Source organism: Mchenga conophoros, linkage group LG20 (genome assembly GCF_057382185.1).
Source record: "Mchenga conophoros isolate Kocher_MC1m ecotype Shallow Benthic linkage group LG20, M_conophoros_male_GT1.1, whole genome shotgun sequence".
Taxonomy (NCBI): domain Eukaryota; kingdom Metazoa; phylum Chordata; class Actinopteri; order Cichliformes; family Cichlidae; genus Mchenga; species Mchenga conophoros.
Window position 1 is genome coordinate 18946568 of NC_140545.1, and position 218783 is coordinate 19165350.

At 41.0% G+C, this 218783-nt stretch overlaps 7 protein-coding genes across 18 annotated transcripts; 5 read left to right on the forward strand and 2 right to left on the reverse strand.

Annotated features, from left to right (window-relative positions):
* Positions 1 to 12707: 12707 nt before the first annotated feature.
* Positions 12708 to 27286, forward strand: asxl1 (ASXL transcriptional regulator 1). The gene is made up of 10 exons (XM_085258988.1): positions 12708 to 12943; positions 13137 to 13254; positions 13551 to 13752; positions 15674 to 15834; positions 20831 to 20915; positions 21319 to 21485; positions 21857 to 21953; positions 22776 to 22881; positions 23088 to 24051; positions 24205 to 27286. The coding sequence occupies exons 2-10, from the start codon at positions 13168 to 13170 to the stop codon at positions 26833 to 26835; spliced, it is 4500 nt and encodes a 1499-aa protein (XP_085115114.1). The 5' UTR covers positions 12708 to 12943; positions 13137 to 13167; the 3' UTR covers positions 26836 to 27286.
* A 2698-nt stretch (positions 27287 to 29984) lies between these two features.
* myt1a (myelin transcription factor 1a) lies at positions 29985 to 94848 on the reverse strand. 7 transcript variants are annotated; one of them, XM_085259436.1, is made up of 23 exons: positions 94036 to 94082; positions 93322 to 93412; positions 93175 to 93229; positions 92056 to 92089; positions 91798 to 91866; positions 87527 to 87759; positions 84158 to 85219; positions 83964 to 84083; positions 83218 to 83308; positions 82787 to 82900; positions 82486 to 82703; positions 79430 to 79632; positions 79074 to 79289; positions 72532 to 72680; positions 63094 to 63156; positions 53319 to 53387; positions 53002 to 53064; positions 52503 to 52586; positions 51804 to 52025; positions 37899 to 37990; positions 37496 to 37599; positions 33090 to 33233; positions 29985 to 31082 (listed from the first exon to the last, which is right to left on the reverse strand). In XM_085259436.1, the coding sequence occupies exons 3-23, from the start codon at positions 93227 to 93229 to the stop codon at positions 30939 to 30941; spliced, it is 3549 nt and encodes a 1182-aa protein (XP_085115562.1). In that variant the 5' UTR covers positions 93322 to 93412; positions 94036 to 94082; the 3' UTR covers positions 29985 to 30938. The 7 variants fall into 7 exon arrangements, with proteins under 7 accessions (XP_085115562.1, XP_085115568.1, XP_085115563.1 ...); XM_085259442.1 differs by lacking the exons at positions 93322 to 93412; positions 94036 to 94082 and adding an exon at positions 94621 to 94848 and having other exon boundaries at positions 29985 to 31079; positions 91798 to 91863; XM_085259437.1 differs by lacking the exons at positions 93322 to 93412; positions 94036 to 94082 and adding an exon at positions 94621 to 94848 and having other exon boundaries at positions 91798 to 91863.
* A 2251-nt stretch (positions 94849 to 97099) lies between these two features.
* Positions 97100 to 124857, forward strand: LOC146550622 (protein-serine O-palmitoleoyltransferase porcupine-like). Of its 3 annotated transcripts, XM_085259443.1 has the most exons (14): positions 97161 to 97228; positions 98255 to 98423; positions 99231 to 99367; positions 100973 to 101165; positions 109268 to 109311; positions 110463 to 110644; positions 110730 to 110860; positions 112188 to 112313; positions 112800 to 112900; positions 117548 to 117624; positions 118270 to 118333; positions 119465 to 119550; positions 121046 to 121156; positions 123403 to 124857. In XM_085259443.1, coding segments are annotated over exons 2-14 (1356 nt in total). In that variant the 5' UTR covers positions 97161 to 97228; positions 98255 to 98421; the 3' UTR covers positions 123505 to 124857. The 3 variants fall into 3 exon arrangements, with proteins under 3 accessions (XP_085115570.1, XP_085115569.1, XP_085115571.1); XM_085259444.1 differs by lacking the exon at positions 98255 to 98423 and having other exon boundaries at positions 97100 to 97228; XM_085259445.1 differs by lacking the exon at positions 98255 to 98423 and having other exon boundaries at positions 97220 to 97354.
* A 139-nt stretch (positions 124858 to 124996) lies between these two features.
* LOC146550623 (organic solute transporter subunit alpha) lies at positions 124997 to 131668 on the forward strand. Of its 3 annotated transcripts, XM_085259448.1 has the most exons (8): positions 124997 to 126787; positions 126882 to 126976; positions 127641 to 127792; positions 127927 to 128000; positions 128088 to 128243; positions 128555 to 128666; positions 129281 to 129533; positions 130062 to 131668. In XM_085259448.1, exons 2-8 carry the CDS (start codon positions 126910 to 126912, stop codon positions 130499 to 130501), a joined length of 1254 nt encoding a protein of 417 aa, XP_085115574.1. In that variant the 5' UTR covers positions 124997 to 126787; positions 126882 to 126909; the 3' UTR covers positions 130502 to 131668. The 3 variants fall into 3 exon arrangements, with proteins under 3 accessions (XP_085115574.1, XP_085115573.1, XP_085115572.1); XM_085259447.1 differs by lacking the exons at positions 124997 to 126787; positions 126882 to 126976 and having other exon boundaries at positions 126992 to 127792; positions 128558 to 128666; XM_085259446.1 differs by lacking the exons at positions 124997 to 126787; positions 126882 to 126976 and having other exon boundaries at positions 126993 to 127792.
* A 1897-nt stretch (positions 131669 to 133565) lies between these two features.
* Positions 133566 to 150673, forward strand: LOC146550624 (histone-lysine N-methyltransferase SUV39H1-like). The gene is made up of 6 exons (XM_085258733.1): positions 133566 to 133595; positions 138251 to 138396; positions 140198 to 140857; positions 146217 to 146363; positions 146587 to 146716; positions 147444 to 150673. Exons 1-6 carry the CDS (start codon positions 133577 to 133579, stop codon positions 147575 to 147577), a joined length of 1236 nt encoding a protein of 411 aa, XP_085114859.1. The 5' UTR covers positions 133566 to 133576; the 3' UTR covers positions 147578 to 150673.
* A 1320-nt stretch (positions 150674 to 151993) lies between these two features.
* gpr173 (G protein-coupled receptor 173) lies at positions 151994 to 166732 on the reverse strand. The gene is made up of 3 exons (XM_085258734.1): positions 166027 to 166732; positions 165884 to 165954; positions 151994 to 159530 (listed from the first exon to the last, which is right to left on the reverse strand). The coding sequence occupies exon 3, from the start codon at positions 159405 to 159407 to the stop codon at positions 158223 to 158225; it is 1185 nt and encodes a 394-aa protein (XP_085114860.1). The 5' UTR covers positions 159408 to 159530; positions 165884 to 165954; positions 166027 to 166732; the 3' UTR covers positions 151994 to 158222.
* A 15149-nt stretch (positions 166733 to 181881) lies between these two features.
* On the forward strand, positions 181882 to 205686 carry foxp3b (forkhead box P3b). 2 transcript variants are annotated; one of them, XM_085260144.1, is made up of 14 exons: positions 181882 to 181930; positions 182212 to 182371; positions 190740 to 190852; positions 191327 to 191365; positions 193999 to 194089; positions 194564 to 194732; positions 200057 to 200149; positions 200780 to 200867; positions 201282 to 201350; positions 201471 to 201624; positions 201899 to 201975; positions 202834 to 202935; positions 203147 to 203268; positions 205416 to 205686. In XM_085260144.1, the coding sequence occupies exons 3-14, from the start codon at positions 190742 to 190744 to the stop codon at positions 205471 to 205473; spliced, it is 1173 nt and encodes a 390-aa protein (XP_085116270.1). In that variant the 5' UTR covers positions 181882 to 181930; positions 182212 to 182371; positions 190740 to 190741; the 3' UTR covers positions 205474 to 205686. The 2 variants fall into 2 exon arrangements, with proteins under 2 accessions (XP_085116270.1, XP_085116269.1); XM_085260143.1 differs by having other exon boundaries at positions 203147 to 205686.
* The last annotated feature ends 13097 nt before the right edge of the window (positions 205687 to 218783 follow it).

Genomic DNA, 218783 nt, shown 5'->3' on the forward strand with positions numbered 1-218783 from the left:
AGATCAACTTTTTTTTTTGTCTAAAAGCACGTTTAAAAAAATATTCCCTACAATGTCACATCCTCAAATAACAAATTCTTCCCTAATCGATCATTGGTTATTTAATCACAGATCCAATGAATTTAAGTGCTCACTTGTTTGTGCTGGCATTTGCCCATTTTTTTTATTGATATGATTGAATTAGCATTCAAAAACAACAACAAAAAACCCCTAAGTCTCTTTACTTGGAAACATTCCTCAGATATTCTCGTCCATGCTGACATGACAGCATCACACAATTATTGTAAAGTTATTGGCTGCATCCATGATGTAGATCTCCGATTCAACCACATCTCAAAGGTGCTCTAATGGGATTTAGATCTACAGACCGTGGAGACCAATGGAGTACAGTGAACTAATTTTCATGTTCAACCCAGAGGAGAGTGAATGTACAGAGGGCAGCAGCCCCTCTTCACTAACCCCACAGTCATGTGCAAATGCTGTTTGTTGACTTCAGCTCAGCATTCAATATGATTATGCTGCATAAGCTATTGAGCATCACCACCCCCATATGTAACTAGCTGATGGACTCCCTCATTAATAGACCTATGTTTGTGACAGTGGGAAACAGAAGCTTTAGCAGCACCATCTCTCTCTCCATCAGCTCCCCTCAGGCTATGTCCTGAGTCCACAGTTGTATGTGTTGCGTTGCATATGCTTCTAATCTCATCATCAAGTGTGTAGATGTCACAGTGGTGACAACAGTGGTGGGTCTCATTAAGGACAAGACATCACCACGAACTGTTCTCCCTGCTACCCTCTGGAAGGAGGTTTTGCAGCATCAGGATGAGGATAGACAAATTCAGCAAGTTTAATTCCCCAAGACATTAGACTCTTAATGACACACAAATAGCCCCCAAACTGCACCCCTCTCTCCAAATATGCACAAGGCACATTCCTTGAATTACTCCATGACTGTATACTTAAGGCAGTTGTTCTCTGCTGCTATTATTGCTGTGAAATATATTTATTTCATAATATTGTGTACGGTTTTACATACTAATAATAATGTATAATAATAATGTACCGGTACATTATACCTTGAAATTTACATGTATTTACATTATTTGTTTTGTGCAGTCCAATGACAAGTAAACGCCATGAACTTCTATATTGTGTGTATGTTCTAAATAACAATAAGGTGGCTATTCTATTCTATTCTATCTACTTCAAGATTTGACATGTTGTGCATTCGGAGGTACTCATCTGCAGACTTTGGTTGTAAGAATTAGTTCTTTGAGTTAATGCTATCTTCCCATCAGCTTCAAGCAGTCTGGCTGTCTCTATTGACCGCTGGCATCAACAAGGCATTTTCATCCAGAGAGCTGCTGGTCTGGGTAAAACCCTTGGCCGCGCAAGAAAATTATAACAGATCAGCAGTTTCTGAAAGAATCAGACCAGCCTGTCTAGTACCAAGAAGCATGCCACGTTCAAAGTCACTTAAATCATATTTCTTCCTCATTCTGATGCTCATGTGGAGCTTCAGTAGGTCCTCTTGACCCTGTCGATATGCCTAAATGCATTGAGTTACTGATTAGCAATGTGTGTATATGAGTCTTTGGTACGCCTAATGAACTGGCTACTGAGTGTATATGCACAGTGCAGCAGTGAAGAGGCCAGTTAGGAGCATCTTTCACAAAAAGCTGTGTACATATATTTCTGAGGTATAGGTACAGTATTCTGAAGTACTCTAATACAGCACCCTTGTACCAACTGAGTATCTGTTACATCTTTAATGACTTACCATGGTCCAAAATTAAATCTTAGTGTCCTAATTGTCTTGATTCCGATGTGTATTCATTTGGCTGGAGTTATCTGTTATTTGCAGACACATTTTAACTGAAATAAATAACTGAAACCATATTGAATTAATGATGAAAGGTTATCAATTCACCCTGAATTAAAGATTATTCTGTTCATATGAGCTCCATTACTACGTGCGAGCTTAACTCTGAAAATATCAGATAGTTTGCATGCAAAATGTGGTTAATTGCAGGATATGAAAGCGGAGGGCAGGGCTTGTTTTGTTGCATTCCTGCGGACGGTTTGACCTTTGACCTGGTTGTTGCATTCCAGAGAGGCTTGTCCTGCAGCAGCACAGTCATCCCTTTGGTCCACACGGCTTCTATGCTAGAAAGACTATGTATGTTGAGCTAATTAAGACCGAGTAGCGATTCTGAGAGACTCGCAGACACCGCAGCGTTCAGCCGAGCTAAAAGGAAGCTCTTGACTGGCATCTGCACAGTTATCCCATAGCTTAGTTAGCATTTTTGCTAAACAACTAAACCGCCATCGTATTTTGAGGTTGCTTTGTAGACACACAGCGACTAGCCGCAAACACCAGCGCAGAGGAAATGAAGGACAAACAAAAGAGAAAGAAGGAGCGGACCTGGGCTGAGGCTGCTCGCATGGTAATCTCATTTTTTAATGTATTCAGCTACATGCAAAATATATGTGGTTTAATGTGAATTGATGGGTCTAGATGTGTGGGTTTCGTTATTCTGCTCACGACTACAGCCTGGTTTCTGCTGTAGTATCAGCTAGCTATTGGCACTGTGGCGTTACTCTAACAACTTAAATACAGCCAGAAGGGTTGTGTTTAATATATATGGAAGAACGTAGCTACATTTTCCATCTTTTCCCGTTTCTTTCTGCTATTGACACAAAAAGCTACGTGACGCAGTATGCTAACGCTGGCTAGCATGCTATCGTGCACGTCTCCTGTTTTGAGCTCTTTGTTTGCTAGGGAGCTAGCTTGCTAGCTTTACGCTTATTACCATTCCAGCAACTTGAGTAAAAAACTAAATTAAAATAAAATAAAGAAGAAGAAGAAAAGCTAGGTAAACTCTAATGCAGGTTTACTACCCAATGTACCTCCATATCACTGAATCTGTTAAACCCAAATGTGCACGTTAATGTAGTGCACATTTGGTTCAATGCCGTGAATGTTGTTGACGATAATGCACGCTAACGTTAGCAAAGCTAACAGCTAAGGTTAACCACTAACTCAGCTTTAATTGGAATCCGCGTTAGTGCTGAATGGTGTCTTGTGTAAAGAGCCGTCCGGTACAGCAGGCTAAACGCTACAACGAGCAGAAACAACGTCGGACAGAAACCAAATATTAGTCTCATTATATAGCTACAAATTACACGTTAGGCACTAGCAGGATCTGGGTTGGGTTGGTTATGGTACATGTAATACGTGCACATGAAACAATGGAAATACACAGCTGTGAAACTGGTCGCATGGCAGATAAGGCATATTCATGATTGTAGATTTGGGGTGAAGCTCAGACCGGCTAAGTTAAATGGCTTCGCTAGCTGTGTTTTGGCAAACTAGGCCTTCTTCTTTACTCCTCAAAGCCGGAACATAACATGTGGTGGGCAAAACATTAGAAACAGCGCCCTCAATACTCATGTCCATTTCACCAGTACTGGAAACTGAAATGTCAGGAACAGATCAGTGTTAACGGTGTGTTGATAGTGCCTGTCTAAAGGAGTCTTTTTCAGAAGTTTAGATTGTGGGACTCAGTGGACAGGTTTGATTTACTAGCTGGATTAAAGTAGTCAGAAGTGTATGCAAAAACCTCACACTGTTGACTACATGTTTAAACATATTTTCTCAGGTAAAAGTATGAGAAATGTTCACACTCTTCATCAGGAAATAATCCTTTTCAGAGATGAAAACTGTGAAAATGGTTTGGTTTGGTCTTCCTCTAGGATATTTGCCTCTGTGCAGCAGCAAGCAAGTTGTTTAGCCCATTATGCTAATCCTGAAGCCTTTGTTACTTAGTGTTTATAGCGTTTGGCATTTTAGTGCATCTTTGTAGATATGTTGTCATACTGTACACTTTTACGGACATCTGAGTTGATGTTGGATCATTCAAAACCATTGCAGTGTTTTCTTGGCCATCATGCCTTAGTTATACTGCAGTTTGTGGAGAAACAATGCTGCAGTACTCTGATTTGTTCTTGGTTCACATAACTGCTGCTGAGGTGTTTCTAAACAACAAATCACAAGGCGCTCAGCAATGTGCTTTTTGTTTTGATGGTCTCTTATCTTTTTCATCTGTCCTTCAGGGTTCCTTGTCCAGACTAGTTGAGGAAACTTGAAGCTGTGCGGTGTGGCAGTGATTGACATGTGCAGGCACATTTTATGGATAGCTGGATTTCATTGGCTTTGTTTTTTTTGTTTTTTGGGGGGGGTGGGGGGTGCACATGTTTTCATTGCTTGTCTCGCCTGTGTCTGATGAAGATTTTCACATCACAACCTGTGTTGTGCCACACAATGTTTGTGGCATGTCGGTTGGCCGTGCACCTCTTGATTTTTGTAACATGGTGTGTTGCGCATGGCCGGCGCTGCTGGGTTGAAGACACAAGTGTATGATTGTGCCGCCATTTTAATGATAAACCTGCATATAAGCTCAGCGACATGCTGACACACAGAGGGAATGTTGCAGTTGTATGAAAACTTGAGTTTGTGCAAAGAACTTTGCAAAAAAAACCCCCACTTGGCAAAGTCTTGGCTTCTGGTTTTGACCACTTCTCCTCCTTATCAGCACATATCATGCGATATTGTCATTTAGGAGACCACTACAGCGGCTTCTTGCGCCTTAACAGCAAGTATAAATGACTGCACCTGTGTTTAGATGGCATGGTGTGGAGTGAAGCGACCACTGCGGAGGGCATGTTGGCAGCTCTAGAAGGCATTCACAGCTGATGCTTCACATTACTTTTTAAGCTTTTGCCCATTTTTTTTTTTTTCTTCAGTCGGTTCCCTGATCTGAAACAAAGATTGAAGTTTTTTCTATAAAACAGTATAAAGTATTTCTAACTAGGGCTGGGCCATATCATACCGTTCACGGTAATACCGGTATAATGTTGGGCAAAGATAAGAAAATGAAATATCGCAATAGAATATGGGTAAAACACGCATGTGCAGTGCCTTTGTTTTCATACGCACATGTCGGAAAAAGCATGGCGGCGACGGAGAATGAGGAGGGCGAAAGCAGATCGTTGAATGAAACAGATGAACCAGAATTGGTTTGTAAAAATGCTGCAAATTCAGTGGTGTGGAACTGGTTTGGCTTTCGTCCGTCAGATACACAACAAAGCACTATTTTTGGTAGAGCATGCTAGCGGGCCATCGTTATTACCATGTTTTTTGGAAAATACGGCACATTTAAAATCAATCCTTTCATTTTTCTGAAAATCAACAGGGCCCTTATAATCCCGTGCGCCTTATGTATGAATTCTGGTTGTTTTTACTGACCTTGAAACGAGTTTATGTCGTACACGGCGCTCGAAAATCTGTCAAATGTTTTAGTACGACTTTGCTAAGCTACGAACCCGCACCGCTTGATGGATTGTCGGAGCATTACGGCTGTCGTAGACAGGAGCCTCGCAAAGTGTTACGTACTGTGCTTCAACATAATATTACCGTATTGTGTGTGTATAACTTCTTTTTAAGTTTTGTGGATATTATACTGTCAGCAAGGATTTTGCATTTGCACTGTTAAATTTTTATATAACTTTAATGCACATAAAAAACAGCTGCTTGTTCAAGTGAAAATACATTGATGGGGTTTTTTGCGCTAATAAAGTTGTGGAGTTGCAAAGTATTTTGTCTAGTGTCAATTATATATTTTCAAATGTATATTGTGATAAATATTTTTGGTTATAGCGCCCTGCTCTATTTCTAACTGTGGATTTCCAGTATCTGATATTTAGGACTTGCAAACTTGTGGCGAGTTTATAAGCCAAGCCAAGTCAAGTTCTGGACGGTAAGAAGACTGAGATTAGAGACCAGTCGTGGTAGTGCCCCACACCCAGCGTATTCACCTCCTCAAAGCAGGAGAGGCAGTGTAGAATCATCGCAACGATTCTCTCTATCACTGTTAGCTTTGTAGCTTTGAAAAATAAAGATTCACCATTAAATACTTAAAGTACACTGAAGCCTAGCCTGAACATTGGTGAGGATCTGCCAGACAATCACAGATATTCTGCACACTCAGAATATTAGAATGGGATTTGCAGAAAATCTGCAATTTAAGATGAGAAATACTCTAAACAGATACTAATTGTTTCATTTCAATTCATCAGATTTACAAAGGGGAAAATAAAGCTCTGAACTGACCATTGTGTTATTCTCTAAGAGTTTGATGGGCAACATCTTTTTGTTAATCAAAATTATACAACTTTTCAGGAAACTTTAGTTTTCCAAACAATATATTTTTAGAGTGTCTTTTCATTTCTACTTACTGGAAGCTGGAAAAATGTTTTTGGTGCATGTAATAGACAGAAGCAAAAAGTTATGGGTGTATATAAAGCAAACTAAAACAAAGATCAATTGTCAGTATTTTGATTAATTACTCAACACATTAGTCTTGTGATTTCATTTTTGTTTTTTCCCCTTTCTAAAAACCCGAAGACAGCCCAGCTGTCTAGTTGTGTCAGTGCATTTAAATTTAAAACCTTTATAAGAATTATATGTTACTGTTCTCTGTGATAAGTCTCTGATGCATGTTTTTCATATAGAAAATGTTCACTACGTGCGTCATCTTGGTCAAATTTCTGAATTGATTACATTTTCAGAGTCAAATGAGGATTCGTCTAAGTTTCTGGAGGGCACAGGTGCTGTGTGTGGAGGAAGTCTAGGCTTTTAGGTGATCGTTTGGAGCTCATCATCTATTCCCTTTTTCAAGAATTTATTTTCTCATAAGCCTCACGGTCAGCTGTGATTTAACTGGGCTACTTAAATCTTTAGTTTTGAATAATTCTGAAAGAATAACTACAAATTGACCAACATCCTAGCAACATGAAGGCTACATGACAGAATTGCACGCTCAATACAGGAAATCTCTCATTCTCTAGTACAACATAACCACTTTCGTGTGCTATCCTCCTTTAACGCTAAAACATCTAGGCGTGGCCTTTTGTCAGTGTCCACGCTGCTCCGCCTAAGTCTGCAGCTTCAGCTCCACAGCTTTGCTGCTCAGACCTAAAACTATTTGACTCTGGGTTTCCTTCTTTATTTGCTTGGATTAGTTCTACACACCCTGGACTATTTCTCAGTTCAGCTACGTTTAACCCATTACGTCAAAGCTAATTACCTTACTTCTTAGGCAGTTGCTCTTGACTTTACACAAGTTTAATTTGAGTAAACAGCTTTAGATTCCTCGGTAGTCTTTGTACATTTGCACCCTGATCATTGAAAAGCTCAGAAATGAGCGTACTTGCTATAAAACTTTAGGATGCTGTTCTTATCCTTACATACGTGTGTGTGTCTGTGTGATAAAGATATTTATATCTAATGTAAATTGCACCCAAAATGTCTTTTTGTGTTAGTTTACCTGTTTTGTTTTGCAGCATGACGGACTAAATCTGAATTTAATTTTGTGCTGTTATACAACATAAAATGAATCTATAATTTTATTTATATAATGCCAAATCACAGCAACAGTCACCTCAAGACCTTTTATATTGTAAGGCGAAGACCATATAATAATGCTAACCTTGTATTTAGTAGGGGTGCAACTAGGGCTGAACAATTATGGAAAATAATCTAATTGCGATTTTTTTTTGCCTCAATATTGCGATTGCGATGCGATATGCGATTATTTTTTAAGGTCTTTGTCTTCTGTATTATTAAACAAAGACAAGCAATACATCATATAGTATGGCCAATACTATATTACATTAATTTTAAACTGTTCTTTCCTGGAAGACAGACCTCTGTTATGATGACATGAGGTGATGCATGAATTGATGACTGACATTTTTATTTAACTTCTTCAATCACAACAGTATATTTGAACATACACAATAGTTTATTTTTAGCTTACAAACATCTGAGCATAAAGTGCTGGCAAGGAACCCTGGTGTAAACATTAAAATGAAAGTCAGTACAATGTGCAGATTGCAGAAATATACATAAAAAAAATCAGTGGCTTTACCACACTCAGTTTTTCGACATCTGTGAACTACTAGACAGTCATTCAATTAAAAAATAATATTAAATAAATAAAACTAATAAATAAAGAATACACACATCTTACTGATCTCTGCAGTCAGTAACATTACACATAAAGTGCAAACATAATAGCAATTGTATAAACACACACACAAACACGCCTTTAAAATTTAAAGGCGTGAAATTGGACGGTCTAGCCTTCTGATTAGCGTCACCGCTGTCTCGGTGGAGTTTAATAAACTCGGCCGTCTGCTTCTTGCTATCTAAAATATAACCAGACACTGGTGTAAATTCTCGACTGTCTCATACTTCTGTTTAATAAGTTTTCTGTTTGACGTTTAGTCAGCTGTGTGAAAACCAAGGAGGAACCCACCCGGGGGATTAATAAAGTTTTATTTTATCTAATCTAATAACTTTAATCTCAGCCAAACCGATTTACTCACGAACAAACAAAACACTGAAAAAAGCCCAACAATAACATTTTTAGGTTGTCTAAGTGACTTATATATTACGTTTAACCCGAGCAGCGAAACTCCGCGGTGATCTGAAAATGATGTGCCGGGAGTTGTGCCGTTCTCGGCCGCATCAGTAACCCTCGAGCTCCCGGCTAGCTGTCGAGCTGGTGGGTAGCAGACGCCTCTGAAAACGTCGAAGCACTTTTGCAAATATGGGATATCTTGATAAACCGAGCAGATATTTGATGTTTACACAACTACTTTCTCGCCTGAAAATATGTTAAAAGTTTATTTTGTGACCCAGAAAGATTAGTATGAGTAATTTTAAAACTTAGTAGCGGCCGCCATTGCTGGAAACTGGAGTTTGGCTGGGCCGCGCTATGAATTCTGGGATATGGTAGTAATTTGGACAGCCTTCGGCGCGTCGCTGTGACGTAATCGGTCTACAAATGCGGCCTCAGGAGGATGCAGCCCATGAATTGTATAATATAATCGCAGCCTTTGCGGTTAGAAAATTGCACTTGATCATGTCGCGATATTATCGCAAATGCGATATATCGTTCAGCCCTAGGTGCAACGATACACAAAATTCACGGTTTGGTTCGATACTTTTTGTCACGGTTCGATATTTTTTCGATACAAAAAAATGTTCATGCCTTTTTAATTTGTCATTTATTAAAATTATAAATATATATTTTAACTCAAAAGTACAGTTTTTAAATTTAACCCTAACCCTTGTGCGTGTTTTTTATTTTGACAGCGAATGCGCACCTGCGGACCACTTATGTGCAGCCCTGGTTATTTAGCTCATCATATCACAGCCACAGAAATTATTTTGTCCATGAAACCATAAAGCTGCACTTTCTTTTTGCCTTATAGTCTGATTTGTCATAACTTCTCCGTTTTGTGGTAAGCTTTTCTTTGGCTGTCACTTCTTCACCCTGACCTGTCTTATTTGGCTCAGCAGAACTAAAATATATATCCTGCTGCTTTTACACACGCACTCACATACAGTGGGGCAAAAAAGTATTTAGTCAGCCACCGATTGTGCAAGTTCCCCCACTTAAAATGATGACAGAGGTCAGTAATTTGCACCAGAGGTACACTTCAACTGTGAGAGACAGAATGTGGAAAAAAAAATCCATGAATTCACATGGTAGGATTTGTAAAGAATTTATTCGTAAATTAGGGTGGAAAATAAGTATTTGGTCACCTCAAACAAGGAAAATCTCTGGCTCTCACAGACCTGTAACGTCTTCTGTAAGAAGCTTTTCTGTCCCCCAATCGTTACCTCTATGAATGGCACCTGTTTGAACTCATCATCTGTATAAAAGACACCTGTCCACAGCCTCAAACAGTCAGACTCCAAACTCCGCCATGGCCAAGACCAAAGAGCTTTCGAAGGACACCAGGAAAAGTATTGTAGACCTGCACCAGACTGGGAAGAGTGAATCTACAATAGGGAAGCAGCTTGGTGTGAAAAAATCAACTGTGGGAGCAATCATCAGAAAATGGAAGACATACAAAACCACTGATAATCTCCCTCGATCTGGGGCTCCACGCAAGATCTCATCCTGTGGGGGTCAAAATGATCATGAGAACGGTGAGCAAAGATCCCAGAACCACACGGGGGGACCTGGTGAATGACCTGCAGAGAGCTGGGACCAAAGTAACAAAGGTCACCATCAGTAACACACTACAACGGCAGGGAATCAAATCCCGCAGTGCCAGACGTGTTCCGCTGCTGAAGCCAGTGCATGTCCAGGCCCGTCTGAAGTTTACCAGAGAGCACATGGATGATACAGCAGAGGATTGGGAGAATGTCATGTGGTCAGATGAAACCAAAGTAGAACTTTTTGGTATAAACTCAACTCGTCGTGTTTGGAGGAAGAAGAATACTGAGTTGCATCCCAAGAACACCATACCTACTGTGAAGCATGGGGGTGGAAACATCATGCTATGGGGCTGTTTTTCTGCCAAGGGGACAGGACGACTGATCCGTGTTAAGGACAGAATGAATGGGGCCATGTATCGTGAGATTTTGAGCCAAAACCTCCTTCCATCAGTGAGAACTTTGAAGATGAAATGAGGCTGGGTCTTCCAACATGACAATGATCCAAAACACACCGCCCGGGCAACAAAGGAGTGGCTCCGTAAGAAGCATTTGAAAGTCCTGGAGTGGCCTAGCCAGTCTCCAGACCTCAACCCCATAGAAAATCTGTGGCGGGAGTTGAAAGTCCGTGTTGCTTGGCGACAACCCCAAAACATCACTGCTCTCGAGAAGATCTGCATGGAGGAATGGGCCAAAATACCAGCTACTGTGTGTGCAAACCTGGTAAAGACCTATAGTAAACATTTGACCTCTGTTATTGCCAACAAAGGTTATGTTACAAAGTATTGAGTTGTATTTTTGTTATTGACCAAATACTTATTTTCCACCCTGATTTACGAATAAATTCTTTACAAATCCTACCATGTGGATTCATGGATTTTTTTTTCACATTCTGTCTCTCACAGTTGAAGTGTACCTCTGGTGCAAATTACTGACCTCTGTCATCATTTTAGGTGGGGGAACTTGCACAATCGGTGGCTGACTAAATACTTTTTTGCCCCACTGTAAGCTCAGCGATTCTCTGTGCGATCAACCTCTCACATGTTTAAGCTTGCTGCGGGAGATTTCACTTGTCATGTTTGCGTAGTAAGCTAACGATTGATAAGACGATGTCAGAGGAATTGGTGCGCAAATTATCATCACTCACCAATCAGTGCTGTCGCTCTCTATACACAGTTCGCGCGATTGCAAAGTGAAAGCAAAAAAACAAGCGCAAATTCAAACGCGACTTCAATATGTCACTTATTGACAGTGGCTCACCGATGCCAATGACATAATTACCCAGCTACATTTCCGAAAGAATGCAAAAGCATTGACATATATTTTTCCTTCCTACAATAGCCCGACGGGCAGGGCAGAGATAGATTTTTGGTAGCCCGACTGGAAAAATTGCTAGCCCCAAGACGTCGGGCTAGCGATATTGCGAGCCCTGTATCTGATTGAGGAATCACTCATCTTTGGAAAAGAGAGTTTATTACAGAGAAATGTCTCTTTCCAAAATAAAAGCTATACTATACGCTTCTTCTGGGCTATATTCTCAGCAGCATATTAAACATATCAGGTCCCCATAAGGAGAATCATGTGCTAACGGCTGTCTAAATGACTCGGGTAAAGTTTGTAGCATGCGTGCTTGTTGTTTTTGTCTGCTTCCACTTGTCTTTGCACTAGGATGATGTCGGCGTAAATGTGCAGTCATATTCGTTGTGTTCCCACTAGTGCTGTCAGCGTTAATCTCGTTGAAATGACCATAACGCCACAACACGGCAAATCTCCGTTAACGAGCTACCCCTGATCGCCCCGTGCGTGGGGCTAGACAGCCAACACGTTAACGAGCTAACTGCGCTAACACACTAGTTCCCACCCATGTAATTAAGCATTGCGTGGCACATCCAACATACCGTTTCACTTTAGTCCATGACGCGCTTACCTTCAGGGTCATACGTCACATGAAAACCAAAATAATTCCAAACGCCAGATCTGAATGAGGGTGGGGGAGGTTCAATTTGCCATGTTGCAATGAGAGCTTAACTTGCCCTGCGCTCTTCCTTCTGACGATGCGGTCTGTGTTGAGCGCTCAGTGGATCTGCGCTTGACAGTGCAGCCTAGGCGGAGTGGTCGAACGCAGCTTCACTGAGCGCTCAACACAGACCGCATCGTCAGAAGGAAAGTTGATAAAATAAATTACAAATTTTGTATTGTTCAATACATATGTGTACCGAACCGAAAGCACTGTATCGAACGGTTCAATATCGACACGAATATCGTTGCACCCCTAGCATTTAGGTATTTTCTTAGTGGAGTGTTTGACAGTTTGTTTTCTTAAAATCTTTTACAGGTTTTAGAAAACTTTTCAGATGCACCCATGACTCCTAAACAAATTCTGCATGTCATCCAGACCAAGGGGCTGAAGGAGATGAGGTCAGAAACACGCACACTCATGCACACACACAAAAATTTGCAAGCTGATAATAATAATAGCAGGCTGCAAATGTATGCACACACTCACCTGAGAATAACAGATGAGGATCTATGATAAAGTGCAGTGACAGTGACAACTATTTGTCCATTATTTATCCTGATTGAAAAAGCCATATTTATAAGTAGTAGTGTAATCTTAGATGAAGTACTGATTGATAGATGACAAACTATATGTGGTGCTGAAGTTGTAGTAGTAGTTTTTTCTAAAACATTGTGGTTTACAAATTCACAGAATTTTAACCTTATATATTTTTAATGCTCTTATTCTGTTTTTAGCAGGAAATGAACTGATCACGTATTAGCTGAAATGTCACTGTGTTTATAAATTAAGTTTTTTTTCCCCCTCTTTACATGGACGGTTTGGCCTGCTGCTGATCTAAACAGAAGGTATGTTGGTCAATACATATTATTGTATATGTTACACATTGATATGCATTTTTTTACAATTGGGTGTTCGTGAAACGTCATGGTGGCACACCAAGTTTTCGATTGTTTGCCATGAAGTACGAAGCTGCTGTAACTGGAAGTGTGTGTGTGTGTGTGTGTGTGTGTGTGTGTGTGTGTGTGTACATGTGTACAGTGGTACAGCTCCTTTGGCCTGCCTGGTCACCATGCTGCATTCCCAAGTGAGAGGGGATCGAGTCAAGAACAGCATCTTCTTCAAGCTACCTGGACGAATGAGTCTTTTTACTCTCAAGGTACTGAATCAACAATTCCCAAAATAATATTCTCCCAAATTCCGATGCAACTCTCAGCTTGTGTTCGTTATATTCACAGTGGTGAATCTTTGCTACAAAAGTACTTGCTCACTGACTTATTACTAAATATTTGTACTAGTAGCTCCTGAAGTGCTCCACTTTTTTCCTAAACACCTGATGTTTTGATTGTTTAAAATTCTTCTTTGCACTGTTGGATTTGACAGCGTACATTATGCCTGCGGAGAATACTGTTATTAAGAAGGGCATCGCCTACTCTGCACTCTTTTGCTCTGTAGAAAAACGCTCCCCAGTGGACAAAGGCAACCTCGGAGTCAGAGACACCATCAGAGCTGGCTGGGGGTACGACACCCCCAGCTTCCAGCAGCAGCACCCCGGCAGCAGGCTCAGCCGTGGCCCCAGTTGGTCCCACTGAGGCCACTGAACAGGAGAGCTGCGACTCCACTGAGACTACTGCTGCTGCCAGTGTGGACAATGATGGTAACATCATTAAGCCATGTGCTGGTCACCTCTTAGTGTGCATACCACATCCAGGGCTCTAGACTAACTTTTTGCCATGGGCGTACCGGTACGCCTAACTTTTAAATGTGAAGCGCAGTTTGCTGCTTCTTTTGCTGCTGGCTCGGTGAATTTTGGTTGGAGAGACAAAACCTGCAGCTCAGAATCAGCGCAAAAAGACGTAAACACAGCGCGGACCGGACGCATCAGCATCGCTAAGCTCCGACAGCGTGTCCGTCTACGGGCCGTCGGGTGAGAAAGCCGAGAAAGACAAAGCTGATTCTGATGCGTCGATCCGCTCTGTGTTTACGTCTTTGCGTGGAATCCGTGTACCTGCTCTCATTTGCTGTTTGGTTGTTGTTGAAATGGTTTTGTGAGCTTTAATCTGAGAATCTGGCGTTTCTGGCAAAACACAGTTATATTTAAAAGTCGATTCAGGATTTAATGAATTGATATCGCTTTATTCAAGCTACTCACCTCCCACTTCCACCTGCACTTTCAACTGGACCACGGCCAATCAGAGAGGTCCCGCCCTGACCATCTCTGATTGGTTTAGTCCACGATAGGGGCATAATGTGTGTCTGTTGTTGACCACAGGGAAGGTTGCAGATTTATTTATTTATTTATTTATTTATTTATTTTTGGCTACCTGTTCAGGTAGCCAAAAAAAAAAAAAAAAAAAGTTGGTCGCACAGGTGCAACCAATTTTTTTTTTTTTTTTTTTTTTTTTTTTTTTTTGCAGTCGCACCACTGAAAAATTTGGTCGCATTTGCGACCAAATTGGTCGCACTCTAGAGCCCTGACATCCCTTTGTCTTTTCCTTAATGATGCTATGCAGTCATTCTGTTAGTCTAGTTGTTTGCAGCTCCACCTCAGCAGTGGTGCTTTGCTAGTCAGAGAGCTAAAACAAAAGGTAAACAGTAAATGATGGCAGGATAGTGTCCTGTATACTGAACTGCATATCAGTAAGACGTACCAATTTAGCACATTTATATTCTCAGATGTGTTCGTTACATTGAATTAATTAGGATGTCCGAGTCTGATGTGGCCTTACAGATAAAAAGTGTCTGTCACTCCAGACCAGACCATGTAAATCATGAAGATGACTTGATTCCTTGGCCCCTGTTATGCAGCAGCCAGCAGTAAACACAAGCCCAATGTTTTCCATCAATCAATAAAAACTTTGTTTTATAAATATGGGGGAGTCTGGGCAGTGGGCTACCAGAACTTAAATAATTTTGCACATTTATCATGTAAAAACACTGACATGCACTGTTATATTAAGTTATATTAAGATCTGTCAGGGATTAAATGTGTAGTTACAGTTCTTTTCTTTTTTTTCTTTTTTCTGTCTTCTCTCCTGGTCAGTATTACTCTGTGATGCAGTGCCTGTCCTCTGTTTGTTTTCCTGGGGCATTCAAACTATTTGAAACAGACATTTCTGTTACTCAGTCTCATTGTTTCTGATATTTTGTAATCAAAGCTGAGAAATGTAAATGAAATGAGAATCCCCTTTGAGGCTCAGTGCAATAACACTTCCCAGAGAACTGCATGTGGGTTGACTTGATTCATTTATAAATGTGCATAAGAGTCAAAACCACAAGATCTGTTGACAGAACTGTACAAAGACGCTTTTATGTACTTTATTTATTTTAAAGTAACCATTTTACTAGACTGAAAACAATAATGGTGTCATTAATAGAGATTAAGGTCAAATTTGTCAATATTGGGTAGAAGCCACAAATAAGCTTGAGTTTGGGTAGAAGCCATTTCATCGTCTTAGTTAAGACGTAAAAAATGTAAGTTCTTTGCTACTTGCGGCTGCACTCCCACCTTGTAAATGTTAAGTGTATCTGCTGTTTGCAAACATGTGGAATAGTGATTATTTTTCTTTGGCTTGAAGCTTCGGTTGATGAGAGTTCATCCAGCGCCTCCTGCTCCGTGGAGCTACAGGCTCCCAGCAGCCAGCCTCAGACTCGCCTCAGCAGGTCAGCAGGACAGCAGGGTCGCACTGACACACAGCAGACCCAGCACGCGCAGACCAGACTGAGCCGCTCAAGACAGGTAGGGCCCTGCATGACACTATTTGTGGCTCCATGTCTAAAAAGAAATGTGATGTGTTTACTAGTCACACTTTTTAAGCAGTCTGCAATGTCATGCTGTACGGTACTTATACTGTGCTGCTGCCTAATTGTGTGTAACATAGATATACAACACTTCATTCAGTCATTTCAGAATCATTTTTTTATATAGCAGAATTAAAAGTAATGTATATAATTTAGCTAAGAAGGTAGACCAGTTTATCTACTAAACAAAAGCCTGGTGGTGTGATTCTAGTCTGCATACCAAATCCAAAGCCTTGAGCAAGGTACTAACCCCAAGGTACTATCAAGAGTGTAAATGTTGGCTAGAAAAAGTTGGTGTGAAGCATGTTGTGTGAAGAGTGCTCAGCTAGAATAGAAAAGCACTATATAGGAAATGCTCCTTTTACCGTTTGGCTTATTTTGCAAAAAATTAAAAACATTTAAAACTGTTGAGTAGGGCTGCCACAAACGATTATTTTGATAGTAGACTAGTCACCGATTATTTTTGTGATTAGTCAACTAATCAGATCATGCATCCATTGGACGTTAAACACACAGCTTATTGCACCAGCATGCGTCTGCTCTTATATGACTATCATTACATTAAACACTTCAAGCTGTAAGCTATGTGCTAACTAAAAATAAAGACAAGATGATAGTTTATTAAAGTTTTAATGAAATTTGCAGATGGTCTCGGTGGAGTTTAATAAACTCGGCCGTCTGTTCTTTCTATGTAAAATATAACAGGACACTGGAGTAAACTCTCGACCATCTCACACTTCTGTTTAATCAGTTCTTATATATCATGTTTAACCTGAGTAGCGAAAGACTGCGGGGGGTTTGAAAATGATGTGCCAGGAGTTCGCTGTTCTCGCCAGCTCTAGTGAGCCTTGAACTTTCTAGCTATCGAGCTGGTGGATAACAGACGTCTCTGAAAACATCGGAGCACTTTTACAAATATGTGATGTCTTGATAAACCGAGCAGATATTTCTGTCTTCGAATTTTGACATGCTTCGCTGCATCCCTGTAATGTAATTGGCCTACAAATGCGGCCTCTGAAGGATGCTGCCGCTGAATTTTCTTCTTATTCGGGGTTTAACGGCAGCTGGTATCCCTGGACATGCAGTGCTGCCATCTTCTGTTTCAGTCCGTTATTACACTCTTAAATCCTACTAGTTATTCATGCGTCTTTCGGGATCTTACAAAGCTTCAAACGACGCGTCGATTATGAAATTACCGTATTTCCCGGACTACAAAGCGCACCTAAATATTAGCCGCACAAGCTAAAATCAGGGGAAAATCCTGATGTGTACATACATTAGCCGCACCTGACTAAAAGCCGCAGGTGTTTCAATGTTGACTTATCATATGTAAGAGAATATGCACAAAGGGAATTGTCAGGAAAGAGATGGCTGTTTGGAGACATCACTTTTATTAATATTTTGAAAAACAAGTTATGGGTACATATTTGCACATGTAGTACATAACAGTAGCCTACAGCACACCAGAAAAATAGATTCGGACTACCTTTTAGGCTCAGGTGCAGTGACACAGCTTTAACAAGAAGAAAAGTCAGTCATTCACCACCATCTTTCTCTTCTTCCTGCGCACTAAAACCACCAAAGTCCTCTTCTCCAGTGTCGGATACAAACAGGCTCAGGATGGCTTCGTCATCCACTCTCCGCTTCTCTCCTTCGTTGTCACTTTCAAAACCAAAGAAATCCTCATTGTCAGTGTCAGAGTCGAACACCCTCAGAAGGGCCGTGGCGGTGTCCTCCTCACCATCATGCAGCAGTCCAGCCCTTCAAAATCCGTTGGTGATCGTGGATGTTTTCACACTTTTCCACGCTGTCAGAATCCACCGGTGGAGTTGGGCATAACTTGCTTTTCGCAAGTTTATCGCCGCTCATCATCCACGCCTCCCGCTGAACGGGTACCGCTACTTTGAAGTTTGTTTTTCGCGCTACTTCGTACAGCACTACGTTGCCTGGCGGACGGACATCAAATTCAAATTCAAATTTTATTTGTCACGTACACAGTCATACACAGTACGATATGTAGTGAAATGCTTGGACAACTGCTCGTGACCTAAAGAAAACAAAAAAGGAAAGGCTATGAATAAGATAGGAAATAAATATGAAAAATTAAAAAGGGTAAATTTAACTAGGAAGGAATAAAATATAAATTAAGGTTAAAAATGAAATAACAGTACAACACAAATTAGAATGAAGGGTAAATTTAACTGGGAAGAATAAGATAAAATATATAAATTAAAGTTGAAAATAAAATAACTGTACAACAAAATACACAATACACAATATAGAACTATATAAGAATGTATGAAGAAATCTAAATCTAAATAAATATATACACAATAACAGCAGCTGTACAAGTATTAACCGGAAATGAAGAATATAGTGACCAGTGTTGTGCAAAACCAAAGTCCAGAAAGTCCAGTGTGTGTGTGTAAGAACCATATGTGTGGGTCAGTACTGTGTGGTGGTGTGATTGAGAGACCGTATCGCCTGCGGGAAGAAGCTCCTCCTCAGTCTCTCTGTGTTGGTCTTCAGGGAGCGGAATCGCTTTCCTGACCTCAGCAGAGAGAACAGTCTGTTGTTGGGATGGCTGAGGTCCTTCACGATCTTCCTGGCCTTGGTCCAGCACCGCCTGCTGTAGATTGAGTGCAGGTCAGGGAGCTCGGAGCGGATGGTGCGCTCAGCTGACCGCACAACCCTCTGTAGAGCTCGTCTGTCCTGCATGGTGCTGTTCCCGAACCAGGTTAAGATGTTTCCCGCCAGGATGCTCTCTATGGTGCACGAGTAAAAGTTCCTGAGCACCTTGGAGGGCAGTTGGAAGTCTCTCAAGCGTCTGAGGTGGTAGAGACGCTGTCGGGCCTTTTTCACCACGGTGTTGATGTGACAGGACCATGACAGGTCCTGCGTGATGTGAACTCCGAGGTATTTGAAGCTGTCCACTCTCTCCACTGGGCACTCGTTGATGACGGGGGTCTGGTAGTTCCTCTCCTGCTTAGTGCTGAAGTCCACTATCAGCTCCTTTGTCTTACTGACGTTTAGAAGGAGGTTGTTCCTCTGGCACCAGTTCTCCAGATTCCTAATCTCCTTCACGTAGGCACATGTGACTAACATACCACTCTTGAACCCCGATCCTTCCGCCAGGCAACGTAGTGCCGTACAACAGCGGAACACACAAAACAAATCGTCTTACGATATGACAAAAATCATGGACAATCCATAGAAAAGCCGCACCTGACTAAAAGCCGCAGGGTTCAAAGCTTGTGCAAAAAGTAGCGGCTTATAGCCCGACAATTACGGTAGTCGTTAACGATTTTAATACTCGACGTAATCGCGACTAGTCGACTAATTGTGGCAGCCCTGCTGTTGAGCATACTTCTTACTGTGTTACGTAATTGAGGTTAGTTTTATTTTAATTTTAGTTTTATTTCTATAGTTCACAACACCAGTTTTCTCAGCAGTCTGAGAACGAAATGCTCTTTTGGGGTGATGCGGTACTATGAGGGCTATGATCAAACTTGACCATTTAGTTTTTTGAGATGACAGATTATATTTATATCATCAGAGTTTATTTAATTCTGCGTTTAGCAGGGAGCCGATAGAACTGATGTAATGTGCCAGAGCTATAGTCCGCCTCACTGTTGCGACTGAATCTCTTGAAGGCTTTTCACTCAGCTTTTAGAACAGTCCTACATCAACGTTCAACTATAAAATGAAACATTTCAAGAATTCTCCATTTAGACAAGGAAACATACCAGTCAAAAGTTTGGACACACATTCTCATTTAATGGTTTTTCTTTATTTTTACTTTACTTCTCCTTGCTACATTGAAAACACATACTGGAGACATCAAATACATGAAGCAAGATATATGGAGTTATGTAGCAAAGGTTCCTCAAAGTAGCTGCCCTTTGCTTTGTTGACAGTGCTGCAAACCCTCGGCCTTCTCTCAGTGAGCTTCATGATGTCGTCACCTGAAATGGTTTCACTTCACAGGTGTGCCTTGTCAGGGTTCATTGTTTGTTGAATTTCTAAGACCTTGAATCCGCAGTTGAAAAAACCATCAAGCGTTATGATGAAACTGGCTCACATGAGGACTGTCCCATGAAAGAAAGACCCAGAGTCACCTCTGCTGCTGAGGATTAAAATTCATCAGAGTCACCAGCCTCAGAAATCACAAGTTAACAACAGCTCAGATTAGAGCCCAGATAAATGCCAAACAGAGCTCCAGTAGCAGACTGGAAAGTCTTTTTTTGTTTACTACATAATTCCATATGTGTTCATTCATAATCTTGATGCCTTCAGTGAGAATATGCAGTGCGATATGTGAAATTTTTCCAACCGACAATCGTCAGTCCATTAACCGAGGATAGGCAACATATTCACACAGGTGACTTTTTGATGGAAGAGCAATTAATTTTTTATCTGTTGTTTGGTCGAGTGTGTAAGACAGATAAATACTGGAACGGCATGTAAACATGGTTCCCTCCCCATCATTGTGTGGGGTGTTTTATTTTTTTATTTATTTATTTTTATTTAAATAAAATATTTTTTTTCTTACCATAGGCTACTGCCTTTCTTTCTTTCTGTTATGAGTTTGAGTATTATTATTTATTTTTTCCGTTAACTGCTTCTCTTGGCTTCCACCAACATTATTAGCCAACTTACTCATGGGCAAATAAATAAACCGCTCTTGTAAAAACGATCGGTGAAAGGCTCAGCCTATTGTCAATGGTCGATATATTAGTGTAATCGCCCAACCTTAGTAAATAGTCATGAACATAAAGAAAAAACATTAGATGAGAAGGTGCGCTCACAAAGTGGGCTTTAATAAGCCAAACTAAATCAAATGTGACTTACTAAGTAGTCAGGTACAAGCGAACAGTTACATTATTCCACTAGTAACAGCACTTCTGCATATGTCTGCCGTTTGTTTTCTACAGTCAGGAAGGCAGAGGAAGAAAGCTGTTATGATGCCTCGCGTCGTCCTCACCCCTCTTAAGGTGAATGGAGAGCATGTCCCCTCAGGTACGAGCCTCTCTTGAATTCTCACACAGAATCAAGAAAAACACCCATTGCAAAAGTTGGAATACAGACTGTTGGCCATCCTGATCCAAGAGATATCAGTGTTATTGAAATTCATACTCATTGCCAACAGAATCATGTAAAATATACTGAAAAAAATTCAAGGTTTGATTCACCAGCCATCATATGCTGGATTGTACCAGTGTACCGGTCATAAATGTATGCATGAAGAGTCATATTTTTAAACTTGTTGATTTGTTGTTACACACCAGGGCTGGTACCTGGAAGCTTGTGCTAAGAAAGGTGTTTATGAGCAGTGCATGACTTTGTTGCTTTGCAGCTGAACTACAGCATCTGTCTACATCATCTTGAGTTAAAAGTTTTCTGGGGGGTTTGTCATGAATAGGTCCCATGAAGCGGAGTCGGGGAGGGGTGGATGTAGACTTTGAAACGCCAGGCTCCATCCTGGTCAACACCAACATCAGAGCTCTCATCAATACGCGGACATTCTTAGCTTTCCCGGTACACTCACAACAGCAGCTGCTGCAGCTGCTGCCTGAGGTGGACCGACAAGTAAGCGGTCTTTCTATTCTTTATTCCAGTTTATGTTTACTGTAATATTATATGTGCCAATATCTAGCACAGGGCAAATGAGAAACGAATTAAACTGATATTTTTAACACTTACTGCAGGGAGGAAGAAAAAAAGAGAATTTTGAGCTTGTCGATTTTTGATGTACAGCAGTAATTTCAGTAGTGCGCAGCGGTGTGCCTGCTCTGCTACAGACTTTTTGTATTCTTGGAATAATGAAATTTTAAATTCCTTATACAGTTATTTTATATGTGTACTTAAACGTTTTTAGTGTTGTACTTAGGGCACCAAACACTCAACTGTGTACTCATCACTTGACTTGTTGTCTCACGTCATTTTGTCTCTGGTTGTAGATTGGACCTGATGGCATGGCCAGACTGAGCAGTTCAGCTCTTAACAATGAATTTTTTACTCACGCCTCCCAGAGCTGGAAAGAGAGGCTGGGTGATGGTAAGTTTCTGGTCATTCATAGACAGATTGCCATGCTTTACTGACTTCATCACTGTTCTTCAATAGGGTTTGACATAATCAGTGGCCCAATGCCCCAGAGCCAGTAAAACAAGATTGTTAGGCAAGTTGTTGGCCATCTGCTGTTTGCTCCAGTGGCCGTGTTTCCACCTATTGCAATTCCACAACTTCCTGTCTAAAAGGAATCCTCACTCACACGTAGTTTCTTCTTCAATTTAGTATGAAAGAAATAGAGACTTCTTAGTGACTGTGAAAACAGGATAAAAGATCTTCAATGAATTTATACGCTGTATACAACATACCTCATTCACCTGTTCATAAAATACTTTTTCTGTGCCTGAGCATTTTGGATCTAACATTCACACACTTTCTTATTTCACTGAAGGCATGCAAATCAGTTGGTGTTTGGTTCATATTCTGTCTCTCTCCATTTAAATGAAACTACCATAAAAATTAGAGACTGTTCATTTCTACAGACATGAGCAAACTTACAAATTCAGCGGGGGATCAGATCATTATTTCCCCCACCGTGTGAATATACAAAATTAGAGATAGAAAATTAAACTACCTAGCAGTTTATACGGTATTTAAATGCCCGTGAAAATCTGCAAATCACTTTTCACTAATTGAGGCCATTTTATGTGCATAAAAATTCCCTCAAGCATGACTTTAGTGAATAGGTCTATTGAGGTTTATGGTTAAAAAAAAAAAAAAAAAGTTGAGATTTTCTGAAGCATTCCTATGACTACTAACACCTTTTTGACTAAAAATGCTAAATCCTTGACATGTGTTTGATCTGTTTAGGTGAGTTCACCCATGAGATGCAAGTGCGTTTCCGACAGGAAATGGAGAAAGAGAAGAAGGTAGAGGTGTGGAAGGAGAAGTTTTTTGAAGAGTATCATGGGCAAAAGTAAGAGCCAAATCATTTCATCTAAATTTAATGTATTGTTCACGTTTCAGTATTATTGCTAGACATGTAGTATCCTTTTAACTGAAAATGTTTATATTTCTGCCCATACTGTTACATGTAATTGAGACATCAGCCTACAATAGCTTACATGTTATGTTCAGTCTGGTATTCACTGTGTGCTAAATTGTGTTGCTGTGTACTTGTAGGTCTGGCCTAACACAAGAAGAGTCACTAAAGCTTACCATGAGTGAAGCCAGCGAAGTTGCAGCTAGTGTGCTAGACAGTGATGTGACTGTGGTGGCAACCGGTGCCCCCAAAAGACGCAGCGTAGGTCGGCGGAGGCGAGATGGTAGGATGAGGAGACGTACGCGAGCTGACCTGCGCCGGAGGGCTCGCAGAACCATCTGCAAGACCACTCCATCCCTGCAGTCTGCAGAAGCAGCTGAGGCCAATGCAGCTGTGGATATTTCAGCAGTTTCTGTTGGCTCTCCCATGTCCGAAAACACAGTGGTTCAGGGAGAGGTAGTGCTGCAGACCGACTGTGGGGTGGAGCTCCCAGATGAGAGTGGTTTTACAGAGCCAAAGCCTTCTCCCATTCCAGAGCCAGTCACATTGCCACCCCCCACACCTGTTCCAACTCCCAGCCCCAGCCCAGCTTCAACCAGCGCTAATGAAGAGCATGAAGTCGCTGCTCGCTTGCTCCCCGAAGAGAGTGCACCTGTGTTGGCTTCCACCACTTCTCCATCCTCGTCCTCGTCCTCCTCCTCTTCATCTGCCTCTTCACCTGTTTCTTCACCATCTTCACCTTCTGATAGACAGGGGACATTTGTTGGAGTCCTGGACTCTTCTTCATCCTCCTCAGCCTCCTCAAGTGCTGCAGTTGCTGCAGATCCCCTGGACGATACCGCTTCTGTGATCACCTCCATCACAGGAGGAACTGCCACCAGCAGCCGTGAGAGCAGCCCATCTGTTAGTCCAGCTGCCACCCCTCTGCCCAGCACCCAGCTGAAAGAACAGAAGAGAAGGCCAGATGAGACTGAAGCCTTTTCTAGCTTCCCCGAAAAGAGGCCACGGCTTGACGACCGTCAGTCCTTTCGTACCACAATTGACAGTGTGTGTTCAGAAAAGCCGCAGCCGACAACAGAAGAACCCAAGGTGCCACCTATCCGGGTAAGTGTTAGTGAAATAATCCAGAAAGGTCCAGGATTACTTTCTGTCACACACAGTTCTTGGTGCACAAAGACAAGTAGTCTGTATAGATGAATGGATAGCTGCTTGTTATCAGATAAATTTTGACTTGCTGTCCCTGTGTTTGTTTCTCAGATTCAACTGTCCAGAATCAAACCTCCCTGGGTCAAAGGGCACCCCACCTACCAGATCTGTCCCCGGATCGTGCCGCCCGGCGAAGGCTCGCGCCGGTCGGGGACAGGGGGTGCGCGCACCTTGGCGGACATCAAAGCCCGTGCACAACAAGCCCGTGCCCAGCGCGAGGCCGCTGCTGCTGTTGCAGCCTCTGCCGACGGGACAAGCCCGGCCAGGGTCAGGCTGCGGCCTGGTGCTGGGCTACCGGATAGCAGCAATGGAAGACGATCGCGAGAGCATCCAGGACCTATCGAGCCCGGAGGAGGAGGAGGAGGAGGTGGAGAAGAAGAAAGTGAAAATGGAAATGAAACAAGGGGAAGTAGTGGGATGGAAGAGCAGGGATCGTCTTCAGGCACTAATTCGTCTGGAACACAACTACAGCTTCTTAATGTAGAGCCTACATCTGAGCCTTCCCCTTCATTGTCCACTACCTCAACCTCCATGTCCTTGGAGCCCCCACAGACGCCAAGTCCTCAGCAAGCGGAACCAGTTGGGGGGGCAGATGGACAGTTAATTGAAGCAACCACAGCTAGTATCCAGAGCTCCTCCAACGGACTCACAGATGGGGCTGCCTCACTTTCTTCAGAGCCTGATGTGTCTGAGTCACCAGCCATGCAGTCTGCCAGAGAAAGCCAGGTAGTTGAAACTGGTGGCAGTGCCCCTACAGAGAGCGCAACTGTTGGTTGTGAAAAACCTTCATTAGCACAAACCTCTATCCCAGATTCCCTTCCGAGGTTTGGGGCTCAGGGTGTGGATGTTATTCAGACGCTGGCCAGTTCTTGTCATGCCAAGGACCAGGAGCAAGGGAAGGAGGCTGGATTGGGTAGTGTTATCCAGCATGGTTCTCACCATGTTGACCCCCAGGAGGCATTCTCCCGTACAGCCACTGAGAGACAGCGATCAGATGGATCTTCACCCCAACATGTGGATTCCTCTAGTGCTGAGAAAGATGAGGCTGGCACATATAGCGACTCAACAGAAACCGCTTCAGACTGTGAGAATGAAAGCCAGGAGGAAGAGCAGCAGCCTGGCCACGAATGGTGTCCTCAATTGAACACTCAGAGAAATGGCCAGCTGGTGATTTGTAGCCCTCCTCAGAAACAACAACCGGTCATCCAGACCCACATGACTAGCCGCCACGGCCAGACCGTCATTCAACCTTGCTTCCCCAGCAGCATGACTCAGCCACAACACAGCCGTATCCATTCACAAGACTCTAATGCTCTGTCTGCACCCCTGCCACAAGGGCTAAGGGACACAACTGTTGTTAAAACTGAGTCTGGAGATGACTGTAGAGACTCCAGACTGAGCTCTGAAGAGGAGTGTCGTGGAGCTTTAAAGTCTCCTGCCACTCACTCAAATGCTGCATCTGCCTCCAAAAGACTGGCCAGTTCAGTCAGACTTGTGTCCAGTGTGGAGGCCAACAACCCTTTGGTCACTCAGTTACTTCAGGGCAGCCTGCCTCTGGAAAAAGTTCTACCCTTACACTCTGCCAACAGACTGGAGATTAGCAGATTACCAGGAACCCTGCCCAGGCCACCAGCAGCAAGAACCCCAGGGACTCGTAACAGGCCTGAGGTTTCAGCCAAATCTTCAAGCCCAGAGCTGACTACTCCAGTCCAGATCCATAAGTCCCCAACATCCCGCCCAGTTTCCTGTCTGATGGAAGCCCCAGCTTTACCGCAGTATCAGTCCTCCCAGGCCCCTGGAGCTGTTCCAGTCATCACCCCTCTGCCACCCTCCTCCAGCGGTTTATTGTCCTCCAGAGGTAAGCAAGACCTCATGCCTGGGTCTGCTGTGGAGTCTGCAGTTATCAAAGAGTCTCATGGTCAGCAGCCTTCCCAGGGAGCCACTCCAGACAGGCCTCAGTCAGCCCATCGGACCATGTGCAATGGACCCTCTCCTCCTCACGCAGACCCCTGCCCAACAGAGGTGATACCTTGTATTAAGATTAACTGGCGTCCCCCACAATCTCAGCTTCCTCACTCTCTGCAACAACCCCCGTCTCCTGCACCTACTGTAAAGAACGAAGTTGGTGCACGACCCTCTTGTCAAGCTATTGCCAAATCCTCACTCAGTGTACCCTTAAGTGTTACCAAAAAGGAACCTGGGAACTCTGTCGATGGCTATCTAAGCGGCGGGGCAATAGAAGGACTCATCAACATGGAGTTTACTTTGGCCAGGATGGCAAAGAAAGATCACAGCAAAGCTCCCTACTCCTCTGGCTCTCCCTCTTCTTCCTGTTCTCCCTCACCCTCCGCTCCCTCCCTTCCCTTCCATCTTTATGGGAAGCTCCCCAAGCAGGGTGGAGGAGTTGGAGGGGTAAGCTACACAGCCAATGTTTCAGTGATGGACAACAGCAGTTTCTCCCGGAGCATGGCAGACAGTGTGCTGCAGCTGCACCCCCGCTTGGGTCCCAGCCAGACTACCCTCAGCATTCAGGCCTTTACTGACAGTACGGCAGAGGAAGTGGCACTCAAGTGCTCGTGCCGCCTCAAAGCCATGATCATGTGCCAAGGCTGTGGTGCCTTCTGCCATGATGATTGCATCGGGCCCTCCAAACTCTGTGTGTCATGTCTGGTGGTCAGATAGTATGCTGAAGTTTCAGTGCACTGTAGAACTGCTGTTTGTATAGTGTGAGCAGCAGGGCCGCAGCTTTCAGAGTGTTGCCAGAAACCTAAGTATGGTAGAGAACACAGGAGAAGCCAGATGGTCAACATTTGCCTTGTAAAATATGACTGGTCTGTATTGTTGCAGATTTCCTGTTTTTGTTTGAGCTGTACTGATTGTTATTGTTGTTGTTGTTATTATTATTAATTATTATTATTATTATCATTATTATTATTATTGTGCATTGGGGCATGATTGATTGTAAATTGTGCCTTTTTTTTTCTCCTCAAAAACATTTACCTCATCTTATCTTGCTCCACCTGTTATCATTTGGTGGCCATCATTTTTTTTGGTCCCGTTTGTCAGTCAACGGGGAATTACTGTTGTCTCTGCGCAAAGAAGTATTTTTTTAACCATTAAAATGAGTAAATGACATTGTATCACCAGTTTGTTTTTTTTGACTCATTTTATGATTCCGTTGAGTTCTAGTTTGTAGTTACAGTTAATTACCAAGAACAAATAAAGTGAACGTTATGTGCTGTTAAAATTTGAATCCTTGATAACTTTCAGAGTTTTTACCAGCAATGGGGACTGTGTTAAAATACTGCACCTGCCACGTGGCAGGAGCAGCACAGGACTGGCTGGAAGAACACAATGATTTCAGGGTATCCACGGGATGTGCCGGAACAAGCCAGAGACCGGATGCAACCAACTGCACCCTAAGGATCTGCTGCCAGCATGAAATGGGACCCTGTGCCTTGAAGTGTCAGAGCTGATTGGTGATATGAGACAGAATTTGTATTCATTTTTGTATTTTTTTTTCGCGTTAAAATAAATTGTAGGCACAGAAACTGATAAATCAGTCAGACTGTATCAGTATAAACAGCTATACACACATTTCAGTAGCTAAAGGATAACCAAGGAGTCTGCTTCATACTCCAGAGTTGGTGGTGGGTTTCTACACCGTTCTGTGCTGGGATCTGTATAATGTACTTTCTGCACTGTACATGGCCCCTAAGGTAGTGTTATTAGAAATGTTATGAGAGAACAGTGCATATGTTTTCTTTGCTATGCACATTATCCACACAATCCTGGACACTTGTTCAAGGCATCTTTCAAAGTCAAAGACCTGGAAGCATTATATCTAATGAAACAGACTATAGCATGTAGTTAAGGCTACAGTAGGTGACCCTGAATCCTCCCGTAATTGTGCTGTGGCTGCTGGGGTTTCCCATCATGTACTGAGTGTTTCTTCTTCACTCACCATGTCTTTGTACACCACTCTGCATTGAATTACTAGTTATTAATCTCTGGCTCTCTTTCAGTGTGTGTCTTTGTCCTGTCTTCTGTCCCGCACTCCCTACCAGTCACAGCAAATGGTTGCCCCTCCCTGAGCCTGGTTCTCTAAAAGTTTTTTTCCTGTTTAAAGGGGAGTTTTTTCATCGCACTTTTGACAAGTGCTTTCTTACAGGGGGCCGTTTGATTGTTTTCTCTAGTATTGTTATTGTAAGGTCTCTATCTTACAATATAAAGCACCGCAAGGCAACTGTTGTTGTGATTTGGTGCTATATAAATAAAATTTATATCAGATGGATCTGTATGTTTGATTTGGATTTTATTCCAGATAGTGTTCCTGATGCAATTTACCTGAGGATTGGGACCACTAGCTTGTGATCGCATGGGGTCAGGTTTTTGTATCTAGAATAAAATTTAAAATCCTTCTTTCGTAGGATATGATGAAACCTGATATCTTAAAGACCTTTTAGTACTGTATTACCCCGACAGAGCACTTGCTTCCTCAAATTTCTAAAAGTAGAATGTGAGGCAGAACCTTCAGCTACCAGGCTCCCAGTTTGGTTTTGGCTGAAACCCTTGCTACTTTGAAAGTCACTTGGTTATGCACAGGCACTGTGGTGGACTTTCCTTGTTGCGCTGAACATTTCTTCTCCTTTCACCTCTATTTAATCCTGATGGTTATATATGTCACTACCACACGTCATTAATGTTTGTCTCCTCTCTCTCCTTGTGTTTTGGTCTTGCATCTCTTTCCTTTTGTTTTTCTCTTAACCCACCAAAGTAGTGACAGGCTGCCCCTCTTTGAGTCTGGTTCTGCAGAAAGTCTGTTCATGTTCAAATAAAACAACAACAGAAAACAGTTATTCCTTCCCATTGTTACAAAGTGCTGCTCATGGAAGTTTTTCCGATTGTTGGGGTATCTCTTATATTGTATATAGTATAAAGCATCTTGAGGTGACGGTTGTTGTGAAGTGATAATGTATGAATAAAAATAAACTGAACTGAATACAAGAGAATATTGGAAGTATACTAGAATTAGTCAAGGAGCTTGGAAAGAAAAGCGTCTGGACTTTTAAGTTGCTTGAAGACGTTTCACCTCTCGTCCAAGAAGCTTCTTCAGTTCTAGGGTCAAATGGTGGAGAGTCCCAGATTTAAGCCCTATGGGAGTGTCCCCAAGAGGCTCATGGAGCCCCTTATTGATCCTCTACCTACCGGTAATCAGACGAGAGATAGATGGCAAACTGTGTTGTAAGCTGCCCCCTCTTCAAAGGTGGTTGTTCACAGTGGACATAGATGGCTTCTTTCACACCACCTGTTTTCTCTGTCCAAAATATGAACATTGGCATTCTTGAAAGAGTGGCCTTTGTCCTTTAGATGCAGATGGACTGCCAAGTCTTGTCCCATCAAGGTGGCTCTTCTATGTTGTGTCATGCATTTATGAAATGGATGTTTGGCCTCTCCAATGTAGAGGTCTGAGCGTTCTTCGCTATAGAGGATCAATAGGGGGTCCATGTCCCTCTTGGGGTACACTCCCATAGAGCTTAAATCTGAGACTCCACCATTTGACCTTAGAACTGAAGAAGCTTCTTGGATGAGAGCTGAAACATCTTCAAGCAAGTAAAAAGTCCAGACGCTTTTCTTTCAAAGTTCCTTAGAGTACAATGACTTGGATGACTGAGAACCTTCACAGACATATACTAGAATTACACAAAACCTTGACCACACAGGCAGTTCTAACACTGATTGTGGTTTTCCAGAACCTTTAAGAGGTTTTAGCAGTAAAAGACTGTTTTACTGCTAAAAGACCTGGAAGCATACACTCAGTCCAGTCCATATTCATTTTGGGTTGACCTTTATTTCAAGAGCAAACATAAAGACTAATCCATACACAGCCATCATTAACACATAGACAGTACAAAATAAATATTCACCATCACTTTGTTCATCATTACCAGATAAATACTGAAATATGTGCAGCTCAATTTTCCCAGTGTATTGCAATGTACTCAAAATAGCTTGTGGAAAAAAGAAAACTCATATAAACAGAAGCACAAAAGATTTTTTAGAAAATTATTAAAAAACTTTCTGTTACAAAATATTTGCACTTAAAAAGATCCCAGTGTTTTAAATAAATAATAAGATATATAAAACAATTCATAGTTGATATCTTAAAATATTTCCTCTTTGTTAAGCGGTGCAGAGGAAATGACTCCCTTCTCTTAGTTTCCGGTTAAAATCTTCTCAGGTAGCACTTTGAAATAAAATGAAATCAATAATGAATAATAAATAGTCAACATAAAAATATTACCGCAGACATGAATAAATAAGTTATTAAACCAACATTTGCAGTCGACTTAAATAGATACACAGCAATAGTAACAATGAATCTACAAACTAGTCCTGGAAGTGCAACATCACTATGCTCATATAGAATACTATCAACATTACTGAGTGGAGATGGGAAATGTTCACTAACTAAGAATCTGCTCAGCTCAGGCGGGATACTGCACTCCTTTGTTCTGTTCTCTCTGTGCCTGTCTGTGTATACCTTGAGGTGCCGTTGCTTATGGCAACAGTTTGCTTTCAGTGTGCCTTGACACGCTTTACATCCACACATCTGTTCACGCTCACACCTTTATAAAGCAACATGCAAACAGGAAACAAATGCAAAGAACAGAGGACAAAACTCCAATGAGAAAAACTCATGATACAGAGTATCTAAAGGGTTTGGAAAAAAAGATTGGTGGCGTCACCGTGATGCCCTGCCACCTGTCATCCTCCAGTTTCTCTTACACCTCGATGCCCTTTACTGCCTGATTGATGGACTCTAGCAGAGCCCGGTTCTCGGGGTTCTGGTAGCAGTCTTTGTTGGTAAACATGTGGGTCAGGGTGTCCACATAGCTGTCAAAGTTCTGCTCTGATAGTGGCTCCTGCTAAAGACACGCACGTCAAGAGAATAAAAAGGTGTAACACCCAAAACAGTGCTAGTACACAATACTACTCACATGTTTTATCTCTTAAATGTACAGTGGGGCAAAAAAGTATTTAGTCAGCCACCGATTGTGCAAGTTCCCCCACTTAAAATGATGACAGAGGTCAGTAATTTGCACCAGAGGTACACTTCAACTGTGAGAGCTAGAATGTGAAAAAAAAATCCATGAATTCACATGGTAGGATTTGTAAAGAATTTATTCATAAATTAGGGTGGAAAATAAGTATTTGGTCACCTCAAACAAGGAAAATCTCTGGCTCTCACAGACCTGTAACGTCTTCTGTAAGAAGCTTTTCTGTCCCCCAATCGTTACCTGTATGAATGGCACCTGTTTGAACTCATCATCTGTATAAAAGACACCTGTCCACAGCCTCAAACAGTCAGACTCCAAACTCCGCCATGGCCAAGACCAAAGAGCTTTCGAAGGACACCAGGAAAAGTATTGTAGACCTGCACCAGACTGGGAAGAGTGAATCTACAATAGGCAAGCAGCTTGGTGTGAAAAAAATCAACTATGGGAGCAATCATCAGAAAATGGAAGACATACAAGACCACTGATAATCTCCCTCGATCTGGGGCTCCACGCAAGATCTCATCCCGTGGGGTCAAAATGAGAACGGTGAGCAAAGATCCCAGAACCACACGGGGGGACCTGGTGAATGACCTGCAGAGAGCTGGGACCAAAGTAACAAAGGTCACCATCAGTAACACACTACAACGGCAGGGAATCAAATCCCGCAGTGCCAGACGTGTTCCGCTGCTGAAGCCAGTGCATGTCCAGGCCCGTCTGAAGTTTGCCAGAGAGCACATGGATGATACAGCAGAGGATTGGGAGAATGTCATGTGGTCAGATGAAACCAAAGTAGAACTTTTTGGTCGTGTTTGGAGGAAGAAGAATACTGAGTTGCATCCCAAGAACACCATACCTACTATGAAGCATGGGGGTGGAAACATCATGCTATGGGGCTGTTTTTCTGCCAAGGGGACAGGACGACTGATCCATGTTAAGGACAGAATGAATGGGGCCATGTATCGCGAGATTTTGAGCCAAAACCTCCTTCCATCAGTGAGAACTTTGAAGATGAAACGAGGCTGGGTCTTCCAACATGACAATGATCCAAAACACACCGCCCGGGCAACAAAGGAGTGGCTCCGTAAGAAGCATTTGAAAGTCCTGGAGTGGCCTAGCCAGTCTCCAGACCTCAACCCCATAGAAAATCTGTGGCGGGAGTTGAAAGTCCGTGTTGCTCGGCGACAGCCCCAAAACATCACTGCTCTCGAGAAGATCTGCATGGAGGAATGGGCCAAAATACCAGCTACTGTGTGTGCAAACCTGGTAAAGACCTATAGTAAACGTTTGACCTCTGTTATTGCCAACAAAGGTTATGTTACAAAGTATTGAGTTGTATTTTTGTTATTGACCAAATACTTATTTTCCACCCTGATTTACGAATAAATTCTTTACAAATCCTACCATGTGGATTCATGGATTTTTTTTTTTTTCACATTCTGTCTCTCACAGTTGAAGTGTACCTCTGGTGCAAATTACTGACCTCTGTCATCATTTTAGGTGGGGGAACTTGCACAATCGGTGGCTGACTAAATACTTTTTTGCCCCACTGTATGCTATCATTAGTTTTCTTTGAGAGAGACACTTGCATGGGGTTTAAGTTATCAGCTGCTTTAAGCTGACTGTTCTGTTGTACTATGAAGCTATGCTGTAAAAAATATTCATCGCACAGGGTTGCTTACTGACAAACATTTGATTTGGGTAAAAATGCTAATTTGGAAAAAATGAAAGAAAGGCTATTTGATCTTACTCTATAAATCTTTTCAGACTAAAGTCTTCAAGGGGTTGAACCCAAGTTGAATTTCAAGTGAAATGTTTAAAGCTGCTGAAATGAGGAAGATGCTCAGGTCTCTTTTCTTAAAAAGCAGTAATGCTTACCATGGTAGGCAGGCTGATGTTGGCTAGGCTCCGGATCAAAGCCTGACTAAGGCCAGATAGCTCCAGGAACAAGGCCTCATTCCTTTCTTCTATCTGTTTGTTCTCCTCCTCCATGCTCTTCAGGTTCTTCTCCATAGAAGAAATCTAAAGCAGAGAAGGACGCAACACATTCTTGAAGTAGCACCACCGACAGCTCGAAAACTACAAACTCAATTCCAAAACTACTGGGATGCTTGTAAAATAGAAATGAAAACAGAATGTAATGACTGGCATAAACCCATATGTTATTCACAGCATATTCATAGCTTCTTTGTTGGTTGAATGGATGGAAATGTGTTTACAGACAGTGAAACTGGGTCCGCTGTCATAGACCGGCGAGCCTGGAAGTCATTCTTGCGAATGCCTGTTTTGTGGGTGCCGGGAAAAGCGGTGTTCAAAGACATTTTTCTGGTGCTCAGTGTGAGCTGTGACAGCGTTTAAAATGCAGTTTTCTTGAAATTATGCAAGGACCTCCCCATGGTTCTCTCATCCAATTATTTTCAACTCCTGTCACCCAATCAAAGAAGAAGTAGTGCAAACAACAAAAATTCATCACCTGCTAAGTGACTGCTTATGTTTATCCGTTCTGTACCAATCCTTGTCACAGTTTTTACTTGTATACTAATCCCACTATGCATTTTGATGTCTTTAAAGCATAATCAAGCAAACAAACGACAGAATGCTCTGGTGATCTTAACTTTTATCAAAATACAGTTTTGCTCCATTTAAAGTAATGCCACTGTATAATAACCCTCAATTTTAATAATATTATTCACAGCGCCTCAAGAATATTTTTGCCCTTTCAACATGCATGTGTAAAAACCTGATATGCAGTTTGGAATTAGACCTTTATGTATATATATGTACTCACATGTTAACTAAACAAAAGAGTTTGAATTTAGAGATGCCATGTGTTTGTTTGGATGTTTTCTGAACTGTGATGTCAATAAGTAATTTAAAGAACAGAAAATGGGGTGGCTGTAGCTCAGGAGGGAGAGCAGGCCATCTGCTGATCAGAAGGTTGGTGTTTTGATCCCTGGCTCCCCTTACTCTGCACGCCAAATATCCTTGGGCAAGATATCAACCCCAAGTTGCTCTAATTAAAATTGCATTCATCGAAGTGAGAATGTGTGTGAATGGTAGTTAGTAAGCATGCTTGTGTAAATGGGTGTGAATGGGTGAATGTGTCATGTTGTATAAAGCGCTTTGAGTACTCTGGGAGAGTAGAAAAGCGCTATGTAAGAATCAGTCCATGTAACATTTACTATTAAACTGGAGATGCCCTTCTCAGTGTTATCAGAGTACTCTGGAAGTCTTACATGAATTTAGAACTTAATACCAGAGGGTGTGACATAACAGCATTGTATGTCACATAACTAGCAGACCTGTAATGTCCTGAAGTTATAAAAAGAAATAATCCACGTACCTTGGTTGTGGCTTCTTTCTGATACCTGTAGATACAAATCGGCTACAGTGTGTATTATCGTGACAAAAGTATAACACACTCTATGCTCCAATGTGATGTGGTGGAGGAATACAAATACCTGGACACCCATATACACAACAGAGTGAACTAGTGTAGTATTCAGCTCATTCACCAACCTTACTCATAAACCAAAATAGGACAGAAGTAACAACGCAGGCTTTGGTAAATGTACCTCTCGGAAAAAAGAAGTCTTGATAAGGCAAGACATTCCATTGTTTTCCCAACGGTCATATAAGTGAATTCTGCATGGATTCATTAAAAACAAACAAACAAAGCCTTGTCAAGATTTTAAGGTTGGCAGTGTAGTGGACATTAGCAAAACTGTATTTTGATAAAAGTTAAGATCTCCAAAGCATTCTGTCACTTGTTTGCTTGATTATGCTATAAAGACATCAAAATGCATAGTGGGATTAGTATACAAGTAAAAACTGTGACAAGGATTGGCACAGAACAGATAAACATAAGAAATCACTTGGCAGCAAGGTGATGAATTAGGGTGGTCTGCACTTCTTCTTTGACTTTGTGACAGGAGTTGAAAATAATTGGATGAGCGAGCCATGGGAGGGCCCTGCAACCTTCTGCATTTTAAACGGCGTCATAGCTGGCACTGAGTACTGGGGAAAAAATTTTTTTTTTCTGTCCCCGAGAATCCTGAAGTGAATGGCACTGTTTCTGAGCCATGGCACGGGCGCCAGGGCAGGAGTGCTGGGAGTGAGTGCAGCCAGGACACCTGAAGTGGGAGTGTCTGCTGATTGAGGTGGGACAGGTGTTCCGCATCACTGGGGCTCCGGCACCCTCCCCGGTCCCTGAGGGACATACAGCATCCTCGTAAGGAGTCAAGTCTTTATTGAGTGAGTTGTGACACTCGCACAGAAGAGTGTCTTTGCGTCCACTGCCATAAATGGAGGTCCCGTTTGAGCCTGTTGGCATGGATCTGGCCATTTCACTGGATGCAGTTATCACTTTGTCTTAGTTCTAGTGGTTTATGCAACGTGATACCCAGAAGTAGTGCCACTGCGCACTGCAAAGAGAGTGGTGCAGGTGCTGCTTTTTCAGGTCATTTCAGTCTGTAAAATCCATGATTTGTAAGTTCATTCATGAGAATGAACATAGTTGGGATCGCTGGTTAGACCCTCTGTTGATTGTAGGCCTCCATGGAATTTTCTCCCTTCGAGTTACTGTTCTGCAGGAAGCTACAGGGCTGCTCAACCGAATCAAATAAAACTGGGAGGAAGGTCTGAGTCCCGCTAAAAATCCAATCCATTATTATTATTATTATTATTATTATTATTATTATAAAAACGACATTCAGTATGTCCTGGACTTGTGAGCAAAGCTGCATACTTTGGTGTGATCATTTTGAGAGAATTTGCACCAGGCCCAGGAGCGGCAGCAGTGCCAGTACAACAGACAGGCTAGACTTTGGCAAATTTTCACCTGGAGATAAAGTGCTTGTTTTGCTTCCTTCTTCTCGCTTGAAATTACTTGCCAATGGGCAAGGACCCTTCATGGTCACACGGCGAGTGGGGGACGTTGACTATAAAGTGATACGGTCGAACAGGGGAGGTGCCACTCAAACTTGTCACCTCAACCTCCTTAAAGCGTGAAGAGAGGCTGAAACTGATTCTCTGGTGAGCCTGGTAAAAGAGAGAGATGAGTTGGAGCTGGAGGTACCAAATTCCACCATTCCCGCCTCCCTCCATTGTGATAACCATCTCACATAGTCCCAGAAAATGGATGTTGCAGCATTGCAACAGTGTTTTGCAGATTGTTCTCCCTGCTGCCTAGCTGTATGACTCTCATAGAGCACCATTTTGAAACACAGTCTGGCGTGATGGTGCATTTACAGCCCTACAGGTTGCCTGAACATAAGCGACAAATTGTTCAGAAAGAATCGGCTGAAATGCTGAAAATGGGAGTGACAGAACAGTTGCACAGTGCTTGTTGTAGGCCCATAGTTCTGGTTGTGAAGAAAGATGGGTCTATACGGTTCTGTGTCTATTACTGCAAGGGGAACAAAGTGTCATGGCTTGATGCCTACCCCATGTCCTGGGTCGACGAGCTCCTGGACTGCTTAGGCAGGCCAGTGTTATTTTTCATGACACTGGATTTAACCAAGAGGTACTGGCAGATTCCCTTGTCTGCAGAATCCAAGGAAAAGACAGTATTCTCCACTCCGTACAGTTTGTACCAATTCATCACACTTCTGTTCGGCTTGTTCAGAGCTCCGGACACAGTACTGTGGTAACACCTGGGCGAACGGAAAGCATTGTGTGTGCCAGAAACGTTAAATAAAAACTAACCAAACAGTTACAGAATGCTGTGTGGGTAAGAGTCTTTCACATATAGATGACATATTGAAAGATTTGCAATTTTACACAGAGGAACATTATTCTGGAATTGTTTCATAATTGAAAACAGATTTTTGCACAAGGTAACACTCTGTCTCTAAGATGCTCTGATTACACACAGTCATGTTACCAACCTGTGGCCAACTATTCAAATTAAGTGCAAAATGTTCCTGCAGCTGTTCTTTTCTTTCTTTTTTTTTTTTTTTTAGTAATAATTGCTTTTCCAGCCTTTACATAGTAAAATGTCTCAGCTTAAACATCTGATATGCTTTCTGTGTTCGGGTCTGTAAAATTTGCAGAGATTCACATTTTTTTTAATGCTTTACACGGTGGCTCAACTTTTTAAGAACTTGGACTGTATAAATTATGATGTTTCCTTGGTTGTTATGGAGTTGAATGTTTTACCAGTGTTGGTAGCTGCGTAGGAAGACTGACCAATACACCATATCTGGGTGTAATGTCACATGGCAATATCTGGAATAGAACATGGGGTCCTGCTGGCTGTGCAGTGACTGAAAAGCTGCACTCACCTGAGTGTGCAGGTTTATCATGTCGGCCTCCATCTCTGAGTTGGACTCATTCAGCTCGTTGATTTCCTTATTGAGCTGCTTGATATCTTCATCATTGTCCAGCACTGAGCAAGATCAGAAATTCACTATTAGCAAAATGAATGTGAAGACACCTAATAGTCCTGCTTTGGTAGCCTGTTATTTGGATTACACTCAGCATTTAAACTATCTGATTGTAATCTGATTGTTGGGGTTTTCTCTCTGTTATAGTAGTAGTTTTACAATATAAAGTACCTTGGGGCAACTGTTGTTTTGCTTTAGTGCTATATAAATAAAATGTAACTCTCATTGGGAAGTATAGGAGCAAAAACAAATGTAACACAGGCATAATTTTGAGCAGAGAGGAAACATCACGGTTTCTTACCATCACTGGCTCTGAACTTTGCAGTGATATACTCATCTCCAGGGAACTTGGCTCTTTTCTTGTTGGCTGATGCTCTGGGACAACCTGACAGACTGAGAGAAGCAGCTGATGAGGATCAAGAGCTCTTACATTCTCACACAAGGCTGAAATAGTGGACACATGGATAAGAAGGGACACACACACACACACACACACACACACACACACACACACACGTCTTGAGCAACCCCTCATTTTTTCAGATTTTGCCAGAAAAATGGAAAATAGGTTTTTATTTAAATGTACAAACATACATGAAAATACAGCAAAAATAGAATTTGTACATTTCAAATGAGCTTTATTGTAAATATTTTGCATGGCCACCTTCATTATTTGTCAAAGAACAATTCAAAAAACCCTCATGGAACTGAGTTCTTGGGGCTGGTTAACCTTAAATTGTGGCCCACCATTGGATCCAGCCCTGGGGTCCATGGGGCCTGTGCGGGCACAGCACACAAAAATAACAGTTTTGCCGCCCTGTGGATCCACCACCCATGGATGCAAGCACTGTGGTTGGGTGCAATGTTTCTCTATAGAGACTTCAGTGCCCACAATGAAGTCTCGTTGGAGTTACCTGGTGAGGGATGATTGAGAGAAACAGCTTGCTTGATCTAATCCAGTGGTGTTTTGTTATTGGAAATCTGTGCTAGGCATGGGTTGGTGAAAACAAATGCCATGTTCAAGCATAACATTGAACTTACCAGAGCACCTTAGGTTAATGATGGACATTGTTATTAGATTATCTGATATGAGGCCATATATCAAATCAAAATATTATATATATATATATATATATATATATATATATATATATGTATATATATATATATATATGTATATATATATATATATATATATATATATATATATATATATATATATATATATATATATATATTGTTGCATCTTCAAAAAATAAAAATACAATAACTGAGCCTTATCGTTGCACTGGTTTACTGAACCTTACTTTCAGGGCATGTACAGAACATGAGCATCCATTTTCTACTGCCTCCTACAGGACACACTCTTCTTCCACTTCCTTACACATTAATGTAACACAGAACTAATACTGCCTCTCCTGGCATTACCATTGTAACAACACATTCATTCTGTTTCTTTCAGAAGATTAACAGGAACTTAGGATGTAGGTATCTATGAATAATAACTATTATGTATACTCATATATTTATATAACCACTTATTTCTTGCGATACCACATCTCCTCCCCCCTTAAGTCAACAACTCCCTTGACTTACAAAATAACTGTTTATCTAAAGAATGCTTAACAAACAATCAACATGTAATTAAGGTAACCATACAACCATACAACTGTACATAGGTTTCCATGTTTCTCTTTTTTTTTTTTTTTTTTCTAACTAGGAAGGTACGTCCTTCCTGTGAGATCAGAGCGCATTGTTGCTCTATTTCTGGAAGATCTCACACTACCTAACAAAGTCCTTTAAAGTCTCTGGTGGACGTCTCTCTCTCTGGGAAGGTCGCAACACGGGTGTCCCTGAGGAGTCTCCGGGAGCTGGAGTCTCCGGAGCATAAGGCAACTCCATTGCCGGAGGTTGTGGCGATGTGTCCAACTCTGATGGCAAGCAGCACTCAGGCACTGATTCTTTGTCAAGCAATGGCTCCACCTCCCTGTCTGGTGTACTGGGAACAGTGTCAGCCACTCTTGCTCTCACCTGATCCACATGCCGCTTCACAGTTTGACCTGATCCAATGGTAACAATGTAAGACACTGGACCCGATGCTCTCACGATGACTGCGGGAATCCACTTCGGGCCATAGGAGTAGTTTCTGATGAAGACCTTGTCTCCTGGTGTGAAACTTCTCAGTCTTTTCTTGGTGTCATGATTTTCTTTCTGTTTCGATTGTTTGTGCTGCACTTTTGTTTTCACATCAGGCATGAGCAAGTCCAAAACTGATCTGAGTCTCCGTGACATCATCAACTCTGCAGGTGATAAACCAGTAGTGGCATGCGGTGTGATGCGATAACTGAACAGAAATCGGGACAGTCTGGTTTGCAAGGTATCACCTTTGACTTTCTTCATCCCCTCCTTAAAGGTCTGGACCGCCCTCTCAGCCAGCCCATTTGAAGAAGGGTGGAAAGGTGCTGATCTTACATGGTCAATTCCATTCTGCTTCATGAATGACTCAAATTCAGCACTTGTGAAACATGTTCCGTTGTCTGAAACTAACATTTTAGGTAGTCCAAACACACTGAAACTCTGGCGCAGTTTCTCTATAGTTACCTGTGATGTAGAGGATTTCACAGGGTAAATGTCCATCCACTTGGAATGAGCATCCACAATGATTAGAAACATCTCCCCGAGGAAAGGCCCTGCATAGTCCACATGGATTCTGGACCATGGTGACTCCGGCCACTCCCAAGGGTGTAATGGTGCAGTAGGTGGTGACTTGGAGTGTTTCTGACACTCCTCACATGCCTGCACTTCTCTTTCAATGTTCTCATCCATCCCTGGCCACCATACATACGACCTTGCCAAGCCTTTCATCTTCGACATGCCTGTATGAGTCTGGTGCAGGAGTTTCAATATTTTGTCTCGGCCTTTGGTGGGAATAATTACTCGGGCTCCCCAGAGCACGCAACCATCCCTCACACTCAGTTCCAGCTTTCTCTGTCGATACGGCTTTAAACAGGTGTCGGTCTCAGTTGGCCAGCCTTTTAAGGTGTACTCGTGGACTTGCGACAACAAGACATCCTTAGCTGTCCATCGTTTGATCTGTGCAGTGTCCACTAATGTGTCATCCAGTACATCCATCATCAAAACCTGCTCAGCCATCTCTCGCTCAGGTGCTGAGTCTGGTACCGGCAACCGGCTGAGCGCATCCGCGTTTTCATGATGTTTTCCTGGCTTGTACCTGATGTTGTACTCGTAAGCACTCAATGTCACGGCCCATCTTTGTACTCTTGGTGAGCCCATCTGAGGTATAGGCTTCTTTTCATTGAACAGTGAGATTAAGGGTTTATGATCTGTGTAAATCGTGAAAACTCGGCCATACAAGTATTTGTGAAATTTCTTGATGCCAAATATCACAGCTAGACCTTCTTTGTCAAGCTGAGAATACTTTTTCTCAGCAGGAGAGAGTGTGTGTGACATGAACCCCAAAGGTCTCTCGCTTCCATCCTCCATCTTATGTGACAATACGGCGCCTACGCCATATGGGGATGCATCACATGAGAGAACCAACTCACGGTCAGCAGAATAATGAACTAACACCTCTGCTGAGTTCAACAGGTTCTTAGATTTCTGGAATGCTTCCTCTTGTCTCTTTTGCCATGTCCACTGTACCTCGTGTCTCAAAAGTTCATGTAAGGGTGCCAACCGGGTTGCCAGGTTTGGAAGGAATTTGTTGTAGTAATTTAGCAAACCTAAGTATGCTTTCAGTTCAGTGACATTTGTGGGGGTAGGTGCGTCCATGATTGCTTTAACTTTCTTTTCCACTGGGTGGAGCCCCTGGGCGTCCACTATGTGCCCCAAGTACTCCACTTTCTCTTGCATGAAGGCACACTTGCACCTCTTTAACCTCAACCCAGCTTCCTCCAACCGGGTCAACACCTCATCCAGGTTCTGTAGATGGCTTACTTCATCCACTCCAGTCACTAAGATGTCATCTAAATACACTGCTACATGAGGTATCCCCTTCAAAAGACTTTCCATGGTCCTCTGGAATATTGCTGGAGCAGAGGCCACTCCAAAAGGCAATCTGTTATACGTGAACAGCCCCCGAGATGTGTTTACTGTCACGTACTTTTTCGATTCGTCATCCAAGAGGATTTGCTGGTAAGCGTGGCTCATGTCTAATTTTGAGAACTGCTTACCCCCGGACAGTGTGGCAAACAAGTCCTCCATTCTGGGTATGGGGTACTGCTCCAGTGAAGCCACGGTATTTACAGTAAGCTTGTAATCCCCACACAGTCTTATTGTCCCTGTGGGCTTCAGGAGTGGCACTACTGGTGCCGCCCATTCAGCATATTTCACTGGCGAGATGATGCCTTCTTTCAACAGTCGGTCTATTTCCTCGTCGACTTTTGCTCGCATAGCAAAGGGGACAGAACGCGGACGGAAGAAGCGTGGGGTGGCATCACTTTTCACATGAATAGCAGCTTTCATTCCTTTCAGGGTGCCCAACTCCTCTTTGAACACATTTTCATGTTTACTTAACACTTGCTGAAGTGTTTTCTCTGTTGTTTTGACTTGGTGCAGCTTTCTGTTGTTAGGACTGTTTTTCATTTCACCCCAGTCCAATTTAATTTCCTCGAGCCAAGCTCGACCTAGCAAGCTGGGGCCGTCGCCTTCGACCACCACCAGGGGCAGATGTTTTTTCTGCTGCTTGTATTTGACGCTGACTCGTGTTGCACCAATCACCTTAACAGGATCCCCTGTATAAGTTTCGAGCTTGATTTTGATGGGCTGCAGGCTGGGGGGCTTGCTGTCTTTCCCTGTTTCTCTGAATGTTGCTTCGTTCATGACTGTTAGGCAACATCCAGTGTCTATTTCAAAGTTCACCTTTTTTCCATCAATTTGCATATCCACAGTGTAGGGGTCTACTCTTCTTAAGTGTACCGCACTGCCACGCCCTAACTTGAACAGTTTTCTTTTGTGCCCTTGACTGCACTTGACACAGTTCAACATAAAAGAGTCATCTTCAGAGCTATCAGTTTTGTTGTTATCTGCTTTCTCGCCCACATTGTGAGTACTGTAGTGTGAACTCTGCTTTTTTTCTTTCTTTACATATGTCGATCCATACTTTTTCTGGTTCAGTTTAGTCTTGCTTTTACAAGCTCTAGCTATGTGTCCCATTTTACCACAAGCATGACATTTTTCTTGTTTGTACTTACAGTCTGCTGCTGTGTCCTTGGTTCCTTTGCAACGATAACACTCTTTATTTTCTGCTTTAAAGGTACGACTCTCCTGTTGTCCTCTAGCGAGACTGAAACATTTTTGCTGACGCCCCTGAGGTCTGCAGATCCTGTGCATTTTTATTTGCAGTCTCCATGGCTACTGCAATTGACAGAGCCTTGTCAAAAGTGAGATCTATTTCTGACAAGAGACGTCTCTGAATTCGGTCATCCTTAATTCCGCAGACGATCCTATCTCTCAACATCTGTTGTAACGTGTTGCCATAGTTACAATCCTGTGCCAGGCGACGCAGCTCCACTACATATTCCATGACGGTTTCATTCGGCTTGCACAATTTCACTGGGCTTCGGATCGAAGTGATTTTTCATCAGAAGCACCAGCTCTTGGAAGGTTTTGTCTTTGGGCTTGGCCGGGCTGAGAAGGTTTCGCATCAAGCTGTACGTCGCTGCTCCGACGACACTTATTAATATCGCTCTTTGTTTCTCTGCATCGTCGATCCCGTTAGCTGCGAAAAACTGCTCGAGTATTTCCGTGTACTCATCCCAAGTCTGATTCTTTGGATCGAACGCTACTAGCGTACCAATTGTAGCCATTTCCGCTTCGAGGTCACTGCCTTCTATTTCCAGCCGAAAACTTTTGCATTCTTTGAAAAGCTAGCCAAACCTGTAGCCGACTCCATCACTTTATTTTCTTCTCTTTTCTTTCAGTCCGATCGCCCAAACTCCTTCCCCCTAAACGTCCTCGTCGCCAAAAAGATGTTGCATCTTCAAAAAATAAAAATACAATAACTGAGCCTAAATATATATATAAATATATATATATATATATATATATATATATATATATATATATAGCCTGGTATATACACTCAACAAAAATATAAACGCAACACCTTTGTTACTGCTCCCATTCCCCATGGGATGGACGTAGAGACCTAAAATTCATTCCAGATACACAATATAACCATCCCTCCCAAACAGTGGTCACAAATCAGTCCAAATGTGTGGTAGTGGGCACATCTGCTATATTGAGATAATCCATCCCACCTCACAGGTGTGCCACATCAGGATGCTGATCTGACATCATGAGTAGTGCACAGGTGTACCTCAGACTGCCCACAACAAAAGGCCACCCTGGAATGTGCAGTTTTGTCTCACAGCAAAATGCCACAGATGCCACAAGCAATGAGGGAGCGTGCAATTGGCATGCTGACAGCAGGAATGTCAACCAGATCTGTCGCCCGTGCATTGAATGTTCATTTCTCAACCATAAGCCGTCTCCACAGGCGTTTCAGAGAATATGGCAGCACATCCAACCGGCCTCACAACCGCAGACCTCGTGTAACCACACCAGCCCAGGACCTCCACATCCAGCAGGTTCACCTCCAAGATCGTCTGAGACCAGCCACCCAGACAGCTGCTGGAACAATTGGTTTGCACAACCAAACAATTTCTGCACAAACTGTCAGAAACCGTCTCAGGAACGCTCAACTGCATGTCCGTCGTCCTCATCGGAGTCTTGACCTGACTCCAGCTCGTCGCCGTAACAGACTTGTGTGGGCAAATGCTCACATTCGATGGCGTCTGGCACGTTGGAGAGGTGTGCGCTTCACGGATGAATCATGGTTCACATTGTTCAGGGCAGATGGCAGCTGAGAATGTCCCAGTTCTTGCATGGCCAGCATACTCACCGGACATGTCACCCATTGAGCATGTTCGGGATGTGCTTGACCGGCGTATACGACAGCGTGTACCAGTTCCCACGAATATCCAACAACCTCGCACAGCCATTGAAGTGGAGTGGACCAACATTCCACAGGCCACAATTGACAATCTGATAGACTCCATGCGACGATGTGTTGCACTGCATGAGGCAAATGGTGGTCACACCAGATACTGACCGGTTCTGGGTCCCCAGACCCCCAATAGCGCAAAAAACTGCACATTCCAGGGTGGCCTTTTGTTGTGGGCAGTCTGAGGTACACCTGTGCACTACTCATGATGTCAGATCAGCATCCTGATGTGGCACACCTGTGAGGTGGGATGGATTATCTCAATATAGCAGATGTGCCCACTACCACACATTTGGACTGATTTGTGACCACTGTTTGGGAGGGATGGTTATATTGTGTATCTGGAATGAATTTTAGGTCTCTACGTCCATCCCATGGGGAATGGGAGCAGTAACAAAGGTGTTGCGTTTATATTTTTGTTGAGTGTATATATATATACCAGGCTATACAGCAATGACATTGGAATGTCGTTCGGACTGGAGAAGTGTAGTCGGATGGTAACAAAGAGAGGGAAGGTAGTCAGAACTGAGGGGATTGAACTACCAAGAAGGCAACATTGCAGACATAGAGGACAGTTACAAGAACCTGGGGATCCCGCAGGCGAATGGGAACCATGAAGAGGCCGCTAGAAAAGCTGCAACCACCAAGTACCTGCAGAGGGTCAGGCAAGTCCTGAGGAGTCAGCTGAATGGTAAGAACAAGATCCGGGCCATCAACACGTACGCCCTGCCCGTGATCAGGTACCCTGCTGGGGTAATAGGCTGGCCAAAGGAGGAGATAGAAGCCACTGACATAAAGACAAGAAAGCTCCTTACCATGCATGGAGGGTTTCACCCCAAGTCCAGCACCCTGAGGCTGTACGCTAAGCGGAAGGAAGGGGGCCGGGGACTGGTGAGTGTCAGCACCACAGTCCAGGATGAGACAACGAACATCCAAGAATACATTGGGAAGATGGCCCCAACTGATCGAGTGCTCAGTGAATACCTCAGGCAGCAGAAACCCAAGAAAGAGGAGGGAGACGAGGAACCATCATGGAAGGACAGGCCCCTGCACGGTATGTACCACCGGCAGATAGAGGAGGTGGCTGATATCCAGAAATCCTACCAGTGGCTGGACAAAGCTGGACTGAAAGACAGCACAGAGGCACTAATCATGGCAGCACAGGAACAAGCTCTGAGCACAAGATCCATAGAGGCTGGGGTCTATCACACCAGGCAAGACCCCAGGTGCAGGCTGTGTAAAGATGCCCCAGAGACAATCCAGCACATAACAGCAGGGTGCAAGATGCTAGCAGGCAAGGCATACATGGAACGCCATAACCAAGTGGCTGGCATAGTGTACAGGAACATCTGTGCCGAGTATAACCTGGAAGTCCCGAGGTCAAAATGGGAGATGCCCCCAAGGGTGGTGGAGAATGACCGAGCTAAGATCCTGTGGGACTTCCAGATACAGACGGACAAAATGGTGGTGGCTAACCAACCGGACATAGTGGTGGTAGACAAACAGAAGAAGACGGCCGTAGTGATCGATGTAGCGGTTCCGAATGACAGCAACATCAGGAAGAAGGAACATGAGAAGCTGGAGAAATACCAAGGGCTCAAAGAAGAGCTCGAGAGGATGTGGAGGGTGAAGGTAACGGTGGTCCCCGTGGTAATCGGAGCACTAGGTGCGGTGACTCCCAAGCTAGGCGAGTGGCTCCAGCAGATCCCGGGAACAACATCGGAGATCTCTGTCCAGAAGAGCGCAGTCCTGGGAACAGCTAAGATACTGCGCAGGACCCTCAAGCTCCCAGGCCTCTGGTAGAGGACCCGAGCTTGAAGGATAAACCGCCCGCAGGGGCGTGCTGGGTGTTTATATATATATATATATATATATATATATATATATATACATATATCTTGTTCACTCAGCTGAAAAGGTGAACCGAGTTGTAAAATGTTCACCACATCGAAGTAAACTGAGTCAGATGGTGCCCAAGACCGCTGGACATACCTGGAAAACCCAAACAAGTAGTGATGATAAACTGGGTGACTGATAGAGGCCCATGTCTGTCGAATCTTTAACTCCCACATCTGAAAGGATTTCTTTTGCATCCCAGGGGAGGGTGGGGTAAATAAAGTCATAATGGGCCATGTTCAGGACCAATTCGGAGACATCCAGCTCATCTGTACCTGTCACGGCAGTGGGACCAGGGGTGTTCTGAAGCAGTAGAGCAGTATCAGAGCACCAAAAGGGCTGTGGCTTTGGCAATTGTAGAATCATGGGTGTGAGCACCATGTTTGGATGATATTCACCCTCGCATCTCAACATTGACACTGACATTGTGGGGCTGTCAAATTTAACAAACAAATGTAACAAATCTAAGCATGTTTTCAGCAGGTGTTGGATTCAACCCCTTGTCTCTAACGTTCTATCGACAGGATTGCAAGGCATTTCCAGGTTGAGAAGGGTGTGGAAGAGAAGAGTGCAATCTTCAGCATGCACTGGTGCAGTTTGCAACAGAGTATGAAATGTCTGGGATGAGAGTCAGCACACCCAAGAGTCTGAGGCCATGGTTCTTTGCCAGAAAAAGAGTGGAATGGTCTCTCTGGGTCGAAGGTGAGAGGCTTCCTTAATCAAGGGAGTTCAAGTGTCTTATTCATGAGTAATGAGTAACGGAGTACAGGTTGGACTGGTAGATTGGTGTGGCATCAGCTGTAATGTGAGCATTGTACTGGATTGCCATAGTGAAGAGGGAGCTGAGCTGAAAGGCAAAGCATTCAATTTACCAGTCCCTCTACATCACAACCCTTACCGTTGGTTATGAAATCTGGGTAATGGCTGTTTGCAAGAGTTTCCTCTGTAGGATGGCTGGGTTCGGCTTTAGACGAAGGTTAGGGAGCTCAGACATCCAGAAAGATTTCAGAAGAAAGCTGCTTCTGCATGTGAAAAAGAGCCTGGGCACCTCCTTTTGGAAATGTTCCAGGCACACCTAACTTGGAAGAGACCAGATCTCCAACCCTACTGGCTGAAATGTACCACCAAACCATGACAGAGCTCCAGTTTTTTTTTTTTTTTAATACAACTCCCTGTAAACAACTACTATTATACATTTCACCTGACCTTTTCTGAAAATATTTTTTTATAATTCCAAATTTGAACTTATTACTTCATAAGACCTATTGCCTCTGATTGCCTCACCTTGAGGCAAGGTGCTTTATATTGTAAGGTAGCCCCTACAATAATACAACAGAGAAAACCCCAACAATCATCTATGAGCAAGAGCTTTGGCCTAATCTTCAAAGTGGAGATAGTGTCTCTCTTGAATCGAAATGGAAAGCCGGTTCCACAGAAGAGAGGCCTGAAAACTGACAGGAGGTTCTGCCTCTGATTTTTCTTTTAAATACTCTAGGAACAACAAGTAAGCCTGCAGTGCAAGAGCAAAGTGCTCTAAATGGGGTGATATGGTACTACAAGGTCATTAAGATAAGATGGGGCCTGATTATTTAAGACCTTGTATGTGAGGAGCCAATGAAGAGGAGCCAATATAGGATAAATCTGCTCTCTCTTTCTAGTCCCTGTCAGTATTCTTGCTGCAGCATTTTGGATTAACTGACGGCTTTTCAGGGAGTTTTTAGGACATCCTGATAATAATGAATTACAGTAGTCCAGCCTGGAAGTAAAACATGCATGAAATAGTTTTTCAGCATCACTCTGAGACAGGATATTTCCAATTTTAGAGATATAGTACAAATAAAGCAGTCCTACACATTTGTTTAATATGTGCATTGAAGGACATATCCTGGTCAAAAATGACTCCAAGGTTCCTCATAGCGTTACTGGAGGCCAAGGTAATGCCATCCAGAAGAGCAGTGGGGACAGTACATCTTGTTATTTTCAATTGAATTAAATTTTAATCATACAGTGCTAAATCATAACAACCGTTACTTCAAGATTCTTTGTATTATTGTAGTCTTTACCTTACAATGTAGAGTAAAGCAGAGAAAACCCAAACAATCAGAAGCCCACGATGAACAAGCACTTGGAAACAGTGGAAAGGAAAAACTCCCCTCTACAGGAAGAAACCTATAGATCAGTTGTGGGTGGTGGGAGGGAGTCGTAGGCTTTCTTGTAGTCAATGCAGGTGGTGCTCAGGTTAGTCTGCCTGGTCTTAGGGTCCTGGTGTACTGCTCTGTTTAACAGAAGCTGGTCATTTGATCCTCTGGTGTTGTTTTCAATGCCCAGTGCTCATGTAATGATTCATGTGCTTAATCAGCTTGGTTGCTATGATACTTGAGAGGAGCTACCATGTTGTGAAAAAGCAGGCAGTTGGCTAGTAGTTCAACAGTGTTATACCCTTGTGGAGCTCCTTCATGATCGCTATTGCTCTGCCTTGTGTCAGTCCAGATGAGTACCTGCTTTTAGCAGCCTATTTAGTTGTGCCACCAGGCAATCATTGAATGAATGTCTTTAGCTTCTTCAGCCAGTAGGCATTGTTAGGACCTGGTGCTCTCCAGCTCTTCTTTCTGGAGTTTTTGGATGCCGGCCTTTGTGAAGGTGACTGATTCTTGTTCTGGGAGGTTATTTTGGTCTGCTCTTAGTCCATGATATTGATATTGTGTGACACCTTTCTTATACATATTCCTCCAGTACTGCTCAGTCACAGCTCTGTGTGGGTCTGATCTTCTACTACTGTTTCTTTGCAGTGGGAGTACACCTTTTCTGTGATGCATCTCTTCAGCCTAGTGGCCAAAGCTGTGAGCCTTTTTTGATGGTTTCAAGAACTTTATTTATAGATATCTTGTTGTATTTCTTATTTGTCCAGGACCTGTCTCTTACGATGCCCTTTTCACCTCTGTTAGCCGACTAACATCCTTCTAGTCTTCCCTGAGTTTGCTTTCTAGCCTTCTTCTTTTTTCTACATGCATTTTTAATCTTATATCCAAGTGTGGCAGTGGCATATATGAGCTTACTGGTGTCTGTGATGCTGGTATTAGAGATGGTGAGCAGAGCTCTGTTCTCTGTGAGGATCTCCTCTGATGAGACTCAGGGAGCCGGGAGAGTTGTGCTCTTGGTTGTGTGGCTACATTAAGTCTGCCCACAATCTTCATCCTCAGCCCAGTAGATGCATCATCTACAGTTACACTGCTCTCTGCCTGAGTTAGCTCATCATATTTATATGGTTAACTGTTCCCATTGTGCTGTAGTCTCGGGATCTCGCAGCTTTGATGGTAGCCTCCGCTTATTGATGTTCTTGCAATGAGCTACAGTGGGGCAAAAAAGTATTTAGTCAGCCACCGATTGTGCAAGTTCCCCCACCTAAAATGATGACAGAGGTCAGTAATTTGCACCAGAGGTACACTTCAACTGTGAGAGACAGAATGTGAAAAAAAAAATATCCATGAATCCACATGGTAGGATTTGTAAAGAATTTATTCGTAAATCAGGGTGGAAAATAAGTATTTGGTCAATAACAAAAATACAACTCAATACTTTGTAACATAACCTTTGTTGGCAATAACAGAGGTCAAACGTTTACTATAGGTCTTTACCAGGTTTGCACACACAGTAGCTGGTATTTTGGCCCATTCCTCCATGCAGATCTTCTCGAGAGCAGTGATGTTTTGGGGCTGTCGCCGAGCAACACGGACTTTCAACTCCCGCCACAGATTTTCTATGGGGTTGAGGTCTGGAGACTGGCTAGGCCACTCCAGGACTTTCAAATGCTTCTTACGGAGCCACTCCTTTGTTGCCCGGGCGGTGTGTTTTGGATCATTGTCATGTTGGAAGACCCAGCCTCGTTTCATCTTCAAAGTTCTCACTGATGGAAGGAGGTTTTGGCTCACAATCTCACGATACATGGCCCCATTCATTCTGTCCTTAACACGGATCAGTCGTCCTGTCCCCTTGGCAGAAAAACAGCCCCATAGCATGATGTTTCCACCCCCATGCTTCACAGTAGGTATGGTGTTCTTGGGATGCAACTCAGTATTCTTCTTCCTCCAAACACGACGAGTTGAGTTTATACCAAAAAGTTCTACTTTGGTTTCATCTGACCACATGACATTCTCCCAATCCTCTGCTGTATCATCCATGTGCTCTCTGGCAAACTTCAGACGGGCCTGGACATGCACCGGCTTCAGCAGCGGAACACGTCTGGCACTGCGGGATTTGATTCCCTGCCGTTGTAGTGTGTTACTGATGGTGACCTTTGTTACTTTGGTCCCAGCTCTCTGCAGGTCATTCACCAGGTCCCCCCGTGTGGTTCTGGGATCTTTGCTCACCGTTCTCATGATCATTTTGACCCCACGGGATGAGATCTTGCGTGGAGCCCCAGATCGAGGGAGATTATCAGTGGTCTTGTATGTCTTCCATTTTCTGATGATTGCTCCCACAGTTGATTTTTTTCACACCAAGCTGCTTGCCTATTGTAGATTCACTCTTCCCAGTCTGGTGCAGGTCTACAATACTTTTCCTGGTGTCCTTCGAAAGCTCTTTGGTCTTGGCCATGGCGGAGTTTGGAGTCTGACTGTTTGAGGCTGTGGACAGGTGTCTTTTATACAGATGATGAGTTCAAACAGGTGCCATTCATACAGGTAACGATTGGGGGACAGAAAAGCTTCTTACAGAAGACGTTACAGGTCTGTGAGAGCCAGAGATTTTCCTTGTTTGAGGTGACCAAATACTTATTTTCCACCCTAATTTACGAATAAATTCTTTACAAATCCTACCATGTGGATTCATGGATTTTTTTTTTCACATTCTGTCTCTCACAGTTGAAGTGTACCTCTGGTGCAAATTACTGACCTCTGTCATCATTTTAAGTGGGGGAACTTGCACAATCGGTGGCTGACTAAATACTTTTTTGCCCCACTGTACCGTCTGACTATCTTTTGACTTTCATTCCTCTTCTCTCCAGAGCATACCTCCACCTTCTTCCTACGGTCACTACAGATCACATCAAATGTTATCTGCAAACAACATGGTCCACAGAGACTCCTGCTTCAGCTCATCTGTCAGCCTGTCCAAGTACAGAAATCTGCTGTGTGTGTGTGTGTGTGTGTGTGTGTGTGTGTGTGTGTGTGTATATATATATATATATATATATATATATATATATATATTTATATGTACATAAACCAAAATAAATCAGAAGTTTGGTTAAAACCACTATTAATGATGCACTGATATTCAGGGTACCTGCGATGTGTCAAGAAGCTGCCGTTAGCATGACCAGAACCGTCACAGCCTGGTGTTGGGCAAGATGGGCCCTCGGTCTTGAAGGCCTTCCAAGAGAAGGGTGTGCCATTTAGAAGACCTTCCTTCTGCCGGCGTGCTGCTAGTGGACATCCATAAGCACTGCGATGAGTGGCGTACTTCCCACTGATGTGGCCCAGGCTATCACAGCCAGGAACAGGACATCTGTAGCCAGGCAGAAAACACTGTCAGGCTAGTTTGGCTTAGGCTAACACAAGACATTTTAAATTTGGTACATGAATTTAGACAATGGCCTCTGAATGGGTTAAAGTAGACAAATGTGTCATTTATCCCATTTGTCCAATCATTGAAATCCTTTCCATTTTTCTACAGGAAAGAATAAAGGCATAGTTTTAAAATAAGTAAGATATTATCCTCTTCACAGGGTCAGTGTGCTGTCCTGTGACAGCCCTGAAGGTGGTGTAAGAACTAAAACTCCATCATTCATCTGAATCATCATAATTCATCTTCTGATACTTAATATCTTGGAAATTAGATTTTTAATCTCAATGAGATTTTTTACCTGGATAAATAAAGGATTAATAATAAAAAAACAATATCTATAATACATTTCTTTTGAGCCAAAGTAAACCAAATTATAATCTAACACACACATGGTGCTAATGAGCTATTGTTGCAAACCTGAGCAGCTCAGAATCTTCTTTGTCATCCTTGGTAGGGGTTGATTTGACTCCACTTTTCTTGGCTCGGGGGCATCCAGACAAACTGGCACAGAGGAAGAAAGTGGACCACACAGAAAAGACAAAGCTTTGCTTAAACACAGGCTAAATAAAATTCTTTAAAAGAATAACCTCAAAAAGTAAAAAAGTCATTTGAATATTTTGAAACATGTAAGCTAATATGGGTGAAGCTGATTCTGTTTAATGCGCATTTTAACAGTTTACAAGGACTCAGTACATTTACAGTGAGTTTATGTGAACATTATATTCTGTTAGCTTAATGTTTGTCACTCAATGTCAGCTTCTGTCTTAGTGAGACTGGTGGACTGTGTAAGCAGTAGGGACCAAGAAAATAAGTCTACACACAGACTTTTTTTTATTATTGCCAAAGTGTGACATAAACACACTGAGTAACTGATGTAGTCTGTAACGAATATGTGATTGGGGAGGCAAACTCTCACCTGCGATGTGAAGCATAGTTTCCAGTGATGTGGCCTGATCCGTCACAACCTGGAGTTGGACACCTGAGACAAACACACACACACACGCACGCACACGCACACACGTGCACTTATTCAATTTGCAAATTTAAATTATTAGCACATTGCTGGCAAAAATGATTTTTTTCCACCAGATTACTTAGAATCAATTTTTTTTGTTTCCAATTTTTGATATATTGTATTATATCAAAAATATTAGTATTTTATATTAGTTTAAAAAGGAGAGCAAGGACAGAGCTGTAGCTGTGGAGGTGAGAGACGGGAGAAAGCACACATACTTTAGTTCTGCTGTGTGGGCAGCCATGAGGGTCCGAAGTGATTTATCAGCAAGAGGACAGCCTGACAGACTGAAAGATAGGTTAGAGAGAGAATGTCAGAACACCAGACAGATCAGAATGTCTGAGTATGAGTGAAGGAAAGAGCCAGAACCTGAACTAGACTTCAGAGCCAGGACAGAATTGAGCAGGATACACAGCAAGGACAGAAATGGTATTATTTTAAATTCAAGTAGTGTCATTGTTAGCTTCCCCTAAATATGTTCTTTGGCATAACCAGAGTCATCTACTCTGAATGGTGTAAGTTGTAAATGTAACAGTCTACTGTTTGCTGAAACATCTGAAAGGTCTCGTTTGTTCAAATGAAGAGAGAATGAAGGGAAATCCTCAAATGTTTCACTGCGTATCCTCTACATATAGTAACCATGTATTAGTTTTCAAAGGAGCTTGCAAAGAAAAGCGTCTGGACTTCTTTAAGTTGCTTGAAGACGTTTCACCTCTCATCCGAGAAGCTTCTTCAGTTCTAAGGTAAAATGGTGGGGAGTCCCAGATTTAAACCTAGTGGGAGTATCCCCCCAAAGAGGGACAAAAGGACCCCCTGATGATCCTCTAATCGCCTGAACCAAAGTGTGAAAATGGGTGTCGGTCCCAATCAGCCAGGGTTTCGGGTGAGCTCATTGTGAAACCTGGCCCCACTTTATCATGCGAATTGCTGAGGTCAGATGGCCCGGGATGTGAGTGTTCGTTAAGGCGTCTGGGGAGGGAACTCAAAACTGGATTATAGATGACAGACAGTTGGTGTCGTAAACCACCGCCTCTGTTCAAAGATGGTCGCTCACAGTGGAACTTAGAACTGAAGAAGCTTCTCGGATGAGAGGTGAAACGTCTTCAAGCAACTTAAAGAAGTCCAGACGGTTTTCTTTGCAAGCTCCTTTGACTACGATGACCCGGATGACTGAGAACCTCCACAGACATGTATTAGTTTGTTTTCAAAGGAGCTTGCAAAGAAAAGCGTCTGGACTTCTTTAAGTTGCTTGAAGACGTTTCACCTCTCATCCGAGAAGCTTCTTCAGTTCTAAGGTCAAATGGTGGAGAGTCCCAGATATAAACCTAGTGGGAGTATCCCCCCACAGAGGGACAAAAGGACCCCCTGATGATCCTCTAATCACCTGAGACAAGGTGTGAAACTGGGTGTGGGTCCCAATCAGCCAGAGTTTCGGGTGAGTTCATTGTGAAACCTGGCCCCACCTTATCATGCGAATTCCTGAGATCAGATGGCCCAGGATGTGAGTGGGCGTTAAGGCGTCTGGGAAGGGATCTCAAAACTGGATTATAGATGGCAGAGAGTTGGTGTCGTAAACCACCGCCTCTGTTCAAAGATGGTCGCTCACAGTGGACATAGGTGGCTTCTTTCACTCCTCTTTCAAAACCATCTGTCCTCTCTGTCCAAAATGTGAACATTGGCATCCTCGAAAGAGTGTCCTTTATCCTTAAGATGCAGATGGACTGCTGAGTCTTGTCCTGTGGAGGTGGCTCTTCTGTGTTGTGCCATGAGCTTGTGAAGTGGCTGTTTGGTCTCTCCAATGTAGAGGTCTGAGCATTCCTCGCTGCACTGTACAGCATACACCACATTGTTAAGTCTGTGTTTTGGCGTTTTGTCTTTCGGGTGAACCAGTTTTTGTCTGAGCGTGTTGCTGGGTCTGAAATACACTGGGATGTCGTGCTTGGAGAAAACTCTCCTGAGTTTTTCTGATACACCGGCTACATAGGGGATGACAATGTTGTTGCGTCTGTCCTTCTTATCCTCCCTCGCTGGTGTCTGATCTTCTTTTCTGTGCCTCTTTGCTGACTTTAAGAACGCCCATTTAGGATAGCCGCATGTTTTGAATGCTTCCTTTACATGTGTGTGTTCCTTCTTTTTTCCTTCAGGCTTAGAGGGAACATGTTCTGCCCGGTGGTGTAGGGTCCTAATTACTCCAAGTTTGTGTTCCAGAGGGTGATGGGAGTCGAACAGGAGGTACTGATCCGTGTGTGTGGGCTTCCGGTAAACTTTGATGTTGAGGTTGCCGTTCTCTTCAATGTGCACAGCGCAGTCCAGGAAAGGCAAACAGTTGTCCTTTGTGTCTTCCCTGGTGAACTTGATGTTTTTATCCACAGAGTTAATGTGCGCAGTGAAGGATTCCACTTCTTGTGTCTTGATTTTGACCCAGGTTTCACAATGAACTCACCCGAAACTCTGGCTGATTGGGACCCACACCCAGTTTCACACCTTGTCTCAGGTGATTAGAGGATCATCAGGGGGTCCTTTTGTCCCTCTGTGGGGGGATACTCCCACTAGGTTTATATCTGGGACTCTCCACCATTTGACCTTAGAACTGAAGAAGCTTCTCGGATGAGAGGTGAAACGTCTTCAAGTAACTTAAAGAAGTCCAGACGCTTTTCTTTGCAAGCTCCTTTGACTACGATGACCTGGATGACTGAGAACCTTCACAGACATATTAGTTTGTTTCATTACGTGAGGTCAGGTGTGAGAGGTCCCAGTTGTCTGTGCTAATGTGCTGGACAAATACTGAAGCAATGAAGATACAAATTTTACACGAGCCATTTCATTACAACTGAAGAAACTTTTTCAATGTGTGTACCATGCTACCCCTGCCCCCCCGAGACCCCACCCACAAAATGGGAATCTATGTAAAACCTAAATAAATAACAATAAAATTCCAAAGCTATAAACAATTTGAAAAAATGTCTTTAGCTGAGAGCTGTTAGAAAAACTAGTTTTAGTTATTTGCAAAAAAAGGAGATAAGAAATAGAAATCTCTTAAAAGTTACACTTAGTGACACTTTTCATTTCACAATTCAAACATTTTCAGTGTGGTGCTAGATTGCAGCCAAGTATGTGGTTTAGTATTGTCTTGCTGACATAAACAAGGCTTTCCCTAAACCTAGCAAACATACCTGTGTGGGGTCACAGTGGGTAGATGTGGGTGAACTGTGAGACTGTGTTGGCTGGGTTTTAAAATCTATTATGGTTGGGTAGGCTAGCCCAAGTGTTCCCCATAGTGAAATTTTGCCCATTTGTGTCCCCCAGAAGGAATTCTGTGGGCACTTAACTGTGTGGACCATGTGTGGGCACACCCCGTTTAGTGAGTGATAAGCATTGGTTTTGTCCTGCTCACACAGCCCCTCAGTTCATGGGCACATTTGCTGGTATATTATTTATAATACAAAAGTAAAGGTGTTTCATATCTTCTCTAAAATAGATGAAAACATGAAATGATAGAACATGTTTAATTACAATGTCAGAAATATAAGACTGAGAGAAGATGACTGATTTAAAACCTCAGTAAAATTAAAGTTATACTTGCTCTAATTGATATACTGCAAAAGAGCTCAACAAGTAAAATATATTAGGCCAGTATCTGAGCATGCTGTAGATCTGTTGCAGGTCTACAGTGGGACACACTGTGGGCCATTCTCTTGTTAGTGTGGGCAGCTCACAGTCAGCCCACATTATGGGCTGTCCCACTGAGGCCCCGCACTGTTGGACCAAGATATGGTTTGCATTTCATGCTTGAACTGGACCCCTGATCAGCCTACTATGGGCCTTAGTAGGGTAGTGAAATGTAAGCCCCGTGGGTCTATTCCTAGTGGCTTTACACAGCCTCAAGGGGGCATGCTGTCATCATCTGGATTGCAGCATATGATCCTAAAAACTTGTATATATCATCTGGCATATTGCTCTCTTTCTCGCACTTTCTCTCATAAAATTGTATAAAAGCAGATCAGAGTCTGGTCAGAGGTTGAATAGACAGGTCATTATTTAGCACTTTTCTTCTTTATCTGAGCACTCAAAGTGCTTTACACAACCTGCCTCAGTCACCCATACACAAGCACTTTTTTCTATGCAAGTGCTTTCTATCTACCACCTACAGGGTGCAATGGCATTACTTCAGGACTGTTTTGGATGAAGTGATTAGAGCATGTTGTATAATATGTGATACATGTGCCCTACACACTATCTTATGGCACTTGGAGAAAAAGATGAGTTAAGCCAGGATTCTGCTTATCATTTTCTCTTTAGTTTTTAGTGCAATCATCCCACAGCTCTCTCTCTGACTGGATTGAACACCTTACTCTCAAATTGGATTTTGGACTTATTGTCATGATCCTGGGTTTTTTGGCCCAGCATTTTGAGTTTTCTTGCGTTTTGATATTATTTTGGATTCTAATTTATATTTAAGTCCACTTTGTTATTCTAAGGATTTATTCTACAGTACCTAGGTTATTCTGTTTAGCCTTTTGATTATTAGATTCCCCCTTGTGTCTTTGCCCTCTGTGTGTCTGTGTTTATCTATGTTGTGAGTCTTTGTGTCTTGCTTCACTCATGTTTCATTCTGCTCCCCCTTGCCTGTCATATTATCCATGTTTCCCTAGTCATGTCTCTGTTTGTCTGTCTGCACCTCTCTGAGTGTGTTCCCATTATTTCCTGTTTTACTTTGGTAGTCTCCTACACCATGTTTTGCTTGCCTCTCTTACTTTGAAGCTACCTTGTCTCATGTGTAATGTTTAACTGTACATGCTCCATCTCATTGTGTGTAATTTGCCCCAGCTGTGTTCCCCACGAGTTTCCTGTTCCCTCGTAATTCCCTGTATATTTAAGCCTTTTGTTTTCTTCTGTCCAGCGTGGTGATCTCTCTCATTCCTGGCTGTGTGAGTCTCTATGTGTTAGTTTATAGATGTACCAGTATAGTTTTGTGTTATTTCCCCTTTCAGCAAATAAATCTGTCCTATCTTGTTCAAGCTGCACCACAGTGGTGCACCTTGTCAGCTCGTTGGTATGTTGACTGGTTAACTGACAGCAAGGCTCTGCGACTTTTGAACTGAGGATGGATGGTAAGGATGGATGTTAATGCCTTTCTGGAGACCATTTTCAAGGACACAGTAAGATGTATGCCCTCTGCACTGGGAGACACACCTCATACCCCCATCATTAAAAAAATCAGCACCACCCAGAATTTACAATAGCTTATTTCCACAGACAATAAGACTGTTAAACTCACTGTGATATGCAGAACAAAGCCACTTTTGGAAATAGGTATAGTGAAAATGCCAACATTTTATCACTATTTAATCAAAACACCCACAATGAATAGCAAAATAATTGTTTTACCAAAATTTTAAATCCCTCACACAAAATGCTATTTCTATTTTGTTTGAAGTAATTATTTTATCAGCAGTTTCTCAGTTCTTTTTTTTTTTTTTTTTTTTTTTCTTGTTCAGTGAGAGAAATCTCACTCATTATGTTTTAGGTTTGAATAAGTGCATTAAAGTCAGGTTCAGTGTTTGAGGTGGAAATAAGAAGGACACTCACATCAACAGCAAGGTCCGCCTTCCCTTCTGCACCTGAGAGCTCAAGGATGTCCTTGCCTTCCTTTTCACAAAACTAGCACTGACTTACAATAACACCTCCTGTCACGATCCTGGGTCTCTGACCCAGCGTTTTCAGTTTACGTTTTGAGTTCTTAAGTTATTCCTTTATTATGTTGAGTAATTGGATTATCTTTTGGTTGCCTTTAGTTTATTTATGTTTCACTTAGGTCTTCTGTGTTAGTCTGTCATGTTTCTTGTCTTCTTGTCCATGTTGTGAAGTTGTATTGTCATGTCTGCTTTCCACTTTGTTTCCTGTTTTATTTTGATAGTCTCGGTCCTATGTCAGTGTGGTCCGCTTTGCTTCCTTTGTCTCAATTAGTGTCAGCTGTTTCCCCATGTGTTTCCACTTCCACTAATCACCCTTGTGTGTATTTAGTATGTGTATTTCTCTCAGGTTGTCTGTTGTTCACGTCATGTTCTCCACACCATGTTTCTAAGTTTCATGTCCAGGTTTTTAATGTTGTTTGTTTTGTTCACCCAGTTTAGGTTAATGTTAGTTTTGCTTCAGTTTGCCTTGCCCTTTGTTTATACCCTTTAACAGCCTCATTAAACATCTCGCTTTTTGTTAATATTCAAGTTTTCTTTCACATTCTTTGTCTGCATTTTGGGTCCTCTTTGCAAATTCATACAGTGTGCTGCCGCATACTGTGACACCTCCTGGTATATAGCACAATGCAAAAATACCAATTTCAGTTCTGGTTTGGACAGCCAATCATAAAACCTGCCGGTTTGTTCCATTTCAGGCCAGGCCTATCTAAGCAGGCAGTCACTTCTATAAAAAAAAAAATCACTATATTTGTGGTCACTTTCACTCTTTAATTGTTTCAGTGTACAAAGATGGAATATCGGGCCTATGTCATAGACATTGCAGCTTTAGTCCAGAGACAAGGAGAAAAGGTCTAGCAAAGATTCAAATGTCTGTTCCCACTCTGCATGAGACCAATTGTTGTACTTTTTTGTGTGTTTAACTTCATAATGTTCATTCAAACTGGAATCCTTAAACACAGCTATCTGCTCTCCATAAACTAAGCAGATGGCTTTACCTGACGTCAGTAAATAAGTACTAAGAAGCTCATGTTTACATTCTTCATAAATGTTTTATTTAATGTGAGCTGATAACTTTGAAGGCCAGCTTCTTTCATAAAACTCTGTTCCAACGCATTTAAAGTGAAGCTGCATTCGCTTGTACAGGAAAAACAAACAGTCTCCTTCAAAATAACAATAAAGTTGTATTGTGTGGTGGCTGGAATATGACAAACTATTTGATCTCATGTGGACTGGCCACATGTTGGATGTGCCACAGATGCTGTACAATGTCCAGGTATGTTTCAAATCATTTCATTCTTACACCTTCACTGCTTACTCAAAAAGTAGGTCCATATTATCCAAACATCAGTGACACAGGGTTCAAAACTGGTCTAACGCATTCTAGGACAAGTGGCAGAAACATTATCTGTTCCCACTACAACCTCACAGAAGTGGACATCGGAGCAGCCAACCTTAAACAAAGAAATGTGATGCTTGTCAAGTATTGATGAAAAAGAACCAGCTGGCCTGTAGTCGTTATCACTTACTGTATCCTCCAATAAAGACAGATTGGTATGGAATGTGCGAGTCACCAGGAAAGAGGGACCAAAGCTATATGTCAGCCGTGGGAATGAGATGGCCTTGCACACTATTCTCCCAATGACTGAAATGTATTTTAACTTAAAACTTGTTATATAACTATGGGAAACCTCTTCTGTTTGTTTATAAGGAAACCCATTAGCTTCCACAACAGTGGTTGCTAATCTTCCTGGGGCCAAAACCATCAAATACAATCAAATAAAATATTACACAATAAAGTGGATACCAAATATCTGCATAATTTGGCTCTTATATCCACAGTAAATGTTTACAATTAAGAAAATATAAGCATATAAATATCAATGACACTGAAATAAAATACACAAATTTCCATTACAAATGACATTGCCCTCTTACAGTATTTACAATGAATTAAAAGCTGCCTAAATAGGCTTATAAGTGATTTTTAAAATTATGAATAGAAGCCAATTCTCTAAGTGCATAAGGCAACTTATTCCACTGAAAAGATGCTCTAAATATAACAGAGGTTTTCAAAAAGTTGCGTTTAACTCGAGGAGTTACTAAATTGCAGTTTGTTGAAAATCGTGTACTATGATTATGTATTTCATCTGGATATTGCAACTGAGCAGAAAAAAATATGGTGTGTTTAACAGTATTGCTTTTTTTAAAAAAAAAAATACAAGTAAGCCATCGTATAATTCAGCTTGTACAGAAAGCCAAGAAAGTTTATCATGCATTTTATCGATATTTGTATAGTATGAACACTTTAACACTAATCTGGCCGCCTTGTTCTGGACTAACTGAAGTCTGTTCAGAGCTGACTCACTGTTACCACTTCATTGTATCCTAGATGAACATGTTCATTTGTTACTTAGACAAAGTTTACTTCTTTGATTCCACCTTCTTGCATGATTTGGGATATGCATGTTTGCAAATTTGTTGCTGTTCAATAATGTCATCAGTAAGTCCACAGTAAGAGTGTTGCTGTTGAGGGAAAGCAAACAATGTTCTTCATGATTGATGCACCTTCTTCAGCTTGAAATTAATTGTGTTTTAAAGCACTGTTGGTATGTAATCTAAAATCTGAGTTTTGCTTCTGTCAATGAAGAATAAAAAAAATTGGCACAGAGTTTAGTAAAGAAAAAAACGAGCGAGTATTTTCTATGTGTCTTGTGATTATTCATTTTTAAGACATGAGAATGGAGGCTAGAATCTTTTCCAGCTGTCATAGGATGAGAAGGCAGGGTACACCCTTGTCATGACTTTATTCCAAGGCTCTCACGGCAATACAGACAGCAATTCATGCTGATATTTATAGATCTGGCCAATAGGAAGAACATGCCCACACAAGAAACCAGCAGGTGGATATTTCCTCAGTTTTGCCCAAGTTCACCTGGTCTAAGTATAGAGAGGCAACCTGAACCCTTCTGTCATTGTGCTTATTCTGAGGAGAGGAAGAGTTTGGTCTGTCTGCTGACTTCAGCCAGGTATTGGATGTAGAGGGCAGTATAAGTAAATACAGTATTTTGGTAATAATGTGTGAGAAGTTTGAATGCTTTGCTTTTCCTGCAGTGAACACAGCTATAGACACACACTAGGAAAGTCACAGGACTGGATGCCATAAAAGTAATGTGTCAGCAGAGATGGGCAGTAACGTGTAATCCGATTACTTTTTTCAAGTAACGCGTAAAGTAAGGGATTACTATTGCAAATTAGATTTCTGTTACTTTCCCATAAGCACGCTGTGTTACTGCATTACTAAACCGTGATTTTGTTTGTAAGAGTGTCTCATGACAACGAGCGTGTGATGTCCGTGGCAGCAACAGACGTGTGTAGATCAACAATGGATAATATGGAGGACGGGAGAGAGTACGACCATGCAGCTTTTAAAGCTTGGAAGTACTCACATTACTTTGAGTTTGATTCCGTAAAAAGGGTAAAATTAAACTTCAAATCTGAGCAAGCACTGAGCACGCTGCCACGGGAATGTGAAATTCACAGAGAAACCCCCAAATCCCTCCACTGACATGACCACTGCGGTGGCAAACCTCCACCAGTCCCACTCCTGCTAAACAGGTGAAAGTAGATTTAAGAGTGGCATGACTTAGTGCTGCTGAATCTTTGATTTGAGTTTTTTCTTTTGCTGTGCATTACTTGGATCTATTTGAAAGAGTGAGTGTACACACATTATTTTATTTTATATGCTGAATATGCAGAAAACAGGTTTAACTGTTAAACAATTTTCTTCAAGTCAAAGACAGTTACATATAATAAAATGTTTGCTCGATGCAATGTGCATAAAGTTAAAAGATTAAAACTAATAAAACAATTTTTAAAAAGAGGCTTTTCCATTTGATTCAATTTTATATGATGGATTATGCAGAAAAATGGGCTGAAAGGTCTATTGCTTTATTACCTATTCAGATTGTGTATCATGTTTTTAAACTAAGTAATAAAATAATAAAGTATATAATTACTGTTGAAAATAAGTAATCAGTAAAGTAATGGGATTACTTTCATGGAGAAGTAATTAGTAACTAATTACTATTTTCAAGTAACTTGACCAAACTGTGTGTCAGTAATGGTGAACAGTGTTCTGACTGCTGTCTGACAGACTTAGTAAAGACAGGCTAATGAGATTTTTCTTTCTTTTTTTTACAGGCCAAAATGAAAGTTTTTTTTTTTTGCTATAATCACACTTTGAAAACAGCAGAAGCAAACACTGGACATTACTTCTAAGCTAGATTTGAGGTCTTACCTCCGATGTGATGCGTAATTGCCAGTAATGTGTCCACTGCCATCACAGCCTGGAGTAGGACACCTAGGGTCAAGAACACATTCACAGATCAGTGTAGTGCTTCTACAGACTTTTCAGAAAACAAAAGCTTTCTTGTGCACATATCCTGTGTCTTGCATTGTCTTTTGCTCCCATGTTTTCATTTCATTTCATTTAAATACTCTCCCTTTCTAAAAGAGAAACTCATAATTACATATGCAATAAAGCAAGCAACAAAAATCGACTGGTACTTAACTATAACACTTTTCTTTATATATATATATATATATATATATATATATATATATTTTTTTTTTTTTTTTTTTTTTTTCATTTTCACAAATAGTACATAATTACATAACATAATAATGTGTACAGTTCAGAGCCATAACCCCCCCCCCCCCCCCCAAGCAACCCCCCCCCCCAAAAACACCCCACAAAGCAATAACAACCCCCAAAACAAAGCAAAAACAAAAACAAACAAACAGACTGAGAACTAAACACAAAACAAAACACCAGCTCAGATCCATCTAAAAAGTAAATAAAAAATATAATACAGTACAATACCTGTGGTCCCAGTAGTACATTGCAGTTTGAACACTCAAGAGAATCCTTGTAACATAATACTAGAGACATCAGGTTCCACATAATTCAAGTATGGTTCCTACACCTTGAAGAATTGGTCTGTTTTTGAGTGCAGTACACATGTAAGATATTCCAATGGCACTAGATCCAACACTACTCTTTTCCAACCTTTAATAGTTGGTGCTTTTTCATTAATCCATTGGAGTAGTATATTCCTCACCGCATAGGTGAGAATACAATACAACCTCCTATTATTCTTGGATATTAACCGCCGGCTGGGGAGACTCAGTATGAGAGACAAAGGGTCCATCTCCAATTTACAACCCAAAATCTTCTCCATTTCAGATAACACATTAGACCAATATTCTTGCAATTTCAAACATGAACAGAAGCTGTGAGTTAGGGTACCAATTTCTGTCTTGCATTTGATGCACATGGGTGAAAGGGTAGGATTATATTGATGTTTAGGGGCAGGGATAGCTCAGTAGGTAAAGTGGTCGCCCCATGATCGGAAGGTCGGCGGTTCGAATCCACTTAACGGCTACCCTGAGGTACCCCTGAGCAAGGTACCGTCCCTACACACTGCTCCCCGGGCGCCTGCTTAGTGGGCTGCCCACTGCTTCACTGAGTGAATGGGTCAAATGCAGAGAAAAACAAGTAATTTCCCCATGGGGATCAATAAAGTATCCATTATTATTATTATTATTATGTCTGCGAAATATGGATATATGCATTCTGTGTATGATTTTTAACTGTATTGCTTTGGTACGATTACAAACTGAGATTGATTTGGCATAACTCCAGACATGTTTCCACTTTTCATTATCAATTATTATACCTAACTCCTTTTCCCGTGTGCCTTTAAGCCTCTGTGACATCACTGAAGATACAGAATATAAAGCCGTAGAAAATATCTTCACAGGTACCTCTTTATCTGTTAAAAATAATAATTTCTTAACATGAGAGACTTCATGACTCTCACTGAAGTTAGTACTGTGCAAGATATAATGCCTTATCTGTAAATAATGGAAAAAGTCATGTTTGGGGAGAGAATATTTCTCAACCATTTGGTCAAATGGCATAACCACATTGTCGGAGAATAAGTCCCTCAGTCTGTGAACTCCTTTGTTCTTCCATTCCTTAAAACCTATATCAAACATCCCCGGTTGAAAGTGAAGATTATTCACAATAGGGGTGAACATAGATGTTAACTTCAACCTTCCCTCAATTCGACATACTGACCGTCAGGCCTTAAGTGTATTAAGTGTGATTGGATTATCACAGCCCGATCTAATATCTTTAAAGTTCTTAAAGAACAGTTATTAAGGGACAGTTAGTCCCTTAATGGATACTTTGAAAGAGAGGTTTCAATCCCCAACCAGATAGAGTGTGAATTATTTGTGACCCAGTCATGAATATAGCACATGTGAGTACTCAATTGATATGTACTAATACAGGGGTGGGCAACTCCAGGCCTCGAGGGCCGGTGTCCCTGCAGGTTTTAGATGTGTCCTTGAACCAACACAGCTGATTTCAATGGCTAAATTAGCTCCTCAACATGTCCTGAAGTTCTCCAGAGGCCTGGTAACGAACTAATCATGTGATTCAGGTGTGTTGACCCAAGGTGAGATCTAAAACCTGCAGGACACCGGCCCTCGGGGCCTGGAATTGCCCACCCCAGTTCTAATATTTGGTAAATCTAAACCCCCTACTGAACCTGGGAGCTGTAGTGTGGCCATCTTAAGTTTTGGTCTGCGTTTGCTCCATATAAAAGAGCTTAGCCAGCTATTCAGATCCTTCATCACCCTATTTGAAATTATAACTGGAATAATTTGAACAGGATATAACAGTTGAGGCAAAATATTCATCTTAACCATTGGTATACGTTCTAGCCAGGAAACAGGTAGGGAATTCCATCTCTCCAAATCCTGCTTTACCTTCTTGAACAGAGGGGCAAAATTTGCTTTATACATTTGTTTAAATTTTGGAGTTATAAATAGTATACAAAATCTGTGGGGGACCTCATGAAGAGGAAAGAAAACAGTCCAGTTGGCACTGAATTAAGGCTCCCAGTTGGCATAGCCTCCGACTTAGTCAAATTTACTTTATAACCAGAAAACTGACTAAATGTATCAATATTTATTTATTTATTTATTTATTTATTTATTTATTGTCATTGTCAGAGAACAATGAAATTGCATTTGGGGCTTCCGTACAACCCGTAAATAAAATAATGAAGAAAATAATAAATACCCCTTAAAACCCAAGTGTAAATATTTAACCCAGTGTGACTCCAGTGCAATAAGACAATCCTTAGCAACAACATGAGAACATGACAAGTAAACATGAGAACCTGACAAGTAAGTTCAGTGCTATTAAGAAGTTGGATATGGTTATTGTCCGTGAGAGGGGGGCAGAGAGTTCAGGAGCCTCACAGCCTGTGGATACAGGCTGTTGGCCAGTCTGGATGTTCTGGCCTGTATAGACCTGTACCTTCTCCCTGAGGGCAGCAGATGGAAAAGGTGGCGCGCAGGGTGATGTTGGTCCCGCAGAATACTGTGCACCCGTCTCAGACAGCGAGTGGGGAAGATATTACTAATCTCTGGCAGACTTATTCCAATAATTCTGCCAGCTTCTTTCACCACCCGCTGGAGTGCTTGCTGATCGGCCTTGGTGCAGCTGGGGAACCACACTAGAAATCCATACGTCAGAACGCTGCTGATGGCACAGTTGTAGAAGTTCAAGATCAGAGATCTGGGAATGTGTGCGCTCCGCAGTCTCCTCAGGTAGTAGAGGCGCTGTTGGGCTTTCCATGCAACTGAGGTGATATGGTTGCCCCAGGACAGGTCCTCGGTCACAGTTACCCCCAAGATAATAATGTTAAGTAAAGCCGGTACTGATGTCTTGCATCCAGAGAAAGCACCAAACCGCCCATGTTCCTTTGCTGAGCAGCCTGAATCAGACTGAGAAGGGGCCTGACATTGTTACGGGAATTACGGCCTTTTATAAAGCCTGTTTGCTCTTCTTTAATAATTAGAGGCAGGAGAGTTTCGAGTCGAGTAGCTAATATTTTAGAAAGTATCTTCTGGTCCACATTTAGAAGAGCTATCGGTCTATAAGAGGAACAAGACTCTGCACACTTCCCCTTCTTCAAAATAAGAGAGATATTAGGTTCCCTTACAGTCTGAGGTAATCTATTACGCAAGAACGAATATCTAAACATATTAAGTAATGGGTCTATTAACAGCTCACTGAATTCTTTATAAAATTCTCTACTAAAACCATCAGGTCCTGGGGCTTTTCCGTTCTTTAAAGTTTTTATAGCGTTTAGTACTTCCCCTCTAGAAATGGGAGCATTGAAGGTGGTCTGTTGTTTTGTTGCTATGGTAGGCAGATTGAGCCTGGAGAAGAAATCCTCCATTAATTCCAGTGCGTCAACTGGTTGTTCAGATGTATATAGTCTACAATAAAATTCTTTGAAGATGTTATTTATGGTTTTACTATCATATACACGCTCATTCTGAGCATCACAAATAACTGTAATAACTTGTGTTTCGGATCTTTTCTTGGTAAGATATGCCAAGTATTTTCCGGGTTTGTTTCCATGTTCATAAAATCTTTGTCTACAGGGAGTGCAGAATTATTAGGCAAATGAGTATTTTGTCCACATCATCCTCTTCATGCATGTTGTCTTACTCCAAGCTGTATAGGCTTGAAAGCCTACTACCAATTAAGCATATTAGGTGATGTGCATCTCTGTAATGAGAAGGGGTGTGGTCTAATGACATCAACACCCTATATCAGGTGTGCTTAATTATTAGGCAACGTCCTTTCCTTTGGCAAAATGGGTCAAAAGAAGGACTTGACAGGCTCAGAAAAGTCAAAAATAGTGAGATATCTTGCAGAGGGATGCAGCAGTCTCAAAATTGCAAAGCTTCTGAAGCGTGATCATCGAACAATCAAGCGTTTCATTCAAAATAGTCAACAGGGTCGCAAGAAGCGTGTGGAAAAACCAAGGTGCAAAATAACTGCCCATGAACTGAGAAAAGTCAAGCGTGCAGCTGCCAAGATGCCACTTGCCACCAGTTTGGCCATATTTCAGAGCTGCAACATCACTGGAGTGCCCAAGAGCACAAGGTGTGCAATACTCAGAGACATGGCCAAGGTAAGAAAGGCTGAAAGACGACCACCACTGAACAAGATACGCAAGCTGAAACGTCAAGACTGGGCCAAGAAATATCTCAAGACTGGTTTTTCTAAGGTTTTATGGACTGATGAAATGAGAGTGAGTCTTGATGGGCCAGATGGATGGGCCTGTGGCTGGATTGGTAAAGGGCAGAGAGCTCCAGTCCGACTCAGACGCCAGCAAGGTGGAGGTGGAGTACTGGTTTGGGCTGGTTTCATCAAAGATGAGCTTGTGGGGCCTTTTCGGGTTGAGGATGGAGTCAAGCTCAACTCCCAGTCCTACTGCCAGTTTCTGGAAGACACCTTCTTCAAGCAGTGGTACAGGAAGAAGTCTGCATCCTTCAAGAAAAACGTGATTTTCATGCAGGACAATGGTCCATCACACGCATCCAAGTACTCCACAGCGTGGCTGGCAAGAAAGGGTATAAAAGAAGAAAAACTAATGACACGGCCACCTTGTTCACCTGATCTGAACCCCATTGAGAACCTGTGGTCCATCATCAAACGTGAGATTTACAAGGAGGGAAAACAGTACACCTCTCTGAACAGTGTCTGGGAGGCTGTGGTTGCTGCTGCACGCAATGTTGATGGTGAACAGATCAAAACACTGACAGAATCCATGGATGGCAGGCTTTTGAGTGTCCTTGCAAAGAAAGGTAGCTATATTGGTCGCTGATTTGTTTTTGTTTTGTTTTTGAATGTCAGAAATGTATATTTGTGAATGTGGAGATGTTATATTGGTTTCACTGGTAAAAATAAATAATTGAAATGGGTATATATTTGTTTTTTGTTAAGTTGCCTAATAATTATGCACAGTAATAGTCACCTGCACACACAGATATCCCCCTAAAATAGCTAAAACTAAAAACAAACTAAAAACTACTTCCAAAAACATTCAGCTTTGAAATTAATGAGTTTTTTGGGTTCATTGAGAACATGGTTGTTGTTCAATAATAAAATTATTCCTCAAAAATACAACTTGCCTAATAATTCTGCACTCCCTGTAGTAAACTTAAGGTTAAGTTCTTAATCTTGTGTAAAAAGGCTATCTAAAGTTGATCTGACAGCAGATATCTCTTGCAGTAAGGCAGGAGTTGGGGAATCAGCATAAGTACTTTCTTTTGTTTTAAATTCTGTCATTAACTGATTCTGCTTCCTCAATTTCTGCTGCCGCTTATTGGTATAATTTAATAGTTTCCCACAGTAGGGCAGAGTCATTTGTTGACTGCCGGTTGATGTACAAAAAATATCTAAACTCAGTGTTGAAGTAAGATATAAATGTATGGTCCTTTAGAATAGTTGTATTTAACCTCCAGTATTTTCCTCTGTTTACCATATCTTTGAGAGAGAGATCCAGCATTACATTGGCATGGCCTGAGATTAGAATACTACTAATTTCACACGATAAGACTAAGTGCAACAATAGCCCTGGTAAAAAAAAAAAAAAAAAATCAATCCTAGTTTTATTCTCCATACATCTACAAATCTCAAATCTTCACAGATAGAATTAAGTGCCTTAGCTTGTGGTGAGAGAGGCAAAGGCTTGTGGGGGAGCCTGTCAATAACAGGATTCAGTATACAATTGAAATCTCCCCACACTATAGAAATGTCAGAGTTAATCTCAGCGAAGTCTGTAAATACTGTGGTCATAAAATCAGACGAATGAGCAGGATGGTAGTAAACATTCAATATAGAAACAACCATACCCAATAATATTCCCTTGACTATAACATACCTTCCATGCCTGTCCTTGACACACTCTGTATTTGAAAAAAGGGGGCTTTTCCTCACAAGGATTGCACCCCTCTACTTCTTGAGGTAAATGACGAGAAAAATACCTGTCCAATTCCACCTTGCGGTAATTTAAGGTGTTCTACATCATATAAATGTGTTTCTTGCAAAAGTACAATATCAATGTGTTCTTTTTTCAGAAAGGTGAGTATTTTTCTCCTTTTAATACGATTATGGACCACTCTTACATTCCATGTACACAAATGCAGCTGATTACTTGCCATATTATTTAAGTCACCTACTGATAGACAAGTTACTGACGAGTAGTGTCTTCCTGCCTCTGTTCAAGTGAATGAAGCAGCGAAACGGCCTCCTTCGGGGTGTTAAATCTCCTCTGAGTCCCGTTCACCATTACTCTCAAGGTAGCTGGGTATAGTAATGCATAGTCCACATTCATCTTCCTCAGCCGCACCTTTACATCATCGAAAGGTTTCCTTCTTCGAACGACCTCAGCTAATCATTAAAGAAGGAAATCCTAGATTCCTTACATGTGGGGCTGTCCTTGTTAGATCGGTGGGGTCCGAGCCGACGAGCCGCCTCCATCACGCGTTGTTTATCTGCATAGTTGTGAAACTTCATTATAAGTGGCCTGGGATGTTGATCAACGCCGGGCTTCGGTGCTGAGGATCGGTGTGCTCGGTCAAGTTTCAGCCTCCCTGCCTTTGTGTCCATCTGGAGGTACTCCGGGATCCACTTTTCAAGGAACTTAACTGGATCTGGGCCCTCCGTGCCTTCAGGTAAGCCGACTATACGTACGTTGCACCTGCGACCTCGGTTGTCAAGTTCATCTTTATGTTCTAGCATCTCATGTATTTGTTTCTCGAGTTGTGCCAGCTTAGCCTCTGATAATGTCGCCGTGTCCTCCACATTAGCAATCCATTTCTCCGCCTCATTCATTCTGGTGGCGATCGCCTGCAGCTGTGAGGTCTGTTTTTTAATAGCTTCGAGAACAGTAGAAATCTTGGAGTCAATTACTTTAGTAAGATTATCAGTTATTCTATCCAAAGCGTGAACAATACTTGGTTCCATAGAGCCGGGACTAGCAGACATGCTCAGTATCTCCGGTATGGTGCCTAGCTCCTCTTTGTTTTCAGCATAACTGGGAGTTTTCCTCAATGATTTTTTTGTACTTCTGTCCGAGATTTTTAGGAAGTAACTGTTCAGGTTCATGTCAAAACACTCCCCTTTGGAAATTCTGTACTTGACGCCGTTCAAATATAAAGATATGAGATAAATATTAACAAATACCACTGGAGCTCACTCAGCCACAATGTCTACTCTACGGCGCCATCTTGAATTCCCCCCTAACACTTGTCTACTCTGAGTACTCTTTTGTGCTTTTTACTACAAGCTTCATTCACCCAGCCACACACATGTTCAAACCTTGGTGCCCGCTCTAACATTCACACACACCCTCCAGTTGTGAGTCAGGAGCATTGGGAGGAACTTGAGTTCAGTACTTGAGGATACTGACCCACCCATATTCTGCTTGGTAGATGACCTGCTCCATAAGGTGACAGAAAGTGACAAACAAGAGACAGAAACCTTCTGTCGCTTGTTTCTTGCTCACCCTGGCTAAATAATAGAACTTGTGGTCTTCAGCATGCCTGTTGAAAAGCAGAGCAGCTATGAAAGACCACGGGTTTGTTTGTTTATCAAACAATGAGACAGTGAAAGAGGCTATTTTAACAGAGCGTTATATATTTATCAGTGACTTTGTAGATAAGATGAAATTATCTTTATGTTCCTCCCATTATGAAGATGATCACCAGTGTCCTGAGTCATGTATCTCCTTCTCTCCAATAAAAGTGAATGACTTAGTTACAGTAATGGGAAAGATGAAACCCTCATCATCCTCGTTAGAGATCTTGCCTCCTTCTGTCCTGTTTGGAACTTTCACAATCACTTCATTGCTGTCTATTATTAGCAACTCACTGAGAAAAGTTTGTGGGTTCTTTCAACACATCACATTCGATCGGGGACCCCAGTTTACATCCTGCATTTGGAGAGAGTTCTATGCCATTGTCGGTGCCAAGGTTAGTCTTTCCTCTGGCGTCTATCTGCACATTAACAGGAAAACCAAACGAGCCAACCAGGAGTTAGAAGCACTGTCCACCTGGAGCAAGCAGCTATCCTGGATCAACAACACAGTACCGTGACGTCTTTGGCTATGGTGTCTCTACATTTAACATCTATCAACCTCCTCTGTTTCCACCAACTGAAGCTGAGAGTTCTGTCTCTTCTGTGCAGCAGCATCTGGTTAGCTGTTGGCACCTGGAAGGCCACTTAGGCTGCTCTCTGCAGGACAATGAACCAAAATACGCACATTGCTGACTTGCTGACGCCAGGTTTCTGACCAGCCTACTGACCTGGTCAGAAAGTTTGTTTTTCCACAAAAGATGTTCCACTCAGAACAGAACCCAAAAAAATATTACAGTTGCTTATTAACCCTTTGAAACTGAGGCCTTGAATAATCCTTTGTCAGTAGTTTTACACTTCTTATTTAATATGAGGATACACAAAGTTTTCCATCTGTCCCAATTGAACCCCCACAACCCAAATTTCAAAATTTCTTTGCGAGCACTAATTTGCATGACATATTTCATTGATATAATTTCTCACATGCACACGTCTTCCTGCCCTACTGACATAATCCCTCTTAAATGTATTAAACATTTAGCTATAATTTCCTATAAACCCCTCTTGAGATTCCACTGCTTTAGATCATTACAGACCAATTTACAAACTGCCATTCATTTAAAAAAAATCTTTGCAACTGGGTTTGTTTCTCTGCCACAGCTCTTAATTGTACAGCTGGTTTTCATCACACAAGGTTTGTAAAAAATATTAAAGACTTACACAAGAAGCTCTTTTTTGCTGTCTTTGGGCTGAAACTTGACCTTGAAGCTGGTGGTGGTGACCTCACCGGGGTATTTCCTGTCCTCCAAGTTCTCTTGGTCCTCTTCCTCACCTTCAGATGAGGTATATGAGGGAGCTGTGTACTCCACCTAAAGCAAGGTAAGACATAAGGTGCTTGTAGCAAGGACCCAGGCTGCCAGACAGTTTTTCCCAAATGTGAATTTTTTTTATTTGTGCAAACAATTTAGGAGACAGTCTGCTCCATGCTCTCACGGCTTCCTGCCAAACAATAACCGAAAGGGAGGAATCCCGTTGAGGCCTGGGGCACCTCCTGCACTGTAAACAACAGAGGGGTTGGTGGGGTGGCTGAAGAAGAATTTAAAATTCATGTTTCGTGCAGTTCTTTTAGTGTACAAGACATGAACAGAGGCCCCTGGCCAGTCAGTATCTCTTTTGGGATGCTGGTTAACCAACTCTGGACACTCCAGGCAGGACATGTGCCATCGGCGCACATAATCCGCCTGGAAAATCATTTTCCACGGCTTCTTCTTTCGTGCGAGTGTTATGAATCACTTAATAAATCCATCAATTTTAATCACTTGGTCAAAGGCTGAGCATAGGATGTCATCGCAAGACTGTTATAATAGGAAATCGTGTGTGGAGTGAATTACTAGAGGCAGCGGGGCCTCAAGTGAAGTACCTGCCATCTCCTCCTCCCCAGAGTCAGCATCAGATGACCCGCATCACCAGTGAGCACAGACACTACACACCGCTAAAGGTCGTGAATGCATCCCTCATACTGCCCCAAAAGGTTAATAAACCCTGGCCAATCTGTCCCCAGAATTAAGGGATGTGTCTGGTGCGAGCTAACTGCAGCCTTTACTCCATGCATTTTTTCACCTGTATTTAATTTGATTGATTGATTGATCATACTTTGTTCATCACGAGGGAAATTGGGTTAAGGCAGCCAGCCATGCCAGCGCCATCTTACCCTTCCGACCATACATACATTACACAAAGATCATATGGGAAAGACAGGTCAGAGAGGTATAACAATGGTAAATACACAACATGAAGAAATACGAGGAGAAAAAAGAACTCCCCCCAGACTGAGCTCCAACAGGGAGATCAGTTTGAGAACAGAAAAAAAACAACACCTCAGCGCCTACAAAAAGCACATGACTATCAATACACTATAGAAACACGAGACAAGCAACAGGGGAGGGTAAAGGGTAATAGAGAGCCGGTGTAAACAGCGCATCCGGTCCTGCAGCATGTCTGCGTTGGTCCAGTCGACCGCTATCTTCCCCGGGAGGGGACAAGCATCGAAGGCGTTTGGAAAGGGAGGGGGGATGAGTGTGTATCAGTGTATGTGTATGTGTGTGTGTGTCCAGAGTTCAGCTGAGACAGTGTCCTTCGCCCTGCCAGGCTAAGTAAACAGTCTTCCAGCCAACCCAGGTGGCCTTGCATAGGGGAGGAACAGTCTAAGCACCGTCTGTTATCAGGGTGTTTTTGTTCAGCTCCAGCCTTGAGATCACAGCTGGTGCTGAAGTGGTAGCCGCATGAAGTGATGGTGGCTTTTATTTTAGTGCGAACAACTCTTATTCTGAGTGCTTCTCCAAGGTGTAATCCAATTTGCGCTCAGAGGTCTTATTCTGAGTGTTCACGGCAGCTGCAAGCTTCTCCAAGATCTTATCCGTGCTGCACTCAATGAGCCCATTTTGAGAACTCACGCCTCGTCCCATCGTTTCAATCCCAGCGGGCAGCCTTGTGGGGGTTTGAACAGCCGGTTTCGCTTTCTTAATTCTTCGATAAGCCAGGGCCAAGCCAGCTCCGATCAGCAAGAACCCTGTTATCATGGTTCCGAATAGATAGATATCTTCAGCGTCTTCGATCGACAGTCCCGCCAGGCACACAACCCTCGAGTAATGCCACCCGTCCATCAAGTATCCAGCAGGGAAAGTACCTCCAGGACACTCAGGCTCACCCGAGCCCAGACTTCTCATTGAGAAAAGGGTGTCAATTGCATTCAGGGACCAGTTGATCAAATCCATAATTCCTCTCTGTGAGAGACTGTTCCAGGGAAAAGTAATACAAAAAACACAAGACTAGACAAGGACACAAGAGGCCAAGCAGGGAAGCTAAGGGAGAGGAGGAGAGGAGAGGAGAAAAGTGTCACGGTCCTGGGTCGGTGACCCAGCGCTTTTAGTTTGTTATCATTTTTTAGATGATTGTTTAGGTTCTGTGTTATATTCGGTCTGCCTCTGAGTCTGCGTCTGTATCTGTCTGTCTATGGTGTCACCCCATCTGTTTGTGAATCTGTCTGTTTAGTTCAATGTCTTGTCTGGTTCCATGTGTCTGAGTTTCCTGTTTTATTGTGAAGGTCCGTGTCGTATGTGAGTGTGATCAGGTTACGTTTCCCCTGTCCCGTCAGCCCAGATTCCTCCCAGCTGTGTTGCCCTCCTGTCTCTCACCCCCTGATTACTGGTGTGTGTATTTAAGCCCTGTGTGTTTTCCTGCCTGTTGCCGGTTCGTCTGTGTTCCTCCGTGTCAGTCTGTGTTATTCAGTGTCCAGCTCGTCTCTCTGCCTCTCATCCCCTTTTGTATCATCTCAGGTTTGTCATTTAGCTTTCCCAGTTCAGGTCTTTAGTTTTGTCTTCCCTCTTGCCTGTTTGCCTTCTCACCCCTGTATAAATAAACTCACCGGCATCTTATCCACTGCCTGCATCTTGGGTCCTTCTTCTAACTCCACACGGCTCGCCTCGGCAGCCGTGACAGTACGAACCGGCCACTATGGACCCAGCAGCATTCAACCCGCCCAAGGAGCTCCGGGAGGACATTGTTTACTCCGTGGACAAATTAATTAACGCGTGGCTGGAGCACGAGGGGAGAGAATTTCGCCAAGCCGTGGCTAATCGGCTACAGCGCTTGGTTTCTGGTCTCCCCTGGCTGCTCAGCTCACTTCACCCGCTCGCACAGAATTTCATTCTGAATGGACTCCGTCTTCACCCCCCGGCTGTTACCACCCACCCTGCAACTCATGCTTCACTGCCCGGCCCGTCAACCCAGCCTTCAAGGGGGAAACGGCGCTCACGCTGCCGACGCTCCTCGCCACAGTCGGACCTGGGGATTTCCGAGCGGGCAGCTGTGGTGAGTGGACAGGACAGTATTATTGGTCTGAACTGTTTACTCAGGGGTGATGTTCTGTACGGCACAGGACAAAAACTGTTTATGGCCTGAAGCTCAGTTAGCCGCCCGGCCAGAAGCTCAGTTAGCCGCCCGGCCAGAAGCTCAGTTAGCCGCCCGGCCAGAAGCCCAGTCGCCACCTCCGCCACATTCAGCCTCACAATCCATAGCTCAATTACAGCCACAGCCAGACTTATTACAAACCCTGTTACAATCCATGGCCCAGTCAGTAGCCCGGTTGGCAGAAGAATCATTAGCTTTATCCTCAGTTCAGCCTCCTGTTCAGCAGCCACCAGCCCTGCATCCTGTGTCAGTTGCTCCACCACCTGTTCAGCCATCACCTTCACCTACTCCTCCTGTACAGCAAGCCATGTCAGTCCAACCCATAACGGACAGTTCAACAACTTCGTACTCTAAGCAGAGAGACAAACCCAATAACAATGGAAACATTCCTCAAGAGCTGGCCAGTTCTGAGACTGAGACACACTCCAGGGCCTCCCGAGAGGCTGGGTTTCAGCCCCCAGCTGACTCTGGACCCCTGGAGGTTAAGAAGCCAGCTGAGGACTATACCGGACTGTCGCTGCCTGAGCTGAGTCACTGCTCAGTGCAGCTGCAGTCTGTTTTATGTTTGCCAGAGGCCCGTGTGCCTGCTGGTTCTGTTGCGTCCCTGCCAGAGGCCCGTGTGCCTGCTGGTTCTGTTGCATTCCTGCCAGAGGCCCGTGTGCCTGCTGGTTCTGTTCCGTCTCTGCCAGGGGTCTCCGCACCTGCTGGTTCCGTTCTGTGTGTGCCAGGGGCTCCGGTGCCCACTGGTTCTGAGACTGTTTTTGCTGGGGGGCCCGAGGAGCCCGTCCAGCGTCCGGCCTCGTCAGCTGGGGGGCCCGAGGACCCCGTCCAGCCATCAGCTGCAGTCTCATCACCAGCTGCAGTCTCATCACCCTCGCCCGCTGCAGTCTCAGCTTCAGCTTCAGCATCCTCATCAGCTGCTTCGCCCGGTCCAGCCTCTGCTTCTGCTTCAGCCTCGCCCGGTCCAGCCTCTGTGTCTTCATCCTCATCAGCCTCGCCTGGTCCAGCCTCCGTGTCTTCATCCTCATCAGCCTCGCCTGGTCCAGCCTCCGTGTCTTCATCCTCATCAGCCTCGCCGGGTCCAGCCTCCGTGTCTTCATCCTCATCAGCATCGCCGGGTCCAGCCTCCGTGTCTTCATCCTCATCAGCATCGCCGGGTCCAGCCTCTGCTTCCGCCTCGTCTGGTCCAGCCTCTGCTTCCGCCTCGTCTGGTCCAGCCTCTGCTGGTCCAGCCTCTGCTTCGCCTGGGGCTGCAGGGGCCACGCAGCCTTCAGGTCCCTTACTACCACTTCCACATCGTCGGTCATCTGCCAGGCCGCTTGTTGGGCATCTCCGCCACCGTGGACGCCCTCCTGAACGCCGCCACTGCCTTCCGCGTGGCCGGCCTCCGGACTTGTTTCCACGCCGCTGTTGCCGTCCGCACGGTCGGCCCCCAGAACTGTTTCCACGCCGCTGTTGCCGTCCGCACGGTCGGCCCCCAGAACTGTTTCCACGCCGCTGTTGCCGTCCGCACGGTCGGCCCCCAGGACTGTTTCCACGCCACTGCCTACCACGTGGCCGGCATCCAGACCTGCCCCGCTGCCATTCGCATGGTCGGCCTCCTGAACTTGACCATCTGGGCCTTTTTGGACTCTGTCCCTCCGTCCTGGGCCCCCTCCGTCCGCCCTGGTCGGGTCCTTTTCTGTTTTGTTTTGGTCGGTTTTTGTGTTTCTGCTGGGCTGTCTGGAGCCAGCCCTTGAGGGGGGGTACTGTCATGGTCCTGGGTCGGTGACCCAGCGCTTTTGGTTTGTTATCATTTTTTAGATGATTGTTTAGGTTCTGTGTTATATTCGGTCTGCCTCTGAGTCTGCGTCTGTATCTGTCTGTCTATGGTGTCACCCCATCTGTTTGTAAATCTGTCTGTTTAGTTCAATGTCTTGTCTGGTTCCATGTGTCTGAGTTTCCTGTTTTATTGTGAAGGTCCGTGTCGTATGTGAGTGTGATCAGGTTACGTTTCCCCTGTCCCGTCAGCCCAGATTCCTCCCAGCTGTGTTGCCCTCCTGTCTCTCACCCCCTGATTACTGGTGTGTGTATTTAAGCCCTGTGTGTTTTCCTGCCTGTTGCCGGTTCGTCTGTGTTCCTCCGTGTCAGTCTGTGTTATTCGGTGTCCAGCTCGTCTCTCTGCCTCTCATCCCCTTTTGTATCATCTCAGGTTTGTCATTTAGCTTTCCCAGTTCAGGTCTTTAGTTTTGTCTTCCCTCTTGCCTGTTTGCCTTCTCACCCCTGTATAAATAAACTCACCGGCATCTTATCCACTGCCTGCATCTTGGGTCCTTCTTCTAACTCCACACGGCTCGCCTCGGCAGCTGTGACAAAAAGTGCGACTGCCTTCGTCAAGAGCAAGAGAGCAGCAGCACTATGGCCTATTCGTGATGTTCAGGTGAAAGTCAGCCCAAGCAACCAGACATTCGACTACACTTGTCCCATGCTTGGAATGATCCCGCAGCTTATCTAGGAGATGGCGATGCACCACTGCCTGCTCCCGGTGCACAGCTACCAGGTCAGCCAGCAACTGGGTTAGCACCTCCACTGGCTGAAAAGAAGTGACTGTAGCAAGGACCCAGGCCGGCAGGACGTTCTTCCTGCGTGTGAAGGTCTTTTTTTAATTTGTGCAAACAGCTTATAAGACAGTCCGCTGCATAATTTCTACAGCCCACTCTCTCTGCAGCTCAGTGATCCTCTCCCCTTAGGTCCAGGGATCCTACTGAAGTAGGGAGCCATGACCAGGTGATGGAGAACAGATATGTGGGGCAGCTTCACCGCTCCCCTGCAGCTGAGCCACAAACCATGCCACCTTATTAGACCACCACCCAATGTAAGGGTAATTGAACAGTACTACTTGTTCCCTAAATCATTTTTTATGGTTCTGTAATGGTTAATCCACCATGTGCATCACTTTAATCAAACCAACAATTTAAAGCTAAAATATAATTATTTCTGTTATCAATGAACTTTCTAATGTATTATTTTTCAAGAAAGGAGAAAAAGCAGTAAAGTACATTATTGTTTTTTGATTAAGATGTCAAATTGAAAATATTTACTGGCGTTCCAAATTAAATTTTTAATGGTTTAATATGACACTAATAATAATTTACGACTTCAATCTTGACAGATTTCTAAAGTATTTGTGTTTTTCTTGTTTTTATTGCAGGTGCTCTAATACATTTATTAAGAACTGTAGGTTCCCAACAAATCAGCTCTGATTCGCTTTCATTTTCTCTAGCTGTCCTCATTTACAGTAGATCTCTACTTACCTCTTCGTGGTCTTCTTCTTTGACACCACCCATTTTGGTGAAGTCAAGTGGGCCTTCCCACTCTTGCTGAGTTTGGCCCTGAGATGCAATGGCTCCCACATGTTGAGAGGAAGAAGACAAAGAAGATGAAGGCTCTGGAGACTGTACTCCCTCCCGCTTGGTCTTCTTCATGCTAAGGTCCAAGGTGCCATTCTCATCCACCTCAATATCCGCCTCCTAAGTGAGGACACAGTGTGCAAATGTAGTGACTGCAAACTCAAAGAGCACGAGTTTCATACACTGTTCATTGTTAGGCTATTTTAAACCGTAGTTTTAAAAAAGAAGCTTGCGTCTAAATGAAATTCACTGTGCATCACCTTGGTGCAGGGCTCCCTGGTCTTGGTGCTGAGTGTCTCTGGTCTCTCCCAGCAGCGGGTGGACAGGTTGAGAATAGCTGTTGCTGCCATGTGGGCTGCCTCTGCATCTTGGCTATAGTCATAACCGCTGGAGGACAAGGTGCTCATAGAAAAGCTTCCTGACATGCTGTGACTGGGGGAGGATGCCTTGGGGAATAATTTAGCTGCGTACAAGTGGAACAAAATGATTTCCTTGAGACATGAAATTGGGAGGAGATTACTGCATATTCTACGACTATATGAGTGCAACATATGTACTAGTTCAGGTTTGCTTTTAGTTATAGCAGAACCTCATACAATTTTATACAGAGCTTGGCAAGTGAAAAAAACAAACTTTTATGTATAAATTATTTAAAAAAGTAAAACATTTTATACAAAAACATACAGTTATTAATACAAATTTATAGACGTTACTGACAAAAATTGTTTTTTGGTATAATGTCATTTATTGATCAGAATAATTGTAGAATGACATATTCCATTTGGATATAACTCAGGTGGTTCTCTGCCCCTATAATCTCAGGACTGCGCCTTAAGTTGCTTCTGATACAGGTGTCACGCATGGCAGCTCTGCCTCTTTAGCATGTGAGTGTGAATGGAAAACATTATAAAAGCCCTTTGCAGAACCTAGCTATGTTTGAAAGGTGGTATAAAAAATGTGAATAAGACCATTTCACATAGAATGGTTAGCACTGTCACCTCGCAGCAAAAAGACTCCTGGTCTAAACCAGGAACCAAATGAGGCCTTCATATGTGGAGTTTGCACGTTTTCCCTGTGCCTGGCATCTTCCAGGTAGTTCGGCTTCCTCCCACAGTTCAACTGATAGGTTACCTTGTGCTTGATGGATGTGAGGAGGGTAAATGTATAACAGAATTAGAATTTTTCCCCATCTGTCTCTCTTCTCATGTTTGGTGTGTGTCTTCTTGTTTCTGTGTTTGGTTTCTTTTAATTGTTTTAATGTTTTACTTTGTAGCTTAGTTTTCTTTTGTATCATGTGTTACTTTTACTTATTCACTGTCACCTGTATTGCATTGTGATGGCTGCAGTTACAGCCACACAGTGGTAATGTCCACCAAACATCAATGTTACAACAGAGGCTTACACATAACACTACATTTACATTTTTCTTCCTTTAGATATAGGATTTCATTTACAGGGTAATAAAGAATTGGTTTTGGTTTAGAATTAATTCATTTATATACTCACATAATACTGTATTTTAAAATAAGTGAGGATATTTTAGTTTACACTGTTATGTATGTATGATTTAATCTTTCTTCTGTTTTCTTTACCTCAGTGACAGCTGCTGGGGTCCCTTGGTTGATGAGCTAAGAGGTGGAAAAGGGGCAGAGCAAGCTTATATGGAGAACTGCAAATTGGGTCATACCACAATTCTGGATCATGGGGGGGAAATGGAATTTGTTATGTTAGTCTCAGTTGGGTTTTTGTGTGTTTTATCCCTTTTTTTGTTTTTGTGGGCTGATCAGCCACTATTTAAGTTTCCACTTGTCTGTTTAGGTAGGTCAGTTTGTTTCAGTTGTTGTAGTGCTTGTGTAGTTTTGTTACTTTGACCTCTTTTATGGGCCCAACATTTAGATTTTTCTGTGTAGTTTAACCGAGTTTGTTTTGGGGTTGAATAAAAAAACTTTTTTGGATGTTAACCTGTACCTGACTTTCCTTCACTGCTCGGTCCATCATGCATCCTTAATTTGGGTCATCATTTCCAGCCTTAACTACATAATCTTTTTCTTTTTGTATTATTCTGTGTTTAAATTGTTTGGAGATTGCAGGAGTGCTTGGTTCTAAAATATATTCAAGAATAAGACAGTGAAGGAAAGTGCTTAATGCTTATCAGATTCACCAAGTTTTTTTCTTTGGTATCTTTAAAGGAGATAAATATTGCCTTTGTCATTTGAAATATCTCATTTAAGCCTTCATCTACTTGTAATATGGATGTATTATAACACTGCAATTGATCAGAAGATACCAAACAAATAACAATTTGCACAGAGGGAATGCGGTTCACAAACAGTGCCATAGAGAGTTTATGTTAAAACCATAACGATACCTTGGAGTAAAAATTGACACAGCTCTTAAAATGGACAAATAGGTAAATGCAGTGGTGAGAAAAAGCTTTTTTCAGCTGAGGCAGCTCTCTAAAGTAAAACCTTTTATTTCTTTTTGTGACTAGGAGAGAGTTTTACATGCATTTGTGACCACTCGGCTTGATTATTGTAATGGACTTTATATTGGTGTTGATCAGGCTTCACTATCACGCTTGCAAATGGTCCAGAATGCTGCAGCTTGTCTGTTGACAGGGACATGCAAACGTGAGCACATTACCCCTGTTCTTGCCTCTTTACACTTGGTTGCCTGTCCATTTTAGAATTCATTTAAAAATTTTATTGTTTGCTTTTAAAGTTTTAAATGTCCTGGCTCCTTCTTACCTGTCAGACCTTCTACACCAATACAGTCCACAAAGGTCTCCCAGATCAACTGACCAGTCACTCCTTGCTGTCCCCATGCCGAGACTGAAACACTGGGGGGACCCAAATTATGGAATAAACTGCCCCTCCATATTAGGCTGGCCCCAACACTTGAAATGTTTAAATCACTTTTAAAAATACACTTTTTTTCAAAGGCTTTTTAGGAGTTGTACCAGAGTCAGCTTGTAGTCAGTTTTAGTCAGCTGTTGGTCACTCTTAATCTTTTTATTTTGTTAATCTTATTCATTGTATATCTTATTGTCTATTTTACTCATGTTTTAATATTTAATATATATACTGATTTATTTTTATCTTCTTTTTCATTTATGTATTTATTTTATTGTTATTTATATTTATTTCTTTGTCTGCTTAATGTATGTTTTTTAACTGCTGTCTCTGTTTTATTATTGGAAAGCACTTTGGTCAACTTTGTTGTTTTTAAAGTGCTATATAAATAAAGTTGGATTGGATTGGTTATAAAAAGCCTGTAAGTTGTTAAGAAATAAAAGCAAAGTGAAATTGTGTCTTACTTTTGAAGGCTTTGGGTGATGTTTCAGCAGTGCTAGGTGTCTTTGGAATGAGCGTACGCTTTCCAAAAACCTGACCATCAAAGCTTGCATAGTCAAAAGACACCTTGGAGTATTTCTCCAGCTCCTTGGCCAGGTTTGCTCGAGGTGTAGTGGTCACCGTGTTGGGCCGGTAGCTGCCATACTGAGGGATCTCCAGCTGTTTGACAAAACACATGGGCCTAAAAAAAGAGCCCTGATTTAGGTACTGATACTTTAACATTGTATGAATCAATTAGTTGAAAATCTTTCTTGCATGTCTCACCTGAGCACTCTGTCAGAATTGGAAGAGGGTTCACTGGCTGAAGCCTGTAAATGAACCTGTTTGTCCTGGTTCTTGTTCAGCTTAGCAGCTGCGGCAATGGGGCAGCCGGACAGACTGATGGGGAGGCATGCCAATGATATTGCATTTAAAGAAATAAAATGCTCATCAATAGAAACTCACTGAATTGCTGGGAAAGCAGTGTAAGCAGATGTGAGCACAATGAAATGTTATGCAGTATTATTTTGCAAATGTGTGTGTGTGTGTGTGTGTGTGCAATCAGATCTAGGATCTTTAACACTAAACTATTTAAAAAAAACCATCAGAATACAAGCCTCTTTTTACAAGTTCTTTTCTATGAAGTAGTGACAGTCAATTTCTGTTTCATATACTGTTGTAAAAAGTGTTCAGAGTGTATCGAGTGCTTTATTAACCTGCGATGTGTGTTGCGGTTGCTGTTAACATGGCCTTGGCCTGTGCAGCCAGGAGTAGGACACTTCAAGACGTTCTCATGCATGGCCAGGACTACAGACACACAGCAAGTGCAAACTCAGGTCAGTGCATTTATCTTGCATTAGGTGGTTTCACAGCAGTAACAGTAGTAATGTACGTGTACACCTGTATGAGCTAGAAAAGGACAAGTGGCAAAGATACAGAATTTACAGCAGTAGTGGAAGTAAGAGTAATGGTAAAGCTGGTAGAGTTAATAATAATATTTACAACCTGAATTCCAAAAAAGTTAAAAGCCTATGTAAAATAGTTGACTTAATATGCTGAGGATGTGACGTCTAATGCTGTGGAACACCTCACAACTAATAAACAAACATACAGGTCAGGGAAAAAAAAGCACCCCAAAAGTAAAGATAGGGATTCACCCATCTGTGAAAACCTATGATGATATTGTATTCCGAAATAACATTACTAAATATAAATTTGCAGGATGCTACCTAGAATTTGGTGATTTTATTATCTAGTCAATTCAGTGTTGGCCAGTCATATAGCACCAATCACCTTAAGGCACTTTAAATCGCAAGGTAAACACCCTACAATATTAGGGACACTTTTTTAGAAACAGGTTTGTGTGTTAGCATTATTGGTCAGTATTTATTAATCATGGTGATAATTCAAAGTGCACACATTTGAATGTTGGTCAATGAAGTTAATGGTAAGCTATACTTACTCTCTGGAGGGATTCTGTCTTTGTGAGGACATCCAGACAGACTGCGATGATGGGGATACAGCCCAGTCACATGACCCGTCCCATCACACCCTGGCGTTGGACACTTGACTTCCTTTTTTTCTGGAATTTTATTTAGATAGTGATCACCTACTTTCTATGCAAACACGTTCACATTTGACTTTGCTGTTTCTTACCTTTGCTGTAGTGAGTGGTGCGGCGGGCTACAGCAGCAGCCTCTGAGCTCTTGCTGGATGATGTGTATGGTTGGTAGTCCAGGGAGCTCCGGCTCTCCTGGCCTTCCTTCACTTCCTCCGCCTTCAGAGCAATAGCCTGCTCCAGCAGCCCCAGGTTCCCCCGAGTCATATCCCAGTTCTCTGAGTCGTCTGTTATTCCCGAGCCCTCTGAGACACGATCCTGCTCCTCTCCTTCCTCTTCTTCCTCCTCCTCCTCCTCTTCCTCCTCTTCATCTTCATCATCATCATCATCATCATCCTCAGAGCGGACCTCTATAACCACTGTTGTTGGAGAGGCTTTACTGGAGTCTTGGTCCTCCTCTTCCTCCCCCAGGATCTCACTGTCTTCCTTCTCTTGTCTGTGATCCTCCCCCTCTCTCTCCCCTTCCTGTTCTTCATCCTCTTCTTCCTCAGTCATGGGAGTACAGATCTTTTCTTCCCTGAGTGACACCTCAGTTTCAGATCCCTGAGTGCGTGGACTCAAAGTGTAAGGAGTGTCAACCTCTTGGAGGACCTCCCTGTCTGTTCCATCCTCCTCTTCTTCTTCTTCCTCTTCTTCCTCTTCTTCCTCTTCTTCGACCTCTTCTTCATCAGCTTCCCTCTTATGCTGCTTTGACTCTTTGGCCAGATGGCCGTAATCACCACTTGAATACTGATGATCTGAGTTTTTCTGGCTTATCACTTGTCTTTCTATTACCCTCTCTTCTACAATATTCTCAGGACTTTTTTGCTGTCCATTTTCTTCCTGTTCTTCTGCTTCTTCCGCCTCCTTTGTTTCTTTTAGATCAGGAATGCCTGTTAGCTCTGCGGGTTCCGCAGATGGCTGATTCTTTGTCATCAGACAAGCATCCTTCACATCCTTTGTCTCTGTTTCCTCCTGCTGAAGGTCATCAGCAGGTTTTACTTCCTCACCAGCTTTCTCACTCACAGTTTTGTTCTCAGCCTTTGCACTGATGTGTTTGTTCATGTCAAGGTCAGCTGAAGGACACACTGCTGTTACTTTTGTCACCTGTGAGGCCTCTGCTGTGGAGTTCAAAGTACAGATAAATGTCATTGCCACAGATTGTTTTGTCTGTGTCATCTCACAAAAACAAGCATTGTGACTGATCTTGCAGGTGACTTGATGTGATTTGTTTAGCAAGAGTGAAGTGAAGCATGCAAACCAAACTGTAGACCAAAGTCAACTGTTCTGGAAGTTGGCTTTGGTCTACACTCATGCCAAACTCTCCGCTATCTTGAAACGGTTCTGTTCGTCACAGTCACTGAAATACTGATTATGTTTTTTAATGTCCTTGTTTTTATACAAAGCTCATTTCTGTGACACTGGATTACATATGCTTTAATGTGTCTATATTTCAACTACAAAATGGAAACTCGGATCAGTTTCAGGTTGAAGTAAGGAATTACAACTACATGTACCTTTATCAATATTTTTCAAAGTCTACAATGTTACTTTTATGTAAGTAGGCATTACATTTTAAGATCTACTTCACCCACATCAGAGTAACATCAGAGTTGACAGTGACAGAAATTGTAATTTTGTGTCTGTACACCACAAACAAGATTGATGTTAACAAAGGTCTTGCGCTATCTGTTTAGGAACTTTTATGCACAGCCCCTCCATTTTCAGAGGCTTTACAGTTTATTATTCCATAACAAATTACAACAATAAAAGATCTGAAAAACCATTCAATGAGAAGGTGTGTCCAAACTTTTGACTAGGAAATAAGTATTTGATCCCCCATCAATCTGCAAGATTTCTGGCTCCCATTTATATTTTATACAGGTAACAAGCTGACATTTGGAGCCTTTTCAACTCGTTACCTGTATAAAAGACAGCTGTCCATAGAAGCAATCAATCGATCCAGATTCCAAACTCTGCACCATGGCCAAGACCAGAGTTTTCCATGGATGTCAGGGACACGATTGTGGACCTACACAAGGCTGGAATGGACTACAAGACCATTGCCAAGCAGTTGGGTGAGAAGGTGACAACAGTTGGCGCGATTATTCGCATATGGGAGAATGATAAAATAACTGCCAGTCTCCCTCGGTCTGGAGCTCCACACAAGATCTCACCTCGTGGAGTTTATGAGAATAAGAACGGTGAGGAATCAGGCCAGAACTACTCAAACTTTGAAGTTTGTCACGAAATATCTCAATGTTTCAAAAGAGGACTTGGTGAAGGTGTTGTGGTCAAATGAGACCAAAACCGAGCTATTTGGCATCAACTCAACTTGCCATGTTTGGAGGAGGAAGAATGCTGTCAATGACTCCAAGAATATTATCCCCACCGTCAAACATGGAGGTAGAAACATGCTTTGAGGGTGTTTTTCTGCCAAGGGGACAGAACAACTGTATCACATCAAAGGGAGGATGGATGGGGCCATGTACCATCAAATCTTGGGTGAGAACCACCTTCCTTTAGCCAGGGTATTGAAAATGGGTCGTGGGTGAGTATTCCAGCATGACAATGATCCAAAACACACGACCAAGGCAACAAAGGATTGGCTCAAGACGAAGCATATTAAGGTCTTGGAGTGGCCTAGTCAGTCTCCAATCCCACAGAAAATCTGTGGAGGGAGCTGAAGGTTAGAGTTGCCAAACATCAGCCATGAAACATTAATGACTTGGAGAGGATCTGCAAAGAGGAGTGGGACAAAATCCCCCCTGAGATGTGTGCAAAACTTGTGGCCAGCTACAAGACACGTCTGACTTCTCCAGTTACCAAAAAAGATTTTGCTACAAAGTACTAAACCACGTTTTGCAAAGGGATCAAATATTTATTTCCTTCATGAAGATGCAAATTAAGTTGTAACTTTTTTCAAATCCATTTTTCTGGATTTTTTGGTTATTGTTCTGTCTCTTACTTTACTTTACTTTACTTTACTTTACTTTACTTTACTTTACTTTATTGATTTCAAAGGCTGTTGGTAGTCCCCCGAACACGTTTTAAAACCAGAGCGGTGGCCCCAAGGTTGTGGAATTCTCTCCCTCCATCTTTAGACTAGTTTTTAATTAGATTTGTGCTGTATATTTGATTGTACTGTTTTATGTTTATCTGTTTTATATTATTGTGAAGCACTTTGTGGTTTTTATCCTGTGAAGAGTACTATATAAATCAATAAAGTAAAGTCTCTCATTGTTCAAATAAACCTGCCATTGAAATTATAGACTGACCATTTCTTTGGTAGTGGGAAAAGTTACAAAATCAGCAGGGGTTCAAATAATTGTTTTCCCTGACTGTACATACTTAAAATAACTATGTATACAGGAGCCAGTTTTGCTTGGCGGGTAAGGAGGCAACTGCTCTAGTTTGGATTTACTCACGTTTTATTGACTCTGGCCTGCTTGTTGTTTTGGCCTTCTTGTCCTTGTTTTCTTCATCCCCTTCATTCTCTTTCTGCTCCTCCTCTTCCTCTTCTGCTGTGTCACTGTCTGCAGTCAACCCTCCATCTGCTGCCTGTTTAGCAGACTGATTCTTTCTCTTGGGAGCGGACTGGTTCTCCCCGGCCTCAGCCTCCTCCAGCTTCCTTTTCTTCACAATTGGGCAACCAAGTATGCTGAAAAGAGAAACATGGTTACTGATGTGTATAATGTCAGAAAGAAACCTAACAAGTAATTAGTGTTCTGTCACATACTATATTGAGGTGTGTGAGCAACACTGGAGAGTCTAGATACTACTAGCAACAAAGTTTTTTCCTTCAGGTACTCTGGCTTCCTCTCGCAGTCCAAAGTCATGCTTGCTAGATTAATTCGTAATTCTAACTCGGTTTTAATTGTGAATACAAGTTAGAGAAGGTGCTTAATCCCTAGCGCTTTATGTTTGATAGTGTGATAGTTTTGAGCTAATGTTTGTTTATGCCATAGTTCCAAGGTCATTGACCCAGCGTTTTGTGTTTAGTGAACTTATTTGGGGATTTGTTCTGTGAAGACTTTCTAATTTTGTTTATCATAATATTTCTAGTCTCAGTCGTTGTGTCCTTGGGCAAGACACTTCACCCGTTGCCTACTGGTGGTGGTCAGAGGGCCTGGTGGCGCCAGTGTCCGGCAGCCTCGCCTCTGTCAGTGCGCCCCAGGGTGGCTGTGGCTACAATGTAGCTTGCCATCACCAGTGTGTGAATGTGTGTGTGAATGGGTGGATGACTGGATATGTAAAGCGCTTTGGGGTCCTTAGGGACTAGTAAAGCGCTATATAAATACAGGCCATTTACCATTTAGTAATTCTGTCATAGTCCTGTTTTTTTTTTATTTTTGTCTAAACTCTTAATTAAAAATGTTAGTTTTAGTTTTAGGTCAAGTATATTCAGTTTATGTTTTGAGTCCCTTGAATTTTTGCCTCCCTTTTCTCCTGTGCCCTTGTCTTGTCTGTGTTTAGTCCTCAGTCAGTCAGTCTTGTTTCAGTGTTTACCTTTCTGTTTCTATGTCAAATCTGTGTTTCTGTTGCCATGTCTAGTTTATATATGAATCTGTTGCCTGCTCAGTTAGTTCCTGTTTTATTTTGATAGTTCCTTGTCTCTTGTTGTGTTGGTATAGTGGTAAAGCTACACACACCTTTGGAGCGATGTCTGCAGCCTGTGCGCAGCTCAGACGCAAGCATTTCGCTGCATGTTATACTGTGAATGTGACAAAAAAAAATGAATTGAAAGTACACTATGTTCAGTTTTGCTTCCCCTGTCTATTTAGTCAGATTCAGTTCAGCTGTGCTCTTCAGGTGTCTCCACTTTGCCCATTTGCTTTTTTGTATTTAAACCCTCTGTATTGCTTGTTGCATCATCCCTCATGCTTCTCCTGTGTAGTCCTCTGCTTTACGTGTCCTGGTTCAGTTCTGACCTGGCTCTCTGTTTATCTCTCTTCCTTGTAGGTTACAAATAATAAAAGTTAAAGGCTTTCACGTCCTGTCTCCTGTATCTTGCACGTTGATGCCAAAACCTGGCTTCAGCACAGCAACACATGACAGAATATTTGGCTAGACAGAGCTCTGGCTTTTTGTCATCCTGACTACATTGCGAAAAAATACAAATAATGGTCACGGGTAGGGATGGGTATTGATAAGATTTTCACGATTCTGATTCCATTTTCAACTCTTTAACGATTCGATTCTTTATCGATTCTTTTATCGATTCTTTTTAAAAAAGGAGAACACTAAGGTTGATTAGCTTAGAACTTTGTTTTATATCTTCTCTATATCTTCAGGAGTAACATGGCCTTACAAACCCAACAGTGAGATCTTAAGAGATCCACAGCCTACGGCTCTTCAATGGGGTGTCACAGGGTCCCCAGGAAAAACAATTATAAATGTAAAATAATAAAATAAATATTCTTCTGTAGCAATAACAAAGTACAACATAAATGATTCAGTAGCAATTACCCAAGAATATCCAGTAATGTCCCTGCCTACAATTAAACACATTCACTTACTGAAAATCGGGGGCATCTGCTGGCAAATGAGTGCAAGCCTTTGACCACAACCTTAGTCACTGCTTGGTGACATTCGTCTATCCTGGCCTGAAAGGAGACGCTACCGGTAGACAGCAGTGAGAACTGCCAGCATCTGAGCCAGCCAGACTCTGTCTCTCTCATCATGGTAACCTAAATGCACAGTAATGGCAGGTTTTGTAATAAGGCAGATCGCGTATTCGTAGTGTTTCCTCCCTTAAATTAAATATCTACTTTTCAAGTATTGCAAGTTGCCCTGTTGTCATCCGTTCTCATAAAATATAATCAAACTTTTGAGCGTTAGGCGCCGTGTTTCCTGCCAGGTAAATGACGCTCTGCAACGTGGTGACGTCATTCGGGGCGACTGGAATCGATAAGGGAATCGTTTGCAAAACTGGCAAACAATTCCAAGGAATTGAAACAGTGGGAACCGGTTCTCAACAAGAACTGGTTTTCGATACCCATCCCTAGTCACAGGGCCTCAGACCCAGGGTTTGAGTTTCTCTGTGGGTGTGTGATTCTCTGTCTAAGTAAAACAAGTAAAACATGGGGCTTTTTAAAATCGTTCCTCATCTTGTGAAGGCTAAATGGTAAATGGTAAATGGCCTGTATTTATATAGCGCTTTACTAGTCCCTAAGGACTCCAAAGCGCTTTACATATCCAGTCATCCACCCATTCACACACACATTCACACACTGGTGATGGCAAGCTACATTGTAGCCACAGCCACCCTGGGGCGCACTGACAGAGGCTAGTCTTCACAGATCGGATGAGCCTCCATTTTGCCCACTTTGGTGTTATTCTAAGATTTTTCCACAATTTGCATTTTTTTTCCTGAATGATGAACTTTGCCTATTTTTACTTCTGAGAAGCACTGCCTCGCTAAGATGCTGTTTTCACAGTAAGTAATGTTACTGACCTGCTGCCAAGTAACCTAATTGGTTGCAAAATGTTCCTCTAGGTGTTTCTTTTTTAGTACCACTTACTTTTCCAGCCTTTTGTTGTGCTCTTCCAGTGTTTTTAAGATGCGTTGCTGACATCGAAATTCAAAATGAGGTTATATTTTTCATGAAATAGTAACGTTTAAACATTTGTTTTCTATATTGTATTATGAATAAAATATGAATATATGAGCTCTACAAATCATTGCCTTCTTTTATTTTCCTCTTACACAGTGTGCCAATTTTTTTTTAAAATTGGGATTTTACTTGCATTTTTTCACCTTGCTCTCTGTCATTTTGTGGAAAATGCACATGAACCTGCTGACATCAGCTCTGCAACAGTTTGTAATACAGTTAGTGAAAAACAATAGTTTGTCAGTGCAGCAATATCATCAAATATGCTTGGCAAGTTGAATCAAAACAGTGGAGCTCAAAATAAGAAGAACAGAATACGACAGCACGAGTTCCAAGACTTGGTGACATGTAGTTTGTGTTTTTGTAAAGAACTGAAGCATTGTTACCATTTATGTATTGAATGTATGCATTCATACTGTAATATGTGTGTGTAACATACCTAGAAGGGCTTTCTAAAATGAATGTGCTTGTTTGGTATGATAACCCTGTCTAGCCAGTCTATGAGGACCTGTGGTCAGTGTGTTTTCCTCATTTCTTCCATTGTTATATACATTAGGGTACAGTTACGTCAGCATGGCTAAACCTGGTTTAGGTTTACGGTTGTCTAGTTGAAGAAGATGGCATGAGTTTATAGCATAAGCTTAAATAAATATGCCTGTTACCCCCAACCTCTGACTAGGGTTGCTGTCCATGGTGCTGATGAGAAGCCGAAATGATGCTACTGATAGTTACTATTATAACTATATGATTCTATTTATTCACTGTATTCATTGTGTGTGTGTGTGTGTGTGTGTGTGTGTGTGTGTGTGTGTGTGTGTGTGTGTGTGTGTGAGAGAGAGAGAGAGAGAGAGTGTGTGTGAGAGAGAGAGAGAGAGAGAGAGAGAGAGAGAGGGGGAGAGCGTGCAAGACTGAGAGAGAGGGGTTTTTTTTGCTCGGCATGTCCTAGGGGTAAGGACCAAAAACATGGCACCAGAGCCTGTCACTGATTTGTTACACCTAAGCTTTCATATACACACTATGTACTAGGCAGCATACAGTCTTTTATGATGACTGACTGATTTCTTATATATATTTAACAATCTTACCTCCTGTGTCGTGAGTACCTTCCACTGACATGGCCTTTACCATCACATCCAGGAGTGGGACAACTGCTACTGACACACATCAAGTCAAAAGAAATACAATTTTTTTACACACATTATATATATATATATATATATATATATATATATATATATATATATATATATATATATATATATATATATATATATATATATATATATATATATATATATATATATAATTTATAACTTTTTATGCTGAGTTATAAACTCGTTTACCTTAAGTCTTGCTTCATTTCTTGTGCCACCAGTTCTGATGAAACAGGAAGACATGTTAGATACTGATATAACAATAATTTGGCTTTAACTGAAGTGAAAACTCTGAGCGTATTATCTTGTGAGCTCTGCTTATAGTCGACATGATTTGCTTACTGTAAGAGATAGATGGCATCTTCTCCATTACAATGTAAGTTGGAGAATTAGAGGACATCTTGTCCCACAGAGTGACGAGATGTACTATTATATTTTTACACATAGCATGCCAATTTTTTGTTTCGGTGTCAATATTTAAGATTATATGCAGGTTAATGACACATGATAATTTAAAATACTAATGCACAACAAGCATTTGTCACAAATGATAATGGTTTGGAGAGAGTTCTATCCTTCAGCATGCATGGCACAGGAAAAATTGTTAAAATGTGTTTGGTAAGTGCTGAGAACTGCTCTGAGGAGTGTGCCAAGGCAAATGAAAAAAACAAGATAATGATAAAAGAAGAAGAGATAAAAGTGACCATCTGCTTATTATCAGCACACAGTTCAATGCCAGCATCCATAGGAAGCCTGCACCCTATGAGTAGACCACAGGGTATGTGGTGGCTGTAGCTCAGGTGGTAGAGCAGGTCACCTGCTGATTGGAAGGTTTTTGGTTTGATCCCTGTCGCCCCCAGTCTGCATGCACGATACTAACCCCAAGTTGCTCTCTGATGCATTCACTTGAGAATGTATGTGCTAGTTAGCTTCTTTTTTTCTAAAAAGCATAGAAGAAGGTCTTGTGTGAATGGGCATGAATGGGTGAATGTGACATGTTGTATAAAGCGCTTTGAGTGCTCCGGGAGAGTAGAAAAGTGCTATGTAAGAATCAGTCCATTTACAACAGTAAAGATACGTCCAAGCAACACTCCAAAAACGAATTTCATCTACAACAGCTACAGCTGTCTTGACTACTGTTGTAAGTAGGAAGGTCTGGTAAGCAAGTGTGTTAGTGCTTTCTCAGTACTCCACCCTCTTTGTCATGGTGAAAATGATAAGAGCTTTATGCAAACTATAGCGTTCATTTCAACATTTTTTTAATGTATTAGAAATTTTATTTGTGTGTGTGGGTGTGTATATACTGACCCCGGATGCCTTTGGAGCGGGTTCGTGTTCGTGTCTCTGTAGTGTCTTGACTCATCTAAGTAACAGAGGGACATGAGTAACATTCACAAGTGAGGAAGTGTAGACAGACAGTCAGACAGACAGACAGGCAGGCAGACAGATAGGTACATTGTCACTGAGGCTTGTCCTCTCTGGTTGACTGGTTCTGTACTGGTCCACCGCGGGCTCAGAGTCTGAACTTTGAACTCATTTTTGCTGGCTAAAACACACAAAACACACAACACCACCTTACAGTCAGCTAGTGTTGTAGGACAACTATGTTATACACTATATTAAGCTGCTTGCTTATATTCTAACTAAAGATCTTTAATCTTTCTCTTGTGAATCCCACAATTTTATGGAGGTAGAAATGTGAAAACTCTACTTTTCTAAAAGAAAATCTTTCCAAAGGTACCAGAAAATGTGTATTTTGGAGAAATATGTGGGTGCACATGGGTCTAGTATACTGTACATGCTCAGACAGCAATGTAGCATGTCACTGGGAACACCAAACATTAGCTGTTGCTGTTGTGTGTTGTATGTTTATATAGTGAGCGAATTCCACATCCAAACAGATTTGACCAAAATCTGTATTTTGATTCTCATATCAGAAAACATCAAAATCAAATGTAGACAAATATATTTCTTACGTAATGATTTACTGCTATCTATTTAGCTTTGGAAAGATGAGCTTGAATTATTTCAACGGTCTTGTTGCAGATTGAGCCACTTTTCTTGGCTAAAGTTAAAAATCATTGGACGGCAAGAACAATACAAATATCCATTAGTTCAAAAGTATGACTAAATTATTTCGTGAGGGGGGAGCCCCGTTTTGACACTTACAGTATCCAATGCAGACATGTTGTGTGAGCGTACAGTCTAACTATTCAAATATTCCATCAGTAAACAGATGGACTTTCTGATCAATGCTCGTGATTTTGGAGCTCAAAGTAAAGCAGGCTACGTCCTAGAAGGCAGTCGACAGCAGTCAGCTGTAGACGTGACAGATCGGGATTTCAGGATGACTAAAGTTTCAGGTGACCTCATCCTGCTGAAAGCTTTTTTTCACGTTGACAGCAATTGACAAAAAGAGAAATGAGAACACAGAATGAGCTACAGGCCGATCGGCTGAGCACCACCAGGCCTGCGGCCGGCGGAGGACGGGCTGTTCCCGTTTCGGGCTCTCACTTCTGGGGCCGCCAAAGAACCGCCGGAAACGCCGAGCGGCCCATAATAATAATCGGATGAAAAGGCAGATCTCCAATGATTCTCCGTGGAAGGAAACGAGTTAAAAACATGGAAACCTAAATACGTCCTCGCTTCATCCGCACCGCTCGGCACCAAATCCAGCGTCACAGTCTGCAGCCGAGGCCTCACAACATCCACGCATACGCTGCTCTTTGTCACGCAGACACAGCTCGGCCTTACCTTACGCTCAGACTACTGCCCTCCCCTCCCCCCTCGCAGACACATCTCCGGGCAGAAGGACGTTCCGGTAACGCTCCAACGACTACGAGCCCGAAAGAAGTGCGGAGCCAAGCCGGACACAGGGGGCCGAGTCTGCGAGGCGGCAGCAGCAAACCGAGCCGTTCAGCACCCCGGACAGAGACTGCCGACTCTCCAGCACCACGGACAGAAACCCCGCTGCAGTGCCTCCTGCAGGAGCCCAGGAGAGCTGCAACCGGCCCACCGGGGCTGGGCTCCCCCCTCGGCCGGCCGCGAAGTGCCGGAGGCAGCCAGTATTTAAAGAGCCAGAGCCAGCAGCGACGACACGCTCCTCTCAGTCCCCGCGCAGCTGAGGCTGCAGCACTCCTCTGACAGAACTGCATTCTGCTGGACATTGTTAGCTGCAGAACTCAGCTCACAGACATCAGAGACAAAGATTTTGTTCTCCCTTAGTCTTGAAACAGACCTCATTGCTTCATTCATTGCTGATGAACTAGGTGCAAAGATCTATCAAGACCTGGGAAAATAAAATAAGACAAACAAGCAAACTCCAGTTTCCACAGTCCCAACGAGCTTGAAATTCAGTGTTTGACCACCTTTAATCTTTACACAGGCTGAACTCTCTTTTAGGAACACTTTCCTGTAACTTCTGTAAGTGTCTTCACAAATAGTTCTCAAGGGTTCTTGAACAACATTCAAAGCTCATCTCTGGGCCATATCGTTACATAATGGCAACATGTTAAATAAAAATATCAAATTTGATTAATCTCTACATAAGTCCTGTTGCCTCTGGTTTGCCATTTCTATCAGTTTCCTTCTTATTAATGGCTTCTTGATACGGTACAGTATACTTTATTGTCCCCTAAGACAAATTTTACAGAAATGTGTAAAGTGCTGTCACAGAAACTGCTTTTTAAAAGAGCCAATAAACATTAAAAGAAAGACTAAAGAAATACCAAATAGAAGTGGATCGATAATGACAAACCAAGCAGCTTAAAAGCAACCAATACTCCACAGAAAACCCCTGTGCTACACAAAGCTCTGATGTAAAAGCTTAATTGGTGTAGGGACAAATGAAACGTTAATGCTATTCAGCCACATTTTAGGACTCTACTTTCTGCCAGAAGCCAAGAGCTCATACTTAGGATGTGGAATAGAGCCCTGTGTGCCTGACTGAGTACAGACTGCTCATAAATGACTGAAGGGAGAGGTCTTCGGCCCTCGGCACTCTAAAATTCAATTTTGCCTGCACAGAGAAACTTTCATGATACTCGATGGTATCCCATGCCATGAAAGCCACTTTTCCTCTGAGACAACTTCTAATGAGTCTTCAGTGAACAACAGATTGGATGCATCTCTCAGGTCCTGTGTCAGGTCTTTGCTGGATCTTTTCCAGTTTTTGACTTTCAGATACTGTTCATCTGCTGTAGAGTTTTTAAAAACTCTAGCTTTCTCAGATGTTTTAGAGACTCCCTGCACACCGTTCTGAGATATGCCAAGTGTTCAACAAAAAGAAAATGGTCAAGCTAAGCCTGTTGATACAATTATTAATTAGTGCCTGTCAAATTGTGTTATCTTTGGCATTTTTCATAGATTTAACTCAAGAAATGGGGACAAATTCCTTGTTTTCATTACAGGCTGCCCAAAACAAAGTGTCTAAAGATATCACTGAAGATTGGTTCTTTGCTATGTTTTCTGTTATGTGTAGACAACACTTATTTATTCCTTTCCTGAATTTCCCATAATTTTCTGCCATTGTTTACGTCAATGTGTGTATACGAGTGTGTATGTTGGGTAGGAGTGGGTGTAGGTGTGTCTTTTGATGCTGAAATGATTGATAGGTCAGAATTAATGATTGAACAAACAAATAAAAAAAGCATAGGTGTGAAAATGTTGATTTTTTGATTTTTGAATGTCTGGCTCCTGGAAAGCAAAATGGAAAGAAATGAGAGGTGACTCAAAACCTTTGCACAGTATTGTAATTGTGCATATCACAGACAGATGAGCTTGTAAACAGCTGCTGTTCACAGTGAAGCAGATTGAAAGTATGGCGGTTTTATACTTGAATGTGGAATGGCAGGGTTACTTTATAGTATGATCTCATACATCATATGAGATTAAAAACCCAAAATATTTGGAACTATTTCAGCTGAAATGAAATAGGTTTAAATAATGTTGCAAACAGGGCAGCAGTTCAAAAAAAATGAAGAAAGAACAAATGTGTTGGCTTTGTGCTCCATTTTCACACATTTGTATTTCACTTGAACATTTACACAGACGTATGACTGTAGCTCTTATTTCTCTAGTTGTTTGCGTGGTCTGGAGAGACTGCTGCCGAGGCTTCCTAGCTTGGTTAAATGCCTGCTGCCTCCTCTGGTCACGTGTCTTCGACTGGAAGAGCCGCTGAGAGGAACGGAGGATACGCATTGAAGAAGCTGCCGTAAAACCAGCAGGGGGCAGTGAAGGAACGGTTTGGAAGACGGGAATGAGTAGGAAAGTGTGGAAGACGAAGAAGAGTAGAGGAGCTGTTTCCGTGCGCCAGCTGGTTGGACCTGGATCTGGGGTCTTTGGCTGTGCTTCAACAGTTCAGGTGAGCCCGCTCTCTGACCTTCCGAACCGGATTGCTGGAATTGATTTAGCAGAGCTAGCGCCACCTGCAGGCCACCTCAAATTGTTGTTACGTGTGGGAAAGGTTGGTGCAGCAGAGCTAACGGAGGTAAGTGAACATGAAAGCTAGTTGTTGCTGGATGACGTGTGCGGCTAGCTCCTGTAGGCCAGTTTCTTAGTGCAGTCTCCGTGGACCTTCGGATGATCCAGTAATGAAACAGTCGCTTTGGAGTAACTTTCGGCGAGGCTGCAGTGCGTGCGGCCGATTGTCATCACTGTCACATAAAGCACAGTAGTCAGTAACCTTCGTGGATGATAAAGTCAGAACCATCGTGTCATTCTTAGCCATCAAGCTCACTCACTTCTTTTTTCTCACTCCAAGATGGTCTTAGATACTTTTCCATGTGCAGATGGGCTCACGGCTCATTTTGATCGATTTCTTTGGAAAGATCTAAGAAGCTTAATGTGTGGAGATATTTCTTTTTGCAGAGAGAAAGAAGCGCCCAATGAAACCAGGACTGATTACTTTAATTCATAAACCTGGAGAAGTTCCTAAACCTGGCCTTTTAAATAATTAAAGGCCAATTACACTGTTAAACGCAGATTATCAAATTCTTGCCGTATCGATTGCTGCCAGATTAAAAAGCGCTCTTTCATCAATAAATCTGTGAATCAATCAGGTTTGTTGAGAGGACGACATACACAATACACAATAGCATACGACTCGTTTAGGATCTGATTGTCTGGAGTGATTTACTAAATGAAAGAAGATTTCTTTTTTTTCTTTTTTTTAGATGTTATGTACTTTCATTGCAAACAGCGAAGTAGACGCGATTAATGTAACGGGAAGTCAGTTGGCTGATGATACTATTTAAAAAAAGTAAACAAATCAAATTTCAGCATCATTAAGAACTATAAACACTGTTTTAAAGCTTTAGGGTTACAGTTGAATATAGATAAATGCAGGAGTGAATGTGAGTGCGAATGGTTGTCTGTCTCTGTGTTTTAGCCCTGCGATAGACTGGCGACCTGTCCAGGGTGTACCCCGTCTATTGCCCTATGACAGCTGGAATAGGCTCCAGCGCCCCCCGGGACCCTGAAAAGGAGAAGCGGAAGCGAATGGGTGGATGGATGAAATCTTAACTCTGCAGCCATTGTATAACGTAAAGGTTAAAAATGTAAGTGAAATATTTGGGGATATTTCTAAAGATAAAGCAGTGTCCAAGGAGAAGAATATTATGAATAATATAGAAAAATGCCAACAGTTGCAAAGAGACATCACTGTTTTTGGTCGAATCCTACAAACTAAAATAGAAAGTCTGTCTAGGCTTATCAAGCCAATATTTTCTTTGCCCATGTCACCTGATGTTGTTAAAGCTTGGTTAGGGAAGATTTGCTGCAGTCAAACATTCTCCTTGTTTGAGGTGGCTCCACATTAAAAATATCGAATTTAGTGACAGAAAAATCCATCCATCCATCCATCCATTCGCTACCGCTTATCCTTTTCAGGTTCGCGGGGGGTGCTGGAGCCAATCCCAGCTGTCATAGGGCGAGAGGCAGGGTACACCCTGGACAGGTCGCCAGTCTGTCGCAGGGCTAACACACAAGGACAGACAACCATTCATACTCACATTCACACCTAGTGGCAATTTGGATTATCCAATTAACCTGTCCCCACAAACTGCATGTCTTTGGACGGTGGGAGGGGGCCGGAGTGACAGAAACATCTCCAACAAATTTATTAGACTAATCTTACAGAAAGAATGTTTTCCTAATCAGATTAAAAGTCATCATGTTAAAAAAAAAACCAACCAAACAAAAAACCTACTTTTTCCTCCATCCATCCATTTTGTTAATGCGCATGTGCAGTTTTTGTGTAAAGCCTACAGAAACATTACAGCCAAGCACTGAAAACAGCACTCGGACTCTTTGACCTTTGTGAACATATTGTGATATTGCTGTGTTGTGTCTGTCTGTGTGTGCAGGATGGACATTCCCAGCAGGTTGGAGGTGTGGCAGGAGCTGGTTGAGAGTTGCGGTCTCATTACTGTCCAGCAAGGCCTCCAGCAGGTGTGGAGGCTGTTGCTACTCTGCCTGCTCTGCAGACTCTGTTTCACACTGGGTGAGCTTCACTCGCTGCACAGGAGCACACGTCCCAGCTGCTGATTACAGTTATCGCTGGACGCAAATGGGTAGTCAGAGCTGCAGAACATCTTCTGCTCAGCCACCTGTGATTTGGCTGAAAATGTTATGGTTTAAAGTTTGGACATGTATGTTTCACATGTTCTCTGTAAAATGTCATCATCATATGACAAGTAGTTTTCTAAATATTCCAGCCTTTTTGACACACTGGGAGGAACAAAAACACAAGTGCCAATGTAAACATCTTCATCCATACAAGTAAATACAGTAAACCAGTTAAGGGTAATGACAGGGGAATAGTCACTTATTTCACACGAGTGTGTGTGTGTGTGTGTGTCTGTGTGTCTGTGTGTGTGCATATAAAAGTTTGACACGCCTTCCTTTTTAATGTTTTTTTCTTTATTTTCATGACTATTTACATTTTAGATTCTCACTGATGGCATCAAAACTATGAATGAACACATGTGTAAATAACTTAAAACATGTTTTATATTTTAGATTCCTCGATATTTGCCACCCTTTGCTTTGATTACTGCTTTGAACACTCTTGGCGTTCTCTCCATGAGCTTCATGAGGTCGTCTCCTGAAATGGTTTAACAACAGTCTTGAAGGATTTCCCAGAGATGCTGAGCACTTGTTGGTCCTTTTGCCTTCACTCTGCGGCCCATCTTATCCCAAATCATCTCCACTGGGTTTAGGTCAGGCCATCTGGTGCACTCCATCACTCTCCTTATTTTATCTGGGCTCTAATCTGAGCTGCTGTTAACTTGTGGTTTCTGAGACTGGTGACTCAGATGAATTTATCCTCAGTGGCAGAGGGGACTCTGGGTCTTCCTTTCATGGGACAGTCCTCATGTGAGCCAGTTTTGGTGGTTTTTGCAACTGCACTTGGGGACACAATCAACATTTTTGCAATTTTCTGGACTGACTGACCTTCTGTTCTTAAAGTAACGATGGGCTGTTGTTTCTCTTTACTTAGCTGATTGGTTCTTGCCATAATATGAATTCTAACAGTTGTCAAATAGGGCTGTCAGCTGTGTACCAACCTGACTGCTGCACAACACAACTGATGGTCCCAACCTTATTAAGAAGGCAACAAATGAACCCTGACAGGCACACCTGTGAAGTGAAACCATTTCAGGTGACGACATCATGAAGCTCACTGAGAGAAGGCAGAGGGTTTGCAGCACTGTCAACAAAGCAAAGGGCGGCTACTTTGAGGAATCTGTGATATAAAACATATTTAGAATTATTTATCAGGGGTTTTTTTTGCTACATAATTCCATATATCTTGCTTCATATATATGATGTCTTCAGTTTGTATCTACAATGTCGAAAGTAATAAAAATAAAGAAAAAACATTGAGTGAGATGATACATATATATATTCAGCATTAGTCAGAAATAAGCTTATTGCTGTTTTGATTTGTTTAGAGCCTCAGACTAGCTATTAAAAATTATTTTAAAATATTAAAAATTAAAACCTTGTGTGACCATGTTTAACTTTATTATGCACTGCAGTGTCTGCAACAACAACAGGCTACTTGTGATTACGTTTCTAAGTGCGTCCTGCTTTGCTTCCTCAGGTGTGGTGTCTACTGTGAAACATGTAGTGTCAGCGCTGGCTGGGATGTTTGGCCTCTTCCTGTTCTTTGAGCAGCACATGCAGTGGATTCTGCTGCTCACTGCTCTCTGTTACTTTATTCTGCTGCTCTGCCGACACTCGAGCAGCCACGGCCTCTTCGTCTCAGGTGTCGTCCTTATCTATATCCTAACAGGGTGAGAAACGCAGACAAAAACACTTTTGTACCAGGAAAATTGCTCCTCAGTGTTTTCTAAACATTTGCACAGAGAAAAGGCTGGCAGTAGACAGTAGGGCACTCCTCTGGAGGCTAACGCTCTGTAACTTGTTGGCTGCTCCTTATTTTGAAAGCTTTTTTATAACAAAGAGTTTTGCTTACCTTCCAAACCAGTGTCACATACAATACCAGTCAAAAGTTTTAGAACACACTAATTTCTTCCAATTTTTTTTTATTAAATATTACGCTGTTTAATGTCTCATTGCACTCTGTAATGAAAGCATAATACAAAAACGCAATTACAGCTGGAAACTCTTCTGTCCAGTTCATCCCAAATCAGCCCGGTGGGGTTTAAGTCTGGAGACTGTGCTGGACTCCATGTTTTCAAGCTCACCACCTTGTTCTTTGTTCCTGAGGTAGTTCTGGCACAGCTTGGATCTATGTTTTGGGTCTTTATGTTGCTGTAGGATGAATCCCTGACCAACTAGGTGCATACCAGAGGGTCCTGCATGGTGCTGCACAATGCTGTGGTTTTGGTTCAGGGAGCCTCTCACTCTGTACAGTCACTGGCCCTGGATCCAGTAAAACAGCCCCAGACCATCACACTTCTTCCTCCATGTTTGACCGTTGATGCCACACACAAAGATCCTGTGTGATGAACCGAGGATTTCAAATGTTGATCCATCAGTCCATAATACCTTCTTCCAGTCTTCAGTAGTCCAATGGTGGTGTTTCACGGCCCAGCCAAGCCTCTTTGTCTTATTCTGACGTCTGGCTTTCTTGCTGCAACTCGTCCTGTCAAACCTGCAGCTCAAAGTCTTCTCTTCACAGTTGAAACTGAGACTTTCTTACTACGACCACTATTAAGCTGCTTGAAGCTGTTGTCCTGTCAGCCGCCTATCACACAGCTGGTAACTTGGCCTCTGATTCAGTTGTGTCTTTGGGTCTACAGACTTTGTTTCTGAGCCTTTGGATGATGAAGCAAACTGGACTCACTGACACCTTGACTTTCTTTGCAGTTTCTCTGTAGGACAGACCGACAGTGTTATGATGGTCTGTCTCTCTTCCATTGTTAATCACCTTTTTCCTCTCCATTCTTGCACCATCACACTACCTTCTGCAGTACAATACTGTTCAACTGATGCTCATGAGGGTATGGTACCACAGTGTGTTCCAACACTGCTTTTATGCAGACAGAGGGGATTGGAAGTAAATCAACAGAGTTCTCATAATTAGTATGAAAGCAGTAAGGGTTAGAACTTCCATACAAATTGATAAATAAGATAGTAATTAAGTTAAGTCAGTTGATGCCAATCAAGTGCTCTTAACAAGTGTCACAGTCTTCCCAGGAGTGGACGGTCCTAGCAAAATTCAGTTAGGCTCAGGCCCAAAGTGCTCAGGAAGTGCAGACGACTCTGCTGCTCTGCAGGCTGCATGTTCAGGACTGCAGGATTTCACAGGGGGTTTTTTTTCATCACACTTGGTGTGCAAACACCTTAACTGTTAAAGTTCTCGACAGTACAATTAGAGAAATACTGAACAAGTGTGGCTTGTTGGGAAGGTTTGCCAGGAAAAAAATCCTCTTCTCTCTAAAAAGAACATTGCAGCATGGATTAGGATTGTACAATTGCATCTGAACAAATCACAAGACTTCAACAACATCTTTTGGGCCGATGAGACCAAAGTGCAGACGTCTGGCCACAACGCACAGTGTCACATTTGGAGAAAACCAAACATAATACATGAGCACTCAAGTATTCTAGAGTCATATGTTAGGCTGTCTGTCTGACAGCTCAAGTTGGACAATGATCTCAAAGTGATGCAGACCTTAACCTGACTGAACCTTCAACTTTGTAATGGGGCCCAAAGCTCTGTAACAAAATAAATAGCATCAGTGAGATGTCACTAATGAAGAAGATTATGTAATAATAAAAGAACTATGTGGTACAGCATGAAATGAAACATTTTTTAGAAGGCAAGAAGATTGTAGCTGTTATCTCACAGTGCTGGCTGAGCCTGCAATTACATTTACATGGAGCCTAATACAGCCGTTTCAATCCAAATAAACAGGCCCAAGCTGTACAGAATTTCAGTCAGTTGAAGATGTTTTTTTTTCTCAACTTTTCCATGTAATAGTCTGAAAATAATCCAGGTGATTGTTTTCTTGCTGTGTTCTTCCTGCGTGTCCTCTGACTTCACATACCAATAAGGGGACATATGTTATCAAGATGAACTGCTTTTAATCCATACTCTTAAACACTGATAGACTATGTACAAAATAATGGCTACCCCCTGTTATGTTATAAGATGGCTTTATCAGAGACCCAGGCAGAGTTAGATTTAGTTAGATTTTTTTTAAAAGCCTGACTCTAATGCAAAAAGTCAAAAAACAATTTTGTTGTCATCTATGGTCCTCCTAGCCTGTACTCAGATTTCTTATAATTATTGTGGGCATTTTTTAGCATCCATGTAGATGCTGAAAATGAAAGTCAATGCAACATGTTACTTTTTTTTTATTAGAGTTGATTGGCCTCTCTCAAAGTGTACATGATCCCACTGATTGTTTTAATCACACTCTGAATCTCATCCTGACCAGGGATGTACAGTATCCCAATACTGATACTAGGTTGTGTTATCATGCTAACACAACCTAGCCAAGAAGCCCAATACTGAGCCTGTCCTGGCCTAAGAAATAAAAATGTCTGATAATCTGATGCATTAAAAATTGCAAAAATGCTTCACAAAACTTAATGGAGCTGCGCTATGTGCTGCCAAAGCAGCATTTCATCAGCAAAATGCCTGTCCCAGATACGTACAAGCAAGTACAGTGGCTTGCAAAAGTATTCGGCTTTTTCCACTTTTTGTCACAAACATGAATCAATTTTATTGGAATTCCACGTGAAAGAACAATACAAAGTGGTGCACACGTGAGAAGTGGAACGAAAATCATACATGATTCCAAACATTTTTTACAAATAAATAACTGCAAAGTGGGGTGTGCGTAATTATTCAGCCCCCTGAGTCAATACTTTGTAGAACCACCTTTTGCTGCAATTCCAGCTGCCAGTCTTTTAGGGTATGTCTCTAGACTCCAAGAGGTTTTCTTCCAAGATTGCCCTGTATTTGGCTCCATCCATCTTCCCATCAACTCTGACCAGCTTCCCTGTCCCTGCTGAAGAGAAGCACCCCCAGAGCATGATGCTGCCACCACCATATTTGACAGTGGGGATGGTGTGTTCAGAGTGATGTGCAGTGTTAGTTTTCTGCCACACATAGCGTTTTGCATTTTGGCCAAAAAGTTCCATTTTGGTCTCATCTGACCAGAGCACCTTCTTCCACATGTTTGCTGTGTCCCCCACATGGCTTGTGGCAAACTGCAAACGGGACTTCTTATGGGTTTCTGTTAACAATGGCTTTCTTCTTGCCACTCTTCCATATAGGCCAACTTTGTGCAGTGCACGACTAATAGCTGTCCTATGGACAGATTCCCCCACCTGAGCTGTAGATCTCTGCAGCTTGTCCAGAGTCACCATGGGCCTCTTGGCTGCATTTCTGATCAGCGCTCTCCTTGTTCGGCCTGTGAGTTTAGGTGGACGGCCTTATCTTGGTAGGTTTACAGTTGTGCCATACTCCTTCCATTTCTGAATGATCGCTTGAACAGTGCTCCGTGGGATGTTCAAGGCTTGGGAAATCTTTTTGTAGCCTAAGACTGCTTTAAATTTCTCAATAACTTTATCCCTGACCTGTCTGGTGTCTAAATCCAATCAAGAATTTGTGGCAAGATCTGAAAACTGCTGTTCACAAACACTGTCCATCTAATCTGACTGAGCTGGAGCTGTTTTGCAAAGAAGAATGGGCAAGGATTTCAGTCTCTAGATGTGCAAAGCTGGTAGAGACATACCCTAAAAGACTGGCAGCTGGAATTGCAGCAAAAGGTGGTTCTACAAAGTATTGACTCAGGGGGCTGAATAATTACGCACACTCCACTTTGCAGTTATTTATTTGTAAAAAATGTTTGAAATCATGTATGATTTTCGTTCCACTTCTCACGTGTCCACCACTTTGTGTTGGTCTTTCACGTGGAATTCCAATAAAATTGATTCATGTTTGTGACAAAAAGTGGAAAAGTTTAAGGGGGCCGAATACTTTTGCAAGCCACTGTATGCAAGTTCAGGTCCTTGAGGCAACTGTTGTTGTGATTTGACGCTGTATGAACAGAATAGCCCTTTATTGACATTTTAAATAGAATTGAATTACATTGAATTGAACTGAATTACGGTGGCACGGTGGTTAGCACTGTTGCCTCACAGCAAGAAGGTCCTGAGTTCAATTCCAACATCAGGCCGGGGTCTTTCTGTGTGGAGTTTGCATGTTCTCCCCGTGTTTGCGTGGGTTCCCTCCGGGTACTCCGGCTTCCTCCCACCGTCCAAAGACATGCAGCTTGTGGGGATAGGTTAATTGATTAATCCAAATTGTCACTAGGTGTGAATGTGAGTGTGAATGGTTGTCTGTCCCTGTGTGTTAGCCCTGCGACAGACTGGCGACCTGTCCAGGGTGTACCCCGCCTTTCGCCCTATGACAGCTGGGATAGGCTCCAGCGCCCCCCGCGACCCTGAAAAGGATAAGCGGAAGCGAATGGATGGATGGATGAACTGAATTACTCTCTGAATGGTTGGAGAGCATTCCCACTTTAAATGTAAGAACTGATATGTGGAGCTCAGTGTGTTCTTAAAAGTAATACAGTATGTTACTTGTTGGAGAAAGTAATTTGCTACACTACTTGTTACATTGATTTCTCAATTCTCTTTAGAATGACCTGAAACACATGTCACACCCATATGGAAAAGAAATAGAAAAAACTTATAAAAGATTTGCATAAGATGTGGCTTACTTCATATAGTGAATCATATAAGGCTTATATGATTTACTCATGAAAGTGGCCACTTTCTCATTACTTTCATATATTGTTTTAATAAGTATCCAAAACATACAAGTTTCATTTATATACTTTTTCAAGGGATCTTATATCTGTTTTCACTCTTGTATGCTTTTCATACAAGTTTCACACAAGACAGATACAAACTTTATAAGATTTATATATATCCTTTCCATATGGGCATAATTACCATGTAACTGTATACATCTTGGGCTACAAACCCACACAAACACAAATCCATATCCTAATGAGGATACAGTATTTGGGTATGAACAGGAAGCCAACAGCACCGAAAGATTTTAAAGTGATCGGCACGGTGATGCTACTTTAGAAAAATGAGCCAGTAGAAACAGAGATTGCAACCTGACTGATCATCAGTTTGTTACCTGGTGAAGTTCATGGCTGGCTGGGCTGGGGTTGGCATTCACTCAGCTTGAACATCACTCTGGGTTCTTGGCTAGGTTGTGTTAGCATGATAAATGGACTGCTTTTCTACTCTACCTCTACACTTTATACAAGATTTTTCTACGCGTAAGTAGCATTGGAGAGGGTTAGTGTCTTATCTTTTGGCATGCAGACTGGAGCAGGGATGGAACCACCAACCTTCCAATTAGTAGATCACCTGCTCTATTCCTCAGCTACCCATGCTGTTTGTGCAGATGCTTGCAAAGAGCTGAAGGTGTTTTAGCAGCATAATGTGTTGCTTCTGTCCTGGGTGCACTTTGATTACAAAAAATTCTCGACACAAATTCTTTCCTTTGTGTAATGCACGGCTCTGTAGCGCCGATGTCTTTAACAATGTAAACACGAGTGTTTCACCCACATTAGCAACTAAAAATAGACCTGCAATGGAAATGTATTTAGGAGCAGCGTGTGAACAAAAAGTCTGACAACATTGAGCCCACACAGCCCGCAGTTTTCGGCAAACAGACTGATAACATAACAGTAGCAGTGATGACGTTCCTGGCACAGTTAAACATGGAGCCGGAGTCTGTTTACACACCACGAAGAGCAAAGAGACGGAGCCGTTACTGAGCTCAGGTTGAGTGAAACAAAACGTGTTTCTAATCCAAAACAGCAGTGCTGTTCCTGTGATCACCATTAAAACCTTTACTGGGAAACACTATCGGGAGTCCTTCATCCAAGCACCTGATTAACAAACTCTGACGTGAAGGAAAAACAAACTTTGTAGCTGCTCCATCCACCACTGATTGTTCTGCAGTAAAGCTTTTAATAAAAGTGTTCTATTTAATATGTGAAATAATTAGTTTTTTGAGTAACCTTTTTTTTTTTTGACCTACAGCTGTGCAATTAGTTTGCACAAATGTCTTTTTTATTGATGCTTCGTAATGGTAGTTACTCTCAAAACAGAGTCAGTGAGAATCGATAAGTGATTATGGAACTGGAATTGCTAATTTTTTTTTATCTATTTCCATCCCTATGCATTACTGAAAAATGGGATTACGTCCAACACTATTTACAAGACACCGCCAGCAATTATAACAAGTCAGTAGGAAACGCTGTGAAACTTGTGAAAATACAGTTAAAAGTCAAAAATATCTGCTTGTTTGTGGTGAGCAGCAGATCAACCAAGTTAAGAATTTTAATGGCATCATGCACACATTCATTTAGACACGTAGACACTGAGCCATGGTTCTGTGCTACATATTTCTGCAGACACTTTTATATAATTTATTTTATGTAATATTCAATACTGAACTGTGAATTTAGTCTTTATCAAGGTAGCAAGTTTTTTTATTCTGTTTTCATAAAACTTTACTTTTATACACTATATTTACGCATTTTATACATTTACTACTACTACTGGGTTTACACGAGGTTTAAGTCCTTTACAAGTTTGAAACTTTTTGTCCTTCATAATGGAAAATTGCTGAAAATAAAAGTGGGTATCACTTCAGCTAGGTCCTAATTTTATCAATTCTACACTCAGGTTTGAGGTTATCACTGAAATGCATCCAGATGCATACAGAGTTTACGTTTTCACTTGTTTCTTCATTTTTTCTCAACACGCTTGCATTTAAATCTCTCTGTGTACCTGGCCTGTACCAACACACTTATTGTCTTTTGAACATCTGCCCCCTTCCTTCTTTCACATAATGTCTTTGAATGTGATTGGCTGCATGGTCTGTCCATCAAAGTAAAGTCCCACCCCTGCCTGTATATAATAAGTGTGCACTCAGACAGTGCACTCCTGTGCAGGCAAGTCAACCAACCTAGATCTGGTTTCTGCAGCAGCCATATTTCTCTGTGCACCTACAACAAGTGTGCAAACCAGGAGACTCGCTATCGATAAAAGGAGAACCAAGCAGACAGCTGAGAAGGCTCAAGTGCTGTTTTTTGTAAAGAAGAAGCTGCAGCTAATCTTAACGTGAACGTCACTCTTACAGTAGAGTTGTGAAAAGAAAGAGTCTTGCAGTCTTAGGCCGTGTCTTATCTTAGGGTCCAGCTAAAACCAAACATCTGAGGTCAGTGTGTTTGGAAATGTTTTCATGTTAACCTTCCCTTTAGTTAAAAACATTGTTGAAAGGTTAGTTGTCAAACAGCTAAGAGAGCATCTGCAGAGGAATGATTTATATGAAGACTTTAATTCAGCATTTCGATGCACCACAGCACAGAAACAGCTTTAGTGAAGGTTGCAAATGATCTTCTCATGGCCCGTGACAGTGGACTCCTCTCTGTGCTTGTCCTTTTAGACCTCAGTGCAGTGTTCAGTACTGTTCACCATAATATTCGATTACAGAAATCACAACACTACACAGGTAATAAGTGACCTATCTGTTGAAACATTGTAGAGCAGATAAAGTTTTCCTTGTGGTGAGATTTTATTTCATTTTAATAAGTATATCCTTGTAAACTGGATGTGTTCCAGCTAAATATAGTCTTAATATAGTCTTGGTTTTTAATACACCATCATTATTTAAAGCAGTTGTCAATGATGAAAAGTACAGTTGCAGTCTGAGTTCTCATGCCTAAACTTAGAGACAAATAGAGCAGTTGTACATGTCTATCTAGGAGCTGCAATTCCTATAATAATTTAGTAATTCATTTCCTTTAGTGCTGCACTGTCCAGCTTCTAGAGTAGCATTGATGGCTTATCATGTTACTTTTCTGCCTCTTCTTTTTAGAGAGTTGCATTTAATTGACACGGTGACCTGGCACAAAATAAGAGGTAAATATTACATCAATTTTTTTTTGTTCCTAGTTAATCTTCTGTAATTTTTTTTGCAATTTTCATTTTGTGTCTTGGAGAAACATTTAAAGGTTTATTTTAGCCTTTGTACTGTTTATCTTTTGTTCCCTGTACGTCAACCTTGTATGGCAACAAATTAAATATATTCTTCTTCTTATTATTATTATATTTACACCCAGTCATCATGGGCATGAGTATCATTGTAATTTATGTCTTTAAATTATTTCTTTAAACCCCCTTTTCCAGGTTGGAATCTGTATAGCATAGATCTTTAATTTGGGGGATAAGTATGACTTCCTCTAGTCCACACAGGGTTTAAAATGGATACAGGCTAAATGCTGTGAAAACATTTTTCCCTAGGTTTCATATCATCAAACACATTTTTAATATTAGACAAAGCCTGAGTAAATGCAGAATGTCTGATTACAGCCACATCTGCTAAGTCAAGACGTCACTTAATAAATAGGTCTTGTCTGAAAACGTGAAGGAGGATAAAAGATCTCAAAAAGCAATATTTCCTGCTACGATGTAATGAAACAGCTGAGAAACAAAGTCAGTATGGAAAGGGTTACATGTCTAAAGCTTTAGGACTCCAGTGAGCCACAGAGAAATTGGTGCGGTGCCTACCAAAAAGCATCTGGTTGAGGTCCAAGTATTAGTGCAGATGTATGTATACTTTCAACCTGGTGTAGCTTAGAGAAAATCCTGATTAATTCATAATAAAACTTGTGCACCCAGTTGTTGTTTTTAAAGTAATTAAAGTTGTATGCTTTAGACTCTACCTTGGAAAAAGAACAGTTTGATAAATTACCATGGCATTCATGCCCCTAATACCTATACAGCAAATGAAAGCTCAGTCCAACATGTTAGAAAGACTTGATATCACATATATGATGCAGCTCATAGACTGAAAAAATGACCATTGTGAACTATAGTATATTGGTCATATATATGTACATCTGTAATGTATAGATCAAGCCTCACAGCAGACACCTTTTACTCTTAATAAGATTATATTCAGACTATGTTAGCTTATAATAGTGACTTCTATGAGGAAGTGATTCCTCATAAAATGTGAATGTAGTATCCTGTAATGGTAACAAATTACTTTATTTTTGTGTCTCTTTGAGGCTCTCAGATGGTGGTGGCCATGAAGGCCATTTCTGTGGCCTTTGACTTGGACAGAGGTGCACTGAGCAGCCTGCCTTCGCCAACTGAGTTCCTGGGCTATATTTTCTTTGTGGGTACTGCCGTCTTTGGCCCTTGGATCAGCTTCTCCAGTTATAAGAATGTTATTGAAGGCACAAAACTTGTGAGTAACTGCCAGTTCTACCTTAATCTGCATGCTTTCTAGTCCTGTATGGCACTGTGATGGTAATGATGGATTTGGGTTTCAGAGCTGGTTGTGGCTGCATACCTCTAGCGGCAGTCTAGTGAAGAGTCAGATCTGTTTGCTAATCTCCACCTGTATTGCCCCATACCTTTTCCCGTGGTTCATCCCGATCCATGGAAACTCTGTCACAAAGAAGTAAGAGATTTTAATTCAATCGTTGCTCTTTTTACACCCAGAGCACTGTTCCACTACACTGCTTTGACACTATACTGTCTGTCTTTCTTTCTCTGCTTCCAAGATACATTTGAGAAAGGTAAGGCTTTGCCCCAAGTATTAACATTTGTTCAAATTCCCAAGTATAGAAACTATTTAGTCATGTTCTGATGATGGTATCATAGTGTAGTGTCATACTTTTCTCACTTCTTGAAATTGGCACTGTAGTCTTTGTCTTCTCACACACATAACAGTATATCTTCAGTTTGTTATACAGAAGATTAGAAGCTAATATGCATCTGCACTGGTTTTAATTAGTATGACTTGAGAGTCTTCCTTCTGGTGATTTCAGACACCGAAATGAAGGCATGACACACAAGCATATCATACTCATATCAAATGTAATAGAAGTGTTTAACAGAGACAGATGAAATTTGGCAGCTGTGAAAATAAAAAGGGAAAAAATGATGCACCGTTTCTTATATTAAACTCAATAGGGCCGATTAATCAACAGAATGGTGCAAAGTAGGGATACTTTCCCAGGAAAATATCGGACAGAATGTGATGAGGAGCTCTGATGAGAAGACAGCCAGTTTAGTGTTTACTGAGGAGTCTAATCTTAGAGGGTTTAGATTATAAACGGGAACAAATGTCACACAGTAAGTCAAAATATCATAACATCTTGGTCATGAGAACAATCCTGTGACACTCGATAGATATGTGTGTCTGTATTTGTAATTGTTATGTGATCCGTGATGTATGACTTTTAACCCCATTTATGATCTAAACCTTAAATGATTAGACTATGGATTAAATAATTATGTTTTATTCTATTTTAATACTGTTTTTATTTTATTTGTGCTCCATTGCTAGTCTTTCTTTTTTACAGTTATGAACTGAATACACTGTTATCCAAAACATTTTTGCATATCTGTTTGTGCAGCTGGCTAATTCCGGTTTGTCTTATTCCCATTGCTTTGATAAGGAGCTCTTACATACAGTGACTCAGGTGTACGAGTTGTTTAGATTATCTGCATGCTTGAAGAAAAAAAATGACGTCGGTGTATCAATCATAGTGTCGTAAGAGGAAGCAATATGAGATCAGCAGATGAGTAGTCCAGTCAGAAATCAGTCCACCTCTGACGTTTTATGGAAATGAATAACTTGCTGGGTGAGAACTAGCACTAGAAGTCTGATTGCTCGAGTTATTTGGCTTTAACGTGAATTGCTGTAATTATTTGTCGTGTGCCAGCCAGAGATTATTTAATGATGATGTGTGTATGTGACTTGATTGTGGTGTGTTGCATAGGTGGCTGCATGCTTACGAGAATGCAGTGTCCTTCCACTTCAGTAACTACTTTGTGGGTCACTTGAGCGAAGGCACCAGCATGCTGGCCGGAGGAGGATTCACTGAAGATAAAGACAACACAAGATGGTAAGATTAGCTGATCTGCTATCAGCTGCTCTGCTCTCTTCATCCTGGAAACTGTTTAATCAACAGTCAAGTTTTTCAACCCTCTAGAATAATCTACTGTAAAACAAGGCAGAATTGAAGAGCATCATTGGGTGTAATGGCAGGCTTCCAATCTAGCTTATTATATGATAGCAGTATAGTGCAACAGGCTCTGCACAGCAAAATGCCCCAGATTGCTTGAACCAAACGTTGCTAAGACAATTCTAGCTGGAGCGGACAAACAAAGATTCCTGAAGAAGGGAAGAAAAGTCTTGCACAAAGCAACTGGGAATAACAAGGCAGGCTAGTAGCAACACAAAGAATGACATGCTGCCGGAGACTGACTCGGTGCCAGTCCAAGAAGATTCACATTAGAAATCTGACTGTGATTCAAAATTTTTTTAAAAAGTGGAAAAAAACAAGTTGTGTGTGTGTGTGTGTGTGCGTGTGTGCGTGCGTGCTGTGCAGGGATATGAAAGTGGTGAAGCCTCTCAGTGTGGAAATCCCTCGCTCCATGGTGATGGTGGTTACATGCTGGAACATCCCCATGTCTCGCTGGCTTAAAACCTGTAAGTCTCAATCTTCTCTGTCTGTTAAACTTTCCAGAGTGTCGAATTTAAGGATGCCAAAATTTGTTGAACCGACAGAAGCAGAAGCAGACGGCTTTTCTAGCGTGTACACACTGAAAGGGAATTGCAGCAATGAAAGAACTGTAGAATGTGAACCATCTTTGGCGACTAGAGCAGGGGTGTCAAACTCAAATACACAGTGGGCCAAAATTCAAAACTGGAACAAAGTCGCGGGCTAACGCTAATATTTATTGAAAAAAAAATCTTCCTCTAGATATAAGAATGAATCTTTTCTTATGGACTCAAACAAGTTTTGCTGAAAAACTGAATATGGAACAAGCAAAGCTTAATACTAAACAATATATATATATTAACTGTATAATACCAGTAGGCCAGCTCTGATAGTAATTTGGTATGGCTTCATGGGCCAAATGTAATTAGGCTGCAGGCCAAATTTGGCCCGCGGGCCAGAGTTTGACACCTATGGACTAGAGGCACCATAAACAAGTACTGAGAGTACTGTCAATTGTTACATTTGTTTCTATATATATATATAAAATCAATGTTTGTCTTTTAATTTCTTTGAAAGATACAATATCTAATTAACAGAAATAACAGCAAACAAGATCTTAGTTAGCTTAACTCTAGCTTTTATTAAAAGGTGTAACTTGAACCTTACTGGAGTTGTTCACAGGCTCAGTGAACACAGGCCTGCCTCTTACTGCAGGGACAACAACTAACACTGTTACTGAGTGATGAACGTTTAGAGGTTTTAGTAACAACATATTATTCTTAATATATCTCTCTGGGTTTCTGTTAACTCCTTGGCTAGGTTTAAGAGGATTAAGACAGGCTCTGAGTGTTAGTGAAGAGTTACAGATGACTAGGAAAGTACAGCTGGAGTCCTGAGGGAAACTGCAGAGGAGGTTTTTGATGGAACCTCTGGGAAGTAGACAAGGAGACTTTGTGCTGGAATGAGAAAGAAGAGTATTTAAAGAAGCTGGCAAAGAAAAAATGACATGAATACAATATACAGGAGTAGCGTACAGTAAAAAGAGGTGCAGGGCTCTAGACTAACTTTTTGCCACGGTTGCACTGGTGCACCTTGATGCCCACCAGCACAAAAAAGTTAGGCGCACCCAAATTTTTCAACCGCATCGCTTAACACAGCAGTTTTACATGTGCACTTTTGGGGGGGAAATTGCTGTCCATACAGACAATATTGATTTGTAAATGATTAATTAACAATCTTGTCAATACAAAGTTCTTTATTTGGAGCACATTTCTACAAGAAAGATAAGTTACTGAAAAAGTGCTTGTGCTTAAAGTGCGTTGGCACTCTTTGGTGATATTGTAGGCAATGTTAAATTTAATTATCACATCGGCCCCCTCTGATGACCTGTTTTGCTGCTGCCTGCAGCAGTGGGTAGAGGGGACACTTGGGCCGTGCGTTTATCATGTTTTTGGATACACTGTGCTTGTTCAGCGTTCATGGCTCCGTGTCAGAGCACTGGCTATGAATTTCAGACGAATTAGGCCTTAACAAAAAAGTTATCAATAGTTCTTATTATCTTTTCTCATTACCCACAGCTACATCCACTTCTGTCAGGCCTAGGCTGCTCACTAGGGCTGGGTATCGTCACTGATTTCTATAATCCATTCGATTACGATTCACGAGGTCCCGATTTGATACAATTCAATTTTGTTAAAAAATTAAGTTAAAAGTTCCAAGTTAAAAGTAAAAAAAAAAAAAAGGAAGAAGACAGCGGCCGACAGTGCTGTAAACAACGGTGCACTGATGGGTACTAAGCGAATGAATAATGCAGAAAACAGAGATTTGAGATGGGAAACTGTTCTTGAAGTACACTGAGAGAGAGAGAGAGAGAGAGAGCTGTGCATGAAGTTTGATTTTTATCGTGGTGGAAGCAAAACAGCAAAAGTAAGAGAAGATTAATGACGACATTTATGAAATGTGAAGCATAGTTTGGATATTCTTTTGCTGCTGGTTCAGTGAATTTTGGTTGGAGAGAGATAAAACCTGCAGCTCAGAATCTAGCACAAAAAAGACGTAAACACAAAGCGGGACATATCAGAATCTGTGAGCTGTCGGCTTTCGGCCCCGAGGGCGTGTCCGTGTACAGGCCGTTGGGTGAGAAAGCCCAGAAAGACAAAGCTGATTCTGATGCGTCGGGTCCGCTCTGTGTTTATGTCATTGTGTGAAATCTGTGTACCTGCTCTCATTTGCTGTTTGGCGGTTGTTGAAATACTTTTGTGAGCTTTAACCTGAGATTCTGGCGTTTCTGGCAAAATACATTTATATTTAAAAGTCGATTCAGATTTAATGAATTGTTATCGCTTTATTCAAGCTACTCACCTCTCTCTATCCACCTGGCACCTGCACTTTCGAACTTACACACAAAGCCAATCAGAGAGGTCCCGCCCCTGACTATCTCTGATTGGTTTATACCACGATAGGGGCATAATGTGTGTCTGTTGTTGACCACAGGGAGACTTTCAGGGTTGCGGAGACTTTTCCCCCCCACTCGAACAGCTAGACCAGTGTGACCTAAGATTTTTTTAGTGGCACCATCGAAAAATTTGGTCAGACTCTAGAGCCCTGATGTGGAAAAGGTTTCTGGAGGGTTGAATATGAGGCTCAACACTAAGGAAAGAGAAAAGAACCTGTGGATTGACAGAGAGATTGAGCTCGTGAGCATGAAAACTGCAAAGGTGGTTGGTCCAGATTCAGTTCAGTTCAATTCAATTTACATAGCACCAGCTCACAACAACAGTCACCTCAGCGCACTGTATACTGTAAGGTAAAGACCCTACAGTAATACAGACAACATACCTGTGGAGGTATGGCGATGTCTAAGAGATAGTGGAGTAGGGCTGCCACGGTTAGTCGACTATCAAAATCGTCGACGACTGATTTAATAGTCGACGCCTCGTTTGAAGCTTTGTAAGATCCCAAAAGACGCAGGAATAAGTAGTAGGATTTAAGAGTGTAATAACGGACTGAAACAGAAGATGGCAGCAGCAGTTTTAATATTACTCTTATTATTCTTTCTGGGTCACAAAATAAATGTTTAACATATTTTCAGGCGAGAATTTATCTGTGTAAACTTAAAATATCTGCTCAGTTTATCAAGACGCCACATATTTTCAAAAGCGCTCCGACGTTTTCGGAGACGTCTGTTACCCACCAGCTCGATAGCTAGCCGGGGTTCAAGGCTCACTAGAGCCGCTGAGAACACCGGACTCCCGGCAAATCGTTTTCAAACCCACCGCCGTTTTTCGCTACTCAGGTTAAACATGATATATAAGTCACTTATATTCAGTATTTTATTTGTTCCTGAGTAAATCGGTTTGGCTGAGATTAAAGTTATAGTTTTTACACAGCTGAATAAACGTCAAGCAGATAACTGATTATCAGAAGTGTGAGATGCTCGAGAATATACTCCGGTGTCCTGTTATATTTTAGAAAGCAAGGAGCAGACCGCTGAGTTAATTAAACTCCACTGAAACAATCTGCAAATTTCATTAAAATTTAATAAACTACCATCTTGTCATTATTTTTAGTTAGCACGCACCTTAAACACTTAAAGCTGTAAGCTAATGATAGTCATATAAGAGCAGATGCATGCTGGTGCAATAAGCGGATACATGATATGATTAGTTGACTAATCGCAAAAATAATCGGTGACTAGTCGACTATCAAAATAATCGTTTGTGGCAGCCCCATAGTGGAGACTGTTAAACACAATCTTAGAGAGTGAGAGGATACCTGAGAAATTATGTTCAAGAACATGAGTGATGTGCAGAGTATCTACAGAGGCATAAAGCAGAGTGTCACTGGAGAAGTACAGAGAACACAGATCATGTTGTACCAAAGGAGGCACTGTGGTATTGTATGAGGAAGTCAGGAGTGATAGAAAAGTATGTGAGGGTGGTCCTGGACATGTGTGGGTGTGCAGTAGTGACAGATGGAGTCAAGGTGGTGCTGCAATTATGTCAGGGATCTGCTCTGAGCCCTTTCTTATTTGCAGTGGTGATGGACAGGCTGACAGATGAGCCCAGGCAGGAGTCTGTGGGGATATGACGTTTGCAGATAACACTGATCTGTAGTCAGAGTAGCGTGCAAAGGGAGGTATGTGCTGGAGAGAAGAGGGGAGTCAACAGAAGCAAGAAAACACGTGTGAATTAGAGGGAGAGAAATGGAAATTGGAACGTGCAAGGAGCAAAGGTAGTGAAGGTGGAGGAGTTTAATATTCTGGGATCAACCGTTCAAAGCGGAGGAGGAGTGGATGAAGATGAGTGTCAGGAGTGTTTTGTGAATTGAAGATGGAAGTGCCTGTTCAGAGGGCGAGTGGATACGTTAAAGAAATGATCATGATGATGATGATGGTGGTGGTGGAGCTGCCAGACAGAAGGAAAAGAGGAAGACCTTAGAGAAGATTCGTGGATCGTGTAGGAGGACATGCAGAGGGCTGGTATGACAGAGGAGGATGACGATAGAGATCGTTTGAGCAGATGATCCGTTCTGATGAGCCGTAAAGGGAGCAGCAGGTGATCTTGTATGAGCACCATGTTGTCATAATGTTGTTTTCAGTGAGTTCATTGTGGTTTGTTCTCCATCTTTTTCAGATGTCTTTAAAAACGCCATGAAATTGGGAACTTTTCCAGCTATCCTGGTGACATACACAGCCAGCGCCTTACTGCATGTTAGTAACATGATGCACACTTCAACACTTGTATCCAGAGTCTATACAGTATACTAAATCCATGCTTAAACTTCACTGTTAATTCAATTCAGTTTTATTTATATAGCACCAAATCACAACAACAGTTGCCTCAAGGTGCTTTATATTATAAGGCAGACCCTACAATAATACATACACTATTACCCACTGTGTGTGAGATTTCACTGAACAACCAGGTCACTAGGCTTGGGCAGTGTCCACCTTATGACATTTCACTGAGGTGTTTGGTATATGACGGTATTTGTTTAAAATGATTTTCTGAAAGTTGAAATACTGGTGATAGAAGTCTTTGTCAAAAATGACCACAGGTACCCCAAGTGGACACCAAACATTTATTTATTTTATTTATTTATTTTATTTAGGACAGTGCATGTTAATGAACATAAATGTAAAAAAAAAATTACATGAATGTAAACATACCAGATTATAGCCAAGGGCTAATTTCCATCTGTTGTCCTTTAGCATAAAAAATAGACATAATAATTCATAAAAATACATCATTCATTCATAATAAAAACTCCATCACCAAACTTACACATACACACCATTCTGTTCCACTAGTTGTACGTAGTTTACTGCTTAACCTAATTGTATTATCTTCTCCAGGGTCTCAGTTTCCACCTGGGAGCTGTTCTGCTTTCACTTGGATTCATCACATATGTTGAACACGGTATGGATAACTCTGTGCTCACACAGAAGAGTGATTTGCTGGTGAAAGTGGAACAAGTGACACATGATGTGATCTGTTGTGACCCAGGTCACACACAAACACTGAAGAACTGCTTAATAGATTTCTATTAAGGATCGTCAACAGGGCTGAAAAGTTCTGCCTCAATTATCTGTCACAGTCATTCTTAGATTTTAGTGACAAAAATGTTTTTATTGCACTGTCGTGCAAACTGGACACTGACTTTGATCTCTGTAAATTCAGTTGATCTCTTCAAAGAAAGATGAAAAAAACAAACAAATATTATTGATTTCATATTGAAACGTTACACAGAATTAAATAAACAGGGCACAGACTGTGCTATGTTCTGTTAATTACAGAAAAGTTCTTAGCATCAGTGCATTTCTTACACGTAATCTAAAGTCTTGTGTTTCATATGCATAATGACCATGACTAAAACTTGTGGCAAAGTCGTCGACAGCTGTGAGTCCCCCCTCTATCTGTACCGCACAGGTGTTTCCACTTCGGAAAACTAACCACATGAGGGGATAACATGTCTTTTATCCTGTATGTGAACTATTATCCTGCACCTTCCGTACTCAGTGTCATTAGTCTTTGGCCAAACAGAATGCATTTGTGTTTTTAGTGTACCTTTGTTTGGATGGATACACTGACATGCTGTATGGACTTCTGAGTGAAGTGGAACCTTCTACTTGGCCTTCATGCATTAGTTATACTGCAGTTTATGCTGTGTTTTTAGGAGGTTGAATAAATTACAGAATGCTTTGCATATGATTTGGTCTTGATTAACATTGCTTTCTCAGTATATCCAAACGACAGATAATGATCCACATTGAGGAACAAGCTCGTGTGAATTTAGTTGTTTATCTGTCTTTACTCATCCAGAGTAGTCTGCATGTTGCAGGGGACAGCTGTGATCCAAAGGCTGTTTGAGGGAATGTTTGATTTTTCTTTTGCTTTGTTTTCTGTAATTGGAGCACTCGTCGTGTCGCTCTATTGTGTTCATTTAGTGGTAGAAAGTCAGATTTGTGGACCCCTCCTATTTTCCTTTTTTACATTTTCATGTTTAAAGTTTTTTAATTTAATGTAACTGATTATTTTTGTCATCCTCAGTTCTGAGAAAGAGGCTTGCTTCTATCTTCAGTGCCTGTATCCTGTCTAGGCCTTGTGCCTCTGACTGCACCCATCAGCACAAAAAGGTACAGCTTCATCCCTACTCAGCTAACAGATGGAGACAGTGAAAAACAAAACACACACACAGACACACACAGAGACACAAACAGACAGACATAGATGCAGAGCCAAAGTTTGGTTAACCTGTGTTGTGTTTAAATGTGCAGTGTAAAAAGGTGACTTCAAAGTGCTGCACAGCTAAACAACACAGAACAACAAAGATAAACAGGGCAATAAAGTAACTGAATAACTCCAAATAATCCTTTTTCTTTTTTTTTGGTCATTAGGCCATTTGAAACTGACTAATGAATCACTCAAGCACAAACAGACAACAAAATCAAAAGATGAACCACATAACAGAAGACTCATTTTAAGTTGTGTCTTGTATGTAAATTCAATGTCACTAGCAGCCTGTGTTGCACGTTCTTTTTCTCGAGGATAAAGAGAGATAAAGATAAAGAGAGCACCAGTCCAATTCAAATTCAATAGATTTATTGCCTCAAGCAGTTCAAAACCATACATGTACATGGATCTCTTCAGTTCACAGTCTGCAAGCAGTTAGCTGTAGCCGACTTCTGGAAGAGTGCGCTAACTTAGCCGTACACAAACTTAAATATTAAAAAATCAGCTTTCTGAGTGGTCAGAAAACCATTGGGGAGGGCCCTGGTCTAGACTTAGCTCTCCCTGGTTGGCACACAAGTTGGTCCCAACCTCTTGTCGCTTTCCTCCTCCTGCATTTTGGGTGCTTCACCTGCCTGTCTCAATATTTTCTTCTCACACACTAGCTGTTTCATTTCCCGTCATCTAGTTTCATATCCAGGCAGCAACTGTTTGTGAGAACTTACTGTTATTTGACCTTGCCCTGGTTCACGCCCACATTCCTGCACACAGCCCTCCACTAAGTCTGCACAAGCTACTCTCAATCATGTGACTCTAGAACTTTTGTACTTATATTATTTTGAGTCTTCAACCTTTCTAGTCCAAACGTCTGTTTCAAAAAACTGTTTGCTGTTGTTAGCTTGCCACGTCTCAGCATTATGTGCAGTGTGTCCATTCAGGACATGGTCCCAGTGAAACTGAGGCAGCCAGGGAATGAGATGAAAAGCCCGTGGATTACAGTTACATCTAAACTGAAAATTAGTGGTAACAGGACTGATGAATGGATGAATCCAAATGTGACATTTTTGGTTCAAATAGTGATCAGTATGTAGGAAGGAGGTCAGCTGTGAAACACAGTGGAGGCTCCGCCCCAAACCATGAAAACAGAAAGGCACCATCACATTTTGATCCATTAAAAAACACCTGAAAAACATCTGATTGGCACCATTTTTTTTATCATGAGAACGATTCCATCCTGTCAATGTAGTCAAAGCAAAGATGCATAAAAAACCATAGAATAGAACACTAACAGTCATTGTTAGCAAGTTGTTATTTCTTAATATTGAGTAGATTGACGGAGAACATGCAACTTTTGTCTCTATTTTTTCTTTTGTCTTTTATTCTCTCCTCTGCGGTCTATAGGATTATTGGGTGATATTGCTGAACCTGGTTTTCAGCTTGCTGGCCATCTTCCATCTCACTTACCTAGGCTCCATGTTTGACCCAGGAGTTGATGAACAGGAGGTAGAAGAGGTAAGAGCACCATGAGGGCCAACCCCACCTGTATATGTTGAAGATATTATGACAGAGTGCAAATTTATACCCAGTCTCAGTTTGGAAATAAAGCAAGTGACAGCTTTCATACAATAATAACACTGAATATTCTCACTGAATATTTCTCATAATTGTAATTGTTTGCAGAACATTCATTATTTTTAATGGTCTGATTGCTTTAAACTGAATTCTGTGGTGAAAATTGTGTCTCAAATCAGCACATTTTTTTAGAATATTTTTCATTCAACCAACTCTGATTTTCCTTAAAATCTGGTGAATGGTTGAACATGATTGCAGTCAAGTTTTCATACATTATATATATTTTTAAAAAGTTTTTAAACCATGGTCAATCAAACAATTTTCAGGCTATTTTTTCACAGGGACAATTTTTGAACATGAAAATGTGAAAAACGTAAAGATAAAAGCATGAAATTCTTACTAGTCTCAGAATCTGCCATTTGGGACACACCCATTAAAAATGTCTGCGTATTGGCTAAAGATGGCACGATCCCACTTTTTTATGTCCGATACCGATAACATAAATTTGGATATCTGCCGATACCGATATGAATCCAATATAGTGTTTTTTAATCAATAAAACTGTTTTTTTAATATCTTGCTGCATTTTGTATACGTTTATACTCACGTTTAAATAAACAACAACACTAAAGCTATTCTGTTGTACCTGTATGTAAAAAATACACTGCACCCAAAATATTTCATAGTTCAGCAAAACTGATCAATCTAATAAACTTAAACCTACTCCATCCTCCCTATTCTGGTATTTTAAAGAGTACTTAGCAGAAATCTTAAGCAACCTAACTAATAGGGTTGCAAACTCCCAGCAAAAAAAATAATAATAGGGAACCACCCCCCAACCTCCACTTCGTGATGCTTAATCGACTTAATCAACTTTAATTTGATGCAGTGTGGAAAAAAAAAATGCACAGAAATTAATAATTTTTCAAGAATAATTAAATAGATCTTCCTTCAACAGAACTGTAGACTGCACAGATGGCATCTTCCCAAAGGAAAAAGTACTATAGTTTACTAGGGTATATTAGACTTAACAGTTACTATATACAGTAATGGACTTCTATATATTTTACATAAGATTAAAACTTTGGGTGTAAGATTCAGATAATTATTTATTAAAAGCTAGACATTTTAAATGAGAATAAGAAAGAAAAGTATGTCTTTGTGCCCCCATTTTCCCTGTTCATGCCCTATCGGCCCCCCTGGCTAAACTTTGCTAGATCCGCCCCTGGACAGTTACCAGCCATCAACTGCGTAGAAAAAGATCCTGGTGTAGAAAGTAACATTAAATAAATTCTAACAACAGCTTATCAAGGTTAAACGTGCTGCTGTTATTCAGCCGCTGGTTTCCTCTTTCTGGTGCAAAGTGGGCCAAAAACAAACAAGAGACACAGATTCCCGACAGAAAAGCCGATCATTAAGCAGTTTCACGATTGAAATAGCAGCAAGAAGGGGCACTCGCTCCAGGTATTGGTTGTTAAGCTTAAGTGGGAATGCCTTACAAACATTCAGAGATGAACTTACACACTTGCTTTACTTCTCTCTGGGATCACTTCCTCGGAGATGAAATGCTGGTTTGGTAGCGAGGTTATAAATACACACAGCCACTCTATCATGTGAGCACACTGCTCCGACGTGCTACGGTTATGAGCCGAGTTACACCGTGTCGCAAGTTTTGTGAGGTGCTTTTTTATATTTAATGGATCGGATTACATTTTTTTATTTCTTTCCAATATCCGATCCAGTAATTTACGTCAGTATCGGACTGATACCGATACGTAATATCGGATCGGTCCATCTCTAGTATTGGCTAGTTAAAATATGGGAAAAAATTAAAGCCAACTAATGCTCATAATAAACTTCACATTGCAAAAGACAACTATAGTGACAATTTCTGAATGGGTGAATGTAAAGTGCTATGATTGCTCAGAATAGAAAAGCGCTATATAAGAGCCATAAGTCCATTTACCATTTATTTGTTCAAACCAAGGATATTTTTTTATGCACATTGGAGAAAGTTGAGTAGCAGGGCCATTTTAATTTGAGAAGGAATTACCCTTTGACCTTTTCTGGTTGCATGTGGACATTTAGCTGACAGCATGCAAATTCCTAATGCACATGTGTACCTTGTGTATGATTCCCTGGGCTGTGCAGGGACTAACAGCGTCCATGTTTGTTATTGTTTTCAGGATTTCACAGCCATCCACACCATCCAGAGGTGGTCTGAACTGAACTGGGCCAGCCACTGGGTTGTGTTTGCTTCCTGGGTATTCTACTGTTTAATTAAATAATGTTGTCTGGGCCGATGAAAAGGCTGACAGACACCTTTGTTTCAGTGTATACCAGACTGTTTTCTGATTATGAAAGACAGAGATATGCTTAAGTGGGAAGGACGTTGGCACAGGGGGATGACGGTGTGTGCGCTGTGGTGATTCTCAAAGATGTCAATGAGTTTCCAAACAAGTTTTCCGGCCTGTTTGAAAGAATGACTGGTCTCTAAAGGATTAGTAAAATGAAAAGTAGAAACTGGCCCGTTCATATGAATGACCTTTGACATGTGCAGGTCCAAATACATTTCAGCTTCTAATCATGTGAAGAAAATGAAATGTAGCTTTGTTAAAATCTCTTGTCATGTTTTCCTTTTTTTTTTTTTTTACTGCTGTTGTTTTTGTGTTTGTGTTTTTTATAAATTTTTAAATAAATGCTAAATACAATAATTTTCAAAAAGCGTATATTTATTTAACATATTTATAGTTTGGATCTTGTTTCACTCATTTAACTGAAAATAAGGTTCTCTGCTACTAGAGGTTCAGATAATTAACTGAAAATGAGCTGCTGTACGCGCACCTTTACCTGACATTTTACCCTACCAATCAAAAGCAGGTCACCTGATGGACATAACAAACAATTCAGGATCATTTCCAGTATCTTTAAGAGATAACAGGACATTGAGTCCATTATCTTTTTCACCATCTCCATAATTTACCAGTAAGACAAATTGTAAAAAGTAATTCTTGTTAGACTAATTGGTCATTCTCAATTGGTTGTTGGTGTGGGGTGGATATAAAAAGCTTAAAATGGTGTAGAATAAAGTGTTTCATGAATCGTTTGTGCTTTTTGTGGTCAGTACGACCAAAGGTGTTACTATGAATCAACAGTAAGGCAGCAAGCAGCAGGCAGCTGCTCCAAGGGTGTGGAAAGTCCTATGCATCCTGTTGGACTCTGCTGACCACTCCTCGCATCTGCAGAAACTTACATTTTCTCTTTCATTTGACACCTGCAAAAGCTGATGGCAATAATTTTCAAAGTTTGTGGTCTCTTTTCAGGTGTAAAAAAAACTGGTTGATTTATTTTTTGCATCATTATTCTAAAATGAGGAGTATAAATACTGTATATAACCTGTAATTATAGCTTTCATTTATTTCCTAGAGATTGATTGTGCCCATGACAGATTGTAAGCAAAGGGTGAAAATAACATCCCCTTAGCATAAAAAGTATATTCCACCCTTTAAAACTATCTAATGGTTAAGAATTGTTTCATTTAGTAGAGAGCTTTTATTGTGAAATAAAGTGTTTTGATTGATGTTCCTGAGGTTGACCAGCCTGGATACTTATGAAAAGTGAGCTGGGAAGGCTTTGGGGTGAACAAAGGTAGCTGTTGCATGTATCTCCTTTGCCTTGGTGATTAATTATTATTAATTATGCTCTGTTCAGTTGGTCTATCAGCTAATGACATTACTGTAATGTGAAGGCTGAACTAAAACCCCGTCCTGATGTCGCAAAGTAACATTAAACTAAAACTTTCACTTTTTGCGTGTTTTTTGCTGGTAGCTTTGCCGCTGTTTTCTCAAGATGCTTTTTTAGAAACAAAATGTTGTTTTTAACAATTTGCCTAGGGTTAGTGAAGTTGATATTAGATGAAAAACAGCCCCAGTGGAGCTTCAGTTAAAATCTTTTCTATACCATATACACTCCCGATTGAAAAATGGCAAAAATCATATTTTGGATTGGATCGTAACTAGGTTCTAAGTAGAAATTCAGCATGCACCATGAAGAAATGGGAGTGACAGAAAACATTTTTTGATCATGCAATTTATTGAAAACAACGCTTAAGCTGAAAGAGGCTGTTTTACAGCTGATCAAAAGTTTAGGACTACACCTCCAAAAAACCCTTAAACCACCCAAAACAGAAATCAAAGGTCCAAACATGAACTCTGTTATGAGCCGCTCCACCGTTATTGTCGATCACTTCAAAAATTCATTGCGGCATGCTTGTTGCAAGTGTTTCCATGTGGTGAGTGGGAGCATTTCTCCAAGTGGTGAAGACGGCCGCACGAAGGGCATCTACTGTATGGAGCTGTTTTCCATTTTTGTAAACTTCCCTTGCCATCCATCGCCAAATGTTCTCAATTGGATCTCTCCCCTTTGACCCTACAATCCAACTGCTATACACAGAATGTGGACTTACTCACTGAACATAATGTGCCTCCACATGTCCAGCTTCCAGTGCACATGTTGCCGATACCAGTGCAAACAGGCTTGACTGTGAAGAGTAGTCATGGCAGGCCTCCTGGCAGCCCAGTGAGACCAGAGATTGTCTGTGAGGAGAGCCGTCGGCCATATCGTCTTGCAAATCAGTAGGAAACTGCTTGTGGTTTTTGAAGCTGACAGGGTGAGGAAACTGTTTTCTTGGCATGTCTTCCTCACTTTGAAGCCCATCCCTAACATCCCCCACTATATGGCACATTGCTTTTAATTTGGTGATGGTACTAAGGCTCACTACGATTATACCGCAACTTGGGTTTTGCGGAACACAAGAGTTCTGACAAGAGTCAATCGCAGGATTAAGCTGTTTGGCATTGGCACAGAAGATATAGCAAGTTTTTAATGGGCACATCCCACATACTCAACTCTGCTTCTCAACCCACAAATGCATTTTCTTAAAAATGTGGTACCAAAAAGCATTGTTACAACAGTGACATAATTGACCAAATACAAATTTCCTTACTTTTTAAACAAACTTTATATATAACTACTAGGTAAAACACTTTTCACTGTGAATTATTTACAGTAAGTCCATATTCTGGGACGTCATTTAAACAAGTTTTGATAAGAGTCTGCCAGATATACTCGGGGCAGTTATTTCTCCTGGTCTGACAGATTTGGGACACTGTGGGCCCAAGCTGTTTTGACTGTGTGATTATTGTATGCTGTTTCTGTTAAAGGGGTCGAGGTACTAGCTTTATCACTGCATGAGAGATCGTTCAAATTGGGCCAGAATATTTAGGCTAAAAGTGACAAAAGTAGTCATATTTCACATTTAGCCACATGATCCTCAGTTTATGAAAAATGTTGATTAGTGGCACCTGCACTAAATATTGGGTGTATTTTTAAATATTTGTTCTTCTCACATAAACTGTTGGCTGTTCAAGATGAACTTGGATCCCATACCTGTCCCCTACCTGTATCTATCAATGATTAACATCTTTAGTCAGACAGGAAGTGTTTGGGTCAACACGGAAAGGACAGGAGAGGCCTGGAAGTCGTTTTACATAAAACTACAGCCTCTGGAAGGTAAAAATTTGGTGCTGGGATATTTGGTTGGCTACGAATTAAAAGAGGTAGCTGACTGTTGTAAATTATGCTATTTCCTATGTATTTGCTCTAGATGCGTGGTGAATAGGATTATATAGAGGATGAGAAGTAGGGCCAACTGCAGCTGGATTGGGCCTGAGATCCCTCTGTCATCACAAATTTTTACTGGTAAGTACAATTTTCTACTTCCACTGTAGCAGAATATTAAGGATTGCATTTATTATCTCCCCTTGTTAATGCCCACTAAGTGAGATGGAGTGATAAACTATCTCAGATTCAACTCTTTTTGGCATGAGCTGTAGCATTTTAGTTTAATATTTTAGTTATAATGCTCAAAAAAAGTTTGATGTGTATTCTTTTCTGATGTGTATACAGAGAAAAAATAGACTTTAATAAATATTATAAGAACTTTGTTGTTGCTTGTTAGAATCATTCAGCATTTTTAGCCATTGATAGATAGTTATAGAAATCTGTTAAAGAAATCTGCACCTGAGACGATGTACATTTTCATTCTCCTTACTCAATAGATGAAATGTTACATTACAAACATTCATTTTCTAAAAATGCTGAAAATTCTGAAAGACTGACGGAATGCATCCTGAATAATTTGCACAGTTGCAAGAGGAAAAAATATTGTCGCAGGACTTAATTATCATAAACTACGTATGATTGACTGGAGAGAATCCAATGAACTTGATGTATAAGAAACTGGAATCAAAATGGAAGCTTGTGTGTATGTGTGTTGATTTCTCACCAGTTTCTGGCAGTATTGTGTACTTTTTTGCAAAAATTCTCTTGTGCTTTTGTGTGGTACTGTGTTTTTTTTTCTCAGCCATTAAAAATGAGCTGTGGCTCTTCCTCATCCCAGCCGGCCTGGCTGTCATTTTACTTGGGGTGTTTCTGGAAGAGGTGGGCTTCTTCTTGCGCAATATTTCCTCATTCAGACGTCAATTTCTCTACCTTTGGATATTAGGAATGTATCCGGTAACTGCAGTCTCATCTCACACCCACACAAACACAGAGCTCCTTTTATGAACTGAGCTGAAATTGCATGCTGATGTGCTCCAGTCCAGCATGCACTACAGCTGAATCTTACTGCTGTTTTCTGTTTCCTTTAGGTGTTTGCCTTCACATCTCTGATAGCACTATATGTGCCCCGTTCCTCTTCTCTGTGTAGTTTCATTGCTTCTTTGTAAGTTACCAAGAATGGACTATAAAGACTTGCTGTGATCACGGGTTGGTTGTATATATCCTGTCCGAATGTGTGTATTTGGCACAGGTATCACTCTATCACCTTGTTGAAATTCATGGGACTGATCACAGACTTTTTTGGAGGGAAAGTGCGTATGCTGGCTATGTTGTCTGGACAGCAGGTAACTCCAGATCCTTTTCCCTGCTGCTGCTGCTGCTGCCTCCCAATGGTGACCATCAACAGGTACACAGCAGCAGCCACAAATCTGAGTAAAACACTGCCACAGCACGTAGAGTGAAATGATTAAGGTCTTATTAGGCACCAGGTATCATCTCATGGACATTGTAGAGGTGTCATCTCATCAGATCATGTGCCACTAATGTCTATAATGGCTTTTAGTACTTGTGTATGTTACCTGGATGGGAATTTGCACATATATTGCACACACTTCCTGCATGTATATCCTTTGTGTTGGTCTAGCTGTGTTGTGTAAAATGTGGTCGATACAGTAGCAGACTGTCATGTGAAAGTCTTGTCCCTTCTCATGTGTGCAGCAGCAGCCGGGCCTGGATGATGGCTGCTGTCCTGCAGCTCTCTGTGGTCCGCAGCATCTTGTTCTTCGTGACTTTGGTGCTGTGGACAGATGAACAGTATGACTATGGTGATGTGAGTTGTTTATAAAAATTTTGATCTATGCTTATTTTGCCAGTAAGGATAACTTCATGAAGCTCAATCCAGTGCTGGTGTTCATTTAATAGAAGATATACATTATTTGTCCCAAAGCTGGGAAATTTGTTACAGCAACTGGGTTTAACACAACAAAGACAAAACACTGTCAGAGTAGTGTCAGTTCCCAATCTTGTGCAAATATTTTCTTTCTGAAAGTAACTTGTTTCAAGCTAGGTTCATATATAATAGTCATAATGGTTGTAGATGGTTACTGACAAAGGCTGCAAAAAGGCTTCTAAACTGTACAGGGGGAAGGTCATGGAAAACCTCATATGATTCACATTTCTGCAGAACCACTGCACATTGTATGCACTGATTGTTCATTTTTATAAAGGTGGTTTGAACACTATGAAGCTCTCTCACACTCCAAATAGCTTTAAGTAGAGACTGCCTCTGTAGTTATACTATGTTTAACATTTGAAGTACAATGAGGCTTTGAGCCCAGTCTTACATGTTCAGTCTATTTCAGATAACAAATCATCTCATCTGAACTGAAAAGCACTGGATAGACTGAAGAATAAAAAGTGTAACTATCGTCTTATTTTTTCCAGGTGGGTTCAGTTGACCCCAACCTGTATGTGAACAGCATCATAGGTGTGTCAACTTTCGTGTCCTTTTATGGCCACCTATTGTTTTACAAAGCAACAAAGAGTGTGTTGCATGGCTATGGACTGAGAGCCAAGTTCATCTGCATCATCCTGGTGCTGGTCCTGTGTGGCCTGCAGAGTGGCATCTTAGAGACTATGGGGGCTCTGGAGGTTATCCCCTGCACACCACCTTTCTCTGTCTTGGCCCGGTCTCAGTGTAAGTGACAGCACATCTGGACTCCTCCAGTCTTTTGCCTCCCAATCCGGTTTTACTCAAATAATTCTGCAGTTATTCTTGACATGATCAGTCACAACACTCAGACAACATTTTTCAAACAAATCTATCTTGAAAAGTATTAGATTTTATTTTCGCAGGGTACACCCTGGACAGGTAACAAGCATGCAGAACAGGTCTTACACTAACATGATGTGTCCTTGACTGAGACAGAATTCTAGTGCAACTGAGATTTCAGTTCTCATTAATACTAGATAAGTGCTCAACAATCTAATGTGAGCAAATAATAAGATTTAAGACTATAAACCGAAAATATAAAAAAATTCTGTCATCACTTTGCTAAAACTAAAGTTTGATTTCTTTGAGTATGGTTATTGTATGGTTATATTGTTACATCGGCTATAGTTTTGAATGAAAACTCACTATCTCACAAAGATGGAAGCACTGTTGTTTCACCCAAAGCACTCTACACTGCTTGTCCTGTATTGTGCGTTTCTTGTCCAATCTTAGTGATCTACCACTACAGCGTGATTGTGGAGATGTTTTGCATTGGCCTGTATGCCCGCCACACATTCCGTAAGGTGGAGCCGAGTGAAATGGAGATGGAGGAGCCGCTTGATGTATGGAGAATGGAAAAGGCCGTCCAAACGGAAGAAATTCAGGCGATGCATCAGAAGGCCAGCGTGCTATCAGAGGAGGTTCGGCCTGGTGGATGTCTCATCAACGCCTCATATAGTCCCAGTTATGACAGTGACAGCGAAGACAGCCTGTGCAGGATAGAGCATGCACCTCTGGATGGTTTCCACTTTCCTAAGGCCAAAGGTCAGCACTCAAGGAGTTCAGAGACAGTGGAGCCCAGGTGTGCGGATGAGCCCGGCGTAGCTCTGACACACATTACTGTCAGGGCTAATGTAAATGACCTGGAGTCAAAAGATGTCACTGTGGTTTGACCAGTGGAATAGAAAAGCCCATAAGATTAAGCTTGACTGCTGAAGATGCAAAAACTAGCTAGGAAAGGGCACTTTGAGCAAAATATACTGCTAAACGCTTCAATTATACATCAGATCCTGATGAGCAAAATATTTAACTTAAAATTTGATGAAGAATGTAACAACTGACATAACATCAGTCAGTGCAAACTGAAATCATTGAGCCTTTGAGGGCTGGATTCAAGATCAGGTGAAAAATAAAAAAATATTCCCTTAATTTGATGATATTTTGCAACATATTATTGGATATTCTTTAAACATTGCACCTCACCCCAAACTGCTCTGAAATGGTTGTGAAGTGCTAGTTTTACCTTACACACACTTTGCACTGCCCTTCCTTTTGTTCTACACATAACATTTTGATCATTTTAGTCATTTTTGGCATTGCATGCTTGTTCTGTTTCTGCAGTACTGTCTAAGCATGATACCAAGTAGTTGGCAGCTTTTTCCATTTTGTTGAATATTGGTTACTGGCAAACAGTTCGTAGGTACATTACCACCACACTGCATTACTAATGCATAACATCCTACCAGGCCTATGTTTAAGACAAAAAAAAAGGCACATCAACTATTCACTTGAATTTCAAGACTACTGAAAAGTGATGACCATCCCTAGTCCTGGCTTGGTTGTTTGTGGGGATGACCAATAAGACAAACACTTACACACATAATTATCTCATTTAGGATAATTAGGAGACTGTGCAGAGATATTCATCTAATTTTAAATGTGGTCCAGAAACTTCTTATTCATGTGTTTTAGGGTTTGGACTAACCAGGCTGGCTTATAAAGGTCGCCAAAGATTATGTGCTTCTAAAATCTTTAATATATATTTTGTTCTCTCTATTGTTCTTATTATTATTACATATTATTACATTGTTGTACTTATTAATCCCACACGTACTAATTGTTGTGACCTGAGGAAAATGAATGAAATAAATATAATGTTACAACATAATTGAAGTATTTTAAAGCACTTCAAACCCGTGCTCTTTAGAACTGTGTATATATGTAGAGATTTGTTGCTTCTGTTTTTTATCTTTAATTAACAGAGTCTCTGAGTCTACAATTAAACGTGACATGTAGGATGATATATGTATATATGTGTGATATATAACCACAATAAATCCCTGTCCAAATTCAATTCAAACTGTCAACAAATTTAATATTTTTCTGTGGAAATAATTTGGTACATCAGGAGCTAGTAATGTACCAGTAAGTAGATGCACATTCTTGCAGGTGTGTACAGCTGTTTTGCTAACTTTGACTTGACCTCTAGAACCATCTGTAGCAGGCATAATTTGAAGTAATGGTTTTCTGTGCAACGTCATCAGTCTTTCATGTAATTGTGGAGGATCCTCAGTCCACTCTTCTTTATAGTGTGCCTTCAGTTAATTGAGGTTTGAAGCACTCTTTTATGCATCGTTCTCTGAACACCCAGTGCACTCCAGTCAGGCTGAGGCCTGGACTTTGACTAGGCCGGCACAAGAACAATTCTTTTCTTTTGCAGCCCTTCTGTTGGCAATTTGCTGCTGTGCTCAGGATGATTGGGCTTCATCCACACACAAATCTGTGTGTAAACAAGTGTGCACAAATACACCTCGTTTGATTCATCAGTTTTCTTAGCTGTCCTTGTTGACACTATATGAACAAATTTTTAGCTGTTGTGGATCATAGATATGAACACTGCTTGTGTGCTAGCTAAAAGTCCAGCTGCTGTATTTCACAGGGAGAGAAAAGAAAGAGATCTAACTTGACTCAGAGATGGAGAAAGATGAGAAAGACAGGACAGGAGAGGAAGAGGAAGAGGAGAAGTTAGATTTGAAGGCAAGGACTGCTCAGTGGTGTTTGATAAACTGTAAATGTAAGTCCTCGTGTTTTTAAATCAGATTGGGTCTCTACATGTCTTATTATGGTTTTTCATAATGTAAAACATGCTGCAAAACAAACTAGGGTAGATTAACTGTGTTATGTAAAGGCTGATAAAAATACTGTGCAGGTTAGTTTACTGTGATGTAATGGATTTAAGTAAAAAAACTGTAACTGGTGCACAGTGGCTATGGTTTCACAGTCAGAGTTAGGTTACATAAAAGCCAGCAGAGGTGAATTTGAAGTTAAAGTGATGATGCTCATTCACTGAATTCCACCAACTGTATAGTGTCTAGTATGAAAACAGCATAAACAGAATACTGTCAGTGTAGAAAATGGAAGTCAGCCAGGACAACTCATGAAACATCTGCTGACATCTGGTTGAATTCAGTTGTTTACATCCACAAAGAGCAGCAGGTTAATTGATCACAGCCTTTACACTAAGAAAATCTACTGGACATCTCCATAGACATTTTTGTTATTTAGGATTCTTTTCTCCACACTGAGGCATTAGATTTTAGGGTCTCCCCCACCTGCTAAATCCCATTTTGACCTCTTTCCTACTTATTTCCCTTTTAAAGGCAAAGACGCCCTCTATAATGTAGACAACAGAAAATAGAGCTACAATTTATTTTCATTTTTTTTCTCTGCTCATATTCTACTTAACTGATTCAAGTTGAGTGCATTTATTAGAAATAAAAGTTAGACTGAAGTAAAGTTTGTATTCCTATCTACTAATATGATTACATTATTACATTAATATAGCACAGGGTTCAGCTTTGCATAAAAATTGCTCGTAGAAACGTTTTCCAAGGACCTACTTTTACTTTCTTACTTTAATTACATTTCAGAGCATGTACTTTTTCGCTTTTACTTAAGTAAATAAGTTGAATCGGTACTTTTATTGGAGTATTTTTCAACACTTAAGTACAGAATGTCTGGACCGGAGAGAAGAAAAAGGAAATCAGCTGGCAGACTCACTCAAATGTGAATCCATTGTACTGGCTGTACTGTATCTGTTGTCTTCCGGCGTGCCCGCCGGACTACTTCTCTAAGCCAATCAGAACGCTCACAGGGCGCTCATCCAATTAGCTGCCGGTACGATCTCTGTGACGTAAGGCCTTTCTGACCAATGTAGCTTATCCTATTTTGGCGGCTGTGCGGAAAACATGGCGGAAAATTTGAAAGGTAATACATAAAGACTGTTATTTCATTTAATTTTACACTATCTAGTTAATATCTGCGGTTACCTGGTTGTGTCTATGTCCTTTAAATAGCTCGAATATGCACATTTTTCACCTTCGGATTTACGCAGTTTTAACTTAAGCGCTGGGCTTTTACATCGCGGTTATTCTATGAAAGCCAATAGTTCGAAGTACTGGGTGCAGTATAATAAAAGCGGTCTTTTTGTCCAAATAGTCAACTTGTGAACTCAGTAACTTGGATTAAGCTCTTGGTGGAGTTTTCTGTGTATTCCAGGTAGCAGACCGTAGCCGCTGTGTTGAAGTGAGCGGAGGAGTTAGCGGTGCTATTGCACGGTGCTCGGTAGCGTTGAGCTTGAGGCGCCATGTAACGCTTCGGGAATGTTTAAATGGCACACTGTGGGTCTTTGGACGAACGTGGATGCAACTCTTTAAAAGGATTCTAGTTTCGGGCCCCCTGTACAGGTGTTGTGGCAAAAAGTGATTGTCTGCCAGAAACTGATTGCCGTCCGCGGGAGCGCGTGCAGCTGCTTAAAGCTGCAGCGCCCGGATTACTTGCGTTGCCAGCTACTTCCGTGCAACTGATATAACGTGGGGGAAAAAAACCCAAACACATTTATGCCTTTGTTATTAGGCAAAGGTATGCATTTATGGAGCTTTGACGTTTCTTGTAACCGAATTATGACGCTTATCAGAAGGTTGCTTTCAGTGTGTAGCGCAGTCACGAATGACTACACGCATCACGATGGAATAATTAATGCCTACAGGTTTAGTATGTCTACTCTCGTTGTTCATATTTGTTATAAGACTGTCGAATAGTAGTTAAAACAATAAAGACCTATTGTGCCAGTATCACCATGACTCTTTCTTGTTTGTTCAGAATAACGACTGAGAACATGGCATTTTAGCGCTACCAAAAAGTGATTGTGGCCTATAACTTGTCACTGAAACAATATTTCGGCTTCAAACTTGTTGGATATATTCCAGAAGGGTTACATGTGATATATTATATCCCAAAACCTCTCCATGAATTGCTGAATAACTTGTACAGGAACAATAAAACTGACAATATGCCATTTTCAAGCTGCCAAAAAGTGATTGTGGACTATAACTTGTCACTGAAACAATATTTCTGCTTCAAACTTGTTGGGTATCATCCAAAAGGATGATATGTGGCACATCGTATCCCAAACAGTCTCTAAGAAATGCTGAATAACTTTTAAAGGATCATTAATACCCATAATATGCCATTTTCAGCCTGCCAAAAAGTGATTGCCGCCTGTCAGTTACAAGATATAAGTGGCAATCACTTTTTGGCAGGCTGAAAATGGCATATTATCAATGTTAATGTTCCTTTAAAAGTTATTCAGCAGTTCTTGGAGAGTGTTTGGGATATAATATATCACATGTAACCCTTCTGGATGATATCCAAAAATTTTGAAGCAGAAATATTGTTTCAGTGACAAGATATAGGCGGCAATCACTTTTTGGCAGGTTGGAAATTGCGTATTGTCAGTTTTATCGTTCCCTTAATGTAGAGGAAAAACATTATATATATATATATGTAGTATATATATATATATGTAGTATATATATATATATGTAGTATATATATATATGTAGTATATACATTGGGTGAATGTGCAGTAGTAGCAGCAAGCAGGTGAATTCTGTACATTATAATATGAATAGACATCTGACTATTTTACAGGATAGACAATATAAACATATTTAAAATTAAAGGAATTGAAATGTACATTGTGCCTTGGTTTAGTGTCTGGAAGAGTCCTGACTCAGTCAATTATAGATGATGTGAGAGGGCGGGTGTGTGTGTTTAGGGCACGGATGGCTTGGGGATAGAAGCTCCTCTTGAGTCTCTCTGTCCTTGCCCGGAAGATGCGGAACCTTCTACTAGGGCTGAACGATATATCGCATTTGCGATAATATCGCGACATGATCAAGTGCAATTTTCTAACCGCAAAGGCTGCGATTATACTCTGGACATGTCCAAATTCATGGGCTGCATCCTCCTGAGGGCGCATTTGTAGACCGATTACGTCACAGCGACGCGCCGAAGGCTGTCCAAATTACTACCATATCCCAGAATTCATAGCGCGGCCCAGCCAAACTCCAGTTTCCAGCAATGGCGGCCGCTACTAAGTTTTAAAATTACTCATACTAATCTTTCTGGGTCACAAAATAAACTTTTAACATATTTTCAGGCGAGAAAGTAGTTGTGTAAACATCAAATATCTGCTCGGTTTATCAAGATATCCCATATTTGCAAAAGTGCTTCGACGTTTTCAGAGGCGTCTGCTACCCACCAGCTTGACAGCTAGCCGGGAGCTCGAGGGTTACTGATGCGGCCGAGAACGGCACAACTCCCGGCACATCATTTTAAGATCACCGCGGAGTTTCGCTGCTCGGGTTAAACGTAATATATAAGTCACTTAGACAACCTAAAAATGTTATTGTTGGGCTTTTTTCAGTGTTTTGTTTGTTCGTGAGTAAATCGGTTTGGCTGAGATTAAAGTTATTAGATTAGATAAAATAAAACTTTATTAATCCCCCGGGTGGGTTCCTCCTTGGTTTTCACACAGCTGACTAAACGTCAAACAGAAAACTTATTAAACAGAAGTATGAGACAGTCGAGAATTTACACCAGTGTCTGGTTATATTTTAGATAGCAAGAAGCAGACGGCCGAGTTTATTAAACTCCACCGAGACAGCGGTGACGCTAATCAGAAGGCTAGACCGTCCAATTTCACGTGTTTGTGTGTGTGTTTATACAATTGCTATTATGTTTGCACTTTATGTGTAATGTTACTGACTGCAGAGATCAGTAAGATGTGTGTATTTTTTATTTATTAGTTTTATTTATTTAATATTATTTTTTAATTGAATGACTGTCTAGTAGTTCACAGATGTCGAAAAACTGAGTGTGGTAAAGCCACTGATTTTTTTTATGTATATTTCTGCAATCTGCACATTGTACTGACTTTCATTTTAATGTTTACACCAGGGTTCCTTGCCAGCACTTTATGCTCAGATGTTTGTAAGCTAAAAATAAACTATTGTGTATGTTCAAATATACTGTTGTGATTGAAGAAGTTAAATAAAAATGTCAGTCATCAATTCATGCATCACCTCATGTCATCATAACAGAGGTCTGTCTTCCAGGAAAGAACAGTTTAAAATTAATGTAATATAGTATTGGCCATACTATATGATGTATTGCTTGTCTTTGTTTAATAATACAGAAGACAAAGACCTTAAAAAATTATCGCATATCGCATCGCAATCGCAATATTGGGGCAAAAAATCGCAATTAGATTATTTTCCATAATCGTTCAGCCCTACCTTCTACCAGATTGCAGAAGTTGGAACAGTTTGTTGCCAGGATGGGACGGGTCCTTCAGTATCTGCGCTGCTCTAGTCGCATCTACTGGTGTAGGTGTCCTGAAGCGGGGGGAGAGCAATCCTGCAGCAGCGTTCTGCTGTACGGATCACTCTCTGGAGAGCTTTTTGGTCCTTCACACAGCTGTTCCCAAACCACGATGTCATGTTCTGTGTGAGGATGCTCTCCACAGCGCCTGTATAGAAAATCCTGAGGATCTTTGGAGAGACCCTGAACTTCCTCAGTTGTCGTAGGTGATACAGGCGCTGCCTAGCCTTTTTGGTCTGGACCTGAATGTGGGCAGCCCATGTCAGGTCTGAGGAGATGTGGACACCAAGATACTTGAAGGACTGCACCCTCTCCACTGGAGCTCCATTGATGATAATGGGCTTGTAGTCTCTGTGCTGACCCCTTCTGAAGTCCACCACCAGCTCCTTGGTCTTGCTGACGTTCAGCTGGAGGTGGTTGTCCTGGCACCACGATACCAGATTCTTCACTTCATCCATGTAGGCCGCCTCATCGTTGTTGGAGATGGCACCCAACACCACTGTGTGTTATAGGCCACAATCACCTTTTGGTAGCGCTAAAATGCCATGTTCTCAGTCGTTATTCTGAACAAACAAGAAAGAGTCATGGTGATACTGGCACAATAGGTCTTTATTGTTTTAACTACTATTCGACAGTCTTATAACAAATATGAACAACGAGAGTAGACATACTAAACCTGTAGGCATTAATTATTCCATCGTGATGCGTGTAGTCATTCGTGACTGCGCTACACACTGAAAGCAACCTTCTGATAAGCGTCATAATTCGGTTACAAGAAACGTCAAAGCTCCATAAATGCATACCTTTGCCTAATAACAAAGGCATAAATGTGTTTGGGTTTTTTTCCCCCACGTTATATCAGTTGCACGGAAGTAGCTGGCAACGCAAGTAATCCGGGCGCTGCAGTTTTAAGCAGCTGCACGCGCTCCCGCGGACGGCAATCAGTTTCTGGCAGACAATCACTTTTTGGCACAACACCTGCATGACGTTTGATTTAAAACATACGCTGTTTCACACAGCTATACTTTGGCTGTCCATTTGCACAAATGCACAAAGCCCAGCAGTAAACCGTGTGTGCTGTCACCGTGCGCTGTTTGGCGGTAGGAAGCTGAGTCAGATTAAAAATGAATTTTTCCTTACTTTCCACTGTCAGAAAAAGACTGGGCACTGTCAGTTAAAGGTGTGTGGTGTGTTAGATTGCAGCGTGCCCTGCAAGATGTCCTGGGATGAGCTGGAAGCCATGTGTCGAATGGAGAAACTCCAGTGTCAAGAGCTTGGAGTTAGCAGAGCCAACGTCAATGAATACGAGGTTGAATTCCTATGTGACTACAAGAAGACTAAGGTATGATATCAACTAAGGTATGATATGGATTGTTGGCAACTTAGACTCTTGTTAGTGTGAAGTTAGGGAAGGTTTCTGGGTTTGTTTTCGAAGAAAAATAAATTCCTAGTAAATATTTTGGCAGTATTTTTAATGAAATCAACCAGTTTAATTGTTGGACAGGGCATGCATTCACTGTTAGACATCACACAGACATGTTTGAAAGGAGTTTTATTGCAAGTACTAAAAGTACAAAATATTTTACATTCATCTACTTTATAGTGAAACATTCTGCTAGTGTGTATTCATTGTATTGTGGCATGGATAAGAGTCATTTTTCCTCTTTGTTCCACTTTGAAGGCAAATGGTCTAACCTGACATTAGAAGAAAGAAGATGTTATAATACAGCAAGTGCTGCATAACAAACATTGTTCCTAATAGTACAAGGTAGATACCACAAGACAGTGTAACTTTGGACTGCAAGAAACCATGCACTGTGGTGTAAATCCCTTAAATATCTTATCTATAATATTTTGGATTTTTGTATCATTTTGCATCATTGTATCATTTTACTATTTAGTTTGTATTTAATGTGCTCATATACACTATCTTGCATATGTACAATATTACTCATGTTTCTCACTTCTTATCCCTGTTAGTTAAGTATACACGCATAAGCGTCTGTACGAGCCCGTCTCAGAACAGATTAGGTGTTGCTAGAAGAAAACCTTTCATGTATGTGTGGTGGAAGTTTTGAGCAGGCACAATTGGATTTGAGGTGGCACTCATTTAGTCTTCTCCAAATAGTTAGAATCAGTGTAATCTCAGCTAAAACATTCAACTCGATATGCTCATGGTTTCATTGTGCCTTACCTGCCTTTTTAATGTTGTTTTGTCTAGGATTTTTTTTTTCTGTAAAGCATTTTATGATTCCTGAGTGTGAAAAGCACTATATACATGGAGTACTGTGCAAAAACTCCGGAGCCACCCCTCATTTTTGTATATTTTGGGAGGAAAATTGGAAATATGTGTAGTTATTTATTCAAATGTGTGCTAACATATGAGGTTGAATGATGAGACTGAAAGTACTCTCACTGCTGGAGCTCTCCTGGCCTCCTCTGAACCAAAAATGTCACATTTCCTGTCATCACACTGTCAGTCTGTAAGGGGCCGTTTCTTCGTTATTCTTTTTATTTATTTATTTTAAAGCACATGCCTTTCACATAATAAACTATCTACTATAGATAGTTTTTTTTTATTATTTTTTTTAGGGCTGATACTTCCTGTTTAATCTCCTTGTGTCCAGTTTCCTCAAACAAGGATGCTGCACATCATGCTGAGAGTTGCCAATTTTTCAGCTAATAGCTCTTTGACCTTGTTGCTAATAGCTATTAAATTGTCTAATGCCTGTCAAACTGTGTTACCTTTGGTATTTTTCCATAGATTCTACTCAAGAAATGGAAAATGTCTTTCTGTAACAGGGTGTCTCTGAATGAAATATTTGGGTATAAGGACTAAAAATGAATAAAAAGTCAACCATGTCTACAGAAAGACAAACACCTTCAGAAAACTGGAGAGCTACTGCTCAAGAGCACTTTAAAAAAATTACAATAAACTCTGGCTGGTTGGGAGAAAAACAAATATGAGGGGTGCTTCCAGACTTTTGGACATGCTGTAAATATTGTACGTTTGCTTTGTGGAGATTTAGAACATCTGTGAGGTGGGACAGATGTTGCCCTTGGTATACATGGTAACAGAATAAATTAAGTTTAGGCTGAACCACTAATTGCCCCCAAAACTGACGTTATTGTGTGTGTTTCAGGAAGAGGAGTTGTACCTTGTAAAATGGAAGGGCTTTCCAGAATCAGATAACACTTGGGAACCCAAGAGGAACCTAAAATGTCCCAAACTGATGAAGCAGTTCCATCTTGACTTGGACCAGGAGCTGAGGCGCCACAAGCGACGTTGCATCCCAAAAAAGCTAGATAAAGAAGTTTCCTCATTTCTGGTCCAAAAAGCCAAACTTCGCCAGAGTCTGCAGCGCTGGGAAGACCATCTGAATCATACTCGCAATCATCCAGGGCGCATTTTTGTCATGAACGAAGTGGACCTAGAGGGTCCTCCGAAAAACTTTACCTATATCAACAACTATAAAGTAGGTCAGGGCATTGTGTTAGATGAGATGGCAGTGGGTTGTGAATGCAAAAACTGTTTAGAGGAGCCAGTGAATGGCTGTTGCCCTGGGGCTTCCCTCCAACGCATGGCCTACAACGACAGAGGACAGGTCCGGATTCGGCCTGGACAGCCAATATATGAGTGCAACTCCCGCTGCAGCTGTGGGCCTGACTGTCCCAACAGAGTTGTGCAGAATGGCATCCAGTTCGATCTGTGTATCTTTAAAACGGGGAACGGCCGGGGATGGGGAGTCCGCACACTGCAGCACATCAAGAGGAACACATTTGTCATGGAGTACATTGGGGAGGTGAGACCTGTTAAGTATTTTTTTTTAAAGTGGCGTATCATGCTTCAGTGTGAAGTGTAGAGCATGACAAAAGCAGCCAGTAGCTGCTTGATGATTTGACAGATGTGATACATTAATTGAATCGGTTTAAAGTTTAATGATACAAGTGACAGCACTTGTTTCTGGTAACTTGCAGCTAGAAAGCAAATGAAAAGAAAGGTGTGGTGCACTAAAATAGAATCTGAATACTACTGGTATCTTTTCATACTAAGAAAATGCCCAAAGGGGTATACTTACAAATGTGAAATTGTGTATGTGCACACACACGTACATACACAGTTGTTTTCATGTCCTTGTGGGGACATCTAATTGACATAAGGCTTTCTCTAGCCGCTTAACCCTGACCATGACCTAATTGTAACCCTGACACTAAAACCACATTTTGAGTCTCAAAAATGGCTTCAAACTCCTGGGGATGGTGATTTTGTCCCAATAAGGGCTGTTGGTCCCCACAAGCATAGTAAGCTTCCAATTTTTGGTCATCACAAAAATATGTACACAGGGTACACACACAATTTCGCATTTGTATGCATACCCCTTTTGGCATTTTCTATCCATATCTATCTACCTGTAGATGTATAGATCTATATGCCTATATATATTAGCTGATTAGTTCTTGCCATATATGAATTCTAACAGTTGTCAAATAGGGCTGTCAGCTGTGCACCAATCTGAATTCTGCACAACACACCTGATGTTCTCAACCCCATTAAGGGTGTAAGAAATTCCACAAATGAACCCTGACAAGGCACACCTGTAAGGTGAAACCATTTCAGGTGAAGGGTTTGCAGTGCTGTCAATAAGGCAAAGGGCGGCTACTTTCAGGAATCTATAAGATATAAATAGTTTGTGTTGACAGGTCGGATTTCTCAGCATGTCTTTTTGCTCTCATATGAAAGAGTAGAAACGTATGCATTATTCTGGGTGTTTTTGCTATTTCTTAATAGATTTAACAGAAAAGGCAGACTGAGAAAACCTTACTGAAGCCACTGATATCAAAACTGTGCTTGTGCAGTCTGAGCAGATCTGAACAAAGCTTTTAAGAGATGGTCCTTCAGCATTGGGAACAAATGAGCTGCACAGCTGAATAGAGGTTAAAGTACTACATTTACTAAGAATATTACAGTGATGAGACTACCATGGCTTCATTGTAGGACTTTTTTTTTTTTTTTTTTTTTTAAAGGGATGTCATTGTTTTTAATATTGTAGTGGACTGAAACTCTTGTTCTCCATGGTTTAAAAAGGGTACACGCACTTTTTAAACCATGCACTTTTTTCTGTGCTTAATTACATAATCAGATAGGAAATACTTTTTCTTTTTCTTTTCTTAAGAACGAGGAATAGTAAATAGGGATGGGAGTCAAGAACTGGTTCATGTAGAGAACCAATTCAGTAGTTCAAGTCCTTGGAATTGTTAGTCAATCATCAATTCTGCTTATTGGTTAGATTGCACTCACGCGCAGACAGCATTCTAACAAAAACCTAGCCAAGAACCCAGATTGATGTTAAAGCTGAGTGAATGCTAACCCCAGTCCAGCAGCCAGCGGTTGAACTTCAACAGGTAACAAACTGACGATCAGTGAGGCTGCAGTCTCTGTTTCTACCCGTTAATGTTTCACAGTGGAATCGCCGTGGCGATCACTTTAGTCTCTTTACTTTAAAGTGCTCCTTTCATCTTTTGATCTCTGTGGTCAACAGTAGACCTTTAACAAAGAAAAGATCATAGCAACAAAACAGGATATCAACCAATAATTCACGAGACAAAAACAAATGAAATTAAACAGGCGCTCTTTTGTGCTTATAAAAATTGTAAAATAAAAAAAATGGTATGAACTCAAAAGTCTAAATAGTGTCTATAAAAATGACTGACCAAGAACAGTCTCATTCCCTGGCTCGTTGGAAAATCCCACTGTTGCCATATTTTTCCCTGTATATAAACATACATACGCAGTGTACCAGGTAAAAAAATTTCCATTTGGGAGGGGGATTTAATGATGCATTTGCAGCATGCGATTTAAAAAAACAAAAGCCTCAGTGAATTACTTGCAGCTTAATATTTCCATGGGAACTTATAATACTCCAATGGTTACGATAAACCCATTTTAACCATCGTACATGGAAAAACCCGCGGTACATCGAGGATGTTTGACATGTCGCCCAGACCCAGGATCAATTAACCAAAGAGATGAAAAGGGGTGCAGGAAGGGTGGAGTGGTAGATTAGGATTGCAAATTGAAGATGGAAGTACCTGGTTAGACAGTGTTTTGTTTTTTTTGGGTTTTTTTTCCCTTTGTTTTAATGAGAGAGGACATGCAGAAGGTTGGTGTGACAACAGGATGCTGTGGTAGGGTGAGATAAAGCCAGGTGATCGACTTTGGTGAACAGCAGCATTGAAAGCAGTAGCAATATCAGTCCCAATGATCCCAAACAGACAGTATAAAACATCCACTTAGCTTTCTGGTCAGAAAAACAGTGCCTTAGACCTGCATAGGGCCATCAGACAGTCATAGTTGTGGTCCTATAGAAGTGTATGGGAAAGTGGCTTCTGTTTAGACCTCTGTAAACACTTTACAGTTCATAGGCTAAGTCACTCAGTCCGGTACTATAAGGTCATTAAGATAAGATGGGGCCTGATTATTTAAGACCTTGTATGTGAGGAACAGGATTTTGAATTCTGGATTTAACAGGAAGCCAATACAGGAGAAATCTGCTCTCTCTTTCTAGTCCCTGTCAGGACTCTTGCTGCAGCATTTTGGATTAACTGAAGGCTTTTCAGGGAGCTTTTAGGACATCCTGATAATAATGAATTACAGTAGTCCAGCCTGGAAGTAATAAATGCATGAACTAGTTTTTCAGCGTCACTCTGAGACAGGATATTTCTAATTTTAGAGATGTTGCACAGATGGAAGAAAGCAGTCCTACATATTAGTTTAATATGTGCATTGAAGGACATACCCTGGTCAACTGATTCCAAGTTGATTGATTCCAAATCAAGGCCAAATTATAGTAAATAGTCAGTAGACATGGGAACACAAATACTAGCTGTCATTCACGTTCACATAATTTTATTCTAAAAGTTGTAATTTTGAGATTACCAAAGTATGTTGGTAAATGGACTTGTTCTTATATAGTGTTTTTCTACTCTGAGCACTCAAAGTGCTTTATACAATTAATTCATTCACTTGTACTTGGGGTCAGGAGGTGTTGGGAAAGCTGAGCTTACTTTCTCTAGCCACACCCAGGCCTGATTACTGCCACACCTGTTCTCAATCAAGAAATCACTTTAATAAGTCCTGCCTGACAAAGTGGAGTAGGCCGGCAGATCCTCAAAAGCCAGACGTCATGCTGTGATCCAATGAAATTTAGGAACAAATGAAAACCAAATTGAGATCTCTCAGTCTAGAAAAGTTTATAAAATTATTTCTGAAGCTATGGGAGTCCAGCAAACCACACTCAGAGCCATTATCCACAAATGGCGACAACAGTGGTGAACCTTCTCAGGAGTGGCTAGCTGACCAAATTTACCTTAAGAGTGTAGTGGCGACTCATCCAAGAGGTCACAAAAGGCCTCAGAACAACATCCAAAGAAATGCAGGCCTCACTTGACTCAGTTAAGATCAGTTTGCGTCACTCCATCATAAGAAAGAGACTGGGCAAAAATAGCCTGCATGGCAGAGTCACAAGACAAAAACCACTACCGAGCAAAAAGTAACATAAAGGCCCATCTCATGTCAGAAAACATCTCGATGATCAAGACTTTTGGGAAAATACTCATCTGGTGTAAAGGTAACCCAGCATTTCAGAAAAAGAACATCATACCAACAGTAAATTATGGTGGTGGTAATGTGATGGTCTGGGGCTATTTTGCTGCTTCAGAAACTGGAAGACTGGGTGTGGTAAATGGAACCATGAATTCAGCAAGTCCACCTCTGAATGTGCTAAACACCTTCATTTAGAAACTGCATTTTGTGTTTGTGTTATCTTTGTTTAATATTTACATTTTTTAATGATTTGAAACATTTAAGTGTGACAAACATACATAAAAAGTTGGAAATTAGGAAGAGGGCAAACACTTTTTCACACCACTGTGGGTGCTGTATATGATCAGCACGTCATAACCATCCTCATTTGTTAAAGATGTTTGAACCCTGCCTTGATATAAAGCAGTATTGCCAGCTACTGCCACCCTGGTTTCATCCCAAATCCAGCATGTCTTGTTCTTAGTACAGGAGTACACGTCCGCTCGTCATACATTGCCACCTAGTGGCAGAAGTTTTAGTTCATTTATGTACATAGTTTTTTATTTATTTACTTTTCCTCCAAAGAAGCTACAACTTTTGCTTTAGCATCATGTTCACGTTTTTGTCCAACATGTGACACACACGTGTTTCCAATCATGTTAATTCAGATGCCAATATAAATAAAAAAACAAATTTAAAAATTAATTTGTGACATTATAAATTATAACCTCTGATGTATTAGCAGAATTATTCTGCTATCTAAACAGTGTATAGTGATGCTATCCATAAAGAAATGTAATGCTGGCAGTTTAATGCTGATACAAAATGTTGTAAATTGTTTGAATGTACAAAATTATCCAAAACCATGCAAAAATATTAGTAACCTCTTTTAATTTTACAAAACACTCTGAGCCTGTTTTGGGTTAAGTTTTGAATGTTGGTGAAATTCTAGATTACAGAAAGATTCTGCTAAATCTGTGTGTTAACATTACAGCTCACACCTCAAAACTACAGCCTGAATCACAGACAACTTGAGTTGACTGTTGTCTTTAATTAGCACTAGATATATAAAAATTGAACTGAAAAATAGAACTCTGTTGGTTTATATGTCATTTTAATCCAACTATGCTCATTTGCACAGTAAATAAAACTGTGCTGTATACGGAGCAGCAGCAGGAGACAGATATTGATTAAATATCTATTCACTCATGCAAATGACAGCTTTCTATTAAGAAAAACAACTCTTATTTCTTAGCAGGTTACAGTCATCTTGTGGTTACACTGACATGGTGTTTTCAGAATCAGAATACTTTATTAATCCCTAAGGAAATCTGGGTTACAGTTGCTCCAAGACAGTAACAGTAAAAGACAAAACTATTTAAACAATGCAATATGTTACAGATTTACAAATGTAAGAAATGGCACTAATATTTACAAATCACTCAATTAGAGGTGATTATTGATATGAAGAATCTTATCAGAATTAGTTTTAGCACGGATGCATCAACCAGGCATGCAGCCTGTTACAGTTGCTCCTGCTTTTTCTTTTCTTTCTTATGTCTTTGTTTTGTTTCCACAAGATTATCACCACAGACGAAGCAGAGAGAAGAGGTCATATATATGATCGCCAGGGCTCTACGTACCTCTTTGACCTGGACTATGTCGAGGACGTGTACACAGTGGATGCAGCTCACCTAGGCAACATTTCTCATTTTGTCAACCACAGCGTGAGTGCCTATGAACATGTGTCTGTCTTTGTCCATTCTCAGCCATTTGTAAATGACCACAGTTTCTCCAACATGTTTCATTAAAAACAAAAGCTCTTAATATTGATGTATATTGACCAGCATGCATAGCAACGCATGTACTACCAGACTGCAATTTTTCAAATATGAAAGCAGAGTCTGTGCGAACAAAAAGCTCCTGAAAAACCTTCTGTTCCTTTTGCAGTGTAACCCTAACCTGCAGGTATACAACGTGTTCATTGACAACATTGACGAAAGGCTTCCGAGAATTGCGTTATTTTCAACACGTGCTATCCGAGCAGGAGAGGAGCTCACCTTTGACTACAAAATGCAAAGTAAGTAAACTGACTGAGCAAATTTGAGTCATATGTATTTTGGCACAAATACTGACCTTAACCAGACTTTAAGGTGCACTCAGAAGACTACAGAACTAAATAAATCAAGTTCTGTCACCCACTGGTGAAATATGTTTATATTTAAGCTCACTAGCCTCTCCTGGAATTTACATAGGAACTCACAGTGTGAGTTGTGGTGCCTGGTGCCCGAACATTTTAATCCTGTAGCTTTCAGGGTGGGGGCTGTATTGATCAGATTGAGGATTTATGATCTAGAAGTCTCTGAAGCCTGGTCAGCCTCTCATACTAGTTTGTTTTTCTTGCACCGTTCAGTTTTTGTGGCGTGGAGTGGCTGCCACCAGGGGAAACTAATGTGTGCTTAATCTGCAGTAGTTTTTGGGTTCATGTCATTCAGTAATAGGATCCAAGCCTCCCCAAATGTTAATCACACTGATCTCATTGTTCTGAGATCAGTGTGATCAACGTATATGCTCTGCTGGCTCACATCAGTGTTTCTTAACCATGTTTTTTTTTTGCTTGTTGTTTTTCATGTATATGAGTTTGATGTGTTAAATGTGGATAAATCTGTCATTTCTTTGTGTGTGTTTGTTTCACTTTTTCCTTTGTGCAGCACTTTGATCAACCTGTGTTGTTTTTAACTGTGCTTATATATAAACCGATTAATTTCACATGGGAGTTAACCAGCCTGAATTCTGTGTCTTTCTAGTTGATCCAGTTGATACAGAAAGCACCAAAATGGATTCCAGTTTCAGTCTAGCTGGGCTTCCTGGCTCTCCAAAGAAGAGGGTTCGAGTGGAGTGTCGGTGTGGATCAGACTCATGTCGAAAATATCTGTTCTGACAAGGACCTGTGGGGGAAAATGTACAGTTATGTTTTGTTTTTTTTTATTATGAAAGATGAAATCACAACTTCACTTTTACATTTATGAACAAGGCAGACTCTTAAGATGGAAACCACAGTCCAGCTTCAAATCTGTGAAGTGTGTGTGTATTACAAGTGCTTAATTACAGCGACATTTTTTATTTATTTATTTTTGTCCTCTTTTAGCTACAAAATAGATTTGAAACAAAAAAGTGATTAGCTTGTATTCTAGTTCATGAATGTACAAGTTCCTCTGTGACTGTCTGCAACAGGTTTATTACTGCTTGGCACTGGCCAAGTCTGGTGGGCAGAAAGAGCAGCAGTCAGTCTATTATTTCTTTAAAATCTGGATCATTCTTTTGTCTTTTTTTCTTTGAGTCAAAATTATATATAGGAACAAATGTTAGGAATCTGCACACTGTTGACGAGCTGTGAAATGGCTGCAGTGTAAAGCTGACAGGCTCCGGCTGGTATTCTTTATGATGGTCTCTACACTTCCACGCTTTTGCGTGTGCTGGTAATCAAAACATTGGCTCCAGTGCTTTAGGATATACCATTTATTTATTCTGCGTTTTTAGTTCTGTTTGACTAAAGAGGTATGCAATCACGACAGGTTTCAGACAACAGTGACCACAGTGAATATATAATAATTGAGATGGAACACAACCGTAGCCAAAACTGGGTTTGGTTTGGCTGTACTGCAGTTTGTTCTGAGCCATGTCCGTGTTCCCTCATGCTGTTTCTTAATATGCATGTTGTTTATTTCAGTCATGGTGTTTGACGCTCCAGATGTTGGCCGAGTCAACAGTGTACAGTGTATAAGGCTCGATCCTACTGTGTTTGCACTGCTGCTAGGCCAAGACCAATAATGGCCTGCCAACATGGAGTCGCATACAGCTGGTAGATGGGTTTTCAGTAAGCTAGAACAACAGATGCATGCAATGTGTTGTCAAAGTGTCTGTTCTAAATGTGTGCACTAGACGCTGTGGAGGTATATGTGCAGTTCTGCTTGCAACTGCTTTATCTTAAGTCTCCCTTCATGAACTCTCCTCTAATCTAAATAATATGAACTGTATAAGAAAGAACAGTAGAGGAAACTTTACTTTTTGCTTTCAGACATTTATGGTTTAATCGGATAAAAGGACACATGCTTGTAAAGAGAGCATGATGCTGTGTTTTCTCTATCAGTCTCACCACTATGCACAGGCTGACATGGTGGCTTTCAGCACAGCATGCTGTGCGCATCTTCCCATTAACAAGGTAAGTTAAATCTGCACCTGTGCACAGAACGAGAAGCTCCGTGCTTCTTTCACTAACAGTTACACAGGTGGATGAAGGTTGGGACAATACACTGGTCTGTTTTCTGGATATGGTTTATTATTTTATGCCTGATTATTTTTATTGTAAAGAATCTTTGTATGGTTTTACACATGTCAGTGCAAATTCTCTACTTTCTGCCAAAGAAACGGATTCCCTGGAAACTGGTTTATAGACATTATTGAATAAAGTACTCATGTACTGGGGATACATGAGAGCATTTTAGTGAACTGCTCTTCTGGCAGCCCAGGGGTATTGTAACTCTCAGTGTACTTTTTTTTTTTGTTTGTTTTAAATGGTCAGTAGCTGATTATTTTACAGTTTTGATATTTAAGCGTTTTAGTTATCAATACTTGTTTTTATCATTGTGAAATTCTGATAGATGGAGAACAAAAGCCGTGCTAATAAATGGTGCATTTGTATCCAATGGGAGTGGTTCGTTCCAGGATATTAATATTTTGATGAGAATATAAATTATGTCCTATAGAAATGTGGTTACAGTTCCTCCAAGGCAATAAGAATAGCAACACTGAACTAAATTGAATAATATATTGCAAAGTTACAAAATAGAAGGAATATCTCTAGTTTATACAAATAGCTCAATTATAAATATTCAGAAAATTGCAGATATATAATATAAAGAAGAAGCCAGCCAAAACACATGAGATAGCAATGGAATGCCCAGGATGTCCTCTATTTAGTACATCAGGACTTCATACGGTAGCTCACGTAAGTCAAAAGATATAGGCCAAAACAAATGTCCATTACAAAGGACATAAATAAATAGGCTGGTTCTCAGGAGGATCACCCACTAAAAAAATCAAAACATCCTGGGATTCTGCCTATTCTGGTCGAATGACACAAATTCTAAAGACTGTTTCTGCTATGGCACAGGCAGCGCTTTCATTAACATCCTGTAACAAAACAAATTAAAATAAAAAAAAATTAAAGAATTATTTTTCACTAATGCATACCATTTAAAGCAGTCAATTTAATAAGGTATAATTTGAAACTAAGGGGAAAAGTGTTGCATGGATTTTGTGAGTGACTAAGTTGTAAAAGCCTTATTTTTTTTTTTTTTAAATGCATGAGAAAATCCCATTAACTTAAACTGAAACTGTGCATGATTCAGTTCTGTGTGCACCTTAACCAGTTTCTGTAGATCTTAATTGATCCAGTGAAAACCAGTGAAGTTGCACACAGAATTGGATCACGCCATACTTTACAGCATACAACTCAATTTTTGTTTTAAAGTTAGGACACAGGGTGAAATTTAAATAAAATAAGAATACATTGATTTACAAATTTCATAAACCCATATTTTGTTTAGAAATAAACAAACTACATCAAACATTGTGAGTGAGAAAATTTACCATTATAAGAAACATATTAGCTCATTTTGAACTTGATGAACTGTCCTGCCTATGGTCTACACCTTTCACTAATTGATACCACTTGATTCAATACAATATGAAAAATACAACGAAGACAAAGCAGGACTTTAGGGCAACTAGAATTCTCCATCAGACAAAACATTATCAGCTGCTCTCCTTAGTCCATGGATATTTCCAGATGGGATGCTACACAATAGGAAACTTTGTACCTTTGTTGTAATGTTTTTCTTAAAATAAAAATGTAAAGAAGAAGATATATTTTGTGGGTTCTATAGTGAATAAAACATGGGTTTATCTTACGGTGAATGTCCTGTGTTTAAACCCAGCCTCTGGCCTTTCTGTTTGGAGTTTTCATGTTCTCACCGTGAATGCGCAGGTTCCTTCTGGGTACTCTGACACGCCTATTATTTCTGTTCAAACATGTACAACAGTCAGCAAGTTCCCAAAACAATCCAAAATCCTTTGGAACAGTGGCAAGGACAGCTAGTCTTTACTGCTAAACACGCACCAGCAAATCCATCCAACATAGTTTTATATGTGAACAGGATAATTGTGCAACACAGTTATTTTGAAAGTTAACTTTTTAAAGGTCAAATAATGTTGCCTCTGTGTCAGACTAAAACACATTTATTACCAATTTGGTAACTTACTTTATTATTCTTCAAAACAGAAATTGACCATCCAATAGTAAAGTGTCTTTAATTCTTAATCAAAAATATAATAAAAGTATAAATCTAATTAATATGATTGATGAGAAATTTAGTTTGAGTAATGAAAATTATTCTAGTGTCTGGATTTTTTGTGTGTAGACATGATCACACACGATCACGTGATCATCCTTGGCTGATTAGTGTTCCCTTGAGGCCACTGAATTAAACCTAGTCAAAGCACTGATCTATAGTGGAGTTACTGGAACACGCGTGGCTGGTAGAAGACAGGGCCTGGAAGGGTACTCACTATGTTCTTCCTTTTTTTCTTTTTTTTTTTTATCCGAGTAGGTGGGGTAGACATCCGGAGGACAGAGGCAGAATAAACTGGGCGAGTTCCCTTGCCCATCAGCTCCATCCAAGCTCTGTGCTGCCTACTCGATAATACTCCTAGGATCAGAGAACAAACTATTTAAACAGAGAGCTGATTCAGACTTCCTGTATTCGGGTGCTGGTTCCACAGATCAACAAAAGTTAATTTAACCTTTGTTAAAGTTAAGTTATTTTGTTAAAGTTAAGTCAGCAAAGCTACTAGAATTCACAGTGCAAGATGGAAACCACTGACTACACTAAAGAACAGGAAAATATGTAAAAGCACAGCTCTCAAAAAAAAAAAAAAAAAAAAAACCCAACAAAGACAAACTTTGAGCAGATGAAACCAAGTTTCGGGAACAGGATATGATTACATCACTTACAGGCGAGTTTTACCACTCCATATTAGGACTCACATCTTTGGAGGTTTTAAACAATTAGCTGAACAAAGTGTAAAGTGTTAGCTTAAAACACAAATTCTCAGCAAATGAAACTAAATATATTTGCTGGTTTTTATAGTTTTTGATGAACTGTCAGAACAGTTGTGCTGCCCACGATGATCACCACCATCACTGTTCGTCAGCTATAGCAAAGCTGAGCACAGTATGAAATCATCACATCAGAGCAAACTGTGTTGATACCAACTACTCATAATCATAACCATGTTCTCATTGTTTCAAGTATATAATTTATTCTCATTACAAAACCAACAACAGAAATCATAACTTGCCAGAGACATGCATATGGCTCAATCACCTATTTTTCCTCTTTTAAATACAGAACATGGGAAACCAACCACTGTGCCACATGATTTGTGGTGGTCAGAAGAAAAATCCTTTTACAGCCTTTAAGTATTTTAATTGTAAGATATGAAGAAGAACCAATCAGGATAATTTGGGGTCATCTTTCAAAGATAGCAACCTTTTGACCCCTTTTTGATGTAAAAGTGATGCCATGTGTATATTTTAGAATTCTAGTTGAAAATGACTTTATAATTAAACATTCAGGATAAGGCCAGATTTGTGCACTGGGAATGACTGGATGCTTGATCTTGAGCTCAAGCTTCATAGATTTTTCCTAGATACATACACAAACAAAAAACAAAAAAAAACTAAAAAACATTCAATTAATAACATGTTTTGAAAAAGGACTTAAAAGTCATTGTTTTGAAAACACATTCATATCTTTGTGACAGGAAAAAGGTCAACAGAGAAGTTCTGAGAAAGAATTCGCAGAAGTGATATTTCTGAAATGCGCTATGCATATGGTATGTGTTTCCTTTGTGACTTTCCTATTACATCCATGCAACCAATACATTACACATACACCCATTCACACCTGCTGAAAGAAATAAACACACACACACACACACACACACACAGTAAAACTAAGATAATCAAGAAGCTTTTCGCTGCATTTCAAAGTTACCTGTCAGTATAATACACACCAAATAGTTCAGAAGTCATAGTAAATTTACAAAAGATAATTTGCCCAAGGCAATTAAAAACAGACATGATGCACACTTTCCTGTGGCTTTGTCAAAAATGGAAATGGAAAGAGCAATCATTCCCCTTCATTCCACGGGTTGATATTCCAAAGGAGAAGAACATAGAAAAACTGCAACAAACCAGATTAGACCTCACTCGTATCAACAAGTTGCAATAGAAAAGTCACTTTTCATTTTTGATGCTCTCACTTTCTGCTGGTGACTCCACCAGCTTTTGATGGAAAGTGCAAGTGCCCAGAGTATTCCCTTTCCTTGCTCAATAACTTCAGAAGAAGAAACATTTTTATACTCTTGGCTACTCAGTTGCATTGGTTTGGTGTTTGTATGGAAGTAAGGCCATATGCCATGACAGAAACAAAGGGCTAACCACAAACACGCTTTTTACCCTCACAGGCTTAACGGTATGCTGTGATTTTAGACATGCACTGACAACACCTCTGCCCTGTGATCTCTTTCCACCTTCATAAGTTGTAAAAAGTTGCAGAAGACGCATAGTTTAATTGATTTATCTAGATTTAGGCAAAAATAAAGCAATAGCTATGTCTTCCAGTGTACGCTCTCTTGTAATGACTATTAGATCCAATCAGTTTTGCAATATAAATATAAAGTGGATGCTGACACTGTTTGTATCTTTCTTTTTCAGCTGCTTTAAGGTCATTGTCAAAACGAAAATAGGGATATGAAGTGACTAGTGATACTAACATTTATACAGCGCTTTTCATTCATAGCATACATTCATATGACACTTTTTTAAATATACATCAAGCACTTTATTGTTCTCACATGCTGTATGTGGGCAATTTAGAATCCTCAATTAACCTAACATTCGTGTGTTTAAACGTGGGAAGAGAGGAATGTTCTTGTTTAGCATGCCAACTTGCTATGACTTTGTGTCCTGTGTTTAAATGGGTGTCCTTGATAACTCAGCATTGCAACTAAAAATATTGACTTTGTTCTACATTTTTAAACATAAGAAATAATGAATAAAATGTTACTTTTGAGTTACTACCTCCTGATTGCAATTTTAACCTTCAAGTGACCAAGTAGATTAACTGACGAACCTAGTGCCTCAGGGTTTGTCACACTGTGATTTTTTTCATTCTAAAAATGTTTACATTTTTCATAAAGATCGATTGAGGCTAATGTCTACCACAACAGGAAAGACCCCAGGTGCAGGCTGTGCCAAGATACCTCCGAGACAATCCTGCACATAACAGCTGGGTGCAAGATGCTAGCAGGCAGGGCATACATGGAACGCCAAAAGCAAGTGGCTGGAATAGTATACAGGAACATCTGTGCCAAGCATGGCCTGGAAGGTCCCAGGGTTAAAATGGGGTACACACCTTAGGGTGGTGGGGAATGACCGAGCTAACATCATATGGGACTTCCAGGTATAGATGGATAAACTGGTGATGGCTAACCAAGAGGAAGATGGCTGTAATGAAATATAGTTATACCAAGTAATAGCTACATCAGGAAGAAGGAACATGGGAAGCTGGAGAAATACCAATGTCTGAGAGAGAAGCTCAAAAAGATGTGGAGGGTGAAGGGAACAGTACCTGTGGTAATTGGAACACTTGGGAAAGTGATCCCTAAATTGGGGGAGTGGCTTCAGCAGATCCCTGGAAACAGATGTGAGGTCTCTGTTCAGAAGGGCGCAGTCCTAGGATCAGCACATGTACTGTGCAGGACCCTAAAGATCCCAGGGTTCTGGTACAAGACCCTAGCTTGAAGGATAAAGACGGTCCGCAGGGTGAGTGGGATTTTATATACACTACTGATCAAAAGTTTTAGAACACCCTAATTTTTCCAGTTATTTATTGCAATTCAAGTCGTTCAAGTACAATGAATAGCTTGAAATGGTACAAAAGTAAGTGGTGAACTGCCAGAGGTTAAAAAAAAAAAAAAAAAAAAGGTAAGGTTCCCTAAACTGAAAAATAATGTACATTTCAGAATTATGCAAAAAGGCCTTTTTCAGGAGCACAAAATGGATTAACAATTTAAAGCTGTTCTGCAACAATGGAGCTTGATCAAGCCTTGAAGCTGGTGCTACTAATTCCTACAGCTGTTCCAACTTTTCTGGATTACTTCCAACCCCCTCTGTCTGCATATAAGCAGTGTTGGAACACACTGTGGTACCATACCCTCATGAGCATCAGTTGAACAGTATTGTACTGCAGATAGTAGTGTGATGGTACACAAATGGTGAGAAAAAGGCGATTAACAATGGAAGAGAGACAGACCATCATAACACTTATAAATGTTGGTGTGTCCTACAGAGAAATAATAATAATAATAATAATAATAATAATAATAATAATAGATTGCATTTATATAGCGCTTTTTGAGACCCTCAAAGCCCTTTACAATTCCACTATTCATTCACTCTCACAATCACACACTGGTGGAGGCAAGCTACAGTTGTAGCCACAGCTGCCCTGGGGCAGACTGACAGAAGCGAGGCTGCCATATTGCGCCATCAGCCCCTCTGGCCATCACCAGTAGGCGGTAGGTGAAGTGTCTTGCCCAAGGACACAACAACCGAGACTGTCAATCCAGTCGGCTCGAACCGGCAACCTTCCAATTACAAGACGAACTGCCAACTCTTGAGCCACGATCGCCCCAATGCAGAAACCGCAAAGAAAGTCAAGGTGTTAGTGAGTACAGTTTCCTTCACCATCCAAAGGCTCAGAAACAAACTGTGACAGGAAGAGGTCTGCAGACCCAAAGACACAACTGAATCAGAGGACAAGTTTCTGAGAGTTAACAGCTTGTGTTATAGGCGGCTGACAGGAAAACAGCTTCATGCACAGCTTAACAGTGGTCGTAGTAAGAAAGTCTCAGTTTCAACTGTGAAGAGAAGACTTTGAGCTGCAGGTTTGACAGGACGAGTTGCAGCAAGAAAGCCAGACGTCAGAATAAGACAAAGAGGCTTGGCTGGGACATGAAATACCACCACTGGACTACTGAAGAAGAAGGTATTATGGACTGATGGATCAACATTTGAAATCTTTGGTTCATCACACAGGATCTTTGTACACCGTCGAGTAGGTAAAGGATGGTTCCACAGTGTGTGGTATCAACCGTCAAACATGGAGGAGGAAGTGTGATGGTCTGGGGCTGTTTTGCTGGATCCAGGGTCGGTGACTTGTACAGAGTGAGAGGCTCCCTGAACCAAAACCACAGCATTGTGCAGCACCATGCAGGACCCTCTGGTATGTACCTAGTTGGTCAGGGATTCATCCTACAGCAAGATAATGACCCAAAACATAGATCCAAACTACGCCAGAACTACCTCAGGAACAAAGAACAAGATGGTGAGCTTGAAAACATGGAGTCCAGCACAGTCTCCAGACTTAAACCCCCCAAAAAAATCTGTCCAAACTACCAAACAACGGCTCGAAACGCTGGCCACTAGGCTAAAGTGGTTAGATCTATTCAGGGTGTACTCTCAGGACAGACCCACCTAGGAGCAATAAATTGGCTACTAACAGCAGACACTTATCCAGATGAGCTAATAATTCAGATCATAAAGAATCCCCCACATTTTGTGTCAAACTAAAACCAAACAATAAATAGATATCCTTAATGCCAACTTCTGCACTGTAATTTGTCACTGATCACAAGAATTATGGCGTTGAAATTATTTTACTATATTGTAAAGCATCATTCACATAGTTCATATAGCTTAAACATCCTTCACTTCCATATTATTATTATTTTTCTAACATCACTGAAACCAAAAAATTATTTCATGTATGTATTTTAAGAAATAACAGACAAGGACTGTTTAAATGTCATTTTGTTTGTACAACATGTATTTTAAATCTTTTTTGCATAAAAATGGTTGAAAACAATACTTGATGACAACAGAGCATTTCAGAATATCTAACATGGATAAAGGAAACAGTAGTAGTGTGAAATACACAAACAAATCATAAAAAAGTATTCCTGATAGCACACTCGGTCATTAGAATACCAACTGAAATGGCTTGGTCGCTTGAGGGTTAAAAAAATCCTGGGTTGCTATGCCTGGTAAAGCTAATCGTCTTTCTGCTTTAAAATGAAGGTGAAGCTGCTCAAGTAACAGATGCAGATGTAACTTCAGATTTGTCCTTAGGAAAAAACAAAACATGAAAAAACAAATAATTGTTCTATCTGCAAATGTTCAAAGCTTGAAAAGCATCCCCTACTGCACATTTTCTGTTGAGCTAATGAGCAACAACGAGAATATGTTTTAGGCAACACAGATTGAAGGTTTGCTTTAGTGACTAGCAAACAAACAGTGTGTTTGAGGAAAGAAAATCCTTCTGTCTGCTTTGAGATTCTGCATCAATTCTTTACGGTACATTTACTCTGCAGCGCCTGTTTTACTTTGGTTTTTAGTCTGTTAGCATGTTTCTGCAGCTCCCTTTATTCTGACTTTTACAAGTCCTGCTAAAATCTGTGTTCAACAGCACACCCTCGTCATCTTTATGCGTCCTCACTGATGGTTAAATCACAAAACTGAAACTTGAAAACACATCGACACCCTATAATGTGACGGCATTTTGTTGTGAGGATTGGATAACAATTCTTGGTTTCTCCAGTCTCAGTTTGTTATTTATTCATGTTTTTAAGTCAATCTAAAATGTTTCAGTTGTGAACGGTGCCATGTACCGTACCACTACAGGGGCACTAAAAGGTGTTTGTGGGGTCCACTGTACCTCCATTTGATCATAAATGACCTGTTGATACTTGATTAATATGACTCAGCAACAATGTAATCACCAGCTAAATGCATTAAACAACCTTCCACATCTTTTCTTGAACTAACGTTTGTATTTCTGGAAACTTTATGTTGTTGTGAACTAAAACTGACATTCTAATAAAACTGGTGAGTCAACACGAATGCTGGTTTGAATCTAGCTGAGCACTTTTTTACTCTCATCAGCCACTGCTGCTGGACAATCATCAGTTATTCCAGTATAATGATGACATTAAGATTCCGACTAAAAGCGGATTTATTACGTCCTTTAGGATTCTGTTTGTCACAAGCCCAACATCCTTTGTATTCAAGACTTTTCTAAATGGCATTTTTTTTAAAATCTTAAGCTTAGTTTATTTGTCTGTCTTGGTTTTCCCAGTGACTGCATATTATTTACATGTATGTTTCTCCTGTTATCGAAAGTCAAGATCTGACCTCATGTATGCTGTTGAATTTAGAGTGAAAATTGGTTGACAGATGGAAATACATGCTTACCATTCCAGTGTTTTAACACTACACTCACAAGTTGCCACTCACTGCTTAAAAATACCTTCCATTGCATCAAATGCCACAATAACTCAAGCACAATATACAATACATCTGTAGGCTGCCCATTGTTTTTTTTCTTCATCATCTCTAGTTACATGACACAGTAAGGCTCTCGTGGCAGATGAGGTTTAGTCCTGCAGCAGGCTGGTAGGTGGGAAAGGAGCCCTTTCTTCAAGTCTTTATTAAGGAAGAAGCAGACGATAGGATTGACCCCTGCTTGGGCAAAACTCATCCACACAGTGGTGGAGAGGTACCGGTGTGGTATTGTGCAAGCCTTGACAAACACCCTCCAGTAGCAAGCTACTATGTAGGGAGACCAGAGCACCAGGAACAGTAATGTGATCACATAGAACATCCTGCCAAGCTGCTTCTCTGCTTTAAACTCCTCCATGCCTAAGAGTCGCCGGTTCTGGTTGTGCAAGTTTTGCCGTATTCCCAGCAGAGTGGGTGGCATCGGGCCCCTACCAAAACCCGCAATCCAGTTAGCAGCTGCTTGGCCTGTAGCTCCTGGCCCATGAAAGGTCCAATTCTGACTGATAGCTGGCACCATCTGGACTGGCTTCATCTTGCGGTGCTTGTACTCAAAGAGAAGTAACTTCATGTAGACGACATGTGTGGCTAGAATGAGTACAGCAAGCATTAGCATGAAGCCCAGTGTGTCATTAGCCTTGAAGTAGCGATGCTCAAAAATGCACTGGTCCTCCTCACGAATGAATTTATAGGTGCCCACATCAAAAACAGGCGGGAATGCCATTGCCACAGATAGCGTCCATACCATGCACACTACCGCCACACATGTCCAGAATGTCATGCGCTTCGAGTAAAAACGGTGGTGTGCAATGGCCATGTAGCGTGTTACACTGATGCAGAAGAGCATGAAGGCAGCATGGAAGCAGAAGAGCACTGCCATGAAGGCTACCACCTTGCAGCTGAGCACACTGTAGGTCCACGCTGAGCCATTTTTTATAGACACCAGCACAAAGGGGAAGCAGATAGCTGAGCGAATGCTGTCTGCCAGGCACAGATCCAGGAGGAAATAGTAAGGTGCCTTATGCAGAGCCTGGTCCCGGAGTACAAGCAGAGAAACCACCAAGTTCCCCACCAGACTAATGCATATGATCAGCCCAAGTAGCACCAGTTTAATATACGTAGAGATAACGGAGGATGAACTGTCTGCTACCATGCCTTCTGCAGTAGCCACCACTGCTGCCATTGGCCCCACAGGCCCTTCACTGCTCTCATTTCCATTTGCCATCCCAAATGCCCCCCCACCCATAACACCTTTTTTTTGGACAACAAAGTCACCACTCCACCACCACCTCCCCACATTGCTCCATTTCGAGCAAAGTCCCTTCGTTGTTGTGACCTCTCCTCTTGCCTCTTAATCCTCACACGGGTCCTGAAAACAACCAGAGGAGATCAAGAATTAGGCGTTTGATGGCTCTTCATCAGAAATTAAAAATCATTTCAGTCACTCATGTATTACTAGCACAGATTAAAAGGACAAAACAACACATGGCTTCTTTTTCTCTAACGCAGAAACCGCATTTTTGGTGGCAACGTCAAAAACATACTTAAAACATAATTCAGAAATGTTCAACATGACTTCGCCCGGAGTTTTCACGTGTTAGTCTACAAATGAGTACTGAAAATCATGACGATTGGGCCATTTCATATATAATCAACCAAATTTGAGGAATAAAATCTCACCTGACCCCTTAAGAGTCAATTTTTAAAAAAATATTTTTTTAATTTAAGAATTGAAGTGAAATCCCCTCCCTTTTATTCCTTTTACTGAACTTTAGTGGTAAATATCCATTTGCTGTGACACTTGTTTAATTTTTTGGTTAAATTTTAGGTACATGACACTGAACACAAGGTGTGAAAAATCATTTTAAAAACGATAATAACAGTTATGAAACAAACCAGTGCTAGCTGGATTGGGACATGTAAAACTAATTGAATTGAAATAAAAATATACATAATATCTTTATCAGTTTGGTCAAATTTCACAACCTTTATTTTTGACTAGGGATAACTAAACACTGTGAATAAGCTGTATTTATATTTTAACATCTACACTGAAATTCTGAAAAAGATCTACTACTAAACACTAAAGAGAAACATGATCAAATAATAAAAAGCAATAAAACTACTCAGAGTGTACAGGCTTATACTAACTCTGATCGTCACAGTGTCTTCATACTTCTGATACCCTGTGTGATGTTCAGCCCTATAAAGTTTATGTTATTATCTTCTGCAATTAGGAAACTAACTAAAATAATGAAAATGAAAAGGTGAAAAAGCGGAACAAAATATTGTCTAAGGATTCAGAGAATCTGGACAAATGTCTGTAATCATCAGACCCTCGGGCAGCACTGTATTAAAAACAGACATCACTCTATCGTGGACATCACTGTGCTCAGGAACACTGCCAGAAATCACAGTCTATGAGCACAGGTTGCTGTGGTATCCACAAATGCAGGTTAAAGCTTCGCCATGCAAAGAAGTCACATGTGAATAGGCTACAGAAATGCTGTTGCCTTCTTTATGCAAAAGGACAGAGGCAATGTGGAAAACTGTTCCTGGGTTCTTGCTGGAAAACATGGACCCTGGGTTAAAAAGGAGAGAGACCATCCACCTTATCAGTGTTCATGTTTAAAAGCCTGGATCTCTCATGGTTTGGTCGTGATCTAGTGGCTATAGAAGAGGGGACCATCTTTGCAGCCATTCCCAAACTCTCTGTGAATGGTACTCATGGCCATTGATCAGTGGTCTTTCATCAATGGTCATGACAATTTGCACATTATTGATCAAGAAACTGACCTCACAGCCCATTGTTCGCCAGTGGTGCTACTTTCAGCCATTATGTACTCTTTGTAAGGTTGCGGAAACCTGCAGTCAGCTGAGGCTGGATGAGTGATGAAAGGTTTCTCACATTGAAAACGCTATGTCCAGATGAACAGAATCAACTTTTGGGGGTTTTAAGCATAATCTTAAGGTCACGGTACAGAGGCATACATGCCAACCCTCCCGATTTTCCGGGAGAATCCCAAATTTCAGTGCCCCTCCCGAAAATCTCCTGGAGCCACCATTCTCCCGAATTTCTCATGAATTTCCACCCGGACAACAAAACTGAAAAACCATATCCCAGACTGGCCCAGCCATTCCAGTTTCCAACAATGGCTACTACTACTGCAGCTACTTAGTTTTAATATTACTCTTATTACTCTTTCTGGGTTGCAAAATAAACTTTTAACATATTTTCAGACTTTAAACTTCAAATATCTGAGCCGGGGAAATCAGCAAATTCCCAGCACATCGTTTTCAATTTTTTTCGTGGGGCGGCATCACGGGCATTGGCAAAAAAAAAAAAGAAAAAAAAAAAAAGATCGTGCTCATGCTGCCCCGACGCCAGCCAGCGCATATTGGGAATGGCATAGGCACCGATCGGTTTTCTATTGCCCATTTGCTGGGAGTAAGGGTGCCCTTCGTTTGCGAGGTGCGCCTGCTGCTTGCGGCGCAGAAAGGAGAGGGCGGGGTGGCGGGGGATTCACTGACCGGCTGGAGCAGCGTCTAATAACCAACTCGCAAAATAAAACAAAATAAAAACAAACCAACAAACACGAAAACACCAGACATCATGATACAGACTTATAATTTGCACCGATGTTTTTTTGAAATTCTATACACGAAAAGTGAGCGCGAGAGCCCTCGGTGCACCTGCTTGCTGCTGAAGTCAAAGTAAACTTTATTGTCATCTCCGCTACAGTACAGTATACAGGGAGTGCAGAATTATTAGGCAAATGAGTATTTTGTCCACATCATCCTCTTCATGCATGCTGTCTTACTCCCAGCTGTATAGGCTTGAAAGCCTACTACCAATTAAGCATATTAGGTGATGTGCATCTCTGTAATAAGAAGGGGTGTGGTCTAATGACATCAACACCCTATATCAGGTGTGCATAATTATTAGGCAACGTCCTTTCCTTTGGTAAAATGGGTCAAAAGAAGGACTTGACAGGCTCAGAAAAGTCAAAAATAGTGAGATATCTTGCAGAGGGATGCAGCAGTCTCAAAATTGCAAAGCTTCTGAAGCGTGATCATCGAACAATCAAGCGTTTCATTCAAAATAGTCAACAGGGTCGCAAGAAGTGTGTGGAAAAACCAAGGTGCAAAATAACTGCCCATGAACTGAGAAAAGTCAAGCGTGCAGCTGCCAAGATGCCACTTGCCACCAGTTTGGCCATATTTCAGAGTTGCAACATCACTGGAGTGCCCAAAAGCACAAGGTGTGCAATACTCAGAGACATGGCCAAGGTAAGAAAGGCTGAAAGACGACCACCACTGAACAAGACACACAAACTGAAACGTCAAGACTGGGCCAAGAAATATCTCAAGACTGGTTTTTCTAAGGTTTTATGGACTGATGAAATGAGAGTGAGTCTTGATGGGCCAGATGGATGGGCCCGTGGCTGGATTGGTAAAGGGCAGAGAGCTCCAGTCCGACTCAGACGCCAGCAAGGTGGAGGTGGAGTACTGGTTTGGGCTGGTATCATCAAAGATGAGCTTGTGGGGCCTTTTCGGGTTGAGGATGGAGTCAAGCTCAACTCCCAGTCCTACTGCCAGTTTCTGGAAGACACCTTCTTCAAGCAGTGGTACAGGAAGAAGTCTGCATCCTTCAAGTAAAACATGATTTTCATGCAGGACAATGCTCCATCACACGCATCCAAGTACTCCACAGCGTGGCTGGCAAGAAAGGGTATAAAAGAAGAAAAACTAATGACATGGCCACCTTGTTCACCTGATCTGAACCCCATTGAGAACCTGCGGTCCATCATCAAATGTGAGATTTACAAGGAGGGAAAACAGTACACCTCTCTGAACAGTGTCTGGGAGGCTGTGGTTGCTGCTGCACGCAATGTTGATGGTGAACAGATCAAAACACTGACAGAATCCATGGATGGCAGGCTTTTGAGTGTCCTTGCAAAGAAAGGTGGCTATATTGGTCGCTGATTTGTTTTTGTTTTGTTTTTGAATGTCAGAAATGTATATTTGTGAATGTGGAGATGTTATATTGGTGTCACTGGTAAAAATAAATAATTGAAATGGGTATATATTTGTTTTTTGTTAAGTTGCCTAATAATTATGCACAGTAATAGTCACCTGCACACACAGATATCCCCCTAAAATAGCTAAAACTAAAAACAAACTAAAAACTACTTCCAAAAACATTCAGCTTTGATATTAATGAGTTTTTTGGGTTCATTGAGAACATGGCTGTTGTTCAATAATAAAATTATTCCTCAAAAATACAACTTGCCTAATAATTCTGCACTCCCTGTATAGAGAGACGAGACGACGAGGCTCCAGTTACAACAGTGCAAGTAAACAAACAATATATATAAGAAGAGTAAGAAAATAAATATACACTTTAGGACTAGGGGTAAAGGGATCAATAACAATTTAAAATTTACAGTTTGTTGATTTAAAGTCTCACACACAACCCATCGAAAGGGGAGGGGCCGGCTGCTTCCAAATAGAGCACATTTCATTTATAATGTTGTAAATCCAAGCCCATTATGTATTCATGATTTGAATCCTGGGCTGTGTGAAATCTCAGAAATGCACCTTAGACAAAGTGAATCTGTGAACTAAGGTGTAGGTGTGTTAGATTATGTTGTGGTGATCCTCGGGTTGAGGGATGGCTGTTCATACTAGAGTGCAAAATTAAAACCAATGGAAGATGGACAAGAAAAGTTCAAAGCCATCAGGTCCTCAGTTTAGAAAAAAGAGAAAAGAAGAGGAAGAGAAACGAGAAAAAGATACAGGTAAGCAGATGTGTCATTGGATAATGGCAGGTCATGTATCCTGAAACAATCAGAATAAGAATACTTTATTAATCCCTAAGGAAATTATGTGTGTTACAGTTGCTCCAAGAAGAAATGGTAAAAATAGCAACAGTAACAGACTTAACTCCAAACAATACATTATGTTACAGATTTTAATATTAATTAGTCATTGTCAATTGTTGATTTGTCCTGTTCTCATTGTATTACGAATTATCATGGCTGTTTTGTAGCCGTTTGCATACTATGCATACTCTCTCTGTCTTTATATGTGTGTGTGTACAACAGTTTTATGTTAATGTACAATCCTTAATATGTTTTGTCTGTGTGTGTGTGTGTGTGTGTGTGTGTGGGTGGGGTGGGGGCCCAGGGCGCCAAACAGGCTAGGACCACCACTGCTCTGGAGGGTTCTTCCGGGGTTTCACACAGCTGAATAAATGTCAAACAGTAAACAGGGCCGAGTACAATAACCTCAGTTTGATGAGAAGAAGAGTAAGAGAAGAACACTGAACAAGAATGGCATCCATACCACGGCTGCAAGAAAAAAAGCTTTGTTCTCAAAAAGAACAGTGCTACCACGACCACACGGAAAGAAGACCAGAACACTCTTAAATACAGTTTTGTGGATATGTCAAACTAAAATATCACTTTGTGGTTTAAATGATAACTCTTCAATGCAGAGAAACCAGAGCACTGCATTACAGTGGTGACTTAATTTCAGCACATTTTATTTCTGCTTCGGGAAGGCTAACCGTCATTGATGACACTACATTTAAACTTGTATTAGCAAATTCAATCCCAAACCCACTTTGTAAAAACAAAACATCCCGACACTTCAAACTTTAGCTTTGTTCAAGACTATATCAAAAAGTGAAAAAGCAATGCTGCTCTTCCCTGTTTATTTGGTAGAAGAGGATTAGAGCAGAGTTTCAAATCCCTGGCTTCACTAAGTGGCAGGAATAACTGTTCCTTATGAGTTTAACTGTTTAACTGGATGTTTCTAATTTAGCACTGAGATGACAGTTTAAAACAGCAATTTGACAACCATCGGAAAACACACATTACCGAAGGAATTCTCTTGCTGACGTTTTAGGATTTATGTTGAAGTTAATTTGATAGGATTTACAAAAATACAGAGCTAAGAGCACACTGTCAACACGAATTGAAGCCCTGCTAAGCCACAGGCTGGGAGCTGTGGTGAATTCTGTGAGAGAGGCTGTGCATCTTAAAGGAGGGGCTTTGTCAAGCTGAAAGTTGGTTGGCGGCGGAGGGCAGAGTCACTGTCAGGAACTGGGTAGCAACAGCAACCCAGTACCTCTAGCTTTACATCGGTGGGAGGAGGCGACAAAGCTCACTGGATGAGATGTACATTGTTGGTTTCTGACAGCTGCACCCAGCATCAGGCTTCCCTACATGGAGTCTACAGGTCTGTTGAGGACATGGGGGCCACCGGGTGCTACAGTCCAGCCTTAAGGAGGGTGGCTGTCTCAAAACCTGAAACAGTGTTGTCTATATGCCCCCAGGAGTTTGTTCTGTGTTCTGTGAATGGCCCAAACATCAAATGATACTAAATAAGTTGGCAGTCCCAGTGCTGATCAAGGTTGTATAGCTGCTGGAAATCCTGTATTATTTATCATCAACATCATTTATGCTGCTCTGAGGCATGCTTCAACATTCTGATTTGTTCTACATTCAGAGGCCCTCATTTGGTGCTCACCCTGTAGAGGCTGGGGCAGACAAAGGGCAACAGTCTTAGCAAGCTGCAATTGTCTGGGCCTAGAGGATGCTAGAAAAATGCCAGCAAGAGCTTACTGCACTCAGATAAATATACAGGCACACAGAAGCAGAAAGTGTGACATTTTGTGTAGGCAATATTAAATGGCAGTCATACTGAGCTCCTTACCTGCCGTGGGTTGCTTGTCCAGACGTCTGTTGCAGTCTACATGAAATACGGTGATGCACCTGGCTTCTAGCCTAAAAACAGAAGCATAGGTAACGTTGCCGGTGGACCAAATCTGTATTTAAAAAAAAAGTGTTGCACACTACCTTTAAAAATCAAAAGGTTTAAAGAAGCAAAAGCAGCTTTCCTCTTTTTTCTTGTGCATGTCATATCTCGGTGCTTTTCACACAACCTGTGCCGGTGGCCAGTAAGCGCCTAGTCCCATTCACAGCACACAGTGTGTACGCCGCCATTCAAACACTTTATGATGCGTATGCTGTCAACTCGTATCTCCTGTTTATATGTTAGAAATCTGAGGCAGTAATATCCTGTAAAAGCAGCCGTAAAGCCATGTTTGGTAGGGGCTGTCAGACAGCAACAGACGCCCTGTGGATCCTCTGCTTCTTGCGGTCGTCGGAAACCTTGACGATTCCTCGCTGCACTTCCGTGCGCAGTATTCCAGTCAAGTCGGAGGAAACCTCCCGTGTGTTGTTCATGAAATCCTTTAGCATGTCGAAGCAATGCAGGGCTTCTGCTTAGAAAAAATTGGTTAGCTTGCTAACGTGCTGAGGCCAGACAGCTCCAGGCTGCGCGATGACACGGATACCAGTCCTCATTGTGTCCCGCAGCCTGTCAGTACCCAGGCATGATAAACAGGAGCATACGTGGGATTACAGCATAGATGGAAATATCTCCGGCCGTGAACTGGCAGATGGAAATGCAGTATGCAAAGGACAGCTTCTGTGGGCCCAGCTTCGGTAATGAGCACCAAAACAGGCAACTCCTCCTGGTATCGCAGTGATTTTAATCCCGTTAGTTCCACGGACAGGGCCGATCTGAAGCACGGGGATGAGGGCACCCTTCCCCCCATTGTATTTAAACTAACATCATATGAGTGCTACTTTTCATCTGTAAAGAGTAAAAATGAATAAATGCATTTTTTCACAATTAATCTAAAGAAAATGACACACTAAATCAAATCCTTTTGATGAAGCTTAAAATTGACATGAAATCTCGTGTATTTTTACAATATACCGTAATTGCAGATCGTATCTTATTATGATTCCACATAGCAGAGTAGCACTTAATAAAGTAATGGCGTCACTTCTATTAATAATCTCATAATAGTGTCATAATGATGCTCCAATATAACATTACTACATTTAAATTTGCAATGTTTGTCCTTAAAATATTTAAAATGAAAAATCTACTGTAAGAACAAGATTGCTCTTCCTGCAGGAAATACATTCTGACGGTTTGAGTAAGTAATTACTGAAGTTAACTCAATAAGGGAGAAAAGATTCTAGATAAATATGAAAGAAGCTGTACATAATACTACATTTGTGAGATGGTTATGAGCATTTTTTTCTAATAGTTAAAAATTATTTGTGAAGAACTTCATGAAGTCATTGCTAGTTAAGGTTAAAGGAATGGTTGACTCAACAGAGCTCTGACTTTTTGTCGGCCTGACTGCAGTGGTAAAGACAAACCTAGGGTTGTTCTTATTTTGTTTAATTAGTGATGAATAGTAAGATGTTCCAGGTTCATGCAGGTCTTTTAATTTTTTTTTCAAACCAACAAACAATTTTTCCAGGTTAAATGATGATCTTCTAAGTTAATGAGATGCTATTTTCTCTCCAGCTTACGAGTTATCTGTGTCATGATTCGGCTGTGTGGCAGGCAGGAAGTGGACCCAAACGCAAGCTCACAGAGGCAGGAATGAACTCAAAACACAGCTTTATTGCTGGAGGGAAACAGCGAAACAAACTGATAAGAAACTACACTGGGAAGCAATACACTAGCACACAGAGAAACACACAGCCATGAATGAGGAGAATGCGACACTGAACAGAGGGAGACGCGGACATAAATACACAGAGGTTTAACGAGGAAGGTGGGAGCACACGGGGAACACAGCTGACACAGATAATCGTAACGAGACAGGGCAGGAGCAACACAACATGACGCATACTGACGGGAGACTGTCAAAGTAAAACAGGAAGTACACAGAGGCGCAGACAGGAGGAGAGAGGGAGCACGGGGAGAGCACAGACATAACGGGCTGGGGAAAACATGGAATAAAACACAAGGGGAAACGAGGGCTCACAGATACACAGAGGGGCACACAGGGGGTAAAAGTCACAAGGGGAAGTCAAATAAGGAACAAAATACAAAAATACATGAAACTAAGAATGCTGGGCCAACATGGCCCAGGATTATGACAATCTGCTTTAAGATGTGTATTTGAAAGTTATACCAGGGAGTCGAGTACTTCTAATTTTAAGGCTTTCTTTTTCAGAGGAGCTACAGTATCCAGAGTTTTAGGTAGTGACGAAATAAAATTATTAACAGTGTAACCGACCTGTGGAGTAGTGTTCAGGTCATTGCTCTGCACTGTGTTTGCACAGGGCGTTGAAGAAGACAACAGTGGATAAATTATATCTTTAAACTTAGTTGTATCCAGGGCTGGACTGGGACAAAAAATTGGCCGGTTTCCTCTTTCTGGCGCAAAGTGGGCGATAAACAAACAAGAGAGAAAAGCCGATCAGCTGATCATTGATCAGTTTCATGATTGAAGTAGCAACAGGAGAGAGAGAGGGGGAAAGAATGAGCAAAGAAGAGGCAGCTGACAGCGTACAGAAGCCGAATAACTCCAGCTTTGTGTCTTTTTCCATTCTAGCTGAAGTACGGGACACAATACAAAGCGCGTAATATTTTCTCTGAATGCGGGACGATTCCGTTTTTTATGGGATGGTTGGCAACTCTAATAACTAACCTTATGAATAAAATATAGTTCACTATCAGTAACATCATAGCACCCGCCCAGACATGCTAGCTAGTATGCAGTACGAGTTATTGTAACTGATTGTAAAAAGTTAGCACAACGAAAATAGCTACAACTAAACTTGGTTTATATCTGACCCAGATAGACTGCAGGTCATAACTTCTTACCTGAAGTTCAGTTCACCTGACACTCGGACCGGCGGCCGCCTCGGGTCTCTCCTCCTCCTGCCTTCCCTTTTCCTCATCCACCTGCTGGCCTCTGTGAAAGCTCCACCATAGCCACCACCAAACAACTGAGTTATTTTTACACACCGGCCAGCATCTGGCCAATCCACCACCTTTCATTGTTTATACTGTTACAAAACAAACAAACAAAACAAAACCCATCGGCCCATAAAAACGAAGAATCACCATCGGCCCACTGGGCAAATACCTGGTATGCTCGATGGCCAGTCCAGCTATGGTTATATCCCTTATGGAAAGAAATCTACTGTGATGATATCTATTCCCCACTTCTGTGTAATTCATTATTGTAAAGTGAAATGTTTCTAAGACATGATCAAATAAAAAAGGTTTTCAGGAAATACTGTTAAATATTCTGTTTGTATTCAGTATGTCAGGACAAGAGTGTTAATAAAGTGGTGGGTGGGTTCTTTTACATTTTGAAGGAACTGTGTCTTAATTCCACTAATTTCACATACAAGTTATTAGACAGAAACATGGGTGTGCCATGGGTTCCCCAATATCAACCATTGTGGCCGACTTGTAAGTGGAAGAAGCGGAAAAGAGGGCTTTGTTATCCTACCCTGGAATACCACCAAGTCATTGGTTCAGATATGTTAATGACACCTGGGTGAAAATCAAATCGGGGGTTCCCTGACACAGTTCACTGTTCATTCATTGGGCTGGTTTCAGTTGTTGTGCAATGTACTGTTTATTGTCCAGAACCAGAAAATTAGAGGTCATCCACGTCTTTATTTCTGTAAAACATTCCTGCAGTTTAACTAATTGGTGTGTGTTATCTGGCTTTATGGATAGATAGAGTTGGGTGTCATCTGCATAGCAGTGAAAATGTATGGTATGTCTTCTGATGATACTGCCAAAGGGAAGCATATATAATTGGTCTAATAGTTAAAATTTATTTGTGAAGAACTTCATGAAGCCATTACTCGTTAATGTTAAAGGAATGGTTGGCTCAGCAGAGCTCTGACTGTTTGTCAGCCTGGCTACAGTGCTGAAGAGAAACCTAGGGTTGTTCTTATTTTCTTTAATCAGTGAAGCAACAAACTATTTCTCCAGGTTAAATGATGATCTTCTATCTCTTTTGTGATAAGCCATTTCCTCTCCAGCTTACGAGTTATCTGCTTTAAGGTCCACGTTTGAGAGTTATACCATGGAGTCAAGTACTTCTGATTAGAGGCTTTATTTTTCAGAGGAGCTACAGTATCCAGAGTCGTTCGTAGTGAGGAGGTGAAATTATTAACAAGATAATTGACCTCTGTTGGAGTAGCATTCAGGTAGCTGCTCTGCTCTGTGTTGGTACAGGGCATTGAAGATGCTAACAGTGGGAGAATTTTATTCTTAAACTTAGTTACAGCACTTTCAGAAATGTATCTACTGTGATGAAGTCTACTCCCCACTGCTGTATAATTCATTATTGTAAATGTCAGTTTATGAGGAAGCCACTGAATGCATTGGAGAAGCAATGGAGAGAGATAAAACAGGAGAGATGCCCTGGATCTCTGCTGTCACATGAAATGCTGCCAGAAGGGGGCAGTATTTCAAGCCAATACAGGCTCTAGTGGTGGAAGATCTCTGATCTGCACAAACACAGACTTTGCTATAAACAGAGTTTTGGCTCGGAGTAGAACACATAACCATTTGAAGCAGAAACATAAGCTGACAGAGAAAGAGGCAGTCAGACAGTTTCTTGGAGAGTGTCTCTGTTTGCAGATTCATGGAGACTGAATGCTAAAGTTAGTGTGTTGTGTAGTTAGTGTGTAGTGTCAGAACAATGAGGCGACTGCTGAATGTCACAGTTGCTGCCAAAAAGCCACCAAAGGCAGGTTATAAAGTAAACTCTGATGTGCTCCTTCATCTTATAGCAGTGGTCCCCAACCTTTTTTGCACCATTGACCGATTTATGTCCGATAGTATTTTCACGGATTGGCCTTTAAGGTGTCGCGGATGAATACAACAAAATAAAACCAGTACTGGTACCAAATAAAAAAAGAAAACACACGGGAAAAGAACGAGACACCAAGTTAATGATTAAAATGATATATAAAAAAAAAAAACAAAACGCTAAAAACAATAAAAACCCTGAATTTCACATCGGAGCCTCAACTCTTGTGGCCCGGTAACAAACAATTCCGTACCGGTCTGTGGGGTCCGCTGTCTTATAGTGGACAAAAATTAATAATGGAGTGGCACAAATAATTTGTGTGGCATCTTATTTGATGCAGAACACCTGATTGTAAATAGTTTTAAATGTTTATTTTAAAAAAAGAAGAAGCCTTGGCTGCATTTTTAGATAAATAGCTGCATATACCTTTGTTGTTTACAAAACTCAGTTACTTTTTTGAAGAAATACACAGCATTACTGGAGGCCAAAGCAATGCCATCCAGAGTAAGAATCTGGTTAGATACCATATTTCTAAGATTTTCAGGGCCGAGTACAATAACCTCAGTTTGATCTGAATTAAGAAGCAGAAAGTTAGCAGCCATCCAGGTCTTTATGTCTTTAAGACATTCCTGCAGTTTAACTAATTGGTGTGTGTTATCTGGCTTCATAGACAGATAGAGCTGGGTGTCATCTGCATAGCAGTGAAAATGTATGCTATGTCTTCTAATGATACTGTCTAAGGGAAGCATGTATAATGTAAACAGAATTGATCCTAGCACCGAACCCTGTGGAACTCCATAATTGACCTCAGTGTGTGAAGAGGACTCTCCATTTACATGCAAAAATTAGATAGATATGATACAAACCACTGCAGCGCAGTACCTGTAATACCTACAGCGTGCTCCAATCGCTCTAATAGGATATTATAGTCAACAGTATCAAACGCTGCACTGAGGTCTAGCAGCATATTTAAGATTGAAGCATCAATTAATGGCAGGACTTCTTTGAACAGTTTTGTAAGAATGGGGTCTAAAAGACATGTTGATGGTTTGGAGGAAGTAATTATTGAAGTGAACTCAGAAAGATCAATTGGAGAAAAAGAGTCTAAATGAATATCAATGGTTCTGAAAGTAGCTGTAGGTAATATTACATCTGTGGGATGATTATTGGTAATTTTTTCTCTAATGGTTAAAATTGTATTTGTAAATAAATTCATGAAGTCATTACTAGTTAACGTTAAAGGGATGGTTGGCTCAATAGAGCTCTGACTTTTTGTCAGCCTGGCTACAGTGCTGAAGAGAAACCTGGGGTTGTTCTTATTTTCTTCAATCAGTGACGAATAGTAAGATGTTCTGGCTTTGCGGAGGGCTTTCTTATAAAGCAACAAACTATTTCTCCAGGCTAAATGATGATCTAAATTTGTGACACATCATTTCCTCTCCAGCTTACAAGTTATCTGCTTTAGGCTACTTGTTTGAGAATTATACCACGGAGTCAGGTACTTCTGATTTGAGGCCTTATTTTTCAACGGGGCTACAGTATCCAGAGTCGTACGTAGTGAGGAGGCAAAGTTATTAACAAGATGATCGACCTTCAGGTAGCTGCTCTGCTCTGTGTTGGTACAGGGCATTGAAGATGATAACAGTGGGTGGATTATATTCTTAAACTTAGTTACAGCACTTTCAGAAAGACATCTACTGTGATAAAGTCTACTCCCCACTGCTGTGTAATCAATTATTGTAAATGTAAATGTTATCAGGAAATGATCAGACAGGAGAGGGTTTTCAGGAAATACTGTTAAATGTTCAGTTTCTATTCCATATGTTAAAACAAGATCTAGAGTGTGGTTAAAGTGGTGGGTGGGTTCTTTTACATCTTGAGAGAAGCCAATTGAGTCTAATAAGAGATTAAATCCTGTATTGAGGCTGTCATTTTTAGCATCTACATGGATGTTAAAATCACCCACAATAATTATTTCATCTGAACTGAGCACTAAATCAGATAAAAAGTCTGAAAAATCAGACAGAAACTCTGTAAGAGTCAGGTGGACGATAGATGATAACAAGCAAGACTGGTTTCTGAGTTTTACAGCTGGGGTGGACAAAGCTAAGCACCAGGCTTTCAAATGAATTAAAAGTCTGCCTGGGTCTTTGGTTGATTGATAGGCTGGTGTGTAAAATTGCTGCCACACCGCCCCCTCAGCCTGTGCTTCGAGGTTTCTGATGATTAGAATAACTCGGGGGTGTTGATTCATTTAATCTAATATAATCATCCTGCTGTAACCAGGTTTCTGTAAGTAAATCGATTTGTTGATCAATTATTAAGTCATGTACTAGCAGAAGAGAGAGACCTAATGTTTAATAATCCCCATTTCACTGTTTTACTCTTTGGTTCAGATGTGGATACAGTATTGTTCTTTCTTTGTGATTTTTTTATATTTAAGTCATTTTTTGCTGGTTTTTAGGGTTTGTTTTTTTTTGTCTGTTTGGGAGCTGACACAGTCTCTACAGAGATGAGGTTTTGGGGGGATAGCCGGAGGAGAGAAGCTGTAAGACTGCAACTCTGCTTCCTGGTCCCAACTCTGGATAGTCATGTTTTGGGGGTGTTTAATAAATTTGGCCAGATTTCCAGAAATGAGAGCAAGATAACTGCTAAGATACAGACGGACAAACTGGTGGCTAACGGCTAATGGCTAACCACCTGGACATTGTAGTGGTAGACAAGCAGAGGAGGACGGTCATAGTGGTAGATGCAAGTATACCAAATGAAAGCAACCTCAGGAAGAAAGAAAACTCAAGATTATCTGGAGGGTGAAGGTAACAGTGGTCCCAGTGGTAATCTGTGCACTCGGTGCAGTGACCCTCAAGCTAGGCAAGTGGCACCAGCAGATCTCAGGAACAATATTGGACCCTCAAGCTCCCAGGCCTCGTCAGCGCGTTAACGAGCTAGCTGCTATATATATATATATATATATATATATATATATATATATATATATAATTTATTTATATATATAGCTGTGAAAGTAAATCTGACAGCTTGTTACTATCATACGTATCTGAAAAAACTTGAAACAATTTGATTGAAAACACTAATGCAATGCTTAACAGCAATTAGGAAAGTGAGAGAGCAAGACTTCTGACTGAGAAAAGTTCAGTGTGCTGTTGTGATATGCAACTCGTTCTCACTCCCAAAGCGTAACATTTTACGCTAGGTGACAAATCGTCACCATATTACGTTTTCGGCTACCCAACACGTTCCTAAATGACGACCTCGGAAAAAAGAGGACATATGAGAACCGTCTGGACTGAATCTACACATGTTCGCTCTTTTTCTTCAAATCACTTAGAAACACGCTATTTAACATCATTAAAGACCTGGTTAAGGTCAGGAATAAGGTTATGGTTAGGGCTAGGGATAAGGTTAGGTTTAGGGCTGGAATACAGGGCTGGAACGTCTATTACCGCGGGAGTGTCATTCACTGGATTCCAGCCATAACCCGCCGCGTACCATAAGAATGCCGAAGGTCTCCTTTCGCGTTCCCCAGGAACGCCGCGGGACGTGACAAAACGTCGACATGTTACGCCTCGGGAGTGAGAATGCTTTGTGATATAATAGTGTGTATAAAAACAATGAGAACCCATATGGAAAAGAAATAGTAAAAACTTATATGATTTACTCATGAAAGTGGCCACTTTCTCATTACTTTCATATATTGTTTTAGTAAGTATCCAAAACATACAAGTTTCATTATATAATTTTTCAAGGGATCTTATACGTGTTTTCACTCTTGTATGCTTTTCATACAAGCTTCACACAAGACAGATACAAACTTTATAAGATTATATATATATATATATATATATATATATATATATATATATATATATATATATATATATATATATTAGGGGTGCAACGATATTCGTATCGATATTGAACCGTTCGATACAGTGCTTTCGGTTCGGTACGCATATGTATCGAACAATACAACATTTGTAATTTATTTTATCAATTTTCCTTCTGACGATGCTGTCTGTGTTGAGCGCTCAGTGAATCTGTGTTCGACTACTCCGCCTAGGCTGCACTGTCGAGCGCAGATCCACTGAGCGCTCAACACAGACAGCATAGTCAGAAGGAAGAGCGCAGGGCAAGCTAGCGAGACAGAAGTTAAGCTCTACTTGCAACAGGCAAATTGAACCTCATTCAGATCTGGCGTTTGGAATTATTTTGGTTTTCATGTGACGTATGACCCTGAAGGTAAGCGAGTCATGGACTAAAGTAAAACAGTATGTTGGATGTGCCATGCAATGCTCAATTACATTGGTGTGAACTAGTGTGTTAGCGCAGTTAGCTCGTTAACGTGTTGGCCGTCTAGCCCCATGCACGGAGCGATCGGCGGTAGCTCGTTAACGGAGATTTGCCGTGTTGTGGCGTTAAGGTCATTTCAACGAGATTAACCTGAAAGCACTAGTGGGAACACAACGAATATGACTGCACATTTATGCCGACATCATCCTAGTGCAAAGACAAGTGGAAGCAGACAAAAAAAAGCAAGCATGCTACTAACTTTAGCCGAGTCATTTAGACAGCTGTTAGCACATGATTCTCCTTATGCTGCTGAGAATATAGCCCAGAAGAAGCGGATAGTATAGCTTTTATTTTGGAAAGAGCCATTTCTCTGTAATAAACTCTCTTTTCCAAAGATGAGTGATTCCTCAATCAGATACAGGGCTTGCAATATCGCTAGCCCGACGTCCTGGAGCTAGCGATTTTTTTCAGTCGGGCTACCAAAATCTATCTCTGCCCTGCCCGTCGGGCTATTGTAGGAAAAATATATGTCAATGCTTTTGCATTCTTTCAGAAATGTAGCTGGGTAATTATGTCATTGGCATCGGTGAGCCACTGTCAATATGTGACATATTGAAGTCGCGTTTGAATTTGCGCTTGTTTTTTTGCTTTCACTTTGCAATCGTGCGAACTGTGTATAGAGAGCGACAGCACTGATCTGTGAGTGATGATAATTTGTGCACCAATTCCTCTGACATCGTCTTATTAATTGTTAGCTTACTATGCAAACATGACAAGTGAAATCTCCCGCAGCTTACACATGTGAGAGGTTGATCGCGCAGAGAATCGCTGAGCTTATGTGAGTGAGCGTGTAAAAGCATTTCAGTTCTGCTGAGCCAAATAAGACAGGTCAGGGTGAAGAAGTGACAGCCAAAGAAAAGCTTACCACAAAACGGAGAAGTTATCACAAATCAGACTATAAGGCAAAAAGAAAGTGCAGCTTTATGGTTTCATGGACAAAAGAATTTCTGTGGCTGCGATATGATGAGCTAAATAACCAGGGCTGCACATAAGTGGTCCGCAGGTGCGCATTCGCTGTCAAAATAAAAAACACGCACAAGGGTTAGGGTTAAATTTAAAAACTGTACTTTTGAGTTAAAATATATATTTATAATTTTAATAAATGACAAATTAAAAAGGCATGAACATTTTTTTGTATCGAAAAAATATCGAACCGTGACACCAAAGTATCGAACCGAACCGAACCGTGAATTTTGTGTATCGTTGCACCCCTAATATATATATATATATGTATATATATATATATATATATATATATATATATATATATATATATATATATATATATATATTTCTTTTCCATATGGGAAAGGCTGAATTTTCTCCTCACTCCTCATATCCAGATACATAAAAGTCATAGTTGAAAATGGCAAAAATGCTCAAAGCAGGCTAACCAGTTATTTTATAGATACATCTGTAAAATAACTGGTAGCATTATGGCTATAAAATCCACCTGTGGAACCTGGTGACCATGGTCATTCAGACTTCTTCTGTTTCACAGCTCTTGAGTAAATAGGCGATTTGGCTGGAAAATGTAAAATGCAGTGTAATGTTCAACCACATTTATTTTCCACATACATCTAACATTCTTCTTAGATTGGTGGTTCTTCTTCACATACTTTTGCGCTTTCCTTTTACACTACCATCACACAGAGAATATGGTTTAAGAAGCGTTTCACAGCAGCAAAGTCTAAGCCTAGTCTAAGTTATGTGACACTGATCAGCAGTTTTGGAAAGGTCACTTATGAAACGTAATAGCTCACAGTTTTCTAGTTTCCCTGATCAAAATATAATTTTTAAGACAACTAATTATTTCATAGAAGTCAAAGTGAAATATTATGGACTCTTTAGCACTGAAGGTCTCTTTCTCTGTAGTTATGACATCCCAGTTTGGTTGTGTTGACTGCTTACAGGCATGACAAACCAAGAGTAATATACATTTGACTGGCTGAACTCAGCAGCAGCAACGACGGTGTTACCCTCTGATTTGTCTAATCATTTGGTTTGCTGACCTATTTTTTTCTGAAAGTAGCCAAAAAGAAGACATTCCTGTATGAAAAAATGTACACAATGAATGGTATATTTTATATATCCCAAAAATCATAGACAGACTCTATTTTAGTAAGGGAGGATATAATAATGGAGGAATAAACAAATGACCTACAGCAATATGCTCTTCTTTCTCTTTTCGGTATTGCCACTAATAAGCTGTATGTTGGTGAAGCAAATACAGCAATGCAAAAAGTAGTAGCATATATATGTTCACACAGCATGGTAATGTTTATGTAATACGCGTATTGAAACGCTAGACTTTGTACCTTGTAGCAACAGATTATGTTTAAAGTAACAAATGAGTTAAATAATTAAATGAACTTATGAAATGAACTGAACAGAAATTTTAAAATAAAGATGGATTTAAAAAAAAATAACTGCATCAGATGTGATCAGTTTAATTTAGAAAAAAACAAGTGATAAAAGCTGCCTCAGTCCTGAGGCACAGGTTACCTAATAAGGTTAATAATAATGACAAAACCTTCTAAAGAAAATAAAGCTTTGAAGGTTCTTGAGCTTCCGTTGTGCCTCAGTGGCATTCTGTTAGGTTAGATGACCTTTGACAACACAAAAAAATAACCTCAGAATGAGCTGTTTACACCTGTTAGAATGTCATACAGCATGTTACTGGGCTTTCCCCCCGCTTACTGCTTTAATACTTCCTCTCCAAAAAAATCTATTCGTGTACCATTTGAGGTTGTTGATACTGAAATGATTACAGATTTACACAGAACAAGCATTCTGACACAAGGAAATAAAATTTCCGAGCAGTTTAAAAACAATAAGTAATTATTCATTACTAAATGAATTTTCATATGAACAGACTGGCACTGCCACCCAACCAGCTCCTTTACATTATAGTGAAAAACAAGTTCTTTTTAACTCTGTCATCCAAAGAGGCGCTTAGACACAGAGCATGAACACTGAGCGGTCGATTATGACCGATTCAGCTGCTGACAACCAAAAAGCACGGAACAGAAAGTCACGCAGCCAGAAGTAGAAAAGACTTAAATCCACATGAGCGCTGTATTGGTAGGATTAACATAAGTCCACTGAAAAGATTTATGGAAGTACAATGTTTAATTAAGACTTTGTTCTTTATAACGTTGATTTAATCACTTGGTTGTGTCATTAAAGTTTAAATCTCTTTTGCAAAATAAAAATGTGTGTATTTCTTTTGCAATTGATTTCTGTGATGATGTCCTTTTGTCTTTTCTCATACAATATATATTGATCAGCAGGGTTTTTTGTTTTGTACGCCAACTTCAGTCTACATCAAGCTCCTATGGTCTCCTAGGTCTAATGAACAGTGTTAATATACAAGACAAATGCATGCTCACAGACACAGTTTGCTATCTAACTAAACAAATTCTATTACAGCAGCATTATGTGTATGAATGACAAAAAGATGGTCTGTTAGAATCTGTGTTCACTCCAAAGGAAACCAAAAGATACTAAATATTGATAAATGATGCCTACTAGACATGTTAGTAATAATGACTCTATACTAGCTAAAGTTCTAAGATGACAGCTGAGAAAATCTGTCCTATCCTGCTAACATTATTTATCCTGTTCAACCTTTTTTATCAAGTTACCTAGTTACGATTAAGTTGAGCTCATGATTACGATTAAGTTGAGCTCATCTGCCACAGAAATTAGTAAGAAAACTGAAAACAGTTTGGCTTCATTTAGTTCTCTTATCTTATTTGTTCAAATCCAGAAAAATCCACATTTTATTCAGTCAAAAATTGTATTTTATTTGGCTTTAATCCCGGCGGCCACCAAGTTAATGCACACAGTAACACAATAACAGTCCAACATTGCTGCCAATAGAATTAAATAAGATAATATGAAAGTATGTGGGTAAATGTAACATGACTAACTGTGACCTCATATGACTGTATTTGAACGCTGACTTACATGATATATTACTTTGTATGAGTATATGATTCCTGCTTGAGTCAGATCAAATCCAGATAAAATTTCAGCGAAGAACCATGACTGCATTTCGACTTCCTGACATCATAAATGGAAGATTATATTATTGTGTTTACGATATTACTTTCATTAATTAAGATGCCAAGTGAAATAAAATGTATATTTAGTATATTTTAGCTCAACCAAGCAGATCATAGATCTGCTGTCAGGGTGGATGCTCAATTAGGGACTCTGCATGACCCTTACATGCCCAAAAAGTATAAGCAGTCCTACTGCTCTATAAGCCACAAGTATTATCACACACACACACACACACACACACACACACACACACACACACACACACACACACACACACACACACACACGCGCAGGGTTAGGGTTACCTGGGTTACACTAAGAAAAGAAGGTGCTGACTGGTTCTGCATATTAAAGGTGCCATGGCCAAATGTGCATTAATAATGCTGGTTAGAGTGGATATTCTAGATGTGAAGGTTTAAACACTGTCATTACCAACACCCTGGTACTGTACCTGAAAAAAGTCAGAGTAATGCAGCAGTGTTTTATATTCTATTTGGCAGTGTCTCAAAAGGTGGATTTAAAATCAGACCTAAAAATTAAAAGGTCAAAATGCTTTTCTTTTTCTAGCTGTAGAGAACCGGAGAGAGCGAATACTTCATATATCCATGCATTTTGTTCTTCCAAAACTTTAAACTACAGGAGATAATATGCCAAATCTAATTTCTTTGAAATTCTGAATTCAGGACTTTCACTATAAAATGTCAGCTTCACACTGGTAGGATTTGACCTCGATTGAAACACACAGTCAGCCCCATTTTGGACTGAATCAGCTGAATCAGCCTTAAAATCCAACACATTTGTGAAGGAAGAACTGAATCACTAACACATACTAACAATATTTTTGTTTTCGCTCTGAATCATACAGACACATCATCAGTAACAGTACTCAGAACAAAAGCTTGTCAGCAAAAAAAAAACAATTAAAAAAAGAAAGAATTTTCACCTCATCACAATGACATGTGTGGAATGAGAAAGTACAGTCATCAAAGCTTTTCTCACTCTGCCAATATTCACACGAGAACATTACTCACACAGTAAGAGATGGTACTAACTCATATTTGAGCTCAGGTATAACTGCAGCATCAGGTATACGTGCAAAGCCATACCTTTCAGCAGATATCTGTATCACTGAGGAAGGACAAATAAGCCAGTTCCTTCAGGTGTTCAGACCTGAAGGAACTGCTGAGTCCTTTCATTGCTGTCATCTGGCTACACTTTCTTTTTTGAAATGAAAGACCTCAAGTTGAGTGTGAAAATCGATGGAAACAAGAAAAACCCTTCAAGCAGAAATGGTCTGCTTTTTGGAACCTTAACTGCTTTACTTTCACGACAGACAGAGGAATGTACATAGTATGTACCGGGAAAAAAAGCCTGTGGTCTTTCAGCACTGAGACAATAAACAGACATAGCAGCTCAGAGAAACCAGGAATTCCAGGTAGTGATCAACAAAGTGCTGTATAGATTAGAGTAAGCTGTCAAATAAAGCATGGACGGCACTCCCATGCTGCACACATATGTACTATTACTGGAAGGAAACACATTTTCTAGTCACACATCATTGACTTACAGTCTGATGTAAATCGAAATGTCAATTTTCAATTTCATGAGCCCTACTTTTAGTTTTTTAACTTAAATTTGAAGAAATATTTTTAAAAATCTGCATTCTTCTTGTGTTACTTTTAAGACATAAACAAGGAATGTGGTCTTGATTCCATGTAGAAACTAAACTAATAAATGCAAATCTCTGACATTTTGCAGTACATGTTTGCTTTTTCAACTTCACCGAAAACCCTGTTCCAGTGTTATAGACACGCTGTCCAGAGTCCTGTAGGCTTCAAGAATATCACACCAATCTGAACCAGTGAAGAATTGATTCACACTCACAAAATAGGAATTATTACTTCTATAGATGTATTTTCAGATTGTGTGACATGCTTCTTTGTGATGAAACAATTTTAGATTTCTTTCTTTCTGTTTTTTTAATAAATTTTTTTACTTGAATTCTGCTCTTTGGCATTTTGCTGCAAAGACCCGATGTGGTTTAGATATCTGCCTCACGGATGGGCCGTTGGTCTGCCTTCCAGACTCAGTGGATGCCCAGAAGGCAGACACAAAGCTGGGGTTTGATTCATTGAAATTGTCCATTAAGAAGAAGAGAGGTGCTTCCTTAGAAAAGCAGTTTTTCACTTTTTTCCTGTTTCATTCGTGCCTCATAGATTTAGATTGAAAAACACTTTTAAATGTCACTTTTTAAAATTTGCACACTTGTATTGCTGTTCTGGTGCAAGCCTAAATTGAAAGACCTGTCATGCTGATGTGCTGTTGACTGGTGAATAAAGACATAACCTGCGTGAAAGAATGGACAGAAGAAGGTGAGCTATGTGGGAAGACGGAAAAAGTTGTTATTTTGTCAAAACTGTCGGAACCTTTCATAAATCCGTTTGCACTTTTTGCTCAGGTATAAAACAGTTTACTTTCCAACAGACAGATTTTTTTTTAGGTTGTCACAGCAGAGTTTGGAAATGTTTTTGTTGCAGTTTCTTGGTGTGTTTTGATTTGCTGACTACATGAGCTTTACATTACCCCATCTCCTGCTCTGGGTATAAATATAAGTTGATGTTGTGCTGCTTTGATGTGTCCTCGTGCTCTCAGATAGTCAGGTGAGTGCTGAACACGTATCTTTTTATTCTGGTCTTTGTACATAAAGCAGTACCAGAAACATTTATTTCAGGTCAAGATGTCCAAGATTGATTCTGATATTTAACATTTAATTATATTTTCCTTTAAAACAAAAAAGCACAGCGCTGCTGAGTAAAATTAAACATTAAGCTGAAAATTGTATGTGCTCTTTTTGTTGTTGGGTTGTTTGGGTTTTTTGTGAAATATAACTTTTTTTTTTTTTTTTTTACTTTTTTCTTGTGTTGCCAACCACACTTTGCAGTCTTCCTCAAAATAAGGTCTATCTGTCATACATCTTGAAGTCGTAGTTGCTGAAAACCATATTTCCTGTGGAATTACTCCCCCCTTGAATCATTTCTCCCTCGAAGTACCTGAGAAAAGGAAGACTGTGGCAAGGAGGAGGTTCTGCATACGCTTCTCCGGTAAGCACAAATCGTACTGTTTTACAATAAATTTTCAAAAGTTATTTAATTGGACTCAATGCAGAGTGAGATGTTCAGAGCATATTTTAAAAACGTTGCGATGATGGCAACACTCAGTCAACAAGGATGTACAGTCAGTCCAAATATTTCAAATCAAAATTTTATCAAAAGCAGCATATACACAGATACACAGATACACAGACACCGAAAACAGAGAGGGCATCTCGTTAGGATGAAGGGCCCAGAAATCTTTGGGAAGCTATTTAAGATGATAATTTTGAGATTTATCAAAGGTGACGATTTCATACTACAGTGCATTTAACTTTGATATGTTAATATATGCATGCGGTTTAAAAACGCACACACTAAAACATTTGGCACTATTAAAGCTTACGATCATGATGAGGTAAATCAAATGGTGACAGAGAGGTCCTGTTGCACAGCGGGACGTGTGTGGCCAAGCTCTCTCTTTTTATAGACCTGAGCCCATTTCAGTTTCAGAGATTTGAACAGTTTAGAGCAATTTCACTCATCCATTTTCCCCAAACTGCAGTATTAATCTTTTAACTTTTTTTTTTCATCTACAGAATGTTTCTAGAAAGAGTTTATGGTCATTTTACTGTGCAGTTTCTCAGCTATGAAATAGTGAACAGAAAAAGCATTTTATCTTCTCATTTGTAGGGTCAATACATAAAATATAAAATATTAATGTTTTTTTAATGTATTTAAATGTATTTAACATTTATTTATTTAAAAGTATACAAAACAGATTGAAAAAATCTTGTTCTTTACTTTTTGTGAAGTGAGGACTCTTCAGGCCACTAAAATGACTCTGTTTTTTTAAACAATCGTGCCCTCAGGGACTGAAGCATTCAGTTGGACTTTTTTGTCCTAGTGTTCATGTAATAAATGATTAAAGTTCATTTCTACCTCACTCTCAGTCTTTTAGCATCAGAATGACATCCTCCGTCATTTACTGCACGTTAGTGGCACCAAGTACATCGAGACGTTCATAATGTTTATTAAACACGTTTTATTTATGTGTTGGCTAAATGTGTGTGTGTGTTTGTGTGTGTGTGTGTGTGTGTGTGTGTGTGTGTGTGTGTGTGTGTGTGTTAAGGTTTGGAAATGATTTTGGTGTGTTGTATTACATTAGATGTTTGTTTTTTTAATAACTAACATAACCCAGAGCATGTTCTTTGTTCTGTCAATATGAGGTGTGTTGTTGTGGAACTTGTAGACTTGTATACAGTGTTGGACGTATGGATGAGGAGAGTTACAAGAGTTATTAATAAAAAAAGGCACAAAAGTGAAAACTCCTCTCCAGACTTTTGTAAAAGCTGCAGCCATCTTGTTAGCTGAAACCAGGAAACAACAGTGCAGTGGTAAAGCGTGTATTACCGCTGTGAAAGGCTTAGAGCATCTTTCTAATAACACATTTCATTCTGCTCTTCTATCTTAGTCTGATTTATTGCTAACTGACCAATAGAACTGCTGAAATCACAAGTTATATGCTAGCTAGCGAAACAGGAGGATCAACTTAAAAGCCCTGCGTTAACTGAACATGAAATCACATGAAATTTACAGTCGATGTTTAAAATGTAGTGCAGTTTCTATAAAACAGGGTATGCCTCATACAAATATTCTCTTCAAGGCATTAATATTTTAAAAAAATAGTCATATTTACATCTTACATATGCAATATGCAATACTGGTTTCTGCATACTAAATCATGTATTAATCTTGTAATCATTATATAATAATCTAATAATTGCTGAGCTATGGAATAGTGTCAGAAAAGTGAAACATACAAATATCACATTTGGTGAAACTATAACACTGGGGAAGGTTGTTTTGGGGCTTGAGCCATTCTTTGCTGCTGCTGGGAAAGAGGCTGATTCTATACTGGACAGGTGGACTGCTCACAATTTCAAAGTCAGTCGGCAGGAATCGGGAACACAAACACTTCAGCATTTGCAATTTTCCACATCTGTTATATACGTGTGTGTGTGTGTGTGTGTGTGTGTGTGTGTGTGTGTGTGTGTGCTATCTAGTGCCGCGATGAGGCTATCAGTGCTATTGTGCAAAAACCATAGCTTTAGTCATGACAATAATATTCTGTGTAGGCCTACTTCCTTTTCCTCCGTTCATTTTAAATCTGTTTATCTGCATCACACCTCTTGGTCTGAACGTTGAGAGGAACAAGAAAACCCACTCTGATAGAAAACTGAAGTCTTGAGATAACGAGTCTGTTATAATAGAATCTGACTTTCTGATGATATGTGAAAGAGTTTTGACCAGTTAGTCATTTATGTTAAAAAGACCTGACTTAAGATTTTATTAGTGTTTTTTTTATTATTATTTTTTAAATTCAGCCTGCTGTATGAGGCAGGCAGAGAATAAAAAAGCACTGGATTTATTTCCAGTCTCCCATTCACATATTAAAACATCATCTGACATTCAGTTATTAGGTCTGTTTTTTACTGTCAAGTGTGTTTCAGGCAAATTCATGTGAACGCAAAGATGGGAACTTTGCCATTTTAATGAATTAAATAAAACAACAGGAGATGCTAAATCATTGTACTTACTGATACTAATACAAATGATTAACCCTTCACCAGTCTCGCTGATTTCAGTGTATCAATGTAATTGAGAAGTTTTATTTCAGATATGGGAGTATGAGAGTAGTAAACCCACACATTCATAGTAGTACCAGTATGAGGCATCTGCAACTTTCCATGCTATAATGTGGCCGAATGAAATATCCAGACAGGAAATAGCAAATATGAAGCATCATATCTCTTATATTTAGTGTGGGGTTATGACTAAAATTCTCCTCACTTTGACAAAACAGATGCAGACTATAATGGTCCTCTCCAGGTAAGATGAAGCTGAAAAAGAAAACAAGAATGAAAGGTGACACTGAGAAGCCACAAACCTGCTGCTCTTACTTTCTACTGAATTCCTGTTGTTGTGGGTGTGCATTTGCATCAGACATTCAGTATGTGTGCTGTTTTGGCTCATTGTACAGACGCTTCCCTTCAGTCTGATACAATAACTGAAAGAAAGGATCAGACCCCCCCAAAATGTGCGTACCTTATTTCCGTGTTGATTGTAAACATTACTTGCTTCACTTAAAAATATGTCATTTCGATAAGAGTCCTGTGCCAACGTAATTTATTAAGATTTGTTCCAGTGGTAAATCTGGAAGTATGGAAGAAATTAAAACCAAAGAAATGTCTTAGAAATTTAAATACCGAGGCTCTGACTGTATTAAACATTCTCAGGAGAAAGCTTGTGAAAAATCAAGCATGCCTAAAAAGACTGACTCGTTTTCCCAGTAACTTATCATGATACTGTCTTTTGACCCAAACTGAACATGCAGAACTTGCAGAAGGGGAAAGAATATATTTAACAAGATGTTCATCTTTGAGACTGGGTTTTAACACTGTAGGGGCTTTTGGCACAAGTTCACCCACTTGAAAGAAGTACAGAGAAGAACAGAGAAGAACAGAAAGACAGAAGATGTCAAAACTCAAGCATGCTTCTAGGTTGTAGAGTAACTTAATTGCCTGATGAGTTTGGCGTGTGGCCTTCATCGCAACTTAAATAGACAACATATCTGTGACTTGGTATGTAAATCCTGGTGGTTCAATTCCCAGCTCCTCTTGTCCAAGAATCCTTGGGTTAAGTACTGAACCCTGAATTGTCCCCCAGTGCAGCTGCATGAGTGTGCGTGACTGTTACCTTAAAAGTGCCTAGGCCTAAAAAAAGAGTGTGTGAAAGAGGCTTGACTAAAAGATACCAGTCTATTCACTGGTATCAAGACTGTCCTACATGGTCCACAAACTGGACAAGTGTCTGAATTTTGCCACTTAGTGTGTCCACTCTATGCAAAAATATAACCACAGTGATTTATTTTTACACATGTCATAAGAAACAACAACACACATCCATAAATTATACTTAGTAAAAGTGAACACTGGCGGGCCAGTACTACATAGCAAGTCATTTTATTCTTAGTCAGCAAATTCCATTAAAATGCTCCAAAAAGCACCAACAACATAAAAGAATAGGTTCAGTGACTCAAATATAGCTCTTACTTTAATTTTTAACAAAACCAGATGAAGTACAGTTCCATAACAACTTCTGTACCCGTCTATTTAATGCTGTTTACAGAGGTTATGGTGATGGACTCACTTTCACACAGAAACGCTGACACAGAACTGTCAGTGGTTCTGTGTATTTCTCCACTTACCAGATTTGTATACACATTCAGCTATAGGGCATAGTGATATAACACACAAAAGCCAGATATGTTGGCTGTTCACACAAGAGGCAAAAAAATCAATTCTAGAGTTGACAGAAAATAACAAGAAAGAGGGGGTGAAAACCATCAACACTGAACTTTAAAGGGTAGACCAATATTCAATATTTCCAGGTGTGTGTTATTGTAACCATGACCATGTAACCAAGCTACGGACTTTAAAAAGGTTTAAATTAAATAAACAAAGGGTGAAATGAATGACAGTATTTTTCAACATTGATTTGAAACAGTTTTTAAAAAAAAAACATTCAGACATTTGCTGAGTATCACGTAGTGAAGTGCTGCTCCAGGAAAAATATTGTCTGATTTGAAAAAAGCAGGTCCCATTGCTTGCAGGTGATATGTCACCATGCAGCATGAAAGTAGAACAGCTTCCCACTCGTTCTGTAGACTTCTTTGTTGATGCTATCTGTGTGTGTGTGTGTGTGTGTGTGTGTGTGTGTGTGTGTGTGTGTGTGTGTGTGTGTGTGTGTGTGAAAGAGAGAGAGAGAGAGAGCGAGAGAGAGAGCACCTGCGAACAACCACAGCCTGCTGCAGGAAAGACTTTACATACTTGAGCCTTTAATGTGTTCATGGCTGTATTAAATGCTTGATTCTCATTGCCTGGAGACTTTTCACACAATCACACGCTTCTGAGATTACATTCAAACTTCTTTGCTTTTCTATGTGTTCCTACTTAATGCAGAAGCAAAAGGTAGAAATACAATAAAAATGTATACAACACACCAAAATCATTTCCAAACCTTAACACACACACACACACACACACACACACACACACACACACACACACACACACACACACACACACACACACACACACAAAGGGTGCCACAAAATGATACAAACTGTCAAAATCCCTGAAGTATTGTCCAAGTAGGAAGATTGTCAGCAATCTTTTACTCTGACTTGTTTATTCCAGGGTTTTTAGCAAACAGTTGAATAACCTTGAGACAGGATTTGTTGTAATATTATTAATTGAATTTAACTTCATTATTTTTAACAGTCTCTGTTAAATATAACTGAGCACAGGCACGTACACACAGTGTGTTTATGTGTAGGTCCTCCTAAAGTCGTCTCATGTCCTCTACCAGAGGTCTGACATTTTTCTCTTCAAAATCAAGTCTAATAAAAATGGAACTTACTCATGAAGTAGCTTAGCTTTTTTGAGGATTGCTATAATTAATTTTTTTTTTTTAACTTTTATCAAAACCCTACTGACTTTTGACTGTGGTTACTCAAGATATGTAAATGATACTTGTAAAACTAAATGTATCAAACTATCTCAGAAATTCAAAGCATTTCGGCATGTAGTCATGTTCAAGACAGTCTAGTGAAGTTCAGTCTGAATGAAATCTGATTGAAAGCAGCCTGGTTGTTGATGCCTGATGGCTGGTCTGAGTATTTTATCTGATACAGTTCTTTACATGCAGCAGTTTTGGTTAAAATGACTCTTCACCTCACAGTGGAGCTTTAGAACAAAAGAGATATCTGTAGTCTAAGACATTGGAGTCTGTCAATGGGGGAAGAGACTGTGGCATGTGTCTCTGAAAATACAAGACTGGCAGAGCCTGTAAATCTGTAAATCTGATGTGTAAATCTGTAAATCTAATTTTGTTGAACATCTGATGTCGTTAAACATCAGATGTTCAACAAAATTAGAAGCCATAAATAAGCACAAGACTCACAAATGGTAGGAGCGCTATGGAGTTCCCTCCTGTGCATGAATGTCACAGACTAGAGACAAGGGACAACCATGGGAGAGTCCAGTACCCACTGAAAATATGGTTGATTTTGTGCCAAGCATGAGGGCACAGCTCTCACTTTGATTATAGAAGTATGTAAGTGGATGATTAAGTGGCCGTGATACCTCTAATTTGGTATTCTTCTTGACTATCAGAACCAACCAGGGCTCCAGTCTGCACCTCCACAAAACACTGAAGAGGCATGCCCACTAAATAAGCTCCAGAGTATCCAGAGCGTTTGGTAACTTGGGATGACTCTCATCCAAATGTGGCTCCTTTTCACAAGGGAATTTCTTACCTATCCCAGTGACCTTTTTCAGTTTAACTGACGTGGCTTCCCACAATTCTTTAGGTTGTACTTCCTCCAGCAAGGAAGTTGCAGACTTCCAACACTCGCCTGAGATACAGGTGAAATTCTTCTGAATGTCAGAGTTAAAGACCGTATGGACAGGGGACTCTGTCAGACCTCACTACTTTACAGGTCTGACTGGCAGCTGTGCCTGCCAGTTGGATGCAACTCAGTTGAAAGTTCTGCTCCTCTCTTTAGCTGAGTGTCAAAGATATAAGACCTCATATAACAAAGTCAGTGACTGATACAGGAACTCTTTACCAACTCATCCCACTGCTCCTACAATAATTTGATATTTAAGCTTCTTAGTGTATCATATCATATTTTGATTTATCGAGGTGTCATTTTTGTATTTTATATTTAATGGGCTGCTGCAACACAATACCTACCTAACTTCTGAGGTAAATTCCCTATCCTAAACCCATTCCAAGATCTGACACAAAGACTCCAAAGGTATTCTGAACTGCTTTGGGGTGCATAAGCACAGGCAGACATCAGAGGCTTTCCCTCTGGAAGTTGAAGTCACATTGAGGTAATCCTCTTGCTGGATGTGCTCAGCTGGCTGCTTGTAAAAATGCCCACACACAGGAGCAACCCTTTGTTTGGGAGTTTGATTTGTTAAATTTAGAGGTGAGAGCAGCATAATCTTCATTCATTCATTTTCATTACTGCCTGTTTTGCTACTTTGACCTACTTATTCTCTTCTATTTCACATTTTTGCTTGTGCTACTCATCTTTACTATTGCTTTGAAGAATTTCACAAATATGTGCACATATTAAACTGGACAATCGGCTGTAGGCCTCCTGCACCAAAAATATCAGAGCCAATTTTTCTGTCCCAGTCCAGACCTGTCCCACTGCTGTGTGCTAAAAAGTCTCCAGGGCACCTTTGCACAGTCTGAAACGTGGGTCCTGTTAGCTTGGGGTGACTCCTGCCTCTGTGGAAATGGTGCTCATCTTTTGACATCATGGGCATCTGTCTCCTGATGCTGCTGATCCAGCTGAGTATATAGATGTGTAATTGGCTGATTTCCTGTCCTCTAGGAACTTTCTCATTGAGATGAGCAAGGCTTATCATTGGTTGTGTAGTGATCTTGTTTCAACCAAACAGCCATACTGCTCAGTATTGTTCCCACTTTGCTGTAGTCTTTGTATTTCTAGTGTTGATATTATATTTCCTTTGTTGATGTTATAGCACTCACCTTCCACGTGCTTCTTGATCAGTGTGGACGTTGGTATTCTGCTCATCCAAAGTTCCTATATGCTTTGCGTGTAACCTCTCCTGTTGTGAACAGTCCTTATAGTAGCACTCCATCAATTCCATGTTCTCTGTCCTTGTCAGTGTTTCTTATTCCAGTAGTCTATTTTCATTAATATGACCTGGTTCCCCAACATTTGTTGCAGAACTTGTTAAGCTGGGAATTGCCCAAGCCAGAATGGTGTAAGTCATATGACTGCCGTTAGAATCATGTCACATTCTAAAAATGATTAAATAATAAATAGTGTTTTACATAGCTATTAAAAAACTTTGGTGGTTTGAGTTCTTTGAGTACTGAAGAAGTTCCAAGCACTTTGAATCTTTGATCACTCAAACAATTTAAACTAAAACCAGCTTCTTAGCATCTTATTGGGATGCTTGCAACTAAAGAAAAGAATCCACACCTAATATTTAACAATGGGAGTGCAGTGATTTAAAACTTGTTCAGAGCTGCAGTTTTCTTTCACTGTTATTATGTGTTAATTCTACAGATAATAGCCAGAGTTTGTTTATATGTCAGTATGTCTCCCAGATATATTAAATTAAAGGAACATTTTGTAACACACTTTACTTATTTGTAGCGTTTGAATCTACCCTCATGGAGTAGAGAAAATGACAAAACTTCCATGATAAAATGTGGTTTTCTAAGTCTTTCTAGTGAGGCATTAATGTGTCTTCTGTGTCTTAAGAAATGCCAGAGACTTCTGATGAGTACATGAAATTTGGACAACAAAAAGTCGAACGCCAACTTGATAGCATCAAACAGATGGAAGAGCCACCCATGTCTGTGTCAGGAAGTCAGGTATGTAACAAATAACATCACTTAATTGGAATAAACTTGTTTCAGTAACTTCAGTTACTAAACATTTAAAGCCTACGTAACATAAACAATACAAAGATGACATTTCAAACTTTGAAACTAGGAAATGTGATTTGTCTTGTGTCAGTGTTTAAATTCTGCACAGCGTCAAAGCTTTTTGGAAAGAAGGATTTATGAAATCTATTATTATAGTGTCTGTGAAAATAAGCTTAAAATAAACAAGAGAAAGTTTAATGATGTTTTATTATTATCAAAAATCTGCGTTTTTTATGTTCCAGTTGGGAGCTGTAGTAGTTGGTTAAACTGTATACACTGGATATAATGTTAGATAATGTTTATTTTAAAAAGTTATATGTTTCTTTATCATAATTATTTTTAAATTATTGTCGCATGAACTTTCAGAAAAAAGCAGAAAAAATGTTAATGCACATGTATGATTAATTTCTGACATCTCAGGCAAGTCCAGAGTGCCGGCTCAAATTTGGATCTAAAACTGTGAGTTGAGTTTGTTATTTGCCTAATAAATAAGAATAATTTTTAGTTTAAACTCATTTCTGACAAATTACTATTTGTGTTTTCTTGTTTTTATGACAGGTGGTCTAATGAATTTATTAAGCACTGTAGTGCTAACTAACATTTATAATAATACACACAAATTTCAGTCAGTAAAGTTGAAAGACTGTCTTCTTAGACAGTTTGTAAAATTACCAAAAAAGGAAGCTCTATGATTTCTCAGATAATTCCAGAAGCCACCAACAGCAGCACAATCCAACAAATCAGGTTCAGCGAGTCTAGTTAGCTGAGATGAAGCAAAGTGATGGCACCCAGTCATCAAGGAAAGTAGGGAAACCTCAAAAAACTGATGATTTAAAATCAGCTGATGAGGCTACAGGGGTGCTTGGGCCTAATCTAGTTGCAGACTTCACGCCCTGCTGCATACTGCCCTTCCATGCTGGTCAGGGAAATTACAGAAAATAACAATGAAAATAAACACATTTTACTAGTCTGTACCTGTGATTATTTCTACTGTAAAATCCCAAATTTGTCCAGTTAGACAATTCCAATTCCAGAGCTTGGATTCATTGGAATAACCCTAAAACCCCTATATGAAAAGAATGGTGCAAACCTAATGAGAATTTCATTTTTCATTAAAAATATAACATTTACATTTATATTTGCAATTTTAAGAGTATTGATTGAACAAATGATGATATCTCAGAATGTACTCATCCTGATACATGACACACAAAAAAAAGAGGATTTAACTACATTTTTTATGTGATGTGACTAAATACAGTGGGGCAAAAAAGTATTTAGTCAGCCACCGATTGTGCAAGTTCCCCCACTTAAAATGATGACAGAGGTCAGTAATTTGCACCAGAGGTACACTTCAACTGTGAGAGCTAGAATGTGAAAAAAAAATCCATGAATTCACATGGTAGGATTTGTAAAGAATTTATTCATAAATTAGGGTGGAAAATAAGTATTTGGTCACCTCAAACAAGGAAAATCTCTGGCTCTCACAGACCTGTAACGTCTTCTGTAAGAAGCTTTTCTGTCCCCCACTCGTTACCTGTATGAATGGCACCTGTTTGAACTCATCATCTGTATAAAAGACACCTGTCCACAGCCTCAAACAGTCAGACTCCAAACTCCGCCATGGCCAAGACCAAAGAGCTTTCGAAGGACACCAGGAAAAGTATTGTAGACCTGCACCAGACTGGGAAGAGTGAATCTACAATAGGCAAGCAGCTTGGTGTGAAAAAATCAACTGTGGGAGCAATCATCAGAAAATGGAAGACATACAAGACCACTGATAATCTCCCTCGATCTGGGGCTCCACGCAAGATCTCATCCCGTGGGGTCAAAATGATCATGAGAACGGTGAGCAAAGATCCCAGAACCACACGGGGGGACCTGGTGAATGACCTGCAGAGAGCTGGGACCAAAGTAACAAAGGTCACCATCAGTAACACACTACAACGGCAGGGAATCAAATCCCGCAGTGCCAGACGTGTTCCGCTGCTGAAGCCAGTGCATGTCCAGGCCCGTCTGAAGTTTGCCAGAGAGCACATGGATGATACAGCAGAGGATTGGGAGAATGTCATGTGGTCAGATGAAACCAAAGTAGAACTTTTTGGTATAAACTCAACTCGTCGTGTTTGGAGGAAGAAGAATACTGAGTTGCATCCCAAGAACACCATACCTACTGTGAAGCATGGGGGTGGAAACATCATGCTATGGGGCTGTTTTTCTGCCAAGGGGACAGGACGACTGATCCGTGTTAAGGACAGAATGAATGGGGCCATGTATTGTGAGATTTTGAGCCAAAACCTCCTTCCATCAGTGAGAACTTTGAAGATGAAACGAGGCTGGGTCTTCCAACATGACAATGATCCAAAACACACCGCCCGGGCAACAAAGGAGTGGCTCCGTAAGAAGCATTTGAAAGTCCTGGAGTGGCCTAGCCAGTCTCCAGACCTCAACCCCATAGAAAATCTGTGGCGGGAGTTGAAAGTCCGTGTTGCTTGGCGACAGCCCCAAAACATCACTGCTCTCGAGAAGATCTGCATGGAGGAATTAGCCAAAATACCAGCTACTGTGTGTGCAAACCTGGTAAAGACCTATAGTAAACGTTTGACCTCTGTTATTGCCAACAAAGGTTATGTTACAAAGTATTGAGTTGTATTTTTGTTATTGACCAAATACTTATTTTCCACCCTGATTTACGAATAAATTCTTTACAAATCCTACCATGTGGATTCATGGATTTTTTTTTTTCACATTCTGTCTCTCACAGTTGAAGTGTACCTCTGGTGCAAATTACTGACCTCTGTCATCATTTTAGGTGGGGAAACTTGCACAATCGGTGGCTGACTAAATACTTTTTTGCCCCATTGTAGTGTATGCAGGATATTAGTCATTCGCTATAATTCACAGAAACAAATGGCAAACAGTTTGTTACAAATATTTGTTAGTAAACTATCAAATGTTAAACATCACTTCTTCCTAAAAAATGAAAAAAAAACCCCAAACAAATAAAAAATGTTTTTGAATGAGGCCTAGCGATTAAAAGGAAACTGTATTATGTTACAGCCAAAACAATATCAATACTTTTTTCTTTCCAGTGCTGGAGCAGTATGGAAGGCATTAGACAGAAGCAGCAGAGACCATCAGTTCTGCGTCACGTTTCTCCAGTCGCTTACAGGCAACGACGTGGTATACAGATATTTAAATGTCTTTTGCTTTACTTTAGGAGAAGACGATTTGCATTTGATGCATGCAAATCGTCTTACAATCGTTCTCTAAAGTAAAAGATTAACTTATAGAGACAAATACAGAATGTATTAAAAATGCAGAACTTATAAGCTCCATATTTAACAAAAAAACAACATATGAAATACTGAAACTAAGGATATTTTTGTCTGTTTGTTTGTTTACAAGTGTTATATGCTAATTTTTTAAATTAAGTGTAGGATTTTTTTTCCTGTGCTTGTTATGACATTGTGACACATGTGTTAATTCTATGATTTGCTGAGTGTAAGATGCTGGTGCTCTATTTTAGGTCTTAAGAATTTTTTTTAGTATAGTAATATACCAGTTAGGTAGTGTAGCACCAGTGGCATATAGTATTAGGTTTCACTTTGTATGGCAAGAATCTACATCAATCTTTTCTTCCCCTGCTGCATCCAGAAAGCAGTGCAGCAGTCTCCATTTGCAAGGAAGAGGTGGATGCATGCCATATTCTTCAGGAACCTTCACCTCACATGGGCTCTTCTCCCACATCGAGCCATCATTTCCTCTCCTTGAGGAGGGGAGACATTCAAAAGCAGACCTCTCTTGAGGCCCGGCTTCATGACGGGTAACAATTAATTCAGTTCAGTTCAATTTTATTTACATTGTGCCAAATCTCAAAGATGCTTTAGACTGTAAAAATAAAGACCCTACAATTTAAGAGAGAAAACTCCAACTATCCGACAGTTACCCATGGGTAGTATTTTACAATAAAGGGATAGAAAAATTCGCCTTTAACAGGAAGAAATTTCTAGCAGGAGCAGGCTCAGGAAGAGGCAGCCATCTGCTGCAACCAGTTGGGGTAAGGAGAAAGAAAAGAGACCAGGGAAGCATAGAGAGACAGGTCAGGAAATCAACGATGGGAAAAAGAAGACAAAATTTCATGACATGCAGTAGTGGTGTATAGTGGAAAAAGGTGAGTGTCCCCCAGCTGCAGGCGACTAAATTTACCTAATCCAGCCTTAACTGTAAGCTTCAAAAAAGCTACTTTTAAGCCTAATCTTAAAAGCAGAGAGGCTGTCTGTCTCTTAAATCCAAATTGGGAGCTGGTTCCACAGAAGAGGGGCCTGGAAGCTGAAGGCTCCCATTCTACTGTTAAATACACACAGGTAAGCCTGCAGTCTGAGAGCAGCATGCTCTACTGTAAGATAAGATGGGGCATGATTATTATTGTATGTAAGGAGGAAGGATTTTAAATTTGATTTTTGATTTAATAGAGAGCCAGTGAAGAGAAGCCAGTATAAGAAACATACAATGTGTAAAACAAGTATTGAACACAATTCACCAATTTTCTAAGTAAGTATATTTCTTAAGGTGCTATTGACATAAAATTCTCACCAGATGTTGGTAACAATCCATCCAATCCACACATGCAAATTGAACAATAGATGTAATTAAATTAACTTATGTGTAATAATGAGAAATGACAAAAAAGAAAAAAGTATTGAACACATGAAGAAAACAGTATGGAATGACATCAGCTGAAATCTATGAGTAATTAGTAATGAGCCACTACAAATTTATATCAGCGCTGGTTCGGCCCCAAATGATGGCCTATAAAAAGGTGTCTTATTACCAAGGTGTCATACAAGAAACATCTCATGATGGGTAAAACCAATGAGCTTCACAACTACATTGTTGCAGCATATGTACCACTGACTACTGAAGAATTTCTAAACTACTGAAGGTTCAAGTGAGCACTGTGGGGCCATAATTCAGGAGTGAAAAGAACATCATTCATCATAAACTGGCCACAAACAAGTGCTTCCTGCAAGATTTCAGACAGAGGAGTGAAAAGAGTTATCAGCAGAGTTGTGCAAGAGAATCAGCAGGTACTATTGTTTCAAAGAAAACAATAAGTAATGCACTCAACTGCCATGGCCGTATGCCATGTGTGCATGCTCACCACTGCTGACTGTCACTGCTACTGTTTAATAATAATAATAATAATAATAATAATAATAATAATAATACATGCAATGTCTGCAGGTCAAAACGCACTGAAAAGCTCCCCAAAAACACCATACTAACAATGAAGCTTGGCTGTGGGAACATCATGGGGTGGGGCTATTTTTCTGCATTTAGCACTGGCACACTTCATATAATTCAAAGAAAAATATATAGAGGTAAACTTGACAAAAATCTGCTGCGATCCACCAGGATGATGAAGATGAAGCAAGGGTGGACATTTCAGCAAGACAGTGATCCCAAACACACAGCCAAGGAAGCTGTCAATTGGTTTCAACCAAAGAAAATAAAGCTGCTATAATGGCCCAGTCAGTCACCTGACCTGAATCCAAATGGAAACAACTAAAGCTCATAGACGTAACCATCAGGATTTAAAGACTGTTGGTGTGGAAGAATGGCCCAAAATCACTCTTGAAAAAAAAAGCTCTTCTATGAGCACATTTCACTGTGTTTCATACTCATGTTTCATTTCTTATTATTACATATGTCTTACATATGTCTTCATTTATGGACATCTACTGACATATGGTTTTATTTCATTGCATGTTTTTGGAATGGTTGTTACTGACATCTGGTGAGAATGTCATCTCAACAGCACCTTCAGAAAATATTTTGTGAAGTGTTCAGTACTTACTTTACCTGCTGTATGCTCTCTCTAGTTCCTGTCAGCACTTTTTCTGCAGCAATTTAGATCAAAGGTTTTTCAGTGAGCTTTAATAACAGGGAACTACAGTAGTCCCGCCTAGAAGTAACAAATGTGTGAACCAGCTTTTTAGTTTTACTTTGTCTGCTTTGTTAAACAAAGATTCTAGATCTTTGTTTAGTGTTCATATCGAAAGGCATATCATGATCAAAAATAACTCTAAGATGATTCGCTGTCTTCCAGGAAGACTGGAGACTTCTAGGTCCGAGTACAATAACTTCAGTTTGTCTTAATTTAGAAATAAAAAATTAGAGGTCATCTAGGCCTTTATGTCTTTACAACTTGACTATTGTTTAACTAACTGATTCTGGGTTCATAGATAAATAAAACTGGGAATAAGCTCAATTTTCTATAATAATGTGAGAGACTGTTAAAGTCGTACAGAAAACAATTACTCAGTTACTGCAAGTTACTACTGCTAAAGGTGGTTGTAGAAGCTGTGGAATTGTCCCATTATTTGACAAATCAACAGTATCTCATACCCCAGGTCTGAGAGTGAGCGGGGTACCACTTGCACAGCAATCATGCACAGTTGTTGTTATCCATCCATCTTCTTCTGCTTATCCAGTTTATGGGTCACAGGGAGCAGGAGCCTACGGCAGCTGTTGTAGCATGATTTTACATCATAAAATCAAAATCACATACACTACCTGTCAAAGGTTTTAGAACACCCCAATTTTTCCAGTTATTTGTTGTAGTTCAAGTCATTCAAGTACAATGAATAGTTTGAAATGATACAAAGCTGGTGAACTGCCAGAGGTAAAAAAAAAAAAAAAAAAAAAGTAAGGTTACCCTAAACTGAAAAATTAACATCTGAATTATGCAAAAGGTCTTTTTCAGGGAACACAAAATGTATTAACAATTTAAAGCTCTTCTGCAAAAATGGAGCTTGATCAAGCCTTGAAAGCTGGTGCTACTAATTCCTACAGGTGTTCCAGCTTTTCTGGATTACTTCCAACCCCCTCTGTCTGCATAAAAGAAGTGTTGGTCAGCATCAGTTGAACAGTATTGTACTGCAGAAAGTAGTGTGATGCTGCAAAAATGGTGAGGAAAAAGGTGATTAACAATGGAAGAGAGACAGACCATCACAACACTTATAAATGTCGGCCTGTCCTACAGAGAAACTGCAAAGTCAAGGTGTCAGTGAGTACAGTTTCCTTCAACATCCAAAGGCTCAGAAACTTTGACAGGAAGAGGTCTGCAGACCCAAAGACACGACTGAATCAGAAGACAAGTTAACAGAGAGAGCTGAGAGTTCTCAGCTGTGTGATAGGCGGCTGACAGGACAACAGCTTCAAGCACAGCTTAATAGTGGTCGTAGTAAGAAAGTCTCAGTTTCAGCTGTGAAGAGAAGACTTTGAGCTGCAGGTTTGACAGGACGAGTTGCAGCAAGAATGCCAGACGTCAGAATAAGACAAAGAGGCTTGGCTGGGACATGAAACACCACCATTGGACTACTGAAGACTGGAAGAAGGTATTATGGACTGATGGATCAACATTTGAAATCTTCGGTTCATCACACAGGATCTTTGTACACCGTTGAGTAGGTAAAAGGATGGGTCCACAGTGAGATGATGGTCTGGGGCTGTTTTACTGGATCCAGGGTCGGTGACTTGTACAGAGTGAGAGGCTCCCTGAACCAAAACCACAGCATTGTGCAGCACCATGCAGGACCCTCTGGTATGCACCTAGTTGGTCAGGGATTCATCCTACAGCAAGATAATGACCAAAACATAAGTCCACGCTGTGCCAGAACTACCTCAGGAACAAAGAACAAGGTGGTGAGCTTGAAAACATGGAGTCCAGCACAGTCTCCAGACTTAAACCCCATTGAGCTGGTTTGGGATGAACTGGACAGAAGAGTGAAAGCAAAGCAACCTACAAGGTCCACGTTTATGGGAACTTCTGCTACAGATATGGGAGAATATTCGATTTCTATTGTAGAAAGAATGCCAAGGCTGTGTTCAGTTGTTATATCAGGTGCTACTTTGATGAGTCAAAAGTTTAGAATACATTTTGGTCTATAAATTGATTTTGGCTGTAATTGCTTTTTTGTACTATGTTTTCATTTCAGAGTGCAATGAGACATTAAACTGCATAATTTTCAATAAAAACTGAAAAATTGGGGTGTTCTAAAACTTCTGACTGGTAGTGTATGTTGATGAAAAGCCAGCACATTAAAAAAATAGACTTTTGGTTCACTAAAATGAGCACTTGGCTGTGGTGAAAATGAGCCCAAAGACTGGAGGTAAGTTGAGCTGGTGGTTCATATTACACCAAGACAAACATGTGATCTCTTGTGACTGACATTATATTTCATGTTTTAGATGTAGCATAAGAGTTGTTGTAAATTTTTATCTAATTTTAGTGGGTGGAGCCTGGTCTTTAACTCTCATTATGTAACAGCTATTTTTTCAATAATCATGATTCTAATTTATATTATTTTGTTTTCAGTTCCAATAGATATGGCCGATCTTTATAACCCTGGCTACAAAGTTTGTAATTTTTAAAATATTCACAGCATTTTAGGACAGTTGAAAGAGTAGATTGAAAAAGTAAAAAGCAAATCATCCCTGGATGTTCATGAATAAAGAAAAAGTGTTCATTTTTGTAGGTTTTCAGTGTCCATTTCTTAAATGACTTGTGATTACTTTTCCGTCTTTCAAACTGGTAAACAACTTAATTATATATTTATTTGGTGATCACCAAAGTCAGGGCTTTAATAACGATTAATTTTTTTTTCATTTAAATTTGGTTCATAGACTTGTTAGTAAATTAGTTGTCTCTAATTGCTCATCACACCCTGTCAGCTGGCTATGCTGATACCTAACCCTTGCTAGTACTTGGAACAAGTTGGTCCACAAGAATTATTTTTTGAACCTCATATTAAGACGTCAGTTTATAGCTATCATTTTTGAGTTCTGTCTGTCTCACTTTTATTTCTGTCTCATATTTCTTTACCTATAGGACAGCTTAAGAAAAAAATGGCTCATACCCTGCTCCGAAAACAACAGTCCTTTGTATCTGCATATTGCAGTTAGCATATTTTATGCAACACATAGCATTGCAATGCATAAATCCTGAATATACGGGTTAGAAAACTTTTCATATCAAAAGTCAGATTGGCAGAAAATGGTTTGGAAGTCTTGGTTTTGGTGCGTTATGTTTTTACACTCTTGACTGTCACACTCACATCACTGAAACATTTCTGTTTCCTCCAGCATCCCACAGGGGACCAGTGTTCTGCTCATGAGTGGGCTCTGCCGATGGCCTGGCTGTGAAGCAGTATTTGAAGACTTCTCTAGTTTCTTGAAGTAAGAACTGTGCATTAATTCAATGAATACATTTTTTGTGTGTGTGTGGCGTGGCAGGGTTGGAAAAGGCTATTTCCTCATTTCTGGACACAACAAAACTAGTAGCATTTATTAATTCAATCCATTTCAGTTCAACTTATATAGCACCCATTCACAACAACAGTCAATGATTTATTCATTGATTGGCATTGGCATACTATGGGCTCACTGCAGGTCTGCATGGGCCCCACAACAGGCCCCTATGTGCTTAGTGTTGGCAGCCCACAGCATGGGCTGCCCATGGTGGGGTCATTGGGCCTGAAATGTCATGCCATTACTGGGGCCCCACAGTGAGTTGCCCACTGTGGACCGTGTGGGTTTTATTTTCCAGGATATTCTACTGGATATTTGCATTGTTTTAAAAAGGACGATTTCAATCTTCCAAATTTATATTTATAGAAATTTTTAGAAATTTATTTACAATAAATTTGGTTTCACGTAGTTTGTGTTTTCAAAAGTCTAGTTTTATTTCTTTGTCTTTACACAACCAATTATTCGATTTTGAGGCCTTTTTACAAAGGGCAGGAAGCTCTGGATATTTTTAAACCCTGTATTAACCCTGAATATACCCTGTGACAATTTGTCTTTTAGGCATCTTCATTCTGAACACGGACATGGTGACAGAAGTATTGCTCAATGGAGGGTCCAGCAGGATATTGTTCAGTACATGGAAAGTCAGGTAGAACCCAGAGAAACAAAGCTACAGCAGCACTATGCTGTATGAATGCTCATGTGTAAATATGTCCAAAAATAGATACAAGTTTCTTTTTCTTTCGAACCTACTCAATCTCGCAGTAGCTATAAGCTTAAAAGGAACATCTTAGTTAAAGTTGAAGTTTCAGCTAGATAACTGAGGGCTCTGCATCCTATTCTGCTTTTAGAAACTTCTAGAACCATAAGTGAGCCAGCATTCTGATAGTGAAGTCTTCTGTTATGTTCTATATTTTACTATGTTATTATGAGATCAGTCTAAATGAATCTGAGACGAAGCATTTTAACACAGAAGCAATGAAGAGTAGACACATGAACCTGGTTATCCAGACTCCTAAAAATAGAAGTAATCCAGTGATATATGGGAATTCTCTTTTTTCAGCTCATTCTGGAAAAACAGAAACTCATTGCAATGCAACTTCATCTCTCAGAGGACAAATACTCTGACTCGGTATGTCTACATGCTAAGACAGTAAAAACAAGAATTTCCTTGAAATATTGCTTTATTTTTCTTCTGGAGAGAAAATAAATGGCTGTGTCTGTTCACATCCACCTTCATCATTATATGCAGAAGGCAGCTTCTGAGTGGCAATACAGCCTTCCTCTGTTCCTGCCGCAGCCTCAGGTTACCAGTGGAGACAGAGTGCAACAGTGGGCCACCAAACATCTGGAAGAGCTGGTCCAGCATGGCAACAGACCTACTGCTTCTGATCATCTCCTCCCAGGTAACAGTGAAATTCACTAGGATTCACACACAAATGGACTTTTTTACTATTTTATGCACATTACGTTTTCACCATAACATATGTTCTTTCAGATAAAATGCTATTAGAGCTTATTAGCTAATATAAATGATTACATTTGACAGTTGAAATGTGCAGTACCTGTATATTTGTTGCATGTTGTGTTTTATCTCTAAATATGTTTCAAAAGCACATTATCCAAAGAAGTGTGTTTGATGGGACAAACTGATGAGAAACGCCCACTGTTCTTTTATAGATTTGGTTCCCAGTATTGAGTGTTACAAATACAACAACATCAGGCCTCCTTACACCTATGCATACTTGATAAGATGGGTGAGTTTGTCTAATGTTTTATTTTCATTTGTGAAGTTGGTCTGATCTGAACTGGTCCCTGATTTCTCAAGGCTCTAAAGCAGGGGTCGCCAATCTCAGTCCACGAGGGCCGGTGTCCCTGCAGGTTTTAGATGTGTCCTTGATCCATCACAGCTTATTTAAATGGATAAATTACCTTCTCAACATGTCTTGAAGTTCTCCAGAGGCCTGGTAATGAGCTAATCATGTGATTCAGGTGTGTTGACCCAGGGTGAGATCTAAAACCTGCAGGGACACCGGCCCTCGTGGACTGAGATTGCCGACCCCTGTTCTAAAGTATACACTTCTATACACACTCTCTGGATGTGTGTTTTTTTCCAAGTCACTGCAACATTTGATTTGATTTGATATACCTTTATTAGTCCCACTAGGTGAAATTTCATAAGGCTGCCGACCTATTGCACGCAATGGCGGCGCCATCTTACCCTCATATTCAGATACTTTACAAAAGACCTTGGAAAAAAAGGTTTCATGCTTTAAAATTGTATCTTTAGGCACTTTATTTGTAGCCTGTCACAAAATCATTGTTTGTTTCCATTTCTTTAGTTGCATCAATAGTTGCAACACACTTTGACAGGCTTAAAATGATATTTTGTATGAACAAAAGGCAGCCAACATCCAAAGAAGAGCTTTGAATGTCTTACCTATTTCCCATTTTCCTACCAAATATAAATAAAATGAAGGGTGGCTCAAGGCTTTGTAAGTCTTCCTCAAAGGTTTACAGTAGGAATCAGGTTTTATCTGCAAACTGTAGCTATTTATGACTAATTTGCCAAATATTGCCACTGCTTACCCTTCCATGTGTGTGACTGGTTGCAGTCTATCCTGGAGTCTCCAGACAAACAACGTACTCTGAATGAGATTTACAACTGGTTCACTACCATGTTCTTCTACTTCAGACATAATACTGCCACCTGGAAGGTTTGTACTATTTGGATGAAATATTAATTGTGATGCCTACTTGTGTACAGAATACAAGTGCTTTTTATTGTAATAAACTGAACATTTGGGCACAGTTTAACATAGAAAAAAAACTGTGCCAACCAGAACATCTCACTATACTGTACTGTTTTTAATAGCATGGCTTCCATGTTGATAGAACTGTTTCCTTGTATCTGTATCCTCTCTCCAGAATGCAGTACGTCACAACCTCAGCCTTCACAAGTGTTTTGTGCGAGTGGAGGGAGGAAAGGGAGCTGTGTGGACAGTCGATGAAATGGAGTACCAAAGGAGGAAGGGTCAGAAGTATCAGCGGTATAAAAATCTTCAACACGAACACACAGGAGAGCAGAAGTGTACAATAGGAAGCAAATTAACAAACTCTTGATAACTTTCTGTTATCTTGTTTCATTTACCCCAACATCAGCAATCAGGCTATGTGGTCAGCTTTGTAACTCAACCCATTGTTTAACAGTGTAGAGACATGGTAAAGAGAAAGGACAGCCTGAACACATCAGGACATAATAACAATCAGGGGGTCATTAGCAGTTCTTCAAATGATAATTACAACTGCAGATGAAGAACACATGACATGTTACACCATGTAATTATATAGATACATATATATACATATATATATATATAAAAAAAACTAAGCCAAAATCCAGAAGCAGCGTATAAAAAACTAAGTAGCAGCCATGTGCTGCTAATCAAATCCATTTCATTAATGAATCATCTGTAAGTGTGAACACATATATAAAAGAAGAGGATAGGAAGGTTTGCAGTGCAGGTCTGGAGATTTCATCTGTGTCCTAGAACATTACGAGTGATCCTAAAAAAACAATTCTTGTTGCCCTTTTATCTGGCAAGAGTTAAAAGGCCAATTTCAAATATTTTACACTGATTATTCACAAGTAGAAAACATTCAGTACTGCTGCAAACTTTCCCTAGGAGTAGATATCCCATCACGCAAGTTTGGTCTACTACACAAGTTACTATACCAATGTGTGGATATTTCCCATTCCATTCGCTTCCGCTTATCCTTTTTCAGGGTCGCGGGGGGCGCTGGAGCCTATCCCAGCTGTCATAGGGCGAAAGGCGGGGTACACCCTGGACAGGTCGCCAGTCTGTCGCAGGGCTAACACATAGGGACAGACAACCATTCACACTCACATTCACACCTAGTGGCAATTTGGATTATCCAATTAACCTATCCCCACAAGCTGCATGTCTTTGGACGGTGGGAGGAAGCCGGAGTACCCGGAGAGAACCCACGCAAACACGGGGAGAACATGCAAACTCCACACAGAAAGACCCCGGCCTGATGGTGGAATTGAACTCAGGACCTTCTTGCTGTGAGGCAACAGTGCTAACCACCGTGCCACCGTGCTGCCCTAATGTGTGGATATAAGAAGTGAAAACACCTAGGATTTACTGAATAATCCAAAATCTTGCTTTATACTACAGACCTCTGTTCTGTGCTTTGCTGAGGAATTAAAAAAAAAAGAGCTATTCTTTAGTAAACGTCCTAACTGTTGAGATCTGTAAGGATAAGACCAAAATGCAAGACTCCAGCAGACATGATCAAAATCAAGCATTTGATGGAGTTAAAAGCAAAGACCAATAAAAAAATCCCAATAGTGAGGAATTCAAAATAATCACACAGACCCAAGACAGGCCTGCCTACACAAAGTCAGGATTTATAGATAAGTGCAGACAGGTGGGGAAAACGACACAGCTAAACATAACGAACACAAGTGCGAATAATCAGGAAATGAAGGTCAACGTAAAACACACTGACACGGAGCCAAGAACATTCACATCGGACATGAAGACAGAGAAAAGGGGACACCAGATGATAAACACAGGAAGACCACTTTGACTTTGAAAGTGGTCTTTCTGGACCACTTCCTAGACTTTGAAGCAAAATGTGGAATTGTCCAGGAAACTTCCTGGGCTTTCAATATTACAGAACTAATATTGATACTGGCAGCTTTTGCTGCAGATCTAACCTGTTCAACAGCAGCTGATGTTTGAGATTGAAGATCATCATGTACTACACCACTTCCAACTTAATGATAGAGTTGTGATGTTGATAAGTCTGTTAGCTTGCATGGTTGGCATTTCTACAGCTTTCTTTCCTAGACAGGCCAGACTTTGTAACTTGCGTCACAGTACAGAGCACAAGCAGAGAAAACTGAGAAAACAAACTTAAGTACTTAGAGGTAGACACTAGACGGTAAACCATCTTGAAAGGCTTAAACAATCCCAAATCCTACAGATAGAGCAGGTATTAAGGGAAAGGCGTGTAAAAATATATTTAAGTCAAAAGAAAAAAAAAGAAAGTGGGACGATAGAAAAGAAAAGGGAGTTTGAGAAATCCCTACTGGCAAACATAAAGTGAGTGGGTGGTGTTAGTGTTACTCCATTGTGCTTGCGAATCACATTGTGTTTGATTTTAGGGATTGCCCCGTGAAGTGGCTCACAGCCTACTCCCATTACTCTCCTGGAAACCCCTGAGCACCAGCACTGAGCTGCTCACATCCAGATATCATCAGATAACGAGCAGCAGGAAGAACATCTGGAGGATGAAGAATCTTTGAAGTTTATCTAGTTTGTGTTCAGATTGAAGACTTGATTATGATTTATAGGTTATTGCATTATGATATTTGTGCCCCTGTCTGACAAATGTTTTTGTGCTCACTCATTCTAAAAATAAATGAATCTAACCTTTGTGGGTGTCAAACCATTGTTCTCATTTTATCCATTCATGAATTAGTTTCATGAGTTTCCTCCAATTAGTAGGTAAGGGTTCAGACGTCTCTTGCAGAGACTCTTTACATTGTATCACCGCGGAAGCACTAGCTGGTAGTCGGGCCGTACGCGTGTCTTAGTGCAGTTGAACATAATCCACAAAGTCCGCTTGTAGTCGAAAAGCAAACAGGCAAACATTTATTTCCACAGTTTTGAAATACAGTGATCCATTTGAATGTTCCAGTACACTGCAAACACGGTAAGAAACTGCTTTTCTCCACAGCTAGTTAAAGCCCCCGTAGCTCCACACTGCCCGTCGCGAACACTCCCCCCGTGCACAGTTACCGTATGTTAAAGGAACAGTACGTAAAAATTAAATAAGGCAAGAAAAAATACAATTTAACTGTAAATCTTATGCTAAACAAATTATAAAGTAAAAACTGAAATTCCCCATTATCTTACACTTATCCTTATCCAAAATGATTCAAATTACCGTATTTTCACGACCATAAGGCGCACTTAAAAGTCTTAGATTTTCTTCAAAAAGTGCGGCGCGCCCTATAGCGCGGTGCGCCCTATGTGTTGTAAGGAGGACGTAGTAGAGAACACCATGAGAACGTTAAAGGGTGAAGTGTGGGCCTTGATCGTATATACCGGGACAATCGCACATACCTGTATAAAAGAACAGGTATGTGCATTATGCAGGACATCGTTGTTTTAACAACCCTGAAAATGGCAAAGAGACACGCTTACGAAGCACAGTTTAAACTGAAGGCCATCAGCTACGCGGAGGAACATGGAAATCGAGCAGCGGCGAGAGAATTTAAGATTAACGAATCGATGGTTCGCAAATGGAGGAAGCTGGAAAACAAGCTCCGGCAGGTCAAGAAAACGCAGCTGAGTTTCCGCGGACATAAGGCGAGGTGGCTCGAGTTGGAGGAAAGACTCGAGCGGTGGATCATCGAGCAAAGAGCGAGCGGGAGAAGCGTTTCGACGGTCACCATTTGGCTAAAAGCAGTTTCACTAGCTGAAGAGATGAACATTGAACATTTCCAAGGAGGTCTGTCTTGGTGCTTTCGTTTTATGAAACGGTGCCATTTTTCCATCCGGACCAGGACTACGGTAGCGCAGCAACTTCCAGCGGATTATAAGGAAAAGCTGGCCATCTTCCGCTCCTACTGCAGCAAACACATTGGCGACAAAAACATCCAGCCCAGCCACATCACAAACATGGACGAGGTCCCGCTCACTTTTGACATCCCGGTGAGTCACACTGTGGAGAAGAAGGGGACCAGCACAGTAGCGATACGCACAACGGGGTATGAAAAGTCTTCTTTTACTGTTGTGCTTGGCTGCCATGCTAATGGACAGAAACTGCCACCTATGGTGATTTTTTAAGCGAAAGACTTTGCCTAAAGAGAAGTTTCCAGCAGAAATCATCATTAAGGCAAATGAAAAGGGCTGGATGGATGAGGAAATGATGAAAGACTGGCTGAGGGAGGTGTATGTAAGGAGACCAGGTGGTTTTTTCCACGCATCACCATCGCTGTTGATCTGTGACTCTATGCGTGCCCATCTCACAGCCGATGTGAAAAAACTTGTGAAGCAAATGAACTGTGAGCTTGCTGTCATTCCGGGAGGCCTGACAAAGGAACTCCAACTGCTGGACATCGGTGTGAACCGCCCGTTCAAAGTAAGGCTGCGAGCGGCCTGGGAGCGATGGATGACCGGTGGAGACCACAGTTTCACTAAGAGTGGAAGGCAGCGCCGGGCGAGTTACGCCACAATTTGCCAATGGATTGTAGATGCTTGGGCTAACATGTCTGCTGGCACTGTTGTTCTAGCTTTCGCAAAAGCCGGCATCGTTTCCGAGGAGCCGCACGGCACGGAAAGTGACTCTGACGGTGAAGACAGTGAACCTGGCATGTTTGATGGAGATTTAGCGCAGCTGTTCAATTCAGACACAGAGGATGAGGACTTCGATGGGTTTGATTGATGATAAAAATGTGAGTACCAAACTTTGTTTTGCTCCTGCTTTATTTTTAAATACGCACACTTGTATGCTTGTGTGTTGTTGATGATGACGATTATTGGTACTAAAAATGTGAGTACCAAACTCAGTTTTGCTCCTGCTTTATTTTTAAATATGCACACTTGTATGCTTGTGTGTTGTTGATGATGACGATTACCGGCAATAGAAATGTGAGTAAGGTACCGAATTCAGGTTTGCTCCCGCTTTATTTTTAAATACGCATACGGTACTTGTATGCGCCCTATGGTCCAGTGCGCCTTATGTGTGTGTTAAATACAGTAAGTGCACACATAACTGAGACTGCGCCTTTTAGCACAGTGCGCCTTATGGTCGTGAAAATACGGTATTAACAAATATACACTCTGTGCAATCTGAGTAAACTAAGCGATGACTAGATCTTTATCCTATACATTCCCGGCCCCTAATTGTTATATAAACTTATAAACAATTATTAACAATTTGGCACAATGATCATATTAACAACATAGGCATTCAGTCCTTAGAACATAATTTCTTCTTTCCACTGATGTCAGAGGTCACCAGTACATGACATACCATGGGAGTCCAGCCTTTACCACTGACTCATACTGCTTCTAGGAGCAGACAGACCTTAGTGATTGGTCTATCCTGTTCACTGGTCTTGGTCTTCACATGAACCCTGCGAACAAGGCCATGTTCATCCGGCATGGCTTGAGTGACTCTACCAATGAGCCAAGAGTTTCTCGGTGCTGTTTTGTCCACGAGCAAAACGATGTTTCCAGGCACAAAGTTCCTAGACACCCGTGTCCACTTCTGCCGTGTCTGAAGCTGAGGCAAATACTCTCTCACCCAGCGCTTCCAGAAAAGATCTGCCATATATTGAACTTGCCTCCATCTTCGCCGGGCATAGATGTCCTCCTTTTGGAACAGTCCTGGGGGAAGAGATGGCCTTGCTTTTAAGAGCAGGAGATGATTTGGAGTGAGTGCTTCCAAGTCATTAGGGTCATTGGAGGGTGTAGTAATAGGCCAACTGTTGTTTGGTGCAGTGAGAAAGTCTGGTCCAGAAATCCAGACATGGTTCTGTAGGAAAAGGCCTACGTTCTGTCCTCTTGAGACACAATCAGCCGGAGATGACTAGATCTTTATCCTATACACATTGTTTCACACACGTTTCTGTCTTCATGTTAAACAGAGATGTAATTAAGATGAGGTAATCTAGTAAAGGCAGTGTGAGGGACAGAGCCAAAAATAAACTGTGGTGTGTTAAAGTAGTAACTCAACATTTTCAAAATGTTATCATTACAATTGGTTGCACTGTTTTTTTATTTAGCGTTATCAGAGTTAAATGGGCATACATCACACTTTAAGTTTTTATTTGCAAAAAGTTTCTAAACACCATTTTTAATTCACTTCACAATTACTTGCTACTTTGTATTGGTATACCACATATAATGCAAATAAAATCCATCCAACTTTGTGGTTGTAATATGATAAAATGTGCAAAAGTTCAAGGGGTATGAATAATTTTTTGAAGTAATGCGCAATTTGCAGCCCAATCTATACATCAGTTACATATCATTAGATTTTACATATCAGTACTTTCTTTAAAACTGAATAGCAAAGAAAAGGGTGGAGTGCCCACTCCGGGTCGGGGATGAGTTCCTGCCCCAAGTGGAGGAGTTCAAGTACCTCGTGGTCTTGTTCGCGAGTGATGGGAGAAGGGAGCCAGAGATCGACAGACGGATTGGTGTGGCGGCTGCAGTGATGCGGACGCTGCACCGGTCCGTTGTGGTCAAGAGGGAGCTGAGTGTAAAAGCGAAGCTCTCAATTTTACCGGTCAATCTACGTCCCTACCCTCACCTATGGCCACGAGCTGTGGGTAGTGACCGAAAGAATGAGATCGCGGATACAAGCAGCGGAAATGAGCTTCCTCCGAAGGGTGGCTAGCCTCTCCCTTAGAGATAGGGTAAGAAGTTCGGCCATCCGGGAGGGGCTCAGAGTAGAGCCACTGCTCCTCCACATCGAAAGGAGCCAGTTGAGGTGGTTCGGGCATCTGACAAGGATGCCTCCTGGGCACCTCCTGGAGTTGGTATTCCGGGAGGAGGCCCCGGGGCAGACCCAGGACACGCTGGAGAGATTATATTTCTCGGCTGGCCTGGGAATGCTTTGGTGTTCCCCCGGATAAGCTGGAGGAGGTGGCTGGGGAGAGGGAGGTCTGGATTTCTCTGCTTAGGCTGCTGCCCCCGCGACCCAGCCCTGGATAAAGCGGATGAAGATGGATGGATGGATGGATAGTAAAGAAAACAGTTGAAAAGCAGCGGCTGCTCTGCCTCTGTCACCTCAGCAGGGAGCAGAGAGAGAAAAACCAAAATTCAGCTAATGACTGCAGACCTCATCCTGTGAAAAGTTACTGCTATGGAAGCAACAAATCACTCATGTGCAATTCAAATCTAAAGACTTCCAATTTACATGAACACATGTGAGTCTATTAGATATGATTCAAATCACTGCAGCCCTGTAGCTTTAACAACTAATCTCTTTAATAAAATATTATGGTCAACTCTATCGAAATCTGTACTGAGTTAGCAGCACAGAAATGACACCACTGTTAAAGGCTGTAAGAAGATAATTTGTAACCTTCACTACTTCACTACAAGTATGAACTTACCTGGATGATTGAGCATACGTCAAGACATCAAAGGAGGAAGGTGTCACAGTACGGCTGTGTGCAGGCAAGAGTAGGACCCAAACGCAAACTCAGAGTCAAAAGTTAAACTCAAAAAACACAGCTTTATTGCTGGCGTGGAGTGGGACACGAAAAACAATACAAAATAAACTAAACTGGGAAAAACTAAAGCACAAGGAGCCACAGGGGGGAGAAAAAAAAAACAAAACAAAAAAAACAAAAAAACACACACACAGCTATGATGGAGGACGCAACACTGACAAAGAGAAACATGGGGCCGAAACCGACCAAAACCAGAGCAAAAGTCCCACAAAAAGGGCGCAAAAAGCCCATGAAAGGCACTAAAGCTCCGGAGACAGTTCTCAAAACTTTCCGGGGGCCGACCTGGAGGGTGACAGCACAAAAGTCCACAGTTAAGTAGTTCAGGGGGCCGTCCTGGAGGTCGATAGCATAACAGTTCATAGTTCAAAGGTTCAGGGGGCCGGCCACGAGGAAGGAGGCAGTGGCGAAGCAGGTATGGCTGGCCACACCCGGGCGGCTTGGCTGGCGGCCGGCGGCGACGTGGACAAGACCCGTCGGGTGGCTTGGCTGGTGGTCGACGGTAGTGTGGATGTGGACGTGACCCCTCGGGTGGTTTGGTGGGTTTCCATGAACAGGCTGTTTTGACAGGCCCCGGAAACAGCCATGCTGGACGTGGCTTGGCAGGCGAGACGAGCAGAGGTGTGGTGTCGACCTCTGGCTGGGCCGTGGCAGGACCAGGCGAGGCAGGACCAGATAATGGCGCTGCAGTCGACAGCGTGGAAGGATGCTGGACGGGCTTGGCTGAACCTCCAGCTGGCGCAACAGGACCAGGCGAGGCAGGGCCAGCAGGTGTGGAGACCTCTGGCTGAGGCGAGGCAGGGCCAGACGCAGCAGAGGCAGAGGCCGGACATGGCGAGGCTGAAGACTCTGATGAGGCCGGACCTGGCGAGGCTGAAGACTCTGATGAGGCCGGACCAGGCGAGGCTGAAGACTCTGATGAGGCCGGACCAGGCGAGGCTGAAGACTCTGATGAGGCCGGACCAGGCGAGGCTGAAGACTCTGATGAGGCTGGACATGGCGAGGCTGAAGCAGAACCAGGTGACAGTGAGGCAGCCGCAGGTGGTGGCTGGACGGGCTCCTTGGGCCCCCCAGCTGACGTGGCAGGAGGCTGTGTAAGTTGCAGCAACACACAGTCTATAGTGGGTGAGATGAGTTCGTATAAGTTCTCAGACTGAGGTGTAGCAGAACCAGGCGAGGTGTCGTCCTCAGGCTGAGGCGCAGAAGCAGCAGGCGGTAGCGCAGCAGGTGGTGGTCCTGCAGGTGGCGGCACTACAGCCACAGGTGGTGAAGCAGAAGGTGGCCGGACGGGCTCCTCGGGCCCGCCAGCTAACGTGGCATGAAACTGGACGGGCTCCTCGGGCCCCCCAGCTGACGTGGCGTGAGGCCGGACGGGCTCCTCGGGCCCCCCAGCTGACGTGGCGTGAGGCCGGACGGGCTCCTCGGGCCCCCCAGCTGACGTGGCGTGAGGCCGGACGGGCTCCTCGGGCCCCCCAGCTGACGTGGCGTGAGGCCGGACGGGCTCCTCGGGCCCCCCAGCTGACGTGGCGTGAGGCCGGACGGGCTCCTCGGGCCCTCCAGCTGACGTGGCGTGAGGCCGGACGGGCTCCTCGGGCCCTCCAGCTGACGTGGCGTGAGGCCGGACGGGCTCCTCGGGCCCTCCAGCTGACGTGGCGTGAGGCCGGACGGGCTCCTCGGGCCCTCCAGCTGACGTGGCGTGAGGCTGGACGGGCTCCTCGGGCCCCCCAGCTGACGTGACTTGAGGCTGGACGGGCTCCTCGGGCCCTCCAGCAGTGGAAGAAAACTGCTCCGCTGCTCGGGATCGCTGACGGCGTGAACGCCATTTTCTCCGGGAAGGAGGGGGAGGAGACGTGCCAGCCCGCGAATCCTCCAGCGGACCGGGCTGAACCTCCTCGGAGTCTTCATAGTGGAGAGGCCGATCCGGGCGGATGTGTACGGTGGAAACGAGGAAGTCCTGGATGAGAGGGTTTAGCGTGCCAAATAGCCAGGGAAGTCCAGAAACCATCCTCTGCAGACGGATGGCTAACTCCTCCTGGTACTCTTCAAAGGGCAGCGCAAACCATTCCTGGCATAGAAACTCCACCGCATAGATCATGTCCTCCCGGAGCTCAGCGGAGGGATTATGAGTTGCTGGGTCCATTGTCTGGTTGCGTCCTTCTGTCACAGTTCGGCTGTGTGGCAGGCAGGAGAAGGACCCAAACGCAAACTCACAGAGTCAAAAGTTAAACTCAAAAAACACAGCTTTATTGCTGGCGTGGAGTGGGACACGAAAAACAATACAAAATAAACTAAACTGGGAAAAACTAAAGCACAAGGAGCCACAGGGAAAAATCACACAGCTATGATGGAGGACGCAACACTGACAAAGAGAAACATGGGGCTTAAATACACTGAGGGATAACGAGGGGGAATGAGCCACAGGAGGAGAGCACAGCTGAGAGTAATTAAGCAGGACGAGGCAAGGGAAGCAAAACTAGAAACATTAACATAGAACAGACTGTGAAAGTAAAACAGGAAACACACTGACGGAACTCAAGACATGTGGACTTAACAGACTGGGGGAGACAGAACATAGGGATCTGAAACATGGAACAGAAAGGCACAGTAGATCAACATGAACATAACAACGCCACAGGGGAAGAGTAAAACTGAACACGATGAACACAGAAACACCAGACCTCTTCACAATAAAACAGGAAACATAATGAGACGTAGACATGACAACCCAAACTTCACAATGTAAGACACAGACATGAAACACATGAAAAGCAGGGGAGATTTACCATAGTTGGAAACACGAGGGGGAAATAATAAGAACTAGAAACACTTAAGCATGATAACAAATGAACTTAGGAACCTGAAGGGCTTACATAAACTAAAACATCAAAATGAACTAAAACTCAAAACACTGGGTCATAAGACAGAAGGATGGGATGATCAGATCCTTTACTGTGGTAAAAGTGCTGTAATTCCATGCCACACCACAAGGTGACACTATCTATTTAGGTGGGGACTAAAGGTGTGCGCTAGATGGTAGGAAGAGGTAGAAGAATATGAGAAGCAACATGTTCAAGAACCAGAATTTGATGTATGGCAATGTTCTATGTGCTTGCCAAGAATTAGTAAAAAAGAAATGCAGTCTGAAATGGCTTTCATCAGCCAAGTCCTCAATCACTGCAAGACTTCAAGGAAAATCTTTAAATGGTAAAATGGCCTGCATTTGTATGGCGCTTTTCTAGTCCTTAAGGACCCCAAAGCGCTTTACACTACATTCAGTCATTCACACACTGGCGATAGCAAGCTACATTGTAGCCACAGCCACCCTGGGGCGCACTGACAGAGGCGAGGCTGCCGGACACAGGCGCCACCGGGCCCTCTGACCACCACCAGTAGGCAAACATGGGGTTAGTATCTTGCCCAAGGATATCTGGCATGCAGCCAGGAGGCAGCCTGGGGGGATTGAACCACCGACCTTCTGATTAGTGGCTGACCTGCTCTGCCACCTGAGCTACAGCCACAAAGGTGTGTGCCTTCTACAAACAGGATGTTCAGGATGGCGAATTGTCAATTACTGATGATGAGAGATCTACCAAATATCACTAAAACTCGAGAGTAAATTAATGTATCTAACAAGTGTATTGATGAGATTAGAGTAACACTTTATCTCCCAAACAACATCAGGTCCCATCATAACAGACATTTTACAGTCCTGACTGAGGAAGCATAGTTGTGAGATAGGCGAATCAGTTGTGTCAGATATGGTGACACAGTTTTGTGAGGGCAAACCTCACATCTTTACCTCTATCCTGAGTGGGGGTGGTCCACTTTGTTCTACCTACAAGAGAAGGGCAAATTTAAAGACCCGTTTTCTGTACTGGAACCAGTGGAGCATGCATTTAGTAGGGAGGAACACAGAAGCTTCCAGTTCCTAGTGTCAAGTCATTGTTTCAGGCTATGACAAGGAATGCGATCCAGGATTCGATCTTGCATGATGGATTCTGTTACAACCCTCTGGTCTAAGAGGCACAGGATGCATAAAAAATTTACTAATTCTAGCATTCCATTAATTCAAACCACTGAACAAAACCTGGCTCAGCATTAAAGTGATTTATTTTCACAATTTCAGTGTTTCACACCTAACTTAAAAAGAAGAAAACCAAAGCTATAGATAGACTTCAGATCTAACCACAGAATTCCTACTAACACAGGATTAAGGTTCCTCCACTGATGAAGAGGAAGTGACTCCAGCTGTGCATCCAGGTGTGACAGCAAACCTGCAAACAAATAAGAGCAGAGAAGAAAAAAGATCAGTGGACGTAACAGATTCATTTGGGAAAAAGTCTAACCTATAAACCACCAACCTAATTTTTAAAATGTTTTTATAAGGACACAGAGCAATTTGAGGCCAAACTTGAAAAGCACACAGTAAAAAATGGAGTGTCAATATTTCAGAGTAAACCTATTTTAACCTAGATAGAGTATTTACAACTCTATGAGGAGTAAACCAGCTCTAACATCAGAGTTAAAAGTCAGTGTAAGGTTTGTTAGTCACACAGTGAAGACTTAACTCCACACAGTGTTGATTATTACCAGTCTGCAGGCGTGTGCGGCCTCAGAGCTCTAATGCGCAGGGAATTTTCTCCGAAGAGCTGCCACAGTCAGGTAAGTGAAGTTAACATTCCCATACTGGTAACATTGTTGAAAAGGTATTTTTAAACTAAATAGCTCTTTATAGTTTCACTGATGTCGAGTGAGGACATGTTAGCAGCATTTACCCATAGGTTTAATGACATTAAATGACAATCTCTACTTTTAAGATCAGGCTTAAAACTTTCCTTTTTGCTAAAGCATATAGTTAGGGCTGGACCAGGTGACCCTGAATCCTCCCTTAGTTATGCTGCAATAGACATAGGCTGCCGGGGGATTCAATTCAATTCAATTCAATTCAATTTTATTTATATAGCGCCAAATCACAACAAAAGTCGCCTCAAGGCGCTTCATAGATACAGAGAAAAACCCAACAATCATATGACCCCCTATGAGCAAGCACTTTGGCGACAGTGGGAAGGAAAAACTCCCTTTTAACAGGAAGAAACCTCCGGCAGAACCAGGCTCAGGGAGGGGCGGCCATCTGCTGCGACCGGTTGGGGTGAGAGAAGGAAGACAGGATTCCCATGATGCATTGAGTGTTTCCTTTCCAGTCACCTTTCTCACTCACTATGTATTAACAGACCTCTCTGCATTGAATCATATCTGTTATTAATCTCTGTCTCTGTTCCACAGCATGTCTTTTATCCTGTCTTCCTTCTCTCACCCCAACCGGTCGCAGCAGATGGCCGCCCCTCCCTGAGCCTGGTTCTGCCGGAGGTTTCTTCCTGTTAAAAGGGAGTTTTTCCTTCCCACTGTTGCCAAAGTGCTTGCTCATAGAGGGTCATATGATTGTTGGGTTTTTCTCTGTATCTATGAAGCGCCTTGAGGCGACTTATGTTGTGATTTGGCGCTATATAAATAAAATTGAATTGAATTGAATTGAATTCCAGTAGCTACATGCTAGCAGTTGCTAAAAGTTCAGATGTTCGTTATCTTCTCACTGCGTTAATATGAACCTAAAACATTTTAACTATGTACTTCTTCTAAATGCTGTCTAAATAATATCATTGTCACATGTCAAATCGCACAGTTTGAACAACTAAATTACCATCTATCAGTAAGCTAATAATCGCTAATTAGCTTACATAAGCGAACGTACTTTAAGAAAAAGTGGGTAACATTACCATTAAGTTAACTTTACTGGTTTATATTATTTTAAGCAAATGCCAAAGGCATACACTACTATAGAGTTTTGCTCATTATTTAATAAGAAATATGTATTTTGTGTAAATTAACTGATAGCAATGTTAATGACATGTTAAGTAATATTAAGTAATGTTTTTATTTTATAGAAAGGTTTAAGAGTACGCAAAACCTAAATCTCTGAGAGATGCAACCAGAAGACGTAAGAAGCCTTAAGATATGATGATGATGATAATGAAAATTATCCAGTAACGCATTACATTACTGTGATCCGCTTACTTTTTTCAAGTAACGAGTAAAGTAAGGGATTACTATTGCAAAAAAGGTAATTAGATTACTGTTACTTTCCCGTAAGCACGTTGCGTTACTGCGTTACTAAACCATGTTTTTTTTTTGACAATGACGTAAGTGAGTGCAACGTTCATGGCAACAGCTGTGTGCAGATCAACAATGGATAATATAACGAGTGCGGGAGAGAGTATGACCGTGCACAGGGCTGGACTGGGACAAAAAATCGGCCCAGGCATTTTGACTATTGACCGGCCCACCAGGTATTACAGGAAAAACCATAAAGCCTTTGAATGAAAACAAACGCTGTTGTGACAGTGATGTACACTGTCTTGTTGGTATATATGTATCCAATAAACTTAAACCTACACCATCCTCCCTATTCTGGTATTCTAAACAGTACAGACAGAGAAGACTAGAGGTGAGACATGATCATTACCGAATATTAAAAATTATAAATGACAGATTTAGAGATATTTTTATAAACTCTTCATTTCCCACATCAATAAACAGCATGGCAGGGCAAAATATTTTTTCTAACATGGCAACCTTTAAAAAGTGAAAGGAGACAGAAAGACAGGTGAGAAAGAATAAAACTTAATTGAGTTTTTGATGCCATTTTACACACAGTACTGATACAGAATCTAGAAAATGTGGGAAAATACTGGCATCATATACAGTACTTACTTCTGACAAAATTATGATGGGACCCTGAAAAAAAAAAGACTATGTACAATAATGGATTTCTATACATTTTACATCACATGAAAACGTTTGTTGTAAGATTCAGATAATTACTTATTAAAAGCTAGACATTTTAAATGAGAATAAGGAAGAAAAGTATGTCTTTGTGCCCCTTTTCCCTGTCAATGCCCTACCAGGTCCCCTGGCAAAACTTTGCTTGACCCGCCCCTGCACAGTTACCAGCTGTCAGCTACCTAGAAAAGGATCCTGGTGTTATTTGTCTCTCAGAAACAGTTCATAACTTCCCTTCAACTCATCCATGTCACCTAAATGGTAAACCTGTTTCTCCATCACCTGTTCAGCTCTGCACTGTTCCAAAAAATAGTAATGTCAACGTATCTTACTGTATATTTTACAGTTTGGTACTGTCTTTCTAGAATATCATTAAATTTACATAAGTAGACTGTGATTTTACATGTCAAATGTAAAATAACATAACATCACTGTAAATATAGTAAAACACAATTTACTTGTTTTTTTAAATATATTTTTTAGTACATATGCATATTTAGATTGTAAAAATACATTCAGAAATGTATCATAATTTCACAAATATTTATCTGTTATGTGAGAGAATGATCTGTTAAATTCAAATTTAATACTATGGAAAAATATATAAAATGATCGAAAATTAATGAGAATAATCAATAATTAAAGGAGTATTTGAATTATAATTTTGCTGAAAATTTCATGTCATCTAGGTCTGATTTAATAATTCAGAGGTAACAAGTGAAAATATAATTAATAGGAATAAAAACTAAAAAAAAACATATAAAACATTGCACGGCCACACTGTGCCAATTTTATATTTTAAAAAATAAATGCAGAGGTAGGAATTGCAATTAATATAAATCTCAAAGTATTCACAACATTCCTGAACAGAAATAGGCCTCTGCACCTGGGGTGAGGGTGTGGCCATGAAAACAATGTGACATGCCATTGGATGTTGGGACACATAATAACATGATGCTAAGCATCGGCCAATGAATGTGAACTAACAACCACAAGGTCGCGGGTATGGCTGTACTTTAGGAAAAAATCCTAATATAAAAGTATTTTACTGCATTTTACAGTTTTGTTCTGTTCTTCTAGAATATCATTAAAGTTACGTAAATAGACTGTGATTTCACATTTCAAATGTAAATTAACGTTAAATCACTGTAATGTAATAAAACATAATTGCCATGATTATTAAATGTATCTGTCTTTACATATGCATATTTAGATTGTTAAAATACATTCACATGATTTCACAAATATCTGTCCGTTATTTGAAAGATTGAACTGTTGAATTCAAATGTAATGCTATGGAAAAGTATATAACATGATTCCTATAAGCTTGTGTTACATCACATAAGTATTATTATCGTTGCTATTTAGATCGTGGCTCAAGAGTGATCAGAAGATTGCCGGTTCGAGCCCCGGCTCGGACACTCTCGGTATTGTGTCCGTGAT

What these genes read in the sequence shown, in the direction of transcription:
- LOC146550623 (XM_085259446.1), top strand. Translation starts at nt 127,496, where the DNA reads ATGAACTTGATGTATAAGAAACTGGAATCAAAATGGAAGCTTGTGTGT. An exon ending in AACAGTATGACTATGGTGAT is followed by an intron (nt 128,667 to 129,280) that starts GTGAGTTGTTTA and finishes TATTTTTTCCAG; the next exon opens with GTGGGTTCAGTTGACCCCAA. An exon ending in TGTCTTGGCCCGGTCTCAGT is followed by an intron (nt 129,534 to 130,061) that starts GTAAGTGACAGC and finishes GTCCAATCTTAG; the next exon opens with TGATCTACCACTACAGCGTG.
- LOC146550622 (XM_085259443.1), top strand. An exon ending in GGAAACTCTGTCACAAAGAA is followed by an intron (nt 110,861 to 112,187) that starts GTAAGAGATTTT and finishes TGTGTTGCATAG; the next exon opens with GTGGCTGCATGCTTACGAGA. An exon ending in ATGAACAGGAGGTAGAAGAG is followed by an intron (nt 121,157 to 123,402) that starts GTAAGAGCACCA and finishes TATTGTTTTCAG; the next exon opens with GATTTCACAGCCATCCACAC.
- foxp3b (XM_085260143.1), top strand. Translation starts at nt 190,742, where the DNA reads ATGCCAGAGACTTCTGATGAGTACATGAAATTTGGACAACAAAAAGTC. An exon ending in AGGACAAATACTCTGACTCG is followed by an intron (nt 201,351 to 201,470) that starts GTATGTCTACAT and finishes CATTATATGCAG; the next exon opens with AAGGCAGCTTCTGAGTGGCA. An exon ending in TTCTGATCATCTCCTCCCAG is followed by an intron (nt 201,625 to 201,898) that starts GTAACAGTGAAA and finishes GTTCTTTTATAG; the next exon opens with ATTTGGTTCCCAGTATTGAG.
- asxl1 (XM_085258988.1), top strand. Translation starts at nt 13,168, where the DNA reads ATGCTGCATTCCCAAGTGAGAGGGGATCGAGTCAAGAACAGCATCTTC. An exon ending in GAAGAGTATCATGGGCAAAA is followed by an intron (nt 22,882 to 23,087) that starts GTAAGAGCCAAA and finishes GTGTACTTGTAG; the next exon opens with GTCTGGCCTAACACAAGAAG. An exon ending in CCAAGGTGCCACCTATCCGG is followed by an intron (nt 24,052 to 24,204) that starts GTAAGTGTTAGT and finishes TTTGTTTCTCAG; the next exon opens with ATTCAACTGTCCAGAATCAA.
- LOC146550624 (XM_085258733.1), top strand. An exon ending in GTGACTACAAGAAGACTAAG is followed by an intron (nt 138,397 to 140,197) that starts GTATGATATCAA and finishes TGTGTGTTTCAG; the next exon opens with GAAGAGGAGTTGTACCTTGT. An exon ending in TCATGGAGTACATTGGGGAG is followed by an intron (nt 140,858 to 146,216) that starts GTGAGACCTGTT and finishes TGTTTCCACAAG; the next exon opens with ATTATCACCACAGACGAAGC.
- myt1a (XM_085259435.1), bottom strand. Translation starts at nt 93,229, where the DNA reads ATGAGTCAAGACACTACAGAGACACGAACACGAACCCGCTCCAAAGGC. An exon ending in AATTACGCATCACATCGGAG is followed by an intron (nt 53,388 to 63,093) that starts GTAAGACCTCAA and finishes CCTATCTTTCAG; the next exon opens with TCTGTCAGGCTGTCCTCTTG. An exon ending in ACATCAGCCTGCCTACCATG is followed by an intron (nt 31,083 to 33,089) that starts GTAAGCATTACT and finishes GCGTGTCTTTAG; the next exon opens with CAGGAGCCACTATCAGAGCA.
- gpr173 (XM_085258734.1), bottom strand. Translation starts at nt 159,407, where the DNA reads ATGGGTGGGGGGGCATTTGGGATGGCAAATGGAAATGAGAGCAGTGAA.